The sequence below is a fragment of the Corvus cornix genome, chromosome 2 (assembly GCF_000738735.6).
Source record: "Corvus cornix cornix isolate S_Up_H32 chromosome 2, ASM73873v5, whole genome shotgun sequence".
NCBI lineage: Eukaryota > Metazoa > Chordata > Aves > Passeriformes > Corvidae > Corvus > Corvus cornix.
The window spans coordinates 136,182,788-136,428,902 of record NC_046333.1 but is presented as its reverse complement, the minus strand read 5'-3'; the positions used below and the strand labels follow the sequence as shown (position 1 = coordinate 136,428,902).

General features: G+C 39.3%; 2 protein-coding genes across 4 annotated transcripts; both read left to right on the top strand.

Annotated features, from left to right (window-relative positions):
- The first annotated feature begins 71,273 nt into the window (after window positions 1-71,273).
- On the top strand, window positions 71,274-94,783 carry EIF3E (eukaryotic translation initiation factor 3 subunit E). Of its 2 annotated transcripts, XM_019289294.2 has the most exons (14): window positions 71,274-71,396; window positions 73,132-73,246; window positions 75,160-75,216; window positions 76,218-76,335; window positions 79,496-79,538; window positions 79,991-80,095; window positions 82,072-82,197; window positions 83,623-83,747; window positions 84,440-84,566; window positions 86,413-86,514; window positions 87,190-87,299; window positions 92,805-92,907; window positions 93,373-93,507; window positions 94,615-94,783. In XM_019289294.2, the coding sequence occupies exons 1-14, from the start codon at window positions 71,307-71,309 to the stop codon at window positions 94,651-94,653; spliced, it is 1,395 nt and encodes a 464-aa protein (XP_019144839.1). In that variant the 5' UTR covers window positions 71,274-71,306; the 3' UTR covers window positions 94,654-94,783. The 2 variants fall into 2 exon arrangements, with proteins under 2 accessions (XP_019144839.1, XP_010403156.1); XM_010404854.3 differs by lacking the exon at window positions 75,160-75,216 and having other exon boundaries at window positions 71,275-71,396; window positions 94,615-94,778.
- A 23,803-nt stretch (window positions 94,784-118,586) lies between these two features.
- RSPO2 (R-spondin 2) lies at window positions 118,587-232,154 on the top strand. 2 transcript variants are annotated; one of them, XM_039549966.1, is made up of 5 exons: window positions 118,587-118,748; window positions 119,052-119,339; window positions 175,201-175,389; window positions 184,412-184,555; window positions 185,272-185,568. In XM_039549966.1, the coding sequence occupies exons 2-5, from the start codon at window positions 119,246-119,248 to the stop codon at window positions 185,535-185,537; spliced, it is 693 nt and encodes a 230-aa protein (XP_039405900.1). In that variant the 5' UTR covers window positions 118,587-118,748; window positions 119,052-119,245; the 3' UTR covers window positions 185,538-185,568. The 2 variants fall into 2 exon arrangements, with proteins under 2 accessions (XP_039405900.1, XP_039405901.1); XM_039549967.1 differs by lacking the exon at window positions 118,587-118,748 and adding an exon at window positions 230,082-232,154 and having other exon boundaries at window positions 118,765-119,339; window positions 185,272-185,460.
- The last annotated feature ends 13,961 nt before the right edge of the window (window positions 232,155-246,115 follow it).

The window sequence follows — 246,115 nt, the reverse complement described above, 5'->3', positions numbered from 1 at the left end:
ACTCCTAAAGCAAAACAAAGGACTTACTCCCCATTTATGCATAATCTAACTGTCCAAATTGAAAGTCCTTATTCCTGATTTCAACCATATTGCTATTTAGTATTCATACACATTTCTTTTACATGCTGCTCTCAACATGCACTGTCAGGTCCTGCTGCAGTTCGCGTAGGTTTGTGAGGTGTCAAATTTCAACATTGGTTTTTCTAGGTATTCCAGCCCTTTTCCTGCCTTGACTTTGTAGAAACTTAGTGGCAATATATACCTCCTTATTCGTCATTTAATCCCTCATTTTCCTACAAATTGTTTGAGGCTGCTTGGCCAACTTTTATGAGCTTCCACACTACCAGCTAGCTGCTGTTTTACCAATCCAACCAATTGATCACACTCAAGTCACAGGTTAGAAAAGTAGAGTTTGTGTACAAAGAATGGAGGAGCTACATGTGAACTCAACCATTGCAGTACTATATGTCTGGAGGAGCTACAGTGAACTCAACCATTGCAGTACTAAAGCACATCAGTATTAATAACAGCCACCTAAGTTGTGTTTTTATTTTACCAGAGCCATCAGCACAACAAACATATGAAACAGCTCAGCCGGGAATCAAATGAAGTTCATTAAAGGGCCAAGAATGTCTTGACTATGTACCCCTGCTACAAAATCCTGAACTTAGACACTTGCTGGTTCTCTCAATGCTAATCTACTCTTTGCTTCATTCAGTTCTTCAGCTTGAGGCTTCTTTGTGGAGGCAGAAACAGACTAGAAGAGCAGTAGTAGAACATGGACACTGCAATAGCAGGTAGTATCCCTCAGCAAGTGCAAACTTCTGTGCTCTGAGCCTGCTCCATGAGATGGCCTGGGGAGTTTCTCCACAGATGCTTTTGGTAGCACAGCCTCAGTTGCACCCTGAGCTACCAGGAAGTCTCAAATTTGCCCTCTTTGCTTGGTCTAGGAAGAAAAATTTCCGAGGGGAGGAAGTTTTCTCATGCATTGATAATGAAAATGGAGGATTCTGACTTTCATGGGGTGTCACTAGCTTTGATTTGGGATAGAAACTTTAGTAAATAGTTTACACATCTCCCCCACATTGCCACATTCTTGGCAGTGTAGCTGCCAAATGACAGAAATTACATTTTAGAAGCACAAGACAAGCAGAAAATGCCTCATAATACTCAAAACTGTGATTCTAATTACCATGACATTGTTACACACTAGAGCTGTTATATAAGATTTAAAAAGAATATACAATACATCATTACAATCTGCATGAGTGAGTGTTAATGGACTGCAGCTCCAGAAAAAAGTTAATCAAAACAAGGCTGTGATTTTGCCTGCAAAGAATATTACTTCATCCATGGAAATTGTTCCTGTTAAAAGTCAGCAGCAGATGGGTTTCTTTCACTTCACTTTAAGTGCATATGGTCTACATGTCTATATACAAGCTATTTATCTCAGGTTCAATTTCTACTCAGTGGAGCAAATTATGCATTTGTGGGGTACGTCCCATCCTGTAGAAGGTATCCAAGGCATAAGTGGAATCACAACCAAATGCAACTCTTTCTTTCCACTAACTGTAAAGGGAATTGAGAAGAGTAACTCAGCTGCAGATGTCTTCATTAACAATCTCTGTGTTTACTTAGATGAGCTATCCATAGAGGGGTATATCCTGTCCTTCCTTAAGCCTTGCTACAGCCACTGAAAATGAGATAGAAGAAACTGCCTTTAGGAAATCTCTTTCTGTTAGGGAATAGGCTATTAAAGTTCTCAATACAAAGCTCCTGAGCATCTTCTTGGTTCACCCTGGTGATGTTCTTATTTTCTCTCACTATTATAAAGAAGTGACATTTGCAAGTTTTTGTACATTTATTAAATGGTGAGTTAAAGAAATGATCATACCCCTTAGTTTATGTGTATATTCTGCAGTCACCAGACTTGTAAAAAGGTGTCTTAGAAGAAAGTTCTTCACTGGCATGAAGAGCCACCATGCTTTTCCTGTCAGGAACCTCTGAAATAGACATGTCCTGAACAAGATGATCAGCTTAAAAGAAAGCTATGGAGCCCTGAATAGTGAAAGAGATCTTTTGTATCAGTCATAACCATGTTCCATTTGCAGAAAAATTGCAACCCACCTAGTTAAAAAAGGACAGTGAAGGTAATTAAGTGTTATAAGAGACTGCTTGGGCAAATTATGGAGTCTTTGTGAGTGAAGGGTATTAAGAACAGACAAAAGAGGACTGATTGCACCAGAGGATGGATTTCATGTTTCTATGACTGCCTATATTACTTGATTGAAAGAGAATAACTTACCTGTGGTGGCCGGTGAACATACATTACAAGGGACAGAGAGTTCTCAGTAAGACAAGTCCCTAGTACCACAAAGTACTTCTTTAGGTTACGGTGACCAGAAAGACTTCTCCCAGGATGCTTGTTCTGTTACATTAATCTATCCCAGTTTGGGTTCCCTGGTTGGCTGTTAACCTCTATCCCCTCGTCACTCCCCCAGAGCTTCCCCATTGGTCCCTGTTCCCTAGTCCCTCCTTTTCCCCGCCCCCAGATAAAACTGTGAGTTTCAGGATCATGTTCATATTTGCCTCTGCAACCTTTGACAGTGTAGCAGCAATAAATGCTCCTGCTGGAACGCACACAAATGCCCTTCTCAACTCTTTGCTACCGACTGTAACACTGAACCCACCCGTGCTTCTGTGGGTGCACGTGGGACCCCACAGAGCTGGGCAGGGACAATATTAAATGGCGCCTGAACATGGACGGCCTCGGACCATCCCTGACAGCATCTCCAGTAGTTCCTGGATTTAAGTCACATTTGAGCAACCACAGCCCCAAAGAAACCTCTGAGTTCTATCAGGGGCTTGGCAGGGGAGACCAACAACCTTCTGGGGAAAGAGAAGACTGGTCTAAAGTTCGTGGGCCAACCTCAAGGTCGACGTTTTTGGAGAGCAAACGGGATGGGGAGCCCAGGCAGACGTTCCAGGAGCCTTTTTATTATTTTATTCTGGCATCAATCTCATATACAGAGTTGAGACTCAAGAGATGATACAAGGCTGACATCGTCATGGGCAGCCAAAGATTTCCCTGTTACAGAGCATTCTTAAAGGCTTTTTAGCCAATAGCATGCTTCTAAAGTTTACAGACAACTGTTTCAACCAATCTTCAATAGCGCACGTACATCTATTGCACACAATACTTGCTTGTTATGCCTTATAAAATAATGCACAATATTCCATTATTAAGCTTGAACTTACCTATCTTGCTAAGCATATTTTCTACAACTTCAAGATCTATCTCAGCCAAACCTAAAAACTCTAACCATTGTTTTAATGTCCTTGCTTGCTATATAATTGTATCTTCTTCTATCTTCAAGTTTTCGCAGCCAGAGCTGATTCCTAAATTCTTTTGCTTTATTTCTGAAACTTGCTTTTGTTTCTCACACCTAAGAGCCTTTCCACCTTTTGTGTTTCCCACAATTCCCCCTCCCGGTACAACCATAAAGAATCCCTTTAACTTAGTCGCTTATCGACTACCTTGCGTTTCATAGCTCCTCTACGTAAAGGCACTTCTTCTGCTTGCTCTAAGCGGTGCTATTTTACACCACAGCAATTTTAATGCTGTGAAAGGTTGGGTCTATTTCAGGAACTTAGGTCAAATCCAGCGTTAGTTGTTTTGTATTGTTCGAATAGGTCTCGTCCATTCCAAGGCCTTAATTCAAAGCCTTCATCCATAACTGCCTGAGTAAGATTCTGAGAACTTTCTATGATCCCTTTTCCTACATCATTCCCTTGTATGACAAAAACTTCTTTAACAGTTTTGTCTATCATTCATCACACACACTGAAGTATACAAGGCACAACTACCAATATCACCACTACAATCATAACACATGTAAACCTGCCTTGCAAAGCTCTTTCAACCAAGGTGCAGAGCTCCATTTCTCAAACAAACCGTCTAGCCATGATCAACTGTCTTTTTGAATTTGAGACATTAGATCTTTCAGCTTTTGTATACTTTTGTGGATGGATTCAGAGTGATCAGACAAATTCATACAACACAATCCTTCAAATTATTCACAACCATGTCCATGTGCCAGTAAAAGGAAATCAATTGCTGCTCTATTTTGAAGGGTAGCATGTCTAACACTGTTGATGTCAGTCAGCATATCACTGATTGCAATGGATGTGGCATTGGTTTGTTTACTCAGCCAACATCCTACTTGATCTAATTGCTTCAATGCCATAGCTGAGGCAAGTTGGGGTACTAACAAACCTGCTGAAACTCTTCCCGCAGTTTTCTAGGGTCTGAACTCACTGTTACAATTCTCATCATATGGATGAGCAGATCTTTTCCCTCTATGTTTTTTCCTGACGATGGTTTTAGCACGGGTGCTAGCGCAGTAAGAGTAAGTTGTCCAATGTGGCATGGACACCTTTTGTGTTTCCCACACCTCGAGACTTTTATTTGACCCTCTAAGGTAATATGGGTCACTTTTGTATCCTTTTTTGTTAATTTCCTTTTATCTAGAGGGTTGGGAAGAGAGGGAGATGGGAGCAGAGTTCTCTCGTCTCCTGCGAGGAGTTTTTCTCCCAGTTCTAAGAATCCTTGTTCGCGAAAATTATCGTTATACCAGGGAAGGTTTAAAACATTTTGTTCAGTGGTTATTTAAGCAGTGGTTAGTTGAGTATTTAAAGTGCTTTTTGCGATGGTTGTTTATGTTGGGAAAAAGTTATCTGCTTTACAAGCTAGCAAAAGCTGTTGATAGTCTTGTGAAAAGGTTGGGAAATGTTAACCCCAGTTTAAAAAACGCTTTCCGGTTTCCCTCTCCTTGCATCCCTGTTCCCTCTGCCCTGCTTCAAGAGAAACTGAGAGGTGGATTCTGCCAGAGTGCACAGGTCTGCTACCGTTTGCCTGCCTCCTCCTGATTTCTTTTGTTCCCTGGCCAGGGTGGCAATAGCCTGGCTACCCTGAGTTCCTCCCCAGACCCTGAAGTAAGAGAAGGGGGGAAGGGAAAGGCCCCTCCCTTTGAAATTACAAATTGCAAAATTTTAACTTTAAAACCCCAACAGAAGCAACTGTCAGAGCCTGTGCCCACCTTCACCACCATGATGCCCAGCACCCAACACCTATCACCCTGCCACCCTCTGGATGCTCCTGGTACCACTGGCAACAGATGCGTGGACTGTGCCACAGCCCAAAGAGAACTGTGTTTCTTCAACCTCAACTCCGCCCGTGGGAGCATTCATTCCAGCATCCAGAGAGAAAATTCTCTAAAAGATTTGAGGCCTTGTTGGAACATTGGGTTGTGGGTACTTCTGATCATTTTTGTCGTTTTGTGTATGTTTGGTTGTTTGAGACGTTGTGTTTCGGGATCCCTGGGGGAGGCCTTTTTGTTTAATACAGAAAGGAGGAGTTGTGGTGCCCGGAGAACATACATTACAAGGGACAGAGTGTTCTAAGTAAGACAAGTCCCTAATATCACAAAGTACCTCTTTAGGTTACGGTGACCAGAAAGGCTTCTCCCAGGATGCTTGTTCTGTTATGTTAATCTATCCCAGTTTGGGTTCCCTGGTTGGCTGCTAACCTCTATCCCCTCGTCACTCCCCCAGAGCTTCCCCATTGGTCCCTGTTCCCTAATCCTGCCTTTTCCCCGCCCCCAGGTAAAACTGTGAGTCTCAGGATCATGTTTGTGTTTGCCTCTTCAACCTTTGACGCTGTAGAAGCAATAAATGCTCCCGCCGCAGCACACTCAAATGCCCTTCTTGACTCTTTGCTACCGACTATATTACTGAACCCACCCATGCTTCTGTGGGGGAACGCAGGACTCCACAGAGCCGAGCAGGGACAGTATTACTTACCTTCTAATATGACAACAGTTGCTTTCCCTGTTCACCTCTGCATTACCCATCTTGGATATCTGTAGTCATGATAAAACCATAAAACGCAAACTGTAGCTTTATAGTACTCAAGACAAGATAACAAGAGGAAATGACAAGAAACTATATCTAGTCCATTGAAAACAAAACACTGAATGAACTATTGTTATTTCACACTGAAAAGCACATAGGGCTTGTGGGGTGAGTTGCCTGCTGCTCAGTATGAATATGGCAGTGCTGCTGCAGATGGCTGGAGGATGAACCCTGAGGGTCATTCCATGGGTGCTGAAGAAGCTCAGCAGCTGCAAGGCCATGGCTGTCTCCTCCTCTTACACACTGGTTCATGGGAGAAAAAATGGGAAGGGAACGTAGAAAGCAAAGGGAAGAGATTGTAGAGGGCATGATTTCTAGGGGGACATACTTAGGCCACAGGTAAGATTTGGCAGCAAGGCTGGTGTAAAGAGTTGCCTATGTTGTCCAGCTGTCATCCTGAGAACACAGCATATCCTCAGTTGTGCTGGTGCAACTGTTCTCTGTCAATACAGACAGGTGAAAATTAACCTAAAAAAGTTTTTAAAAAGGAGGATCATTTGCTCCAGCTCAGGGATGGTGCTTCAGTCTCTCAGTTAGGTTGAAGGAGCAATACACTGTTGCCATGGATAGGAGAAAATGGCTAAGGATTTCCTTACACATGGAATGATGAATCCCTGCTGTAGTGGAACTGCAGCTGGATAGTGTATTCTCTTGAACTTTAATTTTATACACACTTCAGTTTTGGAATTATTCTGCATTTTAGTTTTGTTGAGCCTCGTTTGTACATTATTTTAGCATTTAAAAGAAAGCATTTGGGTTTTTTTGGCACAGCTGACTGTGGGCTTGTTTAGCTTTCTTTATCACATATTTTGCCAGTTTAATAAAATTCAGTGTTTGTTGAACAGTTTATTGCTGTAAATGCAATTGCAATGAAACAGAAAGCCTCAAGGCATTACTGAAATATTGCAAACCACCAAGCAATATGTACAAGTCTTAGAAATAGTGTTCCATGATCTCAAAATTGGAGGCAGAAAAAGCTCCAATTAAATCAATACTTAATTCAGCAGAAAAATCAATGTTTTATACACTACCAGATTTTTTCAGGGATAACATCTGTCCTACAGATCAGCATCTTCTTCGGTGCAGTATTGCAGCAGTAGGAGCACTTCCAGTTTGCAGAATAGCACAAGTTAGCAGGTGACTTCTTGAAAGGATAACTATGTGTGGCATGAATGTGAGCACATACATACTCAGAGTGCCATATGGGCTATATTTATTTGGTGTATATATGCAGAGGAGAATGAAGTATATGTGTTGCATTTCATGTAATAAAACAGGTGGTGTTGCTTTTTGTAAAACACTTTTTGTCCTTCTCATGCTTTTCTGTGAAGGCAGAAAAAGTAAGCAGGAAAAAAATGTGAAGAATTTCAATAACAAAAGGTGCTATAAAAATGCTATTGAACATAAGGTGCTCCAAAAAAAATTTTAATTATTTTACACTAAAGTTCCAGTGTGACTTTCCTAATTTCCCTAGTCTCTTGAACTGGGACCTCCACTGCCTTTGGGAGCCCTTTCCAGATTTTCAGATCAGCTAATGAGTTCATCAGTATTCATATATTATTCTAATAATAAACAAAATTACCTCCAGTTTCCCATATGTTGTAAATAGGTAAAGCAGATCGTCATCATATGTATAGTATTTATAATATTGGCATTTAAGTGACTCTGGAAACCATGCCTTCTTTCCTCCAGCTTTCCTAGTGAATTATACGCCCCCATTCTGCAACTGTTACAAGCTGTAATAGTGTGCGCTGGGTGGATGCGCTTTGTGCATATTTGGTTTCTTAAGTCTGGCGGTAGAAGCTAGATGGAATTCCTCAAAATAACAGGAGGCACCTGCACCCTATTGAGAATGTTATTAGTGGGAGAGAATAAAGATCTCAGCTTGTCCAAGGGTCTGTGTGTCTTATCTGCTCCAAACACAGATGTTGCATATCTTGCCGATGCCTCCCAGGCTGATGCTCATAAGCTTTCTCCATGGTCCTCAGGGCTCTTATGGAACCTCTTATGGCTCACTTACACACTGACTTCTTTGGTGAAAGGACAAATAATGAGTACCTTTGTGCCATCTATTGCCTTACTTCAGTTTGTAAGCCCCATTCTCTAAAAGCCAGACTCCAGTACTTATCACTCAGAGGTTGAAAACTTAAACAAGAATCACAAATCTGTACTAAAACATGCAAGGGGATTTCAAGAACACGATAGCCTTGATTGGCTTTCAGATCATGATCTTTTGTTGGCATAAGCGCTCTAATTTGTGTGCTTCAATAAGAGTGATGGGTAGACTTTTCAGGTTGACTGAGGGATAGGAGATCATCTTGGACAATGGATTTTCCAAATGTCTCCCATTTTGTCATTGTGTTGCAGATCTTCCGGCCTGAACATCTTGGAAAATTCACCAAAGTCATCCAGCTCTCTGATCATCTGTCTGCCTAACAAACATTTGGTCCACATTCTAAGAAGTTATTCTGATGGATCTGTGGTGGTTGCTTCATACCACACGACTACTTTTTGTCCTTTTATTTACAGCACTTCTATGAATAGTTTCTTTAAGTTTATACAATCATTTCACATCTATTGTAACAGGAATATTGTCATGGAACTGCCAAAGTGATGAATGGGTTGGGAACTTTTTGTGGTACCTCAAGGATCCTTTTGCCTGCTGGCTGACTTATCTGTGACTTGAAACTCACACTGTACTCATCTTTCAGTTCTATCCTTCTGCCATTTGCCGTTGTGTGGATGCTAAAAAGCTGGTAGAGAGCTTCTTGCAGCTTTTCAGAAGCTTCTCACAGTTTTCCTGTGAGAAGCTTTCGTTCTCACGCAGTCTCTCATGAGAAAGCAGTTAGAGAAAAGTAAACTCTTGGCAGCTGCATAATTGTTATGAGAACTGCATGTTGTTTTGGATACATGGAAAAATAATATTTACGGATGGGTGTTATGCGGCTCAACCTATCACCTTGAGAGGTGGTGGGTGAATAGGCCAATCATGTAATTTCTTTATTGTGAACCACATTGTAAAAGATGAGCTTTCCATTAAATGTGGTCTTAGCTCTGCTTCGGCCATATCATCTGACCTGACTCATGTCGTGATTTTCGCCGTCTCTCTGGGGATAACAGCGACACCGTTGCACATCCATTAATCTTTGGCAAGGACTCCTCTGTAGGGCACACCTGCCTTCTCTTAGCCAGGATCTGAAGTTCCACTTTTTCCTCTTCTCCCAACTTTCTGAGTATCACTGTGCCTTTTGTTCTTTCTGATGAGCTCCTAAATATCCTGATGATTTCTACTCAAGATGTGACCATTGACTATCCTCACCATATTTCTTCTCTACTTCTTGATACAGAATCTCCTTTTTCTTCTACCTTTTGTTTCATTTGGTCATGTGATGGCTTACTGTTACCAGTCACAGATCAGTCTTTTGGGTCTTCTCATCAGCTCATGTCTGCAAACCTTATTTTTCCTCTCCTCTTCCATTGCATGCCTCTCTCAACTTCATTATGGGCTCTGGACATATTGCTGGATATTCTCTTCCTTGGGGCCTATCAGATGACTGGATATGGCACAGACTTCTGTTGAATGCTCAGTGGTTACATTCAGCCCACAACTGTTTTGTGCAGATAATCCTTTTTTCTCTGCAATTTTTCAGATGTCTTCCATTTCTCGAGCAGCTATTTCTTCTCTTCCGTGTCTTACCAGTAAAAAACCCACCACAGCAACCACAAAAACCAGACCTACTGCAACCTTTCCCTCTTTCTGTTGTCTGCCTGCTGTTGTCCTTAATTAAAGGACTCAGGTTTTGAAAATTTTGAAGTTTCCTTGCTTCAAAATAAATGTTTCACTACGTAAATAAAATATTTGACAATGCAAATCTAAAGTTACAGAGCTTTGTTTCTGCAGAAACATTAACAGTGATAACCATACTGGTTGAGAATGAAATTGGACTACTGGTGACCTGAATTTCATGCCTGTTCTATGATGAGACCCTGTTATTAAAAGGAAAAGACTTCCGTCTATCTAGGTCCAATGCCTAGTGTCCAACAGAGAGTTTTCCTGCATTAGATCCTGAGGCCAGTTAATGAATCCCCTATGCCCCTATGGAGGTGATCTTATAAGCATCCCAAATATGGCCTGATTAGCTTCTTCATTGCTTACCATGTGTGCCCAGCCAGAAATCAAATCTGCATTCTTTATGCTTCTCACTACGCTTTAAGTAACCCCACTTTATAACAGCCAAGTTACGAGGTGCTGATATAATGAATTTTCCTATATACTTCTTTGGAAGCTACTTTTAAGAGGATGTATATTATTTCATTTTCTGTAGAAACTGGCAAGAATGAGAAAGTTTTTCCTAAATTCTGTAACAAGCTACTTTCTATGATGAAATATATCTGCAAGCATTTCTTTGGTCTTTTTTCACATCTCACTAGCTTTTGGTAAAGGCCAGTAGCACACTGTTAAAGTGAATATTATGCCTTTCCAAAACTGTGTAAGCATACATTCAACTTCCTTAGAAATACAAGGGCATAGTCTAACCAGATATTTTCACACACCCACTACTTTTGCGTCCTAAGTAGTAAAAAAGTTAATTACATAATATCTTTGTGAGACAATCGAGCAAGTACATGACCAAGACCTAACTAGGTTTTAATGAGATTGTGCTGGGAGTATGAGTTAAAAATGCATCATTTTTCCTTTAAAGCCAAGGATTAATTCTATTATCTATTTTTCACTGAGTATTTCCTCTGCACTTCTGTTTTTATTACTCATTTGCGATTCTGTGGAACCTCTATTTTTGGAAAAGGCAGCAGTAAATGTAAAAATGCATAATGTGTCTTTAAAGGTCAGTAAATAGAACACTGGTGTAGGATCTGTAAAAGTTAACATCTTTGAAGGCCACAAAAAGAAATGTATATGGTCATTTTTTAAATTTCTGCTTCATTCATCTCTAGGTCATAAATTTTAATCTCTTCAGATGATTGTGAGTGGTTATGCATACAGAATTACCAGGGAACCCAAAAACTTCTCTAAAATAATCAACTGCCTTTTGTCTAACAGCAACTTTTCTAAAAAGGACCAAAGAATAAGGGAAGTTATAATCTCAAGATGCACTCCAGACCTCCCTCAAACGCAGCTTGACGTCAGCAGGCCTTTCTTGCAGGAACTGTTTGTCTTACAGCTTCTGAAAGCAAGTCACAGATGGAAGCTTTGACTGGGAAGGAAGACAGTTTATGTGCTGAAATTGCTTTCTGTGGAAACTCAAAGAACCTGTGCATATGTCTTTAGGCTAGTTCTGCAGGCAAGAGGGAAAAAATGGTGAATATATACATTTTAACAGCCCCTCTCTAGTGTAAGAAATCATCCTGTGTCATTTACACTCATAACATCTCTTGAAGAACTAGCATCATAGAAACGGAAGGGAGAGCTGGTGGCTAGATCACCTCTAACTGTAATAACAACCATCTGGGTGTTATGAGATAAATCTCCATGATACTCCTATAGTGGAGCTGCCTCTAGTGAATGAATCTCAGGACCTGAACTCAAACCCAGATGCCAGAGTGTGAGAGCTTTCTGGTGAAAACCCCTGGTAGTGAGAATTAAGGGGGTTATTGAAACTTCATGTACTTCTCTAGTAATGCAAAAAAGCCCATGGCTGTGGGTGATGCTATTTAGACTGTCATATGCTGTATCCTGAAACTCGTAGTGAGTGAAAGAACTGCATTTACCCTAGGTCAGGTCTCAGAAGCTGTGGTCTGATGGGGTCAGACATGGTGGCCACATCCAAAGAGCAGTGGTCTCTGGCCTATGCCTCTTCCTGAATTACATCCAGGAATTACTTGGAGATTGCTGGCTAGCTTTGGCACAGCCATCACAGGGACTCTCCTGACAATTTAACAGTGGAGGCAGTTAAATTCCTGGGAAATGTTTGATTTACTAACCTAGATGTAGTCACTGAATATCCTTTAGAAGAGTGAATGAGACTACCAGCAAATGTGAATTGAGGGATTTGGCAGAGATCAAAGGAATGGAACTCAGATACTGGCCTGTGAATGGCATCCTTGCTTTTAGATTATAATGTGGATTCTCACTGCATTGTTTTTTTGAGTATTCATTTTTATTATTTTTTTCTCCCTGCGCAAGCCTAATATAAATCCAAAGGAAAATTTTTCACTTTCATTAAATGTTTTTTCACTATGTGATTGATCCTACAAGTATTATGTCCAGGGTATGCTCATGCTCAGTGGGAAGAAAAGCAGAAAAATGTGTCCTTCAATGTTTAAGGCAGTGAATTGGCTATGCTTGCACTCTTAGTTCTCCTAGACACATCAAAGAGAGCTTTGATTGCAAAAGCCAAGCAGAATCTGGACCAGTGCATGTGTAACAAATTGTTTATTCATCAGCACTTTTCTTGGCAAATAGACGGCTGCTAAAAAATAGTATTTGTTACTGTCTTCCCCTCAGCTGCACAGTAGTTCTACAGTGAGTACCAGAGATGCATTAGTAGAGCAATCAAAATTTCTGGCCACAACATTCTTCTCAAAAGTATCACTGCTTGAAACCCCAGGGACATTAAGTGGAAAGGAGTCAGAACTTATTCCCCTACATGAACTACAAGCTATTTCTGAACTAAAAATGAGCAAATTTTGACAAAAAAATAGCTACTGTGAATCTGACCATATATTAAATGCTGTCAGTGGATCACTTCTGAGACAAGAAGTTCAGGTTATTGCTCAAAACATATTTTACTTCTGAAAAATCAGAGTGAGATAGAAAGTCTTAATAAAAAAGAATTTATCATTAGATTCAGTATCATTTTTCTTTCTTTTCAGTGTTTACCTAGGTTTACATTTACTGACAGTTTAGGTAAAATGTTTTGCAATCTCATGACAAACTAGTATGTAAGATCTCAAAAGTAATTGATGTTCACCAGTGTATTGAAGAGATCCAAAGGTAATGTATGAGATTTATTTGGTCCTGCATTTACTGGACTTGATCCTACTCAATATATTTAATTTGTATTTCTATAAATTGCAAGAGCTTGCAACACTGCAGTATGTTTTTCCTCCAAATCAGAAGCAAGAGTCAATATGCTAATACTGCCCAAGTGTTATATTAAGTCATCTGGGTCTATACAGTGTGCATGTTTTATGTCTCAGACAATTTGCATTCCATAATTTTGTTATGAGGAGGGAACAGGATCTATTACTAACACAAATAATTTTCTAGGTGATCCTATGGGTCACACCATGTTCTGCTGTGATTCTTATGCATAGAGCACAGTTTATGTACTAATAAAATGATGGAATGTAATATTTAGGCATTTACAGAAAGTTCAAATGAAATGGTCCAACCTATATTAAAGTGGGCAGTGTTTAGATAGAATGTGTGTTTTAATGTCTTTTATTCTTCCTGCTACTAAGCAAGACAATTAACATTTCATAATTGTAAAAATGAAGGAATGTCTGAGTTCCTTAGAAATTACAGCTTAGTGTACTAGAGGTGATTTGTAACTCTTGGTTTGTAACTTTTGTGGATTTACTACTTGTAGTGTTACATCTAGGTAATGATATGAGCTCTTAGCAAACATAACTGAAATTTATAATCTAGGTCAAACCTAATATGCATGGATATTCTACCAGTGCCTTCTTACTGTTCTCATTTTCCATCTTTATTCAATAACACAAATGCCTTTTGTTTCTGCAGGAAAGGATCTGCCCCAAATCCTGATATGCCATGGATGCCAAAAGAAGTTGTATCTACACCTCTGTAATAACTCTAAGCAAAGTTCTTAGCATTTGTGCCATACATACTTTCATTTTACTTTCCTCTCTTCAGGCTATCAAAATGTCCTCATTTTTTTCCTTCCCTGCTTGAGAGGCATCACGTTTTACTTTTCTGAAAGTGAAAAAATATTGTGTTGAAGTAATTTGAAGCAGAGAAAAAGAGCTCTTTTGTTCTGTTAGGAAGTTCTAACTGAACCTCTTTAGTCACAGCTATAAGAAAATTTGGCTGAAGTTTGAAAACTGAGATGCCACTGCTAAATTGACTAGACGGCTATAATGGTTACATTTGACTGAAAAAACACTTCTGAAAATACTCACTGGACATCTGTCAAGAAGCAGCTCCTCACTCATGATCTCACATAGGAAATGGGAAGGACATACATTATTTATCTGCTGAGTTTGATAAAGCCAAGTGAGTTTGAAAAAGTGATTGTATAAAGAAGACTGGAAGTGCCTTGTTGCTATGTTCAGAACAAAGTTCTCCCCAAAACTGCTGCCTTATCCCGAGGGAGGCGAGGGGAAACTCCGGTATGAGCTAAGTGCAATTTGTCAGATGTTAGACTGCTCAGTGTGCATTTAAAAGGTCAGTATGCAGAAGAAGCAGTCTGGTCAGAGTATTGCCTTGGCCTCCTTCTGCCTGTGCACTCTGGAAAGCAGTGTACACAGGACACAGGGAAACAAACACATCCCACAAAATCTGCACTGCAGAGGGCGGGGAATGGACACGCCTTGTTTGCAGGTGAGGTTGTTCCATATGTGCAATGCACTTTTGAAGTATTTCACTTGTAGGGAACAGATTTACTTGATTTTTTTTTTTTGTGCGTGTGTGTGACATCTTTTCATTTCATTTTGAACTCTACAGGCTGCTAATTTACCACAGAAATTCAGTATCACAATTACTCTGTGCAGCTAATAGTTCCAGTTCCCAAAATTAACTAGCCAGTGACGCAACCAGTAGGTCCCAGCCAAAGAAGACACTGTCACAGGTACAATACAATCAGAAGACTTTACCCAGACCCTTGAAAATCTTGAAGAGCTGTGTCAATCTATTTTATAAAGAAGAGTTTGTAAAAACCTTTGGTCCATGTAAAGCAAAGGTTTCATATGTTTTTTTCACTGTTATTTTATGTTATTTTCATTGGAAATTACTATGAACTTGTGACTGCCCTGTGCTTAATGTACGTATGCTTAGCTGAACACAGCAGCCTATCAAAGGAAAAAAAACCACTGTAGTCATAGCAACATTCACCATCTTCTAGAAGAAGGCAAAGCTCAATCACTGGGAAACCACAAAGGTAAACCCTCCATGCGTTCCACAGCTGTTGTTCTGCAGGAAATGAGTACATCTTGTGGGTACTACGAATTATAAACTTGGACAACCACAAGAAAGCATTAATAATGAAAGGCAGCCTGACTCCTGTTTTGTTTTCCTTTTGAAGGTACACAGCTCACTGTCTGTGTCAGTGTTATGTAACCACAAATTGCCTTCTCATCTTCTGCAAGCTGCATTGCTGTCAAACGATAGTGATGACCCAGCCACACTGTCTAAAGATGTCAGGGGAAGAGAAAAACCAGACTACTACAAGTGACACAGTGAATACTCCTTTCCTGTTACAAATTCCACATTAAATCTAAGTAATTATTTGGCTGCAGTGATACTTAGTCTACAGGACAATGCATTTACAGGCGTTTAGGAACAGCAGTTTACAATAATGCTGGCATATGGGTTTGATATCTTGTGTTGTTAAAACAAATCAGCAAGTCTAGACTGTAATTTGCTGAAGCAATTTATGGTTATTTCATGGGGTTTTTTCTCTAAGTGGAGGTGAATACATTTGACTGTCTTAAGGGGAAGGATGGTAGTGCACATTCTTTTGATTTTAACTGAAAGACTGATCTGAAACAGAAGTATTAACATCCTGATTTTCATATCACATCAAAAACTGATCTAAACTATTAGTGCTTTATTCCACTATGATATTCAAATATTTTGGAAACTGCTGATTAATCATGAAAAAACACTACTGCAGCCATTTCTTCACAAATTAGTAAATTGAGACTGTCAATACAGCAAGCCAGTAGCAGAGCAGGGAGCAAGGACCCATGTGGGAAACCCTCAGCTGCCTTAAATTTTTACTAAAATCATCAAAGTGTAACAGCTGCCAGTAGTTGATGGTTCCCCTTAGATTTTCACTCCTGGGCTCCTGCTCCACTAGCAAGGCAAAACAAATGTTTTTTGTATTTCTGGAAACATTGCAACATTGCTTTATGCCAGACTTGATGGTACTTTTCTTCTAGGCGAGCAAGTACTTGCAGGTAATTTTGTCACGCTATTTTGGACCTTATTACAAATCTCATGTGGCTTCAAAATCTGTATAGCATGAGAAGACACTGTGCTCATTCTGCTTAGACATGATTGCACTTCTGAAAAATGTAACATAATATAGAGATAAATAAAAACCCACCAACCAACCAACAAAAAACACCAGGCTTTCGAGAGCTAATAGTTTCTCAGCGGGAGTTTGATTTCCCTGTGCCTTTGAGCCAGAGAAACAAGTCACCAGTCCCACTTGGCTGGTGCCAGGCTCTCTGCTGTGGTACACCCTGATACCAAATTTCCACACAGATGAAACTGTTCCCAGATAAAAGACTCAGAGGGGCACTGGGATTTGTAGTGAACCTTGCAGAGCTGCCTCCCACCTGTCTGTCCACAGCTGGCTGTCTTCCAAAAAAAGGGCCTCCTGAGACACTGTGGACTACAGCTTCAGGGTGCTCACCAGCAAATGAGCACACTCAGCACTGACAGAACAGAAAATGGATTTATATGGACTAGTCATTAGATGACTATTAAACAGAGAAAAATTTAGCTCATATCTTTGTTGTAATGTTTTCTAAAAAAATCCCAGGAATTTAACCAACAGAGACTTTTTTCTTTGCATGGACTGCTATGCTTTCCAAAGCTAATCCATTCTTATACTGAAGTTCTTCATGGACATGATGGAGTCTTGTATTCTCGTATTTTCTTTATTTTTTTAAATGCTTATGTACATGTGTATGAATTACGTTCTAACAGCATAATGTTTAGATAATTGTTTTGGTGTCTTGCAGTTGTCATACTGACAGACTTTGAAAAAACAAATGCATTTATTGTTTCTAGAAATCATCAGATTATGAATTCACAAGTACACCTTTTTGTTAAGGAGGTAGAACATCCATCATCCTCTATGAGTACAAAGTGGCACAACTCCAGTGAAGGAAGTGATATGCTACACTACCCTGTTTTCATTAAAATAGCGGTATGTTATGAAAGAAATAACTGTATAATATACTCATTGCTTGTTGACCTTAACCAATACCCAAGATCCTAGAAGTCCCTCTCACCTTTTCCAGCGGCTCCTCATTTCTGTGCTCCAGACAGCATAAATACATCATTTTGTGGTAGAAGATGGAAGAGTTGGTGTTTTACAGAGCACTACATGAGGCTCTCATAGCATTGTACAAATGAAAGAGTTGCTCTTTTACAGAGCACTGCATGAGGGTCTCACAGCATTGTGCAGAGCATAACTAATTGAGCCCTTAAACTTTCCAGGACTTGGGAGAAAGAAGTTGGACTGGACTTCTGTTCCAAATAGACTGCAGTTTGTAACAAGCCACCTCATTCAAATTATTTCTCTTCTGACATTATTACACTTTGGGTTGGGCTTGGTTTTATTTTGTGTTGTCCATATGGAGTGCAGTTTCTCTGTAACTTAATCCTTAAAACATCAGTTGTAAGAAGGGATCCTCCCTTGTGCAAGAGATGTGCATGTTTATCAAGGTTATCAAGAAGCAGACTTGAGATTCTACAGGTGGACACTTAGAATTCACTAAATGGGTAAAAAAGCTTATTTGGATGATCTAAAAACACTGTAGAAAGAGGCATGAAGCTATGTGGTTGTATTGGGGCAATCTACAAGTATTAGCTGAATATCTATCCCCTCATTGTTCAGAGAGATGTGTCAGGTTATTAAATTGACAATCATAAGTGAAAAATGTTCTGGGGCTCACCCTGGTGTTTGTAGGAGGCCTCTGCCCATGTAAGATGTTTTTGAAATTTCCATGCACCAGTCCAGGATGTGTGTCATGGCCTCTTCTGAGAAGAATGAAGTCACTTGGCCTTTGGCCTCATGACTTCCAGCACACTCCAGGAAAGGAGTTTCTCACCAGGAGCTGTAGCCTGCAATGTCTTCTTTTTCAGTTACCCTCCTAGCTGTGCCAGACTATATTAACCCTGTTAAGAACAGATACTGCCATGCTCCCTAGAATGCCTACGCTAGGGAAATCTTTGGAAAGGCTTATTGCAGTATCAGTGTCAGTATCTGTTGTAACAGGGAACCTCAGCAGGAGTGATTTCAGTCTCTCCAGTAAACAGTTCATGCACAGAATCTGATTTACTCTTTTACCTTTCAACATCTTTTCTCTAACACACAAAGTTTTAAAGTGGTATAAAAATCAATGAAATAAAAAGTCCCTGCAGTCAAATCAGATGTAATCCTCTCATACTCCTTTTCTCCTATGACTTCTGTCAACAGTTTTCAGTGCAGGATGACAGTGTTGGAATGTGACTGTGACACCACAACCACTGACAATCTGATCAGACTGAAGCTGTTACTGTCACGGACAGGGTAGATCTGGGCTCAGCAGGGATATGCATTTAACCCCCTTGAGCCCTGTGCCAGATGGGAAAGTAAAATGAGTCTTTCAGATCACCCTAGTGTCCTCCCAGAAAGCACTCACATTGCTGTGTATTTGACAATCACTGTATCTGGAAAGAAGCAATGTATTTAAACAAATATTTCTAACTAGACCCTTGACTCTTACCATTATATTAAAGGGATAAAGGTATTAGATTTATAAATGTGTTCAAACATATATTCTACCCTGTTGTTTTTTCCATAATTCTAAACATTTCTGACAGCATCTTTCATGACCTCCTGTCCAAAGGTTTTTTCAAATTCTTAACATCAAGAAAATAGGAGAGGTCCCAGGTGTCATCTTTTGTCATTTTCTCTGCTAAACCACATAGAAGATGAAAGATAATTTATTTTCTAAGAATTTGAAAAAATAGCTAATACAAAACCAGAAATACTGGTTAAGGAGCATCCCTGTGTAACACAGGACTTTTTTATTACTTCACTTCTGCTTATTAGTGTGCAAAATTACCACTGTGAAACAGTGCATTTGCATCTAGTTTACATTCGGCTTTAAGTGGCACTTATGTAAATGCAGAGCAACTATATTGAATTGAATTTCCCCCTGGTTTTCACCAGTGTGAGAACATTATTGGCCTGTCCTTTTTGTTAGAGCCCTTACCTTTCATCTGGAAATCCAGCCATTTCTCCACATAAAATGACATTTGACTAATGACAGGAAACCAGTGTCAGAAAGCCAGCCTATAATGTACCCCATACAATACACATAGCAATCAGTCAAGACTAAGGGATTATGGCAGCCCTACTATTTATCACTGCTTAAAACCCATGTAAAGCTTTTGTCAGGGGAGAAAAAGGAGAAAGAATCTAAATTTTTCACAGTAGGCCTAACTGAGAAAACAATTCATTGTAAGAAGAAGTTTTAAAGCAATTTTCTGAGTGTATGCTGATTTCATCTGCTGCTGTTGTTCATCCCTGTCCTGAATTTTTGGGATAAGGAGTTTTCTGGCCATGGATCTTGGCTGAGAACAGCCTTCTCTCTCTCTTCTCACAAACCACTGCAGCACAAATATCTTAGACACTTGTCTTCTTAAAACACTTTTTTTCAGAGTAAATACAACCAGCAATCATAAAGTAACAATCCCCATTTGCAACTGTAATTGAACATTGGATCCTGGAACCAAGTATTTGGTGGGAAAGGACCAGACCTTCCTGGGCACTGCAGCCACATTAGGCTGTACTGAGCCATAAACCAGCCTGCCCCCTCCGAAGTTCATATTAAGCAACATTGGAAACTGGTCAGTGAGTTATTCTTAACCTACTGCTGTGGCAGTCACAAGAATATTGCTGGAGAAAATAACAACTAGCAGAGCTGGGACCCATGATGTAAGACATCTTTATTCCTCCTCTGTGAATATGCTTTTTCATCTGCTCTTAGACTTAATATGAACTGCCTGATAAGTTGATGGTTGGTCTTTGTGTTGAGAGTAGCATTTTCCTTGTACCTATGAGCTTCACTAGGAAACCTTCACTCGACCCACTGCCTCCCACTAGAGCCACGGTGAGCTGCTCAGGTCCATGGGCAGCTCCTGCACCTCCAGCTTAGAGTCTGGCTCCACAAATGGTGATTCCAGAGCTTGCTTTGCCAAATCTCCATTCCTGGCCTCAGTTTCTGCCTTATGGAGCATTTGGATGAGCTCAAGTACATTAAGATGTATTGCACAGTCCTCCTGCTGTGTGGTACGCACACAGCAAAGAGACAACAGGGGAAGGCAAAGGGGGCATGGCTGTGTCATGTCTTACAGACTTTGTAGACAAAAAGTATCAACAGATCAACCTGGCATTTTTATTTCATTCTGTGGTTGTAAAACAAGATATTATTTGAATTCTTTGACAGGTCCTATAAGCCTGACTGAGAAAGGCAGCCACTGGGCCTCGCAGAGCGAGTTCTGTGTTATTCTGGTACTCACCAGAGTAACTTTGGGTTAAAGAAGGGTCAACCAGCCAGCTGGCTTCTGGTTGACACCAGAAGAGCAATGAGGGGGAGAGGAACAACTGACTGAAAGCAGACTACACACAACACATAAGAAAGATGAAGCAGGAGGATGAGAGAGAGCTGCGTGAGTGCTTGCTCTCTGGAGGACTTTAAATACTGGTATGATCACCATCAGATTTTTGGTTCGTGTTTCCATGACCTCAACCTAACAAGCAGTTTTTAATTTACATAATGCAAGATTTGCAGAATATTCAGCAAGGTGTCCTGGGATTCATCCTCCAGTATCTGTATAAAGATGACATAAGTGCAGCTCTTCAACAGTCTCCTGCTGGTGAGGTTGGATAATCAGCTCTGCATTGGAGGAGCTAGGCCATACCCAGATGCCAAATAGAAATAAACTCTTCTATGGAGATTGATTTTGCTCCTATACATGTAGGAATAACACAGAAATATATCAAACACCCTAAAAAGAAGCCTCCTGTCTCTTTGTGTTGGAAGTTACTCCTGTTCAGTAGCAAAAGCTACATTAGACCGATTCCCTTGTTTGCTTCCACTTCTGCTGAGAGGCTGTTTCAGAACTTCACATGGTTAATGATAAATGTCTTTCTCCAGATACATAACAAACAAGCTAGGCTATCACAATGTTCATGTTTTGACCAATGTGGTAAATTTCTGGGAAGGCAGGAAGAAGCTGATTTTAGTAGATGACTGAAGAAATAACCCTACCTAGGGTACAATTTTTGCAATAAAATTGAAGAAATAAACATAATCTGGTACCCGAACCAAGAGAAAAGGAGTATGCAACAATGCCAAAATTATAAAAAGGAAAGAAGATGTTTTTGAGAGAGACAGTCCTTGACATGAGTACTTTAGTTGAGTTGGTAAAGAGGAAAGAGTGCTGCTGATCTGGTTTACTCTTCCATCAATCCATTAGATATTTCTGCAGCACTGTTTGTTCCTTTAATTTGGTATTGCCACTTGTATGTCTTGTGAAATACCATTTGAATGCCAGGGCAGCTTAGATTTTGGCACACACTGTTGACAGCTGTTTTGAAACTACAAATATGATGTATGCTACATCTGGTGAGGTTGGAGTGGAAAAATACAGTGGAAAAGCACAATTCCTCTTTTGGAGCTGCTGGGAAGGGTTTACAATATCTAAGCCCCTTATTCAGTAAAGTGACTCTTTAATGACCTGCCCACAGACACAGTCTTTTATAATCAGAACCAAAGATTGATTTGAGTATTTCTGCAAAGCTGGTTCATTCTTTCTAACTAGGAAAATTGACACAGAACATGAAAGATGAGGGATGCTTAAATGAGTAAGTTATATCAGTGAATCAATAAATTATCTAAAAATATTTTTTTGTTAATTTTCATGACATGGCTATGACTGTGCCAAGCAAGGCATCATGTGTACTCAAGTGTAATGAAGCCTCATACCTATGATTCAGTGGCAGAAGTAGCAGTTGGCCTCTGGCACGTGCAATGAATAATCAAGAGATTTGCTGGTGTCAGGCTAAGGTTGTAGATGCTACCAAGTGTCCTCTTACGAGAGAAGTGGAGCTGACTAAGTTACTTTGATATTTTCTCAATTTTCTTTTCCTAACAGTAGCTTTCACTTTCTGCAAAATCACTCTGTGGCTGATATTCAAATCCTTTCAGTATGTAATTTTCCCAAAACTAAAGTCAAGTTTTTTTGTTATTTCCTTAATACAGATTGATTAGACTGAGTGTAGAGCTCAATTAAGACCATCTCATGATGGAGCTTTCGTGGGGGAAATGAGCACACCAACAGCAACACTAATATTTTATTTCAGAGGGAGAAAGTTTTTCTATCAAGGTTGCACATTTCTGCATACTGCATTGATTTGGGTAGGATTTCACACCCATAATCTCAACTCCTACATTTTGTACTGCTATATGCTACAGGGCCTTCAAAATGAGTTGTAGTGCTCTCAGGCTGTCCTAGCTTCTACTGAATTTTTAAAAATATGACATGAGTGGAAGCTTATTTTATGACCACTTTTTCTTAGTTGGCTGATTCTGGCAAGGATTCCTGCATTTCTATGATACAATCCCACTGGCTTCAGATGAAAATACGGCCTTGAAACTGGAAGTGAAGCATGAGCACAATGCTATGCTTGAGCAAGAATATGCTCTGCTGCAGCCACAGAATGAAGCATTCAGTAGGAATCACCATTTTAATTACAATCATGAAACTGAGTCTGGATTTTCTGCAATAACCATCACCAAAGCTTCTCAGCTCATCCCTAGTGCATCCCTAACTGCCTTTATCAATTGTTCTGTTCTTCCTTCCAGACCCTGTGAAGCTTCACTCTCCTGGGCACTGATGTACCAATGCTGGAGAAGAAAGGGCCATCGTGATGCCTTGCCAGATCCTCTGCTGAAAAGGGGATTTGTGGAACTGGGCAGAGTTGGGGAACACTCTGGGCCTTAAATAATGTGGTACAGTGAGGTCAGACTGTTGTTGTGTGGCACAATGCAGCCTTGAAGAAGGACATAGTGTGGACATGAATGATCCTCAGCTCCACGCTGACCCCACTTCTGCTCCAGAGACATATCCAGTATTCAAGGCTGGCACTCAGTTAATTGGAAGCACTGTGCCTCCAAAAGCCAGAAGGATGAAAACATTTTGGAAAAAACCAAGGGAATGCCAATAACCAGAGTAGTCACCTTCCCAGACAATCCTGTCACCTCCTTATGCATTCTAAAATACCCAGGATACTTTTATTTTAGGAGGAACATTCTGGATTAATAAACAGAAGCCAGAAATATTTGGAAAGTACTACTCCCAGGATTAAGTGTTGCAGGTGGAAGGTCCACGTTTAAAAAAATGCACCACTCCTTGAATGCTACATGTGTAGAGAAACGTGGACCCCTTTAGTTTTTAAATATGCAAGTGTATAAAGTGAATTTCTACTTTGCTCTGAAATTAAGCAATATTGATTATGGTTTTGTAATGGCATTAAAAAATGAAGATTTCCTGTAACCATAAGAATATACTGTTTTTATGTGACACAAATGTGTGAATTAAGAGGTTTTCACTGGACAGGACATGAAATCTTTCATAAAGGATCATCCTTTTCCCAGAACAAAAATGGCAACAGATCAAGTTTAGAAAAACAACTTCCAAGACCCTTACCTCCCACTCCACTTCTTTAAGACACACTGTATTTTAATTAATTAGACTTGAATTTCTTGAGGTTGATAGTATTACCATTTTAGCAGTTCTCCAGTCATCCATAAAGCTTCCTATGAAGTCTAGATTCAACTTTACAAGTAAAAGTAAACAAAAGCATATCTTAAAAATTAGAAGAAAACAAGACAGATAACCTATACCTTTTGGCTGCCATTTCAGGATAGTATAGGCAATGTCATGAGTTCTCTGACTCCATATTTAATTTGTTTTTATTTAACTTATTTTGTAGATTCACAAAATATGCCATAGAGTCTTTGGCTTTGATTTTGCAATGGCAACTGCCTGAGTAGATCCTTATGAAGTCCCCTTCCTCAATGGAGCTTAGATATTGTAAATCTATCCCAGTCATCCCTAAAGAGAAATTGGACCTTTTCACTGTCTGCAGTCAAACCTCAGCACCTCCAGATGTAGCACGCATCGCAGCCTTCACTTCAAAACAGCTGTCAAGAGCGTGTGCCAGACTTTCAGCTGTCATGCCATACAGTCAGGATCCCACACGACATACAAATGGCAAAATAGAATTAAATAATGGTACATGATACGAGAAGAAAAACGCAAGTTACAAAATGGTAGTGGTCATGCTCACTGGCTTTGCAAAATTCAAAATTTCTCTGCTGGAGTGAGTTTAATACCAGACTGTTCTAAAAATCACGAGGTCAAGATGTAGCTGCATTTGTTGAGAGAAGAGGAGTAACTCTACCTGCTTAAAGTATTTTTAAGAAAGGTGTCCTAAAATTTATCTGGACAAAATACCCCTTCCATTTAATTTATCTGTTATTTATTGTGCATATAAAGCTCTTCTGTTCAGGAGTGATGAAGTACAGTGTGTAACTTGCAACCTCCAAATTGTGGTGTAGAAAAACCCTCTGAAATTGCCTTTATATAGAATTTGGAATGATTTCATCAATTACTAGCACTCCTCCTCAGTATAAGTAGACCTTTAGTTAGTAGTGTATTTGACAAGGCAGATCAAGCTGACAACGTTCATTAGTCAGACATACAACCACTGTAAACATCTTCCAAACCAGAAGGTTAGGCTTAAGAAACAAGACTCTGCTGTTGGCAGGTTCAAAGATAGTTTTTCAACTTTATACAACAGCTCATCTGTGCCATTATAAATTACTGAGAAAGTAATACCCTGAAATACATACTCATGGCCTGACACTGAAAGAGGCCAAAGAATAAGGAAAATTTAGATGATCTTGATCAAGCAGTTTTATTTGTTGAATGCTGTGTCACCAGAAGCAAACCTGTTCAACTGCAGTTCAGGTAAATACTTCTGCATTGGATTTTGAAATAAACATCAACATAAAAATGGGTATGCAAGAAATAAATGGTGAGAATTATTTAATTGAATATCTATATGATAAAGCATTTCTTTTTGTGTAAAGGCACTGTATGTTATTAGTTATAGAGTATTAAATGAAGAAAAGCCCTCTCAGAGGTCTCTCTAGACATTACTTTTTTATAAGATCAAGTCAGGCAAGATGATGTAATAGTCCATTGTGACAAGAACATTTATAGATCTAGGAAAATTATTAAATAAAATATAGACCCAAAGATGGTCTAGTAGTTCTAAGTCTTCAAGCTTTAACATTCCCCCCCCTCCCCTTCTGTGTTTATCTCAAAGCAATCAAGGTTTTTATTTCAGATCTTCTTATATATTTAAGTACATTGGTGGCACTGGTTGTCTACTATGGCAGTGGTCTAAGTATTTAAGCTTCTCATACACTCTTTCCAAAATTAAATAGAATGTTTAAAATAAAGTATCAGAAAATCAAAGTCCTCATGTTTATATTTCAAATGAATACTGTATAGATTTTTCTCTACCCCCCTCATTATGGAACATGCATGTTATCTTAAAAACTTTTCCCTTGTCCTTTATAGCCTTATAGCACCTTCCAGTAACTGATGGGAGTGTACAAGAGAGCTGGAGAGGGACTTTTTACAAGGACATGTAGTGAAAAGACAAGGGGGGATGGCTTTAAGCAGAGAGAGAGTAGGTTTAGATTATGAAGTAGGAAGAAATTCTTTACTGTGAGGGTGGCGAGGCACTGGAACAGGTTGCCCAGAGAAGTTGTGGTTGTCTCATCCCTGGCATCATTCAAGGTCAGGCTGGATGGGGCTCTGAGCAACCAGGTCAAAGTTGTCTCTGCCTATGGAAAGGAGATGGAACTGGATGATCTTTAATATCCCTTCCAACCCAAATCACCTCCAATTCTATGATTCTATGAAATAAAACTCCAATTAACTCCTGATGGGTAATGCCCTGCCAGGTTATCTCTGAGCAATGAGATAATTTGATTATTGCAGTATTTTAGGTGTGCTAACAGTAAATTTAAACACTACCACTCGTTATATTATTTGTTCCTTGTTAATGTAGCCTGTCATTTTATTCCTGCCGAATAACACCCATCTACTTGATCCAAATGAGGATCTTACATGTCCCAATTAACTACTATTTCTTGCCACCACTTCAATAATATTTCACTCTTTCAATATTTCAATTTTTATTGAGCAGTACTCATGTTGGTCAAGGAATTATGAATAGGTCTTCCTAACAAAACAGCAACCTTTTTATTATAGGTCACCTAAAACTACCAATGTAGTTGCAGGCTAGGTTTGCCCTTTCTTCTGTTTTTGAAAGATTGTGCTGACTATGTAGAGCTAATACATCGTTTGGGCATTTGTATGTGTTTTTTAATTAATTCAGGGAATATTCTGAAGTAATAAGAAAATGTGTATGTTCAGATGCTACTAATGAATATCAGTTTAAAAATCTACATAAAAGGGTGGACCAAACTACTTTTCTTCTGCTATGTCTCCTCTTAACAGCAGCAGGAAACATTCGAAGACAACTGTATTTACTTGACTGTTGTATACCAGTTTCACAGACCCAAAGAATTATGTTTAAGTGAGCTGCCAAACCTCGTTTGGTGCCAGCGTGAGCACTCCCAGTGTATCACCAGCTGACCTGCTGCTGCAATTCTAATACCCACTTTCTTGCTCTACACTCATATTTCCTTATGAACAAGATTCCACAGTCATTTCAACATATCCCCCTTTTCCAGAGGTTAAAACATGACTGGAAAAGTCTGTAGCCTACAAAGCTACAGTTAATATTCACCTGAGTGTCTACCTGTAGTTATAATCTCCATAAGGCATTGGAATCACTACATTTTATGGGTATCTGTATCTAAACTTACAACATTCACTGTAGCCTGACACTATCCCAATTGGTTTCCAGCAGAATTCATGCCAGTGGGCACAGTCTGGATCTGATTTGGAGGACGGCGATGGAAATAGGGATCGTTAAAAACACCCCATTATCATATGGTCTGGTAGTTGGCTACAGTGCAGTTCTACAAACATGATTTAGTACAGATGTTTCATTTAAACTCTAGGTTTATAAAGGTACACATTTTTTTGGTTTACTCTGATTATAACCACAGTCTACTCCTCCCCAGTAATCAACTGCTAGAATTTGTCAAATGTTGTCATTTAATATGTGGGTCACTTCCAGTGCTGTGTTTGTTGCATGGAATGCTCCACTTCCATAGAAACAGATGTTTTAACTTAACAGCAAAAAGAGCTAAACAAGTGCATGTGAAGGCGCAGTGAAAATAATGTGTTTCATTTCTGTTATTTATAGCTGTCCACAGCTATCATAATTTTTTTATTTGAAAATTATTAAATCAATTACAAGAAGTTTATTTGCAGATACTGCCAAGAATGATGCATGCTAGGGAACTGCTTCTGGGAAAAGTGTCTTCTTCTGGGCCATTACAGAGGTGTTTCAAAGAAGTCAACGCATTTCTGAAAGACTACAGTATAACAGGGTCTGCACACTAGGCCTCAAAGTATACACAGAAAAAAAACAAACTCTCTTTAGATCTCCCAGCCCTTCTGGCAGATTATGTCATGTGTAAGGGCAGTGGAGCTGATACATACTTAACTCCTCAGCATGTCTGAAGAGGGTGTCTTGCCCTCTTTAGTACAGCTGAGATGGTGGTTAGAAGGAAGAGTCAGGGGAGGGGGCTCTCTCTGCAAAAAGGCTGAGCTGAGAAGATGGGTTTCTTCCTTCTTTCAGTTTTCTTTGACTGAAATACATCCCACCTAAACTAGGAATTACAGTTGTATGAAAAACTACTAATAGTCTTATCTAAAATGAAAGGGGGAAATATTTTTCGAAACACGGAACTATTTACACATGCCACAACGAAGTAACAAGTCAGCCACCTGTGAAATTCTTTACTCCTTTAAATCCTACCTGACTAGTTTCAGGTCACTGTAGGAGCTGCTGATTTTTATAACAAAAGTAATGTTTGAAAGCAAGCCATGCTGCATAGTTTCCAAAGCACAAAGACAGAATAATTCGTAACAGTGCTGTAACATTCCTCATCCAGGGGCACATCACATAAAGAGAGAGCTGCGTGCACCCAAGGTAAGGGCTTATAGCTGATAACCTCTAACATAATTTCCCAAACAAACCCAATAATTTCTACACCTGAGCCATGGGCAAGCCTGAAAGTACAGCCCAGGTTAATTTGAAGGTTCCCTGTGTTAGTTTTGATGCCCACCCAAATGCCCTGGACATGTACTCCACCCCCTATGCTGGGTTTTCAGTGCAGTAGTCAGAGCCAGGCCAGATGAGAGAAATATCTATGTTTGGAAAGCCTCAGCAAATGTGGGACACAAAAGCAGTAAACAAATCAATGGGATGCCAGACCAAATGTGTTCCACATTTGTGAAAATAACAAAGTTGAGTCAGGAAGAAAGGTTTATGTGTCTTCTCCTCATACAATCCTTCCCAAGGTACTTTCTTTCAATCCCCCCAAAATTAAATCCAGCCCAGACAGCAGCAATATTTGTGAGTACGCAGCGTCAACCAAATGCATTGCAAAGCCACTGACAGCTCCATGTGGCTTGGCATGAAGCACAGCTCAAAGGGGTGAGCAGGTGTTTGCTCCCACAGTCTTCCTCCACACCCAAGCACGTGGATGTGCCACCACACAGCACTGCTGGAAGGATGTGTCAGGGCCACTTACCCAAGCTCAGGAGCCAGGGTGGCAACTTCTTCCCACACAATTCTCAAATCTCTGCCCCTGCCATGAATTCCTGCAAGGGAAAATCTCTGGATCATTTCTCGAGCCATGAGAAAGACCCTGTGACACCTGCCTCTGTTTGTGCCAAGGATGGAAAGCCTTTTCAAATATCTTTTTGAGGGACTCATGAAGCCACAGGAATCAGCTCACCTCTCCTAAATAGGTTAGACAGCATCTGCTAGCTCCACAGTTTGGTGTCTGGTAGCTGTGCTGCAGCAGGCACAGAAGCAGTATGGGACAGAACAGTTGTTCAACATCTAATTTGTATTAAACTTTAAATGCAAAAAAATAAATTACTGAAAGATTTGTCCAAAGTTTCTACTAATTCATTTTTCTATTAAAATCTTGACATGCCTTAAAAATCGTTCACAGCTATTAATTAAAACAGTTCTTTGCCACATCCTTAACGAGAAATGGGAATTTTTGAAAGCTGGGTAATCTGGAAGATTTTTACAGCTCTTTTCAGTGTATTCAAACTAAGTATTTAATGTTCACATATAGTAAGTGAGCACAATCCAACCCAACCCTACAATAAAGGAAAATAATGTAAGCTGATAGCTTTAAAACCTATAGTTTAGACAAAAATAAGTAAGTCAGCATGACTGGCAGCAGATCAATATGAAGATATCTTGAATTAATGTATTTTATTTTAAGGATTATGGCTATTTTATTTATTCAGTTAACTCAGCCTTTTTCCCTGACAGCAATTTTCTACAGAGAAAGTGCTATAAAATTCTTTTGAATTAATTTTTGTCTTAGGAGTAATACGTCAATTTATGGTACAATTTACATGAACAAGGCTAGTCATTTAATTCCTTGAAATTTAGAATTTCATTGTCCACCTGAACCAGATATTGTTTTTAATCTTTTTTGCATGACATAACCTTTATAAAGTGGGTGGAAGGGCCTCACTAATTTACTGGGACTTTCATCCATTTAGACATTTAGAAGCCTGGTTAAAGAAAGAAGATGTATTACACTAGCACTGGATAAGCAGATTAAAGGAATACTAGGGCATACATATTATTGTTGCTTTCTTAACTAATAAAACCATTATCTTCCTATATATATATATGTGATCTTCATATTTAGTATATGTTCTCCTTTTGAACAAATGAACCAAAAAACCTATTGCAATAATACTCAACTGGTTGGGTAGACCTCAAAATCCAGAATCCTTTTACGCATCAGCTATGCACAGTTGTGCCTGCACGTTACACGTTATAGTCACATTATATCTTTCTTCCCTGATACGGTTATTTGCCACAGAATGAAAGTCTGGAACAAGGATTCGAGGATCCAACTTGAAATATCAATAAGAAAAAAGTTTTACTCCGTGGTCTTAGGTGTGGCCTCTTCCTGCTTTTCTTTCTATCACACCTATTTGCTGTTTCTTTGCAAACTAATCCTCTGGACAAACCTAAAAAATACAGAAAAAGTCATAACAAAGTTACAGATTGCTTTCTGTACCTGGCACCATAGCCATGTGTCTTCCAGCAAGTATTTCCATGTTCTTCAACTCCCTTATTTGCTGCAAACATTAATGGAAGAAAATATTCTCTTGGAGAAATCCTGTACTGTTTGGGAATTTGTGTGCTGAACATCCTGGGGCTCAAGAGAACCTCTCGACATCCTGCCTTCTCCATGGGATTCCTTTAACCCCTCTGATGTGCGTGCCCATGGATATCTAAATGAAAGTAAACAAAAAAATGCAGGATGAACAGTAAAATCAGGTGAAGTCCCAGATGTCTTCAGATTCTTGAGGGTTTCTTTTTCCCAGGTGTTTTAGCTTTCTCAAAAGGTTTGTGTTCTGGGAAAACACATTTGTCCCAGCACCACAGCCCCTTCTAGTGATTCTCCTAAACGCCAAATCCTCCCTCAACATGCAGCAGTGTTAAATTTGGTAGTGCTGCAGTTGCTTTGATGGGAAGATCAAGCAGTTAATTCACAAGAGACAGTGGTAAGTTTACCTTTTGTAAAATGCCTAAAAAGACTGGGAAAAAGCACTTTTTTCCCCCATTTTCTATTTAGAATCTAAAAAAATGAATTTGTCTATTAAAACTCTCACAAAAGTAAATGCTGTTTGCTGACACCAGCATATCTGGGAAAAACTCAATTGGACAAAAATCCATAAAACCTGTAATTACAAATCATTTGCTTTCGTGCTAGAAAGCTGTCATTTAGAGGGTTTCAAGATAGTATTTTGCAATGTATTATTCAGTATTTTATTTTACATTATTTTATTAAGCCTTATTAAAAGCAGAAGAGTTACTTTAAATTTTCAGAATCCTTAAAGATATCATCATCAAGTTCACATAAAGTTTTCACTGAAACATCTTTTATTTGCTTCTTAAGCTGAAAGACTTTGTCTTTGATAATGACAGCTGGACGTATTGATATGGCATTTGCATAATGCATATTATGATTGCTATATGTAAATAAAGCAAAAGAAAATTTTTAGAAAAATTAAAATTAATATAATACAATGCAAGAATTATGTTCATAACTTACATTAAATTTTACAATACCTTCAATAGTTTTTATCACAATGGAATTTAAAGAAAATATTTAGGTATAATCCAAAGCAACATTTTAATAAAAAAAATTTTTTGAGAAAAATTTCTACTCCTTTGCGTAGGTATTAACAAGGAAATAAGCTTATTTATAAGTCCCAGAATTAGGAGACAGAAACATCTACTTCTCCTTTATTATTTATCTGGAAATATGAATTCCTGTAAATTGAAATTATTCAGTTCTACTTCTGGCAAAATTGTATAAAATGATAAAATGCATAGAAATGAAAAATATTGTAAACATTGTAAAAAACTGAAGGAGATATTTCAACTTCATACAAATTTTTTCCTAAATTATAAAATCTGGAATTTCTGGGGCTTGTGAGAGATACAGAAACACAGGGGGTTTTGGTTTTTTTTTTTTGTGGGGGGTTGTTGTTGGGTTTTTTTGGTTTTTTGTTTTTTTCCCCTGGGAAGCTCTTTTTACCTGTTTGGAGTACAATGACAACTCAAAATTCCATTTGGAGATTCCAAAATGCTAGTTTCCACAGCTGGAAAATTAAAGCTCTAACTTTCATTCGATGGAACTTTGGATTCCACCTCACCAAGGTACAGACCTCAGTGTCATTCACTCATCTCCATGTCTCATCTTACAGAGGTGTGATGAAACATTGATTTTTTTTTTTGTGCATGTTAGCTTAGTATACAAGTGTTCTGGTATTAATCTGATCCTTGTTTCACTTCCATGGCTGCAGAGAAATACCTTATCCTTTTAAGGAGCGGACTAAATGCTTCTCTCACCCTACTTTTTGATCTGACCACTTGTGATTACACCTGCAATCTTAGTCTCACACTAAACCTTCCAGCACAGCACATCCCAGGAGCCAGCATGTTCCCCTGGCTGGACTTGCAGCTGCAGGACACAAAGCAATTCAAAATGTTTTTGAGTCAATGCCACCTTGTGACATATCAGCAGTAAGAGGTATGAAGTTCTCTGGAGTTACACTGCGGGCAATATTTGGAAGGACATTCAGAGCTCCTTTTCACAGGCAGCTCACACCATTTCAATGAGTCTATCCTCCACACAAGCTCTGCTCAGATTTTTCCATGTAAAAAATCCATGCAAAGTGCATTGTTGCAGTCCTCCACCAACAAAATCAGAACAGCTGAATTGGTGGGGGTTTTATTCATGCATATCATCTCCTCTATGGTAAATCCGTTCTGGCCACATCCTTCTCATGATGCTGACAAGGGGGCTGGGCTGTCCAGCAACAGCAGGAATTGTCTGGGCTGCAGTCAGTCACCAACTACAAAACTCCTTCTTGCACCTGGAGTTGAACTGGGAACAAAGCCACATCCAGGAACGTGTATACTTTCCCACCTGTTTTATCTCCAGTGCAGATGTATCAACAAGCTTCTGTTTCCTATTTAAAATCAGTTTCCTGAACACACAGTTCCTATCCTATAGATCTCCTGGCACCATATGGTTAGGATTCTCCTAAACTCAGTAAGCTTTAGATAAGATCAAATTAGGTATGAGTCAGAAGTTCTTCATGCTCACCACACTGCTGATTTCTACTCTGCATTTTCCCAGGATAAAATCCCAATTGATTTATTTTTGCAGACTTACAGGACATCTACCAGAATCAAGCCTTTGGAGGGTGAGAAGACAGCAGCATCCAAGCTCACCTGCCAACAGTACAGTGGAAAGAGAGACAGGAAAATGGCTCCTGCTGGGAAAACAGAAACGCTACAGTCTCACTTTGTTCATTATGGAAATATGACCACTGTGTTTTCCATCTTTGAAAAACTGAAAGACAAACCAAAAATATTATTATTTGTCCTGACAGTTATAGTGACCTTTAAACTTGAAATTTGGCCCACTAAGGCATTCTGGCTTCACAGGGTTTTTTTTAATTCCTATATAAAAACGCTTTCTGCCTGTGCGTTTGGAGCAACTGGAAGGTTTCAGATAAAGAAAACTTCCAGCAAGTTGGTTCCAACATCTGCCTCCTGTTTTAACCTGGTTTGAGGGAGTCAGTCCATTGGCTGGTGGCCCCTGTGCAGGTCACAGGTTTTGCTTGTTTAGAGAGTTCATCACATGCAATAACCAGTTAAATTTCCTGGCAGATTCAGAACTCCTTTGGAGAGGTCAGTGGGGAAAGTCATCTTTGTGCCAGCGAGGCACTGCCTGCCCTGCACTGCCGTTAATGGACTTCTGTTAAATTCAGTAGCTGTCTCAAGAGTTCAGAAGAGAAATATGAGGCTGTGATTTAACAAAGTAATTTGATTACACAGAAATCAATCCCCTGCTAGAATTTGATAACTGCAGCAAAAATTCCTGCCTAATTTGACACAACTTCTATTTAAATCATTCCATGAGCTTGTGCTTAAACACTTTTTTAAATGAAGACTTAAGCAGAGGAAGACAGTGCCTTTGTGCTCTCTTTGGGATAACAATCTGAAATGCTTCTAATTGGGTTTGCAGCCTCTTACATATTTTATATCATTTCCTAAATCAGAACAAATTCCTAAATCTGCAGAGAAAGAGAAATGGTGGAAATTTCTCAACCTGAAAAGTGTTTCAAAGCTGAATTTTTCTTGAACATGATTCTAAAGTTGTGTATTACAACTAAATTATGTTTAGATATTTTAGGCTGTAAGGAGTCAAACTTACCAGTGTGCTTAGCACACTTCTCCTGGAATGCTTGTAGCCTCCAATTTCTTTATTGCTACTTAACATGACTATGTGGAGAAAACACTTGCATATCTTAAGTTCTACCTCTTCTTTAAGATGTCAACATTTCAGTGAGGAAGCAAGTTGTTCTAAGAGAGGGAGATAATATACAAGCACAATTTCTTTCATCAGACTTGTCTCTCTCTCTCACTCTTCTGCTCCTCACTCTGTGTCTAAACCTCCACATCTTGGAATAAATGTTTACAAGACACAATACTTGGATTTTTCTTGTGGGTGTGCAGAGTCAGCCCAGGGGCTGGGATTTAATGATGCACAGAGGTTTAATTTCACCAGAAATAAAAGGCAGGAGCAAACCTGGTTATCTGTGTATTCCTTTGCGCACCACTGCCTTGTCTCAGTTCAGTAGATGGAAGCACACATATTTAGATTAACACCTGCAATATGGCATTGGGTAAAAAACTTGTAAAATACCTTGAGTGTGTAACATTTTCTTCCTTTTTTTTCATTCAAGCTTAAAAAGTCCTCTTCTATAATGCACTGCTGATGGAAAGGTGTGTTCTGAGTGAGACATTGTGTTTCCAAGCAAGTTCCCACATTCCAACAGCATTTTTTGGTGGCTAAGCACAGAAGATTAATTTCCTTGGAGATTCACAGGTTATCACACTTGGGCCCAGCCTCCTGAGGTGCATCTCAGTGGTGCTTCCCCTCAGTCTTGCCAGGAAGAAGGGGCTTTGCATGCAAAGGTTGAGGCACCATGAGATACTGAAGCACAGCAGCTTGTCCTCAGTGGAGAGCAGATTGCAGCAGTGCTGCTGGAGAGCTGATCACACCTTCTTTTAAACATGGTCCATAATAATGTTGTTTTTCATGAAATTATGAACTATTAAATCTATGTGATGTATAGATGAGAGAGGAAATGTTCACAGGCCTGCTGCAGTTTATGAACATGTGGTGCACAGATGTTGAGATTTTTCTTCCCTTTACTTTTGAAAATTTGGATTACATTTCTCTCCTTCTCTCTAGTGCTCAAACTCTGTGTTTGATACTTTATTAGATGTCTCAGCAGGGTAAATGGATGATTAATATATGTTGATGACAGATATTTGGTTTCTATAAGCTGTGGAGTGAAAGATAAATATGATGGGAACAGTTGTACCTATGTATGATAACTAAGCCTCTTTAAGACTGTGCTAGGGTTACCCATGATTTATGGGGATGTCACCACTAACACTAGATAGGGAAAACCTCTTAAATTTCTCTTATTGTAATCATCACTTTTTCTTCAGGTATCAGGGGGAAAACATCCTCCAAAAAAAAAAAAAAAAAAAAAAAGACAAGACAAAGAAAGAAAGAAAAACTTAATTTTTTCAGGGTTGGGAGATATTCCAAAGAACACCCAGTTCCTGATAGTAGTAAAATGAGAGCTTTCTTCAGAGCAATACATGCTCTGTGCTGCCATCTCTCAATTAACCCTTGAGAACAAACCATCAAAACAAGACCACAGTGTGTGTGTGTGCTGGGATCCAGGGCTGCACTACTGGCTCACCCTAGACTCTAGTCCCCACTTCACTGTTAAGAAGAAAAATCAAAAAGACAGTTCTGAATCACTCCTGGGCCAAGATGAGCCATGCTGTCCTGATCTGGATCCTGGAGAGTCATATACAGAGGTAAGGTTTTGCTTCACGACCATTTCTTTTGTAATGAGAAGCATCTGGCCACAGCAACTTAAATCCAATTTCCAGTGTTTTAAATTCAAGGAAAATATTTTAATGGATTAGGTAGGTGGATTGACAGGAATAACTCAAAGCAGTTGGCAGGCTGAAAGCCTTACCTCATTTCTGTGTCTATCATATACAAAATCCTCATTTGCAGAAATACATCACTTCTGTTTCTTTGGGTTGTATTTGTTGGAGAAACAAACAATCAGACAAAAAAAAAAACCTTAACAATTTTATTAGGAGCTCTTTCTAATTTCTTTAGGTCTTCTAAAAAAACACATAAATGTTGCCAATGTAATATTAATTTTATTTCTAGTATCAACTCCTGATAACTGCAGAACCCTGAACAGAACTGGAAATCCTATAGGCAAAAAGTATTCCAGACAGGGATGTAGATGAAGGATAAGAAAGGTTGGAACACAACCAAGTCAAGTCAGCTATTTCAGTTGAAAAAAAGGAAATTTCCCTTACAAGTATATAACTATAATAGTACTACATGTGCTAAAAAAATTTCGATCTATTACTCATTATTTTATAATAAAATTAATTTTTGACATATAACCAACTACTTATGATACTTTTTTCATGTAAAACTTTTACTCATTCTCACCCCCCCCTCCCCCCCTCCCCTCCCACAGCCCCCTGGCCCCAAACCCCACTTTCTGGAAATTTAATTCCTTCTGAAGTTAAATAGTTTAAAGACTACTACAAATTTCTCTGACTCCTAATGTTACTGCAGAATGATGGAAACTCTGCTTTTCTGCACCTTTCTTCTCAGCTTCATTAAATTTTCATGAGTTAAATTTGCATGCAGAAAGAGAATGGCTCCTTCCCACATCTGGTAATTAGTCTGGGAAATGTATTGATATAAGAGATAATCTGATTAAGGACCACAGTTGAACTCTATTCCTCCTAATTAATCATTATGCATGTTGATAAATGCCTGATCTGAATTTTGTTTCCAGAGTACATGGCCTGACAAAGGGTTTTTCAAAAAGGTTAGGAAGTCTGCTTTCTGTTAGTGGAGAAAATAGCAATCATGTTAAGGTTTGGCCCTTCTACTGTTGCTTTGAGGCCCAAGCCCACCTACACCTGGAAACCTAAGGCAAGACTGGCAGGAAGCTAAGTTAATTTGAAGGGACAGGGAAGGACTGTGTGCTGTGAGAGTCTCAAATACTCTGCACCACATACCAGCCTCCTCCTTCTCCAAGACTTCAGAAAAAATAGCAAATTTATATTCTATCTGCCACTTTGATCTGAGCTGTTGGCAAAGTATTCCTCTAGAACAATACAAATTCACAAAATCAATAGAAAACTCCCTTTAATTGTAATTGGGTTTGGAGCAACTGATCTTAAACATTACTAAATTGGCTTTGATTTTGATCACCACTTAATTGTGGACAAAAGGAGTGGAAAACTTAGAAATGCGGAATATGTGCCAAATGTTCCCCTGACCTGTCAGAGCTGGTTTCATTACAGAACCCCACTGTCAGGCTGAAGCAAAGCAACATCTCCCAGCTGCTGAAGCAGACAAAGGAGCCTGAGGTGCAGGCTCCACTCACACGGCAGCCACTCCGTGGCTGGCAGGTGGCACCGTGGGGACACCCAAAACTGTTGAATTTCAGTAGAAACTCTGAGAAAAACAAGCAGAAAAATATTTTAGGCTAAAAATGGGATATAAAGCTCTTTTAACCTGTTCTCACTTGCTGCTGAGGACTGGGAGAAGTCCTAATGCCCTGACACTGTGTTGCCCTTGTGCTGCAGAGGCTGCACAGAGGGTCTCTCCAGTTGGCTGCAGCAGTTCCTCTGTAGCCTTTCTTGATAATGGTAAAGTCCTTGACATCAAGGATATGCAGTAGTGATTGTTACTACACCAGTTTTGAACCAGTGCCTCCAGAGATGAGATCGCCGTTAGTTTCAGCTACACAGGCAATATTCTTCAGCTCTGCCCTCCATTTGGCACAAAGAAGGGTTGACAGGGAATTACCCAGGGGGATAGAATAAGCACTTGGAAAAAAAAAATTATTCTGTACAGGTGGGAACAAGTATGTTTTAATTCAGAGATGTTTCTGTCTGGAGCAAAACTCTCACTTGACAGTTTGAACCAGGATGTGCCTCTGTGTGTTTCCAGGCCAAAGAAGAGGAGTTACCCAACCCAACAGTCAGTCCTCCAGCTGTTTCCTAGTGCTGGATCATGCGTGTCAGGTTCAACAGCAGGGGCAGAGGTACAAGACCTTTTGAGTTTCTCCACCTTCCAAAAAATGCTTAAACTGGCACATTCTCAAACATACAGAATAATAACCTCCTGCTGTCTTAGGTTACTGAGCAGACCTTAACTTATTTTAGGATTATCAGTAGTTTTCAAACCAGCGGAAAACTGGAGAGACAGCTGCCCTTGCATTTTGATGGTTCTTAAATTTTCATGCTACCCACAAGGCATCTATCTGGACTTCTTTAGAGCCTTTGATACAGACCCCCTTGACATCCTTCTGTCTGAATTGGAGAGAGATAGATTTGATGAGTGAACTGTTAGATGAATAAGTTGTTGGACAGTCATATCTGGAGGGTAGTGGTCAATGTCTCAGAGTCCTAATGGACATCAGTGACAAATGGTGTCCTTCAGGGTTCAGTATTGGAACAAGAGTTATTTAACATCTTCATTAATGACATAAAGGATTGAGTGCACCCTCAGCAGATTTGCAGATGACACCCAGCTGAGTTGTGTGGGTGACACACTTGAAGGACAGCATCCATCCAGAGGGACCTGGACAAGATCAAGAAGTGGCCCATGGGAGTCTCATGAGGTTTATAAAGACCAAGTGGTGGAACTGCACCAGGGTTGGGGCAACCCCTGGTGTCAATCCAGGGTGGGAGATGAACAGATTGAGAGCAGTCCTGCTGAGAAGGATCTGGGGGTTCTGGTGGGTGAGAGGCTGGACACAACCCAGCAACGTGTACTTGCTGCCCAGAAAGCCAAACATCCTGGGCTGAATCAAAAGCAGCATGGGCAGCAGGGCCAGGGAGGGGGTTCTGCTCCTCTACTCTGTCCTCCCACCTGGAGAGCCCACCTGTAGGGCTGCATACAGTTCTGGTACCTCAACATAAGAAAGACATGGACCTGTCAGAGAAAGTCCAGAGGAGGCCACCAAGTTGATTAGCGGGATGGAGCACCTCTCCTATGAGGAAAGGCTGAGAGCATTGGGTTTGTTCAGCCTGGAAAAGAGAAGGCTTTGGGTGACCTACTTGCAGCCTTCCAGTACCTGAAGAGAGCCTACAAGAAGGCTGGAGAGGGAGTTTTTACAAGAGCATGTAGTGACAGGATAAGGGGAATGGCTTCAAACATTAAGACAGTATGTTTAGATTAGATATTAGGAAAAAAATCTCTACTGTGAGGGTGATGAGGCACTGGAACAGGTTCCTTAGAGAAGCTGTGGATGTCCCATCCCTGGAATCATTCACGACCAGGCTGGATGGAGCTCTCAGAAACCTGGTCTAGTGAAAGGTGTCCATGCCCACAGAAGGGGGTGGAACTAGATGATCTTTAAGATCCCTTCCAACCCAGGCAATTCCATGATTCTGTAACAGCTGAGATGGACGTTCACACTAATTCTAAGACAGTGGTGTTGAAGTTAATGAATAAATAGATTGGACAGGTTTGTAGTCTGACCATGCGTGATGGCTCCTGTGGTGGTCTGGAAATCACTTACAATCTCTGAATTACATTACCTTACAGATTACTCATAGGCGTTACTTTATAGCCAAAAGTCCTACATTCTATCTTATAGACTAGTTCTGTAGGACAAGGACAGCTGGAGAAATGTACTGGAAGGAATTCATATTATACTGGATGTCCAAGTCAGCCATTCAATGTGCAACACAGGTGTGCACAGGAATACATTTCTGCCATTCCACACATTGCTGTAAATCCCATGTCCAAGAGCTGACTGACTCTGGAAATGTGCACTTTACAATATGCCAGTAACAATATGCCAGTACTAAAAATATTGACAACTTGGCCCAAATGAAATCTTGTTTTCTTTTCCAGTTTTCTCTCTTCACTGCTCAGGCAGTGTAGTTCTCCCAAGTGGATCAAGACAATGGAGAGTGCCTTTTTTTCCATAGAGGCTGACAGATAGAAGGACAATGATTAGGATAAAGCTGTAATAGTCAAAAGAGTTAAAATACCTTGCTTTGTCTGATATGTTTCAAATATGCTGTCCTGTGCTAATGAGATGAAAAAGAGGACAAACATTCCCCTTTCCCTAGTGGATCTGATCTGGGTGTAAAAATGAAGCTCTAAAAAAGTTTAACTGGTTCCAGCTGGATGCTACACAGCCTACAAAAGACTAGTTCCTCTTAGGCAGATTAGAGCAATGTAAATTCTTCTTATGTCATGACAGTGGCAAGCACTCAGAATCTCTACCACTGGGAAAAGTTGTGAAGGGCACTACAAGAGCATGTAACAGAGGAAAGAGGGATTCTCTTAGGAGAATTTACGGACTTACAAAGATAGCAATAACTACATGTGCATAAGAGCAGACTTCATCAGGAAAGTATAGAGGACCATATCTCATGGGTTATTAAAGAGTGGACAGGGCAAAGTAATGGAAAATGCACTGTATTGAACAATTTTTCATTAGAAGCTGGAAGGACATGGTGAACTATTAAGTAATTTTTCTTATCATGCATGTCTCCCACTGCTTTTGAAAATAGCCTAGGTTGCCAGATAGATCCTTGCTGTGGGACAGCAGCCTCACATTTATAATAGCCTCACATTTTATAATAGTTCACAAAGAAACAGTCAATGGGAACCCTTTAAAAATGCGTCTTTGACAACAATTTGTAGGTTGAAACATGCTGCTTTTATTTTATCTTTCATAAGCCAGTACGAATCCATCATGTTCATAAGCCATGTACAAATCCATCCAACTTTTAATGGCAGGCACATTGTGCGTAACTGGAGCAGTTTCATGTAAATATGTGAACATATTTAAACAAACAATCTAAGGCAGGCTTACCACAGTGAATGAAAAAAATGAAAACTAATAAAATCCCAAGTTAAACTGGTGTGTGCTCATGCAATATACACCTACTGGGACTTAGTTTAAAAGAATTTTGAAATATTTATTTCTCTGATATTTATTTTAATGGAAACTTTCCCAACTGCTGGTGGCAGATATCATAAGCTTGTGGTGATAAGAAAAACGGCAAATTTTCTGTTCTCGTGGAATGTCTTGTTTTAGCTGTATGCAAAGAAATACCATGTTGTAAAGCTGTACTGGAAGACTGTCACTGAAATGAAAATGTGGAAGAAATTTAATTGTTTCCATTACTCCTTATTTGCGTTAAACAAATCTACCCAGCTGCGTAACCTGTGAAAACCTGACAAAGCTGCAGATGTTAAGAATTTAAGCAGTTTGTGGTTCTCTTGATAGCAAACCTTATTAAATGTGAACCTATATGGTTTATGCAAACATATGAGATACAAAATAGTAGGATCTTTTAATTTAACTCTGATAGCAGCTTCCAAATATAATCTGTAAATATTTAATCAGGGACAAAAGGTACTGGTTTTTACAGCATTTCATTAAAAACAAACCCAATAACCTAGTACTCTCAATTACAGTATAGTGCTGGCAATTACTGCTGCTCCATCCAATACTTTTTCATAATGTCTGTTACTTTCTCCCATTTTGTGATTGCCCTGAATTTCTCCTCTTATTTTATCAAAACCAGGCCTGAATCAGTTTAGTTTATTTCTTTCTTCATACCAAAGAAGGAAAGGTAGTATAATTCCTACTAAATCTTGGAATACGTTTTTTGTACTAGCAAGTATTTTCTTTTTCTAAAAATACAACATTTATCCAATGTTAAAGCTTGTTGTAAAATAGAAACTGAACTGGCAACACTGACTAAAACCACATATCCAAACCAATTCCTTTGCATCTGCTTTTATTTCTTGGACTTCTTCAACCTTCCTCAGATTTCAGCTCCATGTACCAAGCAAGTAAGAATTTTGCAAAGGATGAAGCTATCAACCTGCAGGAACAGGCAGAGTTCAGCAGGAAAGTTCCTAGCACAGCACCAACACGAAGTCTCTGTGTGCAGACAGCTACAGCACACAAATCACAGTTTACTTCCAGTTATTTTTTGACTGGTATTGCTAACTAGTAGCCAGCCTATTCCTCTGATACTGTCACACTATCTCAGTGAGAAGCAGCATGTTACGGACTTTGTGTCTGGATGACCTTTTCTCATGTGCCTGAGGAAAGAGCCATCTTTGGAAAGGAGGTAAAACTGAACCCATTGACGAAGCCACGAGAAGGAGGTGTACCAGCTCCAGAGCTAACCATGACTGGCCCATGTGCACGCAGCTGGCTGAGCAGAGGCAGCCTAAAAACAACTCTGCCACAAGCACAGCAGTCCCATAACATCGAGAACATTGTTCCCAAGGGAAGAGGGGTGACACACTTGGCACATTGTGGAGACTGGTCCGTGAAGCAGGGGGAAGATTTAGACTTGAGACAGAATTCCTCCTTAAGTCAGCAGTGCATGTACTCATCACTCTCAACATACCAGGACATAAATCCTTTAGCCACCTCATAGAAAACCAGAAAAAGATTTTTCCAAGTAACTGCATTTCAGATATTAACTTTAGGCTCTTGCTTTTCTGCTTTGTTCTCCTCCAGTCAGTTAAACAAAGAGATGTAGAAAATCCAGGGAGAGAAATACGAGCAACTGAAAAAGAAAAGTGCTGTCATGATTGTTCAATAGGTTGCTGGTATTTACAAAATTCTGTGTATTCAGGTTCAATATTTTCCATATGAAGATCATCACTTAGTAATAATGCTGAAGCTGTAAGGAGGATAGGGCCCCTCTTCCAATAAATAATTTGCAGATACAAGGAAAAGTACAATCCCTGCCCTGAGGAGCTTGGAAATAATATCCTGCTTGTATAAGTTGAAATAGAAATGTGTTTATTTTTACTACAGTAAGTGCTTAACACACAATAACTAAACTAAAATTATTATTTCAAAAGGATTTAGAATAATATTTTAATTATCTCAATGTTTATAGAATTGAAAAAGCAGGAACTACTAATAATTACAGTCTCAAATACTTGTATTTTTTCTTTGGAAAATCCAGAGACTGGTATAATGATATGCACTTGTAAAAAACAAAGCAGTTGGATGGATGAGCTCTTCCATTACAGGATTTGGCCTAGAGGAGTGCAAACAAACCAGCATTCTCTTCAGGGCAATTGACACCTATTGGTCTCCAGAAATTTATATTGTTGAGGAACTTTGGGAGTTTTACTATGCCAAGTCAGAAAACACTGCAAGTTATTTATGAGACCAGCAAAGAAACAGTAACCACATAAAAGAGCATATAATATTTTATTCAGGTTATGTAGGAATACAGAATATAAAAAATAACATGGAAGAAGAGTAAGTATCCAGAAAATAAGTATTGTGGGAACTCATATAGTCTTTTCAGATAATTTTTATCAATATGAATGCTGAGAAGCATCCATTCTTCATTGTCTGTCAAGATAGACTACATATGGCTCTGGAGAAATATTACCACATTGTCTGGTTCTCTTATTCACAGAATATCTGTGACATTCCCAGAATGAGGACCTACAGGTTTGTTGTTAAGTTACTGCCTCCCCCTCCCTGCCAACCCCCGTAACACAGACTAACATGAATAAAGCACATGGAGGAATAGATTCAAGACAAGTGCATGTTTGTTGAAGAAAAAAAAGAAAAAAAAGAGAAAAATGTGTTATTTCATAGAATCATTTAGACTGAAAAAGACCTTCAAGATTGTATGTACAGACTGGGGAATGAGACTGAAAAGCAGTGCCATGGAAAGGGAGCTGGGGGTCCTGGCCAATGGCAAGCTGAACAGGAGTCAGCAGTGCCCTGGCAGCCAGGAGGGCCAAGTGTGTCCTGGGGGGCATCAGGCACAGCATCACCAGCCGGGCAAGGGAGGGATTGTCCTGCTCTGCTCTGCACTGGGGCGGCCTCACCTTGAGCCCTGGGGGCAGTTCTGGGTGCCACAATGAAAGACAGATATAAAACTATTAGAGAGAGCCCAAAGGAGGGTAACAAAGATGGTGAAGGGCCTTGAGGGGAAGCCGCATGAAGAGGAGCTGAGGTCACTTGGTCTGTTCGGCCTGGAGAAGAGGTAATACCTCATGGAAGTCTACAACTTCCTTGTGAGGAGGAGAGGGGGGCAGACACTGATTTCTCTCTGTGATGATCCAGGACAGGACCCAAGGGAATGGTCTGAAGTTGTGTCTGGAGAGGTTTAGGTTGGATACCAGGAAAAGGTTCTTCACCCAGAGGGTGGTTGGGCACTGGAACAGCTCCCCAGGGAAGTGGTCACAGCACCAAGCCTGACAGAGTTCAAGAAGTGTTTGGACAGTGCTCTTGGGCATAAGGTGTGACTCTTGGGGATGGTGCTGTGCAGGGAGCTGGACTTGATGATCCTTGTGGGTTCCATTCAACTCAGCATGTTCTGGGATTCTGTGATTCCAACCTTTGACCAGTCACCACTTTGTCAACTAGACCATAGCATGCAGTGCCACAACCAGTTGTTTCTTGAACACCTCCAGGGATGGTGACTCTGCCACGTCCTTGTGCAGCCTGTACCAGTGCTTGACTACCTCTTCTGTGGAAAAATTCTTCCTGCTGTCCAACCTGAATCTCCCCTGGCACTGCTTGAGGCCGTTTCCTCTTGTCTTGTTGCTAGTTGCCTGGGAGAAGAGGAAAATATTTGGAAAATGCTGCAATATGGACAGCACAGAACAGAGAGTGTGAGATGAGTACAAAGTAGAGGCAGGACCATGCCCATGAAGGGAGGTACTGGCCTCCCCAGAAGTGGTCCTTGGGCTCCCTCTTTTCCTTGCTGTGCTCCTCTACTGCTGTGAGCAGTACCAGTCTTGTATGCATGGGATTTGCTCCCATGCCTGTCATCCAGGATCTTTGCTGGATCACCCATCCCATGGAGGAGCTCCAGCACAGACACCGTAAAAGAGCTAAAAGATGAAAAGACCCAGAAGAGAAAGGAGTACAGAAATGAGAAGAAATCACTATTTTAATCTACACCATATGTACAACATGGCTGAGCTACAAGCTCTAGGGAGTCATAACTCTGAATGTCCTGACTTATGTGTGTTTAAAATCTGAATTGTTGCATTACAACATGGGGTGGGTTTTTATGCATTTAATTTCATTTTTTCTTTGGGGAAAAAGAAAGTATGCTTTACCATACAGTCAAAGAAACCACATGATGGACAGTCAAATAAATATCATCCTCACATTTATTTGCATGATTAAGCCATCAGACAGTCAAGTAACTGGAATGGAGTGCATTTATTTGAGTAACCTCCAAGGTACTTTTGGGCACATAAATAAAATAGGGACAGCAAGTCATGGCCATTAATTTTTCCATTGTTTAAAACAGTGTAGGTCTAGAATAACTCCTCTGAAGCAGAGGTAAAATCAATGTAAAAACAAACTAATACACATCTGAAAACCGGTCTGCTTTTCCCACCCTCCCCCTACACAAAGAGGCTTTCATTTAGGAGGATTTTAATTAGTTATGAAGGGCAACATGCAAGTATGTGTCTAGACAAGGCTCAGTGCTGCAGTGGTTAACCAGATACTAAACACAAGATAGTATAGTGCCCATACATTCTTGCTCTGTAAGAATCAGGAAGCTGTTCTCATAACTCCAAGACATTCTCTTCTCCAAAAGTATGTAACATCTGCATTGGGTGCTGTGGTTTACACATCCACAGAAGACCAAGAGGACAGCATTGGTAGAGCAGAACAATCAGTGTGGAAGACTTGAAATCCACAGTACTCACGTTTAAAGGATTTTTTTCTTGCTTTTATCTTGGGGGTTGTTTTTGAGACTTCTAGACTAACTCTAGATTGGCCCCATAGACTAAATGCCTTATTGTGGCTGGAGTTCATTAGATGTGCTCTGGGAGTCTATACTCCAATTTAGTTTCATCCAAAGGCATCCAGCACATATGTGCCAAAACCATCCCACAACGAGAAGCAAAGCACAGTCAGTAGGGACAATCAGGGCTGTCATTTCCAAGCACACTCCTTATTTGCACTGAAATATCAACATTGGCACACACTGTCAAGGAGAGGAAAGATAACTTGAGCTCATAAACTATGCTTCCTGTATTCTTCTCAAATTAAAGAATAAGCCCTAGAAAATGCACCCAGTTCTCACGACTCCCATGGCAAGGACAGATTAATACATATACAGCTGAGAAAGCTTCAAGACATAATTTTGGAAATGCTTCCAAGGAAGCGCATATGAATTCAGACATTACTTATAGCCCTTTATGACTCAGACCCTGGTATGATGCTTAGTCATGAGTCCTGCGCTTGGAGATGATCAAAAATGTTTCAGTATCCAAAGGCATCCAAATACTAAATGAATCCTATTTTTACCATCCAAAACAATAGTTTCATTCAACAGTGGTGAGAAACATGAACTGAGTTTTATTTTAAATCAATACTGAAGTCAGTTCCATACAGTATTACAAATTACAAAATTGGAAAAAGTGTGAAAATAACCCAAAGTGATGATTATAAAGCAAAGTAATATTATTAAAAAGTTATATCAACCTAAGGAAAATGTTCTTTAGGTTTCTTGTGCTGCCCTAAGCCTTATTTTCCTTGTGGGTAGACTCATGATCAAGGCCATGAAAACAGCAAACGTCATAATTTCCAAACCTGGTGAAACGTGTTGATTTACATTGGAAGCACTTACGACTCCAGGAAACTGCTGTAGGAGCTCGGTATTCTGGTTTGTATCCTGCAATACCCCAGTATGACATCATATCTTTCAGCAGATGAACTACACCACACCAGGACCTCAGTGGACATGCCACATTGTGCTTAGCTCCTTGACAGTCTCCCAGGTAGAGGTCACATTACTACCTCACTCTCCAGTTTTCCTTTGAAGGAAATTAGCTAGCTCTGTTCACATCAAAGCACAAGGGCAGTGCTGTGGATAGTTTACTAGCAACTCTTCCCAAAAGACAGCATGGACCAACCTGCACTCTGTGGGTCCTGCTCAGTGTAGTCCTCCAGCACTATTGCAAATAAACTCACATTCCTTTCTGTCATACCTCAGAGCCTGCAGCACACACCTTAAGATTCATATAATGAAAAAATCTCCAGTCTAGAAGACTGGAACACAACCCACATGTTACACTTTGATTGGAAAAACACATAAAAATAGCAACTTGTAAGGCCATACTGTGAAGATCAGAAAACTCATACACTATGGACATGACCAGTCTGTTTCAGAGGACAGTAGCCCTGTAAAACATGGATGTTACTATCCTGCACCAGATGGTCTATGGGCCAGGCATCACAGTCTTCAGCAGACACATTTAAGAGCATGAATGTACTGGGTGAATTTAAGTTTCTTGACAGGAAACTCTTGGATACCTGAGAAGTTAACTGAGGAGAGCTTGATAGACTATGGCCTTCTTGGATCTGGGATGTGTTGGTGGTTATATCACCAAGTGCACCAGTGCAAAGAACAGACAGCGCAGTCACTTCCAGAAAAGCAAGAGAGATGATTGTCAATGGACTATTTCTGTAGCCCCTTGACCTGAGAGACTATAAAGAGGAACTCCTACAGAGGTCTCCTATGGAGTGGTGATAGGTCAAAGTCTAGCAAGCCAAGCAAGATGGCAGGGCAGTGATTCTGGTGCCAGGTGACTATAAATTTTCACCTGTGCTACCGGAGTACCAGCCTGGAAGCCTGTGAACACAGGGTGAGAAATACTGCATTCCCATGGCACACAGGAAGCTTGCACCCATCATGTTCAACTGGTGCCTTTTGGGTGACCTGTTAGATATTTCAACTTCGACAGAATAAGTGGTTTAGTAAAGAGATTTATTCAAATATTTATGTCTGTATTTCCATTGAGAACTAATCTAAATTAAAACCATTATAATTAACAATAAAATTTTAATCCTAAATGAGTGCAACTTCAGCCTCAGTAAGGATGTACTCCAAACTACACTGCCATGCACTTTTACAGATTAAAAGCAGCAGATGCTGTGAAAATAAAAGTGTTTTTGGAAAGAAAGGAAATTATGTTGAAAATATTTAAAGCAACACATTTTATCCTAGTAACAAACCTTAATTACTCTATCACATTACCAGAAGGGATTTCATTAATCTCTCTGAAACAAATCATATCATTCATCCAAAAAAAAATTTTAATGATCAATCTAAAATGGAAGTGAACCAAGCCATAACTTCTCAGGATTCCTTGTAATGACTCACAGAATACGAGCTGCTAGTAACACGTGAATTGTGAGCTTGACATACAGGCTGCTACTTTGAAAGCATCTGAAATTCAGTAGATTATTGATTCAAGTGCAGTTTTAAAAACGTGTTTGCAGCTTCTTGCTGAAGAAGCAAAAATTCAGTTACCAAGATGAAAAGTCAAGGGAGGGACAAATGCAAAAAGCAAAAGAAAAACTTTTGTTACAAAATCTTTAAAACCCAATACTGTTTTTCACTACAAAATTAGGGCTTGATGTAGCCAGTATATGTACATTTGTCTAACTTCACCAGCATGAACTTGCAATCAGTTAAGCAGATTCCCTGTGGCAAGCCGTGAGTGAGCTTTGCTCAGTGGGGCACTGACTTGAGTCTCTCTCCTTTAGTATCAATTTTCATGAAGTGTGTAAGACCTTAATAGTTTTGGGACCTCTAATCCTCAGTCAAATTTTGGTTAAAATTGGATGCCAGTTCAGAAATTATTAGAGGAATGTTAGACAAGCACATGAATGGATGGAGGAACAAAAGAGAACTAGAATCAAGTAATTTCTTTCCTTATAGAGTTTAAAATAAAAGGGGCACATTGAAAGTAGGCTGTGAATCAAGGAAAAAGTTCATGCTGATATTCCTCTTTGATTATCAAGAATCTTCCAAGATGATCAGTCATCCTCTGAAACCTTTCAAACTTAATTTGTCAAAATGTCTGTGAATATATAATAAATTACCCTGTAGTAAAAGCATTTTTTACACTGAATAATTAAGTATTTTCAGTAGAATTGCTAAACTATATACAAAAATTGGTCTTTGTTATATCTCTCTTCAGGTGAGCAAATATATATGCATATATAGCACAGAAATTTATAAAGGTATGAAACTGTTTTTAAATTTAAATCTCCTTTACTAAGTCTTCTTAAGATATGAAAAAATATCTCTATATCAGAAGCAAAACCCATAAGGCAATAAAAATTACACTATATATGCTAGACCAAAAATCTGTCAGTTGGACTATATACTAAATCATCTTTTCAGAGAAGTACAATGAAAATTATTGGACTTACTTGGTATTTGTGTCTGAATGACTCATCCTCAAAGTCAGCCTGGGTGTCTGGTTCTATGTCCTTTGTCATTAATCACTCTGAGGAAAAACAATCTTAACTATCTCCTCAAAGCACATGGATAGCTTTATGGAAAAAAAAAAGAACCCTGGGAGTTTAGTAACAATCTCTTTACTTGTACATCTTCCTCTGTTTGTTGTATGTACATTTACAAAATAAACCTCAGGCAGTTTACTTAGTCTTCCTGTCAGTATTTAACAAACTATTTTCCTTATCCCAGTTCAAATTAGTTTCTCCTTGGCATTCGAATTGCTAAGCATCATCTTTGCAGAAATACCTTACCTAAGAATAGGAGTTTTATTTTATTTCACAGACCTAACTACAGCAGTCTTCAACTGATCTGAGCCCCACGGCACTCACGGACATATGGTGATGAGATTTGGTAATGTAAATGCAACATTCATTACAGGGTCACTGGCTGGAAGGTGGTGTTAAGATTCTGGGATCAAAAAAGCTAAAGTATGATCATGTATTTATTGCAGAAAGACTCAGAAATATGCACTGGTATGCACACCCACAAAGCCATACATACTGCTTACATTCAGCAAATATTACCTGTTATTAAAAAGAAAGGCAAAAAAAAGCTCTTGAATGTCATATTCACACATGAGTTCTGATTTTCACTGTTTTATTTTTATACTGAGCTTTTTAATCAACAGCAAGAGCAAAAAGAGAAAGCAGGGAATAATACAGCAAAATAAAGGAAATCCCAGATGACAGCTCACTGGTAAGCAAGTAAGAACATTTGCACTTTGAGCAAATTGCTAGATTGCAGTGCAAGGATATGGGGTTTCTATGTGCTCACCTTAGTAGTAGCTACAGGTAGGACAGGTACTATTGCTTTCCTTAAATTAACGGAGTAGGTAAAAGGTCAAATTGAAAGTCTAAAATTTCTCTTAAATTCTTATCAGAATTTAGCAGATAAAAAAATTTGTCTTTTGAAATGTGAACATCCTATTGAGGTCCTACAGAAAGTCAATGGTAACCACACATTTCTAGCAATTTTAAAAAGAATTGGAAACTTAATTATAAGCCAAGCACAGATCCACAAGGCAAAAGTCTAATCCTGGTCAAGTCAGTGGTAACCTCCAGCCTTCAAACCTTCCCATTGATGGGAACACATCAAGGTTTCACCAGCAGTTTAAAAGAGACTTCACAAGTTATTGGAGCCATATCTTTCTGGGTTGAGCAAGCTCTGAATGCCAAAAAGTTGGTTTGATTTTAAATCTTGACAGAGTGCTGTGTGAAAACACAGGAATTGTCATTGAGAAGACGACAGAAAGGCTCCACCTGAGCCTCATGTAGAGGCACACTTCTCCCGTGTCTGCCTGCATGGGCCAGGCACCAGGGCCAATGTGCTTTTGTACAGACAGCAAGTGATCTCCTTCTCTCCTGGCAGCCCCTCATAAGAGCTATCAACTGATGAATGGATGACAGAAGGAATCCTGCTCATGAACCATGCCAGACTTCTGACAACAATGTTTAACTATCCACGTAAAGAAAAGTTTAGGGAATACGGAGGCTTAGTTACAGTACATTGTAATGAATCTTCCCATCCATACTGCCTACAGGACCACTAAAAAGATTTCTTTTTTCAGTGCAGATGATGAAAATTCACCAAAGCTTCAAATTCTGCTATGCACATTTGGCAGACTGCATTGTGGGACTTGCAGTCTAAGACCCCAGAGTTGCTTGGTTTTGCAACTCTTCCCTTAGGAACAACTCACAGCAGCATCACAGATTTTTCTCTTTCCAGTTACAGTCCTGCATGGATGTACTGACACAAGGAACATTCAAAATAATCAAGATCTGCAGTACCAAGCCACAGGGGACAGGTGGATGATAGTAGAAAAACCGGAATGATTATTGATGCCTCCGTTTAACAATACAATGTAAAATGAAATCTAAATGAAAACAGAGAGAAAAATGAGTCAATTTTACTTGCAAACATTATTAAAAGCTGCCATTTCAGCCACATATCCTGCATGTCTTCAGTTACTCAGTTATGTTAAAACAATTTTTACATGCATTCTCTGTACATCACTGAATTAAATTACTCAGCCTACTAATTACTGACAGTTACCATTCTGTGACATGAATAATTCTAAAACTATGTTCCTAAGAACTACTTGCTCCAGTTTAAAGGCAAAATTCTGATTGGCATGCAGAAAGATCTGACAGATTAGTCAATGGGGGCATCTGATCAGTGACTTGACTTTTTGTCCTACTGAAAAAATAACCAAAGCTACAGCGAAACTTGCTGTAGTGAACATCTGCAGTGAAATTTTTCTCCTCCTTGCTCAATGGTATTATCAGAAAAAGCATGTCTAAAAATCTCTCTTTTTTGAAAGAAGTTAGGCTTATGGTGTCAAACTCAGAATGCTGTGACACATTAAACAGGGTTTCAGAGATGGCCACTACTTCCCAAGCTTAGGTCCCGAGGCTTCATTGAAATTCAGTCATTTGGTGTTCTCTTGTTGCTAAAACCCACCACGATGATGGTGCCAACAACCTTACTAATGGCCAAGGTGATTAGAACACTTAAAACATGGAAGGAATGGGCAAGATGAAACCTGATCTGACTGCTCTCCCATATTTCCACGGGTAAGTTGTACCTACATTGTACTTCAAGCACGTAAGAGATATTTTGCAATTTGCCCTAAATTCAAAGTCACTTTCCTACAACCACTGAGGAGAGGGCAGGTTTGAATTCAGCTTTGGAAAAGATTAGTCTATTCCAGGATATATATTAGCCTGAAAAGAAGAAATATACCACCTCCGAACACGTGTGACAAGTAAAGACAAAGGGCTTTCAAAACTAGAGGAAAAATAAATCTGCAAGATGCTTCTTTCTACTATTATGCTTCAGGTTAGGTCTGTAAGATACCTGCTCTAAGCCTAATGCTAAACAGCTGGAATTCTCTAGGAGACAAGATGCTCATCTCCCTAATGCTCATCAATCTAGATCTACTGCACTGCCTCTGAACCGTGGAAGGGTTTCTGCAACACTGGCAAGTACTTGTTATACAAAATATTTTTGTTGTTCTACAAGAACAGTGAATTTCTAAATCAACAGTTTGGATTGTTATAATCAATCCGTATTTGTCACATTGCATTTGTATTTAATGTTTGCTTTCAGTGGCAAAATCAAATCTAAGGAACATTAAAGGAAAAGTTGATCAATCAATCAAATGATGAAAAAAATATGGTCACAGAATTATACTTCCAGCATGATCAGGGCAAAAAAAAATATTTCCTGTATTAATTTCCTTTTGCACTCCCTTCTCTCAAATTACAAGACAATTCCTTTTTTTACACGACTTGAAATACATCAGGATCGTTTTAACCCTTAATTAACATATCCTGAACTTAACTATTCCTTGTTTGCAACAAAGATCTGCACAAACAGGACTTTCCTTTGTAAAATTTCTTTGTCAATGAAAACTATTAACATGGATTTAAATGTGCATTAATCTGTCTTGTTCACACTAGTTCAGTGAGTAGCTCCATTACAATTAATGAGGCAGATAATATCTTGATCCAGATCCTACAACTCTCTTTTCATTTTAGCATAACTAATGTAAATAGGATGATATATGAGCTATGAGCAGTGAAACCAAAATACAAATACACTGAATTGTATTCCAAGCTACTTTGAGGATTAAAACCTGGAAAAGTGAATTTTATTTTAGTGAACTGAGGTGACTTGTTTATAAGGTAGCCTGTTGAATCATCCCTTACTTCTAAGCCTGCAGTTTTAGGAGTTGCCCAAACAGTATTTAATTACAGTTCTGTTCACAAGGCTTAGAAGTACACTGATTAATGAAGGGACATAATAGCTGCTAACACGCATGCAAATGTGAAGACACCTTGTAAGACATCCTATTGGTGTTTTATAGTCTGCCAACTAAGGTGTATTGTAAACTCTGGAACCCCACTATCTGCAAAATGTTCTGATTTGGGTGGTTTCATGTGAGTTTCTGTTCTCAAGCAGGCAGCCAGGCTATTGGCTCTTCTATGAAAAACAGATATTGCTTCCATTTGTGTCAATATTTATGTCAATATTTATGTCAATATTTATGTAAATTAGCTCAAACATTTTCATGAAGGGATATCATTAAATATTGTACCTACATAAACAGTCCAACATTTCAAAATCTATAACCTTTTATCCTTAGGCAGGACATAGATGAACAACATAAATGAAAAGAAATAGAGCAACACATAGATGAAAAGAAATTTTAACTTCCAGCAAGAGCTAGAGCCAGACAGTTTTTGTCCAAGCTCAGTTTACAGCTACTGAGTACATTTTCATTTTATTTGTAGTAACAGCTGTGATTTTTACACAAATTTTGCAAATCGGAGGACAAGCATTTTCCTCTGAGTAACTAATCATGCCTCCAAGGGCTTGAGTTAGCAACACAGACATCCTTTTAAGGGAATAGAAAACACCATCTTTGCGATAGTCTTGACCTAAACCCAAAAGAGCAAGGCCCTTGAGGTCATGATTTCAAGCAGCACTTCCCATACCTTTCCCCTCAGTCATGTATTAGATAATTACTTCACCACTATGGGAAAAGAAGTATGAACAAGTTCACTTCTACTTTCATATTTCTCATGAGTTCAGCAGTTCCTAAAGTCTGATACATAGAAAGGTCTTGTTGCAGACTGATTACAGGCTGGTTTCCAGAAAGATCAAGTAAGGTATTTTAAGCTTCATCAAACATATGGATGTGTCTTGTCTTTTTAGAGGATGTATTTTTCCCAGAGGATTTTCAACATTTTAAAGTTCTACTATTTCGATTTTTTGATAATTTCAGATAAATTTAGGATGACCGAAACTCAGCACAGAAGTCCACAAAACTGACCATAATTGTCCAACAGTGCTATGTTCTTGGATGTTAAATTTCTTTACCTTGTGTGGCTATATATATTCATAGAATGGGTAAGGTTAGAAGGGAACCCAGTGGGTCATCTGGTGCAAGCTCTCTGCTCGAGCAGGGTCATCTAAGAGCACATTGCATAGGATTATGTCCAGATGGTTCTTCAGGGAGACTCCATAACCCCTCTGTAGGAGAGAGGGCAATCTCTTTCAGTGTGTGGTCTCCTGCACAGTAAAGAAGTTTTTCCTCACATTCAGGTGGAACTTCCTGTGCATCAGTTTCTGCCCATTGCCTCTTGTCCTACTTCCTGGCTGCACTGAGAAGAGAGCCTGGATCTATCCTCAGACACCCTCCCTTCAGATACTTGTAGACATTTATGATGTCCCCTCTCAGTCACCTCTTCTCAAGGCTGAATAGGCTCCTGTACCTAAGCCTTTGCTCGTAAGAGCTCCCAATTCTAAATCATCTTTGTAGCCCTCAGCTGGACCAGCTCCAGGAGCTCCATGTCAATCCTGTAATGAGGAGCCCAGAACTGGACACAATACTCCAGATGCAGCCTCACTACGGCTGAGTAGAGGGGTGCATTTTCAATTGTAGATACATTTGATAGCAATTATTAATAAGTGTTTAAGGTTTGTTGCACTTGATTAGCTGCAATCAAATATTTCTTGAAAAGAAAAAGCTGATTTTGTCTTTGTGTCTCAGGGTTGAAAACCAACAGCCCCTCCTGCCCCTCAACACACACACATTTTGCAATCGTATCTTCAAGTCCTCCCTATCTACTTGTCTTTATTTTCTGTTGGACAAGAGACATATTGCTCTACATTTTTGCCACTAGTTACATGTCTGATGATCTGATGTAAGTGTAGCTCTACTTGGCTGCCAGGAGATTCTGCTAAAAATCAAGTCTCTCATTCTCTGGCAGATGAAAAAATAGGTTCAGGGATTGTCTTCAGTCCCTGGAATTACTGCAGAAGATTTTCCCTTCTAGTATCTCTACCCTACTTTTAAACTGATTTGACCTGCAGGTTACAAAGGGGCACCTGTGCCATGACAGCAAAAACTTTACTTCTTCAGTGAGCCAGGTTAAAAACTGACTTGCACGTGATCTCAGAAATTACTACATGTGACATAATGGCCGTTGCAGGCAAGAATAACTGTCCATCTGGGCAGTTTAACTAAGGTTTTACCAGATCATGCTCATAGGAGGCAAAAGGAGGTAGCTCTAAGTTTTAACAATTCTCCTATCTTAGTATATCACTATTTCCACTATTTTAAATTCTCTAAAGCCAGCGAAGCCCACCTCAAAAGGTTCCACAATGGGCAGTCAGTTTAAAGCTCCAGCAAGGAATAATCCTCTTTCTAGTTTCTCCTATACACACCTGAAGGAAAAATGTGATGAATTAAACAAGATGCGTATCCCTTGTACATTGCAACTGAAATTGGAAAACTGGGAATTTCTCCAAAAATAGAAAAATGTCCTGAAAACATTCTAAATTTTAGGTAGAAAAATGGAAATTTAAAATACTGTAATAAAGCATACAGCATAATTAAAAGCAGCCTTAGAACAAAGCCCCCAAATCCTCTAGAGAAAAATATATATTAAGTGCCCAATGACATTCACTAAATATATTTCTCCAAAATGTGTGACCTGAGTAAAATGTTAGGAAAAACCTGCAGTTTTTACTATTTCACAGCAACTTCAGAGCACAAAACCAGCACCGGATCAGTGCCACAGTCTGTATGTTCTTTAGCAATGACTTCGTTAACAATATCTTCAGAGCAGGTGCAGCGCATCCAACTCCATTTCAGTCCCTGAGAAGTCTCCCTATAACTTCCAAGAGAGCTGGGCATTGTTTCACATGAATTATATTTCCCTTGTAGACTGATTTGCATTTTACTGCCCAAGTTAAATAATATCAAAACTCCTAAAAGCCACAACATTTCCTACAACCTATGTCCTGCCCTGCCTTCATTCCCCAAAAGCAATCCTGAGTAGAGGCATTCAACCGTAATAAACTAGATTTTGGCAAGTATTGCCTACCAATTAAATGTTTATCTATTAAAGTAAAACAAGTCTGTTTGATCAGAATTGAAGCTTGGAAACATTGCTGGGAATCTAGTTCCTAAAAGGTCTAGTACAGAAACACCAACACAGTTTTGTAATAACTGCTAATTTATTGCACATCACAAGTTTTTCTTGGAGGAACACAGGGGACAAAAATTTGCAAGACAGTTATACTTTTACTCAAATATCAGCAAGTCTTAGGGATAACCCTTACCCGATGAGCAATACATGATGCAACACACACACTTCAGGAATGGCCATCCATGTGCACAGTCTCTCCCATTCCACCTACTGCTGCATTTGGCATCAAGACAAAACAGGGTGTTGGCAAAGGCAGAAGTTCAACAGGAAACCACAGCCTCTCTAAAGGGCAGAACAAGCAGCTGCTAGAAACAAGTGCATAGGCACTGGTCATCCACAGCAGCAAATATATGGTACAGAGCACACCTGTATTCAGCAGATGCAAAACCTCTTCCCGTGCATGAACACAAAAACCTTCCAAATCCTTCCCCTACTTGTTCTGTTTGGTTCAGGGATCTCATCCTCCTCTTAGCAGACAAAACATAAACCTAGAGCTCTATTTACATATGATCACAAAGAAGTTTACTGTTAAGACTAGTACCTTAATGCACAAGCCCCTGCTAGTTTAATTACAGAAAGAAAACAGTGAGCATCATTTGCTCTCTTATGTAACTACACGGACATAAAGTGTTTTTAACCTACATGAGGACTGCTAGAACAATTGCACTTTACTGAAAGCATATGCCATTGCTTTTAGATGGAGATGTGCTCATACCATTTGAAGTGTCATGTAGAAATATTATTGCTGTAGCTCCTGTGCTTCCTGACCAAATTTGCTTAAACTGTGACACATCACTGACAAGATTTCCCTCCACTCCTCTAGGGATATATATTCAATATCTTGGGAACACACTGCTGTAAGTAATGGTTCTTTTCAATGTCCATATATAAGAATATATCACAGAGTTTTCACTATCTGGGTTTGTTCCCAGAATAATTTCAGGAAATTTCCAGGCCTTTCTATACAGGTAAGCTTTTCTAAAATACTCATTGGGAATAAACTCTAGAAGCAGATGGATCACAAACACTGGAGCCCAGCAGGAAACAGATTATTAGCAAAGTCAGCATTTGCACACTTGTTCTTGCTTAGGACTTTTTGTTTAAAACTGATGACTTTTTGGTACAAAAATAACATCATCCATTTTGGTCTTCTGAACAGTCTCTTAGTTATATCTGTGGTATCCAACTATGTCCAACATCTTCATTCTTACCTTCAAGATGTTTCCAGAGTTTGTGCTACTGATACAATGCTCTGCCTTATTTGATTATATAAAGAATTAAATTTCACATCACCTTCCTGTGCATGTGAGAACACCAAAATGACTCTTGAACAAAAATTTGTCTCATCCTTTTTTTTCTGGAAAAAGAAACTGCCCTCAGAGATTAAGTGAGTAGGCTATTGGAGAAAATAAGGTGGCAAAACAGAGAAGTCAATGATGTATCAAAAGGCTTATTAATTCCAGTTCCCTTGGGAACTGTACCATGTTTTGCTTGACATTAAAAAAGATTGATAGGTTTGAATATACTCTACTGGAAGTGAATATGGAAGCATATTAAAAAGCAGTACCATTTCAATTGGATTTCCCATGTCCTGCCCACTGAATCAAGTTTTCTTCCATTTCACGTGTAACATTTATCAAAATTTTTCAACACTGAAAAAAAGGATGAAAAATATTAACAGGAAACTGGACTGGCCAATATTTGGAGAATAGGTCCTTGATTCTTAAATATTTCTAAAAGACTGTGACAAGAAGTGATTTTTAAAAGTATTTCATACATTAAAATAGAATATTTATTTACTTTATTGGACTTAAACTTATTCTGTAACTACAGTAAATTCATATTTACATCTGATGTAACTATGGATCAAAATTTACATGGAAATATTTGCTTGAACATAATTGCACTTGAAAGCATTCTCTCCCACTAACAGTCAAATTTTAATCTCAATCTATTCTGACACAAGCCATTGATGTACAGCTAAACAACTTGGCAAGAAAGAAAAGCAATATTTCAACAATTCTTCAAGTTATTGTTGTCTCAGCACAAAAAAGCCCATACTTACTTAATGAAAAATATTACCAATCTCTAGGGTGTATAAAACAAATTGGTTTTAATGCAGCAGTTTTGGCTCATATTAAAAGCATGTGGAGATTAATTTCTTTCTTTTTGAAGGTAAAATGAGTTAACGCTGCCAACACTTACAGAAAAAGTTCTAATGCTCTTAAGCACTCCATAAAAACCCCCAGGCGCCAAAGCTGTCTTTTAGTGACAATAGGTAGGTATCACGTGAAACACTAAACACCTAATAATTAAAATTTATGTACTAGATTATTTTTTGCAAACTTTAAGGTATAAGTGAGGAATTTAATTTCTACTTCCATTCTAAAGAAGTCCTTTTCATAAACCGACACTATTTTTAGGACACAATCATCCAGTTTGATCTGATATTAGAAGCAAAGTGTCAATAAATACATGCATTTTTACACTGTTTTGCAAATGAATATTGAATAGAATACTGCCACCTTTTGGCTATGATCTGGCCTTAAAAATGCAACTTGTTTGTAAAATTTCTAAAAACATTAGACATATAATTATTGCTCTGAAGAAATCAGTCTGTCAACAGGCTAATGTTATGTTTATCATTAACATATTGTTGATGTGAGAATAAAACTTTTCATACTTAACTGCATAGTATTATCCTATTATTTCAGGATAATGAGCAAGCACTTTCACAAGGGCTTTGTGTTTAGCAGAAAAGACGCAGCCATAGCTTTGACAGCGAGCTAATGGAATTACTACTTTACAATCATGGCAATTCTCCTACTGCTTAGAGTTTAATAATACTTCAGTGCAATTCATACACTCAACTTCATAAATATTGAATCACAGACTGATTCTCAGAAAATTCTTGCTGATTAATTGAATCTAATCATAACCTATAAGCATTTAAAAATGCTTATATGGTGTCAAGTTAAAGGCATGTAAGTATTTCAGTAACCTTCAAAAGAAAATATCTTACCATGAACAAATGATGCTACTAGAACAGGCAGTGAAGAAGAACTGGGATTTGGGGTTAATCCCTAGCAAGTGTTCCAAGTCATTGCAGAGAAATCCTCCCAACTGTGGGCTAATCAGGTTTCAATTTAATTCATTTATGCTGAATAAATTAAATAAGAGGATTTGATCCATCTTTAGGGAAGAGTTTGCTGATTAAAAAAATCAGGAAAATAAGTACTCTGTTTTTGTTTCAGTATTTGTTTTATCAATTAGGGTGTCTCGTTACCAAGCTACACAGGACTATCACTTCTCCAAGGGCTACTTTAAATCAGATCCTATAAGCCTACAACATGTTTATTATGAATTCAGCTATCTAAATTCTCCAGTTTTGCACTGTCAGAAAAAATAAGTAGTAACTTGATGAAAAACACAAAACCCCCACTAGACCGCTCTAACTAAAAGGAGAAAGGTTCTTACCCAACTCCCTGTAAAATGCCAATGCCATAGTTAAGTGGATAACAATTTTCATTTGTAAGCATTTTCATACCATTATGCTTTAAAGAACATGTTAAAAAGCAATAACCATGTATCATTTTGCAGCATTCTTGTATCAGCCTTTTTCCTACTATTGTAAATACTTTGTATGTTGAAACTTTGTTAAATCCTATCAGAGCTAAGTAGAGGGAATTCACTAGACTGGAAGCCTAATTTTCATCAACAAGTACAAACATTGAAACTATCCTGACAACATTTTGGAATTTCAAGATATCGTTCACACCTAGAGAAGAATGAACAGCAAGATTCCTATACTTTTAGCCACTAATGCAATAGTTTCCCCTTTTAAACCAATTCTATTTAAAATACCTGCATTTTTCCAAGTATTGGCTACTGGCACAGGGAGTTTTTACTCATAGACCAAAACTGTGCAGGGTCAGTTGAAACTTTTTATACAGAAAATTTGTTCTTCAGAATTAAGTAAGTGTATAAACAATTAGCTTTAGACACTTTCTTCCCCACCTATCCTATTCCAAACTTTTTACTGAGATAATCTGAAGAGGACAACTAGGAATATTTACAAAATTCCTGGTTTTTGGAAACAAATTTTAAAGCAGCATTTAACTTTGACAAATAGCCCTCACTAACCTTTAAAAATTTGCCTGCAGGGATAAAATGACAAATGACTCTCACAATGGGACTTATTAGACTTTTAGAATATTGCTCTAACAGGGCCCTTCAGGAAATACTGTTTCAGATTATATCAGCACTTCCATTTTTCAGGGCCTAATAACTCAGCTTGAAAAAAATAACCCACCAAAAGAAGCAAAACAAAAACCACACACACACACCTTCCCTGGGGGATGAAACTTAACACATGACGTCATGAATGAACCTTGCTTCAAAATTTAAAACACGTGAGTTTCACAACATTCTGTGCCTGTATGTAGCTCATCAGGCTGTATTTCAGAAATAAGAATATTGCAAAAGATTAGCATAGGCAATTGAAATGTTTCCAGTATTTTGGGAGGGGAAGAAAAATTTGACCTCTTTAAATGTCTTAAGGTGATTTAATATTGTGGTGAAAATGCTGTGCTGTTGCAGGCAGTATTAGCTGTTACACTTACGCTCTGGTCCAAATCCTGTATCTGTTTCTGACCCTTTAAAGACCACTGAAATCAACAGACAAATCCCACTGCCTTCAACAAGTTTGGATCAAAATCCTTAGGATTACATCATGCCACAGAAGACCCGTCTATGTGATATACCAGACATTTAGAAATACCAGTCTTGTTAGGCAAGGAGAGAGTAATTATTGAGATCTAAGACATCATAGTCTGTTGACTGAAAGCAGTAGTACATATTGTACAGATCAACATTTGTATTAGAAGTTCAACAGTGAGAAAGAAAAGTCAGCTTTCCCTTCACCTTCCTGGCTGAGGCTGCATTCAGAATGAGGATTCTGGCAAGCTCACAGAGGCAACCACAGCACTAGGGAGTAGCTATTGCTCTCAGAGGGAAGAGAAGCCCACAACCACAGGGTGATCAGTTGACAGAAGTGCCTAAACCACTTTTTCTTCCACGTTTTCCTGAAGCAGCCATGTTTATTACGTATCTGCTAAAAATCTTAAGTGGTGGCCTCAGTAGAGGGATGTTAAGAATAAGTTAGTATCTTTACTTCAGATACTCCTTTAGTAATAACAGTTGCATCTTCCCTTTTTAATCTACTCTTGTTATAAAAATTTTCAAGGTGTTCTTAAAACTAAATTCACTGAGAGTTTAAGCTGTCAAAGCCATACAGTATGATTGATAAATAGTGAGAATAGAAGAGTTGGGAAATGTAAGAAAGCCTGTCTCTCAAAAGCCTTTACATGGAGCTGGCAACAAATTTACAAAGGGTGCCTCAAAAAAAAATTTAAAAAATAAAATTCAAACCAAACTTTGCCTGCTCTCTGCTTTCTATATCTTATACCCTTCAGGTAGGAACACCTGAATGTGTTCTGCTTTGAAAGCCCTGAGTTCACCTCACATTTTGTAAGGCAGCAATCTCTTTACTATGGCACCTTCTTGCCTCTTTGAGTATGTCCAGACTGGTCTGCAAGCTTTGAGGTGTCTCTTGGTCCCAACCTCCTAAATATCCAGAACCCTTCAGTATACCTGGATTTCCTACCAAAAGAAAGAAGTGCATTTACACCTCCTTCTGATATGGAAAAAAGATGACAGGGTGCATGGGGAATACAGAGTTCTTCATGAGCACAGAGAATTTGTTTCCTTTTCTGCCCATGAGCTACTCACACCTGTCTTTAATACTTTAACTCATGTCCCGTTAAATGACTTGTTCCAGCAAATGTTTTAATTGCTGTTTCTCTTACCCTATTTGGATCTGCTGTGCCATCTCCCACATTGTAGCCCACTAAAATTGTCCTTAGCTTATTTCTTTGAGCTGTCTTTGTGTAATTTATTATCTCCATATGATTGTCTCGTAATATTCTTACACAACTTTATCTCATGTATCAATCATCCATTCTATGTATTGTCCCACAATTATCACAATGAATGTAGGCTACTGCGGCTGTGGAAGAACAATGCCTTCAAAGACAGCTTTTGAACAAAAGGAGAGAAATGAACATCTTCACCACAACCCCCACCCCCGTGAGAAATTGTGCTTTCCACTGTCTTAGACTCATTACCGACTGGAGGCCCCTACGACAATTAAGTACTCCAAGAGACCAGAGTGAGGTCAGATCTCTTCTTCTTTTCCTGGTCCTGCCACCAAGCTATTGTGCTAGCTCTCAGTAAGTCTTTATCATCTCCCTGCTTCAATTTTCCTCCTCAACAAATGCGCCTAAAATGTTATCCCTCCTGGAGAAGTTAATTTGAGATGAGTACAGGGAACACTGTAAGATTGGAATGTTTTTCTTGTGGTTAGCATGGTGACGCAGTCCACTTCCCATGGACAAAGCCTGAGAACAGCCAGGGTTTCTTTATGTATTTTCAGGCATCTTTGGTGCATTACTGTTGCAGGGGGAAAAAATAAAAAAGCAATATGAGGCAGGTGATGAATGTCTATACCTGTGTAAATATCTGAAACTGAACTTTATACCACCAGGAAGACTGCTACCTTCCACTGGAAAGCAGTACAGTCTGGATATAAATTTTGATAACGTTGTGACTGAACAGCGGTACATCCCAACTCCTCCAATTAACACAGAGACAGAACCTCCAATTAGGAGGCTGATCATACATTGTGTTTCTACACAGACTACTTGAGAAAATGGGAACTAGGGGCCTCAAAGAAGGTTTTCCTGGAAAGAAAAAAAAAAAAAAAAAAAAAAAAAAAAAAAAAAAAAAAAAAGACATGGCTTTGGAGAAAAAAAAGAGGCCTGGAAAGAAGGCAGTGAAAAATCCCAGCTGGAGAAAAGATCTCAGGGGTCAAGGGATATGTGTGGAAACAACTGCCAGGGGGTGCTCAGGGACCTTGGTCTGTAATGCCTGAGGCCAGTAGCCAGGAGCAGTGGCACACAAAGATCCAACATGACTTTGGCTCCAGCATTCCTGGACCAGCCATGCCATCCCTGCTGGGAAGGGAAGCCAAGACCTACTAAATATAATGCTGGGGGTGAGCAAGTCCATGTGAGATAATCTAATAGAGTGAAACCACTAATCTTGCTGGTTCTCGAATGAACCAAAGTAACCAGATCCACTATGGGCTGTTGGTTCCTCTGCCTTGCCCACGAACATGACAGAGTAGTATCCTATAGCCTGCAGCAGTGTCCCTACCTTTCTGAACAAATGCTGTCTGTTTGACACTGATGCACAAAGGCTCTGGATGTATTAGACTAATGTGAATACAGCTTTTTTTAGGATTTGCCATGGTGACTGTGACCATTATCATGACCTCCTGAAGACAGGTACAATAAAGTACCCACATGTGAAATATTCTGCCTGCATTTATGCAGCATGCTCATCTGACGTCTCCAGATTGCTCTGTAACCCATTTTATATACCCCAGAGGCTCCCACAGTACAATCACCTAGCACTACCTGCAAATATTCACCACCACCGCTTCCCAAGCTACTCACTTCTGTAAAGCTACGACAGGCAGGCAGGATGTGGCTTGGCAGCCCCAGTCCTGTCCCGTAAAAGAACTGGGCAGGAGAATGGACATGGGGCTGCACTCTCTGACACCCCATCCTCCATGCTACCAGGGCCAGCCTAGACTCCAATTAATTGAGAAGGCTGACAGCAAACAACAATCTTTAAAAATGACAAAGTATTCCTTCAGTAAATGCAGGTAAATGCATATCCAGATGCCAGGAAACATAAAGACTGCCTCTGGTTTTAATTGTAAGCTCTTCCTAAGTTACCTGAAATGAATGTCCAGACCATATGCTCACAGTACCACATCTGCCCTGCCTACTTGCCCAGACAATAACCCTAAGACTCTCTTTTCTTAAAATTCAGCCCTGCTGCAAGGGAATGCTACCCCATGCAGATGAAATTACATATTTGGCAGCCTAAGCCAGGGTGCATGGTGGGCTGGTTTTTTAAAAAAAAATGTACATGGAAAAATAATAAGTAGAAGAGATACAGCACCCTTCCACCTTATTCTGATTCTGAACTGTTTTCTGATGTGAAGTTTTTGGCCAGGTCCACCATCTGATTACAGAGCTATGGATTTTGAACCCAAAAGAGATGGAACACTTATGAAGAATTATACATGTCTCTTTCCCTGTTCCTCCCTATTTCTCCCCCCTAAGCCCTTTAGGCACCTTACTTGAGCATTAGTTTACTGTGGGATTGATCTATCTATTTGTGTTCCTGTTAGCAGGGCTTCTAAGAAGGTTGTGCTGTGCTTATGTTAAGAGCTGTGGACTTCTGGGTCAGAGCTGACCGGATCCTAATGCACCTAGAGGGCAAGCAGGGCACACAGTGTTTAAATTTGGGTATTACTTTTGCTCAAGTACTTTAGAATCCTGTACTTAGGAGTCAAATTTAGGGTTGTGAATGTTACACATTTGGAGCCCTTATTAGAGCAATATAGTATCCATAGTGCCTTTCTTACTGAAAGGAAGATGACCAGTAACACAGTAATAAAATAAAAAAACCTAATGTAGTAGTAAATAAAGCAGTAATTCAAAGTTTACAATATAACAAAAGACAAAACCACAATTAAAATTAATTCCACAGAAACTGGTAAACTTCTGCAGGTAGTACTTCACATAAATGAATGTGACAAAAAATTATTTTACCCTCCCTTAGTCAGAAAAAGCTCAGGGAAAATTTTACGTTTCAAGAAATGTATCCACTTGGTACATAATGCTTAAAGTTTATGACCCTTTTACCAAAGTCCTCATGAAAAAAATCCTCTCAATTTTCTATGAATTAAAAAGGTTCTAAAAAGATTTTAAAATATTGAAACTTGGAGGTAAATGTCTTAAGCTAAGATAGTTTCAAGCTCCATTTCCTGAACAAAGAAAAGGGAAGCAAATATTTAAATCCAAAGGCAGAAAATGTATCTGAAAAAAAAGGCCATTTAAAAGAAGAGGTCATGAAACTCATGCCTATAACCAGATTTATATCAACTTCAGATGGTTTTCAAATGATTGTTTCAAAAAGTCTAGTGATGTATGTATCACCTTCAACTCAGATTTTCATGTACCATAAATTCATTCCATAACTGCTTAATATTTCATAATTGAACCTAAACTGATCCAACAGTCAAGGATAGAAAAAGAATATACAGTAAGAGCTGCTTGCTGTTCACTGGCATGTAGAGTTCTTTTCAGACATAAACTTATCAGGACCCAAGGCAGTGGTCTGAAGCTGTGCCAGGGGAGGTTTAGGTTGGATATTAGAAAAAGGTTCTTCACCCAGAGGGTGGCTGGGCACTGGAACAGCTCCCCAGGGAAGTGGTCACAGCACCAAGCCTGACAGAATTCAAGAAGTGTTTGGACAATGTTCTCAGATACATGGTGTGACTCTTGAGGATGGTGCTGTGCAGGGCTGGGAGTTGGACTTGACGATCCTTGAGGGTCCCTTCCAATTCAGCTTATTCTGTGATACTGTGAAAATAATATTCACTACAAGTTGTTGCACATTCATTATATTGAAGCTTTTTCATAACAGCCTATTATTTTTCCCAAATATCCTGGGGATACAACATTTAAAAATATTTACCACTGGGAAATTTCACTTTTCCCCCTCCTTTTTATTTCCCTTTTTGTCTTTTTTTTTTTTTTAATAAATCAAAAGAGTAACAATTTCCAGTTACTTATTACATGACTTATTGTATCTCTTAATGTATAAAAGCTATTTTGAAAAATAACTTTTTAACACACTTATTTTGAAAAGCCTCATTTTTTTCTCTGTTCTCCAGCTCAAGTATACTTGAACTCCAATGGTTTTTCTTCAAATCTCTCTCCTGTGAACAACTTGGGATTGGAAAGCAAAGCTGGTTTCTATCATGCTCATCCATCATCACCAATAATAAAGATCTGCAATTAAATTATGCCCTGCCTCACTGATTCCAATACTCTGGGATAAAAAGCTTTACTTACAATTTCCTTTGCCTTGTTTTGCATATTTAAAGTACACTATGTCATACTTATAGAGCCAAATTCATTTATTCCTTAGCAATCCAGCTAAGCTCACTGAAGTATTCTGTAAGTCCCAGACATAGTTCTGCCTTACAACAAGCATTTAAAGTCTCTCTTGAAAGCATAGAATTGGATAAGCTGGTAATATTTGAGATACATTTTTCATTTTCAAATAAAATTATACTTTTTTCTATCTTTTCTTGTTACCTCAATGAACATAATCAACACTGTACCATAGGGTGGAAAGGAAAGGACTATTCCTATGTAAAAGGTTCCCTTCTCCATTCCTTTCATATTACTATATTGTCTAAAAAAATCAAGGTCATAGACCAAGATCAAGCCCATATTATATTGTTTTCTTCACAACTATCATTTCAACCCTATCATGTCACAGTATATTATGATACCTGATGTAACCTTTAAGAGGATATCAGTCAGCAGAGACATCTGCTTTTGCAGGAGATAAACCTCTTAAAACTTTTATTCCAACAGGTATCTTGGAAGTGTAAACCATGAGAAAGGTAATATTTTTCCCTGCAAGTGGAATATAAACATAAACCCCCTTTCCCTGTGAAATAACTATCTCTTTGCTTTGTCTTATTCTTCTCAACCACCTTTAGGGAGGTGAGGGGGAAGTATTTTATTTACCTATTTTACGAAAACCTAAGTTTGGCTGAAACCGTGACAAAGAATACTTTAGAACTTATTGACTGACTTCACTGGACTCAAATTATCAGTGAACATTGCAACACATTAACTTCATAAATTGTTTGTGTTTTTTTATAAGAGAAATAGTTCAAAAAAGACAGCAAACACCACATTGAAAGTTGAGGATAGAGCCTAACACAGTCTAGAACCCATTGGTAAAGTACCATCAGGTAAGTATTTCTGCCTTTGGCTTTTTAATATGATCATACTTTCAGGTGAGGAAAACCTGCTTATCCTAGTTCACTAGGAAAATGCAGAGTAACACCACTAATTTAATTATAATTACATTAGACAAGTTCTTTAATATTCTTAAACCAGAAAAAGTGTGTCAAATAACTATAAAGTTACAATGTGGTACAGAATCACAGAATGAATTAGCTTTGAAAAGACCTCTGAGATCATTGAGTCCAACCTATGACTAAACACCACCACATCAACTAGACCATGGCACTGAGTGTCACATCCAGTCTTTCCTTAAACACCTCCAGGGACAGTGACTCCACCACCTCCCTGGGCAGCCCATTCCAGCGACTAATCACCCTTTCTGGGAAGAAATTCTTCCTAATGTTCAACCTAAACCTCCCTAGGCACAGGTTAAGACTGTGTCCTCTTGTCCTGTCCCTAGTTACCTGGGAGAAGAGCCCAAACCCCACCTGGCTACACCCTCCTTTCAGGGAGTTGTAGAGTGACAAGGTTCCCCCAGCTCTCTCGGCCTCTCCTCATAGCACTTGTATTCCAGACCCTGCCTCATCTCCATTGCCCTTCTCTGGACCTGCTCCAGCACCTCAATGTCCTTCCTGAATTGAGGGGCCCAGGACTGGACACAGCAGTTGAGGTGTGGCCTCACCAGTGCCGAGTACAGGAGCACAATCCCTGCCCTGGTCCTGCTGGCCACACTATTGCTGATACAGGCCAGGTGTCACTGATCTTCCTGGCCACCTGGGCACACAATGGCTCATGTTCAGTTGCACCAGCACCCCCCAGGGTCCTTTTCCACTGAACCACATTCCACTACTTGCATTTTAGACTCTTGTGTTTCCTCATTTTTTTTCCATATAGTTTAAATAGCACATCAACATAATAATGGTTTTTATGATGATTCAGCTGAATTATGAGATATCCTTACTGTAAATTTGAATGCTATCCAGAAATAGTTGACAGCAATGAATTCCTCTAGATGATACATTCGTGATTTTAGAAATACTTCTGTTTTAAGCAGTGTAAAAATATTTATGGAATGCAGGATTTAAAACTTGTTTTCAGATACTAAGTCAAAAGAAAGACAGAAATATAATTTCTGAATTACAAATACCAAAATAAAAAAAAGCCCAGAACAAGTTACATAAGGTTTGAATCATATCAAAGGATGTGGAAGAAGTTAATAGATTCAATTTCCCTTTGATCATGTGAGACAGAAAAATACTTTACTATGATTTCCTAGTGATTATTTACTTCTAACAATTCAAAGAATGTTGGATTCCACTGTCATGTTAACAATAAGATAAATGGCAACCAATTATGTAAACAGAATCCTTTAGATGAAATTTCTTCACTCTTCAGGAATTATGAAATCAAAATACTTAGCCCAAGCAAGATACATTCCTGTTGATTTTCTTAAGATAACCTTCTAGATAATTCTAGCCAAATGGCTTTTATTTCATTAACCAAACTAGCAATCTTATGTACATTGGTGCTAAGGATCTTAAGTACAGTGGACTGAATTTCCAGAAGGGAAGTAGGTTAAAGCACTTCAGCCTCAAGCCTGTTCTATGTCAAAAATGAAATTTGGCCTAGAGGTACTACGCCTTGTATAATTCTTCAGTCAGGTGTCTGTGCAAGAGTTCAAAATAAACTTAAATTTCCTGTTATTCAGTTAAGACTTGCTTAGACTGTTCCGCCATGATAACTTAAATGTATTTTAGAACAATTTGCACCAAGAGGGTGAATATCTATCTCACTAGATGATACAGCTAAAGCAGTCAGACACCCTCTTCTTAAAACAGCAATCCTCTGTGCACAGAGAATGTTTCACTTAGGGAATTTAAAACAGTTTTCCTGATACTTTGCCTTGGCACAGAATTGTTTTAATGGTCTTTCTCTAAAGGGCTCTCCCCAGCTAGTTCTTTACACCTTTTCACTCATTACTGTACCCATTTCTTGCAGACAGTCACTCATCAGCTGGAACCAAGCACTGCAAGGGGCCTTGGATGCTTTTGCATTTTGTAGTGCTGAGTGTCTTCCGCTGGCAGTTCCCCAGCCTGCCTTCCAGTGGCAGCTCTGTAACCTGACTGTCATGAGGAGAAACCAGTGGGAAGTTTGAACAGGCCTTGGTGAAACCCACATAGTTATTACGGGAGAAATAATATAGGAAGATAGTTTTCACCATTAGAGATTATGTATGTCATCAGTGTTATGTAGGTATCAGAGTAAACGGTACCTACAACTACTATGAAAAATACAAGGTTGTCTTGCAGATAAAAAGGGATTCTTTCTCACAGATGATGTTCTGAGAAGAGTATTACTAATACAAAATTACACATACTGCAGACTTCTATGAAAGTGTTAACAATTCGGTGTCACGTGAAGAATTACTTAATTCATGCTGCATACTTCTTTTGCTTTTACAGGGTATCATTAAGATGCAATGATGTCTTACCTCTAAAAACCAGGCTGTCACATCCTTAATTCTATTGCCTTTACATCCTTCTGTTAAGGTGGGGAGAACATCACTGGCTACCTGAAAAATGGCTTAGTAAATGTTCTTATTCCTCACCTCTCTTTACATTTAGAACAAAGCATCCAAGTCAAAATTAACCTGTACTACAACTATATTAACTTGCTATTCCACATGAATAGCTATTGCAGCTACCATAGACATAGTCTGTAGCTATATGAATCACTAAACAAATTATTATGCCTCTGCTCATGAAAGGAAAAGTTGCCTGATGACAAAGATTTTAGTCATGCTTTGTGAGAAGAGATGAGGCTTGACTTACTAAACTCAACTATGTGTCCTGACAAAAATCACTAGAAAACTTACAAAGTATAACAGGAAAAGAAACCTTTTATCCTTCTGGTGAGTTAACATTGTGAATCACAGAATCATTTAGGTTGGAAAAGACCTCTAAGATCTAGTCCAACCATTAACCCAGCACTGCCAAGTTTACCATTAAACCACGTCTCTAAGTGCCCCATCCACATATTTTCTAAATACCTCCAGGGACGGTGACTCAAACAATTCCTTGGGCAGCCAGTACCAATGCTTCCTTATCATTGTCAGGAAAATTAATCCACAAACACCAGAGGTTTATGTCCAAAAAGGAGACAGAGAAGTCCTATTACTTTATTCGAATAAAGGGAGAGGCCATGGGGCATTCCCATGGGGCCTCTCAAATTCTAAGAGGACGTAGCCTCCTTTTTATCCTAATTTCCCATCTGCATTTCCCTCTCTCTTTCCCCATTGGCCAAGGTACTTGAGAGGTGCAGACTCCCCAAATAGCCTAATAGAGATTTCTTTCAAATGTATACCCCCTCTTTTTCTTTTCCTATGGAATTTACGGTTCTTCCCATTGTTTCTTTCATCTCTCAGTATCTAGCTTTTACCTATCTGCAGACCCACAGTTTGTCTGCAAAGACAAATCCATCTCATTCTTTTCACCATGGTTACAAGTAACATGGAAGTTAATAATATTACCGATTCTTCCATTTCTGTTGCTAAACTCAGCAATACACTTCTGCACTTGCTTGGATTTCCCTGCGTAAGCCATTGTCCAGCACCTCCCCAGCCTCCTTTTTCCATCTCATCTGGCATGGCCTCACCATGGAGAGCTCGGAACCACGGCCAACACGGACCAACCCTTAGCAAACTTTTCACTTGGTGCCAAGGACAGCTTAGACCCCTTTTCAGATTCTCATTGCCAGATTATATCAAGTCAAGCTCCCACACGACGCACAACGCATGGGGGCTGGACTCCCACCTCAGATCTGCTTTCAGGATGTCCCTCCCTCCAGAAATCCCACCCTGTGAAGCTGGACTGCCTGAACTGTCGCCCAGCACTCGCTCCAGCGGCGCCTTCACCTCACCCAAGGCGCGAGCAGGGCCCTGCCCCAGCCGGAGAGGGAGAGGGAGAGGGAGAGGAGAAGGCTCGCCGCCGGGGTCTGTCTCTGTCCCCGCCCCGGCGCCGCCGCCCGCTCGCCCCCTCCCGAGCCCACAGTGCGCAGGCGCCGGCTCCCCGCGCCGGGGGGCGGGGCCGCGCAGGCGCAGCGCCCACAAGAGCCCCGTCGCGCCTCTGCCTTTCCCTTCTCCCGGCGCCAAGATGGCGGAGTACGACCTGACCACCAGGATCGCGCACTTCTTGGACCGGCACTTGGTCTTCCCGCTGCTGGAATTCCTCTCCGTCAAGGAGGTACGTGTTTCTCCTAAGGGTGGGAAAGCCGGCGGTGGGAGCGGGAAAGTGTCAGGCCCTGCTGCCAACTGCCGGTGCTTCCCATGGGCCTGGGCGCGCCGCGGCCGGGGCTTCGTCCCGTGGGCCTGGGCACTGCGCGGGCCGGGCGCGGCCCGTGAGGGATTCGGAGACTCCGTAGGGAGGAGCTTGGGGTTCCTGTGCCGCGTGGGTCGAGGGGCGAAGCGTGTGGGGCTGCCCAAGGAGGGACGGGAGCGGAGCTGAGAGGAGGCCTGAGGGAGCCGCTCCTTGATCACGCCGCGCAGCTCCTCGGCCCCTCGCTTGCGAGGCGGCACAGAATTCCTGTACTTTCTTCTTCCTCGGATTTGGTGTAGTGTATTTCCCTCACCTATATTCGGAGAAAGGAGAAGCCGAAGTTCTCCCCTGTAGGCGTAGTTCGCAGTCCCACAGCGTGGGACCCCCTCTGTAGCCCTGCTGCTCTTAGTGCTCGGGCCGTCCCGCAGCCGGAGCTCAGGGCGGTCTGTGGGGTTACGCCACTGATACTAATTAATTTTAATTTGAAACCCGTGTTATCACGAAATTGTGTTGGGACCAAATATAAGCCCCTATGGAATTATCCCTTGTTAGTCGTCTTACAAATATTTTTAAGTTATGTTGCTACAAGAACCCACTAATGCTGAAGATACCTCAGACGAGTGCTTCAGGCACTTTAGACTCTCACCAGTCTAAACTATTCTAAAATGGGAGCAAAATGTGTAAAGTTATGTAAGTTTTGAATTTAAAATAGGTCTTATTTTAGCCTTCAGAAATGAACTGATTAACCATGCATACATTGAGACAACTTGACCTAAGCAGCTGTCATGTCTAGCATGTGGATTTTGCTTAATGTCTGTCATCTTGGGGGCATTTTTACATTAGCATTTTTATGTCAGCTGAAGTTAGTTAAAACAGTTAATTTTGTAGTGTTAATTTTGAACAGCACGATGTTCAGAGCTGAATTAGAACTTCTACAGATTCTATATCTGAGATGTCCACAAATGTGGTGTGGTGAGTTGTAATACAGCTCTTGTGCAAATGCATTGTTGAGGAATATACTGGATTTGGCCCTCACCTACATCTTCAGCACCTAGCAGTGTTTTGCAACTCACTGCTGAATTATGGATATGAACTCTAAAAAACAGTTTGAGAAGTTGAAAAGCACACTATCCAATTACATAGCCACTCTAAATTTATTCTTATGCTATAGACCTAGCAACATACATTAGATTAAACTGCACTACAATTAAATTATAAACTTAATCTTGTGCGTCTCTTCTGAGATCCACTTTAAGTAATTTAACTAGTCCATGGTGTTCAGCATTTTATTTTGTGGAAAGTATTCTGTATTTTTAAAAAAAAATTATGAAAGTTTTATTATTTTTTAAAACATATATACATATATATATAATTTTGCAGTAGGAATTACTTTTCCTGTTAAGAGATTAGTGATGTTGAATTCTAATTAGTTTTTGAAGTACCTGCTTTCATATATAGCAGGCAAGATTTGATGTTTTGCCAAGACTGAAAATGCAGAGGGACTTTATAGTAAGTACTCCTAATGATAGAGCTGCGAGATTTGATATTTAAAACAATTCAATTGTACAAAAGTCCATAAACTGTGCCATAAAAGTAACTACATAATATGAATTGAAGCTGTTTAACACTATTGGAATGAATCTGTTAATAATTCCTGTTTCAGATATACAATGAAAAAGAGCTACTCCAAGGAAAACTGGATCTCCTTAGTGATACCAACATGGTGGATTTTGCTATGGATGTGTACAAAAATCTTTATTCTGATGAAATTCCTCATGGTAAGCTGCTCATTTAAATGTAAAACTCGTTTTGCAACCTTTCTATATAAAATAATGAATAACTAGTGGTAATTTGCTTGTTGCATTCAAAAACTAGAATTTTGTTTAACTTCAGCATTACCAAAAGGATGTGCAATACTGAGACAAATAGAATGCCCTAATCCTGGGAAGTTTGGATTTGTTGGTCTGTCAGGAACTTAACCTTTGAGTGACCTCTTAAGTACTTCAGTGCTGATTTGGTAATTTCAGGTACTTTAAAGGAGTTGTGCTAGCTTTTCATCTGTCAAACACTATTGCACAATGATTTGGTGTCATTTGGTGACTTTTTCTTTAAAGCATCCATTATGTTAAGACAAGAGTTGCATTGTAAGTAATTCCATTAGTCTCTCTGTCTGTGGCTGAGTTTTAGACTTTGGAGAGAGAAAGGTGTTTTTGAAAATGTGTGTTTTCCTTAGTTCTGTCAATATAAAAATTGCTGCTTCTCTAGAAGAAAATAAATTTAAGATTGTAATGAATATGATCTCTTACTATCTTATCTGTGATTTTAATAACTTTCTCGTTTATTGCTTACATTTCTATCATCTTGAGGACCATTTGGGAATGGTGATAAAATTAGATTATCTGGCTTTCTCTAATTTCTATCCTTCATGGGTGTTTTGATTTTAAGTTTTTTTTTCCAGTTCTTTTTTTTTTAATGGGTCAAGTGTTTTGTTTGTTTCTTCCTGACATAGTCTTTCAATATCCACTGTCTCCCTGTTTCTTCATCTTTTTCATGTTGGGGAATTCCTCACCTTTTTCTTAGCAATTGGGACTACAGTCTACTTTGCCTGCACCTTAGGAGGAAGAGACTTGGGTGCTGTTCCGTTCTTCCTCTGGGTCTTGCTCTTCTCAGGCTCTTGAAACTGCAGAGATGGCTACTTGCCTCTTTGGAAGAAGAGAACTGATAGACTTACGGACATTGAAATCAATATTTTGACCAAGTCTGTGCTAGCACTAGATGTTACGGGCAAATGTACCATGACATGTGGGGCTTACAACATGTAATGAGTACCAGAGGGTTTCACTTCTGTAATCTAAGAAACAGTTGTAACAATAGCTTCACCTTTAGGTTACTTAACAGGTCTACTGATTAAAAAAATTAGGCTGTCTCAGGGCTATAAAAAATCTCAAAGCTGAATAGGTATTCCTCTTTCTTTCCCTGCTTCAGCCTTTTTGAACTGTTGAATATTATTGTTATCAGTAGTAAATAAGGAGTAAAATACTAAAGTAGTAAACAACACAAGAAATAGTGATTCTAGCAGACTTCCGCAAAGTAACTACTCCAGTGTCTTTGGAATTCTGATTATAGGCAGTTACTTAAGCAGGTTGCCTAAGAGTATAACTTCATAAGGTCACAGCTGCAAGAAAATTGAATGAATTTGCTCCCTTGGAGATCTGCCTTCATTGAAGACCAGCAATTTCCACACTTGTTTGAAAAGAGTATAAGAAAAACGTTACATCTCTTAAGATTTTATATCATCAGTTTGGCAGGGTGTTGTTTTGTTATTGTCATTGGGGTATTTTTTGGTGGGTTTTTTTGTTTGATCTGTGGCTTTCATTCAGTTAACATAAGCAGAGCTAGTTCTTTCACACGGAGTCCATTGTTCAGGGTGCTTACTTGCACTGCTTCCTATGCAGAGGCCTTAACTTTTGAGATCTCTCTGGTATGTGTCATCTTCATGTATTAGTGCTTATCACAATGTGTGTATGGGCAGGTGGTTCTTACTTGTGGAATCACTGGTGTCATTAGTAGTTTACGCTATTCCTTTTTAAGACTTCACTTTTTAAAGTACTCAAAACTAAGTTCACTTACACAGTTATAATTAGAAATGTCCCTGCACAATTTATAGTTGTTTTGTCTTGTCTTCCATGAGATCAACTTACAATTACACATCCAGGAGATGTCGCAGGAAAACATTTTCGTATTCTTAGTAAGTCAACCGAATGTTTTTTTTTTTTTTTCCATCTGTTTCCCCTTCTTTTATAATCTCAAGAGTCAACTGAAGTTGGAGATAATTTCTCCTTATTGGAACACTTCCTGTCAGGCAAGTTGTTCTTATATTTAGGTTGAGTCACCATTATGGTGTTAGCCACCTTGGGCATCCTGTTCAAGTACCTGTGTAGTCAAATCGTTAAAGAAATGTCAGCTGTGTTCACCGTGGCATTGAGTGTTCTGGTGTGTGGCTCGCTTTCACAGTTTCCTGGATTTATCTCCTGGGATTTAGTCTTGGCTTCTCTGATCCCATGTTTCTTGGGTCACATAGCCAATGTGAGGGTGATTTTTTCCTTTTTTTTTTTTTAATGTGTACACTTTTCTCAGTTTTGTTTAAGTCTTCATTTTATTGCATTGCTAGCACTTGGTGAGGAATTTGGGGTCTGTGTAAAATAATCACCCTAAAACTGGTAGCTCAATTTCCTTTCAATTTTTCGTAAAGGGCTTAATGCTTCCATTAAACACGGAGTGTTCAGAATCATAATTTTGCAGGTTGAGCTGCTTGAATATTTTTCCTGTCAGTTTTAGTTAAGTACTCTATAAATGTTCTTTCAGAACCTGGTCATCAGTCAGAAGAAAACCAATCTTTGTGGTATCATTAGACTGTTTACTTTTTTCCAAGTTTATTTGGAATAAGTGAACTTAGTTAAAAGTTTTTTCTCCCTTATTGAAAGCCTGAAGGTACTTTGTCTAATGCAGACTCTGCTACAGCTGTACCTGCTCTCTGGTGGCTTCCACACTGGAGGAAAAGAACCAAATGTTAGAAGTTTTTACTAAGTTACAGAATTATTAGATACAGCTGGGTTTGAGACTTGACTGAGAGGACAAGTGAGGTAGGAATTGGGAAGATGTGTTTAGGTGTCAGCACCATGAAATTACAGGTTGGTTCATGTAAAAACTTAAAGCATTATATTAAAGTCTTTTTGTTTGTGTGTTCAGCTTTGCGTGAGAAAAGAACAACTGTTGTTGCGCAGCTGAAGCAGCTTCAGGCTGAAACGGAACCTATTGTCAAGATGTTTGAGGATCCAGAGACTACGAGGCAAATGCAGTCCACTAGGTAATTTCTACCATAATTTGTCAGGATGGCTTGTTGGTACCTCTCAAGTGTTGCTGCTAGAAATGCTTTCTGTTCAGTGACTGCAAGAAAGACATTTTTATTTACAGACAGTATTTAAGTAGTGCTTGTGGTCAGGTAATCGAAATTGCTGGACAGCTTGCTCTTTTCAGTGCTTTTACGTGTTGTGCAAAAGACATCTATTGTTTCTAATATTTGTGAATCAACTTGGGACAAGTGACAGTCATGATCCAGTGCAGTCCAGTCACAGGGGCTTTTTTGTTTGATTGGCTTTAGGGGTTTTTGAGGGAAAATATGGGCTAAAGTAGTTCAGATTCTCTTTTCTGTCTTCCAGAATAGATTATGGAGTGTCATACTAGTCTGGGAGGCCTGGAGGATGAGCATCCTTTCAGCCTCAGAGCACGTATTTCTTTAAGGTGTTCTGTCCTTTTCCTGCTTGCTTGCTCCGTGCCCAAATTGTTCCAACTTGTTGGTGTAAGGTAGTGCTCATAGTAGTCTTTTAAAGATGTGTCCAATTTCTTCTAGATTTTCTTATGGGAGTAATTAAAGTAGAATGAGTTTGTCTGCACTATCGTATCTAAGGTCTATCAGAGTTTCACCATGGTTAAGCTTGAATTGGGCTCTGTAGGAGAGTTTAGCTGTAGTCACTGAGGAGTAACTGCCCCTTCAGCAGAGAGCTGGGCAGGTATTTGTTTGGCATAAATTACTCCTTGTTTCCTTTACATAGGAAACATTGTTATTGCTGTTGTAAATGTGTCTGACAAACTGGAATATTACTTGGGTACCTTCTTCAGCCTTACCTGCTCTAAAATTTTAAGTAGAGCGTACTGTATCAGACAGAGAACCTATGGCTCAACTTGAATTTCAAGGTGATGCCTGTACTTGGGTGTATTGTTGGCAGGCTTTTTGCATCCACTGATATGGAAGGCTGTAACATTACTTCTGGAACCTTTTAGAAAAGTATTGAATGTACAAACTCTTCTTCCTAGTCTGCAAAAATCTTCTTTGTTTGGGAACAAACCCCCTGAAAAATATGGGTCCCTCAAGGGAGAGGAACTTGATTAGAATTTACTCTGTTTCAAATACACATTATCATCCTTTTTTTGTTGCCTCTGTTCTTTTTTCCACTCTTTGCATTGTTTTCAGAATTTGTAATAGATTAATTTAAATCTTGGTCAGTGCAGAAGTGGTGAGGTGCAGTGTATTGTGTCTCAATGCACACATGAAACAAGATGTCAGAAGGAATCATGAAATCTGTAAGCTTTGCAGCATGTCAGGAGAAGCTTATTTTCAATCCTGATCTCACCAGACGTACTTAAGCTTCTGCTGTAAAAATATTGTTAACTAAGTAAGCTGCCTTTTTATCTGATTTCAGAATGGATGTTCATGTCAGATAATTACATAAAGAAAAGAAATGGCATTTGTTTATGACTTGTGATTATGCAAAGCCAGGAGCCACTTGCTTTTGAAGGTACAGCTTTGAAAGTCCCAGTTACTATGACAATTGAGCCTATCTTAAAAAAAGTCTTCCTCCACAACTATTCAAATCTAATTGAACATACAGAGATCTTGTCCAATTCTTGCTTTGCTTTTAGCCAGTTTTTAAATAATAATTAGCCTTAGAAAACTGTTACTAAAATACTAGCATTTTGTGGGATATATGCTCTGTTACTTGGCTTTTGATTCACAGACTTCTTCAACAGTATGTACTTCAAATTGGAAATGCCTTGTTTGGGAGCAAGAGATGCAGTCAGTAAATGCATGGAATATAACTTGCTTAACACTATAGACTATTAGCCCTACTATTCATATGCAGCAAATTCTGTTTTAGAACTGGTATGTGATTTGTGTTTATAAAATGTCTGGAAACTTCACAGCTCAGAAGTTCTAGTTTTGGTTATTGGCTTGGCAGTAGCTCTAATCCAGATTATTTGGGTTGTAATGGGTAGAATTGGGCTGAAATATGTCCATCTGTCTAGACCTGAGTAGTGTGCTGCAGATAATAGGAAGAACTTTTGAGAATTTCTGTTGGTGATTTTGAATCTGTATCAAATTCAGATAGCTGCATATTATCACGACTTTAGACATGGCTTTTGATCTGTGGTGACGTAGTTTGGAATATCTCAGTCTGGGAAATAAAGTGTAAAGGAGATTTTGCAGGTAGAAGTTCTTTCAAGAATAAGCCAAAACATTCCACTTCTCTAAGCTACCATTGGTGGACATTGACTTTAAAATTACAGAGCCGTACTCAGTTTTCCTCATCCTTAAAGTATGTTTTACTGGAACAAATCAATGAGATTATTTAATTGCTTTCACAGGTATGACTGGGGATTGTCATTCTTGGCTCATTTGGCAATTTGCCGTTTCCCTGCAGAATCTTGTACCATAAGTTCTAATTGAACAAACTCGCATCTTTGCAGTTGATTTCAGAGTAAATAGGAAAATACTCCCTTGCATACAGTTTTTACTGTATCTTTGTCCCAGGGAATTTACAGCTTGCCTTCTGGAGGCTTAAACTTCTCTTTGATCTAGGTAATACTGCTTGTTCTTTTAGTATTAACGTTAAATAAAAAAGAATCTTCAGAGATGTAATCTCACGATCATAGATGTTTAGAACTTACTAGTATGATCATTTTTTATGGTTCTGTGCTCTGCAGATATTCACTGTGGTAGAGATATTCCTGTGACCCACTCTGTCTCAGTGCTAACAGTAGGATACGTTTCCTTTCTACTTCTGTTTACTTTAGTTTTTGCCGTTTTTTCCCATCTCCTCTTCAAATCAAGGCTGTCTAGAGTAACTGCTCTGGAATTGGAATATGAGAGTGGGAAGAGCCCTAATTCAGAATTTAACTTTCATACTGAAAGCTAAGGATGCTATCTAATTTAAAACAACCTTCCACCCTTTCTTAACTGTAGTTATTGTTGCAGGTGGCATTCATTGTTTAAAATTAAAATAATTTTAAGGTTTTGAAACTTCATGACATTTTAGTAATAGATGACTGTGCTTTTGGACAAGTGGATGAATGACTTTAAATTCATGCTCAGTTTCTTGTGTTTTACCTTTAAAATTGCACTGTGTACTGTTGCATGGTGGCTATGAATTTATTTTGTAAAAACAGCACTTTTTATCCTTTTATTATAGAGATGGTCGGATGCTGTTTGACTATTTAGCTGAGAAGCATGGGGTAAGTGTTTTAGGTGCTGGAGTTCAGTTCTAAGTACGTCCACCCAACTTCCCTCACAGCTGACAGCACTTTGACCAAGTATGGCCTAGCATTTTGTTCCATCTCCTGTCAATGTAGCTAATAGGCAGAATTCCTAATACTAACATATTTAAGCCTTTGAACTTTTAATTTTTATACAAACAAAAAAAAAGCTGAAACTTAATGCTAGCTGCACCTATATAACTTAGGTGTGATTTACTATGTAATGCAAGATTTCACCTTTTTCCAGTGTTGGTGTAATCTTTCATTCCACAGCATAGGTTGAGAGTATAATAGTTTTCTATTGTCTTTTCCTATGTACAATGTCTTTTGAAAAGCTACAGATTTCAAAGCTCATTCTACTATTAAAATTGGCTTGTGACAGCATGTTTTTTTCCCTAGTGAATAAAAGCTTTTATTGTATTCCTTTTCAGTTTAGGCAGGAGTACCTAGATACACTCTACAGGTATGCAAAATTCCAGTATGAGTGTGGTAACTACTCAGGAGCTGCAGAATATCTCTACTTCTTTAGGGTTCTGGTAAGTTTTGATTGGTTGTTGATGGGGGGGGGGGATAGTTTTATGGTTTGCTTGTTGGGTATTTTTTTAATGAAATATTTAACCCAGTAAATTGTCTGTCTTAACTCTTAGAATATAATACTTTTGAGATTTTTTATGCAATTACTGTACACTGAAGTTGATAGTAATTGTTAATAATCATTACTATTGTTCAGCAATTCTGTTATTTTCAAGTAGAGCTCAGAATTGTTCTTTAAATTTGTAGGTCTTGTAACATTTAATTATAGAATACAGTGAAATGAATACTTGTTTTTATGAATACTTGATTTTGTGCACAGATGTAGTCAACAGCAGTGAAAAGCTTGCAGGTGGATTGAATGTAATTGGTGGTAATGGTGAACTGCCAGCTTCTTACCTGAACTCTCATCTGTCTTCTCTTGAATTCTGTGATGGATTTAAGAGTATAAATCATCTCCCTACAAAATGTAGACAGCTCAGATGATAAATATAAAACCAGATCCATCATCTCTGAAGCAACTCTTTTCATGTTGTTATAATTCATATCATTTGTTACTGGTGGGAGTGAATTTTGAGAATAAAGATTTGATGTCTAGTAAGAATCTCAGCACAGTAAATTTATTGTTGGTAGTCAGTGAATGTGCTGCTTTACTAACAAATGGAAATTTAAGCTAACTTGAAAATCCAGATAATGTAGCTAGAGCAGCTGCAGTACCTAAAAGCAGTTATTGTGAATAGCTACTTATAATTAACTGATTTGGAGCCAGCACAGAGCATGTGAACCTTCTCAACTAAGTATCTGCTAAACTGGCACCGTGGTTGCCTGGAAGGTACACAGTTTGTAAGTCAGTATCTCATAGATCTGTGCAGTGATTGCTGAAAACATGCAGTGGTTCATACGTGGGTGCTTTTTTCTTGCTGATTTCTATTCCCATCTAAAAGTAATCTTAACTCTCTGAAATACTGCAAGAGGAAACCACAATAATTTCTGTAATTGGCTGTAATTAAAGAAGAAAAATTGGAAAATGTATCTTTAATCAGAAGAATAGGGCTTAAAGTAGGAATGAGTTGAATTCTTAGTCTAAATTTTGATGCTAAAGCTGACTTTCAGTGTTAAAGGTTCTTTTTATGTGCCAAGGGGGAAAATGAAAGTTACATATGTAGTTTTGTGGGCAACTGTCCTTAATTCTTCATGCCTTTTTTCTGGGCATAGCATTATGTTCTTGTATGTCAAGTAACTAATCTCAAAAAATGAAGTACTGATTTTGTGCTGGTAATAGCTTAGTACAGGACTTCTGTTACTAATTCTGATGGGAGAAGATTTGTTTAAAAGTTCTGTGTGATGAAGCATAGTCAGTGAAAGAACTATTGTAACCAGTCTGAGAACAGAATATGATATTGTGAATGACATGGTGCAACTCATTCCTGTGTAAAACTAACACAGCTTGACCTTAGGACTGCCCTTCCAGGAAATAGGTTCACTGCTGCCAAGTTCCACTGGACATTTCTATAACAAGTACACTTCTGGGCAAGACATTAGCAGAAAGAGTTAGGAATGCTAGCTCTTTGAAGGTGGTCACCTACTATTATGAGTTCTTTAGGAACCTGCCTTGTAATAACCTTGTTTTACTAGTTTAGAAGCATTTTTGTATGGTGAAACAAAAAAAAAAACCCACAAAAGAAATTTGATGCTCAGCCTTTTTTTTTTTTTTTTTTTTTTAAACTTAAACTGCAGCAGTATGCATCTTTGTCTTACTTTGACAGGGTTTCCTAGTTTCTGCGTAAGAAATTTTACTACTGATTTTTTTTCTGTACCTAAACTGCTTTTCTGGGGGAAAAAAAAAAAAAGCGCACTTAATTTGGAGAGTTAGACTATGCAAAACTGATGTCTTGCAAATAAAAAATACTGCCAGAAAATATCTTTTGTAATTTAAAAAAAAATACTAAGAGTGTGACTTTTTTGCTATTGTTGAAAATAGGTTCCAGCAACAGACAGAAATGCTTTGAGTTCTCTTTGGGGAAAACTTGCATCTGAAATCCTGATGCAGAATTGGGATGCAGCCATGGAAGATCTCACAAGACTAAAGGAGACAATAGATAATAATGTAAGTAAAATCTTGGACATCTTAGCAAGGTGAGAGGTTAGACATGCTAGTACTCAAGTTTTATTATAAATCACTTGCAGTCTTATTTAGGAGTAGGTTACCACCTTTTCACTTGATACTTTCATATTGGCAGTGGGGGAGAGTTGAAGGATGCTTGTGAAGAAATAGTGAAACATTCTCTTTCAAGTTGCTTGCCTCTTAACACCTTACATTCTCGTCTATGTTTTCAAATATATTTCCAATAAAAAAATCTTAAGGATGTGTTTGAGGGCAAGGTATCGTTGTGTGAAATTGTTCTTTAATTTCAGATACTGGTACTATTCATTTTCTGTAAAGAATAAAATGCATGTAAATAAACCATGTTTTTATCTCATGAAGACAGCATTTTTGACAGAAAATGCAAGATAGTTTGTATTTGGAAAGAGTTTTCAGCTAATTCAGCTTTCTTGACGAAAACTCTTCTGAGTTCAGATGAGTACCAAGAACTTAAGGGGAGAGTGGGGCTGTGGTACTAATTCAGAGCAAATGAAGGCATTAGGGACCTCTGAGTCTTCTCCTTGCTTGTGGAGCTTCACTGGCCATATCTAAGATGTGAAAGTTTTACTCTCTTGAACCAGTCTTGAAAAACCAGAGGTTTTTTTCTGTCCCTCAATCATTCTTTGTGTGGCAGATAATTAGTGTTAACAAATTTTCTTCTGTAATTTTGTCTGTATGATTCTGTATGGTTATGATAGACTATTTGACTTGTTCATAAAACTCCAAGGTTTTTTTTGGGGTAGAATCATAGCAGTTTGTTGTCATGCTCTTTGGAGTGATGATTCATCCTCAGTGTGTTGTTTTGCAGTCTGTTGGAAGTGCTTTTGAAATTTGGAGCTAATACAGGGACTTGGAACTGGACCGTTGTTTGTCCATTATCAGCAGATTTAAATAAAGATAACTAATTTTTTTTTTTTTGGCTGAAAGTGATTGTAGAGTTCCATCATTGTCTGAGGGTCTATGGCAAAAAAAAAAAATCTGGTGAGATTTAGAAAGGAAATAAAACAGAAAAGGTAAAGAAGTCAAGTTGTTTCTCAGATCACATCTGAAGAGGGACTACAAGGAGCAAAATTCAGAATTAAAAAGGGAGGTAACTTAGGTTAGTGTGGTGGTCTTAGCTAAAATCTCTGTTTTGCCGTAAACAAAAGGCAAATTTCAGCAAACAATTTGGAATATACTGGAGAAGTTATCTTGCTTATAACTTACAGTAGATGTATCATTGAGATGACAAAAAAAGCTGGAGGTCAAACTTAGCCTGAGAGTGATGACAGTTACAAGGAGCTGATGCAAAATCACAAAATTTTGAGCAATTACAAGGTTTCTGTGGATTAGTATTAAAGCAAACTTTGTGTTGTGTTTGACTTGAACGAATGTTACATTTTCTCTTAGTCTGTCAGCTCTCCGCTGCAGTCTCTTCAGCAAAGAACATGGCTCATCCACTGGTCTCTGTTCGTGTTTTTTAATCATCCTAAAGGGAGAGACAACATCATTGACCTTTTTCTGTATCAGCCACAGTAAGTTGTGTTGTACTATATGGGGGGTCTTTAAATCAAATTGAAGGCAGACGATGAATATGCAAGCTTGCTGAACTTAGGGTTGCAGGGGTGAAGGTATTGTTTTATTCTGATTTTTGAAAAATCTATTTAGAAAGATTCTTGAGGGAAATCGAGACTAAAAATGAGAATTGAAACACTGTATCTATTTGTGAGAGGATTGACTTACATGTAGATCTAGGAGTCTTTGTTGCTCTCCTTTGGATGCTCTCTGATAGCTAGATATGTTTGTTATGTTGTGGCACCCAAAACTGCACACAGTACCAACATGAGGCTGCCCCAGTGCAGAGCAGGACAATCCCCTCCCTTGCCCAGCTGGTGATGCTGTGCCTGATGTTCACCAAGACACAGCTGGCCTTCCTGGCTGCCGGGACACACTGTGATTCATAGGCAACTTCTTGACCAGGACCCCCAGATGCCTTTCTGCTCTCCAGCCTCTCATTCCCCAGTCTGTACATAGATCCAGTGTTGCCCTCTTCCAGAGGCAGAATCTGATGCTTGCCCTTGTTATACTTAATACAGTTGGTGATTGTCTAGCCCTCTGATTTCTGCAGGGCCTCTCTGCCTTTGAGGAGTTAACAGCTCCTCCCATTTTAGTGTCATCAGCAAGCTTCAGTGTACCTTTGAGTTCTGAATCTGTTTTTTCTTTCTAGGTATCTCAATGCAATTCAGACAATGTGCCCACATATCCTCAGATATTTGACTACTGCAGTCATAACAAATAAGGATGTTCGTAAACGTAGACAGGTGCTGAAAGATCTAGTCAAGGTTATTCAGCAGGTAAGGACTGCAGTATCTGATATTTTCTGCCTCTTTATTAAGGAGACTTCATGATAACTTTCTTCTAATAATAAACCTGGGTTAGGATTTGAGGTATTTTGATTTTTTTTTTGTCAATTAAAGTCCTTGCTGAAGTAAAATGCGTATCAGTCAGTAGGAGGACGGAACAGTTTTTTTCTCCTTTCATATACATGAGCAGTGTATGCACTCAATTCTTTCTTTCTATAGGATTAAATGCAGAAAATTCAGTGAGATGTGAAATGGGTTTGGATCTGATTCTTCGTTTTCAGTCATCTGTATGAAAAACTGTTGTATGAATAAGGGTTCTTTCTTACATTTCAAAACCACTGCATTGTCTGTGTTGGTCTGAGTTCACATGCATTCTCTTGAAAACGGTTCTGTTTCATGAAACTTCAAAGGTTCATGAAGACTGAGATACAGAGAAGAGCAGTAAAAGAGTTGCTTGGTAGCAATCAACAGGGTTATGGCCCAGATTTTTATCTGTGACAGTACAGTTTTTACAGGCTAGCAGTCAATTATAATCACATCAGGCATTTGGGAAACTACCTATGCAAAACTCAATCAATGCAAAGATCAAATTTTAGTCACAACTTAATCTGTTTTTAACCATTAGTGTACAAAAAGTAGCATAAGAAGCAGTAAATGAGTGTTAAGTGTTATGACTCAACTTTTTATCTAAAATCTGATTGTAACATTGAGCTTCTAATATAATGTGAATTTCTAATACTTGAAGTAAGTAACATTTTACAACTTCTTGTTTATGTTTAATCTTGCACACTATTAGGGTATTCCTTTTGAAAATATCAGCTTGGGCTTTGGTTTTGAAATCTATCAGATTTCTTAGTACTCACCTACTCTGTATGATTCATGATATTAAATCATGATGTGATAGAGGTTTTATAGATGGGAAATAACTTATGTGGTACTGCTCTAGTAGTAGTAAAAGATTGTTTATACTTGCAACATCTTTGCAAGTATTGAACTGATAGGTAAGCATTTTGTTGTTTATTGAATTTAAGAGATGCTCATTCTAAGACAATTTTGCAAAGTGGATGTTAATAATGGTTAAGTGTAATTTTGATGTGAAAAACATTTACATGTAAAGCTGAATTTGGGATTGTAAATACAATTCTTTGGGTAAGAAAAAAATAACTTCGATCCATAAAAAAAAAAAATCTCTTTTAGGAATTCCCTTAATCTGTTGATCTTACTGTATGCTAAAGCAGATATTGATAGATAATGATTTAAGCTGTCTTAAAATATGCGTGAGAAACACTTAAGGGGATGTTCAATTACATCTGAATTTACACAATTGTATATAGATATAGTGTTGCCTCTGCCTGGTAACTGAGAAAGTTGAGTAACTTCTGTAATGCCGAAATAAATTGAAGTAGTTTGTGTATAGAAAGTAGCATTTTTGTTAGCTATGTTGTCCATGAAAATCAAATAATCATTCAGTTTAAAGTATGAAGGATTTGGTGTTGGAGTCATCTTTGAAATCAGAATTTAGGAAGACTATTCTATCATATTTTATGAAATTTGGAGGTTTGATACAGAGACAGCTCTAGTCTCTTGACACTTTCCCAACTCAAAGATTGCAGCATTAAATGCTGAAGGTGAGACTACACCTCTGGTTTTTTAACTAGACTATCAGGAGGAAGCACACTTATGTAGCTCTTCTAAGAGGAATTGGGAAGTTCAACTTTTTTTAAGGTGATGTAGAAATGCTTGTTCCTACTATTAATTTTTTTTTTAAGAATGTAAGGAATACTTGAGTGATCACATGGCCTTGATTTCAAATTTTGTTCCTAATTTTTTTTGACAGGAATCCTACACATACAGGGACCCTATCACAGAGTTTGTGGAATGCTTGTACGTTAACTTTGATTTTGATGGAGCACAAAAGAAGCTGAGAGAGTGTGAAACAGTAAGACTTAGAATTTTTATAAGACTCATTTTCCTTTAAGTAAAGACCTCTAAGATTCACATTGGACAGCTAATTTGTTTGAAGTGGTGTTTGATTCCATTGTCAGTGTTTTCTGATAAACTTTAATCCATGGTTGGATGCTGTTGTGTTTTTTGACAACTCATTTTGTAACACTTAAGCATGACTTACCATTAAGGATGCAGCTTTAATGTTATAATAATGTTATATTTAAGAAGTTCTAGAAGAAGAAGCAAATAGGTAATCAGGCATTTGGCTGAGCTTCAGGTTTTCCATTAAAGTTTGAGAAATGCTTGAAGAAAAGCTCAGATTTGCCTTCTGTTGTGAAAGATGAGTAGGGAGTCAAATTCTGTGTTGAAAGGATCTTCAGTAGAGTTAGGACAGCAGTAGAGTTTGACTTTCAGTGGAGTTATTACCTTACTTTCTCCTTGAGTCAGACCTGAGTGATCATGTTAGCATGCAATTTAAATTTAGTAAGATGCTGAACAATGAAGCAATGAAAAATATTGCTAATCTATAGCTTTTCCTCTGCATCTTCGAACATAGCAATAGTGTTTTTAGGTATACTGTGGACTGCTCTTAGTTATTGGCAGTGTCTACCAGTAAATTTCAACTCACATGTTTGTTCTCATGTTCCCTTTCTGCTTACACTTGCAGGTGCTTGTGAATGATTTCTTCTTAGTGGCTTGCCTTGAGGACTTCATTGAGAATGCCCGCCTCTTTATATTTGAGACTTTCTGTCGCATCCATCAGTGCATCAGCATTGGGTAAGAGAACGTCTTCATTCCTAAGTTCAGAAAATCAGTCATGGAGGGCAGTTTGACAAACAGTGTAAACTGCAGGAGTGAAGTATTCAGTCATCAGATAAAATCCTAACTGAAATCTCATTTGGATAGTATTCTTTCTAGTTTTATAGCTCTGATGTGATGTACTTGAATACAATTATATTTCAGAGTTGAATTATTGTGTTTAACTTCAAAACAGCCTTTCTCTGCCACCCCTGGGCCCCCCCCCCCCCAACAAGCAGTACTTTCAAGCTAAAGCTGCTATGGTTTTAAGTGGGATCTGTACTGGATTTAGTAGGAACTTCCCTACCCAGTGTCACCGAAGTCCTGGTGACTTCATTTGGACCTCAATTCCACATGTTGAAGTGGAGTGTTAATATTAAGTAAATACAAATTGCAAATACAGTAATTGCTTAAATATATTTTTACTTAGTAGATACAGCTACCCATGTCTGTCTTACAGGTATGTTCTTTGAAATTTATTAAATCACATTGCTTTTTTAATGAATTAAATAGAAAACAATGGATCTTATTCCCTGTGGCACAAAGTGATTCAGCTGTAATAATTGTTATTAGCAAATATGTCTGTCGTTTATTCAGATTTATTTTATAAATGCAGACTTTTCAAATGGATCAGCTCTGATGCCTCTCTTGTATATATATTAAAAAAACCTAAATGGGAATATATTATGTATGCTTGAGATCTCTTTCCACTTGCCCTTTGCCCACATACCCCGTATTTCCACATCCTTTTAATTTAAAGGAAAAAGTGAAGTGAAAAACTCTGAATGCAATAAAAATCTCTCTGATAGAGAGCAGTGCAGAGATCCTTGAGACAGCAGCAATGAAGGCTGTTGAATCGATAAGTTCAGTGGAGTCTTGTTACTAGCTTGTATCCAGAGCAAATGTGTGCATCTAGTCCTTTAAGGAAAGGATTTGACACTGCCTGATTACAAAGGAAAGGATTTGAGAGAAAATTGTCTTAATATTGCAAACTTCTTGAAAGGATTGCTTTTTTTATGGATAGGTATAGTTGGAGAAAGGACTGATTCTTACTACTTTTAATCTTTAGTCACTGGGTGACATGTTTGTCTTCATTGCCTTTGGAAAATATTTTTTTATCCTTTGTATCAGCTTAAAATAGTCAGTGCCTTTGATGTAAATGGGAAACAGTGGATTTGAGTGTTTTAGCCAGCTGTGGTGTATTGGGTTTAAGCATGTAGTCCTAATAGTAAATGGAACTACATGCTGTGAGCAGAGCTTTTCCATACTTAATATTCATTTTTATAAGAGGGCTAATGCTTCATCTAAAATCACTTAAAGCAGAGTACTGCACACTTAGGCATAAAGGGGGTTTGAACAAGTATTTGGAAAAAAACCCATAAATATAGATCTCTTAAGGATGAGTTTCTGGGGAATATAAAGCCCAATAGTGTCTTGCTCTTTCTTACAAATTCTTTTTAGTGATGTGAATACTGCACATACTCAAGCACAAGTTTCCAATGAAACTAGATGTTTAAGCTTTTTTAACTAGAGACTATATGTCTTTCTAAGAAGTCTCCTTCTCTTACGTGACTCCAGTCAATGAGCAAAGACTCTGCAGTGTGTATGTTAAATATTTTTCAAGTCTTGTATCAAAAGATATTGGTAAACTGTGGGCAACATACCAATGAATTCATTATGGCAAAATTGTGGTAGGTGATTGCCATTAATTTAGTGTTTATTACTTATAGTTCATATTTTTTGTGCTGATATCTCAACTTTAGGTATGACAAAACTTATTGCAGTTGGCTGCCCTTGTTATGTGTGAGTAATCCTAAATATAGGTAGCAGTGTCCTTTCTTTATAAGCATTATAGTGTATTCTGAGGCAAGTGATAGATTTGGAGTTGAGACATTTGTTTCAGAATGACGTGGATATTCCTACCACATATCTGTAAGTTAATTGCACATGGAATCAATCATCTGTAATGAGGTGGTTCTCAGTATGTCATTCTGTTTTTAATGGTGGATGTCAGCCTTAAATTTCTTTGCAAGCTGTAACAATCATTAGATTTGGACTGATTAAATTAGGTGCCTAAGTATTTCGTAGTGTATTTCAGACTTGCTTTTGAAGAAATTAGCCAGTTGAAATGTTTGGTTGAAATGAATGTTTGGCTGAGGCATAGTTCTTGCATTTCTCTGTTTGCAAGTGATTTCCACTGCTAATCCTGGAGCCAAACTAGATGGTTGTAACACAGGGCTTGATGAGTACTGTTTAACTATGCAGAATGAATTTGAAAATAGTTAGTGGGAAACTTGCTATTCCTTATATTAAGTAGAAAATAAATGCCTGTTTAATTTTTTATCTACTTAGATCTGCTAGGGAGCTGGCATTTTTCCAAAGGACATAGTTGATTTGTCAGTTGTAATTTAAAGTTTATACGTCCCAAATCACACTGTGATTTGTTTGCTGTTTGAAATACCATGTTTAATAGGGAGTAATAGATGAAGCTAATTCTTAATGTGTTTTAGTTAGTTTGATATGCCTGTATTTAATTGGAGAGCTGAATATGCTTCATTCTTCTTTTGTACTGCACACACAAAATGATATACAAGATGGGCTTGTTCATATATGAACATGTGAGGAATTCAATACGCTTGCCTTTTAAGTAAATGAAAACTTAAATAACACTAGCCCTAGCATGACCCAAATAAGTGAATTTCCTTATAAAACAGGGGAACAGAAATGATTTAAAAAATTATTTTTGCAACTGTTTTGACAAAACTGCCATTCAAAATTAGCTGTAACTTGAAATGGTTGACTATTCTGTAACTACTAATAGTATTTCTTCATTATAATTGATTTAATTTTTATTGAATTATAGCAGGAATCTTTAAAAACAGTGGTAACCTATAATACAACTTTCATTGCTTCCTTTCCTTAATATTAATGGTGTTAATATGTATTTGTAAATCCAAATGTGCCACTATTACTTCAACTGTCAAACCTGTGTGAAGCTAAGATGTATTTTATATCTCGAGAGTTTTAAATATATGTTCTAACTGTGTTAGGAGAAAAGTGTTTGGTACAGAATTGTAGTCAGGATACATCTTCAGTGCGTTCACTCTGGAAGGATAAGGAATACTTTTTCGGCCATGAGTGTTACTTCACCAGGAAAATACCTCTATGTTATACATCCATGCACTTTGAATGGTACTGGCTGCTTCCGTGTAGGCTGCAAGGAGACTCTTAAGAGGGAATCTAGTTGCCACAAGTGCTGGAGGAAGATCATCTCTTGTGTCAAAGATGTGATAAAGTTTTGTAATAGATTTATTCTTTATTCACTAAAAGATAATTGTTACCTGACAACTTCAGTTGGTTTATATTAAAATTTAAAATCTATGCAAGTCTCAAAGCTACAAGTTGAGATAAAATAGGTTTCTACATCCTTTTTACTCTGTCGTTTTCATTCTATGATTTTTAAGTTTTCCAGATAAAAGTGCAGGAAAATAATACTTATACAGAAGTGTGTTATTTCTGTTGTGTTGCTCCATATATACTATATGTTATTTCAAAAAACACTTTTTAGTTTAAAAAAAGCCATTTCTGAAGCAGCTGAGCTAGTAGTAAAATGTAGATAAAATAGGAAAAGGTAGAATTATTTGCTAGTAACAAATGTAAAATACTTCATAGTTTCTCGATTGGAATGATTCTCTAGAAATCTGTGCTCTCTTCTGCTCTAATTTCACAGGGACTTTGTTAAGGAAAAAGGAAAGTGTAGGTGCTGTAGGTTGGAAGTCATCTGGTTTAATCCCATGAACCCAGTTACAGCTCTGAGCAGGTCCCACAGCAGTATTCCATTATGCTGCTTAGTCACGAATCCACTAATAAAGGCCCTGTCTCCAAGAATGGAGGTTCCACACTGTAATCCCAAAATTGGGTTGCTTAATCCCCATTGTAGTGGCAGTAGCCTTTCTTGTGGTCATCTGGAAGGAAACTTACTTTATCTAAATCTTACTAATGTTTCTAAAAGAGAAATCTGAGAATTGCACCCATGCCCATGTACTTTCAGTCTAAAGTTTCTTTTGTTTCAAGTCAAATGTTTAACGTCACTGATTAGGGGTAATAAAGTGATTGTACATTACTTTCTATTAAAGTATCTCATGTTCTGTCCAGATGACTGATAATTCCACAAAAATTTCCATCCCTGATACCTTCTGCTCTTGTCTGCCTTTACAATTGCTAATTCAAACTCAGATTAAAAGGTCTACTGGAACAGTAGCAACTGGAGTTGGATTTTACTTCTCCTTACTTTGCCAAGTTCAAACACTTTTTACCCATTTGTTGTGTTATTTTGCTGAAGTGAGTCAGTGTAAATCCAGTATGTTAAGCTACTTTGGGTTTTTTTTCTATTCACTTCATGTTTATCTATGGAAAAAAATGGAATTTGTTTTATAGTTGGGAGAAAGGTGAGAGATCAAGACCATATAGGAGAGACAACTGTATAAAAAAGAGTATGTAGAAGTCCAGCCAGGTAGATGAGCTAATAATTGATAGTTTATAAAGTATTTACTTGATGCAAGTAATTGTCAAGAAAAAAATCACTTTTTCTGGTGGAGAAAAATACATCAGGCAAGATCCTGTAAAATGGTGAGAAATTGACCTCTTGTGCAACTCAGCATAGCCAGCTGGCTTTTTAGTCATGCCTGTAGCCCTTACCTCATGTTTGTTACCTTTTTCTGAAAGCTGATGGAAGAATGAGCGTTACAAATGCCCTGTATGAGCCAACTGCCAGCAGGAAGCTAAAGGAGTTAGCTAGAAAGCCACAGGAAACACTATTAGGAGGAATTATTCCTGGACAAGAGTGCTTGTTTAAGAATTTTCCTTTCTCTGTTCTCCCCCACCTTCCTTCCTTGAAATTGCAAAAAGTTTTAGCATGGTTTATCTGTCATATCTTCTGTACTAAGCTCTGTCTCGTGGGTCTTGTTCCTGAACTTCAGAGTGAAGTTTCCTTGCTAAACATTTTCCTGGACTAGTTAGTATATACTTTCTTGACTGCTGATTGCATTTAAATAAGAATAAAAGCAGTTGTTTTTTTGGTTTTTTTTTTTTATGGTGATGGTGATTTTATGTTAATAGTGAAATTACTTAAATGACAAATTTTCCAAGAATGTTTGTGTAGACAGTTTTTAATAGGAACACAGGAAAATTGTGCTGGTCAAGATTCAAAAGCAATATGGTGTAGTTCAGAAGGAGCAAGTATATACTTCAGGATATGAATTTCTTATTTGCAGTGGGGGTGGGAGATGTGCAGGAGAGCATGTATGTAAGTTTTAAAGTCATTTCAGTCAATGAAAGTAAGCTTCCCAGGTATTGCAGTATTTATTGAATCTTGGACTGTGCCAAATTTTGTGTTGGTTTGGCTTGTATTCCATAGTCCCTAGTTATGTTTACCAACATCAGAGAGATTCTCTTTTGTCATTTAATAAGTTTGTTATCTTTTAGTATGTTGGCAGATAAACTAAATATGACTCCTGAAGAAGCAGAAAGGTGGATTGTCAATCTAATTCGAAATGCACGATTAGATGCCAAATTGGATTCAAAGCTGGTAAGACCGTACGTAGAATCGTGGAATGGTTTTTGTTGAAGGACCTTAAAGATCATCTAGTTAGAACCCCCTTGCAGGGACACCTCCCACTATACCAGATTGCTCAGAGCCTCATCCATCCTGGCCTTGATGACTTCCAGGGATGCAACATCCACAGTTTTACTGGGCAACCTGTTCCACCCTCTTACAGTAATCTAATCTAAACCTACTCTCTTTCACTTTAAAGCCAGATGGATGCAAGTGAATTTGTTGAGTTTTTCATTAAATTTCTTTTACTTCACGGGCAAAGAAAAACAATAGAAATCAGAACTTTCTGTTCCTGGATAAACTGCAGTGGATTTCATTTATTGTGTTTTGCTCTTGTCTGTATCATGATCTGTGAAAGCTCTGAAAGCAGAGTATTACACTAAAGGCCTTTGCATTCTGAGCAATTGTTAAATTTGTTTTATCTTTGCTGGGTTTTAGGGCCATGTAGTCATGGGCAACAATGCAGTCTCACCTTACCAACAAGTGATTGAAAAGACCAAAAGCCTGTCTTTTCGTAGTCAAATGTTGGCTATGAACATTGAGAAGAAACTGAATCAGAGTGGTAGATCTGAGGTTGGTATAAGTTACATTTTCCTGAATTCTTGCTGTCTTTTTTTGTGAGAGATAAACTTAAGTACAATTCTTAACCTATGCCTTAATTCACCAGATGTGTACCTACTTCTAGTTCTAATAGTAGGAATTACATTGGAAAAGGCTTACTTTGTCGTGGTGAGAATTTAGACAGTGGGTGGTTCTTGCTTTCTTGCAGCCTCTCTCTTCATCATTAGATTTTCTTCTGTTGTGTAACTGTTTCTGTCATTTGCTGCTCTGCTTTCTTTGAGTGGTCTCCTTTACCACCAGGAAAGGGCAGATTATGAAGTGTGACACCTATGAAAGTAGTTATAATACTTTTTCTAAGTAAGTTGTACTAAAGTATTGTAGGTGCATATGTGGTATTGAAAGAAGAATGAATGGTGGTTAAGATGGAGCATGGAGGAAGAGTTGTACAAAACCCTAACTGTTAAACCCATTTAGTGAAATTCTAGAAAATGTAATTAAGTCATTGAAAGGTTTAAGTAGAACCAGTGAAAATGAGAAAGTTGACAAGATCATCTGGTTTTTTTTCCCTCCTCATTACAATATGGGAAGCTCTGTGAGGGAGAACAGCACTGTAAGGGGATGGCTCTGAGGTCCGCTAAGGACCCAGCCATACATCTTTAAAACAAACAAAAAAAGTCAGAACAAACCACACAGTAAAGGAGCTTAAATAGTAGACGTTTTATTCCTCATTGCTTGGCTGAAATACTGGTGGAAGTTGGACAAGCAGTGGTGCACTAGTTTATTCTGTTAATGGGAAGTCATGTGAAACTTGTGTGCCGTTACTTTCTTTTAAAAGTGTAGCTGAAAATTATTCATAGATTTATATTGGGATCTTCTAGAACTTTTCCTTTTTGATGCTACTAGCTTGGAGGACTCTACTGTAATTGTACTCAGTTACAGTATGTGTGTCTATTATATCAACACTTGCTTTAATTTTATAGGGTGTCCTTCACTAATTAACAACATTCCCACTTCATATCCATATACAGTATTAGAATTGTTTAACTTAATGTGTCATAAATTTCAGTATGTATTAGGTAATACAGTAATTTCTTCTAATCCTTATTTTTTCATTTTTAGGCACCTAACTGGGCTACTCAAGACTCTGGCTTCTATTGAAATACTTCTGCAGTAGGGGGAAATCTGTTTATTTGACTAAAAAGCACATAAATATGTAACCTTTTTGAGAAAAAGTAATTATGTGTTAGAGCTAATGTTATTTGAATAAAATTGGCTACTTTTAACAGTCTGTGTGTTTGATTTACATAGATTATGTTGTATAGGGACTTTTTATCATAGTGTTCTACAGCATTTTGGATCATGTTTTGCAAAATTTAGGATGTCAGTTCTGTTAGGTTGGTTTGTACCAAAGGATGCTTTTGCTCTCAGACTGTCTGAGACTTTGGAAGCAGGGATTTAAAGATTTTTATTACCTGTTGCAAATGTTGCATTTTAAAAAAATTAAAAGTGGTAGTACAAAGAAATAGACAATGTGGACCATGTTTGAACATGTGGTCAAGCCAAAATCTTTTTCTGCACTTCCATGTTTTTGTTTGTTACAGGAGAAGCTTAGAAGAGAGAAGGCACATGTAGCCAGTATCTTTTAAGAAACCTAACATAGTCTATATGTAGAATAATTTGAGTAGACATCTTGTGTTCATGCTTCAGAATTTTTGCTGTTTGAAATCTCATTTTTAATCTCATCTTGCCTCATGTTGTAAACTTCTTGGAGTAGTTTTTTTGGTTGGAAAGGAGGATTACAAAAGGCCTGATGAGGGAGCTGCATATGGTTTAAAACTTCCATTCTGAAATTTGAAATTCTTAAGATCAACGATGCAAATAAGGGAACAAAACTCGAGTTCAACTATTGGAATTTGAAGGAGTTTTTTAAGTTTTGGGGTTTTCAGCTACTGTTTCACACTTGCCCGGATTTCCTTAGCACCTTTGCTCTGCAGAATATACCTTAGCATCTTTTAGGAGAAGATCATGGATCCTTGTTCTGAGTTCTGTCAGGTAAAGTGACTGATCACTGAGGTGCATGTTGGAAAGAAAGAGGCACTATCACTGCGTACAGTTTCATATTTACAGTTGAGGGGAAACACCAGTGACTCACCTTCAGCTTGTTCCAACTGTGACCTGTTTCCCTCAACTCTTTAAGTGCCCGTATTCATCTACATGTGTAAAGTTGTTTTAGCTTGCCAGCACTCCTGCTTACTGTCTGGAATGTCATGTTGACTGGGAAAGGAGAGTAAGTTAGTAATGTTCAGGCTTAAGGCTAAGACCAGTTTTTACAGGTGTCTTCAGTCCCTTCAGTGGAAGGATTCACAGCAGGACAAGTCTTCAAGACTTCATGGAGACAGGATCAGTGGCAGTGGGCACAAATTGAAACATGGAAAAAATCCAGTTAGATTTAAGTGGGAATAAAAAATATTCTTAGTTTTTTTGACCTGGAAGATGATCTGGCACTGGAAGCAGTCACCTAGAAATGATATGCAATCTCCACCTTTGGATTTATTAAGTACCTGACCACCCTGACAGATGTAAACCTGCTTTGAGGAGGGAGTTTGACTCTGGCCTTCAAAGGTCCCTTCCTTGGCTGAGAAACTGGAATTTAAGAAGTGGTAGCAAGAAGCAGTTAAAAGTAGATTGCTGCTGGATTATAAACATGGTACAAGAAAGCTGGTCTACAGCACAAGGATTCACTCTATGTATAGGATTGGTTCCTAGGATGGGGTTGAAGAGTCTGAATTGGAGCTGAGGTTAACAAGTTGCTTTTGGAGAGCAGTTTCCTAAAGCTGAGCATGCTCTATGCCAAGTTCCTTACTCCCAAGTTTTCTGTCAAGGGATTGACTAAATGGCAATCCGTAGTAGATTCACTCTATATTGTTACAGCCCCAAAACAGTCACTTTAGAACAATCCAGATTGTGTAATAGCCATGTTCCTTCTTAACACAATCATAGAAGTGCAGTTGTGTAATAATTAAAGAATTTTTAAATGAGATAAAATTGGAATGTTTCTTTGTAAACAGCAGGGAAAGGGGCCACATGCAGCTTTCCCTTTGCCAGGAAGAATTTACTTAAAAGTACAGTTTTAAAATCATTTCATCCCAGGAGTGGGATGTTATCATAGCTTTCTGTTCTCTAAGTTTTGGACCTTTCATGTACCAGGTGTGTAGGCACAGAAAAGGTACATTCAGACTGTAGCACTACTGAAATGTGTGGTCTCCCATGAAAGGTTTCAGTCCAGCTCACAACAAATGCCAACACTTTTACTACCTTCATGTTCAGGAAAGAAACAATCATTACTTTTTAATTTGGTCCTTCTTAGGAAGCTCAAAGGGTGAAGTTTATTCAACTTGTGGATATAAAACTTGCTTTGTGAGTTGATTCTGGTTTTTTTGAGGAGGGTGGCGGGCTAGGAGTTCCTTGGTTTTGTGCTGTCATTTAAATCCTGGTGCTGTCATCACTGATAATTTTAGTACACAGGTGGGTTTCAGAACAGGATTTCAAAATAATTCATACTGATTTCCAGAAGAGATATTTGCTAGTCAGTTTACTAAAATAAAAATCACATAATGGAAGTAAGATTCAGAGCAAACTATATTCATTGGTGACATCTCAGGTACCTGCAACTGTGTTGTATGTAATGTTTCCCATTTTCTGAAATTGCAATTTTTGGTGAAAGGGGTTTTAAGCAAATTATTTACTTTTAGTACTTCTGTCAGTACCCCTCATCTCTGCTTAGGAGAAGCTTAGAAAAATGCTCATGTCACTCTTTAAAATAAAAAATGAAACAAAAAGGTGATTGTATAGTTGAGAGTGGTGCATGTGTTCTGAAGCCCACCTGCTGTTACACACTTTGGGTAATGTTTCTAAAAATCATTCTTGTAAATTGATAGATCTCACCTGGTTTCAATGGCTGAAAGGGAAATGCCTCATTCAGAATGTTGCTATGAAGGGCTTTAGTCCCAGGTACCTCTTGGTGCAGTAAATGTGCTGTGCTTTCAGCAGCCCAGTAAAAATTCAGTCTGCTGATTTTTTTTCTTTATGTGCCAGCACTGCTGTTAAGAGAGGAAAGCTTGGGTGAACCTAAATGTCCAAGAACAAGCCCTGTGGTGGGCTGCTCCTGATGGTGCTGCAACAGCCCTTGGCTCTGCCAGTGGTCACCTGAGGACTTTTCCATGTGGCTGAATGTGTGCTTGGCTGGGACTGTCACCATGGGTATGGGGAATGTGCTGCCTTCCCTGCCTGAGGAATCTGGGACACCTTCACAAATAACTGAGTTATGACTGAATTACACAGGGAGGGGAGAGCAGAAGGCGGAAGGTGAAGTTTTTTCTTAGGCAAAGGGTGAAGCTGGCCAGTGTGAGTTTGTGGTAGGTTGGCAGGAGATTAAACTTTCTTCAAGCATGACGATTGCAAATTCTGCCATAACTTTCCATTGACTAAGCTTTAGCAATCTCATTAGTAGCAGTATTTTATAAACATCCAAGAATAGTTGTTCTCTAAATTACATGAAGATAAGGTCTACTTCATGCCTCTTGTTTTGGCTTTGCTTTTACAAAAAAAATATGTGTAGTAACTGCTAAAAGAAGCCTTGGAAAGGGGAGACAAAGACTGTTTTAAGACTTCCCTCTCCTTCCTTTAGTTTTTGGAAGGGAGAAGGGATGAAGGGTGAAAGATGGGGAAGTCTTGTACTTGTCCTGCTCTAAGGCCTCTTTTAAAATGAAGTTTATTTTTTCAGTAAATTTGTTGAGCAGCTACAATGTTATATTATCAAGTTTTCCCTGTTTTAGAGAAAATAAGGATTGCTATTTTCTCTTTAAATGACTGTAACGTGTAAAGCTATGATTCTCTGGGGGTTAAAATATTTCATCTATCCTATTTAGAGAAGATATGTTGCCATGTTTGTAATTATTTTTTAAAAAATTTAAAGTTTCAGTTGAAGTCTTCTCAATTCCCATTGTAGAAATGCTATCAGAAATTAAGCCTGCAAAAGCCATTCAAGCATTTTTAATAGGAAGGTTGTGGTAAGGCAACAGTGCTGCTTCTGGTAAAGGGCTCCTTTCATAGCATGTGAGAGTGAAAGAATGGAGTGAGGGACTTCTAATCTTCCCTGCAATTGTTTATGTAACCTGTAAATATCCAGGAGGGAAGCAAAATCAGATGCCTGTGAGCTGTACGTTAAAATAAAGGCTTAAACTAAAGCCCACCTGCAGCTTGGAAAGGCAGACGTATTTTCTACTCCAAGTCGTCACTAGGTTTTATAGCCTAAGACTGTTGTGCCAACAAAGAGGACTGACTGCTGGAATTGTTGTGAGTCAGAAAGAAGAATAAGCAAACGTAGATCTGCAGAAAGTGCTGAGAGCTCAGCATGGCTGAAAAGTGGGCTTGGCTTTCCTTGATCATTTTGTAACTCAGCAGAGGATTTGGTGTATGAACTCTCTTTGTAAATAAACAAGATGGCACCAAGTAGATGCCTTTCTCCATAGAACTAGACTTCCAAGGCCAGTGGGTAACAGCATGGTAGGGTGATTACCACCAAGAATAGGCTGCCCAGGAACTATGAGCACCCTGCAGCTGGGTTCCATGAATAGGAGTGTCCTTAGAAAGGATGGCAACTGGCAACAGAAGCCAAGTTGTGAAACAAATTCCTTGAAATGTATGAGTAGCCAGCTGACCAGCTGTAAAATAACATTCTTCTTTACTTGTATCATGCAACCCTGACTAAAGTTTAAAGATGTGAAAATGTGAATCTGCAAGCCTCCTAATGAATACTATTTTTTGTGAGAATGAGCAATGCTTTGCCAAGAACAAAACCAATACTGCTGTACAGCTGTCCAAAGGTACTCCATTATGTTGTTCACATAGAGGATGGCTGTGGTTTCTTAGCAACTTGGGCAAAGGAATAAGCACATAACCACATCTTCCTTGACTTCACATCACACACATCTTCAGAAGTAGTTTACTTGTTTCTTGCTCAGTGCATTCTCAGTGATAGGGAGGATATTTTGAATTAAGGGTATGAACACTTCTGATCTCCCCTCCTAAAGAATAGGCAGCATGTTAGCAGACTAGACCAGGCATGGCAGGCCTCACCCGTCTGCACTGTGTAGGTGGAAAAGTCTAAACTTCTCCATCCACTGTGTCCCAAAGTATCTTCTGTGTGAGGATTTGTGTTCATATGTGCACCATGGCCACTGGACAAAGCTCAGTTAGCACCGGGTGAAATCATAATGCAGTGTACGCATTGCACAGCTTAAGGCATTTAAAAGGTGTATGAATTAGATGATTGTCATGTTGGATCTCATCTTCCTGGAGCTAACCAGCCCTGAATATACTAAGTTGGTCATGAAGAGAAATTTTAATGCAAAGAACATAAAAGTTTAAGCTTGTTTCAGTAGGTTGAACTTCTTGTTGCAGTGGCCATCTACTGTAAATGTAAGATTTTATCTTAAAAAAAATGAGATGCTTGTGAGAGCTTGCACACTGTCATAGCAGTTTGGAAAGGTGCTGGCCATGCTGCTCAGCTCCAGCTGCCTCAGCTGAGGTCCCCTCTTAGGAATTAGAAGTCAAAGTATCTTTTTGGAGGTTTGGGGTGTTAGTTTAATTATTTCTGTATGTTGTCGTATTTTATAGTAGGGCCCACAGAAATGCATTTTCTTATTTGATAATAATTGTTTGCATAATGCATAATTCCGGGGGTTTTTTCCCTGTTTCTACTGCTTTAAGGTGCATTTTTCTTCCCATGATGCCAGATTGATGTATTTTTGAAGAGGCAAAAGGTGATGACATTTAGACAGTAGTAGTTTATCCTACATCAGACTGCAGTTTATCCTTCTCACTTACACAAACCTTGTGTTGCATGATTTCCTCAATGTAAAAACCCTTTTCCTAAATGAATTTTGGAAAAGACAAAGAAATTTTGTTTGTAGTACAGGAAATTTTGAAGTTTGATCAGTATATAGAACAGAGAACAACCTGTCTGTTTCTTTTCTGTAGGTTTATTTTTAACCTAACTAGTACTATTTGTTTAGTGCTGTGCCTTCCTTACTGCGTATGTAGGGAGAGGCTTATTTCAACTTCTTTTCTTCCCTGTTTCACACTTCATATTGCCTTATAAATCTCCCTGAAGATCTGAAACTCACTCAAGGCAGTCAGTTTCCAAAGCTTTGAAAACTTTTATTGGAAATTATTAGTAGGAAAAATATAACCCAATATTTTGTATGATTTGAATATAAAGCAAATGTTACCAAGAATGGGAAATGTCAGATAATTTCTGTGAGTCTCCAGAAGGTTCAAATTAGGTTAAAAGTAACAAGAACACTCATCTATTTTGGCTTTCAGCAAGGTTAGATATTAGTTTCCTGGACAAATTAATTGAGTGTTTTCAACAAATACACAGTTTAAGCTAAAATTACACAGCTTAAAGTTACTAATAATTTGCAGTGTCCTGCCAAGTAAACAGAATTTGTGAGAGGTTAAACACTTGTGATTCTTGAGTTGTTACTGGTATGGCCAACTATAGATTGAGGAACTTAATTTAGACAGCCACATCATTTCAAATTTTGGCTACATTTAGTGGCGGGATATAGGAGCCTTTGGGATCTAAGGTGCCTTGTGTCTACAGCAGAGTGAAGGAATACCCCGATGTGAAATGAGCTTTCCATTTTGACTTCACTCAATCCTCATCCCCCCCCAAAAGTATCTGACTGCATCTTGTGTATATAATTTATCTGTCAATTCTCTCAGAAAGGGGAGCTTATGTTACTTGGAAGGCCTTCATGCCAATTCCAAAATGAAAAGCAATGCACACTGCCAATACAGCAATTGCCTGCAGGCTTATTGAATTTCTTTCTTCACTCCTACTCACCACCAAAACCAGCTCAGGGGGAAAAAAAAAATCCCCCTAAAGGACTTGTTAGAAGTCAACAGAACTGAAAGCTGATAAAATACTAAGTTTTTTCCTGGGGAAAAAAAAGGAAAAATTACATGTTAAACATTATTAATGAGCTATCATGTATGTGCTTTGCTCATGTATAGAGCCATACTCACAGGACTGTTGAGCGTGTAGGCAGAATGAGCCACAAAGAGATATATGTGGTGTTAAAGGCCACATATTCCAGTACTCCGCCATGTTCTCTTTATTTTCACTTCCCCTACAGCTTCTGAGCTGGTCCCATAGAAAGAGCCAACACCACCCGTCCCTTCCACCCCTCTGTCTGTTAGTGCTGCACTTGTGAGAAAAGTAAGCAGGATATAAGGGGATATCCATCACCTGGCAGGCTCCATGTAGGTAACAAGGGGCATCCATCCATTAGTTAAATATCCACAATGCAGGAACATCAACTCAGCATTGCTGGTTCTGGAGCAGCAGGGAATTTGAGGGTATTTTCCCCCTGTGGTTTTTCCATCTGTATTTTTCTCAAACTGAGAAATTATTATGGACCCATATGAGGGATTAAAGATAAAGGATGTGAAGGGAAGTCATGGGAGAAGCCTCTACTCCAGAAGAGTGTTTGAAACGGATGTCTAAAGAAACAGGAGGAGGCAAATGGAGGAGGAGCCTGGGAAAAGAACAAGGACTGTGTGAGACAACATAGACCATGTTATGGAAAAGAGAGAGAAAAGAAGCTGTCAGGTAAGAAGAATCAAAAAGTACTAGGCAAAGTTAGGAAGAAATTAGAACAGAGACAAGATAAAAATTCCACATAGCCATGAATACAGGGGAGAAGTGTTGAATTTACGTCAGTGCTTGGGGCACATCGGCCAGTGACATTGGTTGAAATGTAATTTCTAAATATTTGTTGGTGTTAGTGGTAATAACTGGGATGTAAAACCTGCACGAAACATGATGGGAAAAGAAAGAGGATGAAACATGCTCTGCTGTTTGTCTCTTAATTTTATCTCTTTTCTGTATATTGGCTCATTAGGAATCCTGCCTGCCTGCCAAGAGAGAAACCATTTTGGGTTTGCATAGTTGTAGCCATATGGGGAAAAGATACAGTGTTCTCCCTGAAAAGATGTGTTTTCTCTCTAATGTAAGATAAGATATTTTGGACACACCATGCTGTTTGCATGGAAATATTACAGTTGAGGAGTTAAATGGCAGAAACAGAAATGGAATAATAAACTTGAGGGAAGTAGTCTGGTTGGCAGCTTACTGGAGGTTTTGGTTAGTATTTATGACAATCCAAAGGCTTCTAGTACCACAAGCGTCTTTCTTTTCTTTTTTGGTTTATTTGTGATGAGAGAAGAATGACAGAAAAGATCCAATTTTAAATTTCCAACATATTTATATTTTTTCTCTTGTGTTTGGAATGGTGATTTATTAAGTGAAAGGGAAGCAGGCTTGCCACTGGGGGAATGGCACACTGCAGCTCTCGCTATCCATCGGACAAAGCCTCCGAGCTCTAATTTGCACAGGAGCTCTTATACAAAATGCCACAAATAAATAACACGATGTGGGGATGGCTGAGAGCAAGAAGTCGCTGCAGTCCAAACCTCCCTGAGCTAGAGGAGAAGTCTGGCTGAACGATCCTTTGTTACAGCAAGGGATAGTAGAATGCTTCTTGTGTTGGGGCAGCCTTCCAGGAACCTTAAGAATCAATTTATTATTGCTAGATTATATAAAATGAGGGTAAAAATTTCCACAGCATAGTTGTTTCAAGCACTATAGGTGACTTGTGTGTCTTGATGCTGTCAAATGGCCTGGAATATGAAACTAGAAATGTAGCTGTTGTGTTAATCAGGAGCTTCCAACTCCTGACCTGCTTTCAGGATCCTTCCACGTGGTGCTTCCAGATGCATCTATCAAACTGATGAATGGAGAAGGTATAAAGTTCACTGAAAAATTAGGGCCTTAAGCCTATACTTTACATTCTTCTGATCTGCCCCTAAAAGTTTGGTAAATGCCCTCAAGCTGCCTCATAAGATATTAGTAACAATGAGGATGCTGTGTTGCAGGACTTGGTGCAGATGAAGGATCCCAGAAGGCCTGGGTGTTCTCAGCAGGTGTGCTTAGCCCATGGTGAATCCCAAACCACTGGCACTCTACTAGCACCTGTCTGGTGGCTTACCCTTAGAGCTTCACTTGCAGGACAGACTTAATCCATGTGTTAAAAATCCCATAAACTATAGCAGTGTAAATATCAGGAAAGTAAGGATGTGCAGTATTCCTAGAGTAGTATTTCCCTAGGCACACTGTGTGTTCCCAAATTGTCTTGCTTTCAAGTGAACAGCATAGCTATCTATACTTTTATGTCTGGCATCAAGTCTGTGACAGGTTTCCTGCAGTGTTTACTCAGATCTTCTAAAACTGAATGGTGTTTTCTTCATTTATAATTTTTTGTTTCAACCATAGTTACTGATAAAGAAAGAAACCAAAAGGAAGAGATGTGCTAGTTTACAGACAAGGTTGTGTTAGTTTCATGGGCAGAAACGTGTAAGAACTCAGTATTCAACCACCTTTCTTCAGCCAGGCAGTGGGATTACAGAAAATGGGGAATGTTTTTGATAACTATTACCCCACCTGTCATCACCCCACAGGTTGAACTAGTGATAAAGAATCCTTTCACTTTCAGGTGCCAAAATCCAAAATTTAAACCTGCTATGCCTTCTACAACTGCAACCTAACCCTTGAGACTTCTGAATTCCCCACATGGCTAAATTCCCAATTTCATACGTGCAGGCTGAGCTTTGCAGGAGCTGAAGTTGTATTCCTTTTCCTGGAGCCCATCCTACATGGTGGGCACTCTCTGAGACCTGTCCTATCAGGAAAACAAATGAAGAAGATGAAGAGGGATTTGTCAGCTATATAGCCTGACTGCATGCCCAGGACACTCAGCAGCAGGCTTACGTCCCTGTTTTTCCTATTTAGAACAAGGATTTGAACATCAACCTCTCACCTCTCAGAGGGCACTAGAGGCCTTTTCTGTTTTTGCATTTCCTAAATGATTTTTGGATCAGGTCTGCCCCAGCAGGTTTGATAATCATTCCTTTATAATCAATGTTTAAGTGCCTTGTTCAAAGCAAACCAGCTATATCTAAGAAAAAGAAGCAATCCATTGTTTGGGAATCCAGTAACCCCCACACACGTGCTTTCTATACCTTGTATACAATACGATGCAGTTTATGGAAAGGTCTTGGTATAACAAAAACACTAATGTAATGTTTACACTCCAGCAGTGTAAAAAAAGTGGCAAAGTGGATTTATTTTAACTGAGGTATCAGCTAGTGATATCTGAGAGATAAGAGATATCTGCAACAGGAATCATTCTTAGCAAAGTTGTGCTAATTGCTTATTTCAGGTGGTTAAGTCAAAGGGTGGCTTTCTTCTACTGTTTGTTTGAGCAAGTTACACAGTATTGCAGGATTTTTTGTCCACAGTCTCACACTGGACATGTATGATGTACATAGTTTGGGGTTTTAGTATTTTTTTTTACTAAAAATATTAAATTATTTTCATTAGCTGCTCTGGTGTGTTTTCTCTATTAACGTACTACTTGCTTTTATGAAAAACTCTCCACTTACAGAGTATCTTGCTGGAAGATTGCAAAAGCAAATCATGAAAATTATTATGTTGTGTGTGTTGGAGTGTAAAATGGAATAACAGTTGTTGACAATTTAGCATTTAGTTAAACATGCTGCATCTACCTCAGCCAAATCTCTCACCCGGTGTAAACAACACTACCAGGTTAGATGTTACAATAATATTTGTAATACAATTTTTTATGGCCTCTGTTCTGTTGGATCTGGGATTGTATGGTCATGACAGTTTATCAGGCTCATTAGACTGTCCACAACCAGGTTCAGGTATTTTGTCCTCAGCCTTCCTAAGCAGTTATCAGACCTGACACCTCAGGATAAGTATCCATTTTGCTTGGCCTTTTTGTGCCAGTTCAGAAGAACCACCACTCATTTTCCCAGTTCAAGAGAGGCATGGACTTGCTGGAATGAGCCCAGAAGATGGATGATATTTCAGGAACTAGAACATCTCACTTGGGAGAAGAGGCTGAGAAATCTGGGACTGTTCAGTCTGGAAAAGAGAAGGCTCAGGGGGACCTTATCCACATGTATACAGTAAGTACCTGGTGGAAGGGGATGAAAAAGAGAAAGCCAGACTTCCCAGTGGTGTCCAGTGACAAGGTGAGAGGCAATGGTCACAAAGCTAAAAAACTAAATTAAATCTGAACACAAAACCTCCCACTTTTTTACTCTGAGTATGATCAAACGCAGGTTGCCCAGAGTGCTCCTTGGACATATTCAAAAGCTGTCTGGGCAATCAGTTGTTGCTGCGTGAGCAGGGAGGTTGGAGCAGGTGACTTTCAGAGGTCCATTCCAACCCCAGCCATCCTGTGATTCTGTGATAATCTCCTTGTACATGAGGCCACTGAATGGAAATGTGCCAGTACCAAACACTGCAATGTACCAGATCTGGCACAGGACAGGTCTGAAAGAAAGCTTGGTTTCATGGGTCCTCTGAAGGTGGAGTAGCATCTTGCTTCTGTTGTGAACATCTGAGTCACACCCTGAGCACAAACATGAATGGAAGAGATCCTGCAGGAATCATCTTCATTTAGAGGTAGTTTGCATTTTGCAGGACCAAAGGGTTTTTCGGGAGCAAAGCATTTTTCGGGAGCAAACTTTAATGTAAGAATGATATATGACCAGAGAGAGTGAGAAAAACATCAGTGGAATGGAAAAATCTGCTCTAAGTCTTGCCAAGAGTTTCATGCTTCTACTCTATTGCTGCTAGTGCCACTGGCAAGAAGGATGATTTGCTACCTTCCCTCCCTGTAAGGTTACATAAGCTTTTCAAAACTTCTCCCCTTTCCATATTCCCCTTTAAAAATGGCTGATTTTACAGTTGTGAGCCATTTTTTTCCTTTGTTTTGGCAGCTGCTGGATGTCCTGCTGCTGTCTGGGCAAGAGTTCCTGCTCCCGTCCCCTCCATGGATAATGCCATTTACCTTTCTCCAGACCACTTCCAAGTAGACAGTGGTCATTTTGGGTAAAAAGTAAGCAGGATAGAGTTTCCTCACAAAACTATATACTGTGATCCTATCATCCTGTTCTTAGACATCTTATGTACCCACTGCTTTTTGCTCCAAGTAGATCACATCCAAGCACAGAGAGAATTAAAGTCTGAGAATTCGAATGTGTGCACCCTCATGGCAGTCATTTCTTATTTCAAAAAGAAGAGCATGGAAAAACTTACCTTACTTACTTGGTTTTATGTGGTGTTCCTTGCCTTTCTTTTCCACCTTCTTCCTGCAGATGATTATAATTTAAGCATCACACATCTCTCAAAAAAATCTGTAGTGTTACATGTGAAGGTAGCAAAGCAATATTCACACATCCTTTCACAGAATCACAGCCCCTTGGCTGACCCAGCAAGCAGTTACTTGGCTGCATCAGCACATCGAATGACATTAGAGAAGCAGATACCAATGCAAAGCATCTTGGTATGGGTTGCCTTTAACCTGGATGAGAAGATACCCCAGTCTGAGGTGTGTCAGAGCACCTGAATGAGGCTCAGCAACCACTGCTAGTGCTGGGTCACTTTTTGACCACGCTCTCATCCTTGACTTGTGAATGGCATTTTTTAAGTCATTAAACCATAGGTAGCTGTAAGCCAGTGATCCAGACACCTCTGCTCCCATCACAAATCCTCAAAAGCTGACCCATGTGTGTTCCATGGAGCTACTCAGGAAACTGCGAGGGGAATTGGGTTACAGTTGTCTGTGAGTGATGTCCTGATCAGAGGTGTTTGGAAGGCAGCACAGTGTCCCTGCACCTCTCCAAAGAGCCACCATAAGGGAGATACTGCTTTAACCAGTGAAGAGGGTTGAAAAATATGGTCACCATGTGCCCTTATCTACAGCCACTTTGTCAAAGAACAGATCCAAGTCCATTATTTTCTTTTAAGAAAAACTTTGTAAGGTTGTGTCTCTCTTTGATACTGTCTCACACGGCTGGATAAACACATCATGTGATGGGTGAGCAACTGGCTCATGGGTCAGGCACAAAGGGTTACAGTGAATGGGGTGACACCAGACTGGCAACCTGTCACTAGTGGGGTTCTGCTGGGCTTCATCTTGGGCCCTGTGCTCTTCAACATGTTCATAATGACTTGGACGCAGGACTGGAAGGGATACTGAGCAAGTTTGCAGACAATACAAAACTGGGAGGAGCTGCTGACTCCCTCAAAGGCAGGCAGGCTCTTCAGAGACACCTCGACAAATCAGAGCCTGCGCAATCACCAACCACCTGAAGTTCAACAAGGGACAGTGCTGGATTCTGCACCTGGGATGCAGCAACCCTGGATGTACAGACAGACTGGGGAATGAGATGCTGGAGAGCAGTGCCATGGAAAGGGACCTGAAGGTCCTGGACGATGGAATGTGAGTCAGCAGTGCCCTGGCAGCCAGGAGGGCCAAGCATGTCCTGGGGTGCATCAGGCACAGCATCACCAGCCGGGCAAGGGAGGGATTGTCCTGCTCTGCTCTGCACTGGGGCAGCCTCACCTCGGGTGCTGGGGACAGTTCTGGGTGCCACAATATAAGAAAGGTGTTAAACTATTAGAGAGAGTCCAAAGGAGAGTAACAAAGATGGTGAAGGGCCTTGAGGGGAAGCCATACGAGGAGTGGCTGAGGTCACTTGGTCTGTTCAGCCTTGAAAAGAGGAGACTGAGGAGAGACCCCATTGCAGTTACAATTTTCTCATGAGGGGAAGAGAAGGGGCAGGCTCTGATCTCTTCTCTGTGGTGACCAGTGACAGGACCTGAGGGAATGGACTGACGCTGTGTCAGGGGAGGTTTAGGTTGGATAGTAGACAAAGGATCTTCATCCAGAGGGTGGTTGGGCACTGGAACAGCTCCCCAGGGAAGTGGTCACAGCACCAAGCCTGACAGAGTTCAAGAAGTGTTTGGTCTCGGGCACATGGTGTGACTCTTGGGGATGGTTCTGTGCAGGGCTAGGAGTTGGACTCGATGATCCTTGTGGGTCCCTTCCAACTGAGCTTATTCTGTGATTCTGTGCAGTAATTTACAGGCTGAGCCACTCAGCTGGGAGGTGAGAGATGGGTACTCAAGAATGTCCTCAGCCTCAGCGTACATTCACATCCACATCTGCTGGTAGCCATGTGTTTCCCTAGCTGGAATCATCAAGAGATGCATTTCTGCCTTCACATACAGCAACTTCATGGACATTGTTTGCAGACAGAACTTGTTGTGGGCTGATTGCTCCAAAGGAAATTTATAGCTGGGGGCTCTCAGCCCCCCACTCCAAGTTGGTTTTCTGTAGTGGGAGACATGTAGTATTTTATGCAGTAACTGATGAATGCAAACATAAATCTTTTGGGGGGCAGAAAACAGGAAGCCATGCATGGATCTTTCCTAGAATGTAGGCTCCTTTCTTCTGCTTCTTTCTAGTTTAACAAATCCTGATATCCTGGGATTGTTTAGATCACCTCCTCCCCATCCTGTCTGCCACTACTAGTTACTTAGGATACTTTCAGAGATGTAGCTTTTGATATCATGAAGCAAACAATGGGAAATAGTCAGCTGTATAGTGTTAGGGTGCTGTTGCTGTGTAACAAAAAAGTCATCACAGCTGTGTTCTACAAGGACACCATTCCTGGATATTTTCTCAGAATGCATCTGATAAACCACAATGGCAGGGCTAGGGGCATAGACTGTAAATAGTGATACACATTTCATGCTTGTTTTGCATTTAAGGTTTGAGAATGTGTCTGCTGGAGATGGTCTCAGCCTTCCACATTTGCTAGTTTGAGGTAGAAGCAAAGCCTCCAGGATCTTTGAAATCAAGCTAAATGGTGCTACAGAGTTTCAAACCTCCAGCTGAGAAGCAAGCCAAGATAGGGTTATTTTATTATTGGTTATTTCCATTTTGGATTTAGGTACAGCAATTCAGGTGAAATTTAGTTGTAGACATTCAAATATGTTCTACTTGATTAATCCTTAAAATTCTTCAGGGATTTAGGCCCTAGTTTATATCCCATATATATAAGGGATAAGATAAAAGGTATCTTATCTTTCCCTAATATTTAAAAAGCATTTTGAAGATGACACTTTGTAAAGGGGCAGCAGTAGCACAACATGAATTCCCTTTTAAAATTCCCTTGCCTGAAATTGTCCCAGCCTCATCCCTCTGCATCCCTCATGAGGGGCAGATAAAATGTGGATTTTGATACTTCAACAATTGCTTACTGTGCAAGATGCTGTTCCCCAGAAGTACTAAACAGCAGTGAGTGGACTTGGGCCCAGAGATATTATTAGTTGTATTCACCAAGCCAGCTATCAGTCAGAAAATACTCAGCTGGCAGCTGTGGGCCAAACCAGCACTGGGGTGAAGGAAGGTTTGGGAGTATCATGAGAGCATTGCAGAGGATCAGTAGCTTTTTTTAGACTGAGCCATGTGATTTGTAATATTCCTTTTGTTAATTTTCATGCTAGCTAAAAAATAAATCCAAACTTAGTATTTCCCCCAAGGAGAGAAGCTGATATTAAATAATGAAAATCAACACAGAGGTCCAGCTGATCTGAAAATATCCCTCAAAGTGAGGATAAAAAACTTCAGTATTGAGTTCAGGGAAAGGAAAGTGAAATATCTGCATTTGGCATGGCCTCACATACTCCTCTGCCTTAAAGGGCTCAGTGGACAGAAAAAAATATCCGAAAGAAAGTAGATATTAAATCTTCTAGATTATCATATGTATTATTCTGCCAGAGCATGACTGAGTCCTTTAATACTTATTTAAGCCTTTCAGTCCCTAAGGAGCATGATTTATGGGCTTTCTGCTGATCATCAGAAGATAAGCATGGTTACAGGCTACAACTACTTATGTACTGTGGTTCATGCTTTTGGCTCCAGCAGTCTTCTCAGCCCCTGGGGTACTGTTGAAATGGCAGACATCATAGTTTCTCTGCCCTATTTTCTAATTTAATTTTACTTTGAAGAATTGTTCTGAAGAATGATAACCTAAAGTTTCACTTTTTTCCCCTTATGGTTTATTTCTATTTTATTGTAAGGACAGAAATTAGTCTAATTTTGGTTCCAGAAGAAAGGTATGGTACACTTCTCCAAAACTTGCAATGAAGTAAAAGCTGACATTCAGCTCCCATCATGACTGGCAGAGCATAATGCTCAAACAAAACAATATTCTACTGTGGTTTATTGCACTTTTCTAAAAATTAAAAGCTGTAATTTGTGGCTCTCAAATTCTGAAAATATGTCTTCAGTTACATCATACAATTCCTCTGACAAAAGTGAATGTAAGCTCTTTTGTCTCCCTTTCACCAAAACCCTTCATTTCTGTGCTTAGGTACTGTACAAGATCACGTCGGGGGCTGGCATCCCAAGTGCACTGAGATCATGCTCCCCTTTCCTATTCCTGTCACTATTTACTCCTCAGTGTAGGCTCACCTACTGCTCCAGGCTCTCTCCTGAGCTGGGCTAAAGGAAGTGACAGTGTTTCAGACAGAATGTTCCTGAGTTGTCTTTTAATTTTTTTCCTGAGCTGTTTGTTCAATATATAAGACAAGGAGTAAGCAATGATGTGACAGTGGAAAAGTATTATATTCTGCAGATTATAAAAGTGTCTTGAACATATTTTTTTTTATTACTGGAGACAGTTTTACTTTTGAAACTCAGTGTAGATTAACTATGCAAATTATCAGGATTTTATCTAAGAATTCTCAACTGTCCAAAATCCTTTTTAAACTCCCTTCTTTATTATCATTTGGCAGAGATTCTTCTTGTATATTCCAACAAGTATTGCAATCACGTTATTGCTAAATAGATACGCTGGAGAAAACATGCACTTAACATCACAACATTTAACACTTAGCCTTTATTAACGTTACATAGTCCATGTCTCTAAATTGTACTTGGAAGACATCTCCAAAGCCAGTTACTAAATTAGAAGGTTATTAAGACAATATGTTGAATACATGTGTCTATGCTGAACAATGCTTCTGTTACAAGAAAATAACCTTCGAATTCTGATATTTCAATAAAAAAGTTTCCATCATACCACTTTCCTCATTTTGAGAGCCACTTTTGACTATCATTGCTTATTGTGGTAACAGTTCTGTGTTTACAGGTGTACAGTCATCTTTGCTCGCCTTTCCTTCTGCAACCCACAGAAGCAGTGGGAAAACAAAGTAGACATTTCAAAATGATAGGGTTAGTCTCAAGGATGTAATTTTTAAGAAATATCTTAAATATTTTCTCCATTTGATGCATGGGTGATAAGGAAACAGAGGAATAACAAAGTAGAAATAAAAAGTAAACATACATTTAAAACAGATTACAAATATATAATTTTTATACATATTTATTACATATAATTGAATATACCTACAAATATATATATCTACAAACATATATATGTATATATTCAGGTATAAAAGGGAGCTTATAAGAAGATGGGGGTCACAGAGAAAAGCAAAAGAGCAACGATCACAACTTGCAATGAGGAAAGTTTTCTCTGGAGATAGGGAAAAAAATTTCACTGTGAGGGTGGACAAGCACTGGAAGAAGTCACCCAGAGAACCTGTGGAATCTTCCACCCTGAACTTTTTCAAACCTCAGCTAGACAAGGCTCTCAGCAACCTGACCTAACTTTGAAGTTAGTTCTGCTTTGAGTGAGATGATCTTCCATGGTCCCTTCCAAACTCAGTTACTCTACAATTTTTTGTGGGTGAGTCTGTACGTGTATGAGAGATAAAGCAGAGATTGCATAAAGCTTAGGGCACAGGATGTAAAACCTTTGTGAAAAAACTATGCAGACACCAGCTCACCATTTCATCTTTGCATTCCAGGTCCTTGTGAAGCCATTTTGTTGAGGCCATATTAGAGCAAATTTAAGCCCATATATATGTTGCAAACCTCCTCTGTAGTTACAGTGCCATGAAAAGCATTGCAAAACAGAAAGCTTGAACTTTACATTAATTTATTCAGTAATTTTCTGATCTATATGCTGGCAAAATAAAATCACCATTCTGCAAAGAAGTGGATTTTCTGCAGCTGCCAGGCTGGAATTTGAACTCTCGCCTTCAGAATACAGTATCCACAGAGGAGCACACAGGCTCTTGAACACTCCAAGAGAAATATGGTCTCCAAAGCTGGCAGGCAGGAACTGGTAGTCTGGTGCCAGTCCAAATTGGGAAAGGAGGATACACACCATTGAGAATACATTTTTCTTACAATTTTTTGTGTTTCTATATTTTCCTTTTTTTTTTTTTTTCAGAAAGAACTGAAAATTTAACTTGAGAGCTACAGAAGTTATTTTAGAGATGTTATCCCTTCTTTCCATTTGCTCCTCTGAGCCCTTAATATAAACATTCAGCTTTGATGAATTGATGAATTTGTTCTTTAGGCAAAATGCTCACGGATACTGTTGGAAGTGCTGCATGAGCAATGTCTGCACAAGGAGGTAAAAAATTGAGGAGTTTGATCCTGTTCCAGAGCAGGAGAAGAGTTAGAAGGACGACAATCTTTTGATCTCCCCAGGGTTTGAATTGAAGACACATACACAGGTGTCTAGAGGTGCACAGGGCAGTCTTCTCAGCATGTTTTGAGAGCTCATGGGTTTTATAGGATTGACAGATCATGAAAGTTAGCAGGGACCTTGGGAGGTCCTGAGTGCAACCTCTTGCTAAAAGCAAGTAAAATCAGCAGAGGCCAGACCAGGCTGCTTAAGGCCTTGTTCTAGGAAGGAGGGTCCACAACTTCTCTGGGCAAACTGCTTCCAGTTCTTACTCATACTCAGATGGAAAATTATTTTCTATTATACCCAACACAAATCTCTCCTGTTTCGGGACATGACCTGTTCTTCTGTCCAGCACCTCCATAAGGATCCTGGCACTTCCTGCTCAGTAACCTCCTTGCAGGTATGGAAAGGAACTGTTGGTCTTCTCTAAATCCTCTCCTTCAGGGTGAACAAGTCCCGCTTCTTCAGCCTTCCTTCACAGGACTAGTGCTCCAGCCCCCAAACATTGTGGTTCTCCAGTGGTCTTGCTCTGGTTTTGGGAGACCCCAAACTGGGCACAATATTCTACTACAGCTGGTGATGGGGCCAGTGGCTCTGACCCAGGAAGAGGTGACCGGTCCAGAGAGATTGTCCCAAAAGGAATTGCCTTCCCAAGGCCCGGTGTCTTCCCTCAGCTGCTGGCAGGAGGGCCCTTGCAGAGACTGTCAGCTCTTTAGTGATATCAGTTCGTGATTCCAGCTTAGCTCTGCAGGGCAGCCTCCAGGCCAAGCCAGGCCAGAGAGAGAGACGAGAGGCTCGTGCGGCTGGTTCCGCACAGAGGTAGCTTTATTGTGGGTCCGTACTCCGGTGAAGGAGGAAGCCAGGGACAAGAGCTCTCTCTGTCCCACAGGGGCAGAGGCCTTAGCTTTTATAGGGAGACAGGGGATGGGTAAAGGACCAATGGGTTACAGAGGATCTGGGATGGGTACAGGCCAATAGGTTACAAAGGATCTGCATAGTGTCTCCTAAAGGATTGTGGGTCTGTCTTTTCTCGCCATGACCCAAAGGAGTGGTTGCCTTTCCAGGGAGTCCTGCTGGGCGATTACAAAATCTCTTATCTCAGCAGAGACCCCTCCAGGGCAGGGGCTGGGCATACCCCACAATATTCCATTATTGTTATTATTATTTCAGATGACACTTTGAAGAACTAATGAAGTAAGTGTATTTTAAGAACTTAAAGAGATAAAAATTGACTTAGAAGTAAAAAGTTGGAAGCTGGGTTGTATATAAATATATTTCTTTTTGAAGGTTAGGTGTACAGCTTGTCAGAATCACTCATTTCTTTCACGGAAAATAAAGATATATCTTTTCTACTGCAATGTAAGGCTGCTAAGACTTACATGTTACTGCTGAGATTCTGGTCTTAGGAAAGACCATGACTTTCATGTAGCAATGAGTTGGCCAGTTACAAGAATATATAGAAATTTCTTTTAAAGTAAAGCCTGGTGTTGTTCATTTTAAGATGATGAAGTTAGGATACTTACAGATCACATCCTATGGAGCCAAATAAAGAATGGAAAGATTCAATTACAATTACTTTATATTGCAAAAGCAGCAGCGCTTTGGCTTTAATACAGCTGAAATGTAGAAGGTAAGATCTTTTACAGCCAGTGAAACCTCTATGGAGCACAACACATAAAAATTAATTTTCTATGAACTGAAATTTAGTTCTAGAAAATAATATGATTTCTGAACAGTGCATAATGAATAATCTCAGCACTATTCAAATACATTAATTTGGCTGCTGAGTGTTTTGAATACTCTATGTAAAATACACCCATTCTTAGCTATCCCCATTGCTAAAGCTGTTGCCCAGACCATCATCATCTGGTATTTCAATCATTGCCACATCATCTACTTGGGCCTTGACTAAAGCGTTTTTTCTATGACTCTGTTAATTGAACACACTCAGATAATTTTCCCAGTTCCTCACTTTGACAAAGCCCACCTTAGAATGAGTGCAGTATTGATTAGAGCCACAGCACACACGAGGTGCCATACCTACAGTCAGTTCCTCTCTGTTCATTTAAGTGAAGCTGCAGAGACAAAGGGCTACCATGTCCTACAGAACTCATCCCAGTACTTTTCCTTCCCCTGCTTTTTGATCTCTTGGAGCATCTGACTTTTTTCCCTCTGGCTGCAAAAATGTTCTGGGCTCTGCAGACTCTGGTTTGGCTTCCAGGCCATTGACACCACACTTGGAGAGACCTCAGTAATCTTCAGTGTCAGCAAGACACCTTTCAGAAAGTCCATTCTTTTTTTTATTTCAGACGCTTCCAGAAGTGGAGTTGTGTTAGTGGGGAGGTCCTGATATCACTGTTTGCACAAAGGACTCCAAGACTCTAGGTAACTGTTGTAGAGTAAAAACCTCATGATTATGGGTTTGTAGATGCGAAACAGTAAAGGAGATTAGTTCCTGGAGTCCTCACAAAAGTGTAGTTAACACCTTTGTTTGATTTCCCCTTCTTGTAGTCTGATCTCTCTCTCCCTGGCATTAAAGCTTGGGAGGATCTCTAGGGTGCTGGTACACTTCTTATTTCTGCATCACAAAACTGCAAGCACATACTCTAAAGATACTGCTGGTGCAAAAAGTCTCACTTTTAGCTGTCTAAGGTACATAACATGTCACATGAAGTTAGAGTGGATACAGGGACTACATATCTTAGAGAGCTCCAGTTGCCAGTAAACACACTTGAGTGAAATAAATTACGGCCTCTGTTGCAAGTTTTACAGGAAAGTTTCACTGTGAAAGTAGATTGGGGAAAACAAAGACCATAAACCACACATATACATGCCCTTTTTTTGGCATTCTTTCCCTTTGTATCCACTCCAAATCCAGTTGGATACCACTGACAGTGAGCTAGACTGACTTTGTCTGACTGAGTTCTTAGGTCTGTGTTAATTAGTTGACAGGTCACATCCTTGTAATTCTTAGATTATGACAACACTGAAAGGTCCTGGTGCTCTGCATAACACAATGGGATCTCATACACTCTAACCTCATAATGACAGTTAAAATAAATAAATATTTTGCATCAGAAAATACTCATGTCATAGAATCATAAAATGGCTTGCACTGGAAAGGGACCTTAAAGAATCTCTAGTTCCAACCTTCCTACCGTGAGCAGGGACACCTTCCACTAGACCAGATTGTTCTGAGCCTCATCCAACCTAGCCTTCAGCATTTCCAGGGATGGGGCACCCACAGCTTCTCTGGGCAATCTGTGCCAGTGTCTTACCACCCTCACAGTAAAATATTTCTTACTAATAGCTTGTATAGAACTACTCTCCTTCAGTTTGAAGACATCCCCTCTTGTTGTGTCACTACAGGCCCTTGTAAAAAGTCTCTCTCCTCTTTTCTTGTAGGCTCCCTTCAGGTACTGGAAGGCTGCAATTAGGTCACCCCAAAGCCTTCTTTTTTCCAGACTGAATAATCACAGTTCTCTCAGGCTTTCCTGGAAAAGTGCTCCATCCCTCTAATCATCTTGGTGGCCTCCTCTGGACTCACTCCAACAAGTGTCAACAAAATGTCTTTCCTGTGCTGGGGACCCCAGAGCTGGAGACAGCAGCATTCCAGGTGGGATGTCAGGAGAGTGGAGTAGAGGGGCAGAAACTCCTTGCTCCTTCCTTGCTGGCCACACTGCTATGGATGCAGCCCAGGACATCTTTGGCTTTCTGGGCTGCCAGTGCACATTGCTGGGTCATGTCCAGCCTTTCATCCACGGCACCCCCAAGTCCTTCTCGGCAGGGCTGCTCTTGTGTTGGTACTGGGGGTTTGCCCCAACCCTGGTGCAGCACTAGCACTTGGTCTTGTTAAACCTCATGAGATTCCCATGTGCCCACTTCTTGAGCTTGTCCAGGTCCCTCTGGATGGATGCCATCCTTCAGGTGTGTCAGCTGCACCACTCAGCTTGGTGTCTTCTGCAAATTTGCTGAGAGTGCACTCAATCCCTACTGTAGCGTGACTTTAAAAAATCTTTGCATTTGATACTAGTGATTAAACTAGTGTAGAGCTACTACTGTACACTAGAAAAATATAAAGAAAGGCAGCACAGGGATTACAGAACTATCTGAGAGCTTGGGAAACTCAGGATACAGTTTTGACACTCTCTCATACACCCCTTTTGATTTCAGGCAAGTTATCTTTGTAACTCAGTCTTCAGTATGGAAACTGATGATACTGATGCTTCTCTGTCCCAGAGGAATATTTTATGATAAATGCAGTCAAAAATTCTGAGGTCTCAGGATGGTATGGCAAACACCATACAGTCAGACTTCACTTATCTGTGGTTAGATTGTTCAGGCCATGGATGAAAAGCCAGCCTGGGTCTAACACGATGTATTAGCTCAGGCACAGTGCCACATGAATGCAGTTATGCTCTTTCTGAGGCCAGCTCTGCTGTGGAAAGAGTACATCTGCTTTTGTGAGAACCTAGCTGGCTCCATCCCGAGGCAGCTCAGGTATTTCAGCACCAGAGTTATTGGCGCGGGGTTTTGGGGGGAGGGGGCAAGAAGGAGGAGCAGAAACACCCAGCACAGACCCAGCATCAATCCTGGATCCAGCTGGGTTTATGAAACCTGGCTTTGCACCAGCTTTGCCAGACCCACGCTGCCTCCCAGCTTTTGCACCTGCTCCATAGAGCCCCAGGCCCTACGGGGCTCATTAGGTCAGGCACAACGGGATGAGCACCACAAGCAAAGAGTCACGGTCTGTCCATACCTGCAGTGAGGCTGTGAGTGAGGAGCAGAGAAATAAATGGCACTGTGGAGTCAGTGTAGTGGATGTTATGAGGAATTAACAGAGCCTCCTGTATTAAAACTAAATTCACTTAGAAACTTTTTGCTTTCCCCTTGTTTCAGCCTTCCTTATCTGTACTGTTGGGATTCCCATTTTACTAGCTTTAAAATAGCTTTGCCAAGTAGCGATGTGGCTAGAAACCCGTACAAATCACTTACTGAACTCACACTTTAGGACTTCTAGAGCCATCTTGCCAAGACAATGAAAGTGGTGTTTTAAGGAAGAGACTTTGAAAAGTGTGAGATCAGATTTTAGGAAGTCAGAAGGAAAGAGGGGGGGTGAGGTGGGGGGTGGAATAAATCAATCAAGGTCTTAAATCCAGGGTTGAAAGACATAATTATCAAGAAGAAAAGGGAAAGGAAAAATAAAAAAGAAGAGGGCGAGAAGTGAGGAGGACTAGGTTTCAGCAGGCGTTAAGCAGGGCAAAGAAAGGACGAGGAGGCTTTGCGGGGAGAGGGAGAAGCCCGCCGAGGAAGAGCCTCCGGGCGAAAGCATCAGCGGCTCTCGGGCCGGGCTGGCGTTAGGGCCCGGCGGAGGCGGGGGCGCGGGCCGGGGCGGGCGGCGCCAGGGCTGGGCGGCGGGAGGGCCGGGGCGGCGGCACCACCCACGAACCGCGGCCCCGCGCCGCCGCGCATCCCCGCGGAGCCCGCACGGCCCCGCCGCCCGCGCCCCCGCCTCGCCGCATAAAAGGAGCGGGCGGAGGCGGGCGGCCGGGGGCCCGGCGCGGACACCATCTGCATGTGCCCGGGAGCCCTCGCCGCCCGCTCCGCCGAGCCCCGCGTGGGGCTGCCCCGCGGCGCGGAGCCGCGCTCGGGACCCGGCGGAGGGACGGGGTGGCCGCGGGGCCGCGCCGCGGGAGGTAGGGGGGGGACGGCTTCGCCCCGCCGTGCCGCGACCTGAGCGCGTGTGGGCGGGGAGCGCCCGCGCCGGGATAAATAGCGCTGTCCCCCGGCTGACAGCCCGTCCCGGGGCTCGCGGGGGCCCGGCAGCAGCACTCGCCCGCAGCTGTGGGACACGCTCGGGCTCTCGGTGACTCTGCTCCGCGGTCTCGCTCCTGCCCCGACCCGGGCTGTGATTTTCTCTGTCTGTTTTTGGGGAGAGCCGGAGCAGGGGAGGACCAGGAGAGCACGGGGCCAAGCCTTTCACCTCTCTCTCCCTGCAGCATAGGGGAGATGCTGGAAGCGGCGGTGAGTTCGCATCGCCCGAGAAGGGCGGCAAGAGGCGTGTAAACTCCTGCGGTCCCCAGCGGCAGCCGCTGCTCCGCGACCCTCCGCCGGCCCCTCCTCGCCCCGCACGCCGCTCGTCTCGCCGCCCTTCGCTGCCGCCGGAGGAGGCTGCCCACCCCAGCGGCCCAGGATGCAGTTTCGCCTCTTCTCCTTTGCCTTGATCATCCTGAACTGCATGGATTACGGCCACTGCCAGCCCGGCCGCTGGAGACGCAGCAAGAGAGGTGAGTGGCGCCGGCTGCTCACCCGGGACGCCGGCCGGGGCAGCGGGAAGGGCCGCTCTCCGGCAGGTGAGCCGCGCTCCGGCTCCGCGGGCACCGGGCCGGCACGTGGGGCGGCAGCGGGGGCGAGCCCAGGGCGCGGGGCCGTGCCGGCGTGGCCACCCCTCCGCGGGGCTGCCCGCCGCCCTCCTGCTGGGGAGGTCGAGCCGCGAGCGGGAGCAGCGGCGTGGACGTGAGCTCCGCTGGGAAGGGACCGGCCGGAGCCCGGGGCTGCCGGGGACGAGAAAGTCGAGCGGTAGGCGCACGGCTCCCGGCCCCCACGACGTGTCCTCCCCGCGGGGCCGGTGGAGCCGGAGTCTCTCTGGGAGCTGCCCCCCACGGGAGGGTCCGTAGCGGGCCGGGGACGTCGCTGATGTCGCCGTCGCTCCTCGTCCAACAGCTCACGGCGGCCGGGGGATCGCTGTTAGCCCGCGCAGTTAAGACTCGCGTGTCCATGAGACGGACTTTGAGGCTGCTTTCCGTGGACGTTTCCGAGGCAGAAAGGCGGCTTCTCTCCTTCCATCCTCCGGCACCGCCGTGCCGCTCCCGCGGGGCTTGGCCGCCGGGAGAGCCGCGGCGGCGGAGCGCACCGCGCCTTGCACAGCTCCCGGGGCGTTTCTGTGCCGCCAGCTTTGCTGAAAACGTGCAGATCCCTTTGAGAAAAAGACATAAACGGTGCGTTGGGACTTCATCTGTTTCCCTAAACGCTGGTGTCGGGATGCCGGAGCTTGGGAGCCGGAGCGGTGCAATGTGCCAGTACAGCTCCCGTGCGGACGGAGAGGTTACTGCAGCGCCTTCCGGCTGGCAGCCTGGCCGAGACTTCGGCTGGTTCTTTTTTACTTTTTTTTTTTTTTTTTTTTTTTTTGAGCCGTGAGGAGGTTCACCTTTTCATAAAATGTTTTTATTATCCACATAATCTGAATTATTTTTCTATGCCTTTTCCTGTTATTTTCTCGGCCATGCCTCCCCTTTGCATTTCTAAAGTTAGCTGAAAATCAGGTGGCTCAAGCTGCTGAGAAATCCGTATTTCTGAAAGAATTGCACTTTTAGTGGTATTATTTGGAAGGGGAGGGACTTAACATCTTCAGTGTTAAGTGCTACAAATAATAAAACCGTGAGAAGAACGGTTACACTTTCATACATGTATCACCTTCAGAGTAGGTACAAATAAAATTGTAAAGCAATTTAGTTTTGATAGTTTTTCAACAGATGGTTTCCAGAGTATAATTTCTGTGTGTGTGGCTAAAACGATAGCAGTCCTTTAAAGTGACCAGACTATCTGTGCTAACAAAGGGTATACTGTGTCTTTAATTAAATGTGGAACTACTTAGAGTGCTGGCTAGACAGCGGAGGGTGATAGTGGTATTTCTGCTTTACAACAGAGCTTAAGGGGCTGCATTGTGGGAGTACTGAAATGAATAGACATCTAACTCAAGTTGTGTGAATTGTCCTCCTACAAAAACTTAAGCTGGTTTTAATTGATCTCATGTTCACTGATTGATCCTAGACCAATTGTTGTGCTTGTTGAACAGTTGGCTTTTCCAAAGGAGATTGATTTAAATTAGTTTCTAGTTTAATTATTGGATAAATACAATCAGTATTGATAGTTGACTTACTGGCACTGTTTCATGCTATCACCTAAGGGTTTTGTTTTGGGCTTTGAAGAATGTAGTCTTTTTCAGTTAGTAAGTCTAAAGAAGTAAGCATAGCCAGTGTTAAGCACGGAAAGCAAAATCTAAGAACGTATTTAAATTATAATAGATATTTGCCATGACACATCCAGTCTGAAGTAATGCTTTCGTACAGGACCCAAAATTCCAATAATTTCACAATTTTTCCATATCCCATCTGCAAATAATCAGGCAGTCACTGTGGGGTACTGGCAGTCAAAATTTCTCTGGCATTCTGTTTTGTCTGTTACATGATCTCAGATGCTCCATAATATCGTTTTCTTAATGAAATACAATTTTTGGCATAGATTAAGTCTCCTGTGTGGTAGGAATCAATTGCATTCAGTCTGGAATTATGGACAAGTATCATGTGTAGCTGATTTTTTTAAAGCAGCTAAATGTACAATAAACTTTTAAGTATATATGCCCGTATTGGCATTTGTGTGGCTTAGTTGCTGATGTAGAATACTCTAGTAAAGAAGAATTAAGTAAATTTGGGGGAATGTTCCCAGAGTTCCTCATTCACCATCTGCTTGGAACCCTTTCCCAAACCAAGTCTTGCAACATTGCAGTAGAAGCAGAATAATAAAATAGGGTTTAGAAAGTGGTTCCTACCTGGCATTGATTCATGCTTTGTTAGTCAATGTCACTTCACTAAATTTTTTTGGATAAATCTATAATAATCAAGAGGCTCTGCTTATTCCATTGCTGCTCTTAGTTACTTTTTCAGCTCATTAGAATATTGCTTTGCATAGTTGCTCAGAACAGAACATTACTTTCCTTAAAACACCCCACCAAATTCTCCCTCTGGAAGTCTCTGCCCTGAGCAGGTAATTATGGCCTTTTTGCCTTTCCTGCAGAAGATATTTGAAAACCTATTTACGGGTTACCTAGCTTAAAGGTCAGTGGTGTAATATCACAGCTGGTTTAGCCTAGTCTTTCCTTTTCTTGTTGAATTGTATGACTTGATTTTTTGTTTCTCTTGTAAGCCTTCTTCAATGAAAATTTATATCTCTTTTTCAGATTTCTCTTTAGCAGTCAGTATAAGATGGGCAGCTTCATGTCTTAGCATTTTGCTGAATATCACAGGGTGCATGAAAGACTAGTGGTTTTGAGACATAATGAAAACAACTTTTCCAAAGAGTACCACAAATCAAAATGGGGGTACATAGAAATGAAGACCCTCAGGCTGGCTTACTGGGAGGTGTGATGGTATTCTGCAAAAGCTTTGACAGAAGAGATTATAGGGATCATTATAAACAGCCGTCAAAAAATAGATGCTAACAAAATTCCCCGAGGGAAAAAAGTCAATATGATAGCAGTGCCTGCATTGATGGGAAGACTCAGGAGTCTACAGAGAGGCTCTCTACAGTTGGTGAGACCAACATTGGAATAATTAAAGATGTGAATGGGACACATTCACATAGTTAAACCAGAAGTTGCTTATATCCAAGAAATCAAAACTTGTGGCTGTAAAATATTTGTCTTTCCATTTAGTTCCTGTTCATGGAGTGTCATGAGGGCTAAGGTGAATACTTATCTCCTAGATACTTACACTCTGTGTTAGAGGTACATAAAGGTGGAATACCTGCAACGGGTGAATAATAAGTGACAGTGGTGATGGCAAAATATCCACAGGTGGAAACAGGAGGAATACCGGGGGCAGGAAATTTCCCAAGTGTTTCTCAGACCTCAATATAGCTTTGTGTACAGTGCTTATAGAAGAATATGCATATATGGAGGGACACAGTCACTGGGTTCAAAATTATGTCAATTAAATCTTTATCATCTTAATGTAAGATGAGAATCTTGACCACAAACCTGTTAGTAATATAGGAAGCTGTTACATGGATTTTCAACTGGAAGAAAAACCTGCTTGGATATTGGGTATTGTGATTTAGCTTTCCTCACAAGGCACTTACCTGAGACTGGGATAGTCTTGGAACTTGTCTCAGATGGATTGTGTGGTCAGGCTTTGGGAAAGATAGATGATTTGAGCATTAGGGAAAAAGAGCCTGTGTTGGAAATACTTAATAGAAATGAATACCACATCTACTTTTACAAGGACTGTACTAGCGCCTAAAGAGTAATTTATCTCAAAAAAAGTCATATTGCAAAGAATGCCTTTTAATTTGCTAGCGTTATCCAAAAACCTCTTTGAGGTTGAAACGCATGTTACATTTGGAAGACAGTTAACTTTTTATCTGTGGTTTAAGACTTAAAATCTTATGTGGTAGCTGTACTTGGATATACATTTTTTCCTCAGGTGTGACATTAAGCAGTTGTAACAGACCCTGGGAAAGAACTGAGATGTGCTAACACAAGTGGTGATTTTCCAGGCACTCATGATCAGTAAGAAATGCTTTAGGGTGTAGCTTCTGTTCCTCAGACCCCTACTTAAGATAGTCACTAATCATTCTTTATACTTACATCATTACTACAGCAGTTAGGATATCCTAGCACTGTAATCATTGAAAAGTTAAAACTTTTAAACGTTTGGCTATTTACACTTACTATTGGGTACATCTGAGGAAGTTTCTTAAACTGACAGAAGTCAAAATTTCTGTGTGAATGACTGAATACTGAACTAGCTAATGATGCAGTGTTACTGAGGATAAACAATGCTCAAATGGATTGTGAAGATTTGCAGGAAAGATGCTCAAAACACCAAGAGCAGGATTCACTGTCAAAACAGACATCTAAGTTTAGGTGTTTGATTCAGCTTCCCAAAGTAGGTTTGTAGTGCTGCTTATGATATTTAAAAGATATACTTCTGGGCTTGGTATGTACATGACCCTCTTTAGCAGCCAGAGGCTGGGCAGGATACCTTGGGGCAGGTCCTATGCATCTGTCGACTTTGCGTGTCCCAAGACCTGTTATTGTGGAAACTAGAAATGGGGAGCGTGTTCTGGCACTGTGTTGCTGTGTTGCGCTTTTCCTTGCCTGTATCCATCCCTTTAGGTTCCATTATTGGTCACTTGGGGTTAGGATGCTGGGCTAGATGGGTGTGCCTGATCAGACCTTGAAGTCTGTGTACATGCTTTTGTGTTAAAACCTCCTGTGAGATTTCCACTGTGATGAAGAACTTAGATTTGTGTGCTTGATAAACTTGGCTTAACTCTATATTTTCCCCTTTTGGGGGATGGAGGGGATACACATTTTCTAAGGCTTGGCTGAAGACTGTCCCTAAAGCAGCTCAAAATGCATGACAGACACTGAAAGTGAGTTTCTACACTAATATAGGGACTCTGTGGTGATAACAGCAAGAATGCAGTTTCTCAACTCAATGTGTATTTACAATATACAGGCCAGCATAAGTACTATGATAAAGTGTGTTAGCATGGTGTTGTTTACATAAGCGGCCTTTAATGAAAAATATGAAATTATTTAAAAGGTAGAAAGTGGAAGAGGTGCTTGCTATCAAAATTTGAAGAATAAAGAAATAAACAATGGTCTTTCTGTAGGCTGTTTCTGTGTTGTGTTTTTTCTTGCTCTTGCTCTTTCTGCCAAGACTCTGATTATCCCATGGAGGTCTGCATTTCATTTCTGATCATCTAGCTATTTTTTAATACCAAAAACTTCAGCTAGCTAGGGGGACTGCCTAGTCAAACCTGCAGATCATCACAGGCTGAAAACATTGCCCAGTGCACTGTACATCCACCTTGAAAGCTTATAGCTCACCGTAACATCCTTTCCAAAAATGCATCCTTGATTATGAACTCCGGGGTGGGATTCATGTGACATGTAACTATCTGGAACATGAATGAAGGTCTACATTTTCTTTCATAATTGATGTAGTCCTAGTTGGTGCAGTCCATCAAACTGTTGGTACAATTTAACTCATCCTATGGTCGGTGCCTGCCTTTGATCAGACAAAGCATACCCCTAACTAAATAAATATAAAATAAAATTACTTGATTACCTCTATCTGTAATTGAAGTGTAGTTCAGCTACACATTTCTTCAGTGTTAGCCCCTAAACTAAACTGAAATCAGTCCCCAGTGAGAAAGGATCCACCACTCTTATTAAAATTATATGTTAGTGCAGATCTTAACTTTAACAGATACAGTCCCTGAAAGTGGTAATTTCTCCCATATTAGAGATTGATTTAGTTTTGGGTATTTTTTAATAATTCAATTCCTCAAGCATGCCCTTTCTTTTCATCTCAAAGTTTTGTTCAGGCACAGTTGGAGAATCTTCTGTATTTGTCTAGGCTCCAAGTATTTGCTAATCCTTTTCTTAGTGAAAAGCATGACTTCATATGTGTTGGCTTTTGATAATGCCCAAATGTAACAACTTGATCCGTTCATCATGGACTGCTTTAGACACTGAAATTAGGTGCTGCCATGGTTTGTATACTCATTGTATTCGTAGTATGTAGTACTGACACCAAAGATGTAATGCTTTGGTAAGTGTCAGTGTGGTGCTGCAAAGTAATTTTGTGCAAGAAGACTAACTCTGTCGCTTTTTTGGGACAGTAGGGATGGATTTAAATCCTGTTTCCAAGTAATTTTTGGTGTAGAGCGTGGAACAGGCTTTGTATTTCTTTTTGATACTTAGATTCTAACTAATACATCTTAGGAAGTGAGGTATTGAAGTGTCAGTTGGTTCTTGCTTGGAGCACCATATGGCAGATGCAGGGCTCTCTTTCTGCCTACGCGGTGGCTGTGTCCAGGCAGCTCCATCCATAAAGGCCACTTACTGATCAGACATTAGTGTTACCCTTGTTGAACTTCGCATATCTGTGGGCAGTAAGGTCACTTGTAAGTCTGACTTGAATTCTAGCTGTGTCACTTTATTCTCTCTGTATTTGGCTCCTGTTCACTTTCACTAATACTTTTCAAAACTCGGAGGAGAAAGGAAGTTGCAAGGGGTCAGGGTGGTGGTCTCTGCAGTGTATGCCCCAAAAAGGCAGATAGTGGTGCAACCCAGTGTAAAACACAGGAGAGGCAAGAGTCAAAGAATGAATTTGCCAACACTCTAGTGTCACCTTTCCAATGAAGTTTCTGCAGTGGAGGGGGTGGGTGGGATGGAGGAATTACAAGAAATTGGTATTTATACATAATACTATTTCAAAATACTTAATTGGTATGAAACCCATATTCTGAACATGGAACGGAGAAGACAGGTGTAACTCTTGTGAAATGATGGAATATCATGATATTTTCCTCTGTAGATCTTCCTCCTAAAAGGATTTGAGACTTTAGTTGTATGTCCTTACTTTGGGATTGCTGTGTATTAATACTTTGATTTCAAACAGTTACACACATCTCTGACCTTTGTCTGTCAAACTGTGGTCCATGGAGCAGCGGCTAGCATTTTTGGATGTGTAGAGAACATACTGTCTCATCCTTGTGTTTCTACCTAAATACCCTTGAATGAAATGCTCCAGTGAATTTATATACCTCTGCTTTAATCTTATCCTATTTTGATCCAAGTGCTTGTAACTTACATTCAGTGTTGCTTAAAATTTCTTTTTAGGGGACAGCATACGAAAGATTGGCAATTAAATTTTCTGACATTTCTTCTTGTTTGTGGACTTGAATGTGCAAACTGTGAAATGCAAAAGGATGTAAAAGAAGGACTAGAACTGTAGTGTGGGGAAGAGATTAGTTTTTATGGGAAAGAAAAGCAATTAGTATTTGAGGTACCTTGATTATATGATCAATGAGAGGCTTTTAAGATCCCATCTCTTAAGATCTGGTGAGAAGTGCAAAAAACCTTCACGTTCTTTGTTTCAGTAATTAATCTGTTATGTATTTCTTTTTGAAACACAAATTTCAGTGTCAAGTACTTGATGTATCTCTTAAGATTTTGTCCTTTTATGAGGAAATGCTGTATCCTTTCCTTCCTTTTTTGTTGATTTTATGGGATGTTCATAAGACTGTAACTAGGGAAATGTAAGCAATTACAGGTTGTACAAAGAATATTTAGAAGAGTTGTGAAGTTCTGTAATTGTGAATTGTGTTTCTAACACTCCCCCCCCCCCACTTTCAGTGGAATTATGTGTGTTATTTGATGAGGATAACAGCAAACCTCATGTATAGTTAACACAGATCCAAAATATCATAAAAGTACTTCTACTATGATTTTCTGTTTTTAAAAATATTTTTTCTCTCTAGGATTTAAATCTAAAAATAATCAAAAATGTATGGTTTAGGGACTGAGTCTCACATTTACCTTGCAGAAACTTTTGTCTATATTTTTTGTGATAATTGTCAAGATTTTCTCCATCTTGATGAAAAACAGACCCAAACATATATGTAGTGAGGTGGAGGAAGGGACCTGGAAAATAAGTAGTGTTTGTGATATTGGCTTTTAGGTTGGTGGGTTTTTTTAATCACTGGACAGTTGCATGAGCACTAACTCCGAAGTAGACCATGTGCAGCAATGAAGACAGTTTGTACCTTTTTATCTTGGAAGATACTTGTACTGCTTTTACACTGCAAAGGGACAAGTGTATTTGTTTTAGAGAATTGCAGTGCTGCCATGAAATATAAACTTCCTGATCCAAGCACATAATTTTCTTTTTTGAGTTGAAATGCTGGCTGAAATATGTTGCACACAAACATATACTCTGCCGTAATGTATGGTCTTCTCAGCCGTATGGTTGCCACCTTTGGAATACCAAAAAAACCCCAAACTAGCCACATCAGACAAATGGTTGTTGTGCATGCACAGATTAATCTGCATGTGTATAGCAGTGCTGACAACACCCATCACGTCCATACTTTATGGGCAAGATGCAAACAACTGAAACAGCAATTGTGCTTAGTAAAGATAGATATTGCTGATTCGCTCTTTCTTCTTTCTGGAATGACTCAAAAATTTTGGTAGATACAATATGTTTTTATTATAAACCTTCCAACTTGCACAGTGTTTCCACTGGCTAGCATATAGCTGTGACTCTTTTGAATGGGAATTAAAGTTTTATCATCTTTTGCTTTATCTATATTGAGTTGGTACTTGAGGGTCCCAGCTGAGGTGAGGCCCTGTAGTGCTGGCCCTGCTTAGACGACAGCCTCTGAACTAAGGTTGCCAGAGCAGAAATCAGAAATCTGTCCTAGATTTCCTTCCTATAGCAGATATGTTCTTTGGCCTTTCATGAGAGCTAGTTCAGACCTGGTTTACGTCTCAGTTTACACAGTGCACACTGATAATGTGGTGGGCATGGATTCAGTTTTGACTCAGCAAGAGTAACTGTAGCTTGGCACAATCACTGTGATGCACACGAGGTGCTTTAGGTTGTGTTCACAGCACAACAACACAGCAGCTGCTGGTTGTAGTTTGCTTAAAGCTTTTAGCAATTATTGTGAAATACTTACAACTAGCCTCTGATCTGAGATGCTTCGCTCTTTCAAGAAATCAAAACCCAAAGAGCATTTCACAGAGAGTTTGTTTATTTATCTGTCCGCATCAGGTTACATGTTTTACTTTCACCAGGAACATTTTCAGGAGGTGGTTTTACCTCTAAATTTGATTTCCTGGCTTCTCCAAAATGGTCAGTGTTCTCTCCCTTACTTTGCTGAGTGCAAGGAAAACTGACATTCTGAGGGACATCTGAGGGAAGGCACCTTTTAGAGTAGGGTAGCTGCATGCCTTTGCTGTTGTGATCTACTCCTGCGGCTGCAGGACAGTTGTTCAACTTAAGTTCCTTGCCTGGGCCATGCAAACTATGCCTGGCCTTCATGCATCTGTCTTGGTCTTTTTAAAGTTGTTCAGCAAATATTGATTGTACATGAGTAGATCATATGTTTGGTTTTACCTGACATGGTTCAGTGTTGGAAATTCTGCCTCCCTGGTAAGAGGGTACCTTCAGGATGTCAGAGGGATTGCTTTCATTGTTAGTCTTTCTACCTGTAAAACTTGTGGTTCATATATGTATACATCAATGCAAATGGTAACAGAAAAGAAATCCCTCTTTTCTGTAAATGCTAAGCAGCTTCCCAGTGTGAAATGTTAATATTATGGCAGTAGGGATGTAAATAATATAAGCATCTAATTGAAATGGTGCTTCTAGACAGGTGCTTTGGCTTCCAACTCTTTTTCTTAGAGCACTATTGCAATATTCTGGAATGCAGCATCTTTGCTGATGCTGAGACGACACTGGGTCATGGTTTCTCTTTCTAGCTATAATGGAACTGCAGAATTACAAGTGCATATCATAATTCTTTTATTAGTCTCAGAGTTCGCTGAATTTCATCTGTGCCCTTCAGATGTTTTGGAATTCAGTTTTAGGAAATGCTTATGGCTATAGTTAGGAATTAAAATGAGAGGAATCTCTCGTATTTTTTTGGTAGTGTTTAAGGTAACTTTTTTTTTTTTTGCTATAAAGCTTACTTTGACTCCAGTATACTCTGGTTTTTTTTTTTTTTTTTGTGGTTGGTTAGGTTTTTTTAAAATATAGATTATTATAGAAGTAGAAAGCTATGACCTGCCTTGATGCAAAATGTGTGGTGTGAAACTGAGAAGCAAATTTGCAAAATCTTTTATTTAGGTGAACAGAACCTGTAGACCGCGTAGTTCTACACAGCCTGTATCTCTAGTGCTGTACAGATGTGGAGTAGCAAAAATATATATATACTCCTTTTGACGGGTTCAGGTAAACAAAACTGGCACATGGAGAAGAAGAAGAGGCATAGAATAACCTTTTTATTAGTGGTTTGGGACAAAGTTGAGTGTCTGACCTCTAGTTTTGATTCTCAGACTTGTCCATATTCACTGGATTATGTAGTCCCTCTGTGTTGAGGGCATGTACTTGCGCAAAAAAAGTATTTCCTCCACTTCAGATTAGTGTTCAGCCTCATCTGCATCTCTTTGAGCAGGAAAGACAATTTTTCTTTCTGCATTTGTGCTGTACATGCTCTATCCATCTCTTTTGCATGGTCTCTGCAACCCAATAGAAAGACTTCTGTATTGTGTCAAAGGGAATCTAGTTTGGCTCAGCTTTGAGTACAAGAAGAGGATGATACTGTCTGTTCTTCTCCTAAAAAAGTCTTGTTATTTGCATCTTGCACCAGCAGTGTTATGGAAAGTATCCCCAAACCAGGGGACATCAACAAGCTGGAGAAATCGAAAGAAACCTCACAAAGTTCAACAGGAAGTACAAAGTCCTGCACCTGGGAAAGAACAACCCCACACATCGCTATAAGTTGGGGGGCAATCAGCAGGAAAGCAGCATGGCAGAAAGGGCCCTGGGGGACATGGTTGATGCTGTGCTGAATGTGAGCCAGCAATGTTCCCTTGCTGCAAGGAAGGATAATGGTGGTCTGGATTGCTAGCAGGTAATTCCTTTAGTCAGCACTGGTGAAGCACAGCTGAATGCTGCGTCCTTCTCTGGGCTCCTCAGAACTAGAGAGAGTTCAGCAAAGGACCACAAAGATGATTAAGGGACTGGAGCATCTCTCCTGTGAGGAAAGCTTGAGAGAGCTGGGACTGTTCAGGCCAGAGAAGGCTCAGAGGGGTTCTCATCAATGTAGCTGAAGGGAGGGTGCAAATAGGTCAGGGCCAGGCTCTTGCCAATGGTGCTCAGTGACAGAACAAGAAGCAATGAGCACAAAGTGAAATAGAGGAGGTACCCTCTGAACATCAGGAAAGACTTTTTCACAGTCCTGACTGAGGACTGGCATGTCTTGTCCAGGGAGGTTGTGGAGTCTCTGCCCTTGGAGATACTCAGAAGTCATCCACGTGTGGTCCTGGGCAGCTGCATTTGTCTGTCCCTGCTTGAGCAGGGTAATTGGAGCAAATGGTTCCTTTCACCTCCAGGCGTTCCTTCCAACCTCAGCTGTTCTGTGAGAGGTGGTTTGGAAATATATTGGGTACCTGGCTTGTGCCTGCTTTTTTCTTTTTAGTTATAGCCAGATGTGGAGAGGGAACAGGCAATCCATTTCCCTTTAGGAATCCTTAGTGACTGAATCATGTACAGTTGCAATCCCCTTAACATTGTTGGAGTGCTAATATCAGCCCAGAGAAGCTTCTTGGTATTTAGCAGTAGCACAGAGTGTCATAAAAAGAAGATTCTATGTCATGCTAATTTTGCATCACCTGAGTTCCTTGCTCACCCATTTTTCTTCTCTCAAGTATTTACAGATACCAAAGAGTGTACTCTGAATATAATAATTATGATGCTAGACCTAACTCTGGTGTCACTCATTTTGTTGTAAATCTGGGGGTGATGTCAATCTGTCTCGGGCATAGCAGATATTCTTGAGGTGGTGCTTGCTCTGGGATATTGTTGCCAATTTGCTAATGCTGTATTTGAGAACTTAATTACTTTTAGCTCTTTCATCAGACTCCTGGAAAAAGTCTTGCTGCTTCCAACTTTTATTTCAGTTATTGTAATTAGCGGTGGCATCAATATGTAGGGTTTATTTTGGCTTTGGAAAAGGGGTGAAATGTAACTCTGTTAAACCTGAGTCTGAACAGAGACTTGGTTTTATATTGTTTTCTCTAATAGCTTTCCAAGCAGGCACTAAGTGAAACTTCTACATATTGAGCCTGATGTAACATGAGGCTCATTGGGTAAAATAACATTAGTCTGTGCTACTTAAACACACTGGAAGGCTTAAGGAGGAGAGGAAGGAAAATATTTGAAGAGATCAACTGGATGTGGTCGAATACATGTAATGTCACCTGAGAAGGATTAGACTTTGCCAAAGCTTGACCTGAACGAAGATTTTTTTCGTTAAGTTAAGAGTTAGGGCTTGTGTTCCTACCAGATCAGCTGCAGTGGTTTTTCTGTGCACAGTTCTCTACCAGAAGTCATGGAGTGAAAGAGTCCAGTGATTTACTTGGCTTCTGTGTCTCAGCTGTAGTAAGTTTAAAAAAAAAAAATAAAAAGGTCTCAGTTTAACATTCCTTCTCCTTATTAGCTGCAGCTGCCTTTTTCTAATTACTAAAGTCAACTTTTTTTTTTCATCTGCATTCTGTTGCTTTTATCTTTGCTGGGAGCTCAGTGTATGCACTCTAGCTGATAAGCAGCTACACGTGTAGTTCATATCCATAGATGTGGGCAGCTTCAAAAAAAATACATGCACTGACACTTCAAATTCCAGGAGAAGACCCCGTGGAGTGGTTAGTAGCAATGGTACTTCATCCACCATGATTTCTGATTATGTGGTGTTAGCAAACCCAGTGACCTTATTCTTAATAACATGATTACTGTGATTGTGTCTTTGAAAATCATGTGTTCTTCTGTTTCGTGATAGTGTTTTAGAGTGCTCAGGATGCTTTCCCATGCGTCTCTCTGAAGTGATGGGTATCTCTTACAGGGGTAGAAGTGGAGTCCTGGGGTTACAAAATAAAGTAAAAGAGAATGACATTTGGGGCTGCTTAGTACCTCTGAAAAAACAAGTCACAAGTGATATTCTCTTTTTACTCATGGCATAGGGGTTGAAGAAAATAAAATGATCGTGCCAGTGTCATGCAACTAGACAGGTGTTCACCACAGCAGGCCCCTATAGCCATTCCTGCTAAATCTGAGGTTTGACTATTGAATGATAAAGTAGGTAATACTTTTATATAGCAATACAAAAATACAAATTTTCTGATTAAGGTTATAGTTTCATCTCATGCTTCTAGATACAGCCTTGAGTGTCACAGACTGGGAATACTCTTAATGGGGAGATGAATTTGCCTTTGCCACGAAGAGGTTTCTGATACCTTGCTCTAAAGCATTGATTGCTGCTGGAGTGAGCAATGCTTTTGCTCAGTATAACAATTTCCATGTAAAATTTTCGATGCAAAGTTTCTTTTTCTACACAAAGTGGTAATTGATTCTATGTTTTTGAGGTTCAGCATAGCATGTGCCATTCTGGACTTGATCTTAAAAATACCTCAAGCCACAGTTAAGTTTGGTGGATATGTAATGAGAAAAAACACACAATGAAATGCAGTGCTGTGGAGGAATAGCATGTCTCTCAAGAGACTTATATTGCAATGATCTAATGTCAGAACTATTTAGAGTTAATCTTCTTTTGCATTTACATCTCATACCACTAAATTATGAAATTGTAACTAAGATTAAACCATTTTGTTTAGCCACAAACATAGTTGACTTGTATTTCATCACTGCTTGTTATTGAGTTTATTTGTATCTTGTTTTTGTCATTCATTCTTAGTTTGTAACAGAAACACACTCTCTCTCCCCTTGTAGTAATCATGTAGAGATCCCCATGATATTCTACTGTGCGTAGTAATTTCTCTTTTGTTTATGTTTGTTTAGCTAAGAAGAAATCTGATTAGCTGAATGCTCTTGATAATATTCAAGTACATCCTAGAGCTTTGCATTTGCTGTTTGATGTTCCATTTTACAGCTTTACTTAAATGCTCTGCAGGGACTGTGGTTTAGTGGTGAGAGCATGAAATTTGAATCCAAGGTGCCTGGTTCTCTTACCAACAGAGCTGGTCAGTATGTTTAAAACCAGATTCTTCTGCCCCACCACCCCATAACAGATTTTTGCATGTGTGTCTACAAGTTTTTTTTCTCTCTCTGTTTTTCTTAAATAAGTGTTGAGCAGCTTAAGCAGGCACTGAAAGTCTGTCTTTCCCTTCTGTGCCTCAGTACCTCTGGTGTAGGGGGTCGTGTTTTATCACAGTGCAGTTTAAATTGTATCAGTGATATGCATGGCTAACAGGTGTTAATCTCTAGGCATTTATATGGTTATTATGAAGGATAATAAGCACATAAATAAGTTTCCTGCCTCCAAGTTTATTGACTGAGCACACAGCAGCATGTAGGACATTGCATCCATGGCATTGATCTAGGAGCTTTAGAAAGTGCTGGCTCTGTCTGATGCAGAGTCGTTTGTGCTGTCATGTCTATCAGAAATGAGACAGCAAAACCTCTATGACTCTGCATCAGTGCTCTGCAGGGTGCAGAAGCTACTACTGCCTTTTTTCATTACTAGGTAAGTGTCTGAAAGTATTTAAATGGGGTTTTATCCTGACATTTAAACTTTCAGATACAAAGAATGGAGCTCTTCAGTTGCAGGTAGGTATTTGCAGTAGTCTGACTTAATTGTTGCATGAAGAACTTATGTATTCTTAAAAAAACCCAAATTATGTTTTACTTCCTTCCAAAATGAGGTAATTGCATTATCAGATACCTCAGAACTGGGCTGTGAAATTCAGATGTCTCAAAGAGGCCCACAGTTAAGAGTTACTAAGCTGAACACCTTACTAAATTTAACTTATCTGAAAGTGGAAACATAGTTTTAAAAATTTAAGATATTCTCAAAATTAAGAAATGTGTATTTTTGTATTAAGAATATAAAAAAAGGATATAGAATTTTCCTCTTTGCCTTCTCAGAGCTTCCACTGTCTTTTTTTTAATCCTCTGGTCTCTCATTATTCACACTGCAAACATAATCTGTGTAATGTCAGCCAGATAGCTTTTAGTTTTTTAGAAACACATGACCTGTTTCTAAGACTGTACTTGCATTTCCACAGGGTTATGAAAACAAATCAATAAGCCCTTGCCAAATACTATTTCTAATTTCTGCTTGAAATGTACTGAATGGTAAGCACTCAGAGTACACAGGTAAATTTAATACATTTTTATCTTCTTTATGAGGGAATTCTCATTGGAATTTTAAAAAGCCCTGTAGTTATTAAGTGTCATTTTTCACGATGACACCCAGCCTGCTGTGATTTAAGTGGATCTGAAATACAGAAGCTACTACATTTAATTTCATTTTTAATAATATTCCTGCAAGATGTGGAGATAACTATATGTATCTGAAAAGCAAATATGCTCCATCTGTTCTAGTTCAAGATTTCTAAGTCTGGTCCATCATCTTTGAAGTCTCAAACTCTGATGCCTGGGGTTGACAACAGGGAGGATGACGGAAGATTTGGTGGATGTTTTGGATGTGGCAAGTACAAGCAGGATGTAAAGCCCAGTGATGTTGGATTGAATTAAAGTGATGTCCTGCAGCTAAGTGTAGGTTTGTGTAGTGTGGAGACATTCAGTTTTGAGATGTGTTTTTAATATATCTTTCTCTAACTCAGATACTTTCATATTTTCAGATTTCTAATTTTTCAATCCTGTGTTTCCCCATTGTTTAAAGACACCTGTTCTGCTCTTCTGCCTTCCCCTTTCTAGTTAAATTGTTGTGCTGCTCCTCTTCTCAGTCAAGTGCAGCTATGGTGGCATAACTGGCATTTATTCTTCCTTCACTGTTTGTCCAAGTGTCTATAAGCTCTTTTGTCTTGCCTGCAAATCCAGCATTTCCTCAGAGCTTATTGCTGAAAATTCCGTATTTATTTGAAATACCACCTTCTTGTCTCCCAACATCCAAAAAACCTGTCCTTATTGAAAATGGTTTCATTGGTTAATTTTTGTTTTGAAAGATAATTTCAAAAATTCCTACAAAGTTTCAAAAATCTAGTAATTTGAATTTTTGAAAGAGTTTCATGAGTAATGGTTTTGTAATGATTGTGTTCAGTTTTGCTAAGTATTTAGAGCAGGATGACTGCAATGATATCTCTCAGGTGCACAGAAGATATATTTTCATTTCCTGATTCTCAACATATGTGACCTTGGTGAAGTTGTTCAGAAAACATCCTGTATCCACCTTTCTTTTTCTGGAAAATGGGACACTTGCTCCTTGCATAGTCTTGCAGCAGCTCTACAATGGTGAAGACTCTGCACATCTGAGAAATAAATTCAATTCTGTTGTCTAGTATTTTGGTTTTGCTTGCATTATGCTACATGCTTTTTTTTTGGTTGCATGTTTTTAGCTTGGAAGATCTGCTCCTTTACATTACTTTTTTTCTTCTTTTAATGCCTTTATCTGGCATGTTCTTTGGAAGCTTTCTTCCTAGACAGCAACACCGTGGTCAGAATCTCATGCTTGGACTTCAGAGCATCGTATTTCTATTTGCTTAAACTGCTCTGTAAGTTCCTTAAGGCAAAGATACAGTGAGAATTCTGGCCCTGTGAAATGAATGGCTCATCTGCTGACCTGAGTGGAATGAGAATATCACCATTGGTTTACAGTGTCAGGTGAAATTTTGTAACAGTTGGATGTGTTTGTGAAGAAGCTTTGCTTATCCAGTACTTTCCTTGGGTTCTAGTAGGACTGTTCTTCTTTGCTTATTTGCCCAGAAGTTTTCACATCCTATGTAGATGATAATGAAGCCTTAGGTGCCTTAGATGTAGCTGAAGTGAGCTGGAAAACAGGCTATTTCCAGTACAGAGCCTAGCTTGTTACTAATGTTCAATAAAAATAAGAGAATGGGATTTCCTTCAAGTCTCTGAATTTTATTTACTCAGCTTAGTCTTAGCATGTAAAATCTTATGGGCATGAATGAGATTAAGTAACACACACTCTAGTTAGCATTGTTTCAGACTTGGCAATAAACAAAATTTGCTCTTTCCAGCCTCTCAGTAGATAAATGCTTCATATTTTATTAGAACAATTTGGCTCCTGACATGAACTGTAAGCCTGTTAAGCCTGTAATATAGTGATTAAGATTGGAAAAATACAGGATGCAAATATGTTCTTCATTATGCACTTTAATGCCAACCAGATATGTAGTGTGCAGTCTAGAACATGATAGTTGGAGTGTATTAAGCGACTGGCAAATTGTTGACAAGGCTCATCTGCTATTGGTTTATGTTGGGGTTAAGAGCAAAAGACCTTAAGAAATTTCAACTGTTTGATATTATATGTTGATGCCTGTTGCATCTGGCTGGACACAGCTTAAATAGACAGGGCCAGTACCTTTATTACCTTCAGCTCAGTATTCTTCATTGAATCAAGAAACAGGGCAAACTAAAGAATATGTGAAGAATTCATTACTACATCTTACAGAAGAAGAAGACTCCTCAGTTATGCGAGTGGCTTTTTTGCATTGGGAATAATAAAAAGTAATTCTAGTTTATGAAGCAGTAAATCCAAGCCGTTCTACTTTACCACGATCTTTTCATATGAGACTGGTTTTCCTTCCCAAATTTTATCTGGGAATTGCACAGATCGCTCAAAAGGTGAGAAAGAACAAATTCCTAATGATACCATAGCATCTGCTATTAAGATTTTGGAAGTGATGATAACAATCTCATTTGCCAATAAATTAGTTGCTCAGTGAGGAAAAACAGCCTCCAAACACTGGTCTCCAAACTGGAATGTGTGTATCTTATCTGTGGGGAGCATGCACATGGAAAGGAAGCTTGAAAGCCTTTTGAATACAATTTTAATTTTTCCATGCACTGTTTTCCTCTTTGATTGTCAAGGTATTAGACTTTTGCTTGAAATTTGTGAAAGACAGAATATTGATCAAGTGTCCTCATTATATAATTGAATCATAAAATCATTTACCTTGGAGAAGATCTCCAAGATGAGTGAGTCAAGCTGTTAACCCAGCACTGCCATGACCACCATTAAAACATGCCCCTAAATGCCCCATCTGCATGTTTTCTAAATGCCTGCAGGGATGGGGACTCAAATGCTTCCCTGGGCAGCCAGTATCACTGCTTCCTTACCATGGCTACAAGAAATATACAAGTTGTCATTGGTATTAGTGGTTCTTCCATTTCTGTTGCTAAACTCAGCAATACACTTCTGCACTTGCTTGGATTTCCCTGCGTAAGCCATTGTCCAGCACCTCCCCAGCCTCCTTTTTCCATCTCATCTGGCATGGCCTCACCATGGAGAGCTCGGAACCACGGCCAACATGGACCAACCCTTAGCAAGCTTTTCACTTGGTGCCAAGGACAGCTTAGACCCCATTTTAGATCCTCTTTGCCAGACTAAATTAACTCAAGCTCCCACATGGCGCACGAAGTGTGGGGGCTGGACTCCCACCTCACAGCTGCTTTCAGGAGATGTTTACAGCTCCAGAAATCCCATTCTATGAAGCTGGACTTGCCCCAGGAGACAAACTGTCCCTCAGCACTTGCTCCACTGTGCACTTGGACAGGCCCTTCCTGTGGCACAGGAGCAGGAGGCAGAAAGGGCTTGGCTCAGCCACTGCCTCCACTCCAACACAGCAGAAGTCTTAAGCTCCTTGCTGGGTCCCATTTGTGTCTCTCTTCTAGGTGCCCCAGGACCAGACTGCCCGCTCACACAACTGCTTACAGTGGTGATTTGTGATGTTTCAAAAGGTTTTGAAAGATCAAAATGGTTTCAAACATAATGGACCATAAATGGACCTGTTGTTATGAAATAGGTTCTTTCACCCGGAGTACATCAGACACACTGTGTGCTGTAGAGATTTGTATTGTTTATACTGAAAGCCATCATGGTTTTTTATAAAGTTTCCCTTTCTACTCCATGGAGTTTGTTGTGGAGATATTTCTGTCTGTTGGCTTCCAAGCCAGGCAGACTTTTATTACATTTGTGTAAGAGAAAGAACATTCCTTTAATAAATGGAGGAGACATTCTATTGAGATCACCTAATTAATTATTGATTAATTACTGATTTAATAATGGCGCAAAATTAGGGTATTGCATTAATGTGCTGCTATTTTATCTCCTTTCTCTTACAAGACAGCCTAGCAGAAATTTCAGGTCTTCATTAATGGCTTTTGTAAGAATAAGACAAGTTCCATGGCACTGGCAATTGAGCAGTAAGAGAGATACAGTGAATCTGTAGCCTTACTTTGTCCCTTTCTTAATCATCAGACCTCTCCTTTAGGGCCAAGAATACTATGATTCCACAGCACAGAAATGTGGAAAAAGAGTGAAGGAATTAGTGTACTTGTTGGAGAAAAACAAGAAAGTGTTTTCTATTGGTGGTCGAGGTTAGGCAGAGAAATAGGAAAAAAGCCTCTTTTTCATGAAAAGCAGACAACTATCACAGAAAGTATCATTTAGTGAAAAGAAAAATAATTGCCAAACAAGCTGTCAGTCTAGAAGCTTACTAGCAGCCCCAGAAAACAGTATCAAATTCATTGGTGTGGGATTTTGGGGTGCAGTTTTTATTGGATTAGACAAAGTGTGCTGTGATCTCTTTGGAATGAGACTTCATAGAAATGTATTAACAGCCTGCACACAGATTCAGAAAACATTCCTGTATTTGAAGTGGTTTAGCAAAATTCATTTATCCATTAAATCAAGAATTGTGTTTAGGCTGCAGGACCTGATGGTCCACATAATGTGCACTGGGCTCCTACCAGTCATATGTAAACTGTCTAATTGCTCTCAGCTGTGTTGTAACAAATAATTGGAAACTGAATATCCACCAGCAGCCCTACCTGTAGCTGTAACAGTAGTAGATATTCCTCTTACAGTTCCTTAAAAAAAAGATGAGAACTCTCAGAAAAAGTTTAGCTTTCTTTTTTTTTTTTCTGCTACTTTTAAAAGCTGCTGTTGCAGCATGACTTGCCTGCCTGTTGTCCATGTTGCATTGTTTTTGTTGAACAAAAGCCAGTCGCCTTTTTGGCAAGTACTCTGCCAAACTGAACAACTGTCAGTGGGGAGCGATACGTTTCTGTGTTGATACAGTGATGATTTTAACAGCTTGCTGATGCAGTGGAGGACATTCCAGAAACTTTCCTGGGTATCGAGATCTTTGCTATGAATACCAAGGTGCTGTATGGTGGTCAACTCTGTCCTGTCCACCAGGTAGACTTTCATGTTGGGTAAAAGGCCAGTAAACGTCTATGGTAGCATTTGATGTCACTCCTTGCTCACTTTATGTGTGTGGGATGTAAAAGCAATGAAAAAAGTTGTGCACTATGTTCTGTAGAAGGGTTGTTTCTGTTTTTGTAAGGTTACCTGATCTATTGGAATTTTCCAGATACTGAACTGAGGAAACCAAATCTGCTCAAATGTATTACAAGACCAGGGAGAGTACCCTGAAGGTAGGGTTATGGCATTAGTTAATAGAGCTGTGCAGTCCTCTCAAAAACATAAAGGACAAAGTTATGTCAAAAATTGGGAATAGCTGAAACAAAGTTGTAATGGGATCTCTTGAAAACTATCATTATGTACCTTTCATTTTAACTCAAGTATGAAATGAGAAATCTTTTCTTTCCTTCATGGCTGTGTCTGAGCAGATGTAACTATTTTGGTGTTCTATAGTTAGCCCGGTAATTAGCTGATGATTGCTCAGCAAAGAAACCAACAAATCAAGAATGTAAAGAGTACAGTGACTCATCTGAGAATATTTGCTGTGTGTTATATTTGATTGTTAATTCTTGGTTATATGATTGCTGTATGAAGTACGCAATGTTTCATAACTGGAGAAAGGAGAGAAAGTGGAAGAGCTGGTTTTCAAAAGAAACTACTTTCTTGGGTTTGTGTGGAGAAGATCTTTCTCTTCCACATTCAGGATAAGCCAATGAGGCCAAAACAGGAACTGAAAAGCTGCAAAAGGGTCACTGTAAAGTTGAAGGTGATAGTATCTGCTTGATTAGGTATTTAATTTGGAACCTTACATTCACCTAGCTGTGTTTGTAGTGTTTAACAGGTGCTGATGTGTATTAACCGCCAACATCCTCCAGGATATGATCACCTCCTCTTGGTCTCCTCCTGATCTGAACCAAGCAGATGATGGGCTCAGTGAGATGTGGATCTGTGCAATACATAAACTTGCACATCTTTATGGCCTTGTAACACTTCACAGGCTGTAGGTTGGCATGTGAGGAGAACAGTCAGTCTGAGATCACAGAGTCATAGAATGGCTTGGGTTGGAAGGGACCTCAAAGATCATCTAGTTCAACCCCCCTGCCATGGGCAGGGACACCTTTCAGTAGACCAAGTTGCTCAGAGCTCCATCCACCTTGGCCTTGAACACTTCCAGTGATGGGGCATCCGTAACTTCTCTGGGCAACCTGTTCCAGTGCCAGGAATTTGTGGTCTTCTCTTCCCTCCCATTTTCTTCAATGTATCTACTTCTAATGGCCAGCATCTGTGTGAGATCTCTTAGAACTCATAGCAAAAACTCACACTTCTTGGTATTCAATTTATGTTAAGTTGAATTTGGTGGTCACGTGGGCTTGAAAATTTGTAGTTTTCAGTAACAGAGGGGAGTTATTTCCTTTACTTCCATATATGACTTTGAAAATACTCCTAACTACTTGAGAAATTTACTAAATCTGGTGCATTTTAACTGCATTTCCCAGCAATAAAGGGATGAATAAAGATAAACAAGTTTTCCTGTGCTGATCTTTTTTAGTTACCCTCTGCTGTGATTTTGACTGACATATATTTTGATTGACAGTCCATATATATATATATGTGTGTGTGTGTGTGTGTACAAGTGCAATGCAGCTATATTTTTCTAAATATTTCTTAATCTTCCATGCTGTTCATTATTTGGGTAGGATGCACTTCAAGAACATGGTCCCTTGAATCTTGAGCTGGCACTTTGTTCCTTGCCTGTTGGGTTTTTCTGTTGTAGTCCTTACCTTGAAGTAAGGTATAGTGCAAGTTTTTTGTAGGTTTGTGATGATCTCCACAAAGTTCAGGAACGACATGTAAGATCAAGGCCTAAATACTTTAATCAGGAAGTCCTAAAAGAGTATAAACAAGGAAACAAATATGGTAAAAGACAATGCTAATGTAGGGGAGCAGAATGTGGCACCAAGTGGAAGAATAGTGAAGAAGGGAGTTTTTATTGTGGAAGGGAAATCAGTTGAGTTGATTAGTTTCATATGTGGGATTATTTTTTAAAATATTTGTTTAAGAACTAAATGGAAATTCCTTACTTGGGAATATTGTGGTGGAGCATGATTATGCATGTGTGACAGAGGATAACAATGCATACATTAAAAAAAAAAAAAAAAGAAAAATTACTCAAAATATCAGGGGGTTTACAGGAAAAGCACCTTTTCATTGACTTTACCAGCAACTAGTTTGTGTGTCCCTGACTTAATTAGCGTCAAAGTTATTTAGATCTCATCATATTAATCTTCTATTTGTAACAGTTAACTGAAATACGGTTCTCAAGAGTGTTTAAGTTTTAGGTGCTGATGACAAAGTTTGTGCATGTTACAAATTTCATGCACTGTGTAGAACTCTTATTAATTGGTGGTGGAAGTTACAATCCATATTTTAAATAAGTAGTATAATACAGCCATTCAGAATTACACCACAAAAAAGAGAGGGGTTTAATGGAATCCATATGTCTACTTTTAGAACTGGTTAAGTAAAACTTTGTTATACCACATAATGGTAAACCATCAGTGCTATAATGTCCTTGGGGTCTTTTAAGAACTTCCTTTATAGACACTCTTCTGACAAAGATTAATTTATTAATGGATTCAAAATAACAGGAATATAGTTTATATTGCTACAATGAACAGGCATCGGTGTTGGTTGCATTGTCCCTTTAAATTCCTGGAAACTGAAATGCAATATCCTTGCTCTTGAGGAAGAGCTAATTTTGAACAAGCAGCAGCTTTTCTAGTATGTCACTTGCATTTTAAAACAATCATTTCAAAGCATACTTTAGTTCATGCTCCTTCAGAATAAAGACTAGAATAGTAGATGTATCTAGGAACACACAAACATAGAATGCAGTGTTCCTGCATCAGTGATAATTTTTGATACAGAAATGTTAATAACTATTTCTTAAAAGTTGTTTCATGATTAAGAATTTTAACAAAAGAGATCTATTTATAACTTCTAAGTTATAAATAGCTTAGGTACTAATTGGTAGCTAGCCTAGGGCCACATTATTTGAGTGGTTTGATAGCCTGCATCTCCTTCCCCTCACCATTTCCCTCCTCCAAAATCATGCTTACACTTGAGTATTTCCAAACCCAGTGACTGTACATGTGTGCTGCCTGGCCCAGCTGTTCCTTTCATATTGAAAATCAGATCACTGGATTCTTGATCGGTATTTCCATGGGCATCATGTTAAAAACTGTAGCAATTTGCCCTCCTTCATTTGCATCCCTGGGGCACAGGGTGGTGAGGAACGTGCACATCCACATCACCTCAGGGTATTCTGCTTCTTCATTCACACCTATCTGGGTCTGCTCCTCTGTAGATCAAAACTGCCCAGTGGCACCAACGCATCTTCAAGAGTGGGGGCAGAAACTATCGATGGAACTCTAAACAGGAATTCTGGACATTTGCATAGGTGTACCCTAATGAGACAAGCATGTTTTGGTAGAAAACAAAGGCCGTGGCTCTATTAAAAGGGGCATAAACAGGAAGCTAATAATCTGTTTTTAAATTAAAATGATTTGTGCTTTTCAGAATGGTGTATGTACATGTGTGTGAGTGACTGCATACTAATGAGGTTCTTACTATGTTCTGTTGAAGTGTCAAAATTAAAAATTTTACAAAAAAATCGTATAAAAATTGTCTTTCCCAAGATTCTTTTGAAAAATGAATAAATATCAATCTTTTTATTAATTTAATTCAAAATCGCTTTCATATTGAATTATTAATTCCATGAAATGTTTAGCTTTTTAAAAAAAAAAAGTAGACTGACTTTGAAAGGAGCTGTTTTACTACACGTAGCTGACCACCTCAAAGTCATATTCAGAGCATTAATAATTCTTTTTAAAGCAACTGCCCCATGTTTAGATGCATCTCCCACTTCCATAGCCCACATGGATATTCACGCTTCATCTCAGGATGGCTGCATGTGTCTGAGCATGGTGGGCTGACCTTGGCTGGAGGTCAGATGCCTGCCCAGCCACTCTCTCACTCCTCGTCAGCCAAACAGCGTGGGGGAAATAAGAGGATGAAGCTCACAGGCAGAGATCAAGACTGGGAGATCACTTACCAAACTAAGCGTTCTTTTGCTATATGGGCGTAACAGCAGTGGGGATCTATTCTTAACTCCTGATGAGAGAGAAAAGCATATGGGCCACTTCTTGAGTGATATCACAGTCTTGCCTTGTGGTAATGAAGTAAAACAGTTTCCTCAAAACTTACTGGAATTTCTTTATTTCGATAAAGCAAGGGAAATGAAGCAAAAAAATTGAAAAGTTCTTCATGGTCTGTAAAGTAGTCCGTGCATTTCAAGGCTGTTATACAAACTGACTGCAAACTTAGACATTGCTTAATCTATTTTTCCTTTACAGATTTTTTTTTTTTTTTTGAGAAGGAAGAAGTGCCACTGCTTGCTCTTTTATTTATCACAGAAATCCAGGACCCAGGGTATTTAGGATCCCATTCTCCCACATCTTAAGTGTTGGCAATACCACCTTTTAAAGGTTCTGCATTTCACCAAAAAAACCAGTTTACTCCTGGAAGGGAATGATATAGCTGTAAGAGAAGGACAGGAGAGGTCTGTTCTCATGGAAGTTCATTTGTAAGTCGTCATTTCTCCTTTCAGAAAGGGCTGATTATTAATTAATTTAGTTACTTTAAGCTCACTTTTTGTCATCAAGAGGTAGTTACTGTAGTAACAAGCGTACATTAGTTATTTCAAATGTTGGGGTTGAATACATGCTCGCAGTCACCTTCTGCACATATGTAATACATTCTAGCTTTTTATAAGGCTGTTGGTTACAAATGGCTTTGAAATAACTACCATGCCTTCCAGCTATAAAATCCCATAATAATTATTCATTATATCATCATCATTTTTATTATGCTAAAAGGGATTCTTCCACACCCCCTTCCACAGCAGAATGTTGTAGAAGAGATTTCTTTTGTCCACATTAATTCAGGATTGTTCAGCACTGCAATACAGCCCTATAATCTTTGTTTTAGGGGAAAACTGAATGGAGTGAGACAGCTGCTCCATGAAACTTCAGTAATTGGATTCATGTTTAAATAACTTGGGCAAAAAACCCCTTCAGCTTCCTAGCTTAATTCTTTTTATTATCTGCATGTAATCTGAGTAGGTTCTAACTAGAAGTTCTCTAACAGCTAGGCTAGCTGGCTTTATAGCTATAATTTAGGCACAGTTGTACATACCTCTGACAATTCCCACTTCCTGTTACATATTCAGAACATAAAAGACAAGGATGTTGAGATGGTAATTTGTTTCTAAAAATGAATTCTGATTATTTTAACCCCTCTTCCCTTAAATTTTAAAAATATTTCTAGAGCTTGAGGCCATTTATTTGTGTTTAGTTTTGTTTTCTTCTCTTTTATATTTAGGACTACAGAAAGAATCTGATTTTAACTTAATTTTAATGTGGTATATGCTGTTATAACATCCAACTGCTTAAGCATATTTTAGGTTATAAAATACACTCATTTAAACTGCTTTGGTTCCAGAGCATCTGATTTAGATACTTGTGCATTCACTTCTTAAATAAAGTGAAAGCATATTGTGTCATACAAGATTATTTTTTTCTTCATTATCTGATCCTTATGCATTTGAACTTGGGCTTCTGTGACAAAGGCACAGTTGTTTGTCTGCTGATTGAGTTTAACAAGAAGCTGGTGTTCTCTAAGTACAAGTGCCTCATTTCCTATAGCATAACAGTACAGTAATGCTAAGGGCACATAGGTACAAAAAAGCATTAAACTCCAGAAAATCCCCTTAAATCTCAAAGCTGGAAATTCAACCACTGAAAGGTAATTGTACTGAAATTTAAGCCCCATGTAATTTTCTTACATGGTTAAGGAGTTTTAAATGTGATTAATAAACTGCCTTAAAAGGGATCTTTAGAGGCAACTTCAGGGAGATGTTATGAACTCATGTGTATTGAGTGATCATAGTTCCCAGCCAAATGTACAGCAAAAAGATATTTTCAAACCTCTTGGGAAATAATAGGCATAATAATCCACATTTTACTGCAGCTTCTCGCTTTCTTCTGTTAGATATTTATGTAAATGAGGTATTTTTGGAGACGCTGCCTAATTAACAGGGTCTATAGGCAAGTGTCTCTCCACCTACCCTTGAAGTGTAGCACCCTTGCATTACAGCAAACAAAGTATAACATTGGCTTAGATTAAATTTTAGAGAGGGACCCATTTCATTTAACTGTAGCCATCTGAAAGTTAGGCTCCGTCTGACTTAGCCATTAGTCAGTGAAACAAAATGGGCAGCTCAGCAGGGATGCTCATCCCACGTAGCTTTTAGGTTCCTCTCTCGTCAGTGGAACATGTTGAGTGTCTCCAAGGGTAATTTGTTAGCCCAGAGAGCTAACCTAAGAATGAATCCCTAAGGTTTTAGCTGCTGAAGTAAGGTGAGCTGAATTCCATCCCCAGCTCACTAAATGTTGGAGCTTGTTACTAGGGCATACTTGTTTATGACTTGAGGAAGACCCAGGATCTCTGTGCTGGATATTAAATCACATTTGAAGCTTAAGTAAAGCAGAACATTTAATATTGTAGAGCAACACAACATTTTGAATTGTGAATTTCTGAAAAGAAATACCTTTGTCAAGACTTGGGATCCCCAGGGGTGGACTCTGATTTGGGAAGTTCTGATGGAATCTAAAGACTGAAATTTCAGTGATTTTTTTTTTTTTAAAGTATCATTCCATTATGATAACAGAAAGGATTATGGTAGAAAAAGACTTTTGAGATTAAACTTAAACATGTATTTTATGTTGTACAATGTGCACAGGTCCTGTCCTGTTCTTCATTCCTGTATTTTCTAATCCTTAACTTCACAAAAGTTGGAATGAATATATCCTGCAAGCCTTCAAGCGCACAAAGCTAACACACTTCCTGTGGGTGACATCCTTTTTCTCACAACTGTCAGTGAGCTGATGAAAATACCTAAACAAATGAAGAAAACTGCTTGACTCCAATTCTGTTAAAGCAACTTAAAAGTTTCAAATTATTCAGCAGTGTTGTTTGTGGAGCATCTTGTCATAAAATGTTAAATTTCCGGATTGCCTAGAAGGAAGTTCTGCCAAGCTTCTAATCTTGGTATGTTCACTTGCACAGCAATATTAACCTCTCCATAGTATTCTCTATGTGTAAATAGGTTATGGTTTTTCTCTGGTTCCTGTCTGGCTCTACACAGTTACCACCCTGGGCTTTTTTTTGGTAGGTGGGTGGGACAATGGATTGGCTCTTAAATTGTTTTGCATTTGGCACTGGTGCCTGACTGGCTTCTGCCTTCTGTTTAACTCCTATTTTTAAATTTTGATTATAGTCACTGTTCTTTATCTCTAATACTTACATTGTGGTGATGTGTTTGTTTTAGAGTTTCCACAGTGTGCAATAGTTTGTTCTTTGTGTAGTCCCATATGTTCACTTACTGACTTGGACAGCAAAGAGGAAAAAGAAAAAAAAAATAAAAGGAAAGAGCATATGTATCTTTTTCCAACATTTGTAGTCAACACAAAATACACTATGGAAAACACAGTTATTTCAGCAAACTCAAAGCTGAGACCTGGGTAAAGTTTATAGTTTCAATGGGACTCAAGGGAACATGTATTTTTCTGCCAACTCTAAAAAGACTTGAAAATGTGTTGAAATCTTATATGTACTGTATTTGTTTTGTCTGTGTAGGCAAGTGCTTCTGTGTGGCCCCTGTATTTCTTGATGTTCTCTACAGCTGACCTTGTTAGGTGGGTTTTATGTCTCCAGTGTTGATCAGAGGGAGTTTGTAAAGTGCTTTTTAAAAGTTCTTTAAGAGTTGGTGTGACTTGTGTTTCATGGGTTTGAAGGATTTATTGAAAATATGTTCAGCAAAATAATTTTTATTTCTATGAGGAATTTTAATTTAGTTTTTTGAGTGTTAGGATTTTTTTTCCCCCTCCCTGCTACAAAAAAATAGGCATTTCCAATGGTATTTGAGTGGAAAACTGAGAATTCCCATTTTATGATCTGGTTCCATATAACTGAGTGTGTAATTTTGGTCATGGTGAAGTTACTGGTCACATGCAGGTGAATATATTAGACTTGTATGCACCTGTACATTAAGGTAATTAGAGTGGTATGTCTTGCAACTTCTTAGACATCATTGGATTAATTAGTTCTTCTTCAAACACCTATTATTACCGTTAGTAATTGTTAGTAACTCTTACTCAGTGCAGCTAGGGAAGGGTTAGGTACTCAGCTGTGCCACTTCAGAGGAGGGAGCAGGTACCTCCTTTTGATGTCAAGGGACGGAATCGTACCTGATCTCTGGGATGTGGCTTAATTGATTGGTTTCTTGTCCCAAGTGTGCTTGTTTGGTACCTTATATTGCCTAAACTCCATTATAACGTTGAAAGTTACTTTCCATACTCATATTTCCAAACATATTCAGATGTGTACAGGCATAACTGATTTTAAATACCCAGCCAAACAAGGCTGGTTTCAAGACCACTGGAAGTAAGGAGTGTCAGTACACTGTCCATTTTGACCATGCTGGAACTGTTTTCATGAAATTGCTTGGCGAGATGGATTAAACTGGAAGTGAATTCTTCCAACTACCAGTGGAGCTGAGCAGAATTTAGCTTTGTCTTTCCATGATGGTGGTTTCTTCAGAAAGTTGCTGCTCGTAATCTGTGAAAAGGATCTGCACAATAAGTATGTAAAGATGGGAGCTCTCACAGGAACATACTTAAAACTGCGCCACATATGTAAGCAGATGTTATTTTGTGGTTTAGAAACATTAACTTCTTTTTTTTCTTTTCCAGCTGTATGCCAGGATCTTCCATTTTTGCACTTTCTGGATACAGTCAGAAGTTTATGTATCAGTTTATCAAGAACCAGTCTGTTCTCTCTTGTATTTGTGCCTGATATTGCCAAAGATACTTAGATACATTTGGATGAGCTTTTTCACTTTTGGATGCATTTTTATTTGTTTATTTTGATACATGATATTTTGAGATTGCTGCTCTGCAAGAGCAGCAGCCAAAAGGAGATGAGACTAATCCTTTGTTTAAACAGTTCAAAGACTAAACTGACATAGTAACTGCTTTTAGGCTCTCCAAACTACTTTGTAACAAAAACAATATATTTAACTCTCTCCCTTAGTAAATGCAATTTTATTTCATCATCATCTCTATTTGAGAATGAAGTGATTTGGGGTATTGCAGTAGGAGTCCATGTCAGTCTGGGCTGTCGTCTGCCTTTTTTTTCTTCAGTCACCCTGAGTCATGGGCTCCCCTTTTCCCAGAAGAGCATGCCTCTGCTAGGAAATAGTGGACCTGTTCAGTCACAGAGAGTGAGCGTGTGTATATGTACAGCTTTCCTTCCTGGGCATTGTTTTCTGAAATTTGTATTAATTCCTGTTTCTAAGGTCACGTACTTTTCCTTGCACTCTCTTGTATTGCAGTGTTGAAACATACTTACCAGCAGGTGGAGATCGATTAAAAAAAGAATTGGTTGATTAATTGGTTGATCAATCCTTTTTATCAAAAGTGACCTTTTCAGATGTGTTCAGGATATCTGACTTCTTTTTTCCTGTTCTAAATCCCACTTCACCACAATCTGTTAATTTCTGCTGGTGGAACAGTTTATGCAGAAAGAGCATTTGGAGGGAGATCTCCTGAGCTGCAGAAGGCTTTGAGGAAAAGCTGATGAGTGGGCAGAGATGTTGCAGCTGCCCAGGAGAACTCCAGTAACACTTTCTTGTGCCTTGGAGAGCTTGGCAACTCCCTGCCTTTCCAGCTGAGTGCCACTGTGAGACTCCTCTCCAAAGGGATGGAAAACATTCAAGATTTCTCTGAGCTGTGCTAAGTGTGATCTATCCATTTGCTACTGCAAAGCAAGAGGGAAGGTTTGAGGATTTGCAGTAGCAGTTAATAATTTCAGTCTTTCTGATGTGGTTCCAATGAGCTTTTTCTTGATCTTCTATTTTGAGGACTTTACAGGTAACATACCCTGGGAGATCTCATGGTCAAGCTTTTATTTAGCCTGAGGTTGTCTGGTCTTAACCACTGGGCATACGAGCTAGGTTTGGGTTTCTTCTGGGAGGCAGCAGCAGCATAAGCTCAGGGCAACCTTGAGCTGTGTTGGTGGCCAGCCTCTTCTGCTTCTCTCTTCGTTGCCCCTCTGATAAACAGCAACTTGTAATTCTGCTGACTCCTTTCTTCCACTTGAGAAAGCTGCAGTGCTCAGGTTTCTCCCGGGCTGTGGTGTTGCGGGGTGGCAGATGCTCCCAGCCCAGCTGTGCGAGAGGCAGCTGGCTGGTTTGTGTCCTCCAGGGAAAAGGCACTGAGCCAGATTCAGCTTGTTAACTTCCAGCTGGGTCTTACTAGCTAGTCTGTCCCAACAGCATGCAGAAATGGCAGCTGACATTTAGGAGGTAAGCACGGAATTACAGACTGTTAGAGATCATACTCTGGCAAAATTTGAAGCATCTCTTAAAGCACTGAGAGGACTTTCATAGTATGAAGAATTCATCCAATAATCCATTGTCAATTGTGCATCCAAACTGGGATAGGTAGGACCTGAAGTCAGCCAGCACTGTGAAACAGACTGTTAGCAAACTCCCTAACTGGCTTTACCTTGGCATTTATTTTATCTTCCCTTTTGCATGAGAATTTTGGTCTACACCCACTCCTCTGCACACCACCTTCTTCAAGAACCTTTCCTTGAAGCCTGAGGAAGTGGTTTAACATTGGTTACAGACACAGGCACATAGACACACAGCATAAAATCTCACTGATAGAAAAGGAGTGTGACTTCCTGTACACAGCAGGATTCATGGGGGTGGGAGTGGCACAGTTTCTAAAATACAAACAGAGGAAAGGCAATCCCCAAAGTATATAAAATTCCTATGATTTAAATGACTAAATCAGCTGAATGCTGGTAAACGTTCTAGTGGTTCAGTACAGAGTTTAAATGCATAACCTGCAGCCTCTCCATCAACCAAAGCTGGACTGTGGAGCCAAGCATGAAGACCATGGGGGTGGATTCTAAAAGAAGGTAGTAGAAATGATTTTAAGCATCTTACTACACAAACTTAAATGCCATTTTATTGTCAAGTAGAACTAAAGATAGGGAACCTATCTGCAGCACACAAAACTTCTTTGTTGAACTGTAACATGGGCTTCCTTGTTACTGAACTTCTGCTTCTCCTTTGTTAATACACATCTCATACAGTAAAGATCTGAAGTAAAGATCTCAAGTCAAATGCATCCTGGCCTGGAGTAAGGTTGCTTGTAATATATTCAAGGTGGAATAGCAGGAAAATGGTATGAATGTGATGGAGTAATTTTCATTTTTAAATTTTTTTTTTTCTATACTTCCCCTATACGTGTTCTCCTCCTGTAAAATTGTTGCATGCCCATCTCCCTACAGACTTGTTGAAACTCCTTCTGAATGCCCTTGATGTTCCCATGTGCCCTCAGATCAGTCAAGCTTATGGCCCTCTGGGGTAAAAAGTTGATGTGACCTGCTTCTCTGCTACAGAACCCATTTAATTGGGTACTTGGACATGTAAATGCTTGAGCGTCTTCCTTCCTAACTGAGATAATCCTAATTCTCTCTGCACTTAATTGGAGAATGCAGGTTGTTCCACAGAGATCCATGCTTTACTAGGTGGTTGTACAGGGATTGCAGGGAGACCTGGTAAGACAGCATTTGTCTGGAACTTTCCTTTATGAGGAAAAGTATAAGCTGATGCTGGTACAACAAAGAGGGTTCTGATGGGCCAGTTGAAGGCCTTAGAGGTGTTTGTCTCTGCAGCAGACTCTAGCAGTACCTGTGCCATCAGTAGGAACAAAGCTAGGAGAAAGATCACCCTCATTTTTAAGTAGAAATGAAAAGCTTGATGCAATCAGCTGAATAAACCCAGAAAAACTCTTCAGCCTGCTCATTACCAGCCAAGGCATTTCTTGCTTCTCAACCAGCTATTTATGGGGAAGAAATCCATTCTTGAAAAGAAGTGGTATTGAAACTACAGTCTCTCTATCTGAAACTCCTTCTGAGCCTTGTGGTGGTGCAGGTTTCTAAGAGCACAACTTAGACTGAGAGAATTATGACAAGCTTTTCTTTCTCTCCTAAACACCACATTCTTCAAAAAGACTGTCCCAGTAAACACTTATTGTTCTCTATTCCTTTTCTCTCATGTTTTTGAATATGACAAACTAAGTTTCACCCTTAGATAACCTTATGTCCCTACAAAATTTTATTTAGATGTCTACATTCCTAAAAATAATACATGAATGAAGCGTTCCAAGCAGCAAACCACAGCTTCCTGAGGTATCAGTGGCTGTAATGCAGTTTCTAGTTCAAGGATTTTGTTTTATAAGTGATATAACATTGCAGAGTCTACATCCAGAATTGCTTTGCCATGCACTGTTTGTATGTTTTTTAATGATTTTTGAATGCAAAGCATAAGTCATTTAGTTGACTAACATAAACAGAAGATTGCTAAGGTATGTTTTCTGTGTTATGTGTGCCCAGTCCTCTACTTAACAAGGTTTTTTAACTATATATTGTTTCTAGCCTGCAATCAAAACACTGCCCACAAGTTTTAGTCACATATTTTATCACTTATATACTGAAAGTGCACTTACTTTCGCAGAACATTTTGGTATATTACTCTGATTCTTGATACAAATTGTTTTCCTGGTGTCTAAAGCCATGTTTGCTCAAGTGGTCTCTTGTACAAAGGAATCTGACTGGGATTCAGTAGCCAAAAGTTTTTCAAAAAGGCATCATAAATGATAAGTTATGATTTCAAGTTCATTTGTCTGGGACAAAGGCAAGCATGATAGGTGTTATGTTCCAGAATTAGTTCAGCGACATAGAGTGGGGGCAGGTGAGGGGGAGAGTAAAATGGTAATTTGGCAATGCCAAAGTACTTAATTTTCTTGACAAAGTTCTTGTATTTTAAAACAATTCCATTGGTTGGACAGAAACCATACACTTTTTAATTACTGGCAGTAAAACTAAGGATTTAAGAGCTAAGAGTGTTACAGTTGGAGGAAGCTGTAATTATGGCATTTTTTTCTTAAGGAAAACAGAGAATTCAGACAGCTTTTAGAAGGAGATGGTAGTTGTATTTGAACTTCTGTGTAGACCATGTATTAATAAATACATGTTCTCTAGTCTTACACCAGTAAGTTCAGCAGTAAAATATATCCTAAGTGACTTCTTAATTTGTGTTTCCCAATGTGCTGTTTCAGCTCTAAGGTGACTTATCTAGTAATAGTTATAATTTCTTCTGATTGTAAGTCAGATTTCCTTAATTCTATATCTTTTATCATCTACTGAGCAAGAGGGGTGTAGAACAAAATAAAATTTAATGGAGTGGTTAAGAAGTAAGCTGGTTTTGAAATATGCACTGTGTATGTATTTGCACTCTACTGTAGCCTGTCTGCTTCCAGAGAGTCAGGGAGACACGGCTACTACTGAGCACAATAGCTGGAAGGCTGTTAGTTGACAAATAAATGTGGGTGTACTTAAGTATTGTCAGTCAGCAGGTCATTACATGCAACTAAGTCTAGACCGTCTTGGAATCACTGCAGAAACCACTGGCATATGAATCCCTCTTAGTCTGATGGGCTTCCCTGGGGCAGTATTTTTTAGTCGGGAAAGATGCTGTGGAGGCTGGAGCTTGGAGTGGTGATTGCGGCAGCTCCTGTGCGCTGAAGCTCTCACTTTACCACGGCATTCCAGGGCTGTCAGGATTTTGGCTGCTTTCTCCACTGACTTCCCAGGCACAGTGGGGAGAGCAGACTGGTGTGTCCTGGTGCTGAGCCATGTGGGCTTCCCCTTAGCCTTAAATATTCTGGAAGGGTGTGAGTACCTGGGATGCCCTGTGATGCCAGTTCCCAAGTGCCTGTGTTCCTGCTCCTGGTACAATGAAATACTCTTGTCAGATGGGCAGCACCAGAACTAGGCTTATCTTTGAATTATTTATTCCTATGTTATTCTGCACTGGAATGAAGACTGATTTTGAAACAGGAAGGTCTTCTGTAAAGCGGAATAATATTTTCTCAACATCCCTGCAAATAGAAATGACTGTTTTTATATCATAGGATTTTGAAGTATTAGGTAGATTTAGATAAAGAGTTATGTAGTTAGGGAACAGAATACCTAAAAAACTTTATTTAGAAAGTCATCAAACTAGTGGTGTAGACGGATAGTATGACATATAAAACTCTCTTCTTCTTTATATAATTCTTCTAATCAATTCTCTGTTGCACAATTGTTATTGAATTGGCAGATCAGTTGTTTGCAGAGTCAAGCATTTTTGGTGATTTTATTTGAATTTTAGTGGGGCAGAGTTCATGTCTCTAGCATTAAAGTTTATTTTGTGAGTGAGTTAGTGTAATCAGAACATTTTGTGTGAGTTTGCATAATCAGATAATTTTGCATGTGAGATAGTTTGGTTTTGAGGCAACTTTTTCAGAATCTAGTTAGAGCTGTCTGTAGATAAACTGCTGCAGTGCTGTGAAGAGCATGTGTGGTCCACAACTTAATGTCCCAATGGATGTCAGTGGTAAGGGGTGGATGACATGCCTGAGGGAAGGGGTGCCATCCATATGGACCTGCACAAGATTGAGTCATGGACCCATGGGAACCTCATGAGGTTCAACAAGGCCAACTGCTGGTGCTGCACGTGGGTTGGGGCAAACCCCCAGTATTAATCCAGGCTGGGGCATGAACAGATTGAGAGCAGCCCTGCCGAGAAGGACTTGGGGGTGCCGTGGATGAAAGGCTGGACATGACCCAGCAATGTGCACTGGCAGCCCAGAAAGCCAAAGATGTCCTGGGCTGCATCCATAGCAGTGTGGCCAGCAAGGAAGGGGTTTCTGCCCCTCTACTCCACTCTGCTGACATCCCACCCAGAGTGCTGCATCCAGCTCTGGGGCCCCCAACATAAGAAGCATGTTTGTGATAGGACAAGGGATGATGGTTTTAAACTAAAAGAGAGTAGACTCAGACTAGATATAAGGAAGAAGTTTTTTATAATGAGGGTGGTGAAATACTGGAACAGGTTGCTGAGAGAGGTGGTGGATGCCCTGGAAACATTCAGGGTCAGATTGAATAGGGCTCTGAGCAACCTGCTCTAGTTGAAGATGTCCCTGATTATTGCAGGGGGTTGGAATTACATGACCTTTAAAAGTCCCTTCCAACCCAAATGGTTCTGTGGTTCTGTGAAATTGTTCATGTGTCCTTCTGTCTGTTTTTTCATATATGAACAATTTTTGAAATCTAAAGTAAAATTAATGTGTTTTACAGTGCTTGTGACAAAGCAGAACTAAGCATGTTTTTGTGCAGGTATATGCCACAATTATGTTTTTCTCTCCAGCTTTGGAGATGAAGGAAGCAGCTGTTCAATGAGAACCATAGTGGAGAGTGAGGGAAAACTGTTCTTTTGGCACCTGGGATTCTTTTTCAGTTTCTAATTTTTACATTTAACCAACCCTGGAAAAGCACACAAAATGTTAAAACACGGTGTTAAGAATGACTTTTGAGGTCACAGGTTATGTTTTAAATCAGACTCATGTTGTTACGGTTCCTGATAATATTTTTGGAATTAGAAACCTGTCAGTGTTTCCATTTGGAGATAGGGAGCTATAACTGGCTATAAAAATATGTTCCCAGCGAAGGCATGGGTTGTTGCTGGAAAGCAATTAAAGTCTGGCAGCTTTGAAATAAGAGGCACATCAACAAGGTTGGGAGATCTTCTGTTTTCTGTCGGTGCTGCATTTCTAAAAGTCAGGAAATTCATGGTGATTGGTATATGGTGGCTGTTTGGGGTCTGCTTTTATGGGTCACTGTGCAGAATCAGGTCTGGGTGAATGATTTTGGTTTGTCTTTAGTGATAGGTTTTCTTGTGCTCTGGACGTCATTTCACAAATTAAGCACTTGATAGATATTTTAACACCTTCTATCCATTTCCTAAATCTTTTGTGCAATTGGTCCTTTTCCTTTGGTTCACCACAACTTTAAGTAGCTCCAGCACATTCTTCCAATTTACAACGTCTCCCTGACTCGCCAGCTGGACTCCACACATAGCCTTGGTGCTCCAGGAAGGAAGACTTGGCATCAAGTGAGTCTGGGGTTAATGAAAGCCTGGAGTGGGAAGTTATAAAAATCAGATGGTTATAGTAATTTTAAGGGGCTATACACTGAGTTTAATAGCCCCGTGGGGAATGGTGATATGTGTATATGAGGAGAGGAGGAGGAGAGAATGGGCATAGTAAGGTGCCATTATTTATATATATGTGTGTGTATATATATATATCCCTATTCCCTCTCCCCTTTCATTCCCTCTTTGCAGGAGATTTGATATATTTTGGCCAGAATCCTACTCTGACCTGACTGCACTGCATCATCAAACAGTCCCTACAGAAAGCTTGCAGAGAGGGGAAGCTTTTTTCAAGATCCAATTTTCTCCTCTGGCTGCAGTGAAATATTTGACTCTGATAATCACACATGATTATCTCTCCTGCATTTGCCATGGTAATTCTAAATCATCTACTTTATCTTTTATCGTGATCAGATACTTACCTGTTTCATTTTATGTTCAGGCAGCTCTAAGATAAGTTTTTTTTTAAATGAAAAAAGCACCAAAGTTAACTTGGATTTGCTAATTTGCTCCAGATTCAGAGTCAGAATCACATGGGCCAATGCTCCTACTCAGGTGGAAAGAGGTAGTTGCTGGAGGCAGGTAAAGGGTTGACTGTAATCACGAGCTTGTCACCACTGGCTGGCTGTAATGCCCAGTGTGGAGGCAGAGGTGCAGACTCCGGAGTTCACAGCTCCATGTGGTGGCACTGGCAGTTGCTGTTTGTACAGGGCTTGATGCTGCCAGCCTTCTCCCTTTGTGGAGATGATGTCAGATGCTTGATCTCAGTGAGTCTTGTCCCATGACCCTGCCTGTAAGGAGACAGTGATGTTACTTACTAGGCATAAGAAAAATTAGGAGTTGCCTCATGTTTAGGGTTATGCTATATCTTAGTGATTGTAATATTAGCTGCTGAAAATGTGTGTTTAGGTAACAGTGAATAGTGCTATGTTGAGGCATGATGCTTATATTTCAAATTAAAAAAATAGATAATATTACCTTGTAACTACAAAAAGTCTTTTACAAGATAAGATCTTCTTTGGGACTGTCTTGCATTCATTCTCTGTCATTCTAGCTCCATAGTGTTAAAAGTTGGTTGTTTGTCTTGTTGGCTTTGCAAAGTCAGCATTGTGACAAAAAAATCTTGTAGATTTAAAGAATAATGAATAAAATTGCAACCTAAATTCTGCTTTGACTTTAATCTTTTGATTATGAAGGCCGTGTTTTTTAAGTAGTTTAATAAAAAGCATAGGGAGTACAAAACCGTTGAGGGAATACAAGCAGTTTTTATGACATTGTTTAATTAGTTGTTTTGTAGGGCTGGTTTTGGCAGGGAGTATAAATGCATGTGTATATGTGTGCATGTACATAGATGCACACACATGCTCATAACTTGAGCAAACTATTCTGGAAAGTCTTGCGACTCAGCTGTGGAACAGCACTTTGTTGGTTTAGCAGTCACGTTTTGGAGAGGAACTGTTCTTTGAAGAATATTCTAACTGCATAATTTATTCAATTTTAAAAAAATATACTTCAGGTTAGGATAGCCTGTTTTCTGTATGCTTCACAATGTCAGGAAAACAATAAAAGCAAACAAACAAAAACCCCAATACCATAGAGATTATGTATCTTGAGGTTTCATTTTAAGTAAAGTGTTCAAATATACATTTTAATAGAAATGTGTTTAATGATGTTTTTTCAGAGGCCAAAAAAGTGTTATGACTTCCTGAAAATATGCCTCTGGTGGTAGAGATGAAAATGTCCCTGTGATTCTCAGCTGCAGCTTTATGTGTTACAAATACCCCCAAAAATCTTAGAAACAAAAAAACGCAACTAAGTCTGAGCTACAAAGTGAGAAATGAATTTAAATATATTGCTTTCTTCCTATGAAATAACTGTGAAGAAAACAGGTTTTTTAGGGGTCATTTCAGTGCACTCTCCTTCCCAGGACACGAGATTTCATTTCACATGCAGTGAAGTAAATTTGTTCTCGGTCATTTTGACTTCTTATTTTAAAGCTGAGACCTACCCACATGAAGGCTTTTTTTATTACGCAGTTTTGTGGATGAAGAATGTTAATTTTTTTTTTTTTTTTAGGTCTTAATATGGGAATTTGGACAAATAGGAGAGCATGTTTAGTACTATTAATTTTTAGGCTTCTCTAGTTAAATAACAGTGTGGGTAGGATTTTCTTTACTCAAATGATGTTATTTGGGTTCTCCACAGGCTTTCTTGAGAAAGAGTTTTTGCCTATCTTTACAGAAAACACGTATCATCTGCTTTTAGTGGGAAGAGAATTTTTCTTTCTTCCATTTAATTACTTTGAGTCAAAATGTCTCATAATGGGAGTTATAATCGTGGTATGACTTAGCAAGTTGACTTAAAGACCATAGTTGCACCAAGGCTGTACTACACCATCCTTTCTTTCTGGAAAACTGCCAACAAACATTTATCATTCAGAAAACTGTACTGGACACTTACAACTGGAGCATTCCTGGCTTCTACTGTCTTAGCCAAAATGATTGGAGTCCGTTCATGTACAGCAATGTTGAAAATGAAACCCTGTTTGAATATATGTTTAGCTGCCAGGTTTGCAGTGCCTCATTTGAAAATTTTTCAGCATTTTTCAATAGCTGTTTTTTTCAGTGTCTTATGTAATTTTTACATCTGATGGTTTCCAAGATGAAATGTTTTGAGAACTGATAGAGAACTTTGGAGGATTCATTTCTCTTTTATGAAATGCTCCAGAAATGAAATTGTTCTGTTTTTAATAGATTGAACTCTTCTCTCTCTCCCCTCCTCTTTTTAAAATAAAATATAAGCCCATGTAACTTCTTACTTTAAGCCACTGTCAGAGATAGTGAAATTCTATTATCTCACTTTTAAGAGAGGAAAGAGTAAGAAAGGAAAGAGTAAGAAAGGCTAAAGTTATTTACCCAAGTCGTAAAAACAGCTGTGCCCAAATTATTGATTGAACTTAGGTGTGTCTTATCCTAAACTGAGGGCTCCCTAATTAGTTCATTCCTCCTCTCAGAGGTACAGCCTTTTTAATAAAAGGGAATAAAAAGTGATTTAATTAGCAAATCATAATTTGTTTTATTACGACCAGGAAGGACTGTTATTAACATGCATTGACAAGTATTGTTACCTTTTACTCAGATGTATGCAGACTAAAGATTCAAACTGGCACAAAGCACTCCAATTCAGAGGTTACTAAACTATGTGTCACACAGACTACAGCAGTGAGCAAGCAGCCCCAAAACACTTCTGGTCCTTGGAAAAGTGAGAATTAACTGGATGAAAATTGCCCATATAGTCCCAGCCATGCCAAATGCTGCAAGTCTAAGCTGATTTGATGGAAGAAAATTCCATTCTGTATGTAATCTGATAACTAGCTTGACTCTGAGTATGTTGGAGACATATATAAATTAGACACGAGTTTTGATCTAGCATATTATTTGCCCCTCGTTATGGTCAGTCTATGATCATTCAGAGGTAGAAAAGTAAGTTTCCTTCATTCTTGGGAAACGATATCTGTTGGTTTCATGTTAAAGTTAGTAACCTTTTAAGGGTATTGGCTGGGCCCTGAAGTATGAAATTGTGTGTGATTTATAACTAATGTGTCTCTGCCCTTTTCAAGAGGTATCTCTGGGGGAAATTGTTAGCTGGTTATTGGCCAGTAGGGGATATTGTCTTGTTCTTTCCTGTATCTCATCTCATTTGAGCTGAGTTGCATTGCTACCTATAGGTCTTTTCCTCTGGTGAGCAATTTTTGTCTCTTAAGATGACTCACTTTGTGTGGGAAAGGGTACTTCCAGCTGTGAAGATATTCTTTTTGTTACCTTATTTGCAGTTACAGCACATTTCCAAAAATGCTTTTGTTTCATTCATTGATACTTGTTGTCTCCCTCCATGGGAACTCCTGTGTGAAGGAATATACCTGGACATCCAGAAAACTTTGCATATCCCCATGTGCTTTGTTATCTATTCCTCCTCCATCAAAGTGTGTTGCACATCATGTAGCTCAAGCTGCCTCCTTCTACAGGCAAGAAGTGAAATCTGATACTTCACATGCAGGTCATAGGACCGCAGGGTGAATCAACCTGGAAGTGACCTCTCTGGCAGGATTTTGACTTGCCTTAGCAATCTCCTGCTCAAAGCAAGGTCAGGTGTGATGCCAGACCACGTTAGTTGGCCTTTATCTGGTTGGGGCTTGAAATGGCTGTGCCTTCGTTTAACTGTTCAGGAGTGTTGTGATACCACTTGGAGTCCTGGACTTATGAAACTGAGTAACTCTTGGAGTAACCACAGCATCCATGTAGCTTTGAATTTCCTTCCTGGGCAAGGATAAGACAGTATTTCCTCTCTGCATGGTGCTTCAAGAAAGTTTTGACAAAAATTCAGCTTGAGTTGTAATGCATTCAGCCCAAGAAGCCAATCTGGAACCTTAAGTGCTATCAGTTTTCTAGTGCAAACATAATCATTACCCACTCTCTGCCAGCTGCTGTACTGAGGAAAGGCAGTGCTGTGACTACACAGTACCCAACTCAGTTTCCCTTCAGACAAACCATATCTACCAGGAAACTACTGGCTTAGTCCTCCACAGTACTGTGAGGAGCAATTTTACTTCTGTGTGGTCCACGTGTCATTCTCAACCTGATGATGATGCCTAACCTGAAACCCAGGTTGCCTCCATCAGGCTTGGTCATCTAGCAGATCTACTTGTAGAGGCCCCCACTGAAGCTTAGGTCAGAGCTAGCTTTGCTCAATGTAAAACCTGTGCAACATTTCTTCTGCAAAACTTCTGATATTGTGAATACAACCTTACATGCATTTTAAAGTTTCCTACTTAGCTACTTATATCTAAGGACATTAAATCTTCCAGACTATTCACAGCTATCTAAACCTTGAATTTCTTCGTTCCTAGAGGCTACCACTTTCTGTACCTTTCCATTTAATAGTGTTCTTTAAAATAAAAAAAGCAAAACCTCCATTTACATGCTGTTCACTATTTCAGATGTTTGCTATTTATGAAACACTAAGCAGTGTGTTCACTGCTATATAATCTGGAGAAATAAGGCATTTTCTTCACTGTTACAGATTTACAACTGCAATCAAGCATTTATTTGTTTCCTTTGTCATTTCCTTTATGTGCCAGTTCTGTTGAACAGTAAAATGTGACAGTATCAATAGTTAAGGTGTAGTCATTACTTTAGTGATAGCTAATATAGCAAGGAAAGTAACTACTTAGTCTTTTCCTCTGTTTATTTCTGCTGGAATTTCTGTATGGGTTGTTTAGCTTCAGAGTCCACACTTGATATCTATGACTTTTAAAGTATGTTTCATTTCATCTTCCAGGAAGTGAAAAGAAAGACTTTGCATAAACTCATTCTCTAACTACATTTTTTTTCTCTATTCCTCAGTCTTTTCCACCTTTTTTAGGAATTGTTCAGTAAAAATATGAAAAGGTAAAGTGAAGTATCTCCCATCATGCATAAAGTCTTTTTGTATATCATTGTACTTTGGGTCTTAAGCAGAGTGTTCTGGATCTTCATGTCTATAGCTTCAGTGCTGCCAATATTGTTTTGTCTTCAGTGGTTTGGGTGGATCTGGATTTGGAACTGTGTTTTTGTTGGAATGCCTCTATGTTGGATCCCTGCAGTTCTCAGTGCTTGAAAAAATTATGACTTAGAATGGAAGACAAAGTAAACCCACCATCAAAGGGGAAAAATTAAATCTCTGTTTATTCACCTGCATACTAAAGATGAATCTTATTCACAGCAGCTAGCTGAAATATTCTAGATATTAAAAGGCTTGGAAAAAAATGACTTTTTTAAAATGTCTGGGACTTTGTTCCAATAGGATTTGTGTCCCAGATGTTGATTTGCAGCAGCAATATGCTGGATGAAATCTGCTATTCAATGTGCTATCAGATAGTGGTACAGAATACATACATGGGAGAAATGCATTTCTGTGCAATTTTGTAATTAAGGAGTAGGCTGTGACAGCCTATGCATTTCTGAATGACTATAGTATGAAAATCTGATATGGAAAAGTCTGAGAGTGGTGTCCAAGTGACTTTTAACCACCTGAGAGGTAAAAAAAACCACTGCCTTGTGGACTCTACTGGCCAGGCCTCCCCACCAGCATGATGTTATGAGGAAAGAGTAAAGGAGTGTTTGTTGTTTTAAGTTTTGTTCCCCTTTGCAGCTTTCCCACCAGCACTATATAAAAAGAGGTATAGTAAGTCTAGCTTCTAGACTTGCAGACTTCTTCTTGCTTCTAGAAGAAGCAGGACTATTTTTCTGTATTAGAAATGTAACTACCAGCCTCTGTTTGAGCATCTGCTCATGCTTCCCAATGAAATTTATTTTCAATGGAAGGTAAATAAAATGCCCACTTGAAATAAGCTGGGGAACATGGTGATTTTCATGTACCATCTTCCCTGCATATCTCTTCCCACATACAAAGCCTAGAAAGAGCTCCTGTGCCTCATATATGGGTAAGACATAGTAGATGTAAGTGAAAAAGAGATAAAGCCTCAGCTGAGGAATGTGATTTTTCAAAAACCTGTTTGGGAGGACACAGCAATTGGTTTTGAAAACCCACAATTTCTGCTGTAGATGGTTAAGGTCAGCTCCTGCAGGCTCCCTGTCTGAGCAGCCAGGCTCTTCAGTCAACACTCTCCTGGCGAGACACACTGTCTGCAGCAGAACTGAGACTGGTGAGTGACTGCATGGTGGCCTGGTGGAAGGGAGCCATAGCTGCTCCTTCATTGAAACCAGCCTGCTGGGCCACTGTCCTGTGAAAAGGGGAGATTTCCTCAACCCTTAGTATTTCATTTGTCTGTCAGCATCCCAGGAAAGCCAAGACCCTTGTGTCTGACCAGTCTGTCATTGTCCCATTACAGGGACCCTTCATTGAACAGTCCTTCTGGGTCAGAGGTTTGTCTGACTGACTTAGGCAGGGACACACACCAAAAGCACAAAGGAGACCCCTCAGTGGGTCTTCCCACTTTATTTGAGTGTGTTACCTGCTGCCGGTGACTGCTTGTGCCCATGAAGGATTCACACTAACAGTTTATGGAATAATACTCTTTATTTATATAAAATTGTAACTGGTTACGGTTTGAGGATTGCCAGTGATCTGACTGCAAAAATTTATTCAAAGCAATATCTCTATTCCCCAATAAAAGTATTCAGCCTGAATAGAGTATGGTTCTTACCCAACAGGCATCCCATTGGGGGAGAAAACAGGTTCAGCCCATTGACTGGTCCCAGCAGTTACAATGGAGTCTTCCCTAACTTTTCCTCATTCTCAGCTTACTATTTCTTTATGTTTAGGTGGAACTTGAGTGGCTCTAGTCAGATATACCTTTTTTACAGAGTGGTGTAAAATTATCTTGCTTTGCGTTTAAAAATACAGTAAAAAAATATAGAGCACATAGTGAGGGGTGGTCATATATTGGAGTTGGATAACTTTGGATGGAAGTTAGTATTATAATTAGGTTATAATGAACCAAGTTCATCCGAGGAGAGCAGTTTCGCCACACTTGCTGACTCAGCAGCTGGACATCTTCTCCTATCTCCCCTGGCTGACAGGTGCTGTGCACCTTATCAGCTGCAAAGTACCATCGAGTTCCCCTCCCTGCAAGGATTTCTACTGAGCCTGGCTGCAGTGTCTCCACTCTGCTCCACTCTCTGTTCCATCCCTCCTGGTTGCAGATCATGTGTATGGGGAGTCATTGTGGAGCATTCCATCCAGGGAGCAGCAGCTGTGTTTTACTCTGTAATTTTCATACCATTACAACTTCTGTAAGGATGTGAATGTAACTTCTCAGTTTCTTCTGATTTTACCCCCAGCCATCTTTCCACTAAGGCAAAAGAACCCTGTCACTGCATGAAAGGCATTTCAGAGAGAGCTGAACATTAGGGTAAATCTGAGGGGGAGAGCATACTGGGCATCTGGCCTCTGTCCCATCACTTGATTTGTGCAGTCATCATCAGATGTAAATAATCTGTGCTGTTGCCAAAACCAATGATTGTGGTGCTCTTCCTCCCTGTCTGAATTGCTGGGATTTGAGGAAGAACAGCAGCATCTTTTTAAGGAGTGGTTTTGGGGGATTTCTACATTTTATTTTATAGACGTAAAAAGGAGAAAGTGTTATTAATGTAAAATCTAAATAAAAGCATTTGGGAGACAAGTTATCCTTCAAAAGTATTGCATGTTAAAAGTCCCCTTGAGTTTTATGTTTGGAGTTTCTTGAGGTTACTATACATGAAGCTACTGACATTTCATCACATTGTCTGGGACTTAAAAAATATCCTAGAACCCAGTGAGAGTTTATGCAAAGCTTATATCATGAATATTTTTACAGAGACCAAAGATGCCAGATAAGAAAAAGTCTTTGGAGATTTGGAGTAAACAAAACTGCCTAGAGCTGTGCAAATAGTACAGCAATGGGCAGGTATTGTCTATATTTCAGTATTGTTAGACTGTAGGGTTTATAAAAAAGCGTCAATCTATCAACTCAGAAGGACTCTTCTTAGTGTGATGACAACTGAAGCAGCCACTTTAAAAAACAACTTTAGTTGATTAAAAGAAGTGGCTGGTTCATTTGTTGGAGTAATGCAATTTCCTACTATATCTGAAATGGATTGGCTTATAAATTAAAACTCGGAAATGGAATTGGCAACATACATGTGAATGTGCATAATGTAAGGCTTTTGAATACCGAATAGGAGTACTTGGTGGGGAGTGAGTGGGGAACTAGGCTTCAAAATAAAAGACGTGTGAGTGGTATTTGTGAACCAGTTGGTTGGTAAGGCTTGGTTGTTGGGTTTTTTTTTTCTGAACAGGCTCTGTATCTGTCCTGTTTGCATGAACACAATGGAGGATGATTTTTTTAGTTTATTTTATTTTACTTTTTTTTTGTCTCTGAGTACACTCTGTGTTGTGATGCTTGGAACTTTTACCACCAGTGTTTTGAGTGTGTGTGTTGAATTAGTCACAGCTGGAAGACCTAGAATAAAACTGGTCAATCTGTGAACAGAAAATACCAATAAAAGCTAATATTTCCTAGGACATTGCAACAGGGAGTATGACACTTTCCTCTCTCTGTCTATTTCTGTAGTTGTTTTTTTTAGGAAGGCAGTGATGGGGTGGTATTTGTGACCTGCAACAAATGGTCTGTATTTTTTTTCCATCCTGTAGACAGAATGAACTTCCCATGGATAAAATGTAAGTTGGTGACAGCTCTGGATTTCCGTACTGGAAAGACAAGTACCATCAGTGGGGAACACTGGGGAAATGCAAGAGGTCTGAGCAACCAGACTGCTCAATTTTCAGGGGAAGAGGAAATGTCTAGAAGCTACACAGAGAGAAATTGTGGAGGAGAATTCACATCACAGGTAGAAGAAGGAAGCAGCATTCAGTGGAGTTAAGGCAAATGAGGATTGGTAGACTGTGAACAGTGGACAGAAGAAGCCAAGAGGAGTTAAATGTTTCCAGATGACAGTAGGTATACAGAAAGTGAACTGTGAAAGAGACCTTTAAAAGCTCCAGATGGTCAAATGAAACATGGCTGAGATATCTCTGTCAGTAGCAGTTCATCTCAGCTGGAAAGAAAATCAGTAATGTTCTCAAAACATCTAAGTAGCCAAGCATCCTGAAACCAACACACGCCATTTTATTGGTAGACTTCTGAACTTTGTAGTCAGTATGCAGTGGTGCTAATGCCTAGACTCACTAAATATTGCAAAGTATCTCAACATGTAAATGATTTCTCAAGGCTTGCCAGGGTGCTGAAGGAGAGTAATATCAAACTGATCCTCACAGTGATTCTCCATGTCATGGTGGTGGGGAAAACCATACAGAAAATCCTGAAAGTATTCAGCTGGATAGCTGTGTAGCAACAGTGAAATGTTTTGATTTGGAAGTGGAATAAAAGGCCACTGTCTTTTGAGTATAGATGGAATGAAGACAAATCTTTTGGAGGACTACACTAGAATAACCACAAGGACATTATGTCAGTAATGAGATAATGAAATGAGCTGCTAAGTTTAAGCATGAGAGTAGTTTAAGCATAAAATTATGATATTGAAAATATAATGAAGACCTCCAAAGGAAGTGAAGGGATAATAACCAGGCAAAATTTGATGAGATTTATACTAAACTCATTGAAGTGAAATGCCACCCTACAGTTAACCTGTCTTCAGAGGAAGAGTGGGGAACGTGGGTTTTCTCAGTTGTGGACAGCTTCAGAGAAAATGATCCTGAGTAGTGAAGGCCCAGTGCCCTGAGAAGGATCTCCTGTATAACAAAAAAATGGCTGCTTCCTACCCAGAGCAACATGGTACTTGAGAAATAGTATCTTTGTGGTCAAAGAAATTTACCTAACACAGGAATGTTACAGGAGAGTAAAATCTAGGAAAAGTAGAGAAGTTATATCACTTCTTTATTTGGAATTGGTACAATTGCTTTTCCAATGCTGAGCTTTATTTTAGTGTCCATAAGCCTGTTGATAAAATTGTAAGAGACTGATCAAAGGACTGGACATTTTGCCTTGTGGTGAGACATTCTGGAATCTTGCTCTGTTTATCTTACCCATGAGAAGGCTAGGACTTGACCTGATCAGAGGTCAAGTTTGGGAAAAAAATGTTGAAAAACTGTTAACAAACTGGCAGGCAAAGATATAAAAAGGTCCAGTGGTTCATCCTTGAAGTTCAAAATTCCACTGCATATTTTCAACAGTGTGAGTGATTAGCCCCTATGATATCTTAACAAAGGTTGTGGTGGTTTCCTTACCACTGACAATTTAAAAATTAAGATTGAATGGTTTCTTAAATGATATGTTTCAGTAAAGCAGAAGTTCTGTGGCTTATTTGTACAGGTCATTGGCCTAATTGTTCATAAAAATCCCCTTTGACCTTGAATTTTTAAATTCTCTTAAAGATAATTACTAGAAACAAACTCGTCTCTTTTTTTTTTTTTAATTGAAGTTTTCTGCCTAAAACTTACCTTTGCTTTTACAAAGTTCTCATGAAAAATAGGTATTTTTCTTGGCCAGCTTCTGTTCATAGCCCATCAGATGTTTTTCCACTGTAGTGAACTTGCAGTGTTAGAGTCTTAGTACCTTGGTATACTGCGTAGTGTTGGTTTATCTATAAAGCTGTATTTTTTGTTCCATTCCTTGATGCCCTGAAGACATATGCCAAGCATGAGTGTATTTTATTGAGATAGGTATGGGATATCTTCATAGCATTAATTGAATTCAGGATTATGAATTCTACTATTTTGCAAAAAGTGCAGCTTGTAGTGGTCTTTTAGTTCCTCACCTCCTGTGAGTCCTGTCTGCACATCTCATGTTTACAGTTGTGTCTTGGAGACATTTCTGCTAGATCTGTACTAAAATCCAGTTGCCAGCAGTGCTGTGGCTGTAATCCCAGTTAGGGTGAGAGTGTCATTAAGATGGCCAGTGCATCAGCAAGCCCAGTTTCTGACTTCAGAGAGCTCAAAAGACCAAAGACTGCCAAAGAGTGACCCAGTGACCAGATAGCAAGTGATGTTAGGGACATAGTGAGCATGTTAGCCTTGTTCTCTAAAGAAATGTTGTCTAGGGAATGACTTTTCTACTGCTTGTTTCTCTGCCAGGATCTCCTCTTTCTCCAACTGGTTTTTGATTCATTTGTCTATTTCAGCCTGGTTTTTACGGAAGCATAAAAATACCAGGCTCTTGTGGTGAGCTGAAGCACCAGGTTCAAAAGAGCTTTCTGGCACCCAACAAATGGGTATACAAGAAAGACACAAATTTGAAACAGTTGTGGTATGGGCTGCAGGACAGTAAGATAACAGAAAATCAGATGCTCTAAGTTCTCTTACTTACAGAACAACTTGTATTCTTGTGGGGAACAGGCTAGACTAATTTTGTACTGTTGATTCTCTTGTGATTTCAAATAGTCATAACAACTCACTTAAAACTGCTTCAGCAATGTGGCTTAAATACATTTGATCTAGACAAGAGTTAAAGTAATTAGCTGACATTTGATTTTACTTGATATGGATTCAAACCATGAAACTTTGAACACCCTTAGGGTTCAGAAGTATTTCATTCAGTGTTTGGGTACTAGTCTGTATTCTCAAGTAACCTTTCCAAACTTGGCAAAGTTAATACCAGATTTAAAAGAAAGGCACTACATGGAGAATCAAGTCTGTAAATGCTTTTTCTTTAACTATAGAGATGCTCTGGACTATAGTTGTAGAAGTAGAACAAATAGAAAATGTGTTACCTGTATTAAGGTGTGTGCTTGTGTTTATATGCAGTGTTCACACCTGTGATCCTACTTATGTGGCTGTACAAAACGTTACTCCTGCTGCAAGGAGGAGTCTTAATATAACTATTACAGTCTTAATAGATAACCAGGGCAATCATGTGCTTTGGGAGCCGGAGGATGGTGCTAACTTAGAGCATGTGTGCATTTTCAGTTTTATGATGTGACGACAGCAGCACTCTGACACTGGTTAACATTTGTGGGCCTTGTGGAAGGAGCAAGTCTCCATGAGGGATTTGGCTGGAGGAGACCTGCCTGCATGGCACACGGAGATGAGGAGGGTGTTCCAGGCAGGGTTGAAATAAGGATGAACAGCATGATGTTTTACATTGCATGTGATGCAGTCAGTAATCTGGAATGTAATAGAACATATTTCATAAGCTTGTTATTTTTTCTTGTAGTCTAATATAGAGGGAAAATAAAAAGTTATGAAGAAATTTAAAAGGAAGTGTATAGATGTTTCTGTTGAAGGCGGAGGCGTTCACTTCCTCTTCAAAGAGCAGTTATATGCGAACTGGAAAAGCTGTATGTGATAACAATACATTCGATTTGCTATGTTAAGAAACCAAGATGGGAAGGGGAGAATTCGAGGCAGGGAGGATTTTGTGGGATTTAATTATGGCCTATGTATACAGGGGCAAAAGAGGCACAGTTAAGTAGGTATCTTCAAGATGGCATCCTTATGTGACACCAAAACCAGTGCTATGGTATTTGATTTGTTAACATATATATTCATTGTCCAAGTAATTTGTTAGTAGATGATATCACGATTTTCCCTGGCTCTGGGACAAATTGAAGTAGCGGAAAGGTTGCAGAATTCAGAGCTTCCCATGAAGCTCTGAAAGTAAAATAGGCAACAACAATGTGGAAGAATACCAATTCAGTGATACACACTTTACAGTAACTTACTGTATGCAGATTACCCAGAAATTATTCAGTTTGATGGCTAAGCAGCACAATGGGAAGTTTTCAGATTCTTTCACAAAGTTTGCTCTCTGTAATACAACATACAAATCATACTATTTTCCCCTTACCATTTGTACTAGTTTGAAAGCAAACCAGTGAGGGATTCCAAGTCTGAATTAAAATTTAATAGGAAAATTAAGATAAAGTCAATAATACAGAAACACTGGCTTTAACTGACAGAGTCAGGATACAACCTGACACCCTGTTGGTCAGGGTGGTGGTAGCAGTCTAATTAAGTGGAGGCTGCAGTCCTGTTGAAAGGATAGATGTGGTTCTGTTGAAGCAGTGATCCTGTAGAAGGGTCTGGTCTTCCTCTGAACGTCCAGTGGTGGTTATGTAGCTCTTGTCCGCTGGGAATGCAGTAGGTAAGGGCTAAGTGTGGTGTTCCAAACCTCAGATTGTATCCAGGATGGAATGCTTGGTTCCTCCCGCTGGGCAGAGCATCTCACAATGGAATGATGTAATTCTATGAGTCATGCAGTGAGGCTTGATGGCCCATGAGCAGAAGATATCCCCTGCAGGGAGTTATCAGGGATGTGTCATGGAAGAGACAAAGAACATTGCCCCACCTGGCTTTAACAGCTTATGCAGATGGTGGTAGAATACATACTTTTGGTTACATCTTACACTGTAACCTAAGATACCATCATAATTCTTCAGTGATTTTTAATTTCTTAATGTGCTAAGAAAGAAAAGAGCTAGGAGACCAACAGGGAAATTCATCAATATGTAACCATTAATTAAATGATGATTTTGAACACTGCTGTCCAAATTCAATGTGTGAGTTAAATAATTGTTCATTTAAGTAACAATAAATACAATATACCTTATATCTGAGGATTTCATAGTTTACAAGTTGTGAATCTCACAACATTCCTATTAGAGGATAAAAAATTACAGGTGTAGAAATAAGAAAATAATTTATTAAGGCTGCTCAGGAGATGAAGAAGGAGGAGGGGCCAGATGTCACAGTGTGGGAAACCTATACAGTTTACAGAATTACTATATTACTGAACACTTTCATATATCTTGAGTTGGCCTTAAACTGTGGAAGATGTGCCATCCATTTCCTGAACAAATAATAGGATAGGATAAGTGAAGATCATTTAATGCTTTTATCTCCTTTTCTATGAAGCTGAAGTCCAGAGGAGTCAGCATAATTAAATTTGCCTGCAGAAAGAAAGGGTTATCAATAAAGGCATCTTACCAGAAACAGACAGAAAAGGTGCTTGGGAAGAGTAACATGTGGCAGTAATAAAGGAAAGTTGGACAATAGGTCCAATTTAGACACATTTTGTGGCCAAGAAATCAGAATTTTCATGGAGATCCACGAGAGAAGATGGCCAAGAAACCTACATGGACACCTGATATGTATCTGCTCCAGAGCCTAATTTTTGCTCTGCAAGATCATAGAATTGTTTAAGTTGGAAAAGACCTTTAAGATCATTGAGTACAGCCATTAACCCAGCACTGCCAAATCCACCACTAAACCCTGTCCCTAATCACCACATCTACACATCTTTTGAATAACTCCAGGGATGGTGATTCAAACACTTCCCTGAGGAGCCCTTTTAAAGGCTTGGCAACCCTTTCCATGGAAAAAGTTTTCCTAATACCCAATCTAAACCTCTCCTGGCACAGCTTGAGGCCATTTTCTCTCATCCTCTTGCTTGTTACTTGGGAGAAAAGACTGAACTCCACCTTGCAAGGACTTTCTTTCAGGTAGTTGTAGAAAATGGTGTGCCCCCTGAGTCTTCTTTTCTCCAGGCTAAACAACCCCAGCTCCCTTAGCAGCTCCTCATAGGACTTGTGCTCCAGACCCCTCACCAGCAATGTAGCCCTTCTCTGGACTTGCTCCAGCACCTCAATGTCTTTCTTGTAATAAGGGGCCTAAAATCCAGCGCAGGTTTTGAGGTGCAGCCTCACCAGTGCCCATTACAGAGGGACAATCACTGCCCTGATCCTGTTGGCCACACTATTTGTGACACAGGCAAGGATGTCATTAGCCTTCTTGGCCACCTGGGCACATGCTGGCTCATGTTCAGCCACTGGGCAGCTTTCCAGCCACTCTTTCCCCAGCCTTTAGTATTGCATGGGGTTGTTGTGACCCAGGTGCAGAACCCAGCATTTGACCTTACTGAACCTTATACTGTCAGCCTTGGTCCACAGATCCAGCCTGTCCAGATCCCTCTGCAGAGCTTTCCTACTCTCCAGCAGATCGACAGTCCTGCCCAATTTATGTCATCTGCAAACTAACTGAGGGTACCCTCAATCCCCTCATCCAGATCATTGATAAAGACATTAAACAGCACTGGTGCCAGGACTCTGCCCTGGAGAGCACCATGAGTGACCAGCTGCCAGCTCTGTTTACCCCCACTGTCTAAGCCCGGTCATCCGGCATGGTTTTTTACTGAATGAAGAGTACACCCATCCAAGCCATGAGCAGCCAGTTTCTCCCAGACAAAGCTGTGGGAAATGGTGTCTAAGGCTTTACTGAAGTCCATGTAGACAACATCTGCAGTCTTTCCTTCATCTATTATGTGGATCACTTTGTCATAGAGGTAGATGAGGTCAGTCAGGCAGGACCTGCCTTTCATACCATGCTGGCTGGTCCTGATAAGATGGTTGTCCTGTATGTGCTGCATGATGACACTTAAGATGATTTGCTCTATGACCTTCCCCAGCACTGAGGTAAGACTGATGGCCTGTAGTTCCCTTATCGTCTTTCTGACTCATCTTGTAGATGGGTGTTACATTGGCCAACCTCCAGTCAGCTGGGACCTCCCTGGTTGATCAGCAAATGATTTTCCACCAGCTCCCTCAGTATCCTTGTGTGAATTTCATCCACATAAAATTGGAGGGGCCTAAGTGGTGTTGCTGACCATTTCCCCTTGGATTGTGAAGGCTTCATTCTGCTCTCTGTCCCTCTCTTCCAGTTCAGGGGGCTGGGTACCAGAAAAAGACTGGTCTTGAGGGTGAGTGATTGTTAGATGTCTCACAGTGAGGCCTCCCAGAAACAGAGACTAGACAGGAGTAAAGGAATAAAAGTAAGTATTTATTTGAAAGGCCTTCAAAGGTACCCCCTGGGGAGCCAGGGGCTATTACCAAGATGGACCCCAAGATGGACAACAGGCCACGAGTTCTTCACACTTTTATAAGTTTGGTTCATTTGCATATCAGGGTTAATTCTTCAATTAAAGCTTCAGTTAATGATGTAATTTCCCCAAGCTTGCCCCTCCCTTTAGAGGCTTTTGGTTTATACTTTTTGGGCCTAGGACGGTCTGAGTGTCTTTGGAGAGCAGGCCTGGAGAGGCTTTGTTATGTCTACGTAGCATGAGAGAGCAGAAGTAAAAACGCTACAAGAAACTTCAGAGTTACACACTAGGCAGTACAGAATTTGAAAAATATGTAAGTTAAAACCATCACCAGCTACTTACAGAATATTTCGTCTGCCTCTTTATCCTGGCTGGGAGGTCTGTCACAGACTCCCACCATGATACCTGCCTTGTTGGCCTTCCCCCTGATTCTTACTCACACTCAACCCTATCCTCACCATCACTAAGCTCTAGAGAACCAAAACACCCCTGCCTCCACTGAGATGGCAGACTGACAGACCTTGCTAGTACCCTGTCCCTCAGACACAGGTGTACTGCTCCCAGACTTTAGTGAGCCTTGTTTTATCCTTTTCTCCCTTCAAATATCTTTAAAGCTTTTTCAGTGAGCCCTGCTAACTCCTGTGCAAAGATCTTTTTCTCCCTTTGAGGCAGGTTTACCCTGTCTGTTGCCAGCAGGCCTGCTGTTTTGTTCCCTTTCGCTATATCCATATGTATAGCCTTTATCTGTACCCATATATATCCATATATATGTGTGTGTATATATACATATATATATATAGTAGCCCTTAGCTATATTCATGCTGTTCAGCAATTGCCTTGGCCCTAAGTCAAAAACATATACATGATTTCAGCTGTTTTGAACTGCAAAACCACTCTAAGTGGTGAATAAGTTCAGGCATCTTGCATCCTTGCTTTTGCTTTGTTCCTTTTAACTCTTTTGATAAAGGCTTCTCTGAGGAACCTTGAATAAGCTGGAGGTAAAGATTTCCTGAGGGTGAGATCCCAGGAGACTAAAAGAGAAGTCAGAAGTCTACAGGATTGCCCACCATGTGTTAAACGACAATTGCTTTGGAGTACATGGTCACATACTATTTGATGTGGTTACAGTAAGGCAGTCCCTGCCAACAGTGAGATGAGGGATGCATTCATGCCTAGCTCATCATTTGTTTGTTTCTCTTCTGGTATGTCTTTGAAGAAGTGGGTTGTGAATGAAAATAGTTACAAGATGAACTGTAGGAAAAGTTGTATCTCAAGTCTTTTGGGCAACAGGAGATGGGGACAGTGTTAGGAGTGTAAGGCAGTTGGTCTGTTAGGGTGTCTCATTACAAAAGGGTTAACAGTGTGCTGAAGAATCATACATATACCACAAAGGGTAAGGATGCTTTTCCCATCAACAAGGATCTCACCTAGTGAGACTGGTAGCAGAGGACTCCAACACTCAGAAAGTGTCCCACTGACTGAGCTGTTTCACACCATATTGCTTCACTTCTTGTCCTGCCTGCCACCCACTAGGATTATTTGTACAAGATCGGAGTTGAATGCTGTCATGCTGAACTTAGTGAGTCCTGTATGGGGGATGGGAGCAGAGAAGGAATTGGAATGTGGTGTGCAGATGTGTGAAGGTGAGAGTAAAGCTTATCAGCTACTGGTTCCAGAGGGTGGTGGGCTTTTCCTTGTTTTTTTCCTGACTCTGGTGGTGAAGTCATCAGTTGAACAACCTCAATTATCCAGCCATACAGGGTAAAAGTACCAGATCACTACATTAGGGTGTGAATACTTTTAAATATTTAAAAATATAACAATTAAACATAGGCCCTTTTAGTGAGCTGCTCTCTGGGTGGCCTCTATTAAAAACCTCTTGAGATCACAAAGACACTTTCCTTTGTTGCATAATATTTTTTTTTTCGTTTACAGTAAATCAGGTTTGAACTGGCAAATTTCTGTGAAGACCTGTAGCCAATTTAATATTTTAAACAGACCTGTTAAGTTATGCTGATTTCAGGAATATCTTGAGCCATCCTCCCTCTGCTAACCTGCAGTGCTGACCCGGCAAGAAGAACTAGACAGCCCATGGGAACAAAGGAGTGTTCTGCAGCTCTGCAGAAAGGCAGGAAAATAAAAGCTCATAAGAGCAAAGAGTGATGTGGCTGAAGTTTGTGTTACAGTTATCAGCCAAGTAATTTAAAAGAAAAAAAGAAAATAATCCAACAAAATCAGAGCGTAGACTTGAATGCACAGCACTTGGTGACCCAAAATGGTAATCTACACTAAATGCTCCTTTGGTAATGTCTGTGCATATGGTTTTCAGCCCATTTGGGGTAAAACTTTGTAGAAAAAGGCTCTTAGAACTTAGAACTGCTACTCTTCTTGGAAAAATTTGTCTTGATACTCAGATCAAGAAGAGTCTGCAAGAAGACAGCTGTTCTAGGACCCTGAGAGCTAGGGGACAGCACACATTACTAGTGCTGTACGTGTTCTGCAGAGATTTCTGTACTCTGAATATTGCTCACTTCACAAATCAGAAATTGTGTCAGTGGTGTTGCTTGATTTCCATGGGCATATCATTCCATGTGTGTACATCAGGGTGCTGAAGTTCTTATAGTTTGTTGCTGATTTGTGCTTATGTCCCCAGTTTCAAACTAGAATCCAGCATTGCATTTTTATTTAACTTTATACTGTGAACTTTATAAAGCTTGGTCTCTGCTTCCCTGTGCCTGTGTTTTAAATGTGTGTAAAATCATTAAATTGCCCTACATATAATTAAAATGTAGAGATTGCATTTTTTTTTATTCAGTGCCAGTGTAGATAGATGTCTGAAAGTGAGTGTACTTTCAGAACCCTCCTTTTGAAACTTTTTGTAGTCATGCAAAAGATGAGTAACACTTTAGAGGATAGAGGACCTCCAGCCAAAATGCTTTTCAAATGATCTTGAAGTGTAATTTATCTTCTTATTTTGCAGCTAACTATGGACCAAATCCAATTTGCAAAGGTTGCTTATCTTGTTCAAAGGATAACGGGTGCATCAGATGCCAACACAAGTTATTCTTCTTCCTGCGAAGAGAAGGGATGAGGCAGTACGGTGAATGCTTGCATTCCTGCCCATCGGGGTACTATGGACTTCGAACGCCAGATATGAACAGATGTTCAAGTGAGTTATTTTTTGAACCCTTACACTCACTTTTGTAGGAAGGCCATAATTCATGCTCAGTTTTTAAGGCGATATGTTGTGGAACAGAGTTTTATTTTCACAGATGTCTCAAGATTATCATAAAACCTCTTTCCTAAAGAAGGTCCCAGCTCATTCTGAGATATATAACATTCAGCAGATTAAATAGTTGATGAATTGACCTATTTTGTATTTTTGTTATTATTATTGGTTTAATTAGAAGGTTAATTTAGGAAAAAATATATGATTCAATCAGATAGTCCTAGTTTTAAGAAACAAATTCCCACTATATGAAAATAAAAAGGATTAAGAATGAATTTAACATGTAGGTAGAAGTCAGTATAAACACTAACGTATGGGTGGGCTTCTTGTCATACTTTTTGTTCCCACACAAATTTCAGGTGACCAGACACCTCACATCAGACATGCTTTAATATGTAAGTGTTGCTAATTTAATAAAACAGATGCACTATTAAAAACAAACAAACAACCTTTCACTTTTAGTGAAGCATTTTATTTGGAAATTTACAACCTGCTAATGTGCAGCAAGATTCCCTGTTTGCATGTTTGTGCCTAGAAGCACAACTGTTAAAATCCTCGAGTGCTCTGGTATCTCACATTATTTCACCTCTGTCTGGCAGTTGTGCTGACTCGTATCGATTTTTCCATATGCTCATATGTGGAGTATTACCCATATGGATTATTAATCATTGCTGTTACCTCTAATTCCTGTTTAGAGAGGGAATGTTTTTGTCATAGTCTAGCCAGAATCAGGTCACCTGACATAAGAACCTGAAGTGAGAAATAGCTTTTCTTTGTTTCCTGCAATAATCAAGTGTCTGTTAAATGTGTGGCACCTTTCCTCTAATGCTGTGCCATGTCATTGGCAACACCGAGCTGTGAGAAAGCATGTGCTGGTTTCCACATCACACAGTCTTGAGACTCACATGAGGTCACGCAGTGGCAGTCTGGGCTGGATGAAGAGCACTTATGGCCATGCTTGGACCTGTCCCAAACTATCCCATCTCTTTCTTCCCATTCCCTGCGTGGGCTCCCTGGATATAGTATTCTTCTCAAGTGCTGTGTAATATTGCAGAGTGCTGCCTAATCTGTACCAGGTGGTTAAGTTTTGATAAATTGAATGAGACAGTATATGGTTTATGTATCCATTCCGTAAAGTAATTTAGAATCTTGGCCTTAATTTTCATGACACATTTGTGAATTCAACAACTTCTCTACGTGAAACCTTTCAAAACTCGACTGTAAATACTTCCACATGAAAAAATGTTTATGAATATATTTGTAGGTTTAGGAAATAGATTAATTTATCTGTATTAGCCTGTACTGCGCTTATGAGACAGGCAAAGTAGTCTGTATTGGCAGTATTCTTTACTTTCAAGAAAAGAAAAGAAAAAAGAAAAGAAAAGAGAAAAGAAAAGAAAAGAAAAGAAAAAGAAAAGAAAAGAAAAGGAAAGAAAAGAAAAGAAAAAAAGAAAAGAAAAGAAAAAAGAAAAGAAAAGAAAAAAGAAAAGGAGAACAGCTAATTGCAGAAGGTGAAGGGTGAATTCAATGTAATATTTTTTTGGTTTTACCGCTTATGGAAAGTGGCCTTTTCCCCTGAATTACAGGATTGATTTTGAAAAGCGTAAATGCAAGTTGTGTGCAACCTATACTGGCATGTGTTGAGCACTTGATATTTATCTCACCCTCATGCCTTTGACAGTCTCCGCCTGTGAGAATAATGAAGCAGTTGCATTTATGGACTGGTCCTGGTTACCCTCTGATGATTTCTGTATTGTATGTTTTTATGTTAGTGTAACTGCTAACTGGTGTATTTATAAATCACTTCTCTTTTTTTCTTGGTTTGATGATCTTCATTTGCACATTGTGGGCACACAGACATTTTGTGGATCAAAGCTGAGTTGAAATAAACATCCTTAAAAATAGAATATGTTTCTTCCTGCTTGATCTTAGATATTCTTACGTATGCTTACAGACTCCATTTCTCAGATAGTATTATCTCAGCTAAAAATAATACAATTTTTGGCTATGTTAAAATCCTTATGGGAGTTAAAGGGCTTGAATTACATAAACTGAAATAATTTCTTCCCTATTATTGTCTTTATAGATACAAAACCTGTTTAGCATTTTATTACTGGAACACTTTCCCATTTTTGTTAGAGAAGCTATAGAAGGCATTTTTATGGAAAATGTTGTCTTGATTTTAAAAGCCGAGCATTATTAGTGCCAAATGTAACACAATAAATACCACAGCCAAGTGCAGTGGCTCTAAAATGATGGAAATTTTGGATTTCAAGACAAATTTTCTTTTCTATCTTTAAGCAGTATGTGTGCCTAGAATTTGCTAAGTGGTTCTAGACTGTTTTTCTCGTAACAGTGAATTATGAAATTTGAGAATGCTTGTCTCTAGAAATCAATGTAGAGTTTCCTGCTGGATATGATTTCCACCTTGAACACTGAAGTATAAGAATGCAGTCCTTTTGGACATGAAATTGGAAAGTGTTGAATCTCTTCTGTAGAAGAACACCCAAGAGATGAGCTACGCTTTGTTAGTTTTCCAATAATTTTTTAATAATTAATGACTTTGAACTGAACTGCTCCAACAAGAGATATTTTTCATGAGCAAAAACCAGAATTGTATTTAAAGAGTAAGATGAAACCTGTCACTTCGGTGGTTGGACTGATTAATGGATCAAGCCTATCTTGAACCTTCCAACTTAGTCTGTGGCCGTAGTAACCTTTATCATTTTAGGAGGAGAAACCACTCAGAGATTAGAAATTACAGCTCACTTCAACTTTGGCTGGCTACTTCACTTGTTTAGGTTCACCCTCTTTCTCCTGGGAGAGCCAAACATTGTAGTTTCCCCTTCCATTCACCTTCAGTAAAAACAAGATAAAGAAAAGCTTTTAAACAAATTGAGCATTTATTAAATGTGTAGTTAATTCAATGCATTAAGAAAGGTAATTCATGTTTTTAACATTGTTAAAATAGCAGGACTTCATTAATATGTTGTTGCTTGAACTATACTTACGCGGTATAGTAGAGCATATGACCTTTTGAGACTGTTGTAGCCAGTGCAATCGTAGCAGCCAGGGGGTTCAATTACCAAAAAATTCTGGAGAGAATTTGCACAGAAGGTGTTGCTGGTCAATGACAGATTGGTGAGGAGTGCCAGTGGACATGTCAGGATGGCAGTGTGAAGTTAGATCTGTAGCACCAATGCTGTTCTCGTGAGCAGCAGTGGGATGGGAGCAGGAGTTTGAAGGAGTGAGTGTCACGGTCATGGGGACAGTCTGGGGATTGGTGAAATTATAGAAGAGTCAGAGAGATCTGAGGCAAGAAGAGCAGGGTGCTGTAAGCCAGAGCTCAGTGTGAAAAACCAAAGGGTTAAGGGCTTTGGACCAAGCAACAATTGTCACTCCCCAGGATAACCAACCTCACAAGTTATGGGCCCAGAGACTTCTCTGGAATGATGCCTCAATGGAAAGAATGAATTCGACTTTCAAAAAGAAAATGTTAGCTGTAGTGAATCATCATCTATTGCTCTGACTTCTTAAATACAAGGATCCTCAAGCAAGGACCCAATTTCAGTGCCAAACTGCCAAACCCTTCAATTTAGGAATGCCATGCTTCCTTTCCTAGCTTCTCTTTGCAAAACATCATCATTTTGCTCTCAGCAGTGCAGGCATTGAGTACCAGTAGTTCAGGACAGTTCTCTTTCTTGGGCATGTGGTTGCTGATTTCCACTCATGCAGATCCCCCCACATGTTTTCAATTCACTTTCCCATGTGTAACTGGTCTTCACTGGTGTCTGCATTTCACGTGGAGCAGAACTTGTGAATCATTGCTGTTACTAAGATTACTAGGAATTGACCAGCTGTCTTTTCCACTTTGTGTACTACAAAATATCTTTGTTATGAAGGGAGTTATGGATTGATAGTAAACCACATTTATTATGTTTAGAAAGGGACAGTGTAACAATAGAAATGCTACAGAATATGGATATTTCATTATTATTATCAGCAAAAAAAATATTTTACAAATAAGCAACTACTTTTTCTTTTTGTGATACATATCTTTTTGACCTTAAAATTCATCATACTGCACTTAGTATGAGAAAATAGTGAACATTATTCTTAAGGTATGTTAAATACGAAGTACATGCATCTCAATATGAAGCTTTTTTTCTTTATTTTGAATTTCAAAGGCATTGTATTTCCCTAAAATTCAGCTTATTTTGCCTCACCTTATAAACTGGTGAAGGATAGTATTTGTTTTGATAATGTTGCACTGTCTGTAATGACAGTACAAAAAGAAGCTGCTTACAGGACCACATGCTCTTTGTTGTTGTTGCAGTAAGGGATATACACGTGTTTAAATTTAATTTTGTATCTAAATTTGTATTATGAACTCTTAAGCTTTTGATTCCTCCTCTGAAATATAAGTCTCTCAATTCTTTAGTGCTTGCTTTGAAGTAAGATGGAATCTCTGGAAAGAAAATTTGAGGTTGTATTTGATGAGTTTCTGTATGAGTGTTAGGATGTCTGAGAGGTCCTGGCTGTGAGTAGAGGGTAGGAGAGCCAGTGGGATATAAGGAGACATGATGCAGAGCAGGAATAGAAGGGATTTGAGGTCTGGTAGGGAGCAAATCCTTGATGAGACACTGCAGACTGAATACAAGGGAAAGAAGAGGCAGGGCTCGAGTGTCTGCCCCTCACCTACAGACCTTTTGTTGCTCTGCTAGATGGGAACAGCAGCAGTGGAGCACCCCTCACTTCACCCTCAGGTTCTGGTGATTCGGTTTTCAGCCCTGCCTTCGTTGTCTTGCAGGTGTGGTAGGCCTGTCAAAGGCGTGCGATTGCTCTGGGGGTTTCTTCTGGAGGATTGAATTTTTCACCTCTTCTCCTTCTCCACACCAATTCTGTCTTTCTCTCTCCCCGCCAGCTTCCACTTCCAGGCCTCTCCTCCTTCCTGCTTCTAAAATCTCCCAGGGTGTTGCTCTTGCCTATTTGGAAACCTCTAGTGGGCACCATTTTCTGTTTATTTTTAAAGGGGGGAAAAAAAAAACCATTTCTGAAGCATAGTGTTAGTCACGCATTATCTATTTCTTTCCTCTGAAGAGTTTCTTGGGTCTAAAATCTTAGATATGTTTACCTTGATTTTTTGGTCTTGTTTCCTTTAGGATTTTTTTTTTTTTGGTGTTGTGAATTTCTAGGCAATCTTTTAAGTGGAATAAAAAGAATATGCAAACTGCATCATCTAGCTACTGATATTATACAGAAAATGAAACCACTGGACATGTGAGAAATTGAAGTAAAAAAATTGATTTTGACAAGAGTCTGGTTCAGATGAAAAAATAAGTTTTGTCTTGTTCCAGTTTACTATAATTATTTCAGCTAGCTAGTTAATTTGAAGGGAATTTAAAAGGATTAAGATAGGGATTTTTAATAGTAGGAAAGATTTTGCTTTCCTTCTCCAGAGGTAGTCCTAAGATGCTGAGATCAGAAAGTTAAAAGCGTTGAAAACTGTAGCAGTCAGAGGAAAACAGTTCAGGTCATCAAACAGTATTTCCTTGGGTTTTATTAGGTTATTTATTGTAAAGTGTAAGAATATTTTCAAATCCCAGGTTTTCTTAGTTATTGCATATTATGTCAAACAGTTCTGTATATTTCATAGTAGATTATTCATTATCCAATTTATTATTTTAATAATAGAATACAAAGAATTTTATTAATCTGCAATATGCTTCCATTAATTTCTATATTTAATGAAGTTTACATAGGTAATTGTGTTGATTAAAAAAAAGAAATTCAATGGTTATATTTATTTTCAAACAAAGCTATCTTAATATGTTTAGTGGAGTATCGACTTCTTTTAGGCATCCAACTAAAAATGTACATGATTTCTTTATCTCTTCATGTTGGTATATTTAACTTTAAAAGCAAAAAAACCTAAATAATTCTTTCATTCTAGTGTAATAACCTCAGTTGCAGTTAAAATAATTTACTTAATGGCACTTTTATTTTAAAAAACCTAAAGGTTTTAAGTTTTGAATAAGAGGAAACTAGGCACCAAAAATAATATACTCTAGACAATTTTCTGTATTTCTTAACCACTATTGTGACAATCTGTGATTGCAAGTAGACTTCTACGTAGTTAGCTTTTTAAACTTCTGGATTATTGCTCTTCTTTAGCTTTTTAAGTTCTTTAAATTTTATAAAAAGTCCGTACAAGGCTGAGGTACAGCAGCACTTCATGATTTGAACTGAATGTGTGGAGGATGTCAGAAAGGAGTTGTTGCCACTCCTAGTTTACCTTCAGCTACGGTTAAATTATCATTATGATTAGCACCCAGTAACCCTAAGCATTATGCTGAATATCAGTCTGATGAACTAATATTGTAATTTCAGAATTCTTACGGTATTCCTAATACTCTTTCAGTATTTTCCCCTAAATTGCATCTGATACAGATTAAATAATAGGCCTTTCATGTTTGGAGTAGTTTATTTTCATAGGAAAAAAATGAAAATAAACTGCCTTGCTGGAAATCTCCAACCTTCATCCCACCTTCACTCCACCCAACCTTCTCCTACTAAAGCTTCTAAAATATTGTTATCACAAGGACTTGGCTGTGACACAAAAGGAAACTGGCATTGAAGGCAAAGAAGAAAATATAAACAAGATGGGAATTTTGAAAGTATGGCCAAAACTGGAGGATTTATTCATTTAATGTTTAAATATGGGGTATTCACATATGTCCTTACGTTAAATAGTGATAGTTTTATAGAGGGAATCCCCAGTGTAAAGTGAGGCCATCTTCCACCTGCCAAGCATGTCTGTATCATATCAAAGAGTAATTTCTATTGAAAGCTTTTCCTTTAGTCCCTCTTCCACACACAAAAAAAGCTTTTAGCATGTTACTCCCAGCATGTTTTTTGAAAGTAATGGTAAAACTGTTGTTTAAAAAATGTTGTATCACTTGGATGTGAGGGAGGGTCACAAGATGCTGTTTTTTGTTTTATTGTTCTGTTCTGCATCTTATTGCTGGCACTACGCAATTTATAAAAACCTGGATGTCTTTTCAGATGTCTCAGGTGGGTGAGCAAGAGGCAAATGTGTTTTCTGAATATTTAAACACACAGGATATTTGACTCAAGCGTTGAATTTAACAAAATACTTGCAGTACACATGGATTGTAACAAACCAGATTAGCAATTAAGTATTGTACATCTCCAGAGCAGCTCACCTAGTTGATTTTGCCTTGCAATGCGATAATCTGGGGAAGTGATTTTCAGGGTGACTGTGTAGACATCAACCAGGATCCTGTTCTTTAGGGATTGGTTCAACCCTTGTGAAAAAGAAATGATTATTCTTAGGAATTTCCTATAAACTAAAGTGTGGACAAGAAGCCCAACTTGTGCTACTTATATGAACTCAAGTTTTAAAAGCCCCTTTGAAAGATGCTGGACACAGGAGTTGGTAGCACTCAGGTTATGTGTGTTTGTGTCTAAAAAGAGCCAGCAGAGGTTATCTTTGTCAGGGGAAGGCTTCAAGCTGGTGCTCACATTCCTTTTAACCAAGCAAAGGTTACCACCACTTGAAATATACATTTTTCTTTTCATTCAATTTCCCTAATTTGTTGTCCAATGTCACAAGAAATCCAATCTAAAAAACCTCATATTTCCCTAATGGCTAACAAAGAATAATTTTATGCACTCACACACACACTGTTTAAGTACTGTGGGATGCCCTGTTTTAAATATTAATATCTGTTTCATAAAGATTGGCTATATTTGAAATGTTGATTGGGGATATTTACTAACTGCTATTTCAGAAGAGTGCCCTTGTAGTTTGTGGTTTTTTTCTTTATAAAAGAATGAAGAATAAATGAGTGGCAGAAATTACCAAAATTATTAGTATATTGTTGCATGACATGAATAAAAAATGCTTCTTGCTTGGCTTCAGAGAGCTGAAGAGAGGATACGGTTAATGTTGTTTATTTAATTATGTTAGCTGAAGGATTAGATGTTTTTAAAATTAATTGTAAATTACAGTAAATTAATAAATTAATTTTACAATTAACTGTAAAATTAATTGATCATTACTGTTCCAAATATAATGGCTTATACTTTTTAATCTTTGGTGTATTATTTTTCCCTGGCATTTTTTTTGTAGGTATGTATGGTATACATATCATCATTGATAACTAGTTAATTTCCAAGTTGACATGTTTTAATATGGAATAAGATATTTCAGAACAGCCTACACCTGTGTCTGTCATCTCTTGCAGGTCATATTCCTCTTAAATTTTCAGAGAAATACAGCATTTCATAAAGGCAATAGTTGTTTGGTTTCGTTTGGTTGGGGTTGTGGTTTTTTTTTTTCTTGGGTATTGGTTATAGCTTTATGTCTCCTAGTAATTTAAGAATAGTTATTTTTTGTGGATTAAGTGTCTTAATAATAGAGAGGCGTTAAATTCAGAAAAATTTAGGCTTTTTGCACATTCATATGTATAGACTCGGTCATCAGATATACTACATGAAAGCATCCACTCAGTTCAAGGGTCAACTCCGAGAAAAAAAATGTATCCTGATTTCAGAGACAAATTATAAACTGAAGACAATACATATAACACATGCATATTTTCCAAAATATTTGTTGCATCTCAGGTTCATTGAAATTACTTACACATGCAAATAGTTTACACTGAACATTTTTCCTCCAAGAAGATGTCATTATCTGAAATATAACTAAACTAGGGGTTTTATCTACAGTTTGATTTAAAAAAGTAGGATTAAAAGGACATAGGGGAAAATGTGGTAAACACAGTTACTTCTCATTCTTCTATTGAGCAGATGGATTTCAGGATGACACTATTATAGCACTTATGGCTTTGCTATTTTATTGCTTTATAAGTCCCTTCATTTTTAGTCTTACCCTAACTTTGCTGTCTCATTGTTCCTTATGATCCTTTTGATTTAGGATGCAGAATAGAAAACTGCGACTCCTGCTTTAGCAGAGACTTTTGTACCAAATGCAAAACTGGCTTTTACTCGCACAGAGGCCGCTGCTTTCGAGGATGTCCCGCTGGATTTGCAGCCTTGGAAGAGCTTATGGAATGTGTGGGTGAGTTTTCTAGCACAGCAGTGCTGCTGAAGTGGCTCTTTTGCTGGGTAGCCGTATTCAAATATGGCACTACTTTAAGGTGATGCTTAGTATTTCTTACCAGGAAATATTCAGTAATTAATTATATCTTGATTTCTTTACTGATAATACTACTAAATTTTTCCAAACATTAAAATACCTCTTCATTGGGAATGCAACTCTGTTGTGCATCAGAAAGTTCTGTCCTCTTAACTGTAAAATCACCGTGTATGAAGATTTACAATTCAGAATTTGTAAGATTTCAGGAATTGTGTCAGAACAAACTCTTTCTTTCAAGAGTATTGCTTGCATTTCATGATGGAGAGGACTTGGAAATGTGAACTTTTGAGCTTTTCAAACCAAGGTGACAACCAAATAGGATCTATATATTAGATAGAGAAAAAAAAAGTCAATCTCATTAATTTAGGAGGGTTTTTGAATATTTGAGACTGTCATAACATATCAAACATACAGTTTGATATTCTGATTTTTTCTTGGTCTGGTTGATGCTGGCTAAAAAGATTCTTTCAGGTTCTGTAGGAGATTTTAATTTTGTTTCAAGCTTTTGCCTGCTAATAGTCAAAATGTCAAGTGTTGCTTTCTAGCAGAGTACAGTGTATTCTAATAATAAAAAGAAAAAAGAAAAAAACAAACACACCAGAAGAATTGCTCACTTGTGTTTTCTTTTGCTTTATCAGAAGGCTGTGAAGTGGGTCAATGGAGCGAGTGGGGAACTTGCAGCAGAAATAACAAAACATGTGGATTTAAGTGGGGCCTGGAAACGAGAACAAGACAAATTGTGAAGAAGCCAGCAAAGGACACAATACCATGTCCAACCATTGCAGAATCCAGACGGTGTAAAATGGCCATGAGGCATTGTCCAGGAGGTAAGTGTAGGCCATGCCAGAAAAATCTTTATGAGCTGAAGGCCAAATTCTGTCTCTGTCCTGTCAGCCAAGACTGAAAAGCAGCAATACTACATCAGTCCTAGTTTGTATAGCGAGACGCCAGAGAAATACTCAGCATGGGAGTAATCAGTCCTTCAGTAGACTGTGAAACTTTCTCCTGGTGTGGTACTGAGTGTTTTTCAAAGCCTCATGGAAGAACCATAACAGGTTGCAGTTTGAGCTTCAGCATGGAAATGATGCTGATGGTGGAAGAACTACTTGTTCTGCACATGGCAGGAAATATTATGATTCTAAACCTCTCTGCAGGTGGCACACACAGTGTTGGTGTGATGAGTATTTAAAGGAAAAGAAGTTAGTTGCACATGGCATTGTTGGCTGGAACTATTAGCTGGAACATATTATTTATTTTAAATATTGTAAATCAAGGCCAAACTATGGTAGATGTGATACAAACAGAACAGTAATAGATATCGAGATTTTCAGCATGAGACCAGCCTATGGCAACGGCCCTAAGTAAATAAAAGAAATATTCAAATTTCTTTACCATGGTGTTGCAAGACATAGTAGTGATGCTGATGTGAAAAAGGAAATTGAGTTTCAAATTTGGGCCTGGATTTTAGACTCCAAACTGAAGACACATCACTGGTAGAGAGTTCTTTTATCTTTTAAGTTTAAAAGTTTAACCTCTCAGTTGTGTATCCTGACCACTTAAACAGGTTTCAAAATTTGTAGGAGAGGTGGGTGATCAGTAGGTAATAAAGATGCCATTCCTTTTGGAATCACAGGGTTAAATAAAGAATGAACTTCAAGAGATCTCTAGTCCAACCTCCTACTGCTAGTTGGGTGTCCTGGCTTGCAGTGTATTCTGTTACCATCCTCATGAGCTGTTGAAACCAGGTGGGGCAGTGTTTCCTTGCCTCCTCCCTCTGGACCATCTTTCTGTTAGTGGCCCATCAATGCCTTGCCGCATGACTCAGAGATAGCTCCCTCCAAACCATCTTCTGTTAATGAGCCCATCAACGCCTGGCCTCATGACTAATCATCCCATTGTGCGATGCTCCACCCAGAAGGAGGAACCAAGCATTCCAACTTGGATATAATCTGAGATTCCGAACACCACAGACACCCTTTCCACTGGATTCCCAGAGGACAGGAGCTACACAGCCACCACTGGAGCTTCTGAGGAACAGCAGGCTCTTTCTACAGGATCACTGCTTCAACAGAACCACATCCACCACTTCAGGAGGACTGCAGCCACCATCTTATCGGACTGCTACCACCACCCTGACTAACAGGGTGTCAGGATGTATCCTGACTCTGTCAATTTAACCCGGTGTTTTCTGCCTTTATTTTTTTGATTTCCCTATTAAATTGTTATTCTGACTTGGTGCCTCCCACTGGTTTGTTTTCAAACTAGTACATATTTTGGCGCCCAACATGTAGTGGGGTGCTGAGAAAAGTCGGAATTACAATTTTGTATTGTAGAAGCCACTATGATGCTCAACATGATTACATGGGTCTTGTACCTAGCTCTCTATATTTTTCCACACATGGGGAACTACCTGCCAGTTGTAATGCTCCTGTGTAGACCAAGGTATGGTATAAAATTTGCTTTATTAGTCTATTATGCCTACTGCATGATAACCTCCGAGACAATGAACATAATTCAAAATATATACTCAGCTTTGTCTGCTTGTCCTACTCTAGGCTGCTACATCTGGGGCCTCAACAATCACACCCAGCCCCTGGGGGGAGGATTAGAGAATGTTTTTTTTCCAGCCTTTCAGGCCTGACACAGAAGTTTTTGAACTATTGAGTTCCCTCTGGATGTTAAGGATGGCATAATCTTCTTGTCAGTTCTTTTTTCTTTTTTCTCTATGACCTGCACTGTGTATGCCATGCTTAGAATCTAAGCTATGGCACAGCATTCTCAGGATGAGAGGGAAAAATAGAGCAGAGCAACAAACGCCATGTCTATACAGACTATCACAAAGAAGAAAGGAACCAAATGCAAAGCAACAGCATCCATGTCTACACAGGCTGTCACAGAGGAGAAAGAAGCCAAATGCAAAGCAACAGCATCCATGTCTACGCAGACTGACACAGAGGAGAAAGAAACCAAATGCAAAATAACAGTGTCTATGTCTACACAGACTGACACAGAGGAGAAAGAAACCAAAAGCATTGTCAGTGTCCCCACACAAACCATCACTGAACCAGAACAGCCCAAACCGATTGCAGTTGCCCCCATCCAGAAGACGAAATCAAAAAGCAAATCAGTGCGCATAGTGACTGACGAGGATGCAGCAGGACCTTCGCACCCAGCAGAAGAGGCAGAGCCAGAGATCATCACGCGGTCGCTATCCCTGGGTGAGCTGCGTGACCTGTAGAGGGAATTCACCCGCCAGATGAACGAGTCCATCTTGACCTGGCTGCTCCGCATCTGGGACGCTGCAACCAATGACACCATTCTGGATGGAAGTGAGGCCAGCAGCTGGGATCTCTGTCCCGGGATGTGGTCATTGACCAGGGGATCGGGAGAACCCAAGAAATTCTCAGCTTCTGGCGGTGACTGCTGACAAGTGTAAGGGACAGGTACCTTTGTAAAGAAGACCTCCAGGTGCACCAAGGAAAATGGAGCACAATGGAACAAGGTATCTGCTGCCTGAGGGAATTGGCTGTGCTGGAAATAATTTTCTTGGAAGACGAGAGATTTCCTAAGAGCCCGGATGGTGTCCAGTGCCCATCACAGATGTGGTTGAGATTCGCACACGTTGGACCAGAGATATACTTCCGTTACCTTGCAACGCTGCAATGGAGGGAAGGCGAGGATAGGGTGGGCGTCTTGGTCAACAAACTGAGGTTTTACAAGGATGCTGTCACAGCCCCATTTCGCAGCCATGTCTCATCCATGGAAACAAGGCTGGCTGAGCAAATCCGGAGCTTGATTGAAGAGGGCCATCAGAAACTGAAAAAGGAACTTAAGGAAGAAATTTATCACATCTCGCTGGAATCAACAAAAATCTCTGCCATTAGGAGCAGGCATCCCCCAACCAGGGAGAGAGGATACATTCCACGAGGTAATCTCTGTTTTTTTCTTCAGGAACATGGAGAAGACATGAGTAAGTGGGATAGAAAACCCACCTTCTCCTTAGCAGCCTGGGTACGTGAACTAAAAAGAGGGACAACAACCACAAGAAGCTCATCTAGAGTCAACACTGCTCCGGTCTCTCGCACGCAGAACTCCAGACGGTATAGGAATGACAATGTGACAGATCCTCTTGAAGGGACCTCGGGAGCATATTCACTGGAGGGAAGCAACATGTACCATGACCAGGAATAGAGGGGCCCTTCCTCTAGCCCGGTAGAAGAAAGGGACAGTCAGGTCTTTTGGACTGTGTGGATCCGATGGCCTGGCACATCTGACCCACAAAGATACACGGCTTTAGTTGACACCGGTGCTCAATGTACTCTGATGCCATCAAGGTATGTGGGAGCAGGACCCATTTCTATTTCTGGGGTGACAGGAGGATCCCAGCAGCTGACTATACTGGAAGCTGAAGTGACTTTAACTGGGAACGAGTGGCAGAAGCACCCCATTGTGACTGGCCCAGAGGCCCTGTGCATTCTCGGCATAGACTATCTCAGAAATGGATATTTCAAAGACCCAAAAGGACATCGTTGGGCTTTTGGGATAGCTGCTGTAGAGACAGAAGATATCAAACAACTGAGTACCTTACCTGGCTTCTCAGATGACCCCTCTGCTGTGGTACTGCTGAGAGTTGAAGAAGAACAAGTACCAATTGCCACAGCAACAGTGCACCGTCGGCAATACCTCACCGACAGAGACTCTGTGGTTCCCGTCCATGAGATGATTCGTAAACTGGAGAGCCAAGGGGTGGTCAGCAAGGCCCATTCACCTTTCAACAGCCCTATATGGCCAGTGCGTAAGTCCAGTGGAGAATGGAGACTGATGGTGGATTACTGTGGCCTGAATGAGGTCACGCCACCACTGAGTGCTGCCATGCCACACATGTTGGAGCTTCAGTACGAGCTGGAGTCCAAGGCAGCGAAGTGGTACGCCACCATCGATATTGCCAATGCCTTCTTCTCCATTCCTTTGGCAGCAGAGTGCAGGCCTCAGTTTGCCTTCACCTGGAGGGGCGTGCAGTACACCTGGGGCTGACTGCCCCAGGGGTGGAAGCACTGTCCCATCATTTGCCATGGGCTGATTCAGACTGCACTGGAAAAGGGTGAAGCTCCAGTACATCTGCAGTACATCGATGACATCATTGTGTGGGGGAACACGGCAACGGAGGTATTTGAGAAGGGAGAGAGAATCATCCAGATTCTCCTGGAAGCTGGTTTCGCCATCAAGAAGAGCAAAGTCAAGGGACCTGCCCAAGAGATCCAATTCCTGGGAGTAAAGTGGCAAGATGGATGGCGTCAGATTCCCACCGAGGTCGTCAATAAGATCACAGCAATGTCTCCACCAACCATCAAGAAGGAAATGCAAGCTTTCCTAGGTGCCATAGGCTTTTGGAGGATGCACATTCCTGAGTACAGCCAGATTGTGAGCCCTCTCTACCTGGTTACCCAAAAGAAGAACAATTTCCACTGGGGCCCTGAACAGCAACAAGCCTTCGCTTGCAGATCAAGCAGGAAATCGCTCACACAGTAGCCCTTGGCCCAGTCAGGACAGGACCAGAGGTGAAGAATGTACTCTACTCTGCAGCCGGGAACAATGGTCTGTCCTGGAGCCTCTGGCAGAAGGTGCCTGGTGAGACTCGGGGTTGACCACTGGGATTCTGCAGCCGAAGCTACAGAGGTTCTGAAGCCAACTACAATCCCACAGAGAAGGAAATCTTGGCCACCTGTGAAGGAGTTCAAGCCGCCTCAGAAGTAATTGGCACTGAAGCTCAGTTGCTTCTGGCACCCTGACTACCGGTGCTGGGTTGGATGTTCAGGGGAAAGATTCCTTCCACACATCATGCCACCGACACCACATGGAGCAAATGGATTGCTCTCATCACACAGTGTGCCCGTATTGGAAACCCAAATCACCTGGGATTCTGGAAATTATAATGAACTGGCCCGAAGGTGAGACTTTTGGATTATCTTCTGAAGAAGAGGAAGAGCAAGTGACCTGTGCCGAGGAAGTCCCACCGTATAACGAGCTACTGGAGACTGAAAGACGTTATGCCCTCTTCATTGATGGTTCCTGCCAAATTGTAGGTGCTAACCAGAAATGGAAAGCCGCTGTATGGAGCCCCACACGACGAGTTGCACAAACTACCGAGAGACAAGGTGGATTTGAGTCAGGTTGCAGAGCTTAAAGCCGTCCAGCTGGCTTTGGATATTGCTGAACGAGAGAAGTGGCCAAGGCTCTATCTTTACACTGACTCGTGGATGGTAGCTAATGCTCTGTGGGGATGGCTGGATCGCTGGAGAAAGGCCAGCTGGCAGCGCAGAGGGACCCATCTGGGCTGCTGAGATTTGGCAGGACATCACCGCCCGAGTAGAGAAGCTGACTGTGAAGTTTTGACACCTGGATGTGCACGTACCCAAGAGTTGGGCTAATGAAGAGCATCACAACAATGAGCAGGTGGACCGAGCTGCCAAGGTGAAAGTATCTCAGGTGGATCTGGACTGGCAGCACAAGGGGGAATTATTCTTAGCTTGTTGGGCCCATGATGCCTCTGGTCATCAGGGGAGAGATGCAACATACTGATGGGCCCGTGACCGAGGGGTGGACCTTACCATGGACAGCATCTCACAGGTCATCCACAGTTGTGAGACCTGTGCTGCAATCAAACAGGCCAAGTGGGTGAAGCCTCTGTAGTATGGTGGATGATGGTCAAAGTACAGGTGTGGGGAAGCCTGGCAAGTTGACTACATCACCCTTCCCCAAACCTGCCAATGCAAGCGCTATGTGTTGACCATGGTGGAAGCAACCACTGGATGGCTACAGACCTACCCTGTGCCTCATGCTACTGCCCAGAACACCATCTTGGGCTTGAAAAAGCAAGTCCTGTGGGGACACAGCACCCCTGAGAGGATCGAGTCAGACAACGGGACTCATTTTAAGAACAGCCTCATAAACACCTGGGCCAGAGAACACGGTATCGAATGGATATATCATATCCCTTATCATGCACCAGCTGCTGGGAAAGTTGAACGCTGCAATGGACTACTTAAAACCACCCTGAAGGCACTTGCTGGGGGGACCTTCAAAAATTGGGAAGTGAACTTAGTAAAGGCCACCTGGATGGTCAATACCCGAGGGTCCATCAATCGAGCTGGTCCTACCGAATCTGAACGCTTGCACACAGTGGATGGACATAGAGTCACTGTGGTACACATGAGAGGTATTTTAGGAAAGGCTGTTTGGATTAATCCCACCTCAGGCAAAGGCAAACCCATCCGTGGGATTGTCTTTGCTCAAGGACCACGTGCTCAAGCACTTGGTGGGTAATGCAGAAAGATGGGGAAACCCGTTGTGTACCACAAAGAGACCTAATCTTAAGTGAGAACTGTGTGTAGGGTTTCATAGTATATATATGTGTGTGTGTGTGTGTGCGTGTGTATAGAGTTTAAGGAAGGTATTGATTTGGGATGATGTAGATGGTAATATAATAAGGGGTGGATAACGTTCTGGGTTGCAGTGTATTCTATTGCCATCCTCATGAGCTGTTGAAACCAGGTGGGGCAGTGTTTCCTTGCCTCCTCTCTCTGGACTATCTTTCTGTTAATAGCCTATCATTGTCCTGCAACATGACTCAGAGATAACTGCCTCCAAACCATCTTCTGTTAATGAGCCCATCAACGCCTGGCCTCATGACTAATCATCCCACTGTGAGATGCTCCACCCAGAAGGAGGAACCAAGCATTCCATCCTGGATATAATCTGAGATTCCGAATACCACAGACACCCTTTCCACTGGATTCCCAGAGGACAGGAGCTACACAGCCATCACTGGAGCTTCCGAGGAACAGCAGGCCCTTTCTACAGGATCACTGCTTCAACAAAACCACATCCATCACTTCAGGAGATCTGCAGCCACCATCTTAATGGACTGCTACCACCACCCTGACTAACAGGGTGTCAGGATGTATCCTGACTCTGTCAATTTAACCCGGTGTTTTCTGCCTTTATTTGTTTGATTTCCCTATTAAATTGTTATTCTGACTTGGTGCCTCCCACTGGTTTGTTTTCAAACTAATACACTGGGTCAACTGTGAAATCAGACAAATAAAAAAAGAAATAAAGGGTCGAAGAATCCTGAGGAAAGCCATAACATGATGAATAAGATAAACCTCAAACAGTCTTAGAAAAGGTACTTAAATGAGTTGCTTTGTATTCTGGGATTGTTGAAGGTGTCTGTTTTGGCTTGAATATTCTGCCTACCAGTGGATATGTACGTTATACATAGAGTTTTATTTTATGGATTAAATCTGTGTAAGCTTCATTTTTGTCTCTAGGACTGTGAGACAGTCTGTAATGGTATATGAAGTTGATTCTCTGTTATCCAGGTTGACAGTCTATGATGTACTTTGCTTCCCTGTCCCACTCCCTGTATTCATACACACATGGATGGATGCACACACAGGGCATAGTCACAGTGGTACAGGGATGCATTGTACAGCACAGTTAATCTGCAACCTAAATAAACTTCTCAAAGGCATTGAAGAATGGAACCTACAAAATTAACATCTCTATAGGAAAGAAGATGAAAAGGTAAAAATGAAGGCTGATTTGGGCTGCCATGTTATGAGTGTCATGGTATCTTTGAAGGTTAGTCATCTGCCTCTACAGCAGGGTAGCTACATTTGCTAGTGCTTGCAGCCTGCTGAGTGTTCCAGTTACTTCTAACAGACTCTGAAGCCCCCAAATGGAGGTAGTAATCAGATCAGCTAAGGAAATGTTTTACTGCTAAAATGAAAGGAAATAAAAAGGGCCCATGTCAAGTTCTACTAAATCTCCAATCAGTGTTTTCTTTCTTTCCTTTCATTTGCCTTCAAATGCATGCAGCTGAGCTTGTAGTGGAAAATTTGAGAAGATTGCAGAATTTTTTCAATTCAACATCATGTGGTACAGATTTAGTCATTTATGTACCCAGTGTGTATAGAGGGAGGTATTTTATGGATGCAGTGTCCAGCTTCTATAAAAACTGCTAGCAAGTAGAAATGTGGGTTTAGTCCTGATAATTTAGTTGGGATACAAATTATTCAAATAGTTGTGAATAGTTTGAGAAGTGTGTTTAAGTGGACCATAATATTCAAGAATGCTGTAGCATGTTCATGTAACTGTGTTAATTTGGAGCTATCAAACATTCATACCTTTTTGTGGCATATTCTCTTAGGTTGTTTGAAATTTTCTTGTCCACCAATTCAGGTCACTGCTTAAAGATTTACATCTCAAATTTATCTTTTCAAAGGCCCAGTGGCCTTCCTAAGAGTGAGGATATCTATTGCCTAGTGTCCATATTGTCTCTATATTAAGATCTCTGATCAAATCTTTGGCTTTTTTGTCACTACATATCAGGAAAGTTGTTACTGCAAATACAAATTCAGTGTAGTACTTGTAGTACTCTTTAGTGGGCTCCAGTAAATCCTAAAGATTACAGTCCTCTCCTCCCATGGTGTGGAATTTCCTGCATCTGTTTTCAGATAAAAAAATAAATATATACAAAATTTCAGGTTTGAACTCTCCACACTGAATACCAGTGTTTAATACTGCTTCTGTGCCAACATATAAAACACCTCCCAGAGTATAAACTTCTTTCTCTCTCCTAAGAAACTCCTGGGAGAGTATTAGTGATGTTTTAAGTGCCTAGAGTAAGTCTTTCCCAGACCTGGTTATCTCTGTAGGTGAGGAAGCCACAGAGGCTGCCCAGTATACAACTCCTGCTTTGTAGTATGTTTTAATTTATATTATATACAGGGCTGGTCTAAGACCCTGTTCCTTTATCATATTTTAGTTAGCAGGTTGCCCCGTTAGACACTCAGAATGTTGTATTGCTTATTTGATCATTGTGACATAGTGGGAGGCACAGACACGGGTTACAGGTCCTGGCTGCTAAGGAAGAGATTCGGTGTCTTTAAAAATATGGTGTTTTCCTAATGTTAGGAATTTTGTAACTGAACTTTTAAACTGAAGAAATAAGTGAAAAAAATTGTAAGGTTAGCACTTCTGGGAGCCTGAAGAACCATAATCCCTGTAAATGTCAGTTGAGAGGCTGTTAATAAATCCTTTCATCCTAATGTTCTCAGTACATAAACTCACACAAATGTGGAGAATAAGTGTTGGATTATATAGCTAAGATTATTGTAGATTGTGATGAATTAAATTGAGCACAGGAAGTAAGGATATTTTTGGTAGAACAGGGTCAAATAAAGTGCTTTTGTCATGTGCTTTCTACTTCTGTACATTTTACAGTTACTATTTATGGTCCACACTACAGGGAAACTTCCAAAACAGATTTTTACATACTTGCAGTAGAAGGAAAGTTAAATTCTGTTTTCTTACCAAGTACTTCAGCTTCATATTTTTAAGATACTACCCAGCTGGCCATATGGCTGTGGTACAACTCTGGTTTTTGATGAATTATTTATCACTTCCCCAGTATTTGCAGAGTTGTAGAGATACAAACTGGAATACAAGTGAAAGATGATTTCACTTCTTTCCTACTGAAGCCAGCAAAATAAGAATAACACTGATTTCATATTTGTTACTGATATTTTCTTAGTGTCAGTAGTAATTGATTTAACTGCTATTACCCTGTGGAAATATCACATTTGTGTATCTGTTAATGTTATATAAGTTACCCTGTGGCCTGACTGTAACATGAATCCCACTTTGAGAGGTTAGACTTAGACAAAGGAGACTGGGATTGTTCGGGCTACCTTCTACCTGTGCTGGTCTCTTCCCAGTTAGGAGTTTTCTCCTCTAGTCCAAAAAGACAGAACATGAGAATTTTTAAAAAACAGCAATCATGTTACAGCCAGTGGGGCAATCAGCAGTCTGAAATGTACGATAGACTGATAAATCTTGCTCTCTTCATGTTTTCCCATATATTTACTATAAATATTTTATTTGTACCTCTTATTTTTATGTTTGTCATGTTCACCTCAGTAATTGCTTCTCTTTTGTTTGTGCACTCCAGGAACCTGCAGGTTGATTTAATTTTTCATATTAAGTGTTACATAAGCAAGCAAAGCAGTTCTCTGCTATTTTAGTGTTCATCAGACTGCAATTCTTCAAGCTATCTGATACTTGAATATTACTCTATGCCAAACTAATACTTCTGCAAGTGCACATTGCTGGCCCATGTCCAGCCTCTCATCCACCAGCACCCCCAAGTCCTTCTAGCTCAGCAAAGCCTTCTGTTTTCCAGGCTCAACAAACCCAGTTCATTCAGTCTCTCTTCGCAGGGTAAATGCTTCAGCTCGTGACCGTGTCGGTGATGCTGTGCCAAACTCTACCATTATCTTTCTTTTCTTGAACTGGGGGACCCAAATCTGCATATGGTATTCTAGATGTGGTCTGATGAATGTCAAATAAAGGGAGATGATCACTTTCCTTAATCTGCTCTCAGGCTGTATTAACAGGTCAGCAGATTGAAGGAAGTGATCATTGCTGCTATGGCACAAAGTTGGCTCACACTTTGCTCAAATTTCATCAGGCCTTCCCAGGAGAGCTGTTCCCCAGCCAGTCCATATCCAGCCCCTATTTTTTCAGCGAGTAATTCATTCCCAGATGCAGGACTTTGCACTTTGTTGAATTTCATGAGATTCCTTCCAGCGACAATGAATCTTTTCCTCATAAGTGTGAAATAAAATACAGTCAAAATAAATATAACACCAGTGAATGATATTTGTGATCAGGCAGTTGATCACATTCTTTTGAGTTTTTTGATACATCTACATTGTAGTACCTAATGTTGAAAAGTTTGTAAGCTGGGACTCTTTTGAGACCTTTATTTATACATAGCACTTGCAGTCTGTCTCAGTGCCAAATACCTACAAACACCTTCTGCCTTTGAGTCAAGGCTAGGGCATTTTCTAGGTGGGGCTCAGTAAACATAACCACCATATTTTCTTTCTCTTATTGGTCATGCTCTGTTGCCACAAGAACAGATAGCCTAAGTGGCAAAGTCTGGTCCAGGAACAGCAAGGACTGTTGTTGTTGTTGTTGAACTCAATGAGGACTGTCAAGCACTTGGCTGGATTGGTCCTGGACTGAGTAGGCACCATCCTTGGAAGTTTCTAAGAGTTGACTTGACAAACCCTTGAACAATCTGGTCTGAATAGTCTTGATCCTACTGAGAACAGATGTTTGGACTGGGAACCAGTCTGAATGATTCTGTCTGAATGGCAGAACATGCTGTGGGTATATGCTGAAAGAACACTGTGTTTCCTGTTTGAGCTTTGCAGAATTTCTGATAACTTCTACTGTGGATTAGAGAAAAGCTGGAATGACTGGTTGTAGGGAATAGGAGCAAATCAAATCTTTACTGTGGATGCTATAGTGCTGAAATATCTTCATTTGGCCTATTTTATTCTTGTTGAAATTATATGCAAAGTATGTGTAATGTTTTGAATATAATACTGTTTAATGCATTTCCAAGTTTAGCCTTAACCAGGATAAAAGCTTAGTTAAAAGTGCTGATTTCTTAATTTATTTATTATTATTTGATCTGTTCACTTAGTTGTCTTTGGCTGAATGCTGCACACGTCTAAATTCAAAATCATGCATAGGATCTACAAGATTCGTAGCACAATATACCTCTATTTTAAGTTAATGCACTATGGCAGTCTAAGAAAACACTGAAAGACCAGCAGAACTATAGAAATGCAGCTATAGGACTGTATTTTGGAGTTGCTGTGACTTTTCATATCTTAGAGAAAAGTTTGATTTTTCGGACATTTTTAGTAAATTGAGGATTTCATTCCATTGCTAGTAATGTCATGACATAAATGTATGTGTCAAGTTGGACATAAAAGAAAATGATCCTGCTTAGAAAAGATTATCTTATAGGTTGAGGCCTGATGTGAACAGGGATGGTAGCAAACATAAAGTGTTGTGGCTTAGGGAAAGATGACAAGATTTACGAACAGATCATACTACTTTGTTGGTATTGCATGGTTCTTTAAGACATTGGAATATTATTTATCGCTATAAGACTAAAACTAGGATTTACAAGACTTATCAATATATTAAACAAGACTGTGGTACACAGAATGTACAACCAATATACCATCATTGCCTCCTGCAGCTCTCTGTTAATTTTGCAGTTATGTTGGACCAAATCTGCCCTTGTTTGCACTCACCAGACAGGTAGAAGCTTCATTAAGTGTAGCTCCACTGAGTACTGGCTCTGCTAGAATCCTGGTATTACCAAGCAGGCTTTCCTCCTCCATGTATTTTGTGTGTGCCAGGCTGGCCAAGAAGACTTGGCCTTAGCTTGTTTGAAAATATAACCCATAATTTTCATTTACAAAGCATGACTCCAAGCTTTAGAAGGAGAGAAGAAAAACCTGCTTCAGCATCAGTTCACAAGAAGTAAACTCCACCAAAAATGCTTATTTGCACAGTGCACGGTGGGAAAGCAATAGTAATGAGAAAATATTTTTGTGGGTATTTTAGTTGATGGCCATTCTGCACATTTTGTGAAGGACCTAATAAATGGGAACAAGAAGGGACAAAATAGTAGTCCAATGTATTTTGGAGGCTTTCCAGGAAACAAGAACTGTTTTATAGTGTGGCTTAACCCTCAGAGCCTGGCATGCTTGTTAGTACATTTGTTCAGGAAACAGGCCTTTGTCAGCTGCAGATTCTGCTTGTCTGGATTGTCAACATCTGCTTTGTACAGAGAATGTTGTGCTGTGAGTATTAAAATGTGGGTCTTTTTCTACCCTTCAGCTGATCACACTCAGAAGGGACTGCAGGCAGTGAAAACCAATTGTAAAGGAAATCTACACCCTGAAGAAAATGAAACACATAATATTGCTCATTTCAGTGAGAGTGCCTGCAACTATACTATGTATTTTAATTGAGGTACATAGACAGGAGCTATAGTTATATCATCAATAGTCAATTAAGATTGTACCAGCTTCTAAGAAGACCAGAAGTGTTTTCATCCCTGTTTGGTAACAATAAAAAGAGTGAAAATTGAATCATAAGTAGTTTCAGGTTGGAAAGGACCACAGAAGGTCATCCAATCCAGCCTCCAATTTTCTCCAGTTGTGAGAAAATCAGGATTAGCCATTGCTCTCACAATCCTCAGACATCAAATATTCTCCCTTTTTTGGTCTTAGTTCTGTTCCTCTTCATATGCTTATTTCAGAGATGATGATATACAAATTATAGGAAAAATGATGTTGTTTTTATTTGTTTCAAAGTGGAAAATACAGAAATGTACAGCAAATTTGTAGTCATATTTTCATGACCTTTGCATTCATTGACAGTTAGATGTACATGCATGCATGTGCCTGTATTGGAGCACTTCTGTACCTGATGCCTCTTAGATTTGCAGGTAAAAGTTAGGCAGTATACCTCTCAGGTGATAGCATACTATAAAGTAACTCAAATAAAGCAAGAAACTCTGATTTTTCTTTTCTGCATCAAAGTATCGTATTTTCTATAATCCTTCTTAGAAACAAAACCTTACATGGATATTTCTTGTACTTTTTTTTTTTTTTTTTTGAGCTAAGAGAACAAATAACTGTATTGTGCATGTATTTGATTCATATTCATTAAAATGAGTTCAAGTATAAACTCACTGTGACTTTTAAGCAATTGTTGTTATTTTTCTTTTACATTGTTGGGAGCAATCCGTTCCTTAGTTATTTTCCAAAGGCAAATTGCAATCCAATTAGACTCATATTTGAAAAGTAGTTAGAAATAGTTTTTATAAGCCGCATAAACTGGAACGTCAGTTTGAGTAGCAGTTATGTTCAATTCTGAAACTAAGTACCATCCATCAAAGGCCAACATGCAGATTTTGCAGGAATGCCTCCTCTTTGCTCCTACTAGATGGCATCACATTGCTTGACGGTTGAGATGGCTCATGAAAACTTCATGAACAAGATGTAGCTGTTGACTGATCCTCCTCCTTTTTCTACGTGCTTGAAATCAGATGAGTTAAAGTAAACAGTTAAACAGTTAAGTGCTCTGAAAAAATATCAACACTTTTTGAAAATAACCCTCCTAAGATTTAGGTCATTTAGATAACTGTTCAGTGTTTGGGTTTGTGTTTTCCTTGAAAATGGGATGGTGGTTCTTGCATGGGAGTTGAGGCAGCTTGTTACTATGTCACTGTGCTCCTAAAAAATATTTTTGCTGGTTTTGTCTGGATAAATATTACTATGGGTTATGATTGCAATTAGGGTAATTGCAAATTAAAATTTGTGGGTTTGTGTGAATGTGGTGAAATAATGCATTACTTACACTGAAACCTGTAACTTAGCTTAGATAGATATAACTAGCCTAAATTTCCTTGGAGTGCTGCTGTAGTGAAGTGTGGTTTTGGTTTGCTCTTTTAACTGATGGGTTGTTTTAAAGCTTTTAAGAGACTTCAGTCTCTTTGAGTGAAGCAGAATTTAAAAACACATAAAATAGAAATTAAATCTGTCTAAAGTGACCTGTAGAGGGTACCTTTCATGACATTAGCAAAACACTTTTGTGGAAAAGGATTGTTGTAATTTGATTTCTGTTTTAGTTTTCCTCTTTAGTACCTCTGCCCAAAGCGTATCTTGTAATGGACCATATACACTGAGTATGAGGTTTTAACTCTACATACTTTATCAGGATGATTCAGCCTGTGGAAATTTATGTGTTGTTTTATCATATTGGGAGGATACATTTTCAACTTATTTTTAAAGGCTTTCGAGGGAATTACTGGCAGTGCAGAAAAGCCAACTCAAGAACATTTTCCCCTTTCTTCTGAATATAAATTATTCTTCAAGCCTCCTTTTTAATTAAAGTAGTAGGAACTATTTTCTTGGGAAGACATTAACATAGTTTTCCCAATCATTAAAAGGTAACATGCACAATTTATTTATTGCTATTATTGTATCTTAGACCAGATAAGTACTTTCAACATGTGTGTTTCTTTAAGTAGACCGTATTTCAGAAGTAGCATGAGTATTGAGTGATGCAGTGTCTCCTGTGGGAGTTACTGCTTTTAATGAATAACTGAGTGTACCAGAGTGTAAATCCTTGTAAATGACCAGAGTATGAGTTAGAATGGTCCCATGGCAATTATACAATTCAGGGTTGTTTAAAAATACTGAAGGAGAGCCAGCTGCTAATCCACATGGAAATACAAATACTGAAAAGAGCTGTGGCTGATCCAAGTGCACAGATTGAATTTGTCCATAAAAGGTATTTGATGGATTTTATTGTGCATACCCTTGTGAAGTAACTCCTGTTGGTTTTTGTCTCTTGCTCATTCTGAAACTACAATCCACTTGGAGGAGGAAAAGCCGTATACATACTCATTTCTGATTCTTGACTAAAGAGCTATTTTTGTACATTATAGTGTCTCTAGTGTCACAGTGTTTTGTACATTATAGTGTATTCAGTCACAGCAGAGAAACCAGCAAACACTCACCTGCCTGAGATTATATGTTCCTCCCTTAGGATCAATCAGTTAGGCACAATTCTGTGCATATCCTCTGCCAAACCACAAGCCTGGTATGGCAGGTCTGGAGAGCCATCTGCTGAGGTGTGGCATGGCTAGAGAGCAATCAGCCTTCCTCAGTTTTAAAAGGTTCAGTAAGGCTTTCCTTGCACAGAAGTCTCTTCTTAAGTAATAAACCTATTAGGCCATACAGATAGTATTTGTATTCACAGGATTGGTACAAGAGTCACATCCTGACTGTTCCATGATATCCTCAGGCACAGAGGTAAAGCTGACAGGTCTGTATTTCCCAGGGTTCTCCCTCCTGCACTTTTAAAAAATGGGTACAGTGTTTCCCTTTCTTTAGTCACCTGGTACTTCATCTGATTTCCATGATTTTTCAAAGATCATGGAGAGGGACTTGGCAACTCCATCAGCCAATTCCCTCAGGACTCTGGGATGCATCTCATCAGGCTCCATAGGCTTATGTACATTCAGGTTCTTTGGGTAGTCGTGAACCTGATCTTCTCTTTCAGTAGGATGTATTTTGCTCCCCCTGTCTTCCAGTCCATTCACTCAAGTGATGTGGGAAGAGAGGTTATTGGTGAAGACTGAGGCAAAACAGTTTTTGAGTACCTCAGTGTTCTCCTCATCTGTTGTTACCAGTTTTGTCAGTTTTGCTCATCAGGGGGTACACTTTCTTTGACCTTCCTTTTCTGGCTGACACACCTGTAGAAGCCCTTCCTGTTATTCTTTGTGTTCTTTGCCAAGTTTAAGTCCAGCTGCACCTTGGCCATCCTGACTCTATCTCCATGCATCCAGGCAGAGTGCCTATACTCTTCCCAGAGTACCTGGCCCTGCTTCCATTGCCTGTGCATTTCCTTCTTGTCCTCTAGTTTGACCAGCAGGTCTTGACTCAGCCATGCTGATCTCTTGCCTTCTTTTCTTGATTTCTTACACCTGGATATTGTGAACTCTTGTGCTCTAAGGAAAGCATCCTTAAAGTTCTACCAGTTCTGTTCTACTCCCTTGTCCCTGAGGGCAGTTTCCTGGGGGGAAACCAGGGGTTTCTATTGACTAATAGAATTAGGACCAGGGGATCCTCTTGACTAATTCCTTGACCAGCTGGAATTTTGCTTTCCTAAAATTCAGGGTACCAAATTTTGTCTTTGCCTGACCCATATCCTGCAGGACTACAAACTCCAACAGTGCGTGATCACAGCAGCCCAGGTTTCCTTCAATCTTGATGTCACTGATGTCAATGATTATTTGTGTTGGTGACTATCAGGTCCAATAACCATGAGCACGGTCCTTGTCCAGTACCAATGCAAATTGTCTAAGTACCTATCACCCTCCCACATGCAGTAGGCCAGCAGTGTACACAAGCTAATTGCAGCTGCTTGACTGTTAAGATAGAAACTCATTACACTGCTGTAACTGTGATTGTGATGTCCTGTCTCTACCCTACATAATAGCTTTGTTACTCTGGAGAATCATTTTGAATGCTCTGTGGCCTGCTTGCTTGCTAGCTAGTTGCAGCCTAAGGTAGCCTAAGACAGGAGCCTTACAGGTTCAGGCTAAATTCAGTAGAAGTTGTTCACTTCTTATCCTACCACCAATGAGGGCAAATGTGGAGGGTAAAGAATCCAGGAAAGAGGAGGAGAGAGGAAATAATCTGAGAAAAAGAGCCATGGCTTCTTCCTGTTGTTTGGTTCTTCGGGCAGAAAAAAATCTTGAAGGTACAGACATAGGGATCCTAATTAATGGCTTTGTTAGCCAACAGGAGAAGGTAAAGCCTGTTCACACATACTGATTCACTGAATGATTTCCAATGCCTTTTAAAATCAGGCAAACAATGTGCAATTCTACAGTGATGTGTAGTTCAGAGACTCCTAAGTTGGTGCTGCATAAAGTAGCTCAAGAAATGTGGAGTTTAAAAGTGTCAGCATAATGCTGTGCAGGAGTTAATGGTCCCTGCTGAGATAAACGATTTATTAGATCTGGCAGGGAGCTGTGCAGATAAAATGTTTTCAGGTCATGAGGTACTACGTTTGGGATGAAGAACTGTGATTTGCTCTATGGGTGCATAGATCAAGAATGCTAACTTGGGGGACTCATTCTCTTGTGGGATTTATTCCTGTCTAATTATTACAGAGAGGCTTACAATAACTCTGGAAGGGCACACTGCTCGATGCATAAATGCAGCAGCTTCCAGTGCTCTGCTGCAGGCCAGATTTAATTTAATTAACTTGCACCAGACAGCTAGAGAAGTGAAGGGGGAGTGCCAGGAGGGAATATGTGAAGGAACAATCTCCCCAGCTGCTCTCACTTGTGTGACCACCAGTGTTAGAACTAGGCTGGAGTCAACTGCACTGATTTTTAAGGCTGTGCTGTGAAAGTCCTTCACAGAAAGCTTCTAGATATGTCTGCATCTTTACCTCTCATAAGCAGCAGAAGAAGGGCAATGGAAAAAGGGGAATGGAAGAAAGATTCTGCTACTCTTTCTTTCTTTTTTAATTGTTGCTTGGTTTTGCCTTTTTTTGTTGTTTTTGTTTCTTTTTTTTGTTTTGTTTTGTTGTTGTCTTTTTAGAGCTTCTGAAATAATTTGAGATATTTTATTTCAGATTGGGAAGTTTGGGCACCACTGATTCCTGTAGTACATTTTGCTTTACACCTCAGAGGTGAATGCAAAGAACTTCCTCTTGAACACTTTGAATTCCTAGTTCATTCTGAAGAACTACAAAAATTACTGTAGATAGTGTTTGGTAAAGGAGTGGGAACCTGAGCATAGGAAAAGAGAGATAGAAAGCAAGAATTGCTCATGATGAACAGGGAATCCCTACTCTGCATTGATTTTACATGGTATTGTACCCATTAAAAATGAGTAGGTTTAAATAATTTTCTGAGTACAGTCTTAAGACTAAATTAGCCTAAAATGAGTAGTAACATGTAAAGAGCAATGCAATACCATGGAGATATCTCAGTACTTTCCCTGTGTCAGTATAACATTCTGCACCAAATGATCAAACACAGAAGCAGTATTAATCATGATGGACACAATGCAGGGCCCCTTTGTGCAATGAGTCCTCTACCTTAAACATATTTATTTTGTGTGTCTAAACTAGCACTATTTAGATTTTGAAGGGGCCCCAAAAGTCTGTTTTAAAGTGTCCTCCACTGAGTTAGTATCTACATCATCTTTGCTATTTAATGTGAGAGTTTATCAGTTTGTATTTCTTTATGCAGTGTGAATCAGGTAGAAGGCTACTGGAGTTCAAAAGAGGCTGAGTTTATAAAGCCTTACACAGTGCCTTCAAGTTTGCACATCTATTTACTGTGTAAAAATATTGCAGATACAATAGCAAATTTTAGATTATGTTTTATGACTATTCTTCTTACAGAGCTTGATTAGCTTGGCTGTTCATATATTTGTCCATTTTAAGCCTTTTGTTGGTTTTCTGTGAGCATTCCTTGGCATTCGTAGCTGATCATACACATAAGTGTGATGACTTCTGCAAACCTGGTACTAAGTCAGAGGTACATAGTTGCAAAGAGCAGCAGCAGTAGGACTCCAAAGCAGGTGCTTTACAGCATGTCAGATTTATAAAAAAACTTTAAGAAGTTCAAGCAAGAGGTATGTCTTGCAACTCCAGCATAGCTGCTTGAACTATCATGGAGCATAAAGATCACAGGGATTTCCAATGGCATCAATATCCCATGTTAACACCGTGACACTCGTTAGAGTGAACTTCTGATGAAAATGGCAGCCGGCTCTTAAATCATTCTGCTTCACTGTCAGATACAAATGTGAACATTTTGAGTGGGTTGCCAATTGTACTTATACAAAAAGTTCAGCACAGTAGAAAGAGTACTATAAAAACTGTCAAATTTTTTTGTTTAATTGCTTTTAATGTTGCACAATGAAACCTTAGCTGTTGACTAGAGGCAACTGCCAAGCAGCTTTGATCAGATCTAGCATAGTTGCCCTAAAGCTAGATTGCATCTATCTTTAATACTATAGTATCTTCAATACTGACAAAGTTGCTACATGTATCTACTACTTGACATGACAAATGTTTAAAGGGTTTCTAAAACAAAGCTAGTTATAAAGTACCAAAAAGATGGTTAAATTCCAGCTTTTTATTTTTGCTCTGAATTTATGGACCAGATTATTTTGTTACCTCCTCATTTACCATCTGTTCCTTGTAAAATCTAAACAAGAAGAAAAAACTTCTGCCGGGGTTTGCAAAGAAAAACCACAATTTGGTCAAATATAGAGGATAATTTTAAGCATTGCAAAACACTGTGGAGGAGAGATACACTAAAAATCAGTTTGCAACTCTGCCATATAGCACTAAGAGTGATGTATGAGTAGGACTATTTGAGTGTATTTACAACAGGAAAAAAGACATTGTATTTGATAACTGATGGCTGAAGAAATTTCTGGGCCATAAAAACTTGACAGATGAAAAATATCTACTGAGCAAGTCCTGTGTCAGGCTTCAGGTTACTGCTCTGGTTAGGCAACTGGAATAACTGGTGGGAGGTTTCTAGCTGAAAGTACTGTGGCAGAATAAAGGGAGATGAGTCTGAAACAAAAGGAAGTTGTTTCAAGATCATTACATTGTGTCAGTGTGATAATACAAATTACTGACATTCTGATGCAAGGTCAGAATCAGATTTTCATAATCACTGAAGGTGATTGTATATATGTTCTCTTTGGGATGAATAGATGCTATCAGATGTAATTCCCAGCACTCAGCATGTGATTATTCTACCACCAGACTCTGTTAATCGTGTCTACAATCCAGTGCCAGCTTGAGTGTAGGCTGTGATAATTCCTCTTTTGAGAACAAGGGAAGCCAGTGGATCATGAGCCCTAGACATATAAATGGAAAAATCCTGGGAGATAAAGTTCATTTTTTTCTTGCAGCTGTGGCAAGGAAAAAGAGAAGAGGATTTATTATTTCTGCAGAACTCAGAAACAGAGACGACCCAAAAAACAGCAAAGTGTTTTGAGAGAAGTTTTATAACATGCTGAATAGTTCTTTCAACTGGAGTTTTTAAATTAAATAAGTAATTGTTCTTAAAATTTCAAGCTCTAAAGAAAAAGTTGATTCATATGTCTTTTCCAGAATAATGTTTTTTTGGGTGGAGTATGTTGTGAAATAAGAATTTTTTACTTTTCTCTTAGTTTTCTTCCAAACATCTGAATTATTTTTTTCAGAGAGATAAAAGAAATTCCATTTCTTCGGAGGGGAACATCCTCCCCCTTTTATTACAGTGTCATAGGTTTACAGTATCTGAAATTGTGTCAAGCTTATAAAGCATTCACCTCCTAGATCTTTGGGTGAGATACTTATCTGGAATAGGTTGGTGGTGTTTTATAGATGAGTTGCTATTAATCTCTCATAGCATTGATGAGTGTGAACTTCTTGATGGTTATTGCCAAAAGTCAGAAGTCCCATCAAAGCCAGTAAAGTTTAATTGCTTGGTTGGTTTAAATGAGAAGCAAATCTATCTGTTTTGTAATTATTACTTGTTCCAGGAAGTAATGGGATCTCAGAACTTAAAAGTGAATGTAAAATAGGAGCCAGAATATAACTAAAGTCCTTCTTGCTTCATTGAGCGATTTTAGAATGTCTCTCTAATTCAGCAAACGTTGTCCTAGAAGAAATTATTAAAAAAAAAAAAGGAAACACACTTTCCCCAAATGAGTGTAGAATAAGAGTTTAAATAGTGCTGCTGGACTTGGAGTTATAACTGTCTGCATCAGTGCATTCACTTCAAAGCTGGGAGCAACATGTTTCAAAACAACCACTTAAAATTTATTATTCTTATTTAGACAGTTGTTCAAGTCAGCATCTCTGTATCATCTTTCAGGGCTATTAAAGAAGGGTGTGGATCTATTGATAGGAGTTTTATTTTTCTATGTGAAGCAAAATTTCATCTAGTTGGACAACTAAGTGTGTAAATTCTCTAGAATTGGTAGAGGCTTTATGTCAGCTCAATAGCAATTGAATTGGTGTGTTTACCTTTTGTACTACTTACAGTAATTTTTCTAATGGTCTTGTTCTAAGACAGTAACAGACAAAAGAGTAGGGAAGGCCTTCTTACTGACAACAGTTCATGTGCAAACTTTTGTCTTCTCCCTCAATCAAAAATGACTGATTTTGGAACAACACTTTTTTAGGGAGTGAAACTAATGCTGCCAGCGTGGCAATGCTTCAGCTGCCAAAGGAAAGGTACAAATGCCCTGAAATCTGTAAGAGTATTTGTCCCTTGTGGACACTTTGAGGAAGCTCAGGTACTTCCTTCAGCAGAACTCTTAACAGTGAAATTTACTGTCTATCACTTGCAGGGATTGTTATAAAAAGGCTTTACCTTATTACTTCCTAAAATGATTTAGAGAATAAAGTAGTAATGAGGACATTAATGGTAGTTCCCTGTATTGCTTTCTTGTGTAATTTTTGTCACCAGTTTCCTGATTTCTTAAAGCTCAGCTGCTGGAACCACCACATAATAACACTTTTAATGTTTTAGCTGTTTTTCCAGTCTTCATAGCTGCAGGCAAAAGTTGGAGAAAATGGACACTTTGAATGTTTCAACACCAGAAATTAAACAAAAGCACTGGAAATTATTATTCCATTAGAATCCAGTGGTTTTAAGTTTTACTTGCAATTGGCTCATGATTTTTGACTCAATGTGGTTGTCAAACTTTTACCTGACATCCAACCCCAAAGGGAACATATTTAAAGGTGCTGGTTTAGAGTTTTCAATGTTTGCTAAAACAATGTGTCTCATTTAGGTATTCATGTGAAAACTCTGATGTATTTCTGTATGAAAACATTTGGTTTTCATGGTATTTACGTAAAACCTAGTCAGCAGCAAAAAATTAAGTGTTATTAGTGAAGGAACACTTCAGTGCAATATCTGGCATGCTAATTTGAGAAGATTAGAAATTCGTTTTCTCTATTAAGCTCTAAAAAATGAGCTAATGCAATGCATTGTGACTGAACAAAATAATAGCTGGTAATTTACTTCCTTGGTTCCTGTCAGCAGTTTCATTTGTCTTGAATAGGTATAATTGTGCGTCCAAAAAGAGATTGCACTAAACCCGGTTTTGATATAGTCAGACTTTCCAGATCCTGTATTAAGCACAGCAATTTCCTGCTTCAGATAATACTTCAGTCTTCAGTTATATTTACGTTCCGCTAGTAAAAAGTAGCTTTCTTTTAAATGTGCTACTTGTGGTCTTCAAAGCTGAGTTGATTGAAGTTGTCCTATTACAGTAGTGGTCATGTGAATATGGTGTTCAGCTGAGCCAAAGTGAAAATCAAAAGAGCTCATTCTAAGGGCTGTTGAAAGGTAGTGATGTCAGTGTGCTACCTCAGGTATGAGATTTGGAAAGCAAGCACTTGCTGATTGTTTAACAGTCATGAGTTATCACAAGGGTCAAGTGTGGGAGGTTTCAAGCCTAAGCCATTTTACAGAAAATGAAGTGATAATAGTTACTGCCATTAGCCATATGAGTCAGTAGTAACTCAGAGAAACATTGTTTATGCTTGGCAGAAGTTAGTACTAAACAAGCTCCATAATCTCATCTTTGCTAGCAAACACATTTTTCCATTAAAAATGAGCTAAAATGTACTTATGGTGATCTTACACTTCTGAAGATAAATGTAAGAGGTACTTCGCCTAGTTTGGAAGTTTTGGAGTGTTTTTCTGCCAAAGTTATAAACATAGTGATAATAAAAATCAGATCTAGATCTTCCTTGCTTTAGGCTTCATACAGTGTTTATTACACTCTAGCTTTATTTTGAAGGAAAAATACCATGAAATTGAGTATCTAATTATGTATATAATACTAAAATGTAGAAACATTTTTGTCTGAGTTACTGTACCTCAAGAGCCAACATTTATTATTCTGTTTTTATTTTTCTACCACGCAACACATTCAGCTAAGATATGGGAACTTAGATTTTGTTTGTGCTTAGATTTCTTCTGATTAAGTTTGGTATATATCATGTTTTTTACTTATACCTAAAGCTTACTGTGTCATCCCTGAAAGCTAACATCCCCACATTAGAGAGACTGGGACAATAGTGATCTGTTGAGACATAATATTAATACTAAAATGTATGTGTACATACACAGAACTAAAAGTGTTTGTGGGCTTCCAGGCTCGCTGGCATTTCCTAACTCCAGAAGATGCTTGCAGCTAGAATAATTTTAATCTTTCGCTATTGATGCTTCTTTTAATACACAGCTGCTGTTGTTCAGGCTTTCAAAAATTTGTTCCATAACAGTTTTGTTATTATCATGCCCTACGGAGCATGCTGAGCACTTTTGAACATTTGCTACTGAAGAGTACTCTTTCAGAGGGATGAGTGAGTTCAAAGTTTCCTTCCTTCCATTACAAAAATGTCTTACTGACTTCTAGTTGGACTTGCTGTTCGAAATCCCTCAGGGGCTTGTGAAGATGTAAAGTTAGTCTTTTCTGCCCAGAGTAATGGTATTGCAGAGCGTGCTGGGGGATTTTCATAGCCTTACACTTCTCCACACTAAAATTCACCATTTTAAAATGCTAGATTACAAATAGTCCCATAAAAAAATATTCTCTTGTTTTTCTCAGAAGCAGCGTCCTAATTTATGAAATACTTCTGACTATGTTGCAGTTACACATATCAGCCCAAACAAGACAAATAACTTAGTGGTCAGATGTGCTGAACGCTCCACAAGGAGCCCCCCCAACCCCCGACTGGTTTAGAAATGGGAGTTCGAAACAGTTTGGCAATAAAAATGTTTTTGCACTATTCTTGGAATTGCCTGGTGTCAGTGGAAATATACACAATTTATTTTCACATATTGAATACCCTATTTTTGCAAGGCTAAAATCAAGGAATGGAATAGAAGGATAGAGATTTTTGTGTTGTAGATACCTGTGAATTACATATTAGTTTAGAATAATGGTAGCACAGCATGTCCTTGAATACAGTCTGGATATTAACCCACAGCCCTAGAATCCTAACCATGACCTCAGGCATATTTAGCTTTCTATATAATTGCAAAAATTCTTGACCATAATTTAATTTGTCTTACCATTAAAAAGGGATGTAAAATCTCTCAAAATCATGCCATAAGAACAAACTTTCTTTCAGGATTTTGGAGCTTCCAGTAGTGGCTAAAAGTAGGAATTGCAGAAGCATATGAAAATATTCAAATTGTGGTTAATGGATTGTGTTTTGTTTTGTATGCTTATATTGCTATTGTACTGTGTATAATTCTGATACTTGATATGCAGCTATTTTTCTAAATGTCAAGATGGGGCTACTAAATAACCCTAGAACTCCATTTCTTGGTTACTATAATAAATGATTTTCAATGGAATAATGCAGTTTGGAGAGGAGACATAGCTGTAGCTCACAGTGTGCATTTTTGTTGGGACATTTCTACTTCTGGGTATTTTTTTTTTTTAGCTCGCTAACATAACCACAAAAAAATTTGATATGTTTTCTTAAGTCCCTTGAGGAAAAAGAAAATTCATAGTATTTCATAATATTCTGTTCAAATCATGCATAATTTTTCAGTCCTGTACTGAGACAAGATTTGATATTCTTGTTTGATGGAGTGACTCTCCACTCTGGATGCTTGTACAAAGATAGATCCATTCTTGTACAGGTGCTGGCACAGTGCAAATGGAAAATTACAATTTCAAGCATTCATGGAATTGTTGTAGCTTCATCAAAACCTCCGCTTTTGAAGTTGCTGAGTTTAGCAGACATGCATAATGATGTGAGTTTTCTGCCCTCCATAAAACTATTACAATATTTAAGTTTAAAAGCATTAATTAAGTTATTAATTAAATTATAATTAAATTATTAATTACCTCATTTGGTGGGTGATTACAAAAAGCATCACTTAACATAAATTCACCAAAATGTCCACATGTCATTCCTTCTGTTATGGCTTTGGTTGTGTCTGATAACTACCAGGCTTCTAACACTTTGCAAAACTATTTCTAGACACCTCTGGTTCCCCTGAGTGCTTTCTTCTTGCTTCAGTTTTTGACTCATTTCTCCCTGTTTAGCTATATTCCTCCCCACTTCCCTGGTTTACTTCTGCTTCCTATGATTGTACTTTATTTTTCTTCAGTAAACAGAGGTTTCCACTCTTTATGTCTTTTCTATTTACTCATTAATGCTATAATTCACTCTTTCAATTTTGCAAACTATCTCTCAATCTGTGTAAACTAAGTTAATTGATATAATTAATCTAAACTGATAATTTTTATCAGTCTGCTGACAATTTTGATGTTTGGTAATGATACCATTTTGTATTTAATAGGTAATCTAAGTGAATGGGATATATTTATCTAATCTTTAAATAAGAAATCTCAATGTATTTATGTATTTGAGCCAGCAATGTCCCATTACAGCCTAGAAGGTTAATGGTGTCCTATGCTGCATTAGGAGAAGTGTTGCCAGTGGGTTGAGGGAGATCCTTCCCCTCTCCTCGGCACTGGTGAGGCCACAGCTGGAGTATTGGGTCCACCTCTGGGCTCCCCAGTACAAGAGAGACATGGACATACTGGAGAGAGTTCAGTGAAGGGTTCAGTGAAGATGATTAAAGGGATTGGAGCATCTCTGCTGTGAGGAAAAGCTGAGAGAGAGAAGCAAAGCTGTTCAGCCTGGAGAGAAGGCTTGGGGGATCTTACTGTGTTTAAATACCTGAAGAGAGAGTGGAAACAAGGCAATGGGCAGGAACTGAAACACAGAAGGTTCCTTCTGAATATCAGGAAACACTTTTTCACTGTGAGGCGACCAAGTGTTGGCACAGGTTGCTCAAAGAAGTTGCGGAGCCTTCCATCTTGGAGATGTTCCAAAGCCACCTGAACGTAGTCTGGGGCTAATGGCTCTGCAAGGTCCTGCTTGAGCAGGTGATGTTGGACCAGATGACCTCTCTTTTTAATCTCAAAGTCCTCTCTAACTCCAACCATTCTCTCATATGCATAGTTTGATTTCAAATTTGAAGTGGTGGTAAATTAATCAAAATTGTTATAATAGCTGTCTTAAAATGCCAGCATGTTGCCAGAGGTAAAAAGTTCATGGCTTTTTTATTAATTATATGGTTCTCCATTATTAATAAAAAAAAAAAAGTGATGTAATATGTGCTTTGGTGCTATGTAATTTAGAGCACCTCACATTTTAGTCCAGGTGTGGACACTGCTTTACCAGGAAAGGGCAATTTATATGACTAGATGGCTGATAGGAAGCTATACACCTCACTGGAACATTGAGCATGATTGTAGAGAAAATTTCTGAAACTTGTGGAGCACTGTGGGAAAAAAAATAATGAGAACTCATATGAAGCATGTAATGCCAGAAAAATATCTGCAGTTTACTTGATGTAGCTGAAAGTAGAATGTAGTTCTTTGCTATACTGTGGATGCTCTTCTCTTACAACTGAGACATTAGCACCATTTGTGTCTCTTTTTTACTATCCTAAAATAATTCCCCTATTCTATAGTTACTCTATCTCTGTCTCTCTGCTACAATAATAATTAAAATCAATATAATAAGTGGCTAGAACCTGAAAAGATTCTGTCTGCCTTGAAATGTCAATCTAGAAGCCTGAAATCCCTTAGCCACTTGGACTTTGATTTCTGAGTCGACCTACATCTTAATCTTCTCAAAATAACATTTACAACTGAACATTTGCAGTTTTGGTGGTTGAGGCAGGGGGCACTGTGCTTAAAAATCTCTTTTATAATGGTTATTAAAACCACCAACATCTTCTGTGTATAGTTTCTTACTTCAAAAAGCCCAGAGGATTTGGCTGCATTATAGTCCACTGCACATCTGCAACAAACTGTTGCCATTTGCATTAGCACAATAGTTGGCTGAATAAGCTTGCCTCAGCACAGAATATTAACAGATGCTTTTCTCTTTTCTGACCCCATTTAATCACAGTGAAAATAATTTTCTGTTTTCTTTACCAAGGGTGATAGAAGTCTTGCTTCAATGTGTTGTCTGATGTAGTCAGCTTACAACAGAAGTCTTAACCAGTCATTTTATCAGAAATTATTGTCTCCTCATGCTTTCATGTTTTGTAACTACCATCCTGGGCCAGTCTTTCCAAACTGTGATGCTTGAAAGCCATATGCAAAAACATGCAATTATTTTTTATAGTCATAAACCTCAGATAACCAAAATGCAGGCACTATGTGCCTGATTTGTAAGGTATTTAAATTAGAGATGGAGTGATGCACACGTTTTTGTATGAGACGTTATGGAGCTGCATGTTTTAAGTGGCAGCATTTTGATGGCTACATGGTGCTATAGGTTGGCATTGCAAAAGAAGTAGATTCATGGCCTATCATGTCAGGAATGGAGCTAGCTTTATGGGCATAAGATAATAAATATCCTGATTTTAGCATGAAAACACTGTTATGGTGAGCTGTACCTTCATCCTTTCTTTTACTCCTTATTAGTCTAATCTCATACAGCAGTTCATACTCTCCTTTATTGTTTCTAGTCTCTCATGTCTCAGGCAGTACCTGTGAGACTTGCAGGTTCAATGCTTTTTTGATAAGCCTAAATTTCATACATTTTCAGTTTCGTGCCAAGTCAGCTGTCCCTTTTGTGCAAAAAAGTTAGTCGTGGTCTATTATCAGCTGAAAAATTATGAGCCAGAATGTTGTAGTTACATGGTCCTGACCAGATTTGTAGAATTAACATCATGAAGTGGCAAAGAAGTTCCTGAGTGGCGGAAGGTCAGGCTGAGGCTTTCACTTACAAGGGTTCTATCAGGACAAATGTTTTCCAGCAGAAACCTGTTTCCAAGCCCTTCTACAGTAAGTGTCTCCATATGGCCATGCCAGGCCTCATGTGTGTTAGAGAAGCTTCTTGTGAAAGGGAGTACATATCTTTGTCCTACTTTCATACTATTACTGACATGTTAGTGTTGGGCTACTGCTGCAGTAGTGGTTTTGGTGGATCCTTGGTTGACCCAGAGCAGCCACTTTCATGTTTTTGTATTCTGATGCCACCAGCTGACTCTTGCAGCCCATAACATTATGCACATAGGCTTTTAAGGATTTGTGAAATTTGAGTTTCCGTGATTGTTCAAGACTTATGGCCAGCATGGGATGAGCAAAATTCTGCTAGTGATAGTAACTTACATCTGTTGTGTTGTTTGAAAGCTCAGTTATGTTTCCAAGTAGTAATTCTTGCGCATAAGAAGAGAATAAATCAGTTCTTCAAAGATGACCAAAATTTCATTGCCAGATGAAATTTCAGAAGAGAATCATTTATCAAAACAATGTTTTTGAGAAATGATGAGGTCAGGCTAGTTAAGTTGTTCATTATGTAAATTGTGGATGAAATCAATCTCATCTATTATAATTTAAAAAAAGAAAACCCTGTCTTCCCACTTAGTAACATATTGTATTATTCAGTGTTAGTTTTAGCTTCTGTTCTTGGCCTATTCATAGATCTGCAGCCCATTACAGTGGCGCCTGTTAGAGCAAATACTGTGAAAGGTTTGCCAATTTTTCTATGATAAACCATGTTTTCCAGGAATTCATACTTAATCATAAAAAAATCCCTCACAGTTGAGACTTGGCATGGAAAGTCTTGATTCACAAAGATTTCACTTGTATGTTTATCCAGATATTAAAAAATAAATCAGTCACCTAATTTATAAAATCAGAGGTATTTCAAAATAATGTATTGTTTAAAGATCAGAGAATTGTATTTGTTGGAAACAAATAATATTATGATCACTTAATCTAAATAGACACATTTCCTGACAATGAATAATTGATTTGTTGCTCTTACCTTACTAATCACTCTTAAATGTTTCTGTGTGTTTTGTTGGGAAGATTCATAGTTTAAAATGGCCACATTTTTTCAGTATTCTAGAAATATTCAAATGTCTAAGATATTTTCCTTTGAAAAGCTAACTGTGTATCAATGAAAATTCAAATATATAAATAACTCTGTAACTTGTGGTATGATGTTGGTATTACATCCTGATGTGCATTTTAAAACTTATTTTTACTAGATGTCATGCTTATATTACTGGTGGCAGGATTTTTCCATTTAGTTAATTACATGTGAGTAAGATTAATGCAAGTTGTGAATATTTATCATGGAGATATGAGAGTCAATCTGCTTTGTTACTCTTACCTGGGATGTTTCCATAGTTCTGATAGAGACAGGCTTTAACACTGGCAATTTCTAACTAATAATCCATATAATTGTGCAGATTTAAATTGCCTTCAATTGACAGACAAACCAGTGAGAAATGCTTACTCTGTAGTACAAACATTTCTTTTCAACTGGGTATTTATTAGTGCTTTATGTTTCCTGTTGAAATCAGGTTTGAGGAAAGAGCTATTACCTAAAGTTTATTTTCACAGAAATGAGCAACAACAGAAATCACATGTTCAAAGCTTGTATATGTGGAAAGAAGTTTCAAGAAGAATAACAAGATAGTGTTGGGGAATAAAGAATTATTTGGATACACAAAAGGAAACTGGAAGATATGCATAACTGGAAGGACAATAAATTCAGACAGGATTTTGAAAGGAATCTTGTGAAGTTGGTAAAAGAGAAAAAGAAAATGCTTCCAGTCTGAGTTACAGAGAAGGAAACTGGCTGTAATAGGGGTTTAATTGTCCCAGTAGAGAAAATAAACAATTGAGAGGATACTTGTAACTAATTAGATAAGTATGTCACACCCTAAATGATCCAGTTGTCATCCACTATTAATCTTACAGGACAGTTTAAATCAACATATGGAATAGATTGTGATAAATGTGCTGGCCAAGAAATGAGTATTTGCTAACATGATGAAATAATTAGCATTTGGTAGAGATCAGCCATACCTCAATGTGAGAAGCTGATAATCACTTAGCTGATCTTGGTCCAAATTGATAGTTCCTTCCCGTACACAAAACAGTATCAGCCAGTCCAAGTATGCAGCCAAAGTCATACATTTGTGTTAATTTTCTTCCTAGTAGCTGGTACAGTGCTTGGATTTAGGATGAGAATAATGTTAATAACACACTTACGTGTTGTTTGTTGCTGCACAGTGCTTACACTAAGGCAAGGATGTCTCAGCTTCTCATGCTGCCCTGCCAGCCAGGACAGCTGACCCCATCTGAACAACAGGATACTCCAGACCATATGGCATCATGCTGAACAACAAAACTGGGGGCAGTTGGCTCAGGGCTGGCAGCTGCTTCTCAGGGACTGGCTGGGCACTTGCTCTGTGCATCATTTGTTTTCTATATTCTATCATCATCATCATTGTCATTGTCATTGTCATTGTTGTTGTTGTTACTGTTATTTCCCCTTCCTTTTCTGTCCTATGAAAATGTCTTTATCACAACCCATGAATGTTAGCTCTTTTCCAATTCTCTCCCCCCATCCCATTGAAGAGGAGTGAGTGAATGGCTGTGCAGGGTTTAGCTGCCTGTTGGGTTAAGCCACAACTTGCATGTCTGGTTTTTAGGACCATGTATTCCAGTCCAGGCGTTTTTCACTCATGCATATAAATCAGAACTGTAAAGTTCTTCAGCTTGAAAAACAGCTGTAAATTTGAAGTTAGTGAAGTCTAAAGGGTTCAGGTAAATGTTTCATCATCTCTTGATCTTTTGCAAAAAACATAAAAGCAGTAAAGTAGCATTCTTGGAAGACAGTTGGCACAAGAAACATGCCAGGAAACTTGCTAGTGTTTTAGGACAGTGTTCAAACCTGTGCTCTGGCTCTGTTTATTTTCATATAAACATAGAATGGTTTGGATTGGGAGGGACCTTAATTATCCTCTAGTTCCAATTCTCCTGCCATGGCCAGGGATGCCACCCACCACACCAGGTTGCTGATTTTATTCATAAGTTGTAGCACTTGCAGCTGGCCACCAGTTTAGCAAGGACTGTGGTTTGTGCTGCTGTACTGTATTCCAGGATGGGCTCTCTCTGACTGCCAGCCTCAATATCCACTGGTGGAAGTGCCTCTGGTGCACAAAGAATTATTAACATCAGGCATTTCTAAGCAAAAATTAAATAGATCTTGAACAGTTTCAGTCTTTAAGCTGATACTGTCACAAAATAATGAAGGCAAGATCTTGCATACATTAGAATCTCACCCAAAGTAGCCATAAGACTATGATGATGTGGAGCAGGAATAGCACATGCATTTATATTTTTCATATGGTTAATTAAACCCATAGAATCATTCTGTACATACTAGGGTTTTATTGGTATTAGAATAAAGAATTTCTTTTTTAAAAAAAATGAAACTGATAATTACTTCTCTCTGTGCTTCTAATCAACAGTCTTTGATGTACATCTGTTTTTTAAGCACATCTGTACTGTAACTTCCAGTCAGGAAAAGCCTTTTATGGCAAGTAGCCTTTAAGCTACACACTGTGTTTATTTCACATATTCCTTTTCCTTTTCTTCTTAAGAAAGTACCCACACATTTTCCGTAACTTTCAGTTGAATTTTCAGTGAATATCTACTTTAAAATGTTTTATGCAAGAAAAACTTCAGTTTTTCAGTTTAGTTTGGACATGTTGTTTAAACTGATGGTAGAGGTTACAGTACTGTCTTTCTTGCAGATGTATCTCAGGATAAGAAGAGAACCTAATTTGTCCACTCCACATGTATTATTGGACACCATATTGTATTGCTTCTTATATCATGTGATGTCAAGACTGTATCCAGCTGCTGTGTATATGAGGGGGATCTGAGGGGAAAGACAGCCTGCTGTGGTGCTGAGAGCATCTACAGTGCTAGGCTGCTGTAACAGATGCTGCAGACCATTCATTGATTCACCTAGCAAATCAGTCTCTTACCTCTGGAAGGGGAAAAAAGGCATTTTTTTGTTGTGTTCTTCAGGTCAGTGCTGAATGTAAAAAATACATGCTTTTAAATACAATGCTTTTAAACACTGATGCACTTAGGGTTGAAATACATACTCATTATTTAGCATATTTAAGCATGTGAATAGCTCCTGTGGATAAATTTATTGTCATGGACTTAGTTCAGTAAAACAATTTGCAGATAAGCCTTTGTTCAATTCTGTGTGGTTGCTGTACATTGAATCAGCACTGCCCTGCTGTAGGTGTTGCTGCAGCTGTCCAGAGGAAGGGACACAGGAGTGCACAGCTGTGCCAGAGGAAGGGACACAGGAGTGCACAGCTGTCCAGAGGGACACAGGAGTGCACAGCTGTGCCGGAGGAAGGGACACGGGAGTGCACAGCTGTGCCAGAGGAAGGGACACAGGAGTGCACAGCTGTGCCAGAGGAAGGGACACGGGAGTGCACAGCTGTCCAGAGGGACACGGGAGTGCACAGCTGTGCCAAAGGAAGGGACACAGGAGTGCACAGCTGTCCAGAGGGACACGGGAGTGCACAGCTGTGCCAGAGGAAGGGACACAGGAGTGCACAGCTGTCCAGAGGGACACAGGAATGCACAGCTGTGCCAGAGGAAGGGACACAGGAGTGCACAGCTGTCCAGAGGGACACAGGAGTGCACAGCTGTGCCGGAGGAAGGGACACAGGAGTGCACAGCTGTGCCAGAGGAAGGGACACGGGAGTGCACAGCTGTGCCAAAGGAAGGGACACAGGAGTGCACAGCTGTGCCAGAGGAAGGGACACGGGAGGGCACAGCTGTCCAGAGGGACATAGGAGTGCACAGCTGTCTGGAGGAATGGACATGGGAGGGCACAGCTGTGCTGGAGAAGGGGACACGGGAGGGCACAGCTGTGCTGGAGGAAGGGACACGGGAGGGCACAGCTGTCTGGAGGAAGGGACTGGTGTGTGCACAGCTGTGCCGGCAGCCTCCAGCAGCACAGGAGGAGCTGAGCCTTCTGGCAGGCATGACACTGTGCTTCTGTGGGTTGACAGTTTTAGTACAGCCTCTTCTGCCTGCAGAGCTGTGACTTGTAGTTGCTGGGTTGGTGGGCACTGAGGAACAGCTTGGACAAAAACGTCCTCAGCAGCTCCAGCTGGATTCAGAAAAGGGGCATTCCCTGTAATTGTAGCAATACTGGTTTCATTCTGAAAATACACTCTATGTTTCTAATGGCTTTTCCTAGACACACATTTCTATGGTGAAGGTAAATAACAGACTTGGGCTCTGTGGCACCCCACTGAGAGATCACATTTTGCTTATTGCAGCTTCTGATGTAAAAGGTCTTACAGGCATTTGGTTAAGTCCAGCCCAGGTTGTTTTGTTTTTCTTTGTTTGGTTTTGTCATGCCATCAGAAGAGTTTGACCAAACATAATTACTTTAAAAGTAGAATCTCTTTTTGTGAGACTAAGTCTGTACATTCATACATGGAAAGTTTCTGTGAAGTTTGTTCCTTTTGGATCAATATTCGCAGCTGTAGAAATGAAGCTAAACAGAAGCATCACAGCAGTCATGCCCATAGCTACCTATCATACTTGAATGTGTTCAGACTTGGAACATTTATAGACCTATTGAATTTCCTTTATCTTTACCACAACATAAAATTAAAGCATTTGCTGGCTGGATATCTAGGAAAAAGTGGTGATGGCCTTAAGATGTTTCTGCAAGCATTACTATTTGTTTTAGTTATATAAACATCTTTTAGAAAAAGAAATAATGTGATCGTAATGGTAAACCATACCATGGGGTAGACCCTGTGATATACTATAGAGTAGACCCAAAGAAAAATGTAGGTTACTTTGAAAAGCAAACACAATTACTTTTCATCTAGTTCAATGTAAAGTTATCCTGGAGAATCAAAGAGTTATAGAACTAGGAATACATACCTGCAGGATGAGGAATGGCGTCTAAAAAGCAGTGTTTCTTGAAAGAAATCATGTGAGTCCACTACAATATAGAGAGAAAAGTTTCAAATGCAATTCTTTTCTGTATAACTTTGGTAATAAGGAGGAAGCAAAATAAATCTATTTCAGAATTCTGACATCCAGGCTGAGACCTGTATTTTATAGAAGATATTGGGAAACTAAAGAGATAGTTCAGTTGGGAACTGTGCAGGTACAAGTAAAAAAAATTTATACAAGGACTACACAATAAGCTTTAAAGAAAGGTGCACAGAATCTGCCATATGTTTAACTTCTCAGGAAGATGATGAACAAATATTTGTCTACAGTCTGATCTAGGACAGAAAAGAATAATGAGAAATAATACCTGGATAATAAAATTTAAGTTAGGAATTGGACAGAAATTCTGGCAGTGGAACAATTAACTGCTGGAACAATTACCACAGTGTTGGATCCTCCATCTCCTCTTGTCTTTGGATTTAAATTGGACAAATTTCTTCAACAAGTTAGTAGCCTCAACAGCATATGAAACTAATGTTTGATTTCTCATGCTTATGTAAGAGATCTCACTAAAGGTTCCCTTGACCTCAATTCTCATTTGCAATCACTGCTTCATCTTAAGTTCTAAGCAATAAAACTTGTTTTCAATTATATTATTATAAAGTGTAGGCATTCTAAAAGTGACATACATTATCTAATTTCCCTATCTATGTATTTATTATTTAATCTACAGACTTTGAAAAGATGCTGCTTTGAAAAGGTATTAATTATTAGGGCCTCATAGGCAGTCTTGGGAAAGTAAGAAAGCTACTGCAACACATTTAGGGATAAAGCTGTGTAACGCAGGACATCCTTTAACTCCCGACTGGCCACAGATCAAAGATTGTGACTATCTCTATAGTAGTTCACTAAAGTTGCTGGGGTGTTACCTGGCCCTGCATTGAAGGGCACAGGTTGGTCCATATCCATTTTGCTCAGCTCAGAGCTCCCAAGCCAGGGACATGCCTGCAGGAGCAGCCCTGGCCTGTGCTGCCTCTCTGGGAAGGACAGGGCTGCCCCAGATCAAAGCATGACAGGCAGTTGGGGTACAGTGTCTGGAGATGTTCTCTAACGCTGCTGAATTTAGTAATGCAGGTCTACCATAGAGAAGTCTGTGGCCATAGTGTGGTAAAGGGAAGTCCTCAGAGCTAAATTTAGATCAGTGGTCTGATCAAATGTCTGAGGAGAAGGGAAAGGTGTGCACTGTATGCACCAGTGGAGTTACAGATAAACAGACACTAACCTGATCAAATTCAGGCAGGCACTGTGAATATCCTGAGCACCTTGACAAGTATAAATCCAGCGACTGTCAGTGAGCAGTGCAGGTGCAGTAGTTCACCTGGTACACTCCTCAATACATGAGAGGAATGAGGTAATAATTTTACATCCTATTAAAAATAATGCATTCATATTCACTTTCAGTTATTATTCAGGAGTCTTTCTGCTGGATTGTACTTTAGTTTGTAGTCAGGTGTTTAATTTAGCCTCTTTTCTTCCTGAACATCTGTAGGATTTACTGTGCAATATTTGAAGAGAGACAGGAGGGATAATAAAAATAATTTTTGAGATGTTTCAGTTATAAAAAAAGAAGAAAATAAAATCAAAGAAAAAGATCCCAGAACAAATTTATTCCTCAGTTCTTTACCTGAATCCTTGAAGGGAATTAAAAAGGACTAACCCTTCATGACTATTCCACAGAAGAAAATATATCTCTAAAAAAAATCAGCTTCTCAGTATAATCTTCGTCTATGTAAGAAACTCTTAATTGAATAAAATGCAATTTCCAGTATGAAATTAAACCTTCGGTGTGCCACAAATAAATATTGTTTCAATAGAATTCATTTTTTATTCCCAATATGATGAGATAAAAATAAAATGAAGTAAATTCACTTGGAAACAGGAAGAAAAATAAAGAACCCACTCTGAAATAGTGAGCAGAGAGAGTTTAAAGTCAGATTAGTATCCAGTCAAACCTAGAGAAGTTCAAGCCAATTAGAGTTTATCTATAACTGTTGCCTGTAGAGTTAGAATATATTTACATGTGCATGCATACTCTTGACAGTGTATAATTTTTCTTTTATTGTTTTGAAATTTGCTTTATATTGCTCTGTAAAAGGAAGGAAAATAAGCAAGCCCAAACCTTTCACTGTAAATATTTTGCTTGGCTCTGCTTGCAAAGTATCTGATCTGACATGGTGTTGATTAAGATAAGAATAGTGCGTACCCTGCATGCAACTGATATTCATATTGTTTGAATTCTGAGCTAAATTTACATTAGACAAACATTTTGGCTGCAGTGGAGACTCGTCTGTTTTCATGCAACTGTGACTGAGAGGACAGTGGGACCCAACATTTGAGCATCTATTCTTTTCAGTTAAACATGGGTCTCCTATGACAGTTTTACAGAGTTTCCATGTCCTCTTGAGTTTACTAGTTTTCTTCTTCCCCAGGGGTGCTTTCTTTTGCTTTCTTCTCTGAGTATGTGCGTGGATTTTAGTCTTTCAGTTTCTATATTCTTTCATGAATATATACTTCTACAAACAAAATATAGTGTTCCTGGAAATGTTGGAAGTGGAAGCCAGGTTTCAGTTCATGTCTCACTGCCATCTACTGTATACACTGGAAAACTGCACTGTGGGAAATGCATTGCATTTCAGTTGTGTAAGATGACTCTTTTCCCAGTTAATTTGCCCTAAAGTTGAGGAAAAAATCTACTGAACTCTCAATAGTCTGTGACATGCAGATTCCATTCTTTGTGTAGGAATCAGTATTTCTTAAACAGATGACAAAATCTGATGACACTCTATATTGTCCAGAAGGAAAGAAAATCAGATTATAGTATTGCTTAGTTAGTTAGTATTCGGGCCAGATGAAAAATAGACGTGTACTTTGGGAGAAAAAGAATACCTCACTTTGCTTATTCTCGTCCTAAATAGTAATACCTTTAATTTCTTAATTTCTTTAATTTCTTAATTTCTTTAATTTCTTAAAACAAAAACCTAGCAGGATTTAGATACAGGAACTTGAGATATTTTGATATTTCTTTTAGTTGAATAATTAGTCTATGAATCTTTTAAATTAGCTTTCATCTCAGTAGCTGATGTCTGGTGTACACAAACACCAAGTATATGCAATACTAAGTGTTGGTTGGGATAGATATTATAATTTATCCAAAGCTGTGAAATTGAAAATAAACTAGCAGGATTCTGGATGTCAGGAAATGAGTAAGATACCACTCAGATCATCTTTGCACTGAGTGCTTTTGTAGTGATTTGTGTAGAAATTACAAGGTTTACTCAGAAGTTTTTTCTTGTCAAACAGACAAGAATGTACTCAAAACACCAAACTTTGTGTTTGCATAAGAGAATTCCTCTTCTTACTCTACAATTAATTTCAGCAGGCTGGGAGTAGACATTTATACCATTAGCTATCAGTATTACACCAAAAAGCATAAAAGAAGACCACTAAGCTTGCAAACTCAGGCATTTCAAAGCTGAAGGAGTGCCTTCATTTGCTTCTTATTTTTATCTGTTGTGATGATGGCTATAATTATGATATGGGTTGTTTGTTATTTTTATTCAGTAATTGTTCTAAGACGTCATTTGCTCAATATTATTTAACCCTTGCAAATGAAGAAAGAATGATTAAATAATTCCTTACTTTCTGTGATGCCCATTGTTACCATATTTCAGTGCTTTCCAAATGTTAATTAACCCATCTTTACCCATGGGGATTTGAAATGGTATCGTGAGCAGCTGATGTACTCTGCGTGATCATTCCATCCCTTCTGGTGTCTTCAGAGGCAAATTATGTGTTCACAAGACTTTTTCAAATCACATGAGAAATTCACCCAGGAAAATGAGGTTTTCTGACGCTTGAGTCTTTCTGTTCCATCTCCTCAACCTTATTTCTTTTCCAGTGTCACCATCTAAGACCAAATGTCTTTCACTCCTTTTCCGAAAAGATATTTTACTTTGGCTGATTTCCTCCAAACCATATTCCTCCTAAAGCACACACTGAGCACAGCCAATTTCAGCCTTAATGTTATGGTATTAAAAAATCCACAACTGCGAACTAGTTTAGGAAAACTGTCATTAATTTGGTAGCAGGTGACCACTGGTAGAGATGCCCATGGTGAGTGGTTTGTGAAGTTGTTAAAGCTCTTTATGTTCCCTTCCTTTCGATCACTTGTCAGTGTTGGTTTGTAAATCATGCTTTAGGAAGAGGATGACTCTGTAGCAGTGAGGAATTTTTTTTTCCATTGAGTGTGTGTTTATAAGATTTCTTAAAAAATTATGCATTTCTCTAGCAGTTTCAGTATCCAGAATTTTAACTGAAAGCCCTGGGAAATAAATTATTTCTGGGGAATAATTTCTGGACTGAATTTTGTGTTTGCTTGGTTTTTGGATTTTTGCAGTCAGTGTTTATGTATAGTTTGGTGTGAGGTGCAGATGGAAAGTAAGTGATGAGGCATTTGTTGGCCTGTGCACGACCAGCGTCTTGCCAGAGGGGGCTCCTCCAGAAACTGCTGTGAGGAATGGCTGAGGGAGCCGGGGGTGTTTCCCCTGGAGAAGGGGAGGATCAGGGGAGACCTTATCACTCTCTGCAACTACATGAAAGGAGGATGCAGTGAAAGTTCTGTATATGAACATCCACGGAAGGGAAGCAGGCACTCGCCTCTAAATCCCATCATTCAGTAATCATCATAGAAGAGAAAAACGTTTTAAATAGGGAAGGGAGTATTAAGCATTCTGAGAGCTCTAATATGATGATTTGTATGTGAGACTGCTGAAAATTTGGGGAGAATTACACTGTGAAATAAAACCGCAGAGGGTTGTTTTCTTTTTCCCTTTTATTAAATGTTTTAAATTTGCTGCCCTCATGTGGCTGTATACTGTACTGTCTCTGCTGAAACTCCCAGTGGATAGAATTTGTTAGGACAGCAGTACATGCAGCAGTGTTCATGCAGCAGGTGAAGGACAGTTCAGACACTGAACTGGTGCTTCCTGGCTGAGTCAAGGATCTCAAGAAATGTGGCTGGGAGTCCCTGTGAATACATTTGCTGCCTTTTAAATCTGGAGGACCAGATTTAAGACTGTCCTGGGTGTTAAGAATCTGCTGCCCAAATTCTGTCTGGAGAAAGCTGCCTTTGCAGCTGTCAGAAGGTGATAAAGGCTTCTTCTGAATCAGGTAATGTGCATCCCCAGTTGACCAGGTGGGTCTGTCCAGAAGGAATATGCAGTATTTCCAAGCATCTTTCAGCTTGGAGCATGAGACAAACCAGACAACTGAACACAAGTGCATGTGTTGTAGGAGGAACGCTGATAAAATGGTACAAAAGCAACATTAAAAAAAGAAAAAGAACCCAGCAAGATCCAGCTTAAGGTTGTTTTTGGTTTTGTTTGGTTGGGTTTTTTTTGTTTGTTTGTTTTTGGGGTTTTTTTGTAGCTGTTACTCTTTGGTGTACAGACAATTGCTGTGTATATTAGCATAAATAATTTTTTTCAAGAATTCATGTTACAATTGCATTTTCATCCATATGCTATTGTACCATCACCTATATGTTGCCATTACAAGATGTGATACAAGGTTAGTTAATGATAATATTTCACTGCATACCATATTAGTTACGCACCTACCTGCCTGAATTAAGTGGTCCAAACAAAAGTTTAATGGATAACACTTTAAAGATAGCACCCATTGGGATAAGTTATTTAGAAAATAAAGACTTACTCATTGGTAATTTATAAAGCAAATTGCAAAACCAATTTTTTAAAAATTGGAATAAAGAGTTTAAATTAATGGCTTTACCAATATTGCTTCTGCAAAAATAACCTGTGCAGAAGTGTGAGATACAGAATGATAGATAGGGCTTTCAAGGCTTTTTTTTGATAGATAGTTGAACACTGAATTCAGATACATTTCACATCTTTCTTGGGCCCTATACATTTCAGTGTATGCAATGACTTTACAGAGAATTAAACAAATTATGTAAACCATGTCAGAGCTGACTTTGATAACAGAAATTGAGGAGCCTGTTTTTAGACAGTCAGAGATAAAAAATGCTTTTCAAGGAGAAGCTAGTTATCTAGTTAGTATGTAGGGGAAACCACAGTCAAAATAAATATAAGAATACAGAAGCACAGAACAGTGCTCAAATATCCTGCTCTTTGCATGAATTATTTGTATTTGCTCCCCTTGCTGCTAGCATCAAGGTCTTAAAAAAAATAAATATAGCAAAGATTTAAGATGAGGCCTGATCTGGAGACCTGTAACCCAGAAAGCAGAAACAAGGTGCATTGCCATCCGCCAAATGACATCCACTAGGAAGGATGTAATGTCACTTAAAAGATTAGGGCTGACTGGATCCTAGGAAGTTGCAATAGATTGTTTGCTTTCTTGAATACTGCTTCTGATCAGGAGGGGTTTATAAGGTAGATGGATCAGACTTAATATCTCAGGTATTCATATAAACAGAGAATGGTTTGGGTTGAAAGGGACCTTAAAGATCCTCTACTTTGAAACCCCCTGCTTTGGGCAGGAACATGTTCCACTAGACTAGGAACATGTTCCACTAGGTTGCTCAAAGCCTCATCCAGCCTGGCCTTGAACACTTCCAGGGACGGGGCATCCACATCTTCTCTGGGCAGTCTGTTCCAGTGCTTCACCACCCTCACAATAAAGAATTTCTTCCTGTTATCTAATCTAAACCTCTTCCAGTTTAAAACTATTTCTTCCTGCCCTATCACTACATGCCCTTCCTTGTAAGAAATCCCTCTCCAGTTCTCTTGTATTGTCACCTTCTGTTCTGTACTATAATACTGTAACCTGTTTGATAGTGATAAAATCCCTCTAAAGAGACAGAGTCCTTTTGCTCACCCTCCTCATTTGCTTCAGTGAGGAATTACCTTCTACATGCCACAGCAGGTTCTGGACTGTAATACAGTGATGCTAAAAAATCCATTCCTTTTCAACTGCACAACAGAGCCAAGCATGGCAGAGCCCTGCTGCTTCCTATGGAGAGATGAACTTGGGATCAGGGCTCTTGCTCAAAGGAGCAAGAAGTGAGCGTGGCAAGGTGTGGGGAAGGCTGTGCACACAACCTGCACGTGAGGTTTCCACACCTGACCCATGGCACAGAGCAGAGGTGGTTGCTGCCATCCTGGCCCCAGGGGACTCCTCCATTGGCTGTCCTTGTCCAGTTTGTCCTCCAGTTGGGGAACTGGGATAGCCTGGCTCACAGATCCTTTCAGAGGATCTACTTTGCATATCATAAACACCATGTTCTTCAAAAGACATCTAGCAAGATATTCAGTAGATACTTCTGTGTGCTTCTCCTGATAAAATAAGCATTGTGATTGAAATCTGCATTTAATAAAAGTTGTCATGCATGGAGGCTTCAGCAGCATACTTTTTTGAACTCTAGTCTTTATAATCAGTTTTTTCTTGCTAATGTCTAGTCTCTGATGTGTTCTACTAACAATATGGGAACTGATGGTTAGCCAAGAAATACCTTTTATATTCAGTTTTCTGGTTAAAATAACATTTCGAGTTTGGGATTCTTAGCATCACCAAATCATCCGGATTTTCTCTGTGTGGTTTAATACTGTCCTGAAAATAATGAAACTTAATCTGTATACAACAGGGTAATTTGAGATATAGTGAGCAGCCAAAGAGCTCCTAACAGAAGAACAAACTATCAGTTCTCAGTGGCTCAGGGATGCTGCCACTGCATGGTTTGCTAGTCCCACAGCACATTTAAAAGAAGGCATTTGGCCTTTGGTTTCCCTTGGAATAAAAAGCAGGCACAGAGACAATTGCTGCAGAGCAGCAGAAGCATTGTAATGTACTCATTGCACACTGACATGTAAAATAATTGAACTCTAGTCCAGTTCTTTTCTATTTTAATGATACAATATGGGGAGCATGCTGACAATTTGATTTGATGTTTGTGTTGCAGGAGCTACTTTCTAAGGCTTAGCTAGAGATACCAGCTGTGTTGTGTGTCGTTTTATCAGTGCAACTCAAAGTCTTTAGAGGAAAAGTAATAGAATCTTTAACTGCCTTAAACTTATAGTAAGCAATTAATGTAGTTCTCTTGAGGAGGTCATAGAGAAACTAGATGAGACACTGACTGAAGTTAATATTTCTTTTACTGGTTGGTCTATTTAGTGAAAAACCTCAGCCAGTAAGATCACTGAGCTGACTGGGTAGCAGATTTCCAATAAGGCTCCTATTGAATCTGTTGGTCTAGTGAGAATCAATTAACCAGCAGAATTGGTCACTCTTCTTCTATTATTTCCCCTCATCTACTCCTCCTTAATAAGCATTTCAAAGATTTGGGTCAAAAAATTAAGAATATTGAAAGTGCAAGTTAGAATACAGTGTTGAACAGTACATCCATGCAAGTTCTGATGCCTTGCAATATATCAACTAGTAGAAATCCATAAAAAAAATTTATATGGAAATTTCTATAATTCAAACCACTTTACTGTAATACCACTTTGTGTCAAGTGTTCCTTCCCTCTGACCTCATTAGGCATGCCTCGTCATTAGATACACTGTTACTAAAGAGTTTTAACTTAAAAGCTGCTTTGATTAATGCTTGGTTGGACTGAGGATTTATTGTGTAGGATTAACTAGATTTAAAAATGGCAAAATGCCATAGTAACTTTAATGCCAGACTTTAATGAGAAGCAGAAGTAAACTCCAAGGACCCTTATGATTTTTAATATGGACTAAACTCATGTGCTCATTACCTTAATGTTCTGTCCTATTTTATATACAAGTACTCCAATAATTCCTAGAGAATAGTAGCCTAGAAAGTGTATTACAGATGTGTAACCTGAAGTATATAACCCTATATTTTTAATGAATCATAAATTTTGATAATTTTATAATCAGATTTATTCAGTAGTATTATCAAATAGAGAAAAACTCTTTGCACTGGTTTGGGCCTTTTTAACTAAAAAACAATATAGGAGTAAGACAAAAACAGGCTGGCAAACATTTGTCCCAATTAATAATGTACTGACAATGTAGATGAAAAATTCATTTTCACATTTTTATGTAATCTGCTAATTGAATTTCTTTTTACTGTCTTCTTAAGTTCATTTAGTGCTCCTGAAAGTTTACAAAGTTGGTGCTTCTGAATTTAATAACCTTATTTTTTTACCATTGATCACGTATTTTAGTATATGATACTGCCAAGAAAATCCAGACCATTCTCACATCTGACAACATTTGGTCGTCTCCTTAAATCCTACTAGACTTGATAGGATTTAAGCATATACTTAAAAGGTAATGCATTGCTCAACGAGGGCCTTTGTATCTGACATTTTTTCTGTCCATACTATCTTTGCTGAGATAACCAAAGGGCACTGATTTATTATTAGATGTAAACAGGAAAAACCTTTTCATTCAAAAACCTTGTAAACTTTTTTCTGAATTGATCCTGATTTCCTAATTTTGTTTATTTTTCAGTGAAATTCCAATAGTAGAAGCATGTAATGAAATGTTTGTTTCTGCACAGTTATATGCTGTGAGAATTAGGCACAATGTGCTAATAATAAGTAACAACAGTTCTTCAGAGAGGTGGTACTGTCTCTGCCAAAGTGTGTAGGATGGCATCCAACCAAGTACTTGGGCTGTAATGCCTAATTTGTCATTGAAATCACAGATACATTGGACATGACTTAAATAGGATTACTCACTCAAGCAAATTTACACAAGGGTCTAAGGCGTATATCCAGCTTCGACTGAGGTAGGAGTCTGCATACTCATTTGGCTTTGGGCCTTGGGTACTTGCATAACGTTGCTTGTGTAGCTCTTACCCTGCCAAAAATGAAGCCTGCATCAACATGGTTACTCATACCAGAAAAATTGTGCCGGTGGACAAGTGATGACAGTCGGGGATCCTGCTTCCTTTTGTATCACACTGAAAACCTCTGTTTTCACTGATGATTGAAGCTCTTTAGCCAGCATTACTGTTGCAGTACCTATTCATAATTTCTATACTGCTGAGTTGTTTTTGTTGGGGTTTTTTATCACTTCTGGATTCTTTACTCGACTCATTGCTATTATTTGTTTTTCCTTTTTTTTTTTTTCAGGGAGAAGGCCAGCAAAAACGAAGGACAAAAAAAAGAAGAAAAAGAATTTGATGGAAAGGGCTCAGAAGCAGCACAGCATCTTTTTAGCAACAGATAAAACAAGCCAGTAAAGACTTGATTTTCCTTAATGTATTTTTTTGCAAAGTGCACAAAAGCTGCTATATGCTCCTGCACATGGATGCACTACAATTCAGCTGCTTTGACAGTATTGGTGGCAAATAACTTGTGAAAACAAAGCCCACAAGCTTGTTTGTTTTATTTATATATTTTTTATTTTATTTTTTCCTGATTTTTGACCTGAAGACTTCAAGGTCAGGAGTGCACTGAGTTGGATCAGTGGAAGTGGTCCTGAAGTGCATCAGAGATACTCTTCTGAGTGCCTGGTCAACATGTTGACAAGGAAAGAAACCTATGGAGCACCAGTAGGTGGACTTGTGCATATTTAAATAAATAAGAAAAAAAGGAAGTCTTGGAGGTGTAGGTACTATTGCATTTATGGCCTTTGTTTCCTGTATTTGTACATTTCAAGAGTAAATGGATATGAGTTACCTACTTAGGGTTAATGTACATTGTTCTTACACCTGCTACATCGATACAGTTGTGTGATAAAACTGCTTTAAGACAGCGCAGGATTCACTTCTTACACTCACCGAAGCACAACAGACTCTGTGTGTACATATTACTCCATCTACATATAAATGAACATATTTACTGTACATCTATGCATTTTTAGGTATAATACTTTATACATGTTTAAAGGTATGTCCTGTTGGTTCTAGTAATATACTTTTAAATAATCCAGTAAATGTTTACTTTTTGCTATGTTTTAAGTATCTTCTCATGTTCCTCAATAGTTACAAACTGGATTTTTTTTTTCTCATTTGCAAAGCACACTCATTTGCAGAGCTACCTGGCACTGACACTCACAATGGAGTGTCAGCTCTGAAGTATACTTGCCAGACTAGTAATCCACAAATTCTTTCTTCTATTCTGTACTTCTGTCTCAGCCCCCATATATTTTATCTCAGAAAAAGAAGTTTAATGTTTTTTAAGATGAGACACGATGATGATAGACATTTTGAGTGTCAGGAGAGAAATTATTTGTAAAGTTCTTGGTATCTAAGACTGTATGTGTAGTTTGTTGGGGTTTTTTTTCCAATGTAATGCACAGTGTTTTATTTCAGTTAGTCCTGATGCAGTCAGATAAGAAAACAAATACCTGAATAAGGGAGAAACAAAAGTCATATGAAGTCAGCCATTCAAAAGTATAGAAAACATCAATGTCCCAGTATTTCCAATTATTTCTAGATGCTTAACAAGTTTATTCTGCAGCTGTTGTTTGCTTTAGGATACAAAGGTTGAGACAATTTTCTATGTAGGACCTTAAGATGGCTCAGGATGTGTAATTTGGTAATCTAGCATTATTAGGCTAGCTTTCAAGGTGATTTTTGAATTCCTGACAGGAAAAGCCTACACTATGCCTGTTGTTTAAAGCTGTCACTTAAGAGAAATTATTTCAGTTTTAGGACTAAAACTTGCATACTACCTACACAAAAATGAAACAGCAAAACAGACCCCAGACTTCCACAAACCTTTTTTTGACATATACTTTAGAAAAATCCCACAAATACCAGTTTTAGTTTTATGGGTTATATGCTTTTCAAATAAACTAGGGAAATAAAGCATCTGTAAGCACAAACATATCTGTATTTAGCTATGACAAGTGTTACTACCAAAATGTGAGTAGTTAGACACATATGAATGTTCCATCAAACTGCTTGTGGACTTCCACTCAACCGTGAGGTTTTCACTGTATGTTCATATTTACCTAGAACATAATGTTACAGACAGTAAGATTGTTCTAATCCTGGGATGCTATTTTGGACGTAAAATGCTCGCTTCAAAAAAGAAAAAACCAAAAAACTGTAGCTGTCTGTTTGCTTATCGGTTATCAAATTTGGCTGTAAGTGCAGTTAATGCCCTCATACAAACCTTTCAGTAGTGGTTACAAATATTGTATTAGGCATGTCATGGAAAGAATGCTACAAAATACAATAAAATGGTGTCACAAGCCTCTGAGTAAAAAATTTTTGGTCCTTTTTAATTCAAGTAGCATATTCCTTTGGAATTGCATGCATATAGAAGAACTGGAGAAGGTGGGGAGATGCAGATTTTCTTCCACTGGATTAAAAAATGTGAGGATTTTCCATACAGCTGTTTTGTTTGAAAAGACCCTGAGCGTTAGATGTACATTGATTTCTCCTGTCCCGGTCACCTTCGCATTTAGAGTTTTCTTGGGAGTGTAGAATGAAAAAATTCATCCCTAAGTAGCAGATGCCCTGTGTAGTTCCTTCTTTGTCCTAGACATCCTGCCTTTGCATGGTGGACCCTGCCAATGTGTTCATAGCACTGGGGCTTTTGTAGGATCATACTTTGGAGGTTGGAAAGGATGGTTCCTTGGACATTAGGAAAAGGCTTTGCACTGAGAGGGCATTTGGTCACAGGCTCCTCAGGGGAGTGGTCATGGCACCAAGCCTGTCGGAGTTCAAGGAGTGTCTGGACAATGCTCTTAGTAATATGGTTTAGTTTTAGGTACTCCTGTGAGGAGCAGGGATTGGACTCAGTGATCCTTATGGGTCTTTTCCATCTTTCCATTCTCTATTGGAAATTTATTTTAAACTACAAAAGATTCAAATTAGGAGGATAAAGAACTTTATATGCTGTAGTCATTGGTTTTAATAAGCTGTTACATTGCTATGATGAGTAGACAGTGCTTTTTCAAAAGCATACACTATTTTATATCTTACTCACATGTCCCAGAAGAGGCAGTTGCACACTGCACTGTGTATTTAGGATCTCTCTATTCTTAGTTTGCCTTCTCTTATCCTGGCCTCCTAATATGTCTCTAATCAAAAAACAAAACAAAACAAAACAAAAAAAAGAAGAAGAAAGAAAAACAACCCCAAGTGCATCTTTAAAGCAATTATTTTGTGGCTGACTGGTCTTTATTGCATCTCAGCTGCTCTTGCTAGTGAGAAATTATTGTTATTTGTCTCTGTTTATTCCTGGCAGAAAAACACAATGTTGCTTTCCACATTATGGTAATGCAAACCTTCCATATTACAAATGTCATTTTAAGGACATTGTTCTCTTACACCTGTATGCTTCATATAATGATGTCTGCAAGAGAACCGTGAATACTTACAGAGCTTACATGATGTGTCTCCACTTATGAGTTACAGAAAACTGCAGACCAGAAAAAATAAAGTATATTTTCATCTGAGTTAGCTAAAAACAAACTAAAAATCAATTAAATGCCATGTTAACTTTTTTTAATGAAAACAAAAATATGGCTAAAATCCTGATTAAAACCTTATAAAAGGAGAAGACAGATTTTTTCCAGACAGATTAAGATCAAATTTAGTGCTTCAACTTTGTTATGCTGATGAAATAGAACATAGAATAAAAATAACCGGGTATTTCTGGCACGAGTGCCATGCTTTTTTCAGTGGGTGATGTTACTGGAGGCTGATGCTACCACTTACCAGAGGGTATGAGAGTTTTTTGAATTCAAACTCTCTCTCTTCACCAACGGAATGTATTTGCCTTTTGACACCAGTTCACTTTCGTGTCCAATGGTGTAAGCCAGCATGAATTCCAGTAAGCTCTAGACTGAAGTTATTTTGGACTGACACCAAGAAGAACAAAATGTACCCTTCTCAAAGTGTAACCCAGAAACCACTGTCGGCTTTTTGTTTAGTTCTTTACCGAAAGCTCTGTGCTGAACCTGGCATTGTTTCTTTCATGAGAAGCTGTGGTGATCTGTTTACCCACTGCTTTTCTGACCCCATATTGTTCCTTCCCACTTTCCCTTGTCCCTAGCCCTGGCCAGTCCCTTGGGCTCTCCCTATTGGTTCCTGTACCCCAACTCCACCCATGTACCGCCCCTGAGCCCCTGACAAACCCCCCTTGCACCCGGATCACGAGGTCTCTCTGCCTCTGGGGATGGCTGGGACAAGATCCTCTGAAACCCTCATGGAGGGACCCTTCTCGCCTCCTTCGCCATCGCTGTGTTGTAGAGCTGGTAGCTACTGGAGCAAGAGTGCGGAGCTGTCTGAAATGGACTACAGGAGGACAGAATGGTCTCACTGCCCTAAGCAGCCCTGCTGAGCTCTCAGGGAAAGCTGCAGCTTGCTAAACCAAACCTAGCTCTGCAACAAGAAGCCTCTGTCCAGGAATGAGGAAAGGACATTAACTTTAGGAAGTATTAGAGCAGCCTGATCTGCAGGACATCTGGGAGAAGAGCAACCCAGTATTTGAAGTGCAATTCCTCTCAGAAGTGAAAAGCTGTAAGAAAAGTCTGAGAAGAGAGAGCATCTGAAGTGAGCCCAGCTTTTAGCCCATTGCCAAACTCTTATAAACTTCAACTGATTTTTTTAAATGCAAAGTACTTCTGTCTGTGAATAATGAACATACATCTTCAACCCCAGTTAAGCTGTATGTTTACTTAAAGGGCCAGTAATATATCTATGGTCATGCCAGCTGCAAAAACGCTTCCCAGCCTCCTTGTTTGCAAATTGTGTCTTCAGTGACACTCATATAACACTGTTGATTTTAACTCGGCAATACTGATGAAGCTAACTAACAGTTCATAGACCACAAATGAATAAACACTGAAAATGAGCCTGGTTTGTTCTACCCCTGTCACTTTTCAAAATAGAAATTCAGCTCAAGAAAGCAAGCAGTAGCAGTTAGAAGATACGTCTTGGCTTGCAACTATTTCTTAGCTTCCCTTAAGTCTTTAAGGGGGCTTTATGAGAAAAATAAGAGTTTTGGGGGTTTAGATGGGACTGTATGATTTTTTTTCCCCCTGAAGTCCTCTTTTTTAAATTAGAAACTGCAGTGAGACTTTATGTTTGCTTTCTGAGTGGACTTGTTTGCCATCTACAGAAGCTAAGGGCCATAACTGCAAGGGGGCTCCTGATATTTTGCCCCAGGATTGCTTCAGTCTTTTATTTAATTGTCTCGTGGTAGGTACATGAAAAGTCTTGGGGACATGGAGTGCAGCCACAGGATTTCTCTGTCACGGTTTGGTGCTCTCCTTTTGGCCTCATGTTCTTGTTACGCTGTAGCCTGGCTTCAGCAGGAGCAAGTGAAGAGCTTTTCTACCATAAATGTCTTCCAGTCTGCATATTCTCTTGGCTAGGCCATGTGATTTCTAACTCTAAGGTTGATCCTAGTAATTTATTTTGTGGTCAAATATTTTCTCTCTAAAGAGAGTTAAAGAGAAATTCAAGGACTAAAGATCTATAAACAGATGATCAGAGGACTAGGCAAGTATGTATTCTCTCACAGCCATGATCTAATACAGGAATAGGTAAGTGTATAGGTAAATACAATGACCATCCCTGATCCAGTGATTGCAGATGCTGAAGGAGTATGAGATCAATGAACAGCAGATAATGTCTCAGTTATTTCACAATATTGCCCATTGGCCACTGTTGAAGACAGAATATTAAGCTATTGGTTTGACTTGTTAGAGCTTGTCTTTTAGGCTTTTGTGGAGAAGTATGTAGTGTTTCTTGCTCTACTAAGATAGTTTAGATAACAGTTTCTCTGCCCTTTTTTTTTTTGGGTTCATAATGAATTTATAAATTCAAATCGGTTCAATCCCAGTTCAATGGGATTGTTTAAAATCAAAGTCTTCAACCGGTTTTCTTGGGACTGTTGATAAAGGCAGTCACTGATCTTAGCAGGGAAGGTAAAAGGTCTTTATCACCTAAAATTATATTTGACTTTGAACTAAAACCGTGGCAGTTTATGACAAGGTGATAGCTTGTAGAAACTTGGCAACAGTAAGAAAGATGTGGAAGAAATATTTTTCATTCTTAATTTAGTATGCAGTTACGATAAATATGTATGAATGCTGAATGATAGCATTTTAAAGATCCATAATGAGATGAACAAAATTGTGTTTCTTCTGTATGTAAGTGACTGGAGTTCTGCAATGCTGATAAATTGAATGAGGCAATATTTCTTCATTTTTACTCTCGTTTTGGTTTTATTTTTCTTTCATGCTAACAGTGCAGCACAAGGATTTGGGGGTTTTGCCTACTCTTTCTTCCCCTCCCCTTCTGCTCCCTGGTGCTCCGTCTGCCGTAATTCAAGGGATTCCCACAAGCCCTAAGATGCAGATGCTTTGCAATATGCAGCCGCCTTGCAGATATTTTGGCATGTATTTCCCAGTTACACAGCCAGGCACTCTGAAGAAAATCCAGATGTTATTCTGAGAGAGAAATTAGGTAGCACATGCATTCTAGATAAGTATATTAATTCTTACTGTTTCCCTGGTCAGCTTCATTCTTTGAGGTAAGAAGAAAAAACAGATGTATTTTCTGGGAAGCCTCCAAATCCTCTTCTTAGAAAAGTAGAGATTTTTGACTATACTGGAATTGAACAATATTGGTGTGGTTTTAAGCAGAATGCTGCTGCTGTTGTGCTGAATGGACAGAGGAGATGGAGAACTCAGCTCTGCAACAGAACTTTGTGCCACAATTAACCTTATCATAAAATTACCTTTGCCTTATTAAAATGGCAAGTAACAGATAAAAATATAGATGAAGGCTTCTTGAGCAAATAAAGATCATTTAAGGCTCATGGACTCTTTGCTAACAATGAAGAAAATGTGTGCATTTCAGCCTGGACTACTGTACCACCAAGGCATTATTCAAGACCAGTCTTGAATCCTAGGATAAATTTCTTAAGATCTGGAATAGGATTTGAAACATAGAGCAGGCCAATTTTGATTTCTTCAGTGCAATATCATGGAATCGTAAAATGGTTGAGGTTGGAAGAAACCTTAAAGATCATCTAGACCTTCAGAAATAAACTCTGCAACCAGTTTGATAGGTCAGAAAGACAACATTAATTTATTCAGCATGCTGGGTGCATAGGGATAGCTCCACTTAACATATACACATACTTTCAAAACTTTTCACTATTAATCTTAGCAAACAAAGAAATTAATGTTCATTGGCTATACATTACATAATTTTTATCATTAATTAGTATTCTGTCTTCTATTGGTTATTGATTTCTCACTTCTTGTGCTAATTAGTCCACCCAGATAGGGTTTCAGTACAATTGCCAAATTGTCCTAGTTAGTTTCTCTGTCTTGGGGTTCTAAAAAATGTCTTTGTGGTCCATAAATTCCGCATTTCTTGCACCCAGTTTCATCAATATATCTCTCTCCCAGGCTTTGTTAACCCCCTTCTAGGTCTGAGATCATTGAATCATATCAAGGTTGATTACAACTGCTTTAGTACAACTTAGAGTTCCATTAATTTTCCCAACCTCTGTTCCCACAATAGCATCTTATCACAAACCTTGCTAAATGCTGGCTACAGTGGCATGTGACAGAGTGGCTAATTGCACTGCTTATGATTATTTAAAGCAATTAATTAGAAAATCCATCAAAACAATTATATTAGAAAATTATAGCAAATTATTAGGAAAGTCATATAATTTACTGTGCACTATATGGTACAAAACTAAACATTAATCATGGCTAGGGATCAAACACTCTTGTGTTAAGGTTAAAATAATTTTCCAATGTCTTCCCCCACTGCTGCATAGATTCCTTTTTGAAGAAATACAACTTGTTTGGTAACATCCTGAAGGACTAGATGTGCATATGGCCAGAAAGAAGGGCAGTAATTTTTAATTCTTGTATAAATGTGTCTTTACAGTTGATATAGTATGGCTGAGGGCTGAGTCACAAACCTTCTTTGACTTTTCTGTGGTAGCCAGACAGTTTGGAGCTCCCACCCATCTACTCCACAGATTCCAGGGATCATCACTATTAAGGAAACGTCCCTGTCCAACCATCCAGGACCCACTATGGCAGTCACTGTCACACCACCTGAGGTGGGACCAAGGCCCCTTCATGGCTACACACCCCACATTCACGCAGTCAGAACAGGTTTCTTCACCGGTTGGACCCTGAGTTTCCCAGAGCAGAGCCTCAGGCATCGAGGTCCTTCAAATATTTAATGGTGGTGCAACAATTAAATAACAAAATAACAACTTGAGCTGGTGCCTCCACAAAGGGACCTTGAAGAAAACCCTGGGCTTTTATACCCTCGCAGTCCAAGTCCACAAAAGTCTGGGGGTCATTGGCTCCTGCTGAGTCACTGAGTGTCCGGTCCCCTGGCCAGGTCCCAGTCCTCATGACATTTGTTGTGGAAACAGTCAGTAGTTCATGGCCTCTTTCCTGGGACTGTCACCACACAGAGCTCAGCCTGCAGCTGGCACTGGCTGCACACTGAGCTACGGGCACAGAACATGCTCCTCAGCAATTGTCACCAGCCTTTGTCCTCAGCTATGCTCGTTTAGATCCATGCGCGTCATTGAAATTGAAATAGACGGAAATGCATCTGTGTTCAGCAGTTTATAAATGACAGCACCTGAGAAACAAATGCATACCATGTAATGGGCTGCTATGTTGCATTAATCTTCAGAGTGGAACTGAGACTGACATCTAAGTGCAGGTGCTTTATTAGATCTTGCAGCTGACTTGGTAGATCTTGCTGGGGTGAAGCTATCAGACACCACTGTGTTCATCTTGTTGGTGAGCTCCCAGAAGGCACATAGAGACTTCTGTGAATCACCATGAGTTTGAGTAGACACAAATGTGTAAAAATACAGACTCGGCCGTATCCCATTTTTTGGAGAAAATTCATACTGGTACTCAGTCAGATTCAGATAAATACAAAATCAGACACATTCCAAAATTTTCTTCCCAAGCTGAAGAACAGTATGATCTTAAGGTAGCAGGAATCCTACCCTTAAACGTCTTGGAAGTTATCAGATGTAATCAGAAGCACAGGCTCACAAGCACTGTTAGTCAGTGAAGTCTCTCCATGTGTAGACACCACTTAACTTTAGACCCTCAGAGCAAAGCACATCTAAAATGTGTTTTTTACTTACATCTTTAACAACTGTTTAAAGCAGCAGTAAGAGATGATACGGTGTATGCTGAACTAAAAAATGTATGTTGCACAGGACACAGATCTTAAGAGGAAAGGAGAGATCTCACAGGCTATGCCCAGCTGTATCTATAGAGTTGTTTGAAGTTATGTGCTATACAGGGAATCACATGACACATTTAGAGTACTAGTTGAAGGTTAGACACTTGGATGAATCTGGGCAGTATTTTCTTTGTAAATAGGAACAAAAAGATACCATTTTATTTTTAAAAGCTGGCCTTGTAGATGAGCTCTCCTTTACTTCTTCCCGATGGGTATGTGTAGATAAACCGGCTGCCTTCTTGGGGAATAAGTCCTTTTTCTTGACTTCATGAAAAAGAATAATTGTAAGGGCAGTTTTTCATTAGTGGGTGACAACAACAACTCAAAAACTAGCATAAGCTTAATAAGCCCTTGACTTTCTGAAAATCCCCACATTTTTTCCACATTTTAACCAATCCTGGATCTCAGGATCATGGGCGAGATGGAAAGCATGTGTGCAAACATGAATGTCTTAACAGCATTGGAAGCCATTGGCTTGGACTCAATGCCTTACATATTCAAAGTAATTTCAATGCCAATTATGCAAATTGCTGCTTAGGAGGCTGAGAGCTTCATAATTGTTACATAGCTTTTTAAAGAAAATGCCAGGTTTTTCATTTTTGTGCTGTTTTTGTTGAAAAAAAAAAAAGGAAGAAATAACTGTTTCTACCCTGAGTTCTTTATTTCAGTTAATGCTTCAAAGATACATGATTGCAAATTGCTAACCAGAATTGAAGTAAGATTGATATCTGTTAATTGGCAAAAGTACTTTTTAAATAAACCCCCCAAACTTAAATGTCTAGTTTATATAAATAACAAGTTAAAAGGATTCTTTTAATGAGAAATATTTGGAAGTGTGAAGCATAAGACTATGACATAAATATCAGAGCTGGTAACAATTCAGTGCTGTTTTCACAGTATCTTGTCAGAAGTTACCGTTTTATTTTTCAGCACATACTAATTTAATCTGAGTTTTTTGTTGGCATGTTAGTGGGCATAAGTTGCAGGTTTTAGGTCTCAGAGGGATTTAGTGACCTGTGTGAGAAGGCCATGAGCTATACTGTGATGTTCACAGCTTCTTCCAGCTGAGTCTGAAAGAAATGTTAACAGTGGTAAAACCCATCCCTGATCAAAACTCAGTTGTTGCCATTCAAGAATATTTTAGAAGGACAGCTGCAACTCCTGGGGATGAGAGATGCACTCTTAGAGCAGGAGAAGTTCCATGCTGAAGGGAGTATGGACACTGGATCCTGTGAGCAGCTCAGACTGGTGCAGGTACCTGTGATGGACAATAGCTGTGGGCAGCCGATGCTGAGACAGTGACATGCCTGAGGGACTGTGGCTCATCATCTCACCGGATGGATCTTGATGGATTTAGTATAATCCAGAGCAGAAGGAAGGAAAATAGAGACCGGGAACAAAGTAGGGTAGGGGTTTTTGTGAAGGATTTTTTTTTTTTTTTTGTGTGCGTGTGTGTTCTTTCTCTCAACACCAGACTTGGTAAGCAGAGATTTGTGTTCATTGGCACTCCAGAAAAAGTCCCCAAATCTGTACTGCTTTGGTCACAACCATGCAGGTTGAAATCGACTGGTAGAGTTTATAGTGTTGGGGTCCCAACTTTGCATGCAAAATTATTTTTTCTGTATGTATTTGTTTTGCAATATTCTCCAAAACTGTTTTACAAATTTGTTGAGTTCTTGTGGGAAATGCTGAAGGCCTGGGAGAGCTTTCAGGATGGATCCTGATGTTCATGGTCTCTTACTTAGGATCAAAGAAACAGAAATATGTATCAAAAAGTTTGTAGCAGTAGAAAAAAGGCATGTCGAAATAACATGTGACGCTATAGAGAATAGTGGCAGACTGCTTTAGTCATACTATAAATGAGCTCAGCTCCAGTTTTAATTTAGAAAGTGTCCATACCCTCAGATGCTTGACATGAGAAATGGTGCCAAGTTGAGGGAACTGCTGACAACATTCAGATTAGAGAAATAATAAAAAGGTCCTGAACAGATTAGGACTTCAGACAAGACAACAATTTTTCTTTTCCCAATCGGAAAAATACCAAAAATCTGAAAAAAACTATAAGGAGGTAGAAAAGGAAACTAAGTGTGTTGGTTTTGTTGGCAGCTTAACATTTATTTTGGTTCTTTGCTTCCTTGAAATTTTCTCTGAGGTTGTGTGCAAATATTTCCAGGTAGTTTATTGTCTAAAATGATGCATTTGGCAAGAGTGCTGTAGAAACCAGTGAGTTTCAATCTTTTAATCAGTCTTTGATTAGAAATGGAAAAACAGCATTAAAAAAGAAAATAATAAAAATACTTTCAGTAAGGAATTCATTTAGTTTTTCCATTTTGCTATCTCAAAATATGTGTCAACTGGTAGCTAGTAATAGTTTTTTGCAGATAGTAATGGCAACCTAGAAAAGAAACAGATGCTTAATTTCACAAAAATTGGAGTTTTTAAATGCCCGCGTGTTACAGGATCTCTGATGACAGCCTTCTGTCTCTTTGGTAAGACTCAATTCAAATCCATTTAACTATAAGCCTGTGTTTTAAGGGGCCTTGGCTGAACATGCTGTCCTTGAGGCACATGCCTTAGCAGAGCCAGTACAAACCATGGCTCCCTCAGTCCACGAGACGGTGCTTGAACATGAGTTGATGCTGCAGGTTTGCTGGCTCAACAAGTAGGAATTACTGTAACTTGTCAAAGCTGTGTGGTATTGCAATGTAAATCCTCTTCTCAAGCATCAGTCCCTTGGGTGAATGTTGAGTCCACAGTGTTCTACAAGGAAACCTGTCAGCGCAGAGCTGGAGCTCTATCTATTGGTCTGTGTTGGAAAGCAGTCAGAGAGAGGTGTGTTAGTAGAGGGAAATGTATGAGGGAAACTAGTTTTCCCATTGAGAAGATTTTCACGTTTGGCTTTTGTAATAAATGGTTAAAATTTTTTGGGGTTTTTTTTGGTTGAGAAGAAGTTAAAAGTTGCTTGTTAGAGGAGTGGGGGTATGCAGTTAATGAGTTAATTGTTACTGCGATTGTACGGGTGTAATGTTGCCATGTGCCCACCAGATGGAGACACCAATGGGGGAAAGTAGTGGGTCTATAGAAAGGAGGAGAATGTTCCATAATGTTCTTAAGACAACCCAATAATCATAATGTAAACACTTTGAAGGATTATTGGTTAAGGGGCAAACCAATCACTCGACGCCCCAGAGACTGACAGAATTGAACACCAATGAGGACCCTACCAACGAGCCATCAGAGGGAGGATGTGAGCTGCACCAATCACAACATCAAGAGAGACTATAAAAACTGCTACGGGGCCCAGCCCCTGGGGGTCTTCCTGAGGAACCTGAGTCCGAGGGAGCACCCTGTGCGTCACACAGTTTGTTTTTCTGGGTTGTTGAGTGGGACTTGGGTTTACCTCGAGTCTCCACTCCTGCTTTTTTTTTTAATAAACGAGCAGACTTTTATTCCACCCAAAAAAGTCCAAGCCTCATTTATAACAGCTTTCTTCCTCAGATCTGTGGGTCAGATTTTGCAGAAAAAAAGCGGCCTAAAGATTCATGCGTCTGTGTCCCAAGCACTGTTCTCTAGCGCTCTTCTTGCTCACTAGACATGTGTAGATTACTTTGACTAGGTGAGATTATTCTGATAAAAAAGTAGTGATAAAAGAGGAATTTCTCTTCTTGACGTTAAGAAATATTAACACCACACAACTAGCAGTGCAGTCATTTTCCTGCTTTCTGCTACTTCTTTTGAGATCCTCTGGAGATCCTGAGCCTTTGAGGGAGAGACACATGTTCAGCTCCAGCTGGAGAATTGTCAGAGATTGCCATATCTACATAGCACTTTTTTGTCATGAACTTAGAAAGGAATTTGTCCCCAAGGCAAAAACAAGTTAAAGGTTCAATGGCAGAAATACCTTCATGAGAAAAAGCCAAAAGCTCTGGTAATACTGCTGTCTGCCCCGACAACAATAAATGGGAGTACATCCATCCATGTCTGTGAAGAGGATGTGGGTGCTCATTAAAGTGTCGCAGACAGTATGCTTCTCATAACTGAATTTCTAACTCTCTCATCCATGAGATCTGGAGATCTGGGAAGGACAAGACTTACCAAAGCAACCAGGCCCATTTGGGCAGACTGCAGTTTGGACATTGTTACTGTGCATGCTGTGAAGGAGGAGTTCAGCCATCCTGAAAGTCCTCTGTTCTCTTCACTTTTCACATGAGACACAAAACTGTGCTCTTCCGAATATCAGCTGTCTGCTGCAATATTTAGTAAAGCTGTGGTCTTTCTTTAAGATTAATGCTACATGTTCAAGCAACTGTCAAATGTGAAGAATTTAACATTTTCAAAATCTTCGGTTTCTGCATGAAATCCTCAGTCATGGCGCATAGTGCTTGCTCTCCTGCATTTTCCCTGACTTGCTATCAGCTCATAAAATTCTCCTACCCCTACTGTCCTTTAATTCAAGGTCTCTGCTCAAAATAAGTTGAAATATTCAGACATTGCACAACAAAAATGTTTATAATAGTGGCAGATACCAAGATTTTAACTAAAACAGTAGGAAAGATGTATTAGCTCAAAGATGCATTAATAAATGTAATATTAAATAAAGCTGAACCTTCAAGAGGTAAATATTTAAATCAAGCCAGAGATGGCTCAAATTGTATAAAGCTTTAGGAAGTATGGAGTGTTTTGTTGGACAGAGTTGTGCAATGTGAATGATAAAATTTGCATTAAACTTTATGCAGATTTCTCTGTATCATAAAAATGAATTGAAATAAAGAAAGAGGTTTTGCTTTGTTATGTAAACTGGAAGCCAACGCAGCACTCAGAGGGCTTGACTGACTGTTGTTTGCCCTCCATGCCTGTAACAAGTGTTGCCAAGAGAATAGCAGCACTTCATTTCTTTCTAGTCTGTCCAGACCTTTCTGGATAAGACACTTGTGACAAAAGGCCACCCCAGAGGAGAAGGAGGGCAACAACATTCCAAAACTCTGAGCTGATTTTCATCCTTGTTAATGTGAAAACTATGCCCAGCATGTTCTTCAGCTTGTTATCATCATTTCCTTTAGAAACTACAGAACTACAGCCCATATGAAGAAGAGAGCTCTTACCCAGAGAAGGCCTGACAAGTCCTCAAAGAAAACTGAAAAGGAAACACAGGCTTCATCTCCATCCCTGCAGAAGGCCATGAACTGTTTAAGGACTTCTGTGGAGCATGTTACTGTAGAGGGGCATGATGCAGACAGAGCAGCAGCAAAGTGCTGGAGCTCCTTCTGTTACAAATGTCAAACATTGCCTTCAAGAAGTGTGGAAATGATTCCTTTTTAATAACAGTCTTTTCCACAACGTTCTTTCTTACTGCCTTCAAGAGATGGAGATAGGGACTATTTTGAGCACATCACCTCCTAGGATTTCCTGAATACTGCTTTGTCTGACCATGCCTCTGTTCTCGTGATTTTAATTTTTAGCATTTGTTTAATTGTCACTCTTTTGTTTCAAGAGTAATATGCCAGTTTTTTATTACTGCAATAGAATTCTATTTCTGAAAGAGTTGTTTGAAAAGATCAATATTTTACTATTATTTTTCAATTTGAACAAGCAGATTCCCATATAGTATGTTCCTTACAGCCATTTTTGCTCAGGTAGTAATAAAAATCCTCACAGGTTTTTTGATTGCCTGGGATTTCTTATTCCTTAGTCTCAAGTCTTATTAAAAAATACTGCTGCATTCATCTATCATACAAGGCTCTTAATTAGAAATGTATTAAATTTTAATAATGTTGTCATCTACACATTAATGAAGATATGATGATAAACTGTGTTCTTCACACTGCGATTCATGCCCTTGTGGGTGCTTGCTGAGGGACACGGTTTACCAACCTTTCTTATCCTGGAGTATTATCAAGGTTGCCTAAAGATTTGGATCTGTGGTTGAAGATTTTGGGCTCTAATGCCAGCTCTGAGTTGCTCTTGAGATGCCCCACTATTAGATATAGTTCTGTCCAGTTAATTTTCAGTTACCAGATCTGCTTTTCTAAATACATCATCATACACTTTTCTGGATCAGCTGCCCTCCAGCTCCACTACACTGCTTTGCTGTTATTTTCCACAGGAAGACATCAGGACTCTCAGCACTCTGGAGGAAGATTACTGCGAGTCTTTCAGGCTTAGTCAAAAGGAATCTTCATCTTCATCCCATCTGTAATCTCTAAACAGCCTGTCACTGTTCAGCGGGGTAAAATAGAACATTATTATCTAACAGCTACTATGTTCAGGTATGACTTCTTGCTAACAGCTGAACAGTTTTGCATTAGAAGTTTAACAGATTAATTTTCACTAAGAACCCACATCACACAAATCTTCAAAAGATCTTCTCAATGGAACATGATCAAAATAAACACTTTTTGAAAATAAGGCAGTAGATAAAAGCTGACCACTGCTTCCTCTGAGAGTAATCAAATGAAAATTTGTGGGTAAAAGGCATCCTCTGGAGGCAGCAAGATTGTTTGATATTTTAAATGAAAATCTATCTATTAATAAAGAATTTGAAGTACTTCATTCTGCCTAAATTCAGATCAGAAAAAGCCCTTCCTGTGCAAGTAATAATGAGGAAAGAACACTTTTTTTCGTTGTTCATCGCTTTATAAAAATATGGTAAAGACAGCAGTTACACATGCCAAAGGTTTGGACTTCCGTATTTTTGTGAATTCAGATTCAGTTTATGCACAAAATAAAGCATAATTTCTACTTCCCTCATATTACACATTACCTGGCAAATCAAGTATTATTTGATTGAAGAAAAATTGTCTGCAGCTTAAATAAATACGAGTGATTTTGCTGTCATAGCTTTTAGTAAAAAAACAGTCTTGTTTACAAAACCACTCTGACAAAGTTGGAAGAGTCAGATCCATTAAATCCAGAAAAATTCTCAAAGAAATCTTACCAGATTTGGGG

Bases quoted from the DNA above. Each gene is read 5' to 3' on its own strand.
- EIF3E (XM_019289294.2), top strand. From the start codon at position 71,307: ATGGCGGAGTACGACCTGACCACCAGGATCGCGCACTTCTTGGACCGG. The intron at 73,247-75,159 runs GTAAGCTGCTCA...GTCTTCCATGAG, and splicing joins TTCTGATGAAATTCCTCATG to ATCAACTTACAATTACACAT. The intron at 86,515-87,189 runs GTAAGACTTAGA...TTACACTTGCAG, and splicing joins AGCTGAGAGAGTGTGAAACA to GTGCTTGTGAATGATTTCTT.
- RSPO2 (XM_039549967.1), top strand. From the start codon at position 119,246: ATGCAGTTTCGCCTCTTCTCCTTTGCCTTGATCATCCTGAACTGCATG. The intron at 175,390-184,411 runs GTGAGTTATTTT...CTTTTGATTTAG, and splicing joins AGATATGAACAGATGTTCAA to GATGCAGAATAGAAAACTGC. The intron at 185,461-230,081 runs GTAAGTGTAGGC...TTTTTTTTTCAG, and splicing joins CATGAGGCATTGTCCAGGAG to GGAGAAGGCCAGCAAAAACG.